Source organism: Dendropsophus ebraccatus, chromosome 6 (assembly GCF_027789765.1).
Source record: "Dendropsophus ebraccatus isolate aDenEbr1 chromosome 6, aDenEbr1.pat, whole genome shotgun sequence".
In the NCBI taxonomy this organism is placed as follows: Eukaryota; Metazoa; Chordata; class Amphibia; order Anura; family Hylidae; genus Dendropsophus; species Dendropsophus ebraccatus.
In genome coordinates, this window is record NC_091459.1 from 151,510,484 (window position 1) to 151,791,742 (window position 281,259).

Consider the following 281,259-nt stretch of genomic DNA (forward strand, 5'->3'; position numbering starts at 1 on the left):
AGGGCTGCCATTTCATATCTAGAAGAAGTCCATCTCTGGGTATGATGTTGTCCCCAAGCCTATACAGAAGCCCCAAAATGGAAACAAAGTCACTTAAAACAGGAGGTTTTCACCCCTGCAACACACCTCGGTGTGGCATGTGCAAGTTCACAGGAATACATATGAATTTTAAATCCAGTGATGAGAATAAAGTTTATGACATTAAACACAATCTTTCATGTGACTCGGACCACGTGACATACATAATAGGTTGCAAGAGTTGCAACCTTTTATAGGTGGGGTGTTCAATCCGAAAATTAAAATTCAGGATAGCTGAACATATATATGGCATTAAAAAGAACAGTGTACAGCTTTCTGGTGCCTCAAGACATTTTGTCCAAGAACATGGAGGCAATTTAGATATGTTTGAGTGTTATGCCATTGACAAGGTAGTCAAACCAATCCGAGGGGGTAATTGGAGGAAAAAGCTATTGCTCAAAGAAGTGGAGTGGATTTTTAGGTTAGGGACCAGGGCACCAAAGGGATTGAACATCAAAAATGATCTGATGTATTTGTATTAATTTGGTATCTTGTGCCCTATAACTTACCCTTTAATACTTCATTATTATATTTTTTCATATTTTTTCATCTATTATTACTTTTGGGTTGTGTACTGTTCTTTTCATCTATGGACACATAACATTTTCCTTTTTTTTTATTTTTTTATTTATTTTCTGTTAATCTCTATTATCTTTCCTGTCCCTTTTTGTGTTTCCTTTGTGAGTTTGCTCAGGTTGGGTATGTAACAATAAGGCTAGGTTCACACTATGTAACTGTGCAGCTGTATTTTTTATGCGGCTGTAAATGTGCGGGTGAAACTCCGGCCGTGGGAAAAAATAGACATGCGGCTGAAAACATACGGTCATTTACTTGGAAATCTGGTTCAACTAAAAATAACAAATAAAATCTTAAGAAAGTGATGGAAACACCTCTGGATGCATCTGGGAAAGCAGGGAAACAGTTTACAGGAATCGCTATTACCGGGGTTTGCGATCCTCTGCACTATAGCCGATGTCTCTCATGGTTATTATATTGAATTAATAAAACACATTTTCGTTGTAATAAAGTCCCTTTTATTGTTCAATAATTTATTTCTAACGAATCCATCATTTTGCAATTAAATATACTGTTAAAATAAATAGATATATAAATAAATGTATATTTATATATATATTTATTTTTTGACAGTATATTTAATTGCAAAATGATGGATTAGTAGATTTAAATTATTGAACAATGAAACTGATTTTATTTAATCGAAAATGTGTTTTATTAATTAAATATTAATTAGTACAGGAAGCTCCATAAGCCGTTAATTCATATTGCCGGTAATAGAGCTTTCTGTACTAATCATCACTTTACTTTAATTAAAACATCAAATATTTCTTCTAATTATGTTATCACAATAGCGTTATTAGAAGAAACATTTAGAATCATATGTGCGCTCAGCTGATTGGCTGATCGGCTCAGCGCACATATAATGAGCCGGTCCGCAGTACAGTGACTTCATTGTGCTGCGGACCAGCGAAGAGGACACATCGGGGTGAGTATAGAGCTCTCCCCACCCCCTCCCCAGCACTGCACCCCTCCCAGCAAGGAAGGGGGGTCACTTAACCCCTTCCTTGCTGGGATGGGTGCAGTCTGGCATCAGTCTGGCCCCCAAGGGGTTAAGGGGGATGCAATACATCTTCCCTTAACCCCTTGGGGGCCAGACTGTAAGCAGCGATCTGTAAAGATGCTGCATACTGTAAGGAGCACAACACCGCTCACAATGATGGGTGTTGTGCTCCTGTTTGTGTGTTTTTTGTGTGTTTCTCCCTTTTTGTTTTTCAGATATCGGTATCCTGGGGATTACGTCGGATTCCGTGGACTACGTCGATGACCAGCGGTTGTTTGTTGTTTTTTTTAAATAAAATGGTCAATGAGGGGTGTGGGGGTGTTTTTAATTGAATAAAATTTTTTTTTAACTTGTGTCTTGTCTTTATTTCTTTACTTTATAGACTTAGTAGTGGAAGCCGTCTATTAGACGGAATCCATTACTAAGTTGGGGCCTAGTGTTAGCCGGTATAAAATGGCTAACACTAACCCCCCATTATTACCCCAGTACCCAATGCCACCAGGTGTACTGGGAAGAGCCGGGTGCCAGTGGTCCCGGAGCGTCAATATTGGCGCTCCTGGACCGGGCGGCAGCAGGCTGGTAAGATTTAGGCTGGGGAGGGCCTAAACCAATGGCTCTTCCCACCCTCGTGTTACCAGGCTGCTGTCATTTGGTTTTTAACCCGGCTGGTTATAAAAATAGGGGGGACCCTATGCGTTTTTTTTATTATTATTTATTTATTTAAAAAAAAAAAACGCATTACCAGCCTGCTACCGCCCGGTCCAGGAGCGCCATATTTGACGCTCCGGGACCACTGGCACCCGGCTCTTCCCAGTACCCCTGGTGGCATTGGGTACTGGGGTAATAATAGGGGGTTAGTGTTAGCCATTTTATACCGGCTAACACTAGGCCCCCACTTAGTAATGGATTCCGTCTATTAGACGGCTTCCACTACTAAGTCTATAAAGTAAAGAAATAAAGACAAGACACAAGTTAAAAAATTTTTTTATTCAAATAAAAACACCCCCACACCCCTCATTGACCATTTTATTAAAAAACAACAACAAATAACCGCTGGTCATTGACGTAGTCCACGGAATCCGACGTAATCCCCAGGATACCGATATCTGAAAAACAAAAAGGGAGAAACACACAAAAAACACACAAACAGGAGCACAACACCCATCATTGTGAGCGCTGTTGTGCTCCTTACAGTATGCAGCATCTTTACAGATCGCTGCTTACAGTCTGGCCCCCAAGGGGTTAAGGGAGGATGTATTGCATCCCCCTTAACCCCTTGGGGGCCAGACTGATGTCAGACTGCACCCATCCCAGCAAGGAAGGGGTTAAGTGACCCCCCCCTTCCTTGCTGGGAGGGGTGCAGTGCTGGGGAGGGGGTGGGGAGAGCTCTATACTCACCATCCGATGTGTCCTCTTCGTTGGTCCACAGCACAATGAAGTCACTGTACTGCGGACCGGCTCATTATATGTGCGCTGAGCCGATCAGCCAATCAGCTGAGCGCACATATAATTCTAAATGTTTCTTCTAATAATGCTATTGTGATAACATAATTAGAAGAAACATTTGATGTTTTCATTAAAGTAAAGTGATGATTAGTACAGAAAGCTCTATTACCGGCAATATGAATTAACGGCTTATGGAGCTTCCTGTACTAATTAATATTTAATTAATAAAACACATTTTCGATGAAATAAAATCAGTTTCGTTGTTCAATAATTTAATTCTAACGAATCCATCATTGTGCAATTAAATATACTGTCAAAAAATAAATATATATATAAATATACATTTATTTATATATCTATTTATTTTAACAGTATATTTAATTGCACAATGATGGAATCGTTAGAAATAAATTATTGACCAACGAAAGGGACTTTATTACAACGAAAATGTGTTTTATTAATTTAATATATTAACTATTAGAGGCATCGGCATTCGGCATCATTGCCGGCTATTTTTGAAGTACTCTGTACGGACCGCCTGTCAATCCTCGGCCGCATGTCCAGCCGCAAACAATGGTCTTGTTCATTTTTTACGGGTCCGTTTACGATCGGGCCGTAGATTCATACATAGTGTGCACTGTGCAGCCGTATATCCTATACTTTCCAGCGTACGCATGAACCGGAAAAATCCGGCTGATGATTTACCGCCTGCAAAACAGCCGCACAGATACAGAGTGTGAACCTAGCCTGTACATGTATATTGTATCGCAGTACTCCAATTCATCTATATACTCTTATATGTAGAGCCTATCACTGAACGATCATCAACTATGTTTGTGTAGATATGCCCTGTATACTGCACATGGATTTTTAGTATGTATGTGTGATTATTAACCATGTTGTGTTGACATGCTCTGTGTAATATATACGGATTTTTAGTATACAGGGTGATATATTTATAGCTCTGCCGAGTATATATTATATATGGATATATGGCACATAGGGTTACATAATTATCATAATCATGCCATGCCGACATGTATTGTGTATTGTGTATGGTTCTATGGTATACAGGGTGATATAATAATTATGATACATATATGATTCCTCGCAGTAATTCACCTCATCGGTCTTTCCTATGGGCGTTATGCATACAGCAGAATACATCTAAGGTATTTCATGTCTACTCCTCCGTTCATCTTTGTCTTATTTTGCTACATTTAGATATGATTCAATTAGACACATGAAATATGATATAGTAATGGATATTGAGGAAGTACATGAAGTAGTAGATATTGGGGAAGCATATATACAAGACATAGGATATATTATCAGCTTTTGAGAAATACATTCAATTACTTTAACATCATATCCCAACACACCAACAAATATGTACTTGCTGGTATAACGGGGATGGGAAGTTATATGTATGTACACATATCTGTCTTGTCCAATTGTAGAATTTTATGTCATTTAACAAACTAATGAATTCATTTTATTGTGGAACTAATTGATGTCACTAATTTTACGGAGATGGTTATTGTTGTCTACGTCCTTTTACACAGAAAACCATGACTAAGGACCCAGTGGGTCTGAAACGCGTCGGTGTTATATGTATGTCCAATAAAGCATTCAATATTATCTGAGCTGGAGAGGAATCTGTCTTCTTCTTTTTGTACATGATACCCCGGAGTCCAGGGGAAGTCTCTCCGTGCTCAAAAGTTTCGGGCAATCAAGCCAGGAGACATTATTACATATTCGTCTGAGTGCTGACCTCAAAACATATGTTATCTTTTCTTCTCCGTATGACAAGTGACATAGTCTTGCTGGGCTGCCATGAAACTGTCTAAGGCCTTGGAGAGTGTTCCCCTGCCCCTTGACAAGCTGCCTGCTCCACCGCTCCTCTCCCCCGCTCTTTGGCCCACAGAACTACGTCCTCTGGCGCTAGTGGTGTCAGATGGGAAGTACATTTTCAGCTCCTGCACCAGGGCCTGTTGATATTGATTCACTCTCATACTGCGTTCCCCCGGCAGGAATGAGAGTGGGAAAGTGCGGTTTCTACCAAGGGTCCAGGAGGGTGAACACCCAGTAATCTGTGTTGTCCAAAACCAGTAGTCTACATGGATGCCAGTTAAGGCCCAGCAGTAGTCAACATGGATGCCAGTTAAGGCCCAGCAGTAGCCAACATGGATGCCAGTTAAGGCCCAGCAGTAGTCAACATGGATGCCAGTTAAGGCCCAGCAGTAGCCAACATGGATGCCAGTTAAGGCCCAGCAGTAGTCTACATGGGTGCCAGTTAAGGCCCAGCAGTAGCCAACATGGATGCCAGTTAAGGCCCAGCAGTAGTCTACATGGGTGCCAGTTAAGGCCCAGCAGTAGTCAACATGGATGCCAGTTAAGGCCCAGCAGTAGTCTACATGGATGCCAGTTAAGGACCAGCAACAACGAGGCAAGGGCAGGCACACCAGTAGTCTACATGGATGCCAGTTAAGGTCCAGCAGTAGCCAACAACCCCCACCACCCTTTCGATTTTCAATTTGACTTCATTCCCTGCATAATGTGACTCACCACCTCTCCCCCCACCGCTGTTTTAATTTTGAATTTGACTTTGATCCTTGAGGATCTGGCAATTGTATCATGCAAAGGGATCATCACTTGAGGGGTAGTGTACTACAAATCCCAGCAATACAGTGTAGTACCCACTAGTTTAGGGGGGCTGTACGGTACAATCTGGTAGTGGCTGGACCTATACACACGCTGGGATATCCCCTTACAATAAGCAGTGAAGTTTTATGCAGGTGTACTACAAATCCCAGCAATACAGTGTAGTACCCACTAGTTTAGGGGGGGCTGTACGGTACAATCTGGTATTGGCCGGAACTACTGTATACACACACGCTGTGACACCCCCTTACAATGGTAGATATGTAGTCAACCGACTACAGGACCGAGGACCAAATCCACACCAGAATACGATGAGCGCTGGAGTATACGCAATTTACACACAACGGTGCAACCAGAAGTATCCAAAAGTAGATGGCGTACTAAATCAATGTTCCTTTATTGCAACGCGTTTCGGCCCTATATTATCTAACATGGGCCTTTATCAAGCTTGATAAAGGCCCATGTTAGATAATATAGGGCCGAAACGCGTTGCAATAAAGGAACATTGATTTAGTACGCCATCTACTTTTGGATACTTCTGGTTGCACCGTTGTGTGTAAATTGCGTATACTCCAGCGCTCATCGTATTCTGGTGTGGATTTGGTCCTCGGTCCTGTAGTCGGTTGACTACATATCTACAATTGTCGTTCCCACCGCCGGTGGTGATGTCCCCCAGTACAGCTGCGGAGTACACCCTTTCATGCTGCATTTAGAGTTGTGCCTAATATTCGCACAACCTACCCAGGTGAGTGGATCCCTGTCAGATCTCCTTTCCATCCACCTGGTCTTCTTTCACTACACGAGGAAGCGCCCCCTGTCTCCCTTCTTTTCACCCCCTTACAATGAGCAGTGAAGTTCTATGCAGGATGCACTACAAATGCCAGCTATACAGTGCAGTACACACTAGTTTAGGTGGTGTTAACTGGTATGGGCAACAACTGTACACGCTTTGTCACCCCAATACAATATGAGCAGTAAAGTAAGTTCTATGCAGGTGTACTACAAATCCCAGCAACACAGTGCAGTACACCAGGACCACCAGCCCCAAAATCATAAAGGAGAACACTGAGCACTTCTTAGGGGTGTGTATGCAACACCTAATGCCCCCTTTCTGCCAGCAGCCGGTCACCACAGTGTGCTGGTTAAATCATGGTAGCAGCACTACAACTCCCAGCCAGCTGTCTGTAGTAATAGTAAGCCCTGATAAAGGTCTGTTTGTTTGTATTGCTGGTATATACCCGGCCTACTGGAAGGCTATATCCTACACTGACACTCTCCCTGACCAGCAGCAGCTCTCTCCCTGATCTCTCACAGCATGCGTCTGAAGCCAGCACTGCCCCCGCCCAGTTTTATATGGCAGGGTCATCTGATCTGGCCAACCAATCGCTGCTATCGACATGTATGGGTCCCACGTCATCGCAGGATGTACCAAAGAGTCTCCTGCATGTTTATTGGCTGAGAAATAGCGCCCAAACTTACAGGAAACGGATGATGAGATTTCCTCGAGTATCGCGAGATGCTCGTCCGAGTAACGAGAACCATGGAGTACCCTAATACTCCATCCAGTACCCTAATACTCCATCCAGTACCCTAATACTCCATCGAGTACCAAGCTCGGACCAGCACGTTCGCTCATCTCTAGTATTACCCCTTATAGTATATGCCCCCCTCTGTGTAGACCACTATAGTACATGCATCCCTCTGTGCATGCCCTATTGTATACGCCCCTGTGTATTTCCCCTTATAGATGGCCCCCTTGTGTTATCCCCCTTATAGATGGCCCCCTTGTGTTATCCCCCTTATAGATGGCCCCCTTGTGTTATCCCCCTTATAGATGGCCCCCTTGTGTTATCCCCCTTATAGATGGCCCCCTTGTGTTATCCCCCTTATAGATGCCCCCCATGTATCCCCCTTATAGATTGCGCCCCCCCCCTGTGCAAAGCAGAAAAAACAAAAAACAAAAAAACCATTCCCCTGCAACTCGCTCCCCCGCCGTGTCTCTCTTCTGCAGGCTGGGCCCCCGTGTGACGTGTGACTCCTGGCGCCCCGGCTCGGTCCCGTCCCTGGCAACACACACACACCAGTGAGCTCTGTGTGCGCTGGGGATCTTACTTCTGGCTCAGGGGCGCTTGTTATCGATGCTCCCTGCGCCAGAAGTACTTCCCCGGCACACACAGAGATTACTGACGCGTGTGCTGCCAGGGACGGGACCAGGCCGGGGAGCCAGGAGTCGCACGTCAGACGGGGGAACAGCCTCTTGTGACCGCAAGCAAAACACTGCTTGCGTTCACAAGAGGGAGGGGGGGCAGTGTGGTGGCAGGGGGGGGGCCCTTGGTCCTTCACCTCGGGGACATCCCATTTAACTGGAAGCATCCCCTGCAGTAGTGGCCAGTTCTCTTACAAGAGGAGCAGTAAGGTCTGTCATAGGTGGGGGGGGGTCTCTCCTTGGCGGGGGCTGACCTGGACTAGGAAGGCGGACTCATTGCTCAGGGCATAGTGGTCTGCTACTAGAGGATTCCCTGGAGTGAGGTGCAGGCTGAGTTTGCAAGTCGTTGAGTGCCTGGCAGAGTCTCTGCCGTAGCTTCTGGCATCAGTGAGCACTGGAGGGACAGGTGCACAGGCCAGAACTGGGAGAGATGGGGGTGCATAAGTTAACTCTGTATGTGTTTCACTAGCACCTGGGAGACTCAGTAATTTAAAGGGGTTATCCAGCGCTACAAAAACATGGCCACTTTTCCCCCTACTGTTGTCTCCAGTTCAGGTGTGGTTTGCAATTAAGCTCCATTTACTTCAATGGAACTGAGTTTCAAAACTCCACCCAAACTGGAGACAACAGTAGGGGGAAAGTGGAAATGTTTTTGTAGCGCTGGATAACCCCTTTAAGAGCGAGGGTTTAAATTCACTGAAAGATAAGCCGGGGTTCTGTTTGGCTAAGTCCCGGAGTCTATCCTGTGTGGATCTGGAATCTACTCCCTCTATGATTCTGTCCATGATGATGTGTGATGGTGTCTAGTTGGAGTACAGCTCTGAAGGCAGCGTGTAGTGCGATTGCATAGTCTCTGAGGGTCTCACCTGGCTTCTGGCGTCTGTCATAGAACCTGAGTCTTACTTCAGAGGGTGACTGGATCTCGTCTCTCAGCTTGTTTAGGATGGCATTAATGCTGGTTTTGTGAGCGGGCGCCCAGGTACGGACCTTCTCAGCTGCTGGTCCTTCTAGCTGGTCTAGAAGAAGCTCCACCTGTTGCTCAGGAGATAAGGAGAGAAATTTGAGTGATCTGCGCAGCTTTTCACTGAAATGGGCCAGTGTTCTTGGGGTACCCCGGTAAGATGGCAGATTAGCCGGGTGTAGGAAGATAGAGGCAAGGTGAGTGAGCTGCAGCTGCGGGAACTGAGGATGTAGCTGCAATGGAGGACACTGGTGGATCTGAAGACACTGATGCCGTAGCCGAAGTTCCAGTGGCTTGCTGGTTGTTGGAGTGGACATGGTGGAGCTTAAAGAAGAGCTGTTGTAGGAGGGTGCCGGAAAGGAGTTCTTGTGAAGAAATCAGAAGATCCTGGGCTGTAGGAGACTTGTAATGCACTTGTGAAGCGGCTGGTTTGGAGGAGTAAGATGGCGGTACTTAACTCCTGAATGGGCGGTACAGTCACTGATGACGCAGTGAAAAATGGCTGACTGCGCTGGCACACTGTAGTATAACCCCAGTGGGGCAAAAAACATGTTTGTACAAAAAACCACAGTCCTTTGCTCTCTCACTTGTAGAATCCTGGTTGGGGCAATAGTTATCTTCAGGGCAAATGGCGGTTTAGGCGGTCAGGCAAACACAGTTCCCTTTTGGGCGGCCTTTTCCATAGTTCCAAACACTTTTGGCAGGAAACACTTTAAAGGGAGACGTAGCGCAATGTCCAGAGTGTACTGCACAGAAAACGCACCACACAAAAATATCAAAAACTGTACATTTTTTAGCAGGAATCTTTGTAGACAGCAGCGAGGTTTGAATCCTGTTTGTCACACCACTCCGGTGGTAGGCAGGCTAATGGTAGGCATCACAGGGGTGTTTAGGCACCTGCGACTGGTCAATACTAAACGCGTGACATAAGACACCATACTAAGGTACCAGGGAACAGCACCCTGTGCTGGGACACCACACAACCCTTTACCAACAAGCAGGGAAGACAACCCTTTACCTACCAGCAGAGAAGACAGCCCTTTACTAATCAGCGGAGAAGACAACCCTTTACTGACAAGCAGAGAAGAAAACCCTTTTCCGACCAGCAGAGAAGACAGCCCTTTACCTACCAGCAGAGAAGACAGCCCATTACCATCCCGCAGAGAAGACAACCCTATACCAATCAGCGGAGAAGACAACCCTTTACCAACCAGCAGAGAAGACAGCCCTTTACTGACCAGCAGAGAAGACAACCCTTTACTGACCAGCAGAGAAGACAACCTTTTACCACTCAGCGGAGAAGACAACCCTTTACCGACTAGCAGAGAAGACAACCATTTACTGACCAGCAGAGAAGACAGGCCTTTACCAACCAGCAGAGAAGACAACAGTTTACCAACCAGCAGAGAAGACAACCCTTTACCGACCAGCAGAGAAGACAACCCTTTACCGACCAGCGGAGAAGACAGCCCTTTACCAACCAGCAGAGAAGACAGCCCTTTACCAACCAGCAGAGAAGACAACCCTTTACTGACCAGCAGAGAACACAACCCTTTACTGGCCAGCAGAGAGCACAACCCTATACTGACCAGGAGAGAAGACAACCCTTTACCGACCAGCAGAGAAGACAACTCTTTACCGACCAGCAGAGAAGACAGCCCTTTACCAACCAGCAGAGAAGACAGCCCTTTACCAACCAGCAGAGAAGACAACCCTTTACTGACCAGCAGAGAAGACAGCCCTTTACTGACCAGCAGAGAGCACAACCCTTTACTGACCAGCAGAGAAGACAACCCTTTACCAACCAGCAGAGAAGGCAACCCTTTACCGACCAGCAGAGAAGACAACCCTTTACCGACCAGTAGAGAACACAACCCTTTACTGGCCAGCAGAGAAGACAGCCCTTTACTGACCAGCAGAGAAGACAGCCCTTTACTGACCAGCAGAGAGCACAACCCTTTACTGACCAGCAGAGAAGACAACCCTTTACCAACCAGCAGAGAAGGCAACCCTTTACCGACCAGCAGAGAAGACAACCCTTTACCGACCAGTAGAGAACACAACCCTTTACTGGCCAGCAGAGAAGACAGCCCTTTACTGACCAGCAGAGAAGACAGCCCTTTACTGACCAGCAGAGAAGACAGCCCGTTACCGACCAACAGAGAAGACAACCCTTTACCGACCAACAGAGAAGACAGCCCTTTACCGACCAGCATAGAAGACAGCCCTTTACCGACCAGCAGAGGAGACAGCCCGTTACCGACCAACAGAGAAGACAGCCCTTTACCGACCAGCAGAGAAGACAGCCCTTTACTGACCAGCAGAGAACACAACCTTTACTGACCAGCAGAGAACACAACCCTTTACTGACCAACAGAGAAGACAGCCCTTTACTGAAAAGCAGAGAAGACAACCCTTTACCGACCAGCAGAGAAGACAACTCTTTACCGACCAGCAGAGAAGACAGCCCTTTACCAACCAGCAGATAAGACAACCCTTTACTGACCAGCAGAGGAGACAACCCTTTACCGACCAGCAGAGAGCACAACCCTTTACCGACAAGCAGAGAAGACAGCCCTTTACCGACAAGCAGAGAAGACAGCCCTTTACCGACCAGCAGAGAGCACAGCCCTTTACCGACAAGCAGAGAAGACAGCCCTTTACCAACCAGCAGAGAACACAGCCTTTTACTGACCCGCAGAGAAGACAACCCTTTACCAACCAGCAGAGAAGACAGCCCTTTACTGGCCAGCAGAGAAGACAGCCCTTTACTGACCAGCAGAGAAGACAGCCCTTTACTGACCAGCAGAGAAGACAGCCCTTTACCGACCAGCAGAGAAGACAACAGTTTACCAACCAGCAGAGAAGATAGCCCTTTACCGACCAGCAGAGGAGACAGCCCTTTACTGACCAGCAGAGAGCACAACCCTTTACCGACCAGCAGAGAAGACAACCCTTTACTGACCAGCAGAGAACACAGCCCTTTACTGACCAGCAGAGAAGACAACCCTTTACCGACCAGCAGAGAACACAACCCTTTACTGACCAGCAGAGAAGACAGCCCTTTACTGGCCAGCAGAGAAGACAGCCCTTTACTGACCAGCAGAGAAGACAGGCCTTTAATGACCAGTAGACATGACAGCCCTTTACCGACCAGCAGAGAAGACAACCCTTTACTGACCAGCAGAGAAGACAGGCCTTTAATGACCAGTAGACATGACAGCCCTTTACCGACCAGCAGAGAAGGCAACCATTTACTGACCAGCAGAGAAGACAGCCCTTTACCGACCAGCAGAGAAGACAACAGTTTACCAACCAGCAGAGAAGATAGCCCTTTACCGACCAGCAGAGGAGACAACCCTTTATTGACCAGCAGAGAGCACAACCCTTTACCGACCAGCAGAGAAGACAGCCCTTTACCGACCAGCAGAGAACACAGCCCTTTAACGCCAGCAGAGAAGACAACCCTTTACCGACCAGCAGAGAACACAACCCTTTACTGACCAGCAGAGAAGACAGCCCTTTACTGGCCAGCAGAGAAGACAGCCCTTTACTGACCAGCAGAGAAGACAGGCCTTTAATGACCAGTAGACATGACAGCCCTTTACCGACCAGCAGAGAAGACAACCCTTTACTGACCAGCAGAGAAGACAGGCCTTTAATGACCAGTAGACATGACAGCCCTTTACCGACCAGCAGAGAAGGCAACCATTTACTGACCAGCAGAGAAGACAGCCCTTTACCGACCAGCAGAGAAGACAACAGTTTACCAACCAGCAGAGAAGATAGCCCTTTACCGACCAGCAGAGGAGACAACCCTTTACTGACCAGCAGAGAGCACAACCCTTTACCGACCAGCAGAGAAGACAGCCCTTTACCGACCAGCAGAGAACACAGCCCTTTACCGCCAGCAGAGAAGACAACCCTTTACCGACCAGCAGAGGAGACAACCCTTTACTGACCAGCAGAGAGCACAACCCTTTACCGACCAGCAGAGAAGACAGCCCTTTACTGACCAGCCGAGAACACAGCCTTTTACTGACCAGCAGAGAAGACAACCCTTTACTGACCAGCAGAGAGCACAGCTCTTTACCGACCAGCAGAGAAGACAGCCCTTTACCGACCAGCAGAGGAGACAACCCTTTACTGACCAGCAGAGAGCACAACCCTTTACCGACCAGCAGAGAAGACAGCCCTTTACTGACCAGCCGAGAACACAGCCCTTTACTGACCAGCAGAGAAGACAGCCCTTTACTGACCAGCAGAGAAGACAACCCTTTAACGACCCGCAGAGAACACAACCCTTTAACGACCAGCAGAGAAGACAGCCCTTTACTGACCAGCAGAGAAGACAACCCTTTACCGACCAGCAGAGAAGACAACTCTTTACTGGCCAGCAGAGAAGACAGCCCTTTACCAACCAGCAGAGAAGACAACCCTTTACTGACCAGCAGAGAAGACAACCCTTTACCGACCAGCAGAGAAGACAGCCCTTTACTGACCAGCAGATAAGACAGCCCTTTACTGACCAGCAGAGAAGACAGCCCTTTACTGACCAGCAGAGAAGACAACCCTTTAACGACCAGCAGAGAACACAACCCTTTACCGACCAGCAGAGAAGACAGCCCTTTACTGACCAGCAGAGAAGACAACCCTTTACCGACCAGCAGAGAAGACAACACTTTACTGGCCAGCAGAGAAGACAGCCCTTTACCAACCAGCAGAGAAGACAACCCTTTACTGACCAGCAGAGAAGACAACCCTTTACCGACCAGCAGAGAAGACAGCCCTTTACTGACCAGTAGACATTACAGCCCTTTACCGACCAGCAGAGAAGACAGCCCTTTACCGACCAGCAGAGAAGACAACTCTTTACTGGCCAGCAGAGAAGACAGCCCTTTACCAACCAGCAGAGAAGACAACCCTTTACTGACCAGCAGAGAAGACAGGCCTTTACCGACCAGCAGAGAAGACAGCCCTTTACCGACCAGCAGAGAAGACAGCCCTTTACCGACCGGCAGAGAAGACAGCAGTTTACCTACCAGCAGAGAAGACAACCCTTTACCGACCAGCAGAGAAGACAACAGTTTACCAACCAGCAGAGAAGATAGCCCTTTACCAACCAGCAGAGAAGATAACAGTTTACCAACCAGCAGAGAAGACAGCCCTTTACCGACCGGCAGAGAAGACAGCAGTTTACCTACCAGCAGAGAAGACAACCCTTTACCGACCAGCAGAGAAGACAACAGTTTACCAACCAGCAGAGAAGATAGCCCTTTACCAACCAGCAGAGAAGATAACAGTTTACCAACCAGCAGAGAAGACAGCCCTTTACTGACCAGCAGAGAAGACAACCCTTTACCGACCAGCAGAGAAGACAACTCTTTACTGGCCAGCAGAGAAGACAGCCCTTTACCAACCAGCAGAGAAGACAACCCTTTACTGACCAGCAGAGAAGACAGGCCTTTACCGACCAGCAGAGAAGACAGCCCTTTACCGACCAGCAGAGAAGACAGCCCTTTACCGACCGGCAGAGAAGACAGCAGTTTACCTACCAGCAGAGAAGACAACCCTTTACCGACCAGCAGAGAAGACAACAGTTTACCAACCAGCAGAGAAGATAGCCCTTTACCAACCAGCAGAGAAGATAACAGTTTACCAACCAGCAGAGAAGACAGCCCTTTACCGACCAGCAGAGAATACAACAGTTTACCAACCAGCAGAGAAGACAGCCCTTTACCGACCAGCAGAGAAGACAACAGTTTAACAACCAGCAGAGAAGACAGCCCTTTACCGACCAGCAGAGAAGATAGCGGTTTACCAACCAACAGAGAAGACAGCCCTTTACCGACCAGCAGTGAAGACAACAGTTGACCAACCAGCAGAGAAGACAACCCTTTACCAACCAGCAGAGAAGACAACAGTTTACCAACCAGCAGAGAAGACAGCCCTTTACCGATCAGCAGAGAAGACAACCCTTTACCAACCAGCAGAGGAGACAGCCCTTTACCGACCAGCAGAGAAGACAACCCTTTACTGACCAGCAGAGAACACAACCCTTTACCGACCAGCAGAGAAAACAACCCTTTACTAACCAGCAGAGAAGACAGCCTTTACCGACCAGCAGAGAAGACAGCCTTTACCAACCAGCAGAGAAGACAGACCTTTACCAAACAGCAATGAAGACAACCCTTTACCAACCAGCAGAGAAGACAACCCTTTACCAACCAGCAGAGAAGATAACAGTTTACCAACCAGCAGAGAAGACAGCCCTTTACCGACCAGCAGAGGGGACAGCCCTTTGCCAACCAGTAGAGAAGACAACCCTTGATAGATCAGCAGAGAAGATAACAGTTTACCAACCAGCAAAGAAGACAGCCCTTTACCGACCAGCAGAGAAGACAACAGTTTACCAAGCAGTAGAGAAGACAGCCCTTTACCGACCAGCAGAGAAGATAGCGGTTTACCAACCAGCAGAGAAGACAGCCCTCTACTGACCAGCAGAGAAGACAACAGTTTACCAACCAGCAGAGAGGACAACCCCTTACCAACCAGCAGAGAAGACAACAGTTTACCAACCAGCAGAGAAGACAACCCTTTACCAACCAGCAGAGAAGAGAGCCCTTTACCGACCAGCAGAGAAGACAACCCTTTACCAACCAGCAGTGAAGACAACCCTTTACTGACCAGCAGAGAAGACAGCCCTTTACGGACCAGCAGAGAAGACAACCCTTTACTGACCAGCAGAGAAGACAGCCCTTTACCGAAGAGCAGAGAAGACAGCCTTTACCAACCAGCAGAGAAGACAACCCCTTACTGACCAGCAGAGAAGACAGCCCTTTACCGACCAGCAGAGAAGACAACCCTTTACTGACCAGCAGAGAACACAACCCTTTACCGACCAGCAGAGAAGACAGCCCTTTACAAACCAGCAGAGAAGATAGCCTTTACCGACCAGCAGAGAAGACAGCCTTTACCAACCAGCAGAGAATACAACCCCTTACTGACCAGCAGAAAAGACAGACCTTTACCAAACAGCAACGAAGACAACCCTTTACCAACCAGCAGAGAAGACAGCCCTTTACCAACCAGCAGAGAAGATAACAGTTTACCAACCAGCAGAGAAGACAGCCCTTTACCGACCAGCAGAGAAGAAAGCAGTTTACCAACCAGCAGAGAAGACAACCCTTTACTGACCAGCATAGAAGACAACAGTTTACCAACCAGCAGAGAAGACAGCCCTTTACCGAAGAGCAGAGAAGACAACCCTTTAGCGACCATTTCTATGTCACTTGTTCACAGTCAAATCACTAATACCGGAGGCACAAGGCCGGGGGGTGAAAAACCCTTTTGTAGCTCCCCCCTAAAATATAAATAGTTATGGCTTTAATTAAAATATAATATGTAGAGAACAACAAAAAAAACACTGTCCTCGTTGTGTGTGTATCTGATTAGTAGAATAATTCAAGGCTAGAGGTCAGGTCAGTGCCTTGTCTCTAAGGCTCACTTATATATAGGCTTATATTCATAGATGTCATTGGGAAGTACGGCTATCCATAGACGTCATCGGGAAGTACGGCTATCCATACACGTCATCGTGAAGTACGGCTATCCATACACGTCATCGTGAAGAACGGCTATCCTTAGACGCCATCAGGAAGTATGGCTATCCATAGACGTCATCAGGAAGTATGGCTATCCATAGACGTCATCAGGAAGTATGGCTATCCATAGACGTCATCAGGAAGTATGGCTATCCATACATGTTATCGTGAAGAACGGCTATCCTTAGACGCCATCAGGAAGTATGGCTATCAATAGACGCCATTGAGAAGTACGGCTATCCATAGATGTCATTGGGAAGTACGGCTATCCATAGATCTCATCGGGAAGTACGGCTATGCATAAACGCCATCAGGAAGTACAGCTATCCATAGACGCCATCGGGAAGTATGGCTATCCATAGATGACGTCAGGAAGTACGGCAATCCATAGACGCCATCGGGAAGTACGGCTATGTATAAACGCCATCGGGAAGTACGGCTATCCAAAGACGTCATCGGGAAGTACGGCTATCCATAGACGTCATTGGGAAGTACGGCTATCCATAGACGTCATTGGGAAGTACGGCTATCCATAGACGTCATTGGGAAGTTTTTATATATGAAGAAGTTTTTATACCGAACCTCATGAATAAATAGTACTAATTTTATAGAAGTTATGACCATGGATTGTTTATGTAGAATGTATCCATGTTGGTTTCCGGGAATATAAGTGATAGATACAGAAAGCTAGTGGTATAATAGTGATAGACACCGACACCTAGTGGTATAATAGTGATAGACACCGACACCTAGTGGTATAATAGTGATAGATACTGACACCTAGTGGTATAATAGTGATAGACACTGACACCTAGTGGTATAATAGTGATAGACACCGACACCTAGTGGTATAATAGTGATAGATACTGACACCTAGTGGTATAATAGTGATAGACACCGACACCTAGTGGTATAATAGTGATAGACACTGACACCTAGTGGTATAATAGTGATAGATACTGACACCTAGTGGTATAATAGTGATAGACACTGACACCTAGTGGTATAATAGTGATAGACACCGACACCTAGTGGTATAATAGTGATAGATACCGACACCTAGTGGTATAATAGTGATAGACACCGACACCTAGTGGTATAATAGTGATAGATACCGACACCTAGTGGTATAATAGTGATAGACACCGACACCTAGTGGAATAATAGTGATAGACACCGACACCTAGTGGTATAATAGTGATAGATACTGACACCTAGTGGTATAATAGTGATAGACACCGACACCTAGTGGTATAATAGTGATGGACACCGACACCTAGTGGTATAATAGTGATGGACACCGACACCTAGTGGTATAATAGTGATAGATACTGACACCTAGTGGTATAATAGTGATAGACACCGACACCTAGTGGTATAATAGTGATAGACACCGACACCTAGTGGTATAATAGTGATAGACACCGACACCTAGTGGTATAATAGTGATAGACACTGACACCTAGTGGTATAATAGTGATAGACACTGACACCTAGTGGTATAATAGTGATAGACACCGACACCTAGTGGTATAATAGTGATGGACACCGACACCTAGTGGTATAATAGTGATGGACACCGACACCTAGTGGTATAATAGTGATAGACACCGGCACCTAGTGGTATAATAGTGATAGACACCGACACCTAGTGGTATAATAGTGATAGACACCGACACCTAGTGGTATAATAGTGATGGACACCGACACCTAGTGGTATAATAGTGATAGACACCGGCACATAGTGGTATAATAGTGATAGACACCGACACCTAGTGGTATAATAGTGATAGACACCGACACCTAGTGGTATAATAGTGATAGACACTGACACCTAGTGGTATAATAGTGATAGACACCGACACCTAGTGGTATAATAGTGATGGACACCGACACCTAGTGGTATAATAGTGATGGACACCGACACCTAGTGGTATAATAGAGATAGACACCGACACCTAGTGGTATAATAATGATAGACACCGACACTTAGTGGTATAATAGTGATAGACACCGACACCTAGTGGTATAATAGTGATAGACACTGACACCTAGTGGTATAATAGTGATAGATACTGACACCTAGTGGTATAATAGTGATGGACACCGACACCTAGTGGTATAATAGTGATAGAATCTGACACCTAGTGGTATAATAGTGATAGACACTGACACCTAGTGGTATAATAGTGATAGACACCGACACCTAGTGGTATAATAGTGATAGACACCGGCACCTAGTGGTATAATAGTGATAGACACCGACACCTAGTGGTATAATAGTGATGGACACCGACACCTAGTGGTATAATAGTGATGGACACCGACACCTAGTGGTATAATAGAGATAGACACCGACACCTAGTGGTATAATAATGATAGACACCTACACCTAGTGGTATAATAGTGATAGACACGGACACCTAGTGGTATAATAGTGATAGACACCGACACCTAGTGGTATAATAGTGATAGACACTGACACCTAGTGGTATAATAGTGATAGACACCAACACCTAGTGGTATAATAGTGATAGACACCGACACCTAGTGGTATAATAGTGATAGATACTGACACCTAGTGGCATAATAGTGATAGACACCGACACCTAGTGGTATAATAGTGATAGATACCGACACCTAGTGGTATAATAGTGATAGATACTGACACCTAGTGGTATAATAGTGATAGACACTGACACCTAGTGGTATAATAGTGATAGATACCGACACCTAGTGGTATAATAAGGATAGACACCGACACCTAGTGGTATAATAGTGATAGACACTGACACCTAGTGGTATAATAGTGATGGACACCCAGTGGTATAATAGTGATAGACACCGACACCTAGTGGTATAATAGTGATAGAATCTGACACCTAGTGGTATAATAGTGATAGACACTGACACCTAGTGGTATAATAGTGATAGACACCGACACCTAGTGGTATAATAGTGATAGACACCGGCACCTAGTGGTATAATAGTGATAGACACCGACACCTAGTGGTATAATAGTGATGGACACCGACACCTAGTGGTATAATAGTGATGGACACCGACACCTAGTGGTATAATAGTGATAGACACTGACACCTAGTGGTATAATAGTGATAGACACTGACACCTAGTGGTATAATAGTGATAGACACCGACACCTAGTGGTATAATAGTGATAGACACTGACACCTAGTGGTATAATAGTGATAGACACCGACACCTAGTGGTATAATAGTGATGGACACAGACACCTAGTGGTATAATAGTGATGGACACTGACACCTAGTGGTATAATAGTGATAGACACCGACACCTAGTGGTATAATAGTGATAGACACTGACACCTAGTGGTATAATAGTGATAGACACCGACACCTAGTGGTATAATAGTGATAAATACCGACACCTAGTGGTATAATAGTGATAGACACCGACACCTAGTGGTATAATAGTGATAGACACCGACACCTAGTGGTATAATAGTGATAGACACCGACACCTAGTGGTATAATAGTGATAGACACCGACACCTAGTGGTATAATAGTGATAGACACTGACACCTAGTGGTATAATAGTGATAGACACCGACACCTAGTGGTATAATAGTGATAGACACCGACACCTAGTGGTATAATAGTGATAGATACTGACACCTAGTGGTATAATAGTGATAGACACTGACACCTAGTGGTATAATAGTGATAGACACTGACACCTAGTGGTATAATAGTGATAGATACTGACACCTAGTGGTATAATAGTGATAGACACTGACACCTAGTGGTATAATAGTGATAGACACCGACACCTAGTGGTATAATAGTGATGGACACCGACACCTAGTGGTATAATAGTGATGGACACCGACACCTAGTGGTATAATAGTGATAGACACCGACACCTAGTGGTATAATAGTGATAGACACCGACACCTAGTGGTATAATAGTGATAGACACCGACACCTAGTGGTATAATAGTGATAGAATCTGACACCTAGTGGTATAATAGTGATGGACACCGACACCTAGTGGTGTAATAGAGATAGACACCGACACCTAGTGGTATAATAGTGATAGACACTGACACCTAGTGGTGTAATAGAGATAGACACCGACACCTAGTGGTATAATAGTGATAGACACTGACACCTAGTGGTATAATAGTGATAGACACCGACACCTAGTGGTATAATAGTGATAGACACTGACACCTAGTGGTATAATAGTGATAGACACCGACACCTAGTGGTATAATAGTGATAGACACTGACACCTAGTGGTATAATAGTGATGGACACCGACACCTAGTGGTGTAATAGAGATAGACACCGACACCTAGTGGTATAATAGTGATAGACACCGACACCTAGTGGTATAATAGTGATAGACACCGACACCTAGTGGTGTAATAGAGATAGACACTGACACCTAGTGGTATAATAGTGATAGACACTGACACCTAGTGGTATAATAGTGATAGACACTGACACCTAGTGGTATAATAGTGATAGACACTGACACCTAGTGGTATAATAGTGATAGACACTGACACCTAGTGGTATAATAGTGATAGACACCGACACCTAGTGGTATAATAGTGATAGACACCATCACCTAGTGGTATAATAGTGATAGACACCGGCACCTAGTGGTATAATAGTGATAGACACCGACACCTAGTGGTATAATAGTGATAGACACCGACACCTAGTGGCATAATAGTGATAGACACCGACACCTAGTGGTATAATAGTGATAGACACCGACACCTTGTGTTATAATTGTAATAGACACTGACACCTAGTGGTATAACAGTGATAGATACTGACACCTAGTGGTATAAAAGTGATAGACACCGACACCTAGTGGTATAAAAGTGATAGACACTGACACCTAGTGGTATAATAGTGATAGATACCGAAACCTAGTGGTATAATAGTGATAGACACCGACACCTAGTGGTATAAAAGAGATAGATACCGACACCTAGTGGTATAATAGTGATGGACACCGACACCTAGTGGTATAATAGTGATAGACACCGACACCTTGTGGTATAATAGTAATAGACACCGACACCTAGTGGTATAATAGTGATAGACACCGACACCTAGTGGTATAATAGTGATAGACACTGACACCTAGTGGTATAATAGTGATAGACACCGACACCTAGTGGTATAATAGAGATAGACACTGACACCTAGTGGTATAATAGTGATAGACACCGACACCTAGTGGTATAATAGTGATAGACACCGACACCTAGTGGTATAAAAGAGATAGATACCGACACCTAGTGGTATAATAGTGATGGACACCGACACCTAGTGGTATAATAGTGATAGACACCGACACCTAGTGGTATAATAGAGATAGACACTGACACCTAGTGGTATAATAGTGATAGACACCGACACCTAGTGGTATAATAGTGATAGACACCGACACCTAGTGGTATAATAGTGATAGATACCGACACCTAGTGGTATAATAGTGATAGACACCGACACCTAGTGGTATAATAGTGATAGACAGCGACACCTAGTGGTATAATAGTGATAGATACTGACACCTAGTGGTATAATAGTGATAGATACTGACACCTAGTGGTATAATAGTGATAAACACCGACACCTAGTGGTATAATAGTGATAAACACCGACACCTAGTGGTATAATAGTGATAAACACCGACACCTAGTGGTATAATAGTGATAGACACCGACACCTAGTGGTATAATAGTGATAGACACTGACACCTAGTGGTATAATAGTGATAGACACCGACACCTAGTGGTATAATAGTGATAGACACCGACACCTAGTGGTATAATAGTGATAGATACTGACACCTAGTGGTATAATAGTGATAGACACTGACACCTAGTGGTATAATAGTGATAGACACCGACACCTAGTGGTATAATAGTGATAGACACCGACACCTAGTGGTATAATAGTGATAGACACTGACACCTAGTGGTCTAATAGTTGATGGACACCGAACACCTAGTGGTATAATAGTGATAGATACTGACACCTAGTGGTATAATAGTGATGGACACCATAGTGGTATAATAGTGATAGACACGACACCTAGTGGTATAATAGTGATAGACACCGACACCTAGTGGTATAATAGTGATAGACACCGACACCTTAGTGGTATAATAGTGATAGACACCGACACTAGTGGTATAATAGTGATAGACTACCTGACACCTAGTGGTATAATAGTGATAGACACTGACACCTAGTGGTATAATAGTGATAGACACTGACACCTAGTGGTATAATAGTGATAGACACCGACACCTAGTGGTATAATAGTGATAGATACATGACACCTAGTGGTATAATAGTGATAGACACCTGACACCTAGTGGTATAATAGTGATAGGACACCGACACCTAGTGGTATAATAGTGATGGACACCGACACCTAGTGGTATAATAGTGATAGGACACCGACACCTAGTGGTATAATAGTGATAGACACCGACACCTAGTGGTATAATAGTGATAGACACCGACACCTAGTGGTATAATAGTGATAGACACCGACACCTAGTGGTATAATAGTGATAGAATCTGACACCTAGTGGTATAATAGTGATGGACACCGACACCTAGTGGTGTAATAGAGATAGACACCGACACCTAGTGGTATAATAGTGATAGACACTGACACCTAGTGGTATAATAGTGATAGACACTGACACCTAGTGGTATAATAGTGATAGACACCGACACCTAGTGGTATAATAGTGATAGACACTGACACCTAGTGGTATAATAGTGATGGACACCGACACCTAGTGGTGTAATAGAGATAGACACCGACACCTAGTGGTATAATAGTGATAGACACCGACACCTAGTGGTATAATAGTGATAGACACCGACACCTAGTGGTGTAATAGAGATAGACACTGACACCTAGTGGTATAATAGTGATAGACACTGACACCTAGTGGTATAATAGTGATAGACACCGACACCTAGTGGTATAATAGTGATAGACACCGACACCTAGTGGTATAATAGTGATAGACACTGACACCTAGTGGTATAATAGTGATAGACACTGACACCTAGTGGTATAATAGTGATAGACACCGACACCTAGTGGTATAATAGTGATAGACACCATCACCTAGTGGTATAATAGTGATAGACACCGGCACCTAGTGGTATAATAGTGATAGACACCGACACCTAGTGGTATAATAGTGATAGACACCGACACCTAGTGGCATAATAGTGATAGACACCGACACCTAGTGGTATAATAGTGATAGACACCGACACCTTGTGGTATAATAGTAATAGACACTGACACCTAGTGGTATAACAGTGATAGATACTGACACCTAGTGGTATAAAAGTGATAGACACCGACACCTAGTGGTATAAAAGTGATAGACACTGACACCTAGTGGTATAATAGTGATAGATACCGAAACCTAGTGGTATAATAGTGATAGACACCGACACCTAGTGGTATAAAAGAGATAGATACCGACACCTAGTGGTATAATAGTGATGGACACCGACACCTAGTGGTATAATAGTGATAGACACCGACACCTAGTGGTATAATAGTGATAGACACCGACACCTAGTGGTATAATAGAGATAGACACTGACACCTAGTGGTATAATAGTGATAGACACCGACACCTAGTGGTATAATAGTGATAGACACCGACACCTAGTGGTATAATAGTGATAGACACTGACACCTAGTGGTATAATAGTGATAGACACCGACACCTAGTGGTATAATAGTGATAGACACCGACACCTAGTGGTATAATAGTGATAGATACCGACACCTAGTGGTATAATAGTGATAGACACCTGACACCTAGTGGTATAATAGTGATAGACACCGACACCTAGTGGTATAATAGTGATAGACACCGACACCTAGTGGTATAATAGTGATAGACACCGACACCTAGTGGTATAATAGTGATAAACACCGACACCTAGTGGTATAATAGTGATAGACACCGACACCTAGTGGTATAATAGTGATAGACACCGACACCTAGTGGTATAATAGTGATAGACACCGACACCTAGTGGTATAATAGTGATAGATACTGACACCTAGTGGTATAATAGTGATAGATACTGACACCTAGTGGTATAATAGTGATAAACACCGACACCTAGTGGTATAATAGTGATAAACACCGACACCTAGTGGTATAATAGTGATAAACACCGACACCTAGTGGTATAATAGTGATAGACACCGACACCTAGTCGTATAATAGTGATAGACACTGACACCTAGTGGTATAATAGTGATAGACACCGACACCTAGTGGTATAATAGTGATAGACACCGACACCTAGTGGTATAATAGTGATAGACACTGACACCTAGTGGTATAATAGTGATGGACACCGACACCTAGTGGTATAATAGTGATAGATACTGACACCTAGTGGTATAATAGTGATGGACACCTAGTGGTATAATAGTGATAGACACCGACACCTAGTGGTATAATAGTGATAGACACCGACACCTAGTGGTATAATAGTGATAGACACCGACACCTAGTGGTATAATAGTGATAGACATCGACACCTAGTGGCATAATAGTGATGGACACCGACACCTAGTGGTATAATAGTGATAGACACTGACACCTAGTGGTATAATAGTGATAGACACCGACACCTAGTGGTATAATAGTGATAGACACCGGCACCTAGTGGTATAATAGTGATAGACACCGACACCTAGTGGTATAATAGTGATAGACACTGACACCTAGTGGTATAATAGTGATAGACACTGACACCTAGTGGTATAATAGTGATAGATACTGACACCTAGTGGTATAATAGTGATAGATACTGACACCTAGTGGTATAATAGTGATGGACACCGACACCTAGTGGTATAATAGTGATAGACACCGACACCTAGTGGTATAATAGTGATAGACACCGACACCTAGTGGTATAATAGTGATAGACACCGACACCTAGTGGTATAATAGTGATAGACACCGACACCTAGTGGTATAATAGTGATAGACACCGACACCTAGTGGTATAATAGTGATAGACACCGACACCTAGTGGTATAATAGTGATAGACACCGGCACCTAGTGGTATAATAGTGATAGACACCGACACCTAGTGGTATAATAGTGATAGACACTGACACCTAGTGGTATAATAGTGATAGACACTGACACCTAGTGGTATAATAGTGATAGATACTGACACCTAGTGGTATAATAGTGATAGATACTGACACCTAGTGGTATAATAGTGATGGACACCGACACCTAGTGGTATAATAGTGATAGACACCGACACCTAGTGGTATAATAGTGATAGACACCGACACCTAGTGGTATAATAGTGATAGACACCGACACCTAGTGGTATAATAGTGATAGACACCGACACCTAGTGGTATAATAGTGATAGACATCGACACCTAGTGGCATAATAGTGATGGACACCGACACCTAGTGGTATAATAGTGATGGACACCGACACCTAGTGGTATAATAGTGATAGACACCGACACCTAGTGGTATAATAGTGATAGACACCGACACCTAGTGGTATAATAGTGATAGATACTGACACCTAGTGGTATAATAGTGATAGACACCGACACCTAGTGGTATAATAGTGATAGATACTGACACCTAGTGGTATAATAGTGATGGACACCTAGTGGTATAATAGTGATAGATACTGACACCTAGTGGTATAATAGTGATAGATACTGACACCTAGTGGTATAATAGTGATAGACACCGACACCTAGTGGTATAATAGTGATAGATACTGACACCTAGTGGTATAATAGTGATAGACACTGACACCTAGTGGTATAATAGTGATAGACACCGACACCTAGTGGTATAATAGTGATAGACACCGACACCTAGTGGTATAATAGTGATAGACACCGACACCTAGTGGTATAATAGTGATAGACACTGACACCTAGTGGTATAATAGTGATAGACACTGACACCTAGTGGTATAATAGTGATAGACACCGACACCTAGTGGTATAATAGTGATAGACACTGACACCTAGTGGTATAATAGTGATAGACACCGACACCTAGTGGTATAATAGTGATAGACCACTGACACCTAGTGGTATAATAGTGATAGACACCGACACCTAGTGGTATAATAGTGATAGACACCGACACCTAGTGGTATAATAGTGATAGACACCGACACCTAGTGGTATAAATAGTGATAGACACTGACACCTAGTGGTATAATAGTGATAGACACGACACCTAGTGGTATAATAGTGATAGACACCGACACCTAGTGGTATAATAGTGATAGACACTGACACCTAGTGGTATAATAGTGATAGACACTGACACCTAGTGGTATAATAGTGATGGACACCGACACCTAGTGGTATAATAGTGATAGACACCGACACCTAGTGGTATAATAGTGATAGATACTGACACCTAGTGGTATAATAGTGATAGATACTGACACCTAGTGGTATAATAGTGATAGATACTGACACCTAGTGGTATAATAGTGATAGATACTGACACCTAGTGGCATAATAGTGATGGACACCGACACCTAGTGGTATAATAGTGATAGACACTGACACCTAGTGGTATAATAGTGATAGACACCGACACCTAGTGGTATAATAGTGATAGATACTGACACCTAGTGGTATAATAGTGATAGATACTGACACCTAGTGGTATAATAGTGATAGATACTGACACCTAGTGGCATAATAGTGATGGACACCGACACCTAGTGGTATAATAGTGATAGACACTGACACCTAGTGGTATAATAGTGATAGACACCGACACCTAGTGGTATAATAGTGATAGATACTGACACCTAGTGGCATAATAGTGATGGACACCGACACCTAGTGGTATAATAGTGATAGACACTGACACCTAGTGGTATAATAGTGATAGACACCGACACCTAGTGGTATAATAGTGATAGATACTGACACCTAGTGGTATAATAGTGATAGACACTGACACCTAGTGGTATAATAGTGATAGACACCGACACCTAGTGGTATAATAGTGATAGACACCGACACCTAGTGGTATAATAGTGATAGATACTGACACCTAGTGGTATAATAGTGATAGACACTGACACCTAGTGGTATAATAGTGATAGACACCGACACCTAGTGGTATAATAGTGATAGATACTGACACCTAGTGGTATAATAGTGATGGACACCGACACCTAGTGGTATAATAGTGATAGATACCGACACCTAGTGGTATAATAGTGATAGATACCGACACCTAGTGGTATAATAGTGATAGACACCGACACCTAGTGGTATAATAGTGATAGACACTGACACCTAGTGGTATAATAGTGATAGACACTGACACCTAGTGGTATAATAGTGATAGATACTGACACCTAGTGGTATAATAGTGATAGATACTGACACCTAGTGGTATAATAGTGATAGACACCGACACCTAGTGGTATAAAAGTGATGGACACTGACACCTAGTGGTATAATAGTGATAGACACCGACACCTAGTGGTATAATAGTGATAGACACCGACACCTAGTGGTATAATAGTGATAGACACCGACACCTAGTGGTATAATAGTGATAGACACCGACACCTAGTGGTATAATAGTGATAGATACCGACACCTAGTGGTATAATAGTGATAGATACTGACACCTAGTGGTATAATAGTGATAGATACTGACACCTAGTGGTATAATAGTGATGGACACCGACACCTAGTGGTATAATAGTGATAGACACCGACACCTAGTGGTATAATAGTGATGGACACCGACACCTAGTGGTATAATAGTGATAGACACCGACACCTAGTGGTATAATAGTGATAGACACCGACACCTAGTGGTATAATAGTGATAGACACCGACACCTAGTGGTATAATAGTGATAGACACCGACACCTAGTGGTATAATAGTGATAGATACTGACACCTAGTGGTATAATAGTGATAGACACTGACACCTAGTGGTATAATAGTGATAGACACTGACACCTAGTGGTATAATAGTGATAGACACTGACACCTAGTGGTATAATAGTGATAGATACTGACACCTAGTGGTATAATAGTGATAGACTCCCCCTCCCTCTCTGTCTCTGTGTGTGGGTCTCTCTCTCTATTAACAGTCAGTGGTATAATAGTGATATAGACTCTCTCTCTCTCTCTCTCTCCCCCCCCCGAGGGGCGGGGCCGTCGCCTCAGTGATGATCATGTGACATAACCAGGAAGTGGAGAGTCCACAGCTCACATGTAACATGTAAGTAACAGAGAGAGAGAGAGAGAGAGAGAGAGAGAGAGAGAGACTGCAGGAGACAGACACAGGAGAGAGAGAGAGAGACTGCAGGAGACAGACACAGGAGAGAGAGAGAGAGACTGCAGGAGACAGACACAGGAGAGAGAGAGACTGCAGGAGACAGACACAGGAGAGAGAGAGAGAGAGAGAGACTGCGGGAGACAGACACAGGAGAGAGAGAGAGAGAGACTGCAGGAGACAGACACAGGAGAGAGAGAGAGAGAGAGAGAGAGAGACTGCAGGAGACAGACACAGGAGAGAGAGAGAGAGAGAGAGAGAGACTGCAGGAGACAGACACAGGAGAGAGAGAGAGAGAGAGAGAGAGAGAGACTGCGGGAGACAGACACAGGAGAGAGAGAGATAGAGAGACTGCAGGAGACAGACACAGGAGAGAGAGAGAGAGAGAGACTGCGGGAGACAGACACAGGAGAGAGAGAGAGAGACTGCGGGAGACAGACACAGGAGAGAGAGAGACTGCGGGAGACAGACACAGGAGAGAGAGAGACTGCGGGAGACAGACACAGGAGAGAGAGAGAGAGACTGCGGGAGAGAGACACAGGAGAGAGAGAGACTGCGGGAGACAGACACAGGAGAGAGAGAGAGAGACTGCGGGAGAGAGACACAGGAGAGAGAGAGACTGCGGGAGACAGACCCAGGAGAGAGAGAGAGAGAGACTGCGGGAGACAGATACAGGAGAGAGAGAGCGAGAGAGACAGACAGACAGACTGCAGCAGAGACACAGAGACTGCAGGAGAGAAATAGACAGACTGCAGGATAGAGAGAGGGAGACTGCAGGAGAGACACTGCATGAGAGAGAGAGACTGCATGAGAGAGAGAGAGAGAGAGACTGCAGGAGAGAAATAGACAGACTGCAGGATAGAGAGAGGGAGACTGCAGGAGAGACACTGCATGAGAGAGAGACTGCTGGACAGAGACAGACTGCAGGATAGAGAGAGGGAGACTGCAGGAGAGAGAGAGAGACTGCAGGAGAGAGAGAGAGACTGCAGGATAGAGAGAGAGAGAGACTGCAGGAGAGAGAGAGACTGCAGGAGAGAGAGAGACTGCAGGAGAGAGAGACAGGCTGCAGGAGAGACAGACTGCCTGAGAGAGACAGACTGCCTGAGAGAGAGAGAGACTGCAGGAGAGAGACAGACTGCAGAAGAGAGACAGACTTCATGAGAGAGAGAGACTGCAGGAGAGCGAGACTGCAGGAGAGACAGAGACTGCAGGAGAGCGAGACTGCAGGAGAGACAGAGACTGCAGGAGAGAGAGACACAGAGAGAGAGAGACTGCAGGAGAAAGAGACAGAGACTGCAGGAGAGAGAGACAGAGAGAGAGAGAGACTGCAGAAATTAGGAAGAAAGAAACACTGGAAAATTCAAAGAGATGTATAGACAGCATATGATCTAAAAAGAGAACGGTCACAAGATTTAGAGAGCTGGAGAACACAGAGAAAGGGAGAGACCTCTGCCGGAGGCACAGAGAGTGTAGTAGGACAGGAGAGAGACTGCTGCTGGAGGCACAGAAAGTGTAGTAGGACAGGAGAGAGACTGCTGCTGGAGGCACAGAAAGTGTAGTAGGACAGGAGAGAGACTGCTGCTGGAGGCACAGAGAGTGTAGTAGGACAGGAGAGAGACTGCTGCTGGAGGCACAGAGAGTGTAGTAGGACAGGAGAGAGACTGCTGCTGGAGGCACAGAGAGTGTAGTAGGACAGGAGAGAGACTGCTGCTGGAGGCACAGAGAGTGTAGTAGGACAGGAGAGAGACTGCTGCTGGAGGCACAGAAAGTGTAGTAGGACAGGAGAGAGACTGCTGCTGGAGGCACAGAGAGTGTAGTAGGACAGGAGAGAGACTGCTGGAGGCACAGAGAGTGTAGTAGGACAGGAGAGAGACTGCTGCTGGAGGCACAGAGAGTGTAGTAGGACAGGAGAGAGAGACTGCTGCTGGAGGCACAGAAAGTGTAGTAGGACAGGAGAGAGACTGCTGCTGGAGGCACAGAAAGTGTAGTAGGACAGGAGAGAGACTGCTGCTGGAGGCACAGAGAGTGTAGTAGGACAGGAGAGAGACTGCTGGAGGCACAGAGAGTGTAGTAGGACAGGAGAGAGACTGCTGCTGGAGGCACAGATAGTGTAGTAGGACAGGAGAGAGACTGCAAAACATTCTGCTGACACAGCGCAGAGCAAAGGTCACAGGTTGTTTTTTTTCTTGCAGAAACTATTCAGGAGTCTTTTATTCGAGACTGTCCCGTACCTCTAACTGTCCCGTACCCCTGACTGTCTCGTACCTCTGGCTATCCTGTACCTTCTGACTGTCCCGTACCCCTGACTGTCTCGTACCTCTGACTGTCCTGTACCCTCTTACTGTCCCTTTCCCCTGACTGTCCCTTTCCCCTGACTGTCCCTTTCCCCTGACTGTCCCTTTCCCCTGACTGTCCCTTTCCCCTGACTGTCCCATACCCCTGACTGTCCCGTACCCTCTGGCTGTCCCGTACCCTCTGGCTGTCCCGTACCCTCTGGCTGTCCCGTACCCTCTGACTGTCCCGTACCCCTGACTGTCCCTTTCCCCTGACTGTCCCTTTCCCCTGACTGTCCCTTTCCCCTGACTGTCCCTTTCCCCTGACTGTCCCGTACCCTCTGGCCTTCCCGTACCCTCTGACTGTCCCTTTCCCCTGACTGTCCCGTACCCCTGACTGTCCCGTACCCTCTGGCTGTCCCTTTCCCCTGACTGTCCCTTTCCCCTGATTGTCCCTTTCCCCTGACTGTCCCTTTCCCCTGACTGTCCCTTTCCCCTGACTGTCCCTTTCCCCTGACTGTCCCTTTCCCCTGATTGTCCCTTTCCCCTGACTGTCCCGTACCCCTGACTGTCCCGTACGAATCCCATAAATTCAGGAGTCTCATACTTAGAATGGAAGAGAAGAAGATCATGTGTATAGGATTGGTGTGTCTGGATATCATCAATGTGGTGGAGCGATATCCAGAAGAAGACACAGACACCAGGTAAGAGACGGCTACATTACCGAGACCGTCCCACGGATAAGATGTCTGATCCCATAAAGGAGATGAGAGTTGTGGGATTAGTATAGTATAGTTCAGTGGATTTGTGGTTGGTTAGTGACATAGGAGAAGGGTTGGTGGGTAAGTATAGTGACATAGGAGAACGGTTGGTAGGTAAGGTTAGTGACATAGGAGAAGGGTTGGTGGGTAAGGATAGTGACATAGGAGAAGGGTTGGTAGGTAAGGATAGTGACATAGGAGAAGGGTTGGTGGGTAAGGATAGTGACATAGGAGAAGGGTTGGTGGGTAAGGATAGTGACATAGGAGAAGGCTTGGTAGGTAAGGATAGCGACATAGGAGAAGGGTTGGTGGGTAAGGTTAGTGACATAGGAGAAGGGTTGGTAGGTAAGGATAGTGACATAGGAGAAGGGTTGGTAGGTAAGGATAGTGACATAGGAGAAGGGTTGGTAGGTAAGGATAGTGACATAGGAGAAGGGTTGGTAGGTAAGGATAGTGATATAGGAGAAGGGTTGGTGGGTAAGGTGACATAGGAGAAGGGTTGGTAGGTAAGGATAGTGACATAGGAGAAGGGTTGGTAGGTAAGGATAGTGACATAGGAGAAGGGTTGGTAGGTAAGGATAGTAACATAGGAGAAAGATTGGAAGGTAAGGATAGTGACATAGGAGAAGGGTTGGTAGGTAAGGATAGTGACATAGGAGAAGGGTTGGTAGGTAAGGATAGTGACATAGGAGAAGGGTTGGTAGGTAAGGATAGTGACAAAGGAGAAGGGTCGGTAGGTAAGGATAGTGACATAGGAGAAGGGTTGGTAGATAAGGATAGTGACATAGGAGAAGGGTTGGTGGGTAAGGATAGTGACATAGGAGAAGGGTTGGTAGGTAAGGATAGTGACATAGGAGAAGGGTTGGTGGGTAAGGATAGTGACATAGGAGAAGGGTTGGTGGGTAAGGATAGTGACATAGGAGAAGGGTTGGTAGATAAGGATAGTGACACAGGAGAAGGTGTGGTAGGTAAGGATAGTGACATAGGAGAAGGGTTGGTAGGTAAGGATAGTGACATAGGAGAAGGGTTGGTAGGTAAGGTTAGTGACATAGGAGAAGGGTTGGTAGGTAAGGATAGTAATAGAGGAAAAGGGTTGGTAGGTAAGGATAGTGACATAAGAGAAGGGTTGGTAGGTAAGGATAGTGACATAGGAGAAGGGTTGGTAGGTAAGGATAGTGACATAGGAGAAGGGTTGGTGGGTAAGGATAGTGACATAGGAGAAGGGTTGGTGGGTAAGGATAGTGACATAGGAGAAGGGTTGGTAGGTAAGGATAGTGACATAGGAGGAGAAGGGTTGGTAGGTAAGGATAGTGACATAAGAGGAGAAGGGTTGGTAGGTAAGGATAGTGACATAGGAGAAGGGTTGGTAGGTAAGGATAGTGACATAGGAGAAGGGTTGGTAGGTAAGGATAGTGACATAGGGGAAGGTTTGGTGGGTAAGGATAGTGACAGGAGAAGGCTTGGTAGGTAAGGATAGTGACATAGGAGAAGGGTTGGTGGGTAAGGATAGTGACATAGGAGAAGGGTTGGTAGGTAAGGATAGTGACATAGGAGAAGGGTTGGTAGGTAAGGATAGTGACAGGAGAAGGGTTGGTGGGTAAGGATAGTGACATAGGAGAAGGGTTGGTGGGTTAGGTTAGTGACATAGGAGAAGGGTTGGTAGGTAAGGATAGTGACATAGGAGAAGGGTTGGTAGGTAAGGATAGTGACAGGAGAAGGGTTGGTGGGTAAGGATAGTGACATACGAGAAGGGTTGGTAGGTAAGGATAGTGACATAGGAGAAGGGTTGGTGGGTAAGGATAGTGACATAGGAGAAGGGTTGGTAGGTAAGGATAGTGATATAGGAGAAGGGTTTGTAGGTAAGGATAGTGACATAGGAGAAGGGGTGGTGGGTAAGGATAGTGACATAAGAGAAGGGTTGGTAGGTAAGGATAGTGACATAGGAGAAGGGTTGGTGGGTAAGGATAGTGACAGGAGAAGGCTTGGTAGGTAAGGATAGTGACATAGGAGAAGGGTTGGTGGGTAAGGATAGTGACATAGGAGAAGGGTTGGTAGGTAAGGATAGTGACATAAGAGGAGAAGGGTTGGTAGGTAAGGATAGTTACATAGGAGAAGGTGTGGTAGGTAAGGATAGTGACATAGGAGAAGGGTTGGTAGGTAAGGATAGTGACATAGGAGAAGGTGTGGTAGGTAAGGATAGTGACATAGGAGAAGGGTTGGTAGGTAAGGATAGTGACATAGGAGAAGGGTTGGTAGGTAAGGTTAGTGACATAAGAGAAGGGTTGGTGGGTAAGGATAATGAGATAGGAGAAGGGTTGGTAGGTAAGGATAGTGACATAGGAGAAGGTGTGGTAGGTAAGGATAGTCATATAGGAGAAGGGTTGGTAGGTAAGGATAGTGACATAGGAAAAGGGTTGTTAGGTAAGGATAGTGACATAAGAGAAGGGTTGGTGGGTAAGGATAATGAGATAGGAGAAGGGTTGGTAGGTAAGGATAGTGACATAGGAGAAGGGTTGGTGGGTAAGGATAGTGACATAGGAGAAGGGTTGGTAGGTAAGGATAGTGACATAGGAGAAGGGTTGGTAGGTAAGGATAGTGACATAGGAGAAGGGTTGGTAGGTAAGGATAGTGACATAAGAGAAGGGTTGGTGGGTAAGGATAGTGACATAGGAGAAGGGTTGGTAGGTAAGTATAGTGACATAGGAGAAGGGTTGGTAGGTAAGGATAGTGACATAGGAGAAGGGTTGGTAGGTAAGGATAGTGACATAGGAGAAGGGTTGGTAGGTAAGTATAGTGACATAGGAGAAGGGTTGGTGGGTAAGGATAGTGACATAGGAGAAGGGTTGGTAGGTAAGGATAGTGACATAGGAGAAGGGTTGGTAGGTAAGGATAGTGACATAGGAGAAGGGTTGGTAGGTAAGGATAGTGACATAGGAGAAGGGTTGGTAGGTAAGGATAGTGACATAGGAGAAGGTTGGTAGGTAAGGATAGTGACATAGGAGAAGGGTTGGTAGGTAAGGATAGTGACATAGGAGAAGGGTTGGTAGGTAAGGTGACATAGGAGAAGGGTTGGTAGGTAAGGATAGTGACATAGGAGAAGGGTTGGTGGGTAAGGATAGTGACATAGGAGAAGGGTTGGTAGGTAAGGATAGTGACATAGGAGAAGGGTTGGTAGGTAAGGTTAGTGACATAGGAGAAGGGTTGGTAGGTAAGGATAGTAATAGAGGAAAAGGGTTGGTAGGTAAGGATAGTGACATAAGAGAAGGGTTGGTAGGTAAGGATAGTGACATAGGAGAAGGGTTGGTAGGTAAGGATAGTGACATAGGAGAAGGGTTGGTGGGTAAGGATAGTGACATAGGAGAAGGGTTGGTGGGTAAGGATAGTGACATAGGAGAAGGGTTGGTAGGTAAGGATAGTGACATAGGAGGAGAAGGGTTGGTAGGTAAGGATAGTGACATAAGAGGAGAAGGGTTGGTAGGTAAGGATAGTGACATAGGAGAAGGGTTGGTAGGTAAGGATAGTGACATAGGAGAAGGGTTGGTAGGTAAGGATAGTGACATAGGGGAAGGTTTGGTGGGTAAGGATAGTGACAGGAGAAGGCTTGGTAGGTAAGGATAGTGACATAGGAGAAGGGTTGGTGGGTAAGGATAGTGACATAGGAGAAGGGTTGGTAGGTAAGGATAGTGACATAGGAGAAGGGTTGGTAGGTAAGGATAGTGACAGGAGAAGGGTTGGTGGGTAAGGATAGTGACATAGGAGAAGGGTTGGTGGGTAAGGTTAGTGACATAGGAGAAGGGTTGGTAGGTAAGGATAGTGACATAGGAGAAGGGTTGGTAGGTAAGGATAGTGACAGGAGAAGGGTTGGTGGGTAAGGATAGTGACATACGAGAAGGGTTGGTAGGTAAGGATAGTGACATAGGAGAAGGGTTGGTGGGTAAGGATAGTGACATAGGAGAAGGGTTGGTAGGTAAGGATAGTGATATAGGAGAAGGGTTTGTAGGTAAGGATAGTGACATAGGAGAAGGGTTGGTGGGTAAGGATAGTGACATAAGAGAAGGGTTGGTAGGTAAGGATAGTGACATAGGAGAAGGGTTGGTGGGTAAGGATAGTGACAGGAGAAGGCTTGGTAGGTAAGGATAGTGACATAGGAGAAGGGTTGGTGGGTAAGGATAGTGACATAGGAGAAGGGTTGGTAGGTAAGGATAGTGACATAAGAGGAGAAGGGTTGGTAGGTAAGGATAGTTACATAGGAGAAGGTGTGGTAGGTAAGGATAGTGACATAGGAGAAGGGTTGGTAGGTAAGGATAGTGACATAGGAGAAGGTGTGGTAGGTAAGGATAGTGACATAGGAGAAGGGTTGGTAGGTAAGGATAGTGACATAGGAGAAGGGTTGGTAGGTAAGGTTAGTGACATAAGAGAAGGGTTGGTGGGTAAGGATAATGAGATAGGAGAAGGGTTGGTAGGTAAGGATAGTGACATAGGAGAAGGTGTGGTAGGTAAGGATAGTCATATAGGAGAAGGGTTGGTAGGTAAGGATAGTGACATAGGAAAAGGGTTGTTAGGTAAGGATAGTGACATAAGAGAAGGGTTGGTGGGTAAGGATAATGAGATAGGAGAAGGGTTGGTAGGTAAGGATAGTGACATAGGAGAAGGGTTGGTGGGTAAGGATAGTGACATAGGAGAAGGGTTGGTAGGTAAGGATAGTGACATAGGAGAAGGGTTGGTAGGTAAGGATAGTGACATAGGAGAAGGGTTGGTAGGTAAGGATAGTGACATAGGAGAAGGGTTGGTGGGTAAGGATAGTGACATAGGAGAAGGGTTGGTAGGTAAGTATAGTGACATAGGAGAAGGGTTGGTAGGTAAGGATAGTGACATAGGAGAAGGGTTGGTAGGTAAGGATAGTGACATAGGAGAAGGGTTGGTAGGTAAGGATAGTGACATAGGAGAAGGGTTGGTGGGTAAGGATAGTGACATAGGAGAAGGGTTGGTAGGTAAGGATAGTGACATAGGAGAAGGGTTGGTAGGTAAGGATAGTGACATAGGAGAAGGGTTGGTAGGTAAGGATAGTGACATAGGAGAAGGGTTGGTAGGTAAGGATAGTGACATAGGAGAAGGTTGGTAGGTAAGGATAGTGACATAGGAGAAGGGTTGGTAGGTAAGGATAGTGACATAGGAGAAGGGTTGGTAGGTAAGGTGACATAGGAGAAGGGTTGGTAGGTAAGGATAGTGACATAGGAGAAGGTTGGTAGGTAAGGATAGTGACATAGGAGAAGGGTTGGTAGGTAAGGATAGTGACATAGGAGAAGGGTTGGTGGGTAAGATTTGTCTGTTGCTGGTGACACAATAGGGTTGCTATACCTGGAGGTGTCAGTAATGTGGAGAATTATTTAGTGTTACCAGTTATTTGCTCCAAACAATAGAAACTGCAGCTCACTGTTTCTAAATGTAAAATAAAGCACTTGGGGAGGAGGAATCCTCTGTCCAGTATCATATCAGCAGTTCTGTGTTAGTGAAAACTTCCGAAGAGAAGGGTTTAGGGGCAGTGATTTCTGACACCTCACAATGAGTCACCAGTGCAACCAGGCGGTAGGGAAAGCAAATGGTATTGTAATATATTGTTCACTTACCATCACACTTAACCCCTTAAGGACCAAGCCACTTCGTTTTTTTCCTCCTTGTGTATATACGGCCATACATACATACATACATACATACATACATACATACATAGCACTTGCATTTTTCCACCTAGAAACCCACATGATCCCTTATCCTTATTTTTTGCGTCACTAATTGTACTTTGCAATGACGGCTGAACTTTATCATAAAGTCACTGTGAAACCAGAAAAATTCAAAGTGTGGTGAAATTGAAAAAAAAAAAGACGCATTTCTTTTATTTGGGGGGACTGTGTTTTTACGCCATTCGCCCTGGGGTAAAACTGACTTGTTATCTATGTTCCTCAAGTTGTTACGATTACTATGATATATAACATGTATAACTTATATTGTATCTGATAACCTGTAAAAAATTCAAACCATTGTTACCAAATATACGTCCCTTACAATCGCTCCATTCCCAGGCTTATAGCGCTTTTATCCTTTGGTCTATGGGGCTGTGTCAGGTGTCATGTTTTGCGCCATGATGTGTTCTTTCTATCGGTACCTTGATTGCGCATATACGACTTTTTGATCACTTTTTATTACAATTTTTCTGGATTTGATGCGACCAAAATATTACCACTTTGGGATTTTTTTGCGCTGACGCCGTTTACCGTACGAGATCAGGAATGTGATTAATTAATAGTTCGGGCGATTACGCACGCGGCGATAGCAAACATGTTTATTTATTTATTTTTATTTAGAACCTGGGAAAAGGGGGGTGATTCAGACTTTTATTAGGGGAGTTTTTTTTTTACTAATATTAACCCTTTGTTTTTTCTTTTACACTTATACTAGAAGCCTCCCTGGGGTTAGGGTTATTCCCCCCGGGGTTAGGGTTATTCCCCCTGGGGTTAGGGTTATTCCCCACTGGGGTTAGGGATATTCCCCCCTTGGGGTCAGAGTTATTCCCCCCTGGGGTTAGGGTTATTCACCCCCTGGGGTTAGGGTTATTCCCCCTGGGGTTAGGGTTATTCCCCCCTGGGGTTAGAGATATTCCCCCCTGGGGTTAGGGTTATTCACCCCCTGGGGTTAGGGTTATTCCCCCCTGGGGTTAGGGTTATTCCCCCCTGGGGTTAGGGTTATTCCCCCCTGGGGTTAGGGTTATTCCCACTTGGGGTTAGGGTTATTCCCCCCCTGGGGTTAGGGTTATTCCCCCCCTGGGGTTAGGGTTATTCCCCCATGGGGTTAGGGTTATTCCCACTTGGGGTTAGGGTTATTTCCCCCCCCTGGGGTTAGGGCTATTCGCCCCCCTGGGGTTAGAGTTATTCCCCCCCTGCGGTTAGGGTTATTTCCCCCTGGCGTTAGGGTTATTTCTCCCCCCCCCCCCCCGGGCTTAGGGTTTTCTCCCTGGAGTTAGGGTTATTCTCCCCCCTGGGGTTAGGGTTATTCCACCCCCTGGGGTTAGGGTTATTCTCCCCCCTGGGGTTAGGGTTATTCTCCCTGGGGTTAGGGTTATTCTCCCTTGGGTTAGGGTTATTCCCCCCCCCCCCCCCCCCCGGGGTTAGGGTCATTCCCCCCCCCGAGGTTAGGGTTATTGCCCCCCGGGGTTAGGGTTATTGCCCCCCGGGGTTAGGGTTATTGCCCCCTGGGGTTAGGGTTATTGCCCCCATGGGTTAGGGTTATTCCCCCTGGGGTTAGGATTCTTCCCCCTGGGGTCAGGGTTATTCCCCCTGGGGGACTTCTAGTATAAGCACTCTGATCTCTCATTGATCTATGCTGTATATAGTAATACAGCATAGATCGATGAGATAGGCATTCGATTGCTTTTGGCTGCTGCAGCCGGAAGCAACCGAGTGCCGAGCCAGGATCAGCGCCATAACGGCGCAGACTACGGCCGGCAGCAGACACAGGGGGACATCTCCGCCACTAGACCACCAGGGATTGGGCTGCATAAGAAATCAGATGCAGCTGTCAACTTTGACAGCTGCATCTGATTACTTTATTAGCGGGCACGGCGATCTGACTGTGCCCGCTAATAGCCACGGTCCCGGGCTGCATGCGGCACCTTGAACCGCGGCGGTTCAGAGCAGGGTCGCCGCGCCGCCCCCCTCTTAACCCCCCCAAGGCGGCCACAGGGCGTAATTATATGCCCTGTGTCATTAAGGGGTTAAAGCCTAGGGCATGGAGCAGCATGTGTTCTCTTCCTCCCATGGTGCAGTATGGATCCGGCCACTGGGGGGTAGTAACGTGCACACCCTTTTAAGATTTATAGGCTTGAGGCTTCTCCCCACCTGTGGCTTAGGTATATAAGGAGGTTTTCTGCACATGTTCCTTGGTCCTTTTGAGATACTGCAGAGGATCAATCTGGTCACCTACAAGTTGAAGCTACCGCCCACCTTGCCGATTCCCAACTCTTTTCACTTCTCAAACCAGGAATCTTTACCGGGTCCTCATGTTGTTCCAGTATCTGTTGATTCTGAGGAGGAGTTTGAGGTCAGAAACATCTTGGACTGCAAGGTTGTCAGAGGCAAGGGGTACCTCCTTGTGGATTGGAATCACTTTGTTCTCTCTTACTCCCTTGGTGCAAAATGGATCGGGCCACTGTTATTGCAGTAACCTTACCTTCCTTACATGTATTACCCTGCTAGTGTTCCTGCACTCTAAGGGGGGAACCTGCTAACCCCACTCCCGCATACCCCAACAAAACACAATAAAACATATTTTTGGCCGAAATTGCAGCATATGCTGCGCTTTATTAAACATTGTAACAAACACCAACGGGGAGGCCCGACGCAAATCACGACCCTTCAGCCAACAAACTAAAGTCCCTATCAACTGAGGGTAGCCCATACCAGACCGGCCCTCCCCCATTGGCAGCAGCGCTACCATATAGTAGAACTGTCCCTGTCAATGAGGCCCCTAACCTAAAGTGCAAACCTGGGCTGAAAGGATCGTGATTTCCGCCTTACAACTAGTAAATTCAGTCCAGCAAACAAATACCATAAATACAATAAATAACATCAAATACAATGAATCCAACAACACAGGGTGGGAGGGTGGGATCTTGAAAAGTGCTGTGTCCCTGGTCAAACTACCTGTCCTTTTATACTCTAAACCCCACCCCCTTTAACACCTAGCTCAGCTCACTACCTCCCCCAGGTATTCCCTCCGCATACTAATGACCCCTTTGTCTCTACACAAAGGCCATACCTGTTCCCCCCTCCCCCACCCTCTGACGGGGGCCATCTTGACTAGCATGCAACCACCTACCACCACTATTACAATTGGGCACGAACTACTACCCCACTAAGAACCCCCACTAACTGTCGTGGCCGCAGAGACCCCCCTTATGGCTCCTCGTCGGGAGGCCCCTTTTATCCCCCACTCGTCACACTTTTGTCCTGGTTCCCGTGTTCCTGCTGTGGTGTTTCTGCCGTATAGCCCTGCACTCCCAGTTGGTTTCTGTATTCCTGCGTATTCCCTTCTTGAGTGTGAACCTGACCTGATCCATGTTTGTACCAACTACCCATTCCTGCACCACATGTGATCCCATTGTAGGGATGAGATGTGTGATCCCATACTAGAGATTAGAGTTGTCAGATCCCATAGTAGAGATGAGATATGTGTGATCGCATAGAAGAAATATGTGATCCTATAGTAGAGATGAGACATGTGATCCCATAGAAGAGATGAGACGTATGATCCTGTAGTAGAGATGGGAATTGTGATCCTATAGCAGAGATGAGACGTGTGATGCCATAGTAGAGATGAGACGTGTGATCCCATAGTAGAGATGAGATGTAACCTCATAGTAGAGATGAGAGACGTGTGATCCCATAGTAGAGATGAGAGACGTGTGATCCCATAGTAGAGATGAGAGACGTGTGATCCCATAGTAGAGATGAGAGACGTGTGATCCCATAGTAGAGATGAGAGACGTGTGATCCCATAGTAGAGATGAGAGACCTGTGATCCCATAGTAGAGATGAGAGACGTGTGATCCCATAGTAGAGATGAGAGACGTGTGATCCCATAGTAGAGATGAGAGACGTGTGATCCCATAGTAGAGATGAGAGACGTGTGATCCCATAGTAGAGATGAGAGATGTGTGATCCCATAGTAGAGATGAGAGACGTGTGATCCCATAGTAGAAATGAGATGTGTGATCCCATAGTAGAGATGAGAGACGTGTGATCCCATAGTAGAGATGAGAGACGTGTGATCCCATAGTAGAGATGAGAGACGTGTGATCCCATAGTAGAGATGAGAGACGTGTGATCCCATAGTAGAGATGAGAGACGTGTGATCCCATAGTAGAGATGAGATGTGTGATCCCATAGAAGACATAAGACATGTGATCCCATAGTAGACATGAGATGTGTGATCCCATAGTAGAGATGAGACGTGTGATCCCATAGTAGAGATGAGAGACGTGTGATCCCATAGTAGAGATGAGAGACGTGTGATCCCATAGTAGAGATGAGAGACGTGTGATCCCATAGTAGAGATGAGAGACGTGTGATCACATAGTAGAGATGAGAGACGTGTGATCCCATAGTAGAGATGAGAGACGTGTGATCCCATAGTAGAGATGAGAGACGTGTGATCCCATAGTAGAGATGAGAGACGTGTGATCCCATAGTAGAGATGAGATTTGTGATCCCATAGTAGAGATGAGAGATGTGTGATCCCATAGTAGAGATGAGAGACGTGTGATCCCATAGTAGAGATGAGAGACGTGTTATCCCATTGTAGAGATGAGACGTGTGATCCCATTGTAGAGATGAGACGTAACCTCATAGTAGAGATGAGAGACGTGTGATCCCATAGTAGAGATGAGAGATGTGTGATCCCATAGTAGAGATGAGAGATGTGTGATCCCATAGTAGAGATGAGAGATGTGTGATCCCATAGAAGACATAAGACATGTGATCCCATAGTAGAGATTAGAGACGTGTGATCCCATAGTAGAGATGAGAGATGTGTGATCCCATAGAAGACATAAGACATGTGATCCCATAGTAGAGATGAGAGACGTGTGATCCCATAGTAGAGATGAGAGATGTGTGATCCCATAGAAGACATAAGACATGTGATCCCATAGTAGAGATTAGAGACGTGTGATCCCATAGTAGAGATTAGAGACGTGTGATCCCATAGTAGAGATTAGAGACGTGTGATCCCATAGTAGAGATGAGAGACGTGTGATCCCATAGTAGAGATTAGAGACATGTGATCCCATAGTAGAGATGAGAGACGTGTGATCCCATAGTAGAGATGAGAGACGTGTGATCCCATAGTAGAGATTAGAGACATGTGATCCCATAGTAGAGATGAGAGACGTGTGATCCCATAGTAGAGATGAGAGACGTGTGATCTGTCGAGGTGCCTTCCCAAAGAAGGCCTACTGTTGTTGGCTGTTTCCTAATTGAGTTGGAGAATGGGTCCGGATCCCCTCTCCCACACCATGCACTTAGAATGAGGACACAGATTACGTATCTTGCAAACAAGTCTGGTGTGTTTTTCATCTCTGAGAACCTACCTTTATTTATACAGGAAAAACCAATGGATATGAATGTAAAATGCAAAGTCATACACTATACACGTCATCAACTTCAAAAGAACGAATAACTATGGATATATTTTGACAAATATGGATATACAATAAGATTAAATGTTCAATTAAAATTGTTTACATAAGGATGTTGATACATACATAAGGATGCTAAAAAACATTTATTATCTGCTTACGAGAATGTGAATTATAAAATAACATTTATTATCTGCTGGGAACAGACGGTGGACCAGCTGTATGTCCTTGAACAGTCATTTAGGAAAGTTCTCATAAGAAAAGGAGTCCATGAGATTTATTTTTCTTCTTATTTCATCCTGTTATATCTTCCTTCACTCTTTGGATGGATTAACTCATTCCTCTCATTTTCCCCCCTTATTGGCGATGATGAAGAGATCTGGGTCCTGGACAGGACTAAATCCCAGTATGTACCCTAAACACTCTCTAACCGCGGGTTGTGGGGTGCGGATGCTTCTGGGTCCAACACCATCACCTAGAGCCACATGGGCATATCCTCCTCCAAGAGATTTCCTCATCATAACGCCAATCTAGAAGGAAAAGAAACAAACATCATTACTTATAGAGTATAAGATTTAGTCTTTGTAACTTGCTGACAACAATAGCATAATCCTTTGATTACACAATAGACCAATAAAAGAAACAACATGATCTGAAAAACTGTTTGTAGTATTCCCATGAACCATCCTCCTATACCATTGAACCAATTTGCAGGATTTAAGCTAGCTAATGCCCCTGACCACCATTTATCCTGGTCTGCCAGAATCATCTCATCATGTTTTTTCCTTAGTTGTGCAATTTTATCCAGTCCTGCTGTGATTTGCACTATTCCCTGATCATTTACATAATGACAACATGTAGGGCCAACTACCTGACACATCCCCCCTTGAGCAGCAGTCAGAAAATCAAGCACCACAGTGTGCTGGTTAGTAACTACCATAAGTTGCCTCTGCACTGCTACTGAGGTGTTAAGTATATCCAGTATGTCAGATATCTGATCATCTAAATAGTCTGTGGCTTCAACTCATTTGTCCCAAGTTTGCATCACCATAGGATACAGAAATAAAGTACTATACGTTGTATTGAAAGTTATAGATGGCGGAACAAACTTACAGCAGATGAGGTAGGTAGATCTGCAATAACCGAAAGAAAATACTAAACAATGGGTGAGTCTGTACAGTATACATCAATATACAGCTTAGTTACAACAAAACAAATAAAAGCTTATTATCAATACCCAAAATAACATATATATATGACAAATACCTCTCCGGATTTTATCAAAATAACCAAACCTTATTGTCTTATTACTGTATATAACAGACGTGACTCTATAACAAGGACTCTACCACTTCGGTATCATGTGGGGATTGGAAAGTCACAACGACTAACTTTAAAAAGTTTCTGAAAAGGGAAAGTTTAGATGTGAGCAAATCTTATCTCATGGCAAAATTAAAATAAAAAGTTCGTTGATACATAAACTAAAAACAGCATAACAGATAAGTGCAATAAAATCTCCACAATGTGACCTACTATGTAACCACTAGATTCACTTATAATAACCAATTAGTGAATTCACAATCTTCAGTAAGGGATTCTCAAAATTTCCACTTCTTTTAAGTCTTTTTACTTCATTTTGTCCCTAGAAAACGTCTTTATGATTAGATCACACAGGACTGGTCACATGGTCACATCTCTTCCTGTACATAATCATATAGTATAATACATACACCAATAATATGAAGTAACTGGGCGCTTATTACCGATATAATATTTGGATCCTACTGAATTATCTCTTGTCTCACTGAGATCATCACATATTACACATAAAATAACCACCATAGAAATAAAAGCAAAGTGTAAACGATACATCACCTAAGGTTTCAAAGCCTTTTTATGAGAATAATATGTATCACATGATCCTTTTTGTAATGGTAGCATTGGTATGGATCCTTTATCCTTAAACCTATCTTTTGACTGACAGGTCTCTTTACAGACACTTGGACTCTTGGCCTCAGTTATATATAGGCCACTAGTATCACCTCAGACATTGGCTTTGTCGTCTCCCATAGCTTTGGCTGACCTGTAAAGAAGACACCAGTACAGACAAGGACATACCTATATAGGCCACCTGTAAGGACATACCTATATAGGCCACCTGTAAGGACATACCTATATATACCACCTGTAAGGACATACCTATATATACCACCTGTAAGGACATACCTATATATACCACCTGTAAGGACATACCTATATAGGCCACCTGTAAGGACATACCTATATATACCACCTGTAAGGACATACCTATATATACCACCTGTAAGGACATACCTATATATACCACCTGTAAGGACATACCTATATAGGCCACCTGTAAGGACACACCTATATAGGCCACCTGTAAGGACACACCTATATAGGCCACCTGTAAGGACATACCTATATAGGCCACCTGTGGCAGCTGGATGACGTCCACTTACATTCCCTGAAACAGGCAGGAAGATGACAGACTATGCAGACAGGCACTTTACGGTGTTACTTACAGTAGGTTATGACAGGTGTAGATAATACAGCCGTACACAACCCTCTCTGCTATATTTGTTGTCCCCTGGGCCGCCCAATGTGAGGATACTACATCACATTACACATGGCTTCCTTCTGCTGGTTTTGTCAGATAACTTACAGTGGGATACAAGGCAGGTGGCAAACAAAGTTACTTACTGTCTGACGCCATCTTTACCTGTACCTTCTCTCCATCCGCTGGTCTCACAGCTTGTTGCTGATTGTCTCTGGAAAAGACTTAAAAACAAACAGATCCACATCTCCCCCTCCACCTGTATACTATGTACGGTTACCTCAGGAAGAGACCGGAAACATCTCCCCATCCACCTGTACACTATGTACGGTTACCTCAGGAAGAGACCGGAAACATCTCCCCCTCCACCTGTACACTATGTACGGTTACCTCAGGGAGAGACCGGAAACATCTCCACATCCACCTGTATACTATGTACGGTTACCTCAGGAAGAGACCGGAAACATCTCCCCTCCACCTGTATACTATGTACGGTTACCTCAGGAAGAGACCGGAAACATTTCCCCATTCCCCTGTATACTATGTACGGTTACCTCAGGAAGAGACCGGAAACATCTCCCCATTCCCCTGTATACTATGTACGGTTACCTCAGGAAGAGACTGGAAACATCTCCCCATCCCCCTGTATACTATGTACGGTTACCTCAGGAAGAGACTGGAAACATCTCCCCATCCCCCTGTATACTATGTACGGTTACCTCAGGAAGAGACCGGAAACATCTCCTATCCACCTGTACACTATGTACGGTTACCTCAGGAAGAGACCGGAAACATCTCCCCATCCACCTGTATACTATGTACGGTTACCTCAGGAAGAGACCGGAAACATCTCCCATCCACCTGTACACTATGTACGGTTACCTCAGGAAGAGACCGGAAACATCTCCCCATTCCCCTGTATACTATGTACGGTTACCTCAGGAAGAGACCGGAAACATCTCCCCATCCACCTGTATACTATGTACGGTTACCTCAGGAAGAGACCGGAAACCTCTCCCCTCCACCTGTATACTATGTACGGTTACCTCAGGAAGAGACCGGAAACATCTCCCCATTCCCCTGTATACTATGTACGGTTACCTCAGGAAGAGACCGGAAACATCTCCCCATCCACCTGTACACTATGTACGGTTACCTCAGGAAGAGACCGGAAACATCTCCCCCTCCACCTGTACACTATGTACGGTTACCTCAGGAAGAGACCGGAAACATCTCCACATCCACCTGTATACTATGTACGGTTACCTCAGGAAGAGACCGGAAACATCTCCCCATCCACCTGTACACTATGTACGGTTACCTCAGGAAGAGACCGGAAACATCTCCCCCTCCACCTGTACACTATGTACGGTTACCTCAGGAAGAGACCGGAAACATCTCCCCATCCACCTGTATACTATGTACGGTTACCTCAGGAAGAGACCGGAAACATCTCCCCCTCCACCTGTATACTATGTACGGTTACCTCAGGAAGAGACCGGAAACATCTCCCCATCCACCTGTATACTATGTACGGTTACCTCAGGAAGAGACCGGAAACATCTCCCCATTCCCCTGTACACTATGTACGGTTACCTCAGGAAGAGACCGGAAACATCTCCCCCTCCACCTGTACACTATGTACGGTTACCTCAGGAAGAGACCGGAAACATCTCCCCATCCACCTGTATACTATGTACGGTTACCTCAGGGAGAGACTGGAAACATCTCCTCATCCACCTGTACACTATGTACGGTTACCTCAGGAAGAGACCGGAAACATCTCCCCATCCACCTGTATACTATGTACGGTTACCTCAGGAAGAGCCCGGAAACATCTCCCCATTCCCCTGTACACTATGTACGGTTACCTCAGGAAGAGACCGGAAACATCTCCCCATCCACCTGTACACTATGTACGGTTACCTCAGGAAGAGCCCGGAAACATCTCCCCATCCACCTGTATACTATGTACGGTTACCTCAGGGAGAGACTGGAAACATCTCCTCATCCACCTGTATACTATGTACAGTTACCTCAGGAAGAGACCGGAAACATCTCCCCATCCACCTGTACACTATGTACGGTTACCTCAGGAAGAGACTGGAAACATCTCCCCATCTCCCTGTATACTATGTACGGTTACCTCAGGAAGAGACCGGAAACATCTCCCCATCCACCTGTACACTATGTACGGTTACCTCAGGAAGAGACCGGAAACATCTCCCCCTCCACCTGTACACTATGTACGGTTACCTCAGGAAGAGACCGGAAACATCTCCCCATCCCCCTGTACACTATGTACGGTTACCTCAGGAAGAGACCGGAAACATCTCCCCCTCCACCTGTACACTATGTACGGTTACCTCAGGAAGAGACCGGAAACATCTCCCCATCCCCCTGTACACTATGTACGGTTACCTCAGGAAGAGACCGGAAACATCTCCCCATCCACCTGTACACTATGTACGGTTACCTCAGGAAGAGACTGGAAACATCTCCCCATTCCCTTGTACGCTTTGTACGCTGTTACCTTGGGAAGAGACCGGAAACATCTCCCCATTCCCTTGTACGCTTTGTACGGTTACCTTGGGAAGAGCACAGAAACCACAGCATCACCAGCTTCATCCATCATCCATCACCCTTTTTGGCATCAGGGTTTGTCTGCGTGAACGTTGCGTCAGTCGCTCTATGGCAGCTTTTCTTCTTCTTTGAACAGTTTTTTTTCTCCAAGTGTTTTTGGTAAGCCCAGGGACCAAACAAATCTCTAATTTGCCAATTAACCCATAATAGTGGGCCTCATATAGACATCTGCACAGTCACCTCCAACCATCTTACATGTCTCAGTGATTGTCCTCACCTCCAGCTTATAGCAGGAGCGGTTTCTGCAGTGGAACGTCACGCTGCATGGCGGTCACCATATATCCTTGCGTCTTGTGTCATCCATCTTTGAAAAGTCTGGGATAATCTACAATAAAAAACTTTTAAACTTTCATTAATATTTGAGCTTTCAATTACATTTTTATCTTTCACAATTTAAAACATCAAAATTGGCTACTCCATCGGAATGGGCTGCTCCCATTTCCATTCACCTCTATCCCCCCTTTTGAATCTACATCAAGAGGCAACAGAGATGCTGGATTCAATGCACTTAACACAAGATATATATATATTGGGGGGCATAAGGAGTGCAGACTGGAGCCATGGATATGAGTTTGGCTTTACTAGGGATAAAACAATACATATATATTCATGAGCTAGTCTGCCATAATCATCACAAAACTGTCAACCCTAAAAATAAAAACATTAAAAAAAAAATAATCAAACACTGCACACTCGGCCCATATCAACCCTCTTCTGACAAAAAAATTAAATAAATCAGCTGAAATGAATATTCCTTCAATACGCTGCTCTTATCAGTAAACAGAACGCTCTGTACCTCACTTCTAACCTTGAGCAGTGAGCAGTAAAATCATAGATACAAGAGTTAAAACTTCTTGGAAGTTTTTTTTTTTTTGTCTAACATCCTTGAAGTTACAGAAGATATCAGCGCTGTGCTCTTATACACCAGACTGTAACCTTGGACAGTGGTACACATACTTATAACTTAGTAGGAAAAAAAACCAAGTTGCGTAGAACTTATTAGGATAGATGTGTACACATATATACACATATATATATAAACACTTGTTAAATAAAGTTACATAGAAATATATATTACAGTAGTAAAACTACTCCTTCTTAGAAATATCATACGTTGGGGACACACACTTAAAGAAAATCTGCTTACAATATATATTGGGACACATATATACCTACAACATACTTTTTAAATACAAATGTGTAAGTTACAGTAATAAGTAACTACAGGCTCCTTATACCATTGGGTTCTAAATAAGTGCACAAAATTCTGCGTTTGATCTTTACCAATTATCACTTTTCTCTTGACATTCCTAATAAAACGTACTTTTTCTCTCTGACTCCTACTGACACTTCCGTATAACAATCTTATACACTAATAGGTCTAATAGACCCAGCTCCTTCAAACAGTCTCATTGCTTTTCCCTCCAACAAACCTTTGTCTAACTTTCCTCACCATCAGGTAATAATATTCATTAATAAATGTGCAAAACAGTTGTTAGACTCTATCGGAGAATCCTGTGCCCGCCCCCTCAGTGACACTAAGCAGTATGGGCGGGGGACAGAAATGCCAGGAGTTAAAATGGCCTCCGGACTAGATAACCGGATATAGGGGTGTTGGCTTAGGGCATGGTTTTGAGACGTCACAATTATAATACAGACGTGGATGATATGTGGGAGTGGTCGGCTTTCAGTCGCCATCTTTGAGGGCTGATTACAGAAAAGTGGCGTAGCTAAATAAGCAAATGTTCCATGGTCGGGACAACAGAAAATTATCAACATTTTTTAACACGTAACATACTTCTAAAGGGGAACACCAGCTTAGTAAGACTGGCTGAAATACAACAGTATATAATGTAGGAGCGTACATTACATTACACTAACAGCTCTGATTCTTTTTCCTAATGCTGCTTGCATGTGATCTGCAGCCCTCAGAGCTGGTTGATGGCCTTGTACAAAACATAACAAATAACACACATTATGTACTTTGTATGCTGCTTCACTACGCAGCATTAATTAACCTCTTCAGCTCTCTCAGTACTGTATCTAGCAATGAGCTGGACTGTTCTCCTTGTCTGAGTACGTGGCTTTGTACTCAGACACTTACATGGGACTGTACACTATTTGAGGTTAGGCTGCCCACCTCCACAAAGGCATTGGTCTTACTATCAGGTAAGGGGCACTTTAAATCAAAGTAACTACTTCAACAGCCGACCAAGGGGAAGATTCCTGCAGAACAAAGGGTCTATACGCCACCATTGGAGGTAGGTTGGCTCCTGTAGAACATAGGGTCTATACGCCACCATTGGAGGTAGGTTGGCTCCTGTAGAACATAGGGTCTATACGCCACCATTGGAGGTAGGTTGGCTTTTTGCAGGATCTGGGGTTTGTATACAGATATAAACTGGGTACAATGGTGTAACATAATGATGTGGCTTGGGTCTGCCACACAAACTACAATATTCTGTCTTATCTAGATATTGTTGGTCACCGGCACATGTCCACCCAGCTGGACCTGTGCTTCCCACCCATTATCCTGAATGTTTTCCTTCTGTCTGACCCTCTGGCTCTCATCTATCCATTATCAATTATTAATCCTCCCCTTGTTTCTTGGACTTTAGTCCAAGTATTGGGGTTAAAAACAGCATTGTGTTGGATGTTAAAATATTTCAACATTGCTTTTGCCCTTTTTGCTTGTTCTTTGCCATATCGGCAGGTCACTATGTGGGTTGCAGAAACCCCTTTTGACTATGTGGGTTGCAGAAACCCCTTTTGATTCTGTTTGTCCCATTTTATATTACTTCGTGATCATATAACAGGAGGCACCCAGAATAATCAACTGATGATTTCCTTTCTTGTGTCCTGTACACTTATGACCACGGATCACTACCAAAAGCTGGGACTTAGAATATTCCACGGTTCAGGGCTTCTGTCTCTTATGTTGAAATACACTCTTGCTGCTATGTAGATTGCAAAACAAGTTACCCCAAGTATACAGAGGACAGTAATTAGCATATTACAGATCTTTCCCTTGGAAACAACCAGACTACTGTCCAGCGTCCTTGTATAGTTAGGCTACTAGGCTCATTCCAAAGTGGTTTTAGCACTGGCACTGTTCCCACCGCACAACGCTCCATGTCTATGAGGACCTGTGACAACCACGGCCGGGCTCTGGGTAACAGTTTTAGCCTGAATGAGCAATTCTTCGCCTACTATATACTATCCCTCACAGGTTAGGACAAACAGACATAGAACAGCCAACAAGAGGAGAACAAAGTTCAAATTGACACGCCTATCGTGAGTTCACTTTGATAACTTACTCTGCAGAGGTAGGTAAGAAAAGATGTGAAGGAGGAGAGCACAGAAAAGAGCAAACAAATTTTTTACTCTTTACCTGGCCAGGTTTTGTGGTCTCCTTGTTCACCCCTCTCTCCCCTGGTACAGCAGTGTAGGTCATCCGATCTCCCGATGTAATGGGCGTGTCCCTGTTCGGGCGCCAATAATGTCGAGGTGCCTTCCCAAAGAAGGCCTACTGTTGTTGGCTGTTTCCTAATTGAGTTGGAGAATGGGTCCAGATCCCCTCTCCCACACCATGCACTTAGAATGAGGACACAGACTACGTATCTTGCATACAAGTCTGGTGTGTTTTTCATCTCTGAGAACCCACCTTTATTTATACAGGAAAAACCAATGGATATGAATGTAAAATGCAAAGTCATACACTATACACGTCATCAACTTCAAAAAATGAATAACTATGGATATATTTTGACAAATATGGATATACAATAAGATTAAATGTTCAATTAAAATTGTTTACATAAGGATGTTGATACATACATAAGGATGCTAAAAAACATTTATTATCTGCTTACGAGAATGTGAATTATAAAATAACATTTATTATCTGCTGGGAACAGACGGTAGACCAGCTGTATGTCCTTGAACAGTCATTTAGGAAAGTTCTCATAAGAAAAGGAGTCCATGAGAAAAGGATTTATTTTTCTTCTATTTTCCTGTTATATCTTCCTTCAAATTTTGGATGGATTAACTCATTCCTCTCAGATCCCATAGTAGAGATGAGAGACGTGTGATCCCATAGTAGAGATGAGAGACGTGTGATCCCATAGTAGAGATCAGAGACGTGTGATCCCATAGTAGAGATGAGAGACGTGTGATCCCATAGTAGAAATGAGATGTGTGATCCCATAGTAGAGATGAGAGACGTGTGATCCCATAGTAGAGATGAGAGACGTGTGATCCCATAGTAGAGATGAGAGATGTGTGATCCCATAGTAGAGATGAGAGATGTGTGATCCCATAGTAGAAATGAGATGTGTGATCCCATAGTAGAGATGAGAGACGTGTGATCCCATAGTAGAGATGAGAGACGTGTGATCCCATTGTAGAGATGAGACGTGTGATCCCATAGTAGAGATGAGAGATGTGTGATCCCATAGTAGAAATGAGATGTGTGATCCCATAGTAAAGATGAGAGACGTGTGATCCCATAGTAGAGATGAGAGACGTGTGATCCCATAGTAGACATGAGATGTGTGATCCCATAGAAGACATAAGACATGTGATCCCATAGTAGACATGAGATGTGTGATCCCATTGTAGAGATGAGAGACGTGTGATCCCATAGTAGAGATTAGAGACGTGTGATCCCATAGTAGAGATGAGAGACGTGTGATCCCATAGTAAAGATGAGAGACGTGTGATCCCATAGTAGAGATGAGAGACGTGTGATCCCATAGTAGAGATGAGAGACGTGTGATCCCATAGTAGAGATGAGACGTGTGATCCCATAGTAGAGATGAGAGACGTGTGATCCCATAGTAGAGATGAGAGACGTGTGATCCCATAGTAGAGATGAGAGACGTGTGATCCCATAGTAGACATGAGATGTGTGATCCCATAGAAGACATAAGACATGTGATCCCATAGTAGACATTAGATGTGTGATCCCATAGTAGAGATGAGACGTGTGATCCCATAGTAGAGATGAGAGACGTGTGATCCAATAGTAGAGATGAGACATAAGATGCCATAGTAGAGATGAGATGTGAGATCCCACTGTAGAGATGAGACAAGTGTGATCCCATAGTGGAGCAGAGAGATGGATGGTCCCATAGTAGAGATATGTAATCATTTAGTAGAGATGAGATGTGGGATCCTATAGTAGAGATGAGTGGGTGATCCCATTGTAGATTTGAGATGGGTGATCCCAGATGGGGTTCTAGCCTCTAGTCTTGGGTTACATTGGTTAAGGCAACCTCAGGCAGCCCTCTTCCTTCCACGTTTCAGGTCTTGGGGGTCACACACACAGCCAATCACTGGCAGATCCTGTATGTGCCTTGTGGGCCCTCAGCTTGTCATCTCTTTTGCAGGTGTTTATCTCAGCGTTGGCAGCGAGGTGGTAATGCCTCCAACTCCTGCACTGTGCTGTCTTTACTGGGGGCCCGATCTGCCTTCATGGGTTCCTTGGCTCCTGGCTACATTGCAGAGTAAGTACCAGGGGTCAGTCTGGGGCTGGTGTAGATGAGGGTTGGAAAGGGCCCCACATCCACTCTTACGCAATGGTTCCGGCAGAGGCAGGTGTGTATGAGGGTTGGGAAGGCCTCCAACATCTAGTCTTAGCCCATGGGTCTGGCGGGGGCTGGTGTAGATGAGGGTTGGATAGGCCTCTCCCTTCCAGTCTTACCCTATGGGTCCGGTGGAGGCTGATGTAGATGAGGGTTGTGTCGGCTCTGCACATGCCGTGTAAAGTGGGTGTAAATCTGCATTGGGAGCAGCAGTGGGATTAATGGCTTGGGGTAAAACCATTAGTATTTACATCAGTTTCACCACAGAAATAGGTGCTGTAAAATGACAATAGTCAGAGCTGTAAATAGAGGGTGTGGTCCGTCCTAGCTGGCGAGTGCTGTCTGTTACCTGTATCATGTGTGTGTGTGTGTGGGGGGGGGGGGCAATCCCGGCAAGGGGGCTGCCTGTCACCTATATCATGAAGGGAGAGAGCAGTCCTTGAAGGGAGTCTACCTGTCACCTGTCACATGTGGGGGATGCGAGCAGTCCTTGCTGCCTGCCACTTGTATCATGATCATGAGGGGGGGGGGGCAGTCCTAAAAGGGAGGGATTACTGTCACCTATATCAGGAAGGGGGGGGGGCATACCTCGCAGGGGGGCTGCCTGTCACCTGTATCATATGGAGGATGGGGTCAGTCCTGGCAAGAGTTGCGGCCTGTCACCTGTATCATGTGGGGGGTACAGATTCCCTTTGTTCCTATCTCAGTACAGATCCCTTCCATTCCTCTCCAGTACAGATCCCTTTTGTTCCTCTCCAGTACAGATCTCCTCCGTTCCTCTCCAGTACAGATCTCCTCCGTTCCTCTCCAGTAGAGATCCCCTCCGATCCTTTTCAGTACAGATCTCCTCCGTTCCTCTCCAGTACAGATCCCCTCCAGTTCTTTTCAGTACAGATCCCCTCCGTTCCTCTCCAGTACAGATCTCCTCCGTTCCTCTCCAGTACAGATCTCCTCCGTTCCTCTCCAGTACAGATCTTCTCCGTCCCTTTTACCACAGATCCCCTCCCTTCCTCTCCAGTACAGATCTCCTCTGTTCCTTTCCAGTACAGATCTCCTCCGTTCCTCTCCAGTACAGATCCCCTCTGTTCCTCTCCAGTACAGATCCCCTCCGTTCCTTTTCAGTACAGATCTCCTCCCTTCCTCTCCAGTACAGATCTCCTCCGTTCCTTTTCAGTACAGATCCCCTCCCTTCCTCTCCAGTACAGATCCCCTCCGTTCCTTTTCAGTACAGATCTCCTCCGTTCCTTTTCAGTACAGATCTCCTCCGTTCCTCTCCAGTACAGATCCCCTCCCTTCCTCTCCAGTACAGATCCCCTCCCTTCCTCTCCAGTACAGATCTCCTCTGTTCCTCTCCAGTACAGATCCCCTCCGTACTTTTCCAGTACAGATCCCCTCCCTTCCTCTCCAGTACAGATCCCCTCCGTTCCTTTTCAGTACAGATCCCCTCCCTTCCTCTCCAGTACAGATCCCCTCCGTTCCTTTTCAGTACTACCTTGTGCCTATTTCCAAGAACATATGTAACTCATCATACAAGTACGCCATCAGGGGTGTAACTAGAAATGGCTGGGCCCCATAGCAAACTTTTGATTGCCCCCCCCCCCCAATCGACCACAATGCCATCAGCCCACTCAGCTCTACACAGGTTTTGTACACCATAAAAATTATAGTACAGTTTTATTAAGTGACTCACAGGAGGCGTCTTCTCTGATCGGAGTTGTTTCCTTTTCATCTTCTCCATCCGTCCTGGGTCATTATGAGAACTTCTCCGAGCCACGAATCCACAGAATCTGCCAGACAGACATATTAGTCTCCTTACTCTGGCACCATCCTCATCTCTATACAAACTGCACATCTGTATTGGCCCCTTTACACCCTCGTTTAGTGGATAGCCCTGACACTACGTGACCCCCTTATAGTATATGCCCCTAAGTGTATTTCCCCTTACTGATGCCACCTGTGTTGGCCCCTTATAAATTACCCCTGTGTGTTGTCCATCCCCCTTGGTCCATGGCCCCCCTGTATATCCCCCATAGATGCTCCCCCTGTATATCCCCCATAGATAGCCCCCCCATATATCTCCCATAGATGGCCCCTCTGCATTATCCCCATAGATGGCCCCCTGTATATCCCCCATAGATGCCCCCCCATATATCTCCCATAGATGCCCCCTGTATATCCCCCATAGATGGCCCCTCTGCATTATCCCCATAGATGGCCCCCTGTATATCCCCCATAGATGGCCCCCTGTATATCCCCCATAGATGCCCCCCCATATATCTCCCATAGATGCTCCTTCTGTATTATCCCCTATAGATGCCCCCCTGTATTATCCCCATAGATGCCCCCCCATATATCTCCCATAGATGCCCCCTGTATTATCCCCCATAGATGGCCCCTCTGCATTATCCCCATAGATGGCCCCCTGTATATCCCCCATAGATGCCCCCCCATATATCTTCCATAGATGCTCCCCCTGTATTATCCCCTATAGATGCCCCCCTGTATTATCCCCCATAGATGCTCCCCCTGTATTGTCCCCCATAGATGGCCCCCTGTATATCCCCCATAGATGCCCCCCATATATCTCCCATAGATGCTCCCCCTGTATTATCCCCTATAGATGCCCCCCTGTATTATCCCCCATAGATGCTCCCCCTGTATTGTCCCCCATAGATGCCCCCTGTATATTCCCCATAGATGCCCCCTTTATATTCACCATAGATGCCCCCTGTATTATCCCCAATAGATGCCCCCTGTATATCCCCCATAGATGCCCCCTGTATATCCCCCATAGATGCCCCCTGTATATCCCCCATAGATGGCCCCCCTGTATATCCCCCATAGATGCCCCCTGTATATCCCCCATTGATGCCCCCCCTGTATTATCCCCAATAGATGCCCCTATAGATGCCCCCTGAATATCCCCCTATGCAAAGCAGATTTAAAAAAAAAAAAAAAACACAACTCACCTAACTCCACCGTCGGCTGTCTTCTCCCGGGCACAGGTGACGGGATCAGTGTGGCTCAGTGTCTGCCAGGGCAAGTACTTCCGGGGCAGGGAGCATCTCTAACAAGCGCTCCTGTGCCGTGCCGGAAGTACAGGCTGGGGGCGGACGCTGAGCTCACTGGTACCTGTGCTGCCGGGACGGCAATCTCGCACGTCCATCCTATCTCCGGCACCAGATAGGACCAGTGAGCTCAGCTTCCTCCCCCAGCCTGTACTTCCGGCACGGCACAGGAGCGCTTGTTAGAGATGCTCCCTGCCCCCGGAAGTACTTGCCCTGGCGGACACTAAGCCACACTGATCCCGTCACCTGTGCTGCCCGGGAATCCCCAGGACACCTCAAACAGCTGCAGCACCCGGGAGGCCTGCTCGGCCGCCAGGTGCTGCAGGCTATGTGAGCTCCGGGCGCAGGCCCCCGATGCGGCGGGGCCCCGTAGCAGCCGCTACGGCGGTAGTTCCGCCCCTGTACACCATCTTACATAAAGCCACGCCCCGTACCACACACCCATCAGTAAATTCGGTGGAACTGAGGCTGCTGCCAATATCTACACCTGGTAAAGGTTTTTGCCATGAGTTCTGGCTGCTAGCAGGTGTAAATCATGATAAATCAGGGACCAGGCCTCCTCCCCGACCATCAGGCACTGGGGGCAAGTTTAATAAATTCCCCCCTCCTTTTTTTTCACTACCTACCTAGTACTTTTGATCTAGAACATCTACTCTTTCACTATGTTACCCAGTGCCTGTACACGCAAACCTTATCTCCATACTCTCCAGTACCTGTCATCTAGATCAGGGCTGTCGCACTGCGCTCCGCCAGCTCTTGCCTTTGGGTTTGGCTGTACCGGCACGATGGCAATTGTAGTTTTGAAACAGCTGGAGGGCCGTGAGTTTGACACCTGTGATCTAGATCATCTACTCCTTACTATGCTACACAGTGCCTTTGATCTAGAACATCTGCTCTCTATACTAATCTTGATGTCTCTTCTGTCTGATAATTATTGATTAATTGCCCCTGCTCTGTGCCCCCCTCCCCCACAGTTTTACGATGGACAGTCTGACACGTTACGGCATAGATGTAGAACATGTTGTCTCTCATCCTGGTTCCTCCTTCCCGGCCTCCATAGTCATCAGCAACATAAGCAGTGGGACCCGCACCATCCTGCACATGAACAGGTTTGTGTCGGAGTGAATGGTGGGGTATGTATGAGTATGGGAGCAGCTGGAGACCAGTGTGATGTGCTACTGGGAGAGGAGGCTTCATTCTGCTGCTATACTGGGGACTGTAGCTCTGTGCAGAACTAGACAGCGACAGCTCCACCATGCCCATGTGTCTGTGACATCACTATGCAGATGTGTCCGTAACCTGGGCCCCACCATGCCAATATGTCCGTGACTGGGGCTCTCAGTAATCCACAGCCCTCTGTGCTCAGAACTGCGTCTCGGCCCTCACATTACCAGCTGCCTTCACTGTCTTCTCATATCACCAGCGCTCGGTGCACAGTACCACTTCTCTTCTCATATCACCAGCGCTCGGTGCACAGTACCACTTCTCTTCTCATATCACCAGCGCTCGGTGCACAGTACCACTTCTCTGTCTTCTCATATCACCAGCATTCTGTGCACAGTACCACTTCTCTGTCGTCTCATATCACCAGCGCTCGGTGCACAGTACCACTTCTCTGTCTTCTCATATCACCAGCGCTTGGTGCACAGTACCACTTCTCTTCTCATATCACCAGCATTCTGTGCACAGTACCACTTCTCTGTCTTCTCATATCACCAGTGCTCGGTGCACAGTACCACTTCTCTTCTCATATCACCAGCGCTCGGTGCACAGTACCACTTCTCTTCTCATATCACCAGCGCTCGGTGCACAGTACCACTTCTCTGTCTTCTCATATCACCAGCATTCTGTGCACAGTACAACTTCTCTGTCTTCTCATATCACCAGCGCTCGGTGCACAGTACCACTTCTCTGTCTTCTCATATCACCAGCGCTCGGTGCACAGTACCACTTCTCTGTCTTCTCATATCACCAGCATTCTGTGCACAGTACCACTTCTCTCTCTTCTCATATCACCAGCATTCTGTGCACAGTACCACTTCTCTGTCTTCTCATATCACCAGCGCTCGGTGCACAGTACCACTTCTCTGTCTTCTCATATCACCAGCATTCTGTGCACAGTACCACTTCTCTTCTCATATCACCAGCATTCTGTGCACAGTATCACTTCTCTGTCTTCTCATATCACCAGCATTCTGTGCACAGTACCACTTCTCTGTCTTCTCATATCACCAGCATTCTGTGCACAGTACCACTTCTCTGTCTTCTCATATCACCAGCCTTCTGTGCACAGTACCACTTCTCTTCTAATATCACCAGCATTCTGTGCACAGTACCACTTCTCTTCTCATATCACCAGCATTCTGTGCACAGTACCACTTCTCTTCTCATATCACCAGCATTCTGTGCACAGTACCACTTCTCTTCTCATATCACCAGCATTCTGTGCACAGTACCACTTCTCTTCTCATATCACCAGCATTCTGTGCACAGTACCACTTCTCTGTCTTCTCATATCACCAGCATTCTGTGCACAGTACCACTTCTCTGTCTTCTCATATCACCAGCGCTCGGTGCACAGTACCACTTCTCTTCTCATATCACCAGCATTCTGTGCACAGTACCACTTCTCTGTCTTCTCATATCACCAGCGCTCGGTGCACAGTACCACTTCTCTTCTCATATCACCAGCATTCTGTGCACAGTACCACTTCTCTGTCTTCTCATATCACCAGCGCTCGGTGCACAGTACCACTTCTCTTCTCATATCACCAGCATTCTGTGCACAGTACCACTTCCCTTTGTAACTCCTCTTTCCCACCTGCTGCTCCATAGCTTCATCATGTCAGATTTCTCGCGGAGGAACATTGAGGCGTCAGATGTGAGCTGGCAGACTTGGGGCGACACTCCCTGCGCGTGCTGCCTGGTAAACATCAGCAATGGCTCCCGGACCGTCACCCTGTATGACACGTAAGGAACAGGGGCCCCAATCACAGCAAATCTCTGACTGATTCTCAAGGGTTAATCTATGGGGTAATTCTGCCAAAACACTCACTACTGCTAACCGTCTTAGGATGTGTCACTATATACTGTTTCCCTCTCGTGATCCGATGAAGGGACTCATTTATCTTGTATTGTAGCCTGTGATGCAAGATCTGTACCAAGAACCAAATCTTAATGGATGGAGGTCCGCTGGAGACTTCAAGAACACGCAGCAACTCTCTGAAGACACCAAGAACCTATAGAAACTCTGGGGACACCAAGAACCTATAGAAACTCTGGGGACACCAAGAACATATGGAAACTCTGGGGACACCAAGAACATATGGAAACTCTGGGGAAACCAAGAACCTATGGAAACTCTGGGGACACCAAGAACATATGGAAACTCTGGGGACACCAAGAACATATGGAAACTCTGGGGACACCAGGAACATATGGAAACTCTGGGGACACCAAGAACATATGGAAACTCTGGGGACACCAAGAACCTATGGAAACTCTGGGGAGACCAAGAACATATAGCAGCTCTCTGGGGACACCAAGAACATATGGAAACTCTCGGGACACCAAGAACATATGGAAACTCTGGGGACACCAAGAACATATGGAAACTCTGGGGACACCAGGAACATATGGAAACTCTGGGGACACCAGGAACATATGGAAACTCTGGGGACACCAAGAACATATGGAAACTCTGGGGACACCAAGAACATATGGAAACTCTGGGGACACCAAGAACATATGAAAACTCTGGGGACATCAAGAACATATGGAAACTCTGGGGACACCAAGAACATATGGAAACTCTTGGGACACCAGGAACATATAGCAGCTCTCTCGGGACACCAAGAACATATGGAAACTCTGGGGACACCAAGAACATATGGAAACTCTGGGGACACCAAGAACATATGGAAACTCTGGGGACACCAAGAACATATGGAAACTCTGGGGACACCAAGAACATATGGAAACTCTTGGGACACCAAGAACATATGGAAACTCTGGGAACACCAAGAACATATGGAAACTCTGGGGACACCAAGAACATATGGAAACTCTGGGGACACCAAGAACATATGGAAACTCTGGGGACACCAAGAACATATGGAAACTCTGGGGACACCAAGAACATATGGAAACTCTTGGGACACCAAGAACATATGGAAACTCTGGGAACACCAAGAACATATGGAAACTCTGGGGACACCAAGAACATATGGAAACTCTGGGGACACCAAGAACATATGGAATCTCTGGGGACACCAGGAACATATGGAAACTCTAAGGACACCAAGAACATATAGCATCTCTCTGGGGACACCAAGAACATATAGCATCTCTCTGGGGACACCAAGAACATATGGAAACTCTTGGGACACCACCAAGAACATATGAAAACTCTGGGGACACCAAGAACATATGGAAACTCTGGGGACACCACCAAGAACATATGAAAACTCTGGGGACACCAAGAACATATGGAACCTCTAAGGACACCAAGAACATATAGCAGCTCTCTGGGGACACCAAGAACATAAGGAAACTCTGGGGACACCAAGAACATATGGAAACTCTGGGGACACCAGGAACATATGGAAACTCTGTGCGTGGGAAAAAGTACAACAAAACTGCATCTGCATCAGGTTAGGGTCAAACCACAAGAATAAAAGCACAAATCTAAGCAATCCAAGGTGAGATTGCAGAAAAACACCAACCGGATGCACTACCAGGAAGCCCAGGTGAGAGTGGATAGTAGCGATAGACGTAATGACTGCAGCTCGTGGCATCAGTCACTAATCATTGTGAATCAGATCCTGGTTACAAAAGAGCATGAAGGAGGATATTGGTATTATTACATATCTGTATTATTACACATCCCTGCAGTATTCTGTGTGCTTGTATTATTACACACGCTTGTGGTACTACATGTTCTTGTACCAACACACATGCTCAGAGGTTGCGGACCCTAATGTCTCTATCATCCCCCAACAGAAATCTTCCTGACGTAACAGCAGACGACTTCAAGAGAGTAGATCTCACACAATATAAGTGGATTCACTGGGAGGTAAATAACATCAATGTCTGTAAGGTGACCCTGGCTGATGGGCTTTGTGTTATATGATCTTTTACTCTTCAGGGGAGGAACGTGGATGAACAGATAAAGATGATCCAGAGAGTGAACGAATATAATAAGGACTGTCCTACAGACCAGAGAATCACCATCTCCGTAGAGATTGAGAAGGAGCGTGATGATTTGTACCAGTTATTTCAGTACGGTGAAGTGGTAAGGCGGAAGGTTGTATCGCTATCAAAGGAACAGATATTCTAAGAAGGCTAAAGACTATAGAGAAGAAAGGACTAGTGAGCAAGTGTCCATAGAGAGGGAAGGATTGGCAAGGAAAAAGGCTACTGACCAAAAAGAAGGAAGGACTAGTAAGGAAGAAGGTTACTGTCCATAAAGAAGGAAGGACTGGTGAGCTGATGAGGAAGAAGGTTACTGACCAAGAGAAGGAAGGACTGGTTAGCTGATGAGGAAGAAGGTTACTGACCAAGAGAAGGAAGGACTGGTGAGGAAGGTTACTGACAAAGAAAAGGAAGGACTGGTGAGGAAGAAGGTTACTGACCAAAGAGAAGGAAGGACAGGTGAGGAAGAAGGCTACTGACCAAAGAGAAGAAAGGACAGGTGAGGAAGAAGGCTACTGACCAAAGAGAAGGAAGGACAGGTGAGGAAGAAGGCTACTGACCAAGAGAAGAAAGGACTGGTGAGGAAGAAGGTTACTGACCATAGAGAAGAAAGGACTGGTGAGGAAGAAGGTTACTGACCAAAGAGAAAGGACTGGTGAGGAAGAAGGTTACTGTCCATAAAGAAGGAAGGACTGGTGAGGAAGAAGGCTACTGACCAAGAGAAGGAAGGACAGGTGAGGAAGAAGGTTACTGATCATAGAGAAGAAAGGACTGGTGAGGAAGAAGGTTACTGACCAAAGAGAAGGAAGGACAGGTGAGGAAGAAGGTTACTGACCAAAGAGAAGGAAGGACAGGTGAGGAAGAAGGCTACTGACCATAGAGAAGAAAGGACTGGTGAGGAAGAAGGTTACTGACCAAGAGAAGGAAGGACTGGTGAGGAAGAAGGTTACTGACCAAAGAGAAGGAAGGACAGGTGAGGAAGAAGGCTACTGACCAAGAGAAGGAAGGACAGGTGAGGAAGAAGGCTACTGACCAAGAGAAGGAAGAACAGGTGAGGAAGAAGGTTATTGACCAAAGAGCAGGAAGGACTAGTGAGCAAGTGTCCATAGAGAGGGAAGGACAGGTGAGGAAGAAGGTTACTGACCAAAGAGAAGGAAGGACAGGTGAGGAAGAAGGCTACTGACTATAGAGAAGAAAGGACTGATGAGGAAGAAGGTTACTTACCAAAGATAAGGAAGGACTGGTGAGGAAGAAGGTTACTGACCGAAGAGAAGGAAGGACAGGTAAGGAAGAAGGGTACTGACCAAGAGAAGGAAGGACAGGTGAGGAAGAAGGTTACTGACCAAGATAAGGAAGGACTGGTGAGGAAGAAGGTTACTGACTATAGAAAAGAAAGGACTGATGAGGAAGAAGGGTACTGACCAAGAGAAGAAAGGACTGGTGAGGAAGAAGGCTACTGACCAAGAGAAGGAAGGACTGGTGAGGAAGAAGGTTACTGACTATAGAAAAGAAATGACTGGTGAGGAAGAAGGTTACTGACCATAGAGAAGGAAGGACAGGTGAGGAAGAAGGCTACTGACCAAGAGAAGAAAGGACTGATGAGGAAGAAGGTTATTGACCAAAGAGAAGGAAGGACTAGTGAGCAAGTGTCCATAGAGAGGGAAGGATTGGCATGGAAAAAGAGGCTACTGACCGAAAAGAAGGAAGGACAAGTAAGGAAGAAGGTTACTGTCCATAAAGAAGGAGGGACTGGTGAGCTGATGTGGAAGAAGGTTACTGACCAAAGAGAAAGAAGGACTGGTGAGGAAGAAGGTTACTGACCATAGAGAAGAAAGGACTGATGAGGAAGAAGGTTACTGACCATATAGACAAAAGGACTGGTGAGGAAGAAGGTTATTGACCAAAGAGAAGGAAGGACTAGTAAGAAAGAAGGTTATTCACCAAAGAGAAGGAAGGACAGGTGAGGAAGAAGGCTACTGACCAAAGAGAAGGAAGGACAGGTGAGGAAGAAGGTTACTTACCAAGAGAAGAAAGGACTGGTGAGGAAGAAGGTTACTGACCAAAGAGAAGGAAGGACAGGTGAGGAAGAAGGCTACTGACCAAGAGAAGGAAGGACAGGTGAGGAAGAAGGCTACTGACCAAGAGAAGGAAGAACAGGTGAGGAAGAAGGCTACTGACCAAGAGAAGGAAGAACAGGTGAGGAAGAAGGCTACTGACCAAAGAGAAGGAAGGACAGGTGAGGAAGAATTTTACTGACCAAGACAAGGAAGAACAGGTGAGGAAGAAGGTTACTGACCATAGAGAAGGAAGGACTGGTGAGGAAGAAGGTTACTGACCAAAGAGAAAGGACTGGTGAGGAAGAAGGTTACTGACCAAAGAGAAGGAAGGACTAGTAAGAAAGTTGGTTACTGTCCATCAGGAGTGTAACTAGAATTGGCTGGGCCCCATAGCAAACTTTGGAACCCCCCTCACAGACTGACCACAAACCCATCAAGTCTAGTCATATCCCTTAATATTTAACTGCAAGTGCTTACCAGGAGCGCTTGCAGATAAAGGGACATTTGCAGCACCCTGAAGACCTGCTCGGCCACTGGGTGCTGCAAATAATGGCCCCCAGATGCGGCTGGCCTGATAGCAGCCACTATGAGTTCTACCACAGTAGTTATGCTCCTCCTGTCCTTAGAGAAGGAAGGACTGGTAATCAGGAGGGTTTTTGTCCATAGAAAAGAAAGGACTGGTCAGAAGGAAGGTTGCTGACCAAAGAGAAGGTAGGACTGGTGAGGAGGAAGGTTGCTGACCAAAGAGATGATAGGACTGGTGAGGAGAAAGGTTGCTGACCAAAGAGAAGGTAGGACTGGTGAGGAGGAAGGTTACTGTCCATAGATATGGTAGGACTGGTAAGGAGGAAGGTTACTGTCCATAGATATGGTAGGATTGGTGATGATGATGTCTCCTGTCTATATTTGTTCTTCATACGTGACCATTTCCATCTTCTCCCTCTCTAGGTGTTTGTTAGTAAAGACGTTGCCAGACATTTCGGGTTCTCCTCCTCCGCTGAGGCAGTTGTTGGACTTTACCCCCGTGTAAAGAAAGGGTTAGTGGCCTCCTATAGTCTCTGAGATTTCTGCATCTATATATGTAGTGCCCACTCTTTTTTTTTCCTCCAGTGCCTGGTTTCAGACAAGACTATAATTTCATGGTGGGGGATGGGGGGGTGTTTGGTGAGCAGGGCTTCGGCCTTATGGGTGTGTAGTAATGGAGGGGGGGGGGGGTTACGGACCAGCAGCAGACCCGCCACGAGTCTCATCTCATTGTCTCATGACCAGTACATCTGATTCAGCAGCAAGGGACAGAACTGAACAGGCAGAGAGACTGTACTAGTAGAATGTCTGAGAAAAAAAACAAAGACATAACAAAACTGATGGCAAAAGTTTACAAGGCCTTTCTTTCATCTGCTGGTGAAGTTGGTGCTGTTGCCAATATTAGAACTACTGCATGCTATGATAGGCCTTGTACAAGCAGCAGGGGTAGTGGTAATACCGGAACTTCCACAAGCCATGATAGGCCTAGAAGCAGCAGGGTTGGTAGTGGGAAGAAACGTGGCAGTCACCAAGAGTTGTCTGTCTATGTCACTGGGCATGTTCTAGCTAAGAGTGGGGAGATTGTGGAGTGGTTGACATAAGATGACAGTCAGGAGAAAGAACCTGATGCATCTAGCCAGGCTTTAGCGGAATGCTCTGCTACTATGCAGATCTGGCTCGGCAACAGAAGCTTAGGTCAATCTTCCAAAGCCACTTCTGGTGGGATGATATCTGGAGGCCAAAAAACGACTTGGGGTCCTACAGGAGATAGTCCACCACAACAAACGGAGGTAGAGTTGTAGGGACGGGGTATAACATCAGGCAAACAGGCCAAGCTCAGGTGGTGGTGGTGCCATGGGTTGCGGTGGCTGTGCCAAATTCTCTGTTGTCTGTTGGCACTTTACCTCCCCAGGGGTTTGAATTATGGCACACTGACAAATAAGTCAGTTGGGAGTAAGCTGCAGCAATGGCACAAATGTAGGCCCCACAGGTTTAATAAAGCACATGCAGCGTCACCATAAGGCCAAGTGGGATGCTGGAACTAACCAACCACAACACATGCTGATGCTACTGAGCAAAGTCAGCTGTCTCACCTCCAGGCCTCGTCGCCTGGCAGTGCATTGTCAGTGCTGTCATGTTCTGCTGCTCCACCTTGGTCCCATCAGTCCTCTATAATAGAATTGCTGGGGAAACAGCCAGTGTGTGCACCTAGTTTCCCACCTGCTTTGCAGCTTACCCCAAGCCTTGCTAAATTGTAGGTTTTTCAATCACTGCCATATAACCTAATAGAGTCTGGCACTTTTAAAGGACTTTTATGGATCAGCCCAGGTACCATGTGCCCAGACAGTATTTTTTATTTTTTTCAAAGAAAGACACACCAGCTTCGTATGGTCATGTGAAAGCGAATGTGTCATGCTCCTTGCAATTCTCTATGCAGTAAGGTACATGCCATGGTGGACAAGTAGAGGAGTAACTATGGGTAATATAGTTTTATGGCAAACTGGTTTAATATATGGGAGGAATTAACAACAACCAGACAGGGACACCAGGCGAATATCCTCCTCCACAGAAATGATGCCCCCACTAGAGTGTGCTGGAACCCTTCTTTCCATCATTGTGAAGGGAGGTGCCCTCATGTAGTGCCACATCTCCAAAGCCTGGATACCAAAAGCCGTGCTTCAGAAGTATTGCTGTCCTGCAAGAAAAAAGTCATATTGCAATAGCTTCCCCCACACCAAGTCACTCGTGGCAATGTGGTTGCAGACAAAAGAACTAATATTGAGGCTGCGCTTGAATGGCGCATGTCATCAATTTCATCGTCAAAGGTTTCCAAAATAATAATGGCGGCCTGAGGGTATTACTGAGCGAGTGCAGTCACGTTAGTCGTTCCTATAAATCTAAATACGATCTCCAAGACCTGCAAAGAAAAAATGGCCTTCCTCAACAACTGCTGCTGTGACATTCAATTGCGTTGGAACTCTACACTGTACCCGTGTGAGCGTCTGTACCAACAGCAAAGAGCTATTCTGGATTTTCGGTTATTTCTCCAGGCAGCACCGACAGCTGATCAGGGATGCCGCTTGCAGAGACAACACTGGAAAGAATAATGTCATCCTACTCATATGAATTCTAGAGCAGATGCTGACAGCCATGATAGCCCATGGTGTGGAGCAGGAGAAGTCTTTCAGTTCTGTGGAGGAAAAGGAGGAAATACTTGGTGAAGATGAGGATGTAGACATGGAATTAACCCAGCAAAGGATGGAAGGGGAGGCAGACCATGATGGAAGTACCGATGATGAGAGATGATGATCATGGAGGTCGAGATTGAAATGGGCAGGCACTCGGTAGAGCTGGACTGTGCTCATATATGCTGTGATGTTTGCATTGAGACATATGTAAGGGTAGCATTCGGGGAAAACAGATTTATGTTGGGTGGCAACACAATTAGACCCTTGGTAGAACCTTTCTTGGCTTCCGAGAGGGAGGCTATGGAGGGAGTTATGCAGCCAGCTTACTACCACCTTCAGACAGACGCCCCTCTCAAGCAGCTCTAAACAGGGGGCCTCTCTCCCCTCCACCCCTTATGCCAGATCTACCATACCAACAGCAGCAGCAGAGCTAGAAACCTGTTTAGTTTGGACAACACAATGACCAGATTTTTGAAGCCCTTCCCGATATGACACAGATGAGAGAACAGATTTTACCCATCAACTAAACGACCAGGTTCAGTGGTACCTGGACTAGCCTCGGGCACATGCCACATGCTCTGGCCCTGTGGACTTCTGGGTCAACAGACTTGACCAGTGGCAAGAACTGGCCCAATTCACTGTGGGGTATTTGTCTTGGCCAGCCTCTCTTTGCATAGGATAGGCTGTTCAGCACTGCAGGCAGTTTTCTTACTCTGAGACAAGATTGTCTGACATAATTGTGGAGAATTTCTATTTGGAAAAATAAACGTATAAATCCATGAAGATTTTACATGTCGTGTGCCTGATTCCACCTGGCTGTTCATCACCAGTGCCACCATCTACCACCCACTACTGCCACCATCTATCACCAGTGCCACCATCTACCACCCACTACTGCCACCATCCATCACCAGTGCCAGCATCAACCACCCACTACTGCCACCATCCATCACCAGTGCCAGCATCTACCACCCACTACTGCCACCATCTATAACCAGTGCCACCATCTACCACCCACTACTGCCACCATCCATCACAGTGCCAGCATTTACCACCCACTACTGCCACCATCTATCACCAGTGCAACCATCTACTACCCACTACTGCCAGCAAGCACCACCAGTGCCACAATCTACCACCCAATACTGCCACCATCCATCACCAGTACCAGCATCTACCACCCACTACTGCCACCATCCATCACCAGTGCCACCATCTACCACCCACTACTGCCACCATCTATCACAAGTGCCACCATCTACTACCCACTACTGCCAGCATGCACCACCAGTGCCACAATCTACCACCCAATACTGCCACCATCCATCACCAGTGCCAGCATCTACCACCCACTACTGCCAGCATGCACCACCAGTGCCACAATCTACCACCCAATACTGCCACCATCCAGTGCCAGCATCTACCACCCACTACTACCATCTATCACAAGTACCACCATCTACCACCCACTACTGCTACCATCTATTACCAGTGCCACCATCTACCACCCACTACTTCCACCATCTATCACCAGTGCCACCATCTACCACCCACTACTGCCAGCAAGCACCACCATCTACCACCCACTACTGCCACCATCTATCACCAGTGCCACCATCTACCACCCACTACTGCCAGCAAGCACCACCAGTGCCACCATCTACCACCCACTACTGCCACCATCTATCACCAGTGCCACCATCTACCACCCACTACTGCCACCATCCACCACCAGTGCCACCATCTACCACCCACTACTGCCACCATCCACCACCAGTGCCAGCATCAACCACCCACTACTGCCACCATCTACCACCAACTACTCCACCCACCCTTCAACAACAATTACTAGCCCCACCATCTATGCTGCCGCCTCTGATGAGCCTTTTACAGAAACGCTGACTGCTATATATTAAATGATCTCCCTGAAAGAGCGAGTTTTGGGGCACTTTGTATTTCAATGTGTCAGAACAAGATTTCAAACCTGTTGCTACTTCTTGAAAAGCATTCATTTTGGGGCACTTACCAGTGTGCCCCATGCCTACCATAGATTTTTCCATATGCCCTATTTTTTTTATTCTGTGCCATATAAACTGTAGTTTAAAAAGAGTTTTAGGTCATTTTTAAAAAATCTGGTTAATTTGGAACAGATTCTGGTCGATGCAAATTGGCAACCCAAAACTTGTGAACCAGTCAAACTGAAATGGCTCATCTCTAATGCTCCCCGGAGATCATCTTAAGCTTAAGGCCCTATTCCACGGAACGATTATCGTTCATAAACTTGCTCCAATGACCGCTCGTTAACAATAATTGTTCCGTGGAATAGCTGTAAACGAGCGAACGACAACTGCAAAATCATTGGTGAGTCGTTCAAAATAGTTTTTCAGCATTTCGAAAAAAAATTGTTGGTCTTTGAAAGATAATTCGCTAATCGGTTTGTAAAATTAGAAATCTTTCAGTCGTTAGTAAACAGGTTTAAAAAAAGTAGGTGTGTCATATGGTCATGATCGTCCATGTAACGACCGCAAAATAACCGTTGCACTATATATATCGTTCCAGTTCCCACGTGTGTTATGTGTTATCGTTTGCTAAAAAAAAACGTTTAGTGATCGGTAACAAGCGGTTGTTGGAGCCAGTTTATGAACGATAATCGTTCTGTGGAATAGGGCCTTTAGTGTTCGGCATGGAGACAGCTTCTTTTTTATGTTGGACAGAAGCCACCTCCCCACCCCCAGTTGTTGTGCTCTGATCCGGGATCTTATCTTGATTTTGTCTCTTCAGGGCATATCTGGTCTGTGCTTGGGCTGAACACGGGGCCGATGCTTTGGGACCAGATGGACGGGTTCTCCATTCTCCTTCTTTTCCACCGGAGACCATTGTGGACACACTTGGTGCTGGAGACACCTTCAACGCGTCTGTTATCTATGCCCTGTCTAAAGGTAAGAGTCCCCACCCCCGTGCCACCCTAGGTCACCCTTCAGGTCCTTCACCCCGTAACCCGCTAATACAGAGTGTAATATCTCCTCCACACAAAAGGGGCGCCATCTTTAGCCCCGTGGCCAGGCTCAGCATCAGGTTAATGTTTGTCTATATGTAAAAGTCACTGGTTCTCAGTCTCACCTTTAGGTCAGACCATTGAGGAGGCCATCACGTTTGGTTGCCGTGTAGCCGGGAAGAAATGTGGGATCCAGGGCTATGATGGCATTGTCTCCTAAGATGTCAACCATAATGAGCAGAATACGGAATCACAAACATGAGAACGGGACCATCCCCTGCAAGGAGCTTCACCCTACAAACTGTACATATCGATCCCTTTATAATAAATGATGATGATGTCATTACAACGCCCTCTGAGGTGATTTTTTTCCTCTCTGTACACCTGGACCTTCTGTTTCCTACGTTACCTTGCCTTTTGCTTTTGTGGACCCATTATGTCGTCGTCATGATACCTGTGCACCCTTAGTCTGACCTAGACCCATTGTTCCCCCCTCCCTACAACAACATGGCAGCCATTCCCTCACTATATAGGTGTCACCATGCAGCCTTGACCATGTCCCCTGACCTTTCACCTCCATGGCCTGGATGAGCCTGGCAGTACACCTCCTGGCTGACCACCCCACCCCCAACTCTGGTCTGTACTGTGGTGGGGTCTCGGTGACATCTATTAAATATACGTGTAGTTCCCCTGATGAGACGTTGATCACCATGGATACTATATGAATGACATGGCGGAAAAGCCGTATCTGTGTGAGGGGGAGCTTAGATTTCTTCATCTCATGTTGTCTGGAGTATCTGGGGCCAGCAGAGGAAATAATCCTGGGGGCCCACCAGTGAAGAACCAGTGAGAAATTACCTGTCAGTCATCGTTAGTGCAGGCTCTAAAGCTGGGGGCCCGCAGGAGGATCCTCTGGTGGGCCAGTCCGACACTGATGAGCATGCTCTGTGACCAGTGAAAAGGTCATTGTACAGGGAGGGGGAGATGAGCTGTCTTCACCTTTTGTTATCTTTGGGAGACTGTAGTGAGCATGCTCTGTGACCTGTGGCTTTGGGCCACACCTGGGGGGCAGACTCTAAGTATCCTGTGGTCTTCACTAGACTTTGTTGGAGGCTGGCTAGAGACAGTTGGGATGGGGGTACGGGAGGCTGGCAAGAGACACGTGATTAGGGGAGGGGGTTTGCGGGTGTCCAGAGGGAAATTAGCTACAGGAACTTGTGTCCGTGTGGGAGATAAGGGAGGGGGGGGGGGTTGTGGGCAGTCGAAGGGAGGCTGGCAAAAGACACTTGTGTTCAGGGGGTGGGGGAGGCTGGAGGGAAGCTGGCTATAGTCACTCGCGTTCAGGGGGAGGCTGGGAGACACCTGTGTCTGGAGGGGTGCAAGCTGGGTACTGACAGGACATGCTACTGAACAGCAAATGTTATACTACTGTATCACTATCCCCCTCGGACATCACTTGCTCTATCCATAATCTTCTGTCCCTATATGCTTGGAACTCTTTAATGCTGCGCGTTGGATGACACGGCCCCTGCCACAGACTCTCATATACAGAAGTCAGAAGACCTTTCCCTGAGGGGCTATGGAGTGACTATGTGGTATGGGACTTGAGGGGTATACATCTCCTCTTTGGAGGTCTTCACAGGAATGAATGTGCAACAGGTCTAATGACAGGTCACATCTCTTCCTGTAAATATTCATATACCACCTCATGTAACACAGAGAGTCAGCAGAATAGCATAAACACCATTGATTGGAATGGAGGAATCCAAGAATGCTCAGGAGAAGCAAGCAGAGCAAGTTTAGATGGAAGTAAGCTGTCTCTATGAGAGATGCCACGCCGCCCACATTATAGGCTGCCACGGCTGATGTGCGGCTGTCGGGGGTGTCCCATCCTGTCCCCGGCAGCGCGCGGATCAGAGAGCTGCCCGTGCGCCTGTGGCTGTAACTTCCGGCACACGGAAAGCTCTGTGATGCGCGCGCTGCCGGGGACAGGATGGGACACCCCCGACAGCCGCACATCAGCCGGGGACCAGTCCAGGAGGCGAGAGGTTTGACGGGGGAACGGAGGTGAGTTGTGTTGTGTTTTTGTTTTTTTTGTGAATTATCTGCAGGGGGGGGACCATTTATAAGGGGGGGCAGAGGGGGACCATCTATAAGGGGGGGCAGAGGGGGACCATCTATAAGGGGGGGCAGAGGGGGACCATCTATAGGGGGGGAGAGGGGGACCATCTATAAGGGGGGGGGAGAGGGGGACCATCTATAAGGGGGGGGGAGAGGGGGACCATCTATAAGTGGGGAAGAGGGGGACCATCTATAAGGGGGGAAGAGGAGGGCCATCTATAAGGGGGGGCAGAGGAGGGCCATCTATAAGGGGGGGCAGAGGGAAGAGGGGGACCATCTATAAGGGGGGAAGAGGAGGGCCATCTATAAGGGGGGGCAGAGGAGGGCCATCTATAAGGGGGGGCAGAGGGAAGAGGGGGACCATCTATAAGGGGGGGCAGAGGGAAGAGGGGGACCATCTATAAGGGGGGGCAAAGGGGGACCATCTATAAGGGGGGAAGAGGAGGGCCATCTATAAGGGGGGGCAGAGGGAAGAGGGGGACCATCTATAAGGGGAGGGAAGAGGGGGACCATCTATAAGGGGGGGAAGAGGGGGACCATCTATAAGGGGGGGCAGAGGGAGGAGGTAGACCATCTATAAGGGGGGGCAAAGGGGGACCATCTATAAGGGGGAAGAGGGGGACCATCTATAAGGGGGGGAAGAGGGGGACCATCTATAAGGGGGGGAAGAGGGGGACCATCTATAAGGGGGGGAAGAGGGACCAGCTATAAGGGGGGGCAGAGGGGGACCATCTATAAGGGGGGAAGAGGAGGGCCATCTATAAGGGGGGGCAGAGGGAAGAGGGGGACCATCTATAAGGGGGGGCAGAGGGAAGAGGGGGACCATCTATAGGGGGGAAGAGGGGGACCATCTATAAGGGGGGGCAGAGGGAAGAGGGGGACCATCTATAAGGGGGGGCAGAGGGAAGAGGGGGACCATCAATAAGGGAGGGGCAGAGGGAAGAGGGGGACCATCTATAAGGGGGGGCAAAGGGGGACCATCTATAAGGGGGGGCAAAGGGGGACCATCTATAAGGGGGAAGAGGGGGACCATCTATAAGGGGGGGAAGAGGGGGACCATCTATAAGGGGGGAAGAGGAGGGCCATCTATAAGGGGGGCAGAGGGAAGAGGGGGACCATCTATAAGGGAGGGGCAGAGGGGGACCATCTATAGGGGGGAAGAGGGGGACCATCTATAAGGGGGGAAGAGTAGGGCTATCTATAAGGGGGGGCAGAGGGAAGAGGGGGACCATCTATAAGGGGGGGCAGAGGGAAGAGGGGGACCATCTATAAGGGAGGGGCAGAGGGGGACCATCTATAGGGGGGAAGAGGGGGACCATCTATAAGGGGGGAAGAGTAGGGCTATCTATAAGGGGGGGCAGAGGGAAGAGGGGGACCATCTATAAGGGGGGGGCAGAGGGGGACCATCTATAAGGGGGGGCAGAGGGAAGAGGGGGACCATCTATAGGGGGGAAGAGGGGGACCATCTATAAGGGGGGGAAGAGGGACCAGCTATAAGGGGGGGCAGAGGGGGACAATCTATAAGAGGGGGCAGCTGATATCCTCTGTGCTGCTGTGACCTCCCCTATAAATCAGCACCCTCCTCTCCTGACATCCTCTGTGCTGCTGGGACACTGTGACTTCCCCTATAAGATCAGCCCCCTCCTCTCCTGACATCCTCTGTGCTGCTGTGACCTCCCCTATAGGATTAGCACCCTCCTCTCCTGACATCCTCTGTGCTGCTGTGACCTCACCTATAAGATCAGCACCCTCCTCTCCTGACATCCTCTGTGCTGCTGTGACCTCACCTATAAGATCAGCACCCTCCTCTCCTGACATCCTCTGTGCTGCTGTGACCCTGTGACCTCCCCTATAAGATCAGTCCCCTCGTCTCCTGACAACCTCTGTGCTGCTGTGACCTCTCCTATAAGATCAGCACCCTCCTCTCCTGACATCCTCTGTGCTGCTGTGACCCTGTGACCTCCCCTATAAGATCAGCCCCCTCGTCTCCTGACATCCTCTGTGCTGCTGTGACCTCTCCTATAAGATCAGCACCCTCCTCTCCTGACATCCTCTGTGCTGCTGTGACCTCTCCTATAAGATCAGCACCCTCCTCTCCTGACATCCTCTGTGCTGCTGTGACCCTGTGACCTCCCCTATAAGATCAGCCCCCTCGTCTCCTGACAACCTCTGTGCTGCTGTGACCTCTCCTATAAGATCAGCACCCTCCTCTCCTGACATCCTCTGTGCTGCTGTGACCCTGTGACCTCCCCTATAAGATCAGCCCCCTCGTCTCCTGACATCCTCTGTGCTGCTGTGACCTCTCCTATAAGATCAGCACCCTCCTCTCCTGACATCCTCTGTGCTGCTGTGACCTCTCCTATAAGATCAGCACCCTCCTCTCCTGACATCCTCTGTGCTGCTGTGACCCTGTGCCCTCCCCTATAAGATCAGCCCCCTCGTCTCCTGACATCCTCTGTGCTGCTGTGACCTCTCCTATAAGATCAGCACCCTCCTCTCCTGACATCCTCTGTGCTGCTGTGACCCTGTGACCTCCCCTATAGGATTAGCACCCTCCTCTCCTGACAACCTCTGTGCAGCTGTGACCTTTGGGGGGGGGGCATCAGCAGGAAACCAGGTGGCAATATGTTTATTGGGGGCAACAGCGGGTGAACAAGTGGCAATATGTTTATTGGGGGCAGTGGGGTGGACAATGCTTACTGGGGGCAGCAGCAAGGGACCAAACATTATGTTTATTGGGGACAGCGTGGGGGGGGGGGGGGTAGCGGATTATAATGTGGGTGGTTTGGGCGGATTGGGGGGGGCCCAGGTTGGGTGGACAGCCCGGGGCCCAGGGTACATTTAATCCGCCACTGGAGGCATCACGTGGGAACCCTACATGTCGATAGCTGCGATTGGCTGGCCAGATCAGATGACTCTGGCAAAGAACCCAACAGTCCTTCTAAGGGCTTAACATTTTTAAAACATTTTTTTTTTTTGCTACTCTTGGCTGCTGGCTTGGACTTGTAGTGTCAATAGTCAGTTTGTCCTGTTGACATTCTCTTGGCTGGCTGGGATCTGTAGTTCAGCTATACCTATCCTCTGTGCTGTGACAGTTAGCAGTGGTGCTGTGTGTTATCCCCCCCCCTCCCGCCATCTGTAGTTGTCATAGAAGGTGTGCATGGAAATGTTTCTTTTGAGTGGTTCAGCCGCTACCTCATGTAACGTGGTCACTCTGGTGTCACTGCCATGCTTTGTTGCACCTAGTTGGGCGCTTTCCTAACGTGTCAGCACATGTGCATCAGCAAAATTGTATTGAGGTTGACCACCCGGCTGTTGCCCAGGATTTGGTGTAATGGTGCCATTAGGCAGCCTCCGAGGCGTCCATACATGCTGCCCCTGCTGTTTCCTCTCCATTTCCGTGGTGTTTCCATCATTTTCTGAGGTTTCCAGGTTTTCATGCAACCTTCCCTGTGCCGAGCTTTGGTCCCTGGTCGAGCAGAAATGCTCGAGTTTCCCATTGACTTTAATGGGGTTCATTACTTGAGACGAGCACCCGAGCATCGGGAAATATTCCTCTTGAGTATCGAGCACCCGAGCATTTTAGGACTCGCTCATCACTAGTCTCTATCTCATGTTACCCTCTATGGGGGAACACACTCTCTGCATGGGCCGAAGTCAGTGTGCAGTGGGGGAGGGGGTGAGCTGTAACCATCATCTGTCCCCCTCCAATCATCCATCCCCCTGCTATCTGAGCCACCATTGTGAGCCCGTGATTAGCCTATGACTGGGGTGAGAGTGATGGAGTGGTGATGAGTATACAGTATATATGATAGAATGATTGGTATACAGTGTATATGTGTCTGTGGGAGTCTGAGTCTGTCAGTCGTGTCACACTAGAGCGTACACATAGCAGCACATAGGTCATGGCTGATGTGTAATCTGCTCCTCTATCCCCTCCCATCATCTTATTTGCCTTGGCAGCAGCCACCTGGCACTGGGTGCTACACTGCACAGTCCACTAAGATTCCCAATGTCGCTTGCAGTAACTCTGTGTGTACTGGAGACCCTGCAGCTGTACACCGACCTCACCAATAGATGGCGTCCTCCCCTCTGTAGAGCAGACACGGGGGTTCATGTCATAGCCTCATACATGATGTCATAGCTTCATACATGATGTCATCTCGACGTACAGAGTAGGACTGGGTGTACTGGACCAAGGTGGATGTACAGATGGGGTTAAGCTTGTGCCATCTTCAGTGTCTTATAGGATTACACTCTATGCTGATGCCTCTGAACCAGGGCCGAGCTGTGTGGACGGAACCCGACTGCCTATGGAGGGTGCACACTGACTGCCTATGGAGGGTGCACACTGACTGCCTATGGAGGGTGCACACTAACTGCCTATGGAGGGTGCACACTAACTGCCTATGGAGGGTGCACACTGACTGCCTATGGAGGGTGCACACTAACTGCCTATGGAGGGTGCACACTAACTGCCTATGGAGGGTGCACACTAACTGCCTATGGAGGGTGCACACTGACTGCCTATGGACGGTGCACACTGATTGCCTATGGAGGGTGCACATTGACTGCCTATGGAGGGTGCACACTGACTGCCTATGGAGGGTGCACACTAACTGCCTATGAAGGGTGCACACTGACTGCCTATGGAGGGTGCACACTGATTGCCTATGGAGGGTGCACACTGACTGCCTATGGAGGGTGCACACTGACTGCCTATGGAGGGTGCACACTAACTGCCTATGGAGGGTGCACACTAACTGCCTATGGAGGGTGCACACTGACTGCCTATGGAGGGTGCACACTGATTGCCTATGGAGGGTGCACACTGATTGCCTATGGAGGGTGCACACTGACTGCCTATGGAGGGTACACACTGACTGCCTATGGAGGGTGCACACTGACTGCCTATGGAGGGTGCACACTGACTGCCTATGGAGGGTACACACTGACTGCCTATGGAGGGTGCACACTGACTGCCTATGGAGGGTGCACACTGACTGCCTATGGAGGGTGCACACTGACTGCCTGTGGAGGGTGCACACTGACTGTATGTGGAAGGTGCACACTGACTGCATGTGGCACCCTCCACAGATTATCATTGTACCCTGTGTTGTCTATTGCGGCCGGTGAGGGGTTAGGTCTGTTCTATTCACCCTTCCCCTCTGTTGTCTACACTGCCAATAGTTCTCATTCCCGGGATATTGGGTCAATAGGGGTCTGGGGCACTTTGCCTATTGGTTATAAAACTGGTTCCTCCCGCTCACCTGCAGTCCACATTGCTTACAGGAGCGGTTTGCCCGCCCTCCCTTGTTTTGTTGTATATCGAGTTGGGCACGGTACGTGTCGGTTGCTTTGAAAGTCCTAGTGGATAAGTGGATGAAAAGCTGTGGCCGACCATCACCCAGCAGAGGAAGGTAAGAAGAGAACATGTTGGGTTGTAGCACATGCACAGTCATACAAAGGACATAACACCAGAGACTGCAAAAATGCAGGGGATGGCTTGACACAAAGTGGTTTTTATAGTCATAGGTCAAAGGCCGAGGGGCCAAATCTTTACATCTTCTATCAGACAATAAGTTACAGTAATGGTGGAGGTCCTCCTGGAAGATGGAAGACACCCGATCATTCAGTCAGATGTCTCAGGCAGAATAAGGCAGCTACTTGTGGACATGGTGCGAAGAGTCAACGTGCAAACAGTCGCCATGTCTGGGCATTTCTCCTTACAGGAAGGGATCCCCTGTAAAGGGTGGCCTCAAGTCCTTCTCTGTGTCATACAACATTCTCTCAGATCTGTTAGTGGGTGGCGAGATCCCCTGCTTCTGCAAAAAGAGGCCGACTTGGGGTCTCTGTATTTTTTTTTTTTTGGGGGGGGGGAAGCGCTTTGATTTCAAGTATTTTATTTCATGTCTACATCTCATCATCTGGTTTGTTGTCTTCTCCCTCTCCTGGCATCTCCACTGCTTCTTCTACCTCGCTGGTGACTTCCTCCACCACATCCACATGGTGGACCACATCCGCTTGTTCCTGACTGGCCTCAGAAGGTGGAGGGGCTGGGTGGTTTGGTTGGTCCAGAGAGGTATGGTGGTCCTCTGCTGGTTGTCCATGTAATTCTGCTTTCTCTGATTCCTCTGTATTAGAGAGGTCAATATCCACAAGACCTGGAGGCCCATCAGCCGGGACACCTATCGGAGGTGGGATGACAATCTGAGCAGAGTCCTTTATCCCATTCTCCTTATAGCTGACAGAGTTCACTAGTTCTTGGGCACTGAGAAGTCCATCCAGGTTCACGTCTTGTTTCTCCAGGACATCATCAACCACAGATATTACCTGAAGGAAGAACAAGAACTTGTGGTCAGTCCATTGAGAACTAGAATTTTTGACTTACAGAGATGACTTGGACATGTATATATGAAGACAACATGTAGTGGACAGCCATGTTTTACCACACTCCTCCACCCGATGACCTATAAAGGATATGCCTGGCTGTCATCACCTTCCCCAGGTGGGTATTCATGAGCAGGACCCTGAGTGAAAAGCCAGGGGCTGTGTATAGAAAGACGTTGTCTCTGAGAGAATCTGGCACACTTATTTCTGTGTGTTAACACAGCATATTTCTTTTGGAGTCCAAGCAGCAGGACAACCAGTAATGTGAACATTCCAACAACAAAAAAGGATGGTCCACAGTAGAGCTCCCCTTTAGGCATCACTTATGTCAGCATCTTTGCTGGGAAGAGAATCAAGACTATTAGGGAATATTTACCCAGTCTTCAGTCGGTTTCTCCTGCAGACCCCTTGTCAGAACCCCATAAAGCAGCCGCATTAGCTCAAGACCATCCAGGAGTCCACTCTTATCATAGTCATGGAGCACAAAGAGGTGTAAGATGGCTGAAAGCAAAGAAGAAGACATTTGGTGATATCGAACCTACAGGGGCCACACTCTGTAACCTTCCTATCCTGGTCATCATCTACAGAAAGTTACAACTAAGTTACTAATCCAGGACCACTGTGTATTGTCAGAAAATAAAGCAGACCACCATACAATCAGAACAATAAAGCAGACCCCCATGCTATCTGCAGAATATAGGAAATCGCCATACTATCAGGACAGTATCAGCGAATATCAGGAGATTATAGGAGACCAACATACAACCAAGAACGTATAGGAGACCCCCCACACTTATCAGATGAGTATAGAAGGCCACTATACTACTAGCAGAGACTCTGGGAGACTCAGAGAACGCTAACGAGCCCCAACGATGAGCAGTATGGAGGAGACTGAGTATTATGAGGAGCCCCAGTGATGATGAGTATGGAGGAGACATAGTAATATAAGGAGCCCCAGTGATGATGAGTATGGAGGAGACTGAGTATTATGAGGAGCCCCAGTGATGATGAGTATGGAGAAGACTTAGTATTATGAGGAGCCCCAGTGATGATGAGTATGGAGGAGACTGAGTATTATGAGGAGCCCCAGTGATGATGTGTATGGAGGAGACTGAGTATTATGAGGAGCCCCAGTGATGATGAGTATGGAGGAGACATAGTAATATAAGGAGCCCCAGTGATGATGTGTATGGAGAAGACTTAGTATTATGAGGAGCCCCAGTGATGATGAGTATGGAGGAGACTGAGTATTATGAGGAGCCCCAGTGATGATGTGTATGGAGAAGACTGAGTATTATGAGGAGCCCCAGTGATGATGTGTATGGAGAAGACTGAGTATTATGAGGAGCCCCAGTGATGAGCAGTATGGAGGAGACTTAGTATTATGAGGAGCCCCAGTGATGAGCAGTATGGAGGAGACTTAGTATTATGAGGAGCCCCAGTGATGAGCAGTATGGAGGAGACATAGTAATATAAGGAGCCCCAGTGATGATGAGTATGGAGGAGACTTAGTATTATGAGGAGCCCCAGTGATGATATGTATGGAGGAGACTGAGTATTATGAGGAGCCCCAGTGATGATGAGTATGGAGAAGACTGAGTATTATGAGGAGCCCCAGTGATGATGTGTATGGAGGAGACTGAGTATTATGAGGAGCCCCAGTGATGATGTGTATGGAGGAGACTTAGTATTATGAGGAGCCCCAGTGATGAGCAGTATGGAGGAGACTTAGTATTATGAGGAGCCCCAGTGATGATGTGTATGGAGGAGACTGAGTATTATGAGGAGCCCCAGTGATGATGTGTATGGAGGAGACTGAGTATTATGAGGAGCCCCAGTGATGAGCAGTATGGAGGAGACTGAGTATTATGAGGAGCCCCAGTGAAGATGAGTATGGAGAAGACTGAGTATTATGAGGAGCCCCAGTGATGATGTGTATGGAGGAGACTGAGTATTATGAGGAGCCCCAGTGATGAGCAGTATGGAGGAGACTGAGTATTATGAGGAGCCCCAGTGATGATGAGTATGGAGGAGACTGAGTATTATGAGGAGCCCCAGTGATGATGTGTATGGAGAAGACTGAGTATTATGAGGAGCCCCAGTGATGATGTGTATGGAGAAGACTGAGTATTATGAGGAGCCCCAGTGATGATGAGTATGGAGAAGACTGAGTATTATGAGGAGCCCCAGTGAAGATGAGTATGGAGGAGACTGAGTATTATGAGGAGCCCCAGTGATGATAAGTATGGAGAAGACTGAGTTTTATGAGGAGCCCCAGTGATGATGAGTATGGAGAAGACTGAGTATTATGAGGAGCCCCAGTGATGATGAGTATGGAGAAGACTGAGTATTATGAGGAGCCCCAGTGATGATGAGTATGGAGAAGACTGAGTATTATGAGGAGCCCCAGTGATGATGAGTATGGAGAAGACTGAGTATTATGAGGAGCCCCAGTGATGATGTGTATGGAGAAGACTGAGTATTATGAGGAGCCCCAGTGATGATGAGTATGGAGAAGACTGAGTATTATGAGGAGCCCCAGTGATGATATGTATGGAGGAGACTTAGTATTATGAGGAGCCCCAACGATGAGCAGTATGGAGGAGACTTAGTATTATGAGGAGCCCCAGTGATGATGAGTATGGAGGAGACTTAGTATTATGAGGAGCCCCAGTGATGAGCAGTATGGAGGAGACTGAGTATTATGAGGAGCCCCAGTGATGATAAGTATGGAGGAGACTTAGTATTATGAGGAGCCCCAGTGATGATGAGTATGGAGGAGACTTAGTATTATGAGGAGCCCCAGTGATGATGTGTATGGAGAAGACTGAGTATTATAAGGAGCCCCAGTGATGATGTGTATGGAGGAGACTGAGTATTATGAGGAGCCCCAGTGATGATGAGTATGGAGGAGACTTAGTATTATGAGGAGCCCCAGTGATGATGAGTATGGAGAAGACTTAGTATTATGAGGAGCCCCAGTGATGATGTGTATGGAGGAGACTGAGTATTATGAGGAGCCCCAGTGATGAGCAGTATGGAGGAGACTGAGTATTATGAGGAGCCCCAGTGATGATGAGTATGGAGGAGACTGAGTATTATGAGGAGCCCCAGTGATGATGAGTATGGAGGAGACTGAGTATTATGAGGAGCCCCAGTGATGATGAGTATGGAGGAGACTTAGTATTATGAGGAGCCCCAGTGATGATGTGTATGGAGGAGACTGAGTATTATGAGGAGCCCCAGTGATGAGCAGTATGGAGGAGACTGAGTATTATGAGGAGCCCCAGTGATGATGAGTATGGAGGAGACTGAGTATTATGAGGAGCCCCAGTGATGATGAGTATGGAGGAGACTGAGTATTATGAGGAGCCCCAGTGATGATGTGTATGGAGGAGACTGAGTATTATGAGGAGCCCCAGTGATGATGAGTATGGAGGAGACTTAGTATTATGAGGAGCCCCAGTGATGATGAGTATGGAGAAGACTTAGTATTATGAGGAGCCCCAGTGATGATGTGTATGGAGAAGACTGAGTATTATGAGGAGCCCCAGTGATGAGCAGTATGGAGGAGACTGAGTATTATGAGGAGCCCCAGTGATGATGAGTATGGAGGAGACTTAGTATTATGAGGAGCCCCAGTGATGATGAGTATGGAGGAGACTGAGTATTATGAGGAGCCCCAGTGAAGATGAGTATGGAGAAGACTGAGTATTATGAGGAGCCCCAGTGATGATGTGTATGGAGGAGACTGAGTATTATGAGGAGCCCCAGTGATGAGCAGTATGGAGGAGACTGAGTATTATGAGGAGCCCCAGTGATGATGAGTATGGAGGAGACTGAGTATTATGAGGAGCCCCAGTGATGATGTGTATGGAGAAGACTGAGTATTATGAGGAGCCCCAGTGATGATGTGTATGGAGAAGACTGAGTATTATGAGGAGCCCCAGTGATGATGAGTATGGAGAAGACTGAGTATTATGAGGAGCCCCAGTGAAGATGAGTATGGAGGAGACTGAGTATTATGAGGAGCCCCAGTGATGATAAGTATGGAGAAGACTGAGTTTTATGAGGAGCCCCAGTGATGATGAGTATGGAGAAGACTGAGTATTATGAGGAGCCCCAGTGATGATGAGTATGGAGAAGACTGAGTATTATGAGGAGCCCCAGTGATGATGAGTATGGAGAAGACTTAGTATTATGAGGAGCCCCAGTGATGATGTGTATGGAGAAGACTGAGTATTATGAGGAGCCTCAGTGATGATGTGTATGGAGAAGACTGAGTATTATGAGGAGCCCCAGTGATGATAAGTATGGAGAAGACTGAGTATTATGAGGAGCCCCAGTGATGATATGTATGGAGGAGACTGAGTATTATGAGGAGCCCCAGTGATGATGAGTATGGAGGAGACTGAGTATTATGAGGAGCCCCAGTGATGAGCAGTATGGAGGAGACTGAGTATTATGAGGAGCCCCAGTGATGATATGTATGGAGGAGACTTAGTATTATGAGGAGCCCCAACGATGAGCAGTATGGAGGAGACTTAGTATTATGAGGAGCCCCAGTGATGATGAGTATGGAGGAGACTTAGTATTATGAGGAGCCCCAGTGATGATGTGTATGGAGAAGACTGAGTATTATGAGGAGCCTCAGTGATGATGTGTATGGAGGAGACTTAGTATTATGCGGAGCCCCAGTGATGATAAGTATGGAGGAGACTTAGTATTATGAGGAGCCCCAGTGATGATAAGTATGGAGGAGACTTAGTATTATGAGGAGCCCCAGTGATGAGCAGTATGGAGGAGACATAGTATTATGAGGGGCCCCAGTGATGATGAGTATGGAGGAGACTGAGTATTATGAGGAGCCCCAGTGATGATGAGTATGGAGAAGACTGAGTATTATGAGGAGCCCCAGTGATGATGTGTATGGAGGAGACTTAGTATTATGAGGAGCCCCAGTGATGATGAGTATGGAGGAGACTTAGTATTATGAGGAGCCCCAGTGATGATGTGTATGGAGAAGACTTAGTATTATGAGGAGCCCCAGTGATGATGAGTATGGAGAAGACTGAGTATTATGAGGAGCCCCAGTGATGATGTGTATGGAGGAGACTGAGTATTATGAGGAGCCCCAGTGATGATGAGTATGGAGAAGACTGAGTATTATGAGGAGCCCCAGTGATGATAAGTATGGAGAAGACTGAGTATTATGAGGAGCCCCAGTGATGATGTGTATGGAGGAGACTTAGTATTATGAGGAGCCCCAGTGATGATGTGTATGGAGGAGACTGAGTATTATGAGGAGCCCCAGTGATGATGTGTATGGAGAAGACTGAGTATTATGAGGAGCCCCAGTGATGATGAGTATGGAGGAGACTGAGTATTATGAGGAGCCCCAGTGATGAGCAGTATGGAGGAGACTGAGTATTATGAGGAGCCCCAGTGATGATGAGTATGGAGGAGACTTAGTATTATGAGGAGCCCCAGTGATGATGTGTATGGAGAAGACTGAGTATTATGAGGAGCCCCAGTGATGATGAGTATGGAGGAGACTGAGTATTATGAGGAGCCCCAGTGATGATGAGTATGGAGAAGACTGAGTATTATGAGGAGCCCCAGTGATGATGAGTATGGAGAAGACTGAGTATTATGAGGAGCCCCAGTGATGATGAGTATGGAGGAGACTGAGTATTATGAGGAGCCCCAGTGATGAGCAGTATGGAGGAGACTGAGTATTATGAGGAGCCCCAGTGATGATGAGTATGGAGAAGACTGAGTATTATGAGGAGCCCCAGTGATGATGAGTATGGAGGAGACTTAGTATTATGAGGAGCCCCAGTGATGATGAGTATGGAGGAGACTTAGTATTATGAGGAGCCCCAGTGATGATGAGTATGGAGAAGACTGAGTATTATGAGGAGCCCCAGTGATGATGAGTATGGAGAAGACTGAGTATTATGAGGAGCCCCAGTGATGATGAGTATGGAGGAGACTTAGTATTATGAGGAGCCCCAGTGATGATGAGTATGGAGGAGACTGAGTATTATGAGGAGCCCCAGTGATGATGAGTATGGAGAAGACTTAGTATTATGAGGAGCCCCAGTGATGATGAGTATGGAGGAGACATAGTAATATAAGGAGCCCCGGTGATGATGAGTATGGAGAAGACTTAGTATTATGAGGAGCCCCAGTGATGATGAGTATGGAGGAGACTGAGTATTATGAGGAGCCCCAGTGATGATGAGTATGGAGAAGACTGAGTATTATGAGGAGCCCCAGTGATGATGAGTATGGAGAAGACTGAGTATTATGAGGAGCCCCAGTGATGATGAGTATGGAGAAGACTGAGTATTATGAGGAGCCCCAGTGATGATGAGTATGGAGAAGACTGAGTATTATGAGGAGCCCCAGTGATGAGCAGTATGGAGAAGACTGAGTATTATGAGGAGCCCCAGTGATGAGCAGTATGGAGAAGACTGAGTATTATGAGGAGCCCCAGTGATGATGAGTATGGAGAAGACTGACTATTATGAGATTTCAGATACTCACCTGTTTCTTGGGTTATGTGAGAATAATTTTCTCCTAAAGGATCTTTTTCCTGTAGATATTCATGTAGAACACTGAGGAGGGAGCAGAGATGACAAAGAACATGAGGCATGAGCAACGGGGCCTGCAGACACATGTCATACATTCACCCGGTGTGAGGCCACTGGTGTAGAGCAGGAACCAGGCCAGAGCCGGCAGTGCTCCATCACACATATACAGGAACCAGACCAGAGCCAGCAGTGCTCCATCACACATATACAGGAACCAGACCAGAGCCGGCAGTGCTCCATCACACATATACAGGAACCAGACCAGAGCCGGCAGTGCTCCATCAGACACATATACAGGAACCAGACCAGAGCCGGCAGTGCTCCATCACACATATACAGGAACCAGACCAGAGCCGGCAGTGCTCCATCACACATATACAGGAACCAGACCAGAGCTGGCAGTGCTCCATCACACATATACAGGAACCAGACCAGAGCCGGCAGTGCTCCATCACACATATACAGGAACCAGACCAGAGCCAGCAGTGCTCCATCACACATATACAGGAACCAGACCAGAGCCGGCAGTGCTCCATCACACATATACAGGAACCAGACCAGAGCCAGCAGTGCTCCATCACACATATACAGGAACCAGACCAGAGCCGGCAGTGCTCCATCACACATATACAGGAACCAGACCAGAGCCGGCAGTGCTCCATCACACATATACAGGAACCAGACCAGAGCCGGCAGTGCTCCATCACACATATACAGGAACCAGACCAGAGCCGGCAGTGCTCCATCACATATACAGGAACCAGACCAGAGCCGGCAGTGCTCCATCACACATATACAGGAACCAGACCAGAGCCGGCAGTGCTCCATCACATATACAGGAACCAGACCAGAGCCGGCAGTGCTCCATCACACATATACAGGAACCAGACCAGAGCCAGCAGTGCTCTATCACACATATACAGGAACCAGACCAGAGCCGGCAGTGCTCCATCACACATATACAGGAACCAGGCCAGAGCCGGCAGTGCTCCATCACACATATACAGGAACCAGACCAGAGCCGGCAGTGCTCCATCACACATATACAGGAACCAGACCAGAGCCGGCAGTGCTCCATCACACATATACAGGAACCAGACCAGAGCCGGCAGTGCTCCATCACACATATACAGGAACCAGACCAGAGCCGGCAGTGCTCTATCACATATACAGGAACCAGACCAGAGCCGGCAGTGCTCTATCACACATATACAGGAACCAGACCAGAGCCGGCAGTGCTCCATCACACATATACAGGAACCAGACCAGAGCCAGCAGTGCTCCATCACACATATACAGGAACCAGACCAGAGTCGGCAGTGCTCCATCACACATATACAGGAACCAGACCAGAGTCGGCAGTGCTCCATCACATATACAGGAACCAGACCAGAGCCGGCAGTGCTCCATCACACATATACAGGAACCAGACCAGAGCCAGCAGTGCTCCATCACACATATACAGGAACCAGGCCAGAGCCGGCAGTGCTCCATCACACATATACAGGAACCAGACCAGAGCCAGCAGTGCTCCATCACACATATACAGGAACCAGACCAGAGCCGGCAGTGCTCCATCACACATATACAGGAACCAGACCAGAGCCGGCAGTGCTCCATCACATATACAGGAACCAGACCAGAGCCGGCAGTGCTCCATCACACATATACAGGAACCAGACCAGAGCCGGCAGTGCTCCATCACACATATACAGGAACCAGACCAGAGCCGGCAGTGCTCCATCACATATACAGGAACCAGACCAGAGCCGGCAGTGCTCCATCACACATATACAGGAACCAGACCAGAGCCGGCAGTGCTCCATCACATATACAGGAACCAGGCCAGAGCCGGCAGTGCTCCATCACACATATACAGGAACCAGACATATATCCAGAAGATATGAAGCTGTCTCACATTCCTATCTGCTTGTTGTGTTTGTCACTATGGAATCCCTGGCGGCATCTGGCTCACGTCTGGTGTGTTCCTGGGTCCAACAGAACCAACCTTAATATTATTACGATGTAGGTTGTGGTCAGGTGACCTGCAGGACCACTCTTACCTGAGATGTTCTTCCCCTGGAGTGAATGGGTTTGATATGTTCAGCTTTTCATGTTGTCCGGACCTGGGAACAAAGAGTCCAGATTAATGCTGAGAATTCTGGATGATAATATGGAAGAGGATCTGGAGGAGGAGGTGCCATTCCATGTGGGTTACCTGGTAAGGAGGCCACTATGGGAGGGGCCAATCTTAGAGGAGTGCAAAAATACCTCGGGGCAATAGGGATGCTTGAGGAGGAAGGTAGAGGTCTCTCGGAGTCAGGGAGGTGCCGGACCTCAGTGACTATGAATGGCAGGAGGTACAGGAGGACTGAGGCCATAAGCCACCCAGATCGGGTTGGTGGGATCATGGACCTAAGTGTCATGGTCAATGTGGGAACCAATGACAGGATACAAGGTAGGTGGAGGTCTATTAAAAATAATTTTAGAGAACTAGGTGCTAAGTTGAAGGGAAGGACCTCCAAGGTGGTATTCTCTGGAATACTGCCTGTGAGATAAGGAGAAGGGTCCTGGGGGGGGAGGAGGATAAGAGCAGTGGATAAGGAGAAGGGTCCTGTGGGGGGAGGATAAGAGCAGTGGATAGGGAGAAGGGTCCTGTGGGGGGAGGATAAGAGCAGTGGATAGGAAGAAGGGTCCTTTGGGGGAGGATAAGAGCAGTGGATAGGAAGAAGGGTCCTGTGGGGGAGGATAAGAGCAGTGGATAAGGAGAAGGGTCCTGTGGGGGAGGATAAGAGCAGTGGATAGGGAGAAGGGTCCTGTGGGGGAGGATAAGAGCAGTGGATAGGAGAAGGGTCCTGTGTGGGGGGGGGGGAGGATAAGAGCAGTGGATAGGGAGAAGGGTCCTGTGGGGGGAGGATAAGAGCAGTGGATAGGGAGAAGGGTCCTGTGGGGGAGGATAAGAGCAGTGGATAGGGAGAAGGGTCCTGTGGGGGGAGGATAAGAGCAGTGGATAAGGAGAAGGGTCCTGTGGGGGGAGGATAAGAGCAGTGGATAGGGAGAAGGGTCCTGTGGGGGGAGGATAAGAGCAGTGGATAGGGAGAAGGGTCCTGTGGGGGGAGGATAAGAGCAGTGGATAAGGAGAAGGGTCCTGTGGGGGGAGGATAAGAGCAGTGCATAGGGAGAAGGGTCCTGTGGGGGGAGGATAGGAGCAGTGGATAGGGAGAAGGGTCCTGTGGGGGAGGATAAGAGCAGTGGATAGGGAGAAGGGTCCTGTGGGGGAGGATAAGAGCAGTGGATAGGGAGAAGGGTCCTGTGGGGGGAGGAGGATAAGAGCAGTGGATGGGGAGAAGGGTCCTGTGGGGGGAGGATAAGAGCAGTGGATAGGGAGGAGGGTCCTGTGGGGGAGGATAAGAGCAGTGGATAGGGAGAAGGGTCCTGTGGGGGAGGATAAGAGCAGTGGATAGGGAGAAGGGTCCTGTGGGGGAGGATAAGAGCAGTGGATAGGGAGAAGGGTCCTGTGGGAGGGGGAGGATAAGACCAGTGGATAGGGAGAAGGGTCCTGTGGGGGGAGGATAAGAGCAGTGGATAGGGAGAAGGGTCCTGTGGGGGAGGATAAGAGCAGTGGATAGGGAGAAGGGTCCTGTGGGGGAGGATAAGAGCAGTGGATAAGGAGAAGGGTCCTGTGGGGGGAGGGGGAGGATAAGAGCAGTGGATAGGGAGAAGGGTCCTGTGGGGGAAGATAAGAGCAGTGGATAGGGAGAAGGGTCCTGTGGGGGAGGATAAGAGCAGTGGATAGGGAGAAGGGTCCTGTGGGGGGAGGATAAGAGCAGTGGATAAGGAGAAGGGTCCTGTGGGGGGAGGAGGATAAGAGCAGTGGATAGGGAGAAGGGTCCTGTGGGGAGGATAAGAGCAGTGGATAAGGAGAAGGGTCCTGTGGGGGGAGGAGGATAAGAGCAGTGGATAGGGAGAAGGGTCCTGTGGGGGAGGATAAGAGCAGTGGATAGGGAGAAGGGTCCTGTGGGGGAGGATAAGAGCAGTGGATAGGGAGAAGGGTCCTGTGGGGGAGGATAAGAGCAGTGGATAGGGAGGAGGGTCCTGTGGGGGAGGATAAGAGCAGTGGATAGGGAGGAGGGTCCTGTGGGGGAGGATAAGAGCAGTGGATAGGGAGAAGGGTCCTGTGGGAGGAGGATAAGAGCAGTGGATAGGGAGAAGGGTCCTGTGGGGGAGGATAAGAGCAGTGGATAGGGAGAAGGGTCCTGTGGGGGAGGATAAGAGCAGTGGATAGGGAGAAGGGTCCTGTGGGGGGAGGATAAGAGCAGTGGATAGGGAGAAGGGTCCTGTGGGGGAGGATAAGAGCAGTGGATAGGGAGAAGGGTCCTGTGGGGGAGGATAAGAGCAGTGGATAGGGAGAAGGGTCCTGTGGGGGAGGATAAGAGCAGTGGATAGGGAGGAGGGTCCTGTGGGGGAGGATAAGAGCAGTGGATAGGGAGAAGGGTCCTGTGGGGGGAGGATAAGAGCAGTGGATAGGGAGGAGGGTCCTGTGGGGGAGGATAAGAGCAGTGGATAGGGAGAAGGGTCCTGTGGGGGAGGATAAGAGCAGTGGATAGGGAGAAGGGTCCTGTGGGGGAGGATAAGAGCAGTGGATAGGGAGAAGGGTCCTGTGGGGGAGGGGGAGGATAAGAGCAGTGGATAGGGAGAAGGGTCCTGTGGGGGAGGATAAGAGCAGTGGATAGGGAGAAGGGTCCTGTGGGGGGAGGGGGAGGATAAGAGCAGTGGATAAGGAGAAGGGTCCTGTGGGGGGAGGATAAGAGCAGTGGATAGGGAGAAGGGTCCTGTGGGGGGAGGATAAGAGCAGTGGATAGGGAGAAGGGTCCGGTGGGGGAGGATAAGAGCAGTGGATAGGGAGAAGGGTCCTGTGGGGGAAGATAAGAGCAGTGGATAGGGAGAAGGGTCCTGTGGGGGGGAGGATAAGAGCAGTGGATAGGGAGAAGGGTCCTGTGGGGGGAGGATAAGAGCAGTGGATAGGGAGAAGGGTCCTGTGGGGGGGGGGGGGGATAAGAGCAGTGGATAGGGAGACTGGTCCTGTGGGGGGAGGGGGAGGATAAGAGCAGTGGATAGGGAGAAGGGTCCTGTGGGGGAGGATAAGAGCAGTGGATAGAGAGAAGGGTCCTGTGGGGGGAGGATAAGAGCAGTGGATAGGGAGAAGGGTCCTGTGGGGGGAGGATAAGAGCAGTGGATAGGGAGAAGGGTCCTGTGGGGGGAGGATAAGAGCAGTGGATAGGGAGGAGGGTCCTGTGGGGGGGAGGATAAGAGCAGTGGATAGGGAGAAGGGTCCTGTGGGGGAGGATAAGAGCAGTGGATAGGGGGAAGAGTCCTGTGGGGGGGTGGGGGGAGGATAAGAGCAGTGGATAGGGAGAAGGGTCCTGTGGGGGAGGATAAGAGCAGTGGATAGGGAGAAGGGTCCTGTGGGGGGAGGATAAGAGCAGTGGATAGGGAGAAGGGTCCTGCGGGGGAGGATAACAGCAGTGGATAGGGAGAAGGGTCCTGTGGGGGGGAGGATAAGAGCAGTGGATAGGGAGAAGGGTCCTGTGGGGGAGGATAAGAGCAGTGGATAGGGGGAAGAGTCCTGTGGGGGGGTGGGGGGAGGATAAGAGCAGTGGATAGGGAGAAGGGTCCTGCGGGGGAGGATAAGAGCAGTGGATAGGGAGAAGGGTCCTGTGGGGGAAGATAAGAGCAGTGGATAGGGAGAAGGGTCCTGTGGGGGGAGGATAAGAGCAGTGGATAGGGAGAAGGGTCCTGTGGGGGAGGATAAGAGCAGTGGATAGGGAGAAGGGTCCTGTGGGGGGAGGATAAGAGCAGTGGATAGGGAGAAGGGTCCTGTGGGGGGAGGATAAGAGCAGTGGATAGGGAGAAGGGTCCTGTGGGGGGAGGATAAGAGCAGTGGATAGGGAGAAGGGTCCTGTGGGGGGAGGATAAGAGCAGTGGATAGGGAGAAGGGTCCTGTGGGGGAGGATAAGAGCAGTGGATAGGGAGAAGGGTCCTGTGGGGGGAGGATAAGAGCAGTGGATAAGGAGGAGGGTCCTGTGGGGGAGGATAAGAGCAGTGGATAGGGAGAAGGGTCCTGTGGGGGAGGATAAGAGCAGTGGATAGGGAGAAGGGTCCTGTGGGGGAGGATAAGAGCAGTGGATAGGGAGAAGGGTCCGGTGGGGGAGGATAAGAGCAGTGGATAGGGAGAAGGGTCCTGTGGGGGGGAGGATAAGAGCAGTGGATAGGGAGAAGGGTCCTGTGGGGGGAGGATAAGAGCAGTGGATAGGGAGAAGGGTCCTGTGGGGGAGGATAAGAGCAGTGGATAGGGGGAAGAGTCCTGTGGGGGGGTGGGGGGAGGATAAGAGCAGTGGATAGGGAGAAGGGTCCTGCGGGGGAGGATAAGAGCAGTGGATAGGGAGAAGGGTCCTGTGGGGGGGAGGATAAGAGCAGTGGATAGGGAGAAGGGTCCTGTGGGGGAGGATAAGAGCAGTGGATAGGGAGAAGGGTCCTGTGGGGGGAGGATAAGAGCAGTGGATAGGGAGAAGGGTCCTGTGGGGGGAGGATACGAGCAGTGGATAGGGAGAAGGGTCCTGTGGGGGGAGGATAAGAGCAGTGGATAGGGAGAAGGGTCCTGTGGGGGGGGGGGGGGGCGGGTAAGAGCAGTGGATAGGGAGAAGGGTCCTGTGGGGGAGGATAAGAGCAGTGGATAGGGAGAAGGGTCCTGTGGGGGGAGGATAAGAGCAGTGGATAGGGAGAAGGGTCCTGTGGGGGAAGATAAGAGCAGTGGATAAGGAGAAGGGTCCTGTGGGGGATGAGGATAAGAGCAGTGGATAGGGAGAAGGGTCCTGTGGGGGGAGGATAAGAGCAGTGGATAGGGAGAAGGGTCCTGTGGGGGGAGGATAAGAGCAGTGGATAGGGAGAAGGGTCCTGTGGGGGAGGATAAGAGCAGTGGATAGGGAGAAGGGTCCTGTGGGGGAGGATAAGAGCGGTGGATAGGGAGAAGGGTCCTGTGGGGGAGGGGGGGGGGAGGATAAGAGCAGTGGATAGGGAGAAGGGTCCTGTGGGGGGAGGATAAGAGCAGTGGATAGGGAGAAGGGTCCTGTGGGGGAGGATAAGAGCAGTGGATAGGGAGAAGGGTTCTGTGGAGGAGGATAAGAACAGTGGATAGGGAGGAGGGTCCTGTGGGGGAGGATAAGAGCAGTGGATAGGGAGAAGGGTCCTGTGGGGGGAGGATAAGAGCAGTGGATAGGGAGAAGGGTCCTGTGGGGGGAGGGGGAGGATAAGAGCGGTGGATAGGGAGAAGGGTCCTGTGGGGGGAGGATAAGAGCAGTGGATAGGGAGAAGGGTCCTGTGGGGGGAGGATAAGAGCAGTGGATAGGGAGAAGGGTCCTGTGGGGGAGGATAAGAGCAGTGGATAGGGAGAAGGGTCCTGTGGGGGAGGATAAGAGCAGTGGATGGGGAGAAGGGTCCTGTGGGGGGGGGGGGGGAGGATAAGAGCAGTGGATAAGGAGAAGGGTCCTGTGGGGGGAGGATAAGAGCAGTGGATAGGGAGAAGGGTCCTGTGGGGGAGGATAAGAGCAGTGGATAGGGAGAAGGGTCCTGTGGGGGAGGATAAGAGCAGTGGATAGGGAGAAGGGTCCTGTGGGGGGAGGATAAGGAGGAGGGTCCTGTGGGGAAGGATAAGAGCAGTGGATAGGGAGAAGGGTCCTGTGGGGGGAGGATAAGAGCAGGGGATAGGGAGAAGGGTCCTGTGGGGGGAGGGGGAGGATAAGAGCAGTGGATAGGGAGAAGGGTCCTGTGGGGGGAGGGGGAGGATAAGAGCAGTGGATAGGGAGAAGGGTCCTGTGGGGGGAGGGGGAGGATAAGAGCAGTGGATAGGGAGAAGGGTCCTGTGGGGGGAGGATAAGAGCAGTGGATAGGGAGAAGGGTCCTGTGGGGGAGGATAAGAGCAGTGGATAGGGAGAAGGGTCCTGTGGGGGAGGATAAGAGCAGTGGATAGGGAGAAGGGTCCTGTGGGGGAGGATAAGAGCAGTGGATAGGGAGAAGGGTCCTGTGGGGGGGTGAGGATAAGAGCAGTGGATAGGGAGAAGGGTCCTGTGGGGGGAGGATAAGAGCAGTGGATAGGGGGAAGGGTCCTGTGGGGGAGGATAAGAGCAGTGGATAGGGAGAAGGGTCCTGTGGGGGGGAGGATAAGAGCAGTGGATAAGGAGAAGGGTCCTGTGGGGGAGGATAAGAGCAGTGGATAGGGAGAAGGGTCCTGTGGGGGGAGGATAAGAGCAGTGGATAGGGAGAAGGGTCCTGTGGGGGGAGGATAAGAGCAGTGGATAAGGAGAAGGGTCCTGTGGGGGGAGGATAAGAGCAGTGGATAAGGAGAAGGGTCCTGTGGGGGGAGGATAAGAGCAGTGGATAGGGAGAAGGGTCCTGTGGGGGGAGGATAAGAGCAGTGGATAGGGAGAAGGGTCCTGTGGGGGGAGGATAAGAGCAGTGGATAAGGAGGAGGGTCCTGTGGGGGGAGGTTAAGAGCAGTGGATAGGGAGAAGGGTCCTGTGGGGAAGGATAAGAGCAGTGGATAAGGAGAAGGGTCCTGTGGGGGGGGGGGGGGAGGATAAGAGCAGTGGATTGGGAGAAGGGTCCTGTGGGGGAGGATAAGAGCAGTGGATAGGGAGAAGGGTCCTGTGGGGGGAGGATAAGAGCAGTGGATAAGGAGAAGGGTCCTGTGGGGGGGAGGATAAGAGTAGTGGATAGGGAGAAGGGTCCTGTGGGGGGAGGATAAGAGCAGTGGATAGGGAGAAGGGTCCTGTGGGGGGGAGGGGGAGGATAAGAGCAGTGGATAGGGAGAAGGGTCCTGTGGGGGAGGATAAGAGCAGGGGATAGGGAGAAGGGTCCTGTGGGGGAGGATAAGAGCAGTGGATAGGGAGAAGGGTCCTGTGGGGGAGGATAAGAGCAGTGGATAGGGAGAAGGGTCCTGTGGGGGCAGGATAAGAGCAGTGGATAGGGAGAAGGGTCCTGTGGGGAGGATAAGAGCAGTGGATAGGGAGAAGGGTCCTGTGGGGGGAGGATAAGAGCAGTGGATAGGGAGGAGGGTCCTGTGGGGGGAGGATAAGAGCAGTGGATAAGGAGAAGGGTCCTGTGGGGGGAGGATAAGAGCAGTGGATAAGGAGAAGGGTCCTGTGGGGGGAGGATAAGAGCAGTGGATAGGGAGAAGGGTCCTGTGGGGGAGGATAAGAGCAGTGGATAGGGAGAAGGGTCCTGTGGGGGAGGATAAGAGCAGTGGATAGGGAGAAGGGTCATGTGGGGGAGGATAAGAGCAGTGGATAGGGAGAAGGGTCCTGTGGGGGAGGATAAGAGCAGTGGATAGGGAGAAGGGTCATGTGGGGGAGGATAAGAGCAGTGGATAGGGAGAAGGGTCCTGTGGGGGAGGATAAGAGCAGTGGATAGGGAGAAGGGTCCTGTGGGGGAGGATAAGAGCGGTGGATAGGGAGAAGGGTCCTGTGGGGGAGGATAAGAGCAGTGGATAGGGAGAAGGGTCCTGTGGGGGAGGATAAGAGCAGTGGATAGGGAGAAGGGTCCTGTGGTGGAGGATAAGAGCAGTGGATAGGGAGAAGGGTCCTGTGGGGGGAGGATAAGAGCAGTGGATAGGGAGAAGGGTCCTGTGGGGGAGGATAAGAGCAGTGGATAGGGAGAAGGGTCCTGTGGGGGGGGGGGGGAGGATAAGAGCAGTGGATAAGGAGAAGGGTCCTGTGGGGGGAGGATAAGAGCAGTGGATAGGGAGAAGGGTCCTGTGGGGGGAGGATAAGAGCAGTGGATAGGGAGAAGGGTCCTGTGGGGGAGGATAAGAGCAGTGGATAGGGAGAAGGGTCCTGTGGGGGGAGGATAAGAGCAGTGGATAGGGAGAAGGGTCCTGTGGGGGGGAGGATAAGAGCAGTGGATAGGGAGAAGGGTCCTGTGGGGGGAGGATAAGAGCAGTGGATAGGGAGAAGGGTCCTGTGGGGGAGGATAAGAGCAGTGGATAGGGAGGAGGGTCCTGTGGGGGAGGATAAGAGCAGTGGATAGGGAGAAGGGTCCTGTGGGGGAGGGGGGGGGAGGATAAGAGCAGTGGATAGGGAGAAGGGTCCTGTGGGGGAGGATAAGAGCAGTGGATAGGGAGGAGGGTCCTGTGGGGGGGGAGAATAAGAGCAGTGGATAAGGAGAAGGGTCCTGTGGGGGGGGAGGAGGATAAGAGCAGTGGATAGGGAGAAGGGTCCTGTGGGGGGGGGGGGGGGGGGAGGATAAGAGCAGTGGATTGGGAGAAGGGTCCTGTGGGGGAGGATAAGAGCAGTGGATAGGGAGGAGGGTCCTGTGGGGGGAGGATAAGAGCAGTGGATAGGGAGAAGGGTCCTGTGGGGGGGAGGATAAGAGCAGTGGATAGGGAGAAGGGTCCTGTGGGGGAGGATAAGAGCAGTGGATAGGGAGAAGGGTCCTGTGGGGGAGGATAAGAGCAGTGGATAAGGAGAAGGGTCCTGTGGGGGAGGAAGAGAGCAGTGGATAGGGAGAAGGGTCCTGTGGGGGACCAGTGGATAGGGAGAAGGGTCCTGTGGGGGAGGATGAGAGCAGTGGATAAGGAGAAGGGTCCTGTGGGGGAGGATAAGACCAGTGGATAGGGAGAAAGGTCCTGTTGGGGGAGGATAAGAGCAGTGGATAGGGAGAAGGGTCCTGTGGGGGGGGGGGGGGGGAAGATAAGAGCAGTGGATAGGGAGAAGGGTCCTGTGGGGGGGGGGGGGAGGATATAGAGCAAGTGGATAGGGAGAAGGGTCCTGTGGGGGGAGGATAAGAGCAGTGGATAGGGAGAAGGGTCCTGTGGGGGGGGGGGAGGATAAGAGCAGTGGATAGGGAGAAGGGTCCTGTGGGGGAGGATAAGAGCAGTGGGTAAGGAGAAGGGTCCTGTGGGGGAGGGGGGAGGATAAGAGCAGTGGATACGGAGAAGGGTCCTGTGGGGGGAGGATAAGAGCAGTGGATAGGGAGAAGGGTCGTGGGGGAGGATAAGAGCAGTGGATAGGGAGAAGGGTCCTGTGGGGGAGGATAAGAGCAGTGGATAGGGAGAAGGGTCCTGTGGGGGGAGGATAAGAGCAGTGGGTAGGAGAAGGGTCCTGTGGGGGAGGATAAGAGCAGTGGATAGGGAGGAGGTCCTGTGGGGAGGATAAGAGCAGTGGATAGGGAGAAGGGTCCTGTGGGGAGGGGGGGGGGGAGGATAAGAGCAGTGGCTAGGAGAAGGGTTCCTGTGGGGAGGATAAGAGCAGTGGATAGGGAGGAGGGTCCTGTGGGGGGAGGATAAGAGCAGTGGATAGGGAGGAGGGTCCTGTAGGGGGGGAGAATAAGAGCAGTGGATAAGGAGAAGGGTCCTGTGGGGGGGGAGGAGGATAAGAGCAGTGGATAGGGAGAAGGGTCCTGTGGGGGAGGATAAGAGCGGTGGATAGGGAGAAGGGTCCTGTGGGGGGAGGATAAGAGCAGTGGATAGGGAGAAGGGTCCTGTGGGGGAGGATAAGAGCAGTGGATAGGGAGAAGGGTCCTGTGGGGGAGGATAAGAGCAGTGGATAGGGAGAAGGGTCCTGTGGGGGAGGATGAGAGCAGTGGATAGGGAGAAGGGTCCTGTGGGGGAGGATAAGAGCAGTGGATAGGGAGAAGGGTCCTGTGGGGGAGGATAAGACCAGTGGATAGGGAGAAGGGTCCTGTTGGGGGAGGATAAGAGCAGTGGATAGGGAGAAGGGTCCTGTGGGGGGGGGGGGGGGAAGATAAGAGCAGGTGGATAGGGAGAAGGGGTCCTGTGGGGGGGGGGGGGAGGATAGAGCAGTGGATAGGGGAGAAGGGTCCTGTGGGGGGGAGGATAAGAGCAGTGGATAGGGGAGAAGGGTCCTGTGGGGGAGGATAAGAGCAGTGGATAGGGAGAAGGGTCCTGTGGGGGGAGGATAAGAGCAGTGGATAGGGAGAAGGGTCCTGTGGGGGAGGATAAGAGTCAGTGGATAGGAGGAGGGTCCTGTGGGGGGAGGATAAGAGCAGTGGATAGGGAGAAGGGTCCTGTGGGGGGGGAGGATAAGAGCAGTGGATAGGGAGAAGGGTCCTGTGGGGGAGGATAAGAGCAGTGGATAGGGAGAAGGGTCCTGTGGGGGAGGATAAGAGCAGTGGGTAGGGAGAAGGGTCCTGTGGGGGGAGGATAAGAGCAGTGGATAAGGAGAAGGGTCCTGTGGGGAGGATAAGAGCAGTGGATAAGGAGAAGGGTCCTGTGGGGGAGGATAAGAGCAGTGGATAGGGAGAAGGGTCCTGTGGGGGAGGATAAGAGCAGTGGATAGGGAGAAGGGTCCTGTGGGGGAGGATAAGAGCAGTGGATAGGGAGAAGGGTCCTGTGGGGGGGGAGGATAAGAGCAGTGGATAGGGAGGAGGGTCCTGTGGGGGAGGATAAGAGCAGTGGATAGGAGAAGGGTCCTGGGGGGAGGATAAGAGCAGTGGATAGGGAGAAGGGTCCTGTGGGGGGGAGGATAAGAGCAGTGGATAGGGCGGAGGGTCCTGTGGGGGAGGATAAGAGCAGGGATAGGGAGAAGGGTCCTGTGGGGGGAGGAAAGAGCGGTGGATAGGAAGAAGGGTCCTGTGGGGGGAGGGGTGAGGATAAGAGCAGGGATAGGGAGAAGGGTCCTGTGGGGGAGGATAAGAGCAGTGGATAGGGAGAAGGGTCTGTGTGGGGGGGGGGGGGGAGGATAAGAGCAGTGGATAGGGAGAAGGGTCCTGTGGGGGGGGGAGGATAAGAGCAGTGGATAGGGAGAAGGGTCCTGTGGGGGAGGATAAGAGCAGTGGATAAGGGGGAAGGGTCCTGTGGGGGAGGATAAGAGCAGTGGATAGGGAGAAGGGTCCTGTGGGGGGAGGATAAGAGCAGTGGATAGGAAGAAGGGTCCTGTGGGGGGAGGGGGAGGATAAGAGCAGTGGATAGGGAGAAGGGTCCTGTGGGGGGAGGATAAGAGCAGGGGATAGGGAGAAGGGTCCTGTGGGGGAGGATAAGAGCAGTGGATAGGGAGAAGGTCCTGTGGGGGAGGATAAGAGCAGTGGATAGGGATGAAGGGTCCTGTGTGTGGGGGGGGGGAGGATAAGAGCAGTGGATAGGGAGAAGGGTCCTGTGTGTGGGGGGGGGGGGGGTGAGGATAAGAGCAGTGGATAGGGAGAAGGGTCCTGTGGGGGGAGGATAAGAGCAGTGGATAGGGAGAAGGGTCCTGTGGGGGGAGGATAAGAGCAGTGGATAGGGAGAAGGGTCCTGTGGGGGAGGATAAGGAGGAGGGTCCTGTGGGGGGAGGATAAGAGCAGTGGATAAGGAGAAGGGTCCTGTGGGGGGAGGATAAGAGCAGTGGATAGGGAGAAGGGTCCTGTGGGGGGAGGATAAGAGCAGAGGATAGGGAGAAGGGTCCTGTGGGGGGAGGAATACGAGCAGTGGATAGGGAGAAGGGTCCGTGGGGTGGAGGATAAGAGCAGTGGATAAGGAGAAGGGTCTGTGGGGGAGGATAAGAGCAGTGGATAGGGAGAAGGGTCCTGTGGGGGAGGGGGGAGGATAAGAGCAGTGGATAGGGAGAAGGGTCCTGTGGGGGGGGGGGGATAAGAGCAGGGGATAAGGAGGAGGGTCCTGTGGGGGAGGATAAGGAGAAGGGTCCTGGGGGGGGGGGGGGAGGATAAGAGCAGGGGATAAGGAGGAGGGTCCTGTGGGGGGAGGATAAGAGCAGTGGATAGGGAGAAGGGTCCTGTGGGGGAGGATAAGAGCAGTGGATAGGGAGAAGGGTCCTGTGGGGGGGAGGATAAGAGCAGTGGATAGGGAGAAGGGTCCTGTGGGGGGGGGATGGATAAGAGCAGTGGATAGGGAGAAGGTTCCTGTGGGGGAGGATAAGAGCAGTGGATAGGGCGAAGGGTCCTGTGGGGGAGGATAAGAGCAGTGGATAGGGAGAAGGGTGCTGTGGGGGGAGGATAAGAGCAGTGGATAAGGAGAAGGGTCCTGTGGGGGGAGGATAAGAGCAGTGGATAGGGAGAAGGGTCCTGTGGGGGGGGGGGGGAGATAAGACCAGTGGATAGGGAGAATGGTCCTGTGGGGGGAGGATAAGAGCAGTGGATAGGGAGAAGGGTCCTGTGGGGGGAGGATAAGAGCAGTGGATAGGGAGAAGGGTCCTGTGGGGGGAGGATAAGAGCAGTGGATAGGGAGAAGGGTTCCTGTGGGGGAGGATAAGAGCAGTGGATAGGGAGAAGGGTCCTGTGGGGGAAGATAAGAGCAGTGGATAGGGAGAAGGTTCCTGTGGGGGGGGAGGATAAGAGCAGTGGATAGGGAGAAGGGTCCTGTGGGGGAGGATAAGAGCAGTGGATAGGGAGAAGGGTCCTGTGGGGGGAGGATAAGAGCAGTGGATAGGGAGAAGGGTCCTGTGGGGGAGGATAAGAGCAGTGGATAAGGAGAAGGGTCCTGTGGGGGTTGGATAAGAGCAGTGGATAGGGAGAAGGGTCCTGTGGGGGAGGATAAGAGCAGTGGATAGGGAGGAGGGTCCTGTGGGGGGGGAGGATAAGAGCAGTGGATAAGGAGAAGGGTCCTGTGGGGGAGGATAAGAGCAGTGGATAAGGAGAAGGGTCCTGTGGGGAGGATAAGAGCAGTGGATAGGGAGAAGGGTCCTGTGGGGGAGGATAAGAGCAGTGGATAGGGAGAAGGGTCCTGTGGGGGAGGATAAGAGCAGTGGATAGGGAGAAGGGTCCTGTGGGGGGAGGATAAGAGCAGTGGATAGGGAGAAGGGTCCTGTGGGGGAGGATAAGACCAGTGGATAGGGAGAAGGGTCCTGTGGGGGAGGGGGGGGGATAAGAGCAGTGGAAAAGGAGAAGCGTCCTGTGGGAGGAGGATAAGAGCAGTGGATAGAGAGAAGGGTCCTGTGGGGAGAGGATAAGAGCAGTGGATAGGGAGAAGGGTCCTGTGGGGGGAGAATAAGAGCAGTGGATAGGGAGGAGGGTCCTGTGGGGGAGGATAAGAGCAGTGGATTGGGAGAAGGGTCCTGTGGGGGAGGATAAGAGCAGTGGATAGGGAGGAGGGTCCTGTGGGGGGAGGATAAGAGCAGTGGATAGGGAGAAGGGTCCTGTGGGGGAGGATAAGAGCAGTGGATAGGGAGAAGGGTCCTGTGGGGGGAGGGAGGATAAGAGCGGTGGATAAGGAGAAGGGTCCTGTGGGGGAGGATAAGAGCAGTGGATAGGAAGAAGGGTCCTGTGGGGGAGGATAAGAGCAGTGGATAGGGAGAAGGGTCCTGTGGGGGGAGGATTAAGAGCAGTGGATAGGGAGAAGGGTCCTGTGGGGGGGGGGGGGGGGGGTAGGATAAGAGCAGTGGATAAGGAGAAGGGTCCTGTGGGGGGAGGATAAGACCAGTGGATAGGGAGAAGGGTCCTGTGGGGGAGGATAAGACCAGTGGATAGGGAGGAGGGTCCTGTGGGGGAGGATAAGAGCAGTGGATAGGGAGAAGGGTCCTGTGGGGGGAGGATAAGAGCAGTGGATAGGGAGAAGGGTCCTGTGGGGGGGGGTGGGGGAGGATAAGAGCAGTGGATAGGGAGAAGGGTCCTGTGGGGGGAGGATAAGAGCAGTGGATAGGGAGAAGGGTCCTGTGGGAGGAGGATAAGAGCAGTGGATATGGAGAAGGGTCCTGTGGGGGAGGATAAGAGCAGTGGATAGGGAGAAGGGTCCTGTGGGGGAGGATAAGAGCAGTGGATAGGAAGAAGGGTCCTGTGGGGGAGGATAAGAGCAGTGGATTGGGAGAAGGGTCCTGTGGGGGAGGATAAGAGCAGTGGATAGGGAGGAGGGTCCTGTGGGGGGAGGATAAGAGCAGTGGATAGGGAGAAGGGTCCTGTGGGGGAGGATAAGAGCAGTGGATAGGGAGAAGGGTCCTGTGGGGGGAGGGAGGATAAGAGCGGTGGATAAAGAGAAGGGTCCTGTGGGGGAGGATAAGAGCAGTGGATAGGAAGAAGGGTCCTGTGGGGGAGGATAAGAGCAGTGGATAGGGAGAAGGGTCCTGTGGGGGGAGGATAAGAGCAGTGGATAGGGAGAAGGGTCCTGTGGGGGGGGGGGGGGGTTAGGATAAGAGCAGTGGATAAGGAGAAGGGTCTGTGGGGGGAGGATAAGACCAGTGGAAGGGAGACGGGTCCTGTGGGGGAGGATAAGACCAGTGGATAGGGAGGAGGGTCTCCTGTGGGGAGGATAAGAGCAGTGTATAGGGAGAAGGGTCCTGTGGGGGAGGAGGATAAGAGCAGTGGATAGGGAGAAGGGTCCTGTGGGGGGGGGGGGGGAGGATAAGCGCAGTGGATAGGGAGAAGGGTCCTGTGGGGGGAGGGATAAGAGCAGTGGATAGGGAGAAAGGGTCCTGTGGGGAGGAGGATAAGAGCAGTGGATATGGAGAAGGGTCCTGTGGGGGAGGATAAGAGCAGTGGTAGGGAGAAGGGTCCTGTGGGGGAGGATAAGAGCAGTGGATAGGAAGAAGGGTCCTGTGGGGGAGGGGGGGAGGATAAGAGCAGTGGATAAGGAGAAGGGTCCCTGTGGGGGGAGGATAAGCGGCAGTGGATAGGGAGAAGGGTCCTGTGGGGGGAGGATAAGAGCAGTGGATAGGGAGAAGGGTCCTGTGGGGGGAGGATAAGAGCAGTGGATAGGGAGAAGGGTCCTGTGGGGGAGGATAAGAGCAGTGGATAGGGAGAAGGGTCCTGTGGGGGGAGGATAAGAGCAGTGGATAAGGAGAAGGGTCCTGTGGGGGAGGATAAGAGCGGTGGATAGGGAGAAGGGTCCTGTGGAGGAGGATAAGAGCAGTGGATAGGGAGAAGGGTCCTGTGGGGGGAGGATAAGAGCAGTGGATAAGGAGAAGGGTCCTGTGGGGGAGGATAAGAGCAGTGGATAGGGAGAAGGGTCCTGTGGGGGGAGGATAAGAGCAGTGGATAAGGAGAAGGGTCCTGTGGGGGAGGATAAGAGCGGTGGATAGGGAGAAGGGTCCTGCGGGGGAGGATAAGAGCAGTGGATAGGGAGAAGGGTCCTGTGGGGGAAGATAAGAGCAGTGGATAGGGAGAAGGGTCCTGTGGGGGGGAGGATAAGAGCAGTGGATAGGGAGAAGGGTCCTGTGGGGAGGATAAGAGCAGTGGATAGGGAGAAGTGTCCTGTGGGGGGGGGGGGGATAAGAGCAGTGGATAGGGAGAAGGGTCCTGTGGGGGAGGATAAGAGCATGTGGATAGGGGAGAAGGGTCCTGTGGGGGGAGGATAAGAGCAGTGGATAGGGAGAAGGGTCCTGTGGGGGGAGGATAAGAGCAGTGGATAAGGAGAAGGGTCCTGTGGGGGAGGATAAGAGCAGTGGATAAGGAGAAGGGTCCTGTGGGGGAGGATAAGAGCAGTGGATAGGGAGAAGGGTCCTGTGGGGGAGGATAAGAGCAGTGGATAGGGAGAAGGGTCCTGTGGGGGAGGATAAGAGCAGTGGATAGGGAGAAGGGTCCTGTGGGGGGAGGATAAGAGCAGTGGATAGGGAGAAGGGTCCTGTGGAGGGAGGATAAGAGCAGTGGATAGGGAGAAGGGTCCTGTGGGGGAGGATAAGAGCAGTGGATAGGGAGAAGGGTCCTGTGGGGGAGGATAAGAGCAGTGGATAGGGAGAAGGGTCCTGTGGGGGGGGGATGAGGATAAGAGAAGTGGATAGGGAGAAGGGTCCTGTGGGGGGAGGGGGAGGATAAGAGCAGTGGATAGGGAGAAGGGTCCTGTGGGGGAGGATAAGAGCAGTGGATAGGGAGCAGGGTCCTGTGGGGGGAGGGGGAGGATAAGAGCAGGGGATAAGGAGGAGGGTCCTGTGGGGGGAGGATAAGAGCAGTGGATAGGGAGAAGGGTCCTGTGGGGGGAGGATAAGAGCAGTGGATAGGGAGAAGGGTCCTGTGGGGGAGGATAAGAGCAGTGGATAGGGAGAAGGGTCCTGTGGGGGGAGGATAAGAGCAGTGGGATAGGGAGAAGGGTCCTGTGGGGGGAGGATAAGAGCAGTGGATAGGGAGAAGGGTCCTGTGGGGGGAGGATAAGAGCAGTGGATAGGGAGGAGGGTCCTGTGGGGGGAGGATAAGAGCAGTGGATAAGGAGAAGGGTCCTGTGGGGGGAGGATAAGAGCAGTGGATAGGGAGAAGGGTCCTGTGGGGGGGGGATGAGGATAAGAGCAGTGGATAGGGAGAAGGGTCCTGTGGGGAGGATAAGAGCAGTGGATAGGGAGAAGGGTCCTGTGGGGGAGGATAAGAGCAGTGGATAGGGAGAAGGGTCCTGTGGGGGGAGGATAAGAGCAGTGGATAGGGAGAAGGGTCCTGTGGGAGGAGGATAAGAGTAGTGGATAGGGAGAAGGGTCCTGTGGGGAGGATAAGAGCAGTGGATATGGAGAAGGGTCCTGTGGGGGAGGATAAGAGCAGTGGATAGGGAGAAGGGTACTGTGGGGGGAGGGGGAGGATAAGAGCAGTGGATAGGGAGAAGGGTCCTGTGGGGGGAGGGGGAGGATAAGAGCAGTGGATAGGGAGGAGGGTCCTGTGGGGGGAGGATAAGAGCAGTGGATAGGGAGAAGGGTCCTGTGGGGGGGGATGAGGATAAGAGAAGTGGATAGGGACATCCATATGTTGCGGATGAGCAGTGGGGATGATTGTGCAGTGTCCCAGAACAGCCCCTCTTATGCTCACACTTTCATTACAACCAGTTCTGTTCTGGAAAGCTATGGTCCACTGCAAACTGCGTGTATTGTGTCCCCCTTCTCAGTATTCAGATCTGCTATTCCATTCATTTATTGCATGTATATTCAGGTATCAGTGTCTAATGGTATTATGTTGCCCCCCTAGTGTTCAAGGATGGTACTTCTCATGTATATTTCTCTGTATATGCCTAATGGTGTGATGATGCAATGGCTGGATGTCACATGACTGCCCGTTTCCATGGTACCCCCAATGGTCATCGAGCTTTGGCTGGGGTTACCATGTGACTTCCTGTTCTACCTCAGTCTTGTCTTCCACCTTCAGGGAGACAAGTGTATGTTCTCTCTCCCCTGTCTAAAGAGAGAGGCCTGCGTGTGCTCTGCTGCTCCAGTTCCACAAGAAGTATTTCTGGCTGTGTTCCTGTCTCAAGTCTCAAGATTCTCATCTGGGTGAGATCTACTCTGCGGAGTGGCCCCCAGGAGCCAGGGCATCGCAATTGTAGCCACAGCACTGTAATAAATCCCATTTCTTATAATGAAGCGGTTAAACACGATGGTAATATAAAGTGTATGGTCACTAATGCCAGAAGTCTAGCAGCAAGATGGGGGAGCTGGAGGCCTGGGTGCTGGAGGAGTCCATTCATGTGGTTGGTGTGACTGAGACATGGCTGGACTCCTCACATGACTGGGCTGTCAATAGTCAGGGATTTACATTGTTCAGAAGGGAGGAGGAGTATGTCTGTATGGTATAAGGACAGGGTGGGCAGGAGGAGGAGGAGGAGTATGTCTGTATGGTATACGGACAGGGTGGGCAGGGGTAGGAGTATGTCTGTATGGTATAAGGACCGGGTGGGCAGGAGGAGGAGGAGGAGTATGTCTGTATGGTATAAGGACCGGGTGGGCAGGAGGAGGAGGAGGAGTATGTCTGTATGGTATAAGGACAGGGTGGGCAGAAGGGGAGGAGGAGTATGTCTGTATGGTATAAGGACAGGGTGGGCAGGAGGAGTATGTCTGTATGGTATAAGGACAGGGTGGGCAGGGGGAGGAGGAGTATGTCTGTATGGTATAAGGACAGGGTGGGCAGGAGGAGGAGGAATATGTCTGTATGGTATAAGGACAGGGTGGGCAGGGGGAGGAGTATGTCTGTATGGTATAAGGACAGGGTGGGCAGAAGGGGAGGAGGAGTATGTCTGTATGGTATAAGGACGGGACGGGCAGGGGGAGGAGGAGTATGTCTGTATGGTATAAGGACAGCGTGGGCAGGAGGAGGAGTATGTCTGTATGGTATAAGGACAGGGTGGGCAGGAGGAGGAGTATGTCTGTATGGTATAAGGACAGGGCGGGCAGGGGGAGGAGGAGTATGTCTGTATGGTATAAGGACAGGGTGGGCAGGAGGAGGAGTATGTCTGTATGGTATAAGGACCGGGCGGGCAGGAGCAGGAGTATGTCTGTATGGTATAAGGACAGGGTGGGCAGAAGGGGAGGAGGAGTATGTCTGTATGGTATAAGGACAGGGTGGGCAGGAGCAGGAGTATGTCTGTATGGTATAAGGACCGGGCGGGCAGGAGGAGGAGTATGTCTGTATGGTATAAGGACAGGGTGGGCAGGAGGAGGAGTATGTCTGTATGGTATAAGGACAGGGCGGGCAGGAGGAGGAGTATGTCTGTATGGTATAAGGACTGGGCGGGCAGAAGGGGAGGAGGAGTATGTCTGTATGGTATAAGGACAGGGTGGGCAGAAGGAGGAGTATGTCTGTATGGTATAAGGACAGGGTGGGCAGGAGGAGGAGTATGTCTGTATGGTATAAGGACAGGGTGGGCAGGAGGAGGAGTATGTCTGTAAGGTATAAGGACAGGGTGGGCAGGAGGAGGAGGAGTATGTCTGTATGGTATAAGGACAGGGCGGGAAGGGGGAGGAGGAGTATGTCTGTATGGTATAAGGACAGGGTGGCAGAAGGGGAGGAGCAGTATGTCTGTATGGTATAAGGACAGGGTGGGCAGGAGGAGGAGCAGTATGTCTGTATGGTATAAGGACAGGGTGGGCAGGAGGAGGAGCAGTATGTCTGTATGGTATAAGGACAGGGTGGGCAGAAGGGGAGGGGGAGTATGTCTGTATGGTATAAGGACAGGGTGGGCAGAAGGGGAGGGGGAGTATGTCTGTATGGTATAAGGACAGGGTGGGCAGGAGGAGGAGGAGTATGTCTGTATGGTATAAGGACAGGGCGGGCAGGAGGAGCAGTATGTCTGTATGGTATAAGGACCGGGCGGGCAGGAGGAGGAGTATGTCTGTATGGTATAAGGACAGGACGGGCAGGGGGAGGAGGAGTATGTCTGTATGGTATAAGGACAAGGCGGGCAGGAGGAGGAGTATGTCTGTATGGTATAAGGACAGGGTGGGCAGAAGGGGAGGAGGAGTATGTCTGTATGGTATAAGAACCAGGTGGGCAGGAGGAGGAGTATGTCTGTATGGTATAAGGACAGGGTGGGCAGGAGGAGGAGTATGTCTGTATGGTATAAGGACAGGGTGGGCAGGAGGAGGAGTATGTCTGTAAGGTATAAGGACAGGGTGGGCAGGAGGAGGAGGAGTATGTCTGTATGGTATAAGGACAGGGTGGGCAGGAGGAGGAGTATGTCTGTATGGTATAAGGACAGGGCGGGCAGGAGGAGGAGTATGTCTGTATGGTATAAGGACCGGGAGGGCAGAAGGGGAGGAGGAGCATGTCTGTATGGTATAAGGACAGGGTGGGCAGGGGGAGGAGGAGTATGTCTGTATGGTATAAGGACAGGGCGGGCAGGGGGAGGAGGAGTATGTCTGTATGGTATAAGGACAGGGTGGCAGAAGGGGAGGAGGAGCATGTCTGTATGGTATAAGGACAGGGCGGGCAGGGGGAGGAGGAGTATGTCTGTATGGTATAAGGACAGGGCGGGCAGGGGGAGGAGCAGTATGTCTGTATGGTATAAGGACAGGGTGGGCAGGAGGAGGAGCAGTATGTCTGTATGGTATAAGGACAGGGTGGGCAGGAGGAGGAGTATGTCTGTATGGTATAAGGACAGGGTGGGCAGAAGGGGAGGAGGAGTATGTCTGTATGGTATAAGGACAGGGTGGGCAGAAGGGGAGGGGGAGTATGTCTGTATGGTATAAGGACAGGGTGGGCAGAAGGGGAGGGGGAGTATGTCTGTATGGTATAAGGACAGGGTGGGCAGGAGGAGGAGTATGTCTGTATGGTATAAGGACAGGGTGGGCAGGAGGAGGAGGAGTATGTCTGTATGGTATAAGGACAGGGCGGGCAGGAGGAGCAGTATGTCTGTATGGTATAAGGACAGGGCGGGCAGGAGGAGCAGTATGTCTGTATGGTATAAGGACAGGGTGGGCAGAAGGGGAGGGGGAGTATGTCTGTATGGTATAAGGACAGGGTGGGCAGAAGGGGAGGGGGAGTATGTCTGTATGGTATAAGGACAGAGCGGGCAGGAGGAGGAGTATGTCTGTATGGTATAAGGACAGGGTGGGCAGGAGGAGGAGGAGTATGTCTGTATGGTATAAGGACAGGGCGGGCAGGAGAAGCAGTATGTCTGTATGGTATAAGGACAGGGCGGGCAGGAGGAGCAGTATGTCTGTATGGTATAAGGACAGAGCGGGCAGGAGGAGGAGTATGTCTGTATGGTATAAGGACAGGGTGGGCAGAAGGGGGGGAGGAGTATGTCTGTATGGTATAAGGACAGGGTGGGCAGAAGGGGAGGGGGAGTATGTCTGTATGGTATAAGGACAGGGCGGGCAGGAGGAGGAGTATGTCTGTATGGTATAAGGACAGGGTGGGCAAGGGGAGGAGGAGTATGTCTGTATGGTATAAGGACAGGGTGGGCAGGAGGAGGAGTATGTCTGTATGGTATAAGGACAGGGTGGGCAGGAGGAGGAGTATGTCTGTATGGTATAAGGACAGGGTGGGCAGGAGGAGGAGTATGTCTGTATGGTATAAGGACAGGGTGGGCAGGGGGAGGAGGAGTATGTCTGTATGGTATAAGGACAGGGTAGGCAGGAGGAGGAGTATGTCTGTATAGTATAAGGACAGGGTGGGCAGAAGGGGGGGAGGAGTATGTCTGTATGGTATAAGGACAGGGTGGGCAGGGGGAGGAGGAGTATGTCTGTATGGTATAAGGACAGGGCGGGCAGGAGGAGGAGTATGTCTGTATGGTATAAGGACAGGGCCGGCAGGAGGAGGAGTATGTCTGTATGGTATAAGGACAGGGTGGGCAGGAGGAGGAGGAGTATGTCTGTATGGTATAAGGACAGGGTGGGCAGGAGGAGGAGGAGTATGTTTGTATGTTAGAAATGATAATAAAGTGAGTGTAACAGATGCAATAGTGGGCGATGACTGTGATGATGTGGAAGCATTGTGGGTAGAACTACAGAAGGAGGTAAAGAGTGAAAAATTATTCTTGGTGTAATCTATAGACCCCCCAACATTACTGAGGGGGTAGATGGCCAGTTGAATAGACAAATACAGCGGGCTGCCCGGGAGGGGACAGTAGTGGTAATGGGGACAACTACCCAGATATAGATTGGGGTCACGGTTCAGCTAAATCCACAAAGGGGGGGAATTTTTTACCCTCCTGCAGGATAATTTTCTGGGCCAGTTTGTGGAGGAGCCGACTAGAAGTGACGGCTGCCGGATCTGGTTATTTCTAACACGGCTGAGCTGGTTGGGGACGTCACTGTCCGTGAACACCTGGGGAATAGTCACCACAATATTGGGACTTTTAGCTTAAAGTGTAGAAAAGAAAAACATGTTGGGACGGAAAAAACTCTTCATTTTAACCTCTTATGTACTGAAGTGTGTAAATGACCCAGTGTTCTCTTACATGCTGCAACACAAACAAAAGGGTTAATAATTAGCTCTCTGCCTCACTACTCTGATAACCTCTGACCTCTGTTCTCAGAGGTCAGGGGTTATCAGTGAAGGAGAGAGCTAATTGTCTTCTGTATTAACCCTTTGTGTTGCAGCATGTAGGAGAACACTGGGTCACTTACATACTGCAGTAAATAGAGGGTTAAGCAAAAGGTAGTCTGCTCCTGCACCTATGTATATAACCAGGAGGCTCCTGATAGGCTGTTATAGTTATATACAGTGGATGGACAGAACAGGCAGACATTGGCTTTCTTCTCTGCCAGTCACTGTTGTGGCTGCACACAGGATTCTGCCTCTGGCCACAAGAGATTTTTCTTTGCCACATCACCGAATATATACATATATATATATATATATATATATATATATATATATATATATATATTAGTGTGTAGGGGGGCCCCATACAGTTTTTTGCTATGGGGCCCCATGAATCCTAGCTACGCCCCTGCCAGCAGCAGCTCTGTCTCTGATCTCTCACAGCATGGGTCTGAAGCCAGCACTGCCCCCGCCCAGTTTTATATGGCAGGGTCATCTGATCTGGCCAACCAATCGCTGCTATCGACATGTATGGGACCCACGTCATCGCAGGATGCACCAAAGAGTCTCCTGCATGTTTATTGGCTGAGAAATAGCGCCCAAACTTACAGGAAACGGATGATGAGATTTCCTCGAGTATCGCAAGATGCTCGTCCGAGTAACGAGTACCATCAAGTACCCTAATACTCCATCCAGTACCCTAATACTCCATCCAGTACCCTAATACTCCATCCAGTACCCTAATACTCCATCCAGTACCCTAATACTCCATCCAGTACCCTAATACTCCATCCAGTACCCTAATACTCCATCGAGTACCCTAATACTCCATCGAGTACCCTAATACTCCATCCAGTACCCTAATACTCCATCAAGTACCCTAATACTCCATCGAGTACCAAGCTCGGACCAGCATGCTCGCTCATCACTAGTTGTCGCCATGTGGGATTGGATTTTAACCCTTTATATTTGTTCCCCATAGGAATATATTTGGCCGTACAGTTATGTAATGTGGATTAGCAGATTTCCCATGTATTATCAGTATCCGTATGTGACAGCAGCCGCTCCCAGTCTGTGCCCTGAAGTTCGGCCCGTAACCCCGGAAAATTGGCCTTTTTAACCCTTTAAGGACCGGGCTAACTTTCAGTTTTTTCCTCCTTGTGCTTAAAAGGCCATAGCACTTGCATTTTTACACCTACAGACCCACATGAGCCCTTTTTTTTGCGTCACTAATTGTACTTCGCAATGACAGGCTAAATTTTTCCATAAAATATGCTGCGAAACCAGAAAAAAATTATATGCGCAGTGAAATTGAAAAAAAAAAACGCAATTATTTTTCTTTGGGGGGGGGGGGTCATTTTTACGCCATTCGCCCTGGGGTAAAACTGACTTGTTATATATGTTCCTAAATTTGTTACGATTAAAACGATATATAACATGTATAACTTATATTGTATATGATGGCCTGTAAAAATTAAAACCATTGTTAACAAATATACGTTCCTTACAATCGCTCTATTCCCGGCTTATAGCGCTTTTATCCTTTGGTCTATGGGGCTGTGTGAGGTGTCATGTTTTGCGCCATGATGTCTTCTTTCTATCGGTACCCTGATTGCCCATATACGACTTTTTGATCACTTTTTATTACAATTTTTCTGGATTTGATGCGACCAAAAATGCGCAATTTTGCACTTTGGGATTTTTTTGCGCTGATGCCGTTTACCGTGCGAGATCAAAAATGTGATTAATTAATAGTTCGGGCAATTACGCATGCGGCGATACCAAACATGTTTATTTCTTTATTTATTTGTAAAATGGGAAAAGGGGGGTGATTCAGACTTTTATTAGTGGAGGGGATTTTTTATTAATAAAAACACTTTTTTTAACTTTCCCTTACAGTAATATGAAGCCCCCTGGGGGACTTCTATATACACAGCACTGATCCCCCTGGGGGACTTCTATATACACAGCACTGATCCCCCTGGGGGACTTCTATATACACAGCACTGATCCCCCTGGGGGACTTCTATATACACAGCACTGATCCCCCTGGGGGACTTCTATATACACAGCACTGATCCCCCTGGGGGACTTCTATATACACAGAACTGATCCCCCTGGGGGACTTCTATATACACAGAACTGATCCCCCTGGGGGACTTCTATATACACAGCACTGATCCCCCTGGGGGACTTCTATATAGACAGCACTGATCCCCCTGGGGGACTTGTATATACACAGCACTGATCCCCCTGGGAGACTTCTATATACACAGCACTGATCTCCCTGGGGGACTTCTATATACACAGCACTGATCCCCCTGGGGGACTTCTATATAGACAGCACTGATCCCCCTGGGGGACTTGTATATACACAGCACTGATCCCCCTGGGGGACTTCTATATACACAGCACTGATCCCCCTGGGGGACTTCTATATACACAGCACTGATCCCCCTGGGGGACTTCTATATACACAGCACTGATCCCCCTGGGGGACTTTTATATACACAGCACTGATCCCCCTGGGGGACTTCTATATACACAGCACTGATCCCCCTGGGGGACTCCTATATACACAGCACTGATCCCCCCTGGGGACTCCTATATACAAAGCACTGATCCCCCTGGGGGACTTCTATATACACAGCACTGATCCCCCTGGGGGACTTCTATATACACAGCACTGATCCCCCTGGGGGACTTCTATATACACAGCACTGATCTCCCTGGGGGACTTCTATATACACAGCACTGATCCCCCTGGGGGACTTCTATATACACAGCACTGATCCCCCTGGGGGACTTCTATATACACAGAACTGATCCCCCTGGGGGACTTCTATATACACAGCACTGATCCCCCTGGGGGACTTCTATATACACAGAACTGATCCCCCTGGGGGACTTCTATATACACAGCACTGATCCCCCTGGGGGACTTCTATATACACAGCACTGATCTCCCTGGGGGACTTCTATATACACAGCACTGATCCCCCTGGGGGACTTCTATATACACAGCACTGATCCCCCTGGGGGACTTCTATATACACAGCACTGATCCCCCTAGGGGACTTCTATATACACAGCACTGATCCCCCTGGGGGACTTCTATATACACAGCACTGATCCCCCTGGGGGACTTCTATATACACAGAACTGATCCCCCTGGGGGACTTCTATATACACAGCACTGATCCCCCTGGGGGACTTCTATATACACAGAACTGATCCCCCTGGGGGACTTCTATATACACAGAACTGATCCCCCTGGGGGACTTCTATATACACAGCACTGATCCCCCTGGGGGACTTCTATATACACAGCACTGATCCCCCTGGGGGACTTCTATATACACAGCACTGATCCCCCTGGGGGACTTCTATATACACAGCACTGATCTCCCTGGGGGACTTCTATATACACAGCACTGATCCCCCTGGGGGACTTCTATATACACAGCACTGATCCCCCTGGGGACTTCTATATACACAGAACTGATCCCCCTGGGGGACTTCTATATACACAGAACTGATCCCCCTGGGGGACTTCTATATACACAGCACTGATCCCCCTGGGGGACTTCTATATACACAGCACTGATCCCCCTGGGGGACTTCTATATACACAGCACTGATCCCCCTGGGGGACTTCTATATACACAGCACTGATCTCCCTGGGGGACTTCTATATACACAGCACTGATCCCCCTGGGGGACTTCTATATACACAGCACTGATCCCCCTGGGGGACTTCTATATACACAGAACTGATCCCCCTGGGGGACTTCTATATACACAGCACTGATCCCCCTGGGGGACTTCTAAGGAGGGCTGAGGCCATAAGCCACCCAGATGGGGTCGGTGGGATCATGGACCTCAGTGACTATGAATGGCAGGAGGTCCAGGAGGGCTGAGGCCATAAGCCACCCAGATGGGGTCGGTGGGATCATGGACCTCAGTGACCAGTATCGGCTGGGTTGTCTCCACAGTGTCGGCCCGTCTCATCCACTGGATTTCATCCTGTTGGGGTTCGGGGTATATAGAGAAGCTGTTGCCTTTATATTGTGCAGCAGATGACTTACCTGCTATCGGTCCTTGGAGCAGCCAGGCCGTGACTAAAGAGGAGGGGCAGCAGCTGAAGCAGGACCCTCATGGTGGAGACTCTGCAAAACATCATTATATTACTGCTATAGCAGTGATATCATACAGGGGGCGGGGCTGTGACTACCTCATGTCATTACTATTATATCAGTGTAGACTATACCCTTGTGGGGCAGTTCTACACTAGGGGTGATTAGTAATACCCCAGGGGCAGTTATACACTAGGGGTGATTAGTAATACCCCGGGGGCAGTTGTACACTAGGGGTGATTAGTGATACCCCGGCAGCGGATATACACTAGGGGTGATTAGTAATACCCCAGAGCTGTTATACACTAGGGGTGATTAGTAATACCCCAGAGCTGTTATACACTAGGGGTGATTAGTAATACCCCGGGGGGGCAGTTATGCAAAAGGGTTGATTAGTAATACCCCGGGGGGGCAGTTATACACAAGGGTTGATTAGTAATACCCCGGAGCTGTTATACACTAGGGGTGATTAGTAATACCCAGGGGGGGGAGGGGGGTTATACACTAGGGGTGATTAGTAATACCCCAGGGACGGTTATACACTAGGGGTGATTAGTAATACCCAGGGGGGGGGTTATACTCTAGGGGTGATTAGTAATACCCAGGGGGCAGTTATACACTAGGGGTGATTAGTAATACCCCGGGGGCAGTTATACACTAGGGGTGATTAGTAATACCTCGGGGGCAGTTATACACTAGGGGTGATTAGTAATACCCCGGGGGCAGTTATACACTAGGGGTGATTAGTAATACCCCGGGGGCAGTTATACACTAGGGGTAATAAGTAATACCCCGGCAGCGAATATACACTAGGGGTGATTAGTAATACCCGGGGGGGGGGGGGGGGTTATAATCTAGGGGTGATTTGTAATACCCAGGGGGGCAGTTATACACTAGGGGTGATTAGTAATACCCCGGAGCTGTTATACACTAGGGGTGATTAGTAATACCCCGGGGGCAGTTATACACAAGGGGTGATTAGTAATACCCCGGGGGCAGTTATACACTAGGGGTGATTAGTAATACCCCGGGGGCAGTTATACACTAGGGGTAATAAGTAATACCCCGGCAGCGAATATACACTAGGGGTGATTAGTAATACCCTGGGGGCAGTTATACACTAGGGGTGATTAGTAATACCCTGGGGGCAGTTATACACTAGGGGTGATTAGTAATACCCCAGGGACGGTTATACACTAGGGGTGATTAGTAATACACCAGGGGGGGGGTTATACTCTAGGGGTGATTAGTAATACCCAGGGGGGGGGGGTTATACTCTAGGGGTGATTAGTAATACCCAGGGGGGCAGTTATACACTAGGGGTAATAAGTAATACCCCGGCAGCGGATATACACTAGGGGTGATTAGTAATACCCTGGGGGCATTTATACACTAGGGGTGATTAGTAATACCCAGGGGGGGGGGGGGGTTATACACTAGGGTGATTAGTAATACCCCGGGGGCATTTATACACTAGGGGTGATTAGTAATACCCCGGGGGCAGTTATACACTAGGGGTGATTAGTAATACCCCGTAGCTGTTATACACTAGGGGTGATTAGTAATACCCTGGGGGCAGTTATACACTAGGGGTGATTAGTAATACCCCGGGGGCAGTTATACACTAGGGGTGATTAGTAATACCCCGGGGGCAGTTATACACTAGGGGTGATTAGTAATACCCCGGAGCTGTTATACACTAGGGGTGATTAGTAATACCCTGGGGGCATTTATACACTAGGGGTGATTAGTAATACCCAGGGGGGGGGGGGGTTATACACTAGGGGTGATTAGTAATACCCCGGGGGCATTTATACACTAGGGGTGATTAGTAATACCCCGGGGGCAGTTATACACTAGGGGTGATTAGTAATACCCCGTAGCTGTTATACACTAGGGGTGATTAGTAATACCCTGGGGGCAGTTATACACTAGGGGTGATTAGTAATACCCCGGGGGCAGTTATACACTAGGGGTGATTAGTAATACCCCGGGGGCAGTTATACACTAGGGGTAATAAGTAATACCCCGGCAGCGAATATACACTAGGGGTGATTAGTAATACCCTGGGGGCAGTTATACACTAGGGGTGATTAGTAATACCCAGGGGGCAGTTATACACTAGGGGTGATTAGTAATACCCCGGGGGCAGTTGTACACTAGGGGTGATTAGTAATACCCCGGGGGCAGTTGTACACTAGGGGTGATTAGTGATACCCCGGCAGCGGATATACACTAGGGGTGATTAGTAATACCCCAGAGCTGTTATACACTAGGGGTGATTAGTAATACCCCAGAGCTGTTATACACTAGGGGTGATTAGTAATACCCCAGAGCTGTTATACACTAGGGGTGATTAGTAATACCCCGGGGGGGCAGTTATGCAAAAGGGTTGATTAGTAATACCCCGGGGGGGCAGTTATACACAAGGGTTGATTAGTAATACCCCGGAGCTGTTATACACTAGGGGTGATTAGTAATACCCAGGGGGGGGAGGGGGGTTATACACTAGGGGTGATTAGTAATACCCCAGGGACGGTTATACACTAGGGGTGATTAGTAATACCCAGGGGGGGGGTTATACTCTAGGGGTGATTAGTAATACCCAGGGGGGCAGTTATACACTAGGGGTGATTAGTAATACCCCGGGGGCAGTTATACACTAGGGGTGATTAGTAATACCTCGGGGGCAGTTATACACTAGGGGTGATTAGTAATACCCCGGGGGCAGTTATACACTAGGGGTGATTAGTAATACCCCGGGGGCAGTTATACACTAGGGGTAATAAGTAATACCCCGGCAGCGAATATACACTAGGGGTGATTAGTAATACCCGGGGGGGGGGGGGGGGTTATACTCTAGGGGTGATTTGTAATACCCAGGGGGGCAGTTATACACTAGGGGTGATTAGTAATACCCCGGAGCTGTTATACACTAGGGGTGATTAGTAATACCCCGGGGGCAGTTATACACTAGGGGTGATTAGTAATACCCCGGGGGCAGTTATACACTAGGGGTGATTAGTAATACCCCGGGGGCAGTTATACACTAGGGGTAATAAGTAATACCCCGGCAGCGAATATACACTAGGGGTGATTAGTAATACCCTGGGGGCAGTTATACACTAGGGGTAATAAGTAATACCCTGGGGGCAGTTATACACTAGGGGTGATTAGTAATACCCCAGGGACGGTTATACACTAGGGGTGATTAGTAATACACCAGGGGGGGGTTATACTCTAGGGGTGATTAGTAATACCCAGGGGGGGGGGGTTATACTCTAGGGGTGATTAGTAATACCCAGGGGGGCAGTTATACACTAGGGGTAATAAGTAATACCCCGGCAGCGGATATACACTAGGGGTGATTAGTAATACCCTGGGGGCATTTATACACTAGGGGTGATTAGTAATACCCAGGGGGGGGGGGGGTTATACACTAGGGGTGATTAGTAATACCCCGGGGGCATTTATACACTAGGGGTGATTAGTAATACCCCGGGGGCAGTTATACACTAGGGGTGATTAGTAATACCCCGTAGCTGTTATACACTAGGGGTGATTAGTAATACCCTGGGGGCAGTTATACACTAGGGGTGATTAGTAATACCCCGGGGGCAGTTATACACTAGGGGTGATTAGTAATACCCCGGGGGCAGTTATACACTAGGGGTGATTAGTAATACCCCGGAGCTGTTATACACTAGGGGTGATTAGTAATACCCTGGGGGCATTTATACACTAGGGGTGATTAGTAATACCCAGGGGGGGGGGGGGTTATACACTAGGGGTGATTAGTAATACCCCGGGGGCATTTATACACTAGGGGTGATTAGTAATACCCCGGGGCAGTTATACACTAGGGGTGATTAGTAATACCCCGTAGCTGTTATACACTAGGGGTGATTAGTAATACCCTGGGGGCAGTTATACACTAGGGGTGATTAGTAATACCCCGGGGGCAGTTATACACTAGGGGTGATTAGTAATACCCCGGGGGCAGTTATACACTAGGGGTAATAAGTAATACCCCGGCAGCGAATATACACTAGGGGTGATTAGTAATACCCTGGGGGCAGTTATACACTAGGGGTGATTAGTAATACCCAGGGGGCAGTTATACACTAGGGGTGATTAGTAATACCCCGACGCTGTTATACACTAGGGGTGATTAGTAATACCCCGGGGGCAGTTATACACTAGGGGTGATTAGTAATACCCCGGAGCTGTTATACACTAGGGGTGATTAGTAATACCCCGGGGGCAGTTATACACTAGGGGTGATTAGTAATACCTGGGGGCAGTTATACACTAGGGGTGATTAGTAATACCCCGGGGGCAGCGGATATACACTAGGGGTGATTAGTAATACCCCGGGGGCGGTTATACACTAGGGGTGATTAGTAATACCCTGGGGGCAGTTATACACTAGGGGTGATTAGTAATACCCCGGGGGCAGTTATACACTAGGGGTGATTAGTAATACCCTGGGGACAGTTATACACTAGGGGTGATTAGTAATACCTGAGGGCAGTTGTACACTAGGGGTGATTAGTAATACCCCGGGGGTAGTTATACACTAGAGGTGATTAGTAATACCCCGGGGGCAGTTGTACACTAGGGGTGATTAGTAATACCCGGGGGCAGTTATACACTAGGGGTGATTAGTAATACCTGGGGGCAGTTATACACTAGGGGTGACTAGTAATACCTGGGGACAGTTATACACTAGGGGTGATTAGTAATACCCCGGGGGCAGCGGATATACACTAGGGGTGATTAGTAATACCCTGGGGGTAGTTATACACTAGGGGTGATTAGTAATACCCCGGGGGCAGTTGTACACTAGGGGTGATTAGTAATACCTGGGGACAGTTATACACTAGGGGTGATTAGTAATACCCCGGGGGCGGTTATACACTAGGGGTGATTAGTAATACCTGGGGGCAGTTATACACTAGGGGTGATTAGTAATTCCCCGAGGGCAGTTGTACACTAGGGGTGATTAGTAATACCCCGGGGGCGGTTATACACTAGGGGTGATTAGTAATACCCCCGGGGCAGTTATACACTAGGGGTGATTAGTAATACCCTGGGGGCAGTTATACACTAGGGGTGATTAGTAATACCTGGGGGCAGTTATACACTAGGGGTGATTAGTAATACCCTGGGGGCAGTTATACACTAGGGGTGATTAGTAATACCCCGGGGGCAGTTATACACTAGGGGTGATTAGTAATACCCCGGGGGCAGTTATACACTAGGGGTAATAAGTAATACCCCGGCAGCGGATATACACTAGGGGTGATTAGTAATACCTGGGGGTAGTTATACACTAGGGGTGATTAGTAATACCCCGGGGGCAGTTATACACTAGAGGTGATTAGTAATACCCCGGGGGCAGTTATACACTAGGGGTGATTAGTAATACCCCGGGGGCAGTTATACACTAGGGGTGATTAGTAAAACCCCGGGGGCAGTTATACACTTGGGGTGATTAGTAATACCTGGGGGCAGATATACACTAGGGGTGATTAGTAATACCCTGGGGGCAGTTATACACTAGGGGTGATTAGTAATACCCTGGGGGTAGTTATACACTAGGGGTGATTAGTAATACCCCGGGGGCAGTTGTACACTAGGGGTGATTAGTAATAACCTGGGGGCAGTTGTACACTAGGGGTGATTAGTAATACCCTGGGGGCAGTTATACACTAGGGGTGATTAGTAATACCCCGGGGGCAGTTATACACTAGGGGTGATTAGTAATACCCTGGGGGCAGTTATACACTAGGGGTGATTAGTAATACCCCGGGGGCAGTTATACACTAGGGGTGATTAGTAATACCCTGGGGGCAGTTATACACTAGGGGTGATTAGTAATACCCTGGGGGCAGTTATACACTAGGGGTGATTAGTAATACCCCGGGGGCAGTTGTACACTAGGGGTGATTAGTAATACCCCGGGGGCCGTTATACACTAGGGGTGATTAGCAATACCCAGGGGGGGGGGGGTTATACTCTAGGGGTGATTAGTAATACCTGGGGGCAGTTATACACTAGGGGTAATAAGTAATACCCTGGGGGCAGTTTTTCTATAACCCAACTTCTATTGAGCTTTTTTTCCTTCATAGTAACCAGTAAAACCCTCATCATCCTCCAGAAATGTTCCAGGACGTGAGGGATAAGTAGGGAGGAGGGGTGAGGGGTGAGGTCTCCTCCTCCTCCAGGGGTTAATGACTGACAGGAGCCGAGGAGGAGAAGGAAGACTCCCATCAGGAGGAAGAAGACTCCCATTAGCGGTCATGTCCTGTTGGGGGTTGTAGTCTGTAGGTCATGTGACACCTCCTCCTGCCTAACATTTGCAGCAAAAGAAGAAAATAATAATAATAATTGTATTCGTGGCACCTACCGTCTGCTGCAGAACCGTATCAGCTACTCCAGAGCAGCGCTCCTCCCCCTCCCACCCACTGCCCTCCCCACTGCTGCTGCATCATCATCATCTGTAACCCCTGCACTGCCACACCGCTGCATCATCATCTGTAACCCCTGCACTGCCACACCGCTGCATCATCATCATCTGTAACCCCTGCACTGCCAGACCGCTGCATCATCATCATCTGTAACCCCTGCACTGCCAGACCGCTGCATCATCATCTGTAACCCCTGCACTGCCACACCGCTGCATCATCATCTGTAACCCCTGCACTGCCACACCGCTGCATCATCATCTGTAACCCCTGCACTGCCACACCGCTGCATCATCATCTGTAACCCCTGCACTGCCACACCGCTGCATCATCATCTGTAACCCCTGCACTGCCAGACCGCTGCATCATCATCTGTAACCCCTGCACTGCCACACCGCTGCATCATCATCTGTAACCCCTGCACTGCCACACCGCTGCATCATCATCTGTAACCCCTGCACTGCCACACCGCTGCATCATCATCTGTAACCCCTGCACTGCCACACCGCTGCATCATCATCTGTAACCCCTGCACTGCCACACCGCTGCATTATCTGTAACCCCTGCACTGCCACACCGCTGCATCATCATCTGTAACCCCTGCACTGCCACACCGCTGCATCATCATCTGTAACCCCTGCACTGCCACACCGCTGCATTATCTGTAACCCCTGCACTGCCACACCGCTGCATTATCATCTGTAACCCCTGCACTGCCACACCGCTGCATCATCTGTAACCCCTGCACTGCCACACCGCTGCATCATCATCTGTAACCCCTGCACTGCCACACCGCTGCATCATCATCTGTAACCCCTGCACTGCCACACCGCTGCATCATCATCTGTAACCCTTGCACTGCCACACCGCTGCATCATAATCTGTAACCCCTGCACTGCCACACCGCTGCATCATCTGTAACCCCTGCTCTGCCACACCGCTGCATCATCATCTGTAACCCCTGCACTGCCACACCGCTGCATCATCATCTGTAACCCCTGCACTGCCACACCGCTGCATTATCTGTAACCCCTGCACTGCCACACCGCTGCATCATCATCTGTAACCCCTGCAACTGCCACACCGCTGCATCATCATCTGTAACCCCTGCACTGCCACACCGCTGCATCATCTGTAACCCCTGCACTGCCACACCGCTGCATCATAATCTGTAACCCCTGCACTGCCACACCGCTGCATCATCATCTGTAACCCCTGCACTGCCACACCGCTGCATCATCATCTGTAACCCCTGCACTGCCACACCGCTGCATCATCATCTGTAACCCCTGCACTGCCACACCGCTGCATCATCTGTAACCCCTGCTCTGCCACCACCGCTGCCAGTTCATCATCTGTAACCCTGGCACTGCCACACCTGCTGCACATCCATCTGTAACCCCTGCACTGCCACCACCGCCTTGCATCATCATCTGTAACCCCTGCACTCGCCACACCGCTGCATCATTCATCCTGTAACCCCCTGGCACCTGCCACACCGCTGCATCATCATCTGTAACCCCCTGGAGACGCCACACCGCTGCATCATCATCTGTAACCCCTGTGCACTGACACACGCGCCATCTATCCATCTGTAACCCCTGCACTGCCACACCGCCTGCATCATCTGTAACCCCTGGCCACTGCCCCACCGCTGCATCTATATTCTGTAACCCCTGCACTGCCACCACCCCCATCTCTGCAATTCCTCATCTGTAACCCCTGCACTGCCACACCGCTGCATCATCATCTGTAACCCCTGCACTGCCCACACCGCTGCATCTCATCTGTAAACCCCTGCACTGCCACACCGGACAACATCGTAACCCCTGCACTGCCACACCGCTGCATCATCATCTGTAACCCCTGCACTTGCCACACCGCCTGTATCATCATCATCTGTAACCCTGCACTTGCCACACCGCTGACATCATCATCTGTAACCCCTGCACTGCCCACACCGCTGCATCTAATCTGTAACCCCTGCACTGCCACACCGCTGCATCATCATCTGTAACCCCTGCACTGCCACACCGCTGCATCATCATCTGTAACCCCTGCACTGCCACACCGCTGCATCATCATCTGTAACCCCTGCACTGCCACACCGCTGCATCATAATCTGTAACCCCTGCACTGCCACACCGCTGCATCATCATCTGTAACCCCTGCACTGCCACACCGCTCTGTAACCCCTGCACTGCTACACCGCTGCATATCATCTGTAACCCCTGCACTGCCACACCGCTGCATCATCTGTAACCCCTGCACTGCCACACCGCTGCATCATAATCTGTAACCCCTGCACTGCCACACCGCTGCATCATCATCTGTAACCCCTGCACTGCCACACCGCTGCATCATCATCTGTAACCCCTGCACTGCCACACCGCTGCATCATCATCTGTAACCCCTGCACTGCCACACCGCTGGATCAACATCTGTAACCCCTGCACTGCCACACCGCTGCATCATCATCTGTAACCCCTGCACTGCCACACCGCTGCATCATCATCTGAAACACCTGCACTGCCACACCGCTGCATCATCATCTGTAACCCCTGCACTGCCACACCGCTGCATCATCTGTAACCCTGCACTGCCACACCGCTGCATCATCATCTGTAACCCCTGCACTGCCACACCGCTGCATCATCTGTAACCCCTGCACTGCCACACCGCTGCATCATCTGTAACCCCTGCACTGCCACACCGCTGCATCATCATCTGTAACCCCTGCACTGCCACACCGCTGCATCATCATCTGTAACCCCTGCACTGCCACACCGCTGCATCAATCTGTAACCCCTGCACTGCCACACCGCTGCATCATCATCTGTAACCCCTGCACTGCACACCGCTGCATCATCATCTGTAACCCCTGCACTGCCACAACCGCTGCCATCATCATCTGTAACCCCTGCACTGCCACACCGCTGTATCATCTGTAACCCCTGCACTGCCACACCGCTGCATCATCATCTGTAACCCCTGCACTGCCACACCGCTGCATCATCTGTAACCCCTGCACTGCCACACCGCTGCATCATCTGTAACCCCTGCACTGCCACACCAGCTGCATCATATCTGTAACCCCTGCACTGCCACACCGCTGCATCATCATCTGTAACCCCTGCACTGCCACACCGCTGCATCATCATCTGTAACCCCTGCACTGCCACACCGCTGCATCATCATCTGTAACCCCTGCACTGCCACACCGCTGCATTATCATCTGTAACCCCTGCACTGCCACACCGCTGCATCATCTGTAACCCCTGCACTGCCACACCGCTGCATCATAATCTGTAACCCCTGCACTGCCACACCGCTGCATCATCATCTGTAACCCCTGCACTGCCACACCGCTGCATCATCATCTGTAACCCCTGCACTGCCACACCGCTGCATCATCTGTAACCCCTGCACTGCCACACCGCTGCATCATCATCTGTAACCCCTGCACTGCCACACCGCTGCATCATCATCTGTAACCCCTGCACTGCCACACCGCTGGATCATCATCTGTAACCCCTGCACTGCCACACCGCTGCATCATCATCTGTAACCCCTGCACTGCCACACCGCTGCATCATCATCTGTAACCCCTGCACTGCCACACCGCTGCATCATCTGTAACCCCTGCACTGCCACACCGCTGCATCATCTGTAACCCCTGCACTGCCACACCGCTGCATCATCTGTAACCCCTGCACTGCCACACCGCTGCATCATCATCTGTAACCCCTGCACTGCCACACCGCTGCATCATCATCTGTAACCCCTGCACTGCCACACCGCTGCATCATCATCTGTAACCCCTGCACTGCCACACCGCCTTATCATCTGTAACCCCTGCACTGCCACACCGCTGCATCATCTGTAACCCCTGCACTGCCACACCGCTGCATCATCATCTGTAACCCCTGCACTGCCACACCGCTGCATCATCTGTAACCCCTGCACTGCCACACCGCTGCATCATCATCTGTAACCCCTGCACTGCCACACACCGCTGCATCATCATCTGTAACCCCTGCACTGCCACACCGCTGGATCATCATGCTGTAAACCCCTGCACTGCCCACACACCGCTGCATCATCATCCCTGTAACCCCTGCACTGCCACACCGCTGCATCATCATCATGTAACCCCTGCACTGCACACACCGCCGTGCATCCATCTGTTAACCCCTTGCACTTGACACACCACTGGCATCATCTTGTAACCCCTGCAATGCCACACCGCTGCATGTCATCATGTAAACCCCCTGCACTGCCACAAACCGCCTGCATCATCTGTACACCCCTGCCACCTGCCGACCAGCCCGCTGCATCATCCATCTGTAACCCCTGCACTGCCACACCGCTGCATCATGCATCTGTAAACCCCTGCACTGCCACACCGCCATTATTCATCTGTAATCCCCTGCCACTGCCACACCGCTGCATCACTCTGTAACCCCTGCACTGCACACCACTGCATCAATCCTGTAACCCCTGCACTGCCACACCGCTGCATCATCATCTGTAACCCCTGCACTGCCACACCGCTGCATCATCATCATCTGTAACCCCTGCACTGCCACACCGCTGCATCATCATCATCTGTAACCCCTGCACTGCCACACCGCTGCATCATCATCATCTGTAACCCCTGCACTGCCACACCGCTGCATCATAATCTGTAACCCCTGCACTGCCACACCGCTGCATCATCATCTGTAACCCCTGCACTGCCACACCGCTGCATCATCATCTGTAACCCCTGCACTGCCACACCGCTGCATCATCTGTAACCCCTGCACTGCGACACCGCTGCATCATCATCTGTAACCCCTGCACTGCCACACCGCTGCATCATCATCTGTAACCCCTGCACTGCCACACCGCTGCATCATCATCTGTAACCCCTGCACTGCCACACCAATGCATCATCTGTAACCCCTGCACTGCCACACCGCTGCATCATCATCTGTAACCCCTGCACTGCCACACCGCTGCATCATCATCTGTAACCCCTGCACTGCCACACCGCTGCATCATCTGTAACCCCTGCACTGCCACACCGCTGCATCATCTGTAACCCCTGCACTGCCACACCGCTGCATCATCATCTGTAACCCCTGCACTGCCACACCGCTGCATCATCATCATCTGTAACCCCTGCACTGCCACACCGCTGCATCATCATCATCTGTAACCCCTGCACTGCCACGCCTCTGCATTATCTGTAACCCCTGCACTGCCACACCGCTGCATCATCATCATCATCTGTAACCCCTGCACTGCCACACCGCTGCATAATCTGTAACCCCTGCACTGCCACACCGCTGCATTATCTGTAACCCCTGCACTGCCACACCGCTGCATCATCATCTGTAACCCCTGCACTGCCAGACCGCTGCATCATCATCTGTAACCCCTGCACTGCCACACCGCTGCATCATTATCTGTAACCCCTGCACTGCCACACCGCTGCATCATCATCTGTAACCCCTGCACTGCCACACCGCTGCATTATCTGTAACCCCTGCACTGCCACACCGCTGCATCATCATCTGTAACCCCTGCACTGCCACACCGCTGCATCATCATCTGTAACCCCTGCACTGCCACACCGCTGCATCATCTGTAACCCCTGCACTGCCACACCGCTGCATCATCATCTGTAACCCCTGCACTGCCACACCGCTGCATTATCATCTGTAACCCCTGCACTGCCACACCGCTGCATCATCATCTGTAACCCCTGCACTGCCAGACCGCTGCATTATCTGTAACCCCTGCACTGCCACACCGCTGCATCATCATCATCTGTAACCCCTGCACTGCCACACCGCTGCATCATCATCTGTAACCCCTGCACTGCCACACCGCTGCATTATCTGTAACCCCTGCACTGCCACACCGCTGCATTATCTGTAACCCCTGCACTGCCACACCGCTGCATTATCTGTAACCCCTGCACTGCCATAATTAGGGATTTGTGCCAATGCAGTGAAAAGGTAGGTTCACATCATAGAAGTCCTGGCGGATTCTGTGACCCATATCCATTTACAGCGGCGCACCTATCCACCCGTGCTATAGACACCATTCTATGGCCGGGTGGATTCCGCCCTCTGCCGAAAGAACTGACATGTCTAATCTTTTGATGGACAGTGGAATCCGCCCGGCCACAGAATGGTGTCTATAGCACGGGCGGATAGGCGCGCCGCCGTGAAGGGTATGAGCCACGGAATCCGCTAGAACTTATCCACGTGGATTCTGTACTGTGAACCTAACCTAAGGGAGCAGGAACCCGCTGCTTCGGTAAGCATGTATAGTATAGGTTGTGACTATGTATGTGCTGCTTCCACCACCAGGTGTCACTGTTACACACACCCAACGTCACATGGCTTAAGGAGAAACTATACTAAGGGTTAACTGATGTCTGCATCCATAATGTGTAACTTCTATGCCTAACCAATCCCTGAGCTAGCTACTTCAGAGGTCCCTACCCTACCACAGAGGGTTACCTTAGTTCCCTGGTCCAATCCGATAAAGAGCCACATGTGTATATATATATATATATATATATATATATATATATATATATATATATAGTGGTGTTGGGGCAGATTATTCCAGAGTATTGTATGAGGGACAGAGCACGGATTACTGAGAACCCGATGAAGAGATTCATCAAGGTCCTGGCCTGAGGCAAGGACCCATTTGTGGGACTTTATGGAAGAGGTTATGTTTCTTCCCACAAGCCTTATCTTCCTAGCTGTGTCCGGCTAGTATCTAAAGGTCCTATAAAACAAAACAATTATCAGCCGAATTCGGCCGATAATCATCTTATGTAATAGAACACAACGATCAGCCAACATGAATGATGTCGGCTGAACATTGTAGTCATTTGACTAGCTCCACGAGCTAGACTGCCCGGAATAACTGGCGATCACCCAGGCAGCCCCCCCCCCCCCCCCCCCCCCCCCCGCATCTCCACGCATCAGTGTCATAAGTGTAGTGACTGGTACAGGAGGAGGAGACATCAGTGTAGTGACTGGTACAGGAGGAGGAGACATCAGTGTAGTGACTGGTACAGGGGGAGGAGACATCAGTGTAGTGACTGGTACAGGAGGAGGAGGAGACATCAGTGTAGTGACTGGTACAGGAGGAGGAGGAGACATCAGTGTAGTGACTGGTACAGGAGGAGGAGACATCAGTGTAGTGACTGGTACAGGAGGAGGAGGAGACATCAGTGTAGTGACTGGTACAGGAGGAGGAGGAGACATCAGTGTAGTGACTGGTACAGGACGAGACATCAGTGTAGTGACTGGTACAGGAGGAGGAGACATCAGTGTAGTGACTGGTACAGGGGGAGGAGACATCAGTGTAGTGACTGGTACAGGAGGAGGAGACATCAGTGTAGTGACTGGTACAGGAGGAGGAGGAGACATCAGTGTAGTGACTGGTACAGGAGGAGGAGACATCAGTGTAGTGACTGGTACAGGAGGAAGAGGAGACATCAGTGTAGTGACTGGTACAGGAGGAGGAGACATCAGTGTAGTGACTGGTACAGGAGGAGGAGGAGACATCAGTGTAGTGACTGGTACAGGAGAAGGAGGAGACATCAGTGTAGTGACTGGTACAGGAGGAGGAGACATCAGTGTAGTGACTGGTACAGGAGGAGGAGACATCAGTGTAGTGACTGGTACAGGAGGAGGAGGAGACATCAGTGTAGTGACTGGTACAGGAGGAGGAGGAGACATCAGTGTAGTGACTGGTACTGGAGGAGGAGACATCAGTGTAGTGACTGGTACAGGAGGAGGAGACATCAGTGTAGTGACTGGTACAGGGGGAGGAGACATCAGTGTAGTGACTGGTACAGGAGGAGGAGGAGACATCAGTGTAGTGACTGGTACAGGAGGAGGAGGAGACATCAGTGTAGTGACTGGTACAGGAGGAGGAGACATCAGTGTAGTGACTGGTACAGGAGGAGGAGGAGGAGGAGGAGGAGGAGACATCAGTGTAGTGACTGGTACAGGAGGAGACATCAGTGTAGTGACTGGTACAGGAGGAGGAGGAGACATCAGTGTAGTGACTGGTACAGGAGGAGGAGACATCAGTGTAGTGACTGGTACAGGAGGAGGAGGAGACATCAGTGTAGTGACTGGTACAGGAGGAGACATCAGTGTAGTGACTGGTACAGGAGGAGGAGACATCAGTGTAGTGACTGGTACAGAAGGAGAAGACATCAGTGTAGTGACTGGTACAGGAGGAGAAGACATCAGTGTAGTGACTGGTACAGGAGGAGGAGGAGACATCAGTGTAGTGACTGGTACAGGAGGAGACATCAGTGTAGTGACTGGTACAGGAGGAGGAGGAGACATCAGTGTAGTGACTGGTACAGGAGGAGGAGGAGACATCAGTGTAGTGACTGGTACAGGGGGAGGAGACATCAGTGTAGTGACTGGTACAGGAGGAGGAGACATCAGTGTAGTGACTGGTACAGGAGGAGGAGACATCAGTGTAGTGACTGGTACAGGAGGAGGAGGAGACATCAGTGTAGTGACTGGTACAGGAGGAGGAGACATCAGTGTAGTGACTGGTACAGGAGGAAGAGGAGACATCAGTGTAGTGACTGGTACAGGAGGAGGAGACATCAGTGTAGTGACTGGTACAGGAGGAGGAGGAGACATCAGTGTAGTGACTGGTACAGGAGAAGGAGGAGACATCAGTGTAGTGACTGGTACAGGAGGAGGAGACATCAGTGTAGTGACTGGTACAGGAGGAGGAGACATCAGTGTAGTGACTGGTACAGGAGGAGGAGGAGACATCAGTGTAGTGACTGGTACAGGAGGAGGAGGAGACATCAGTGTAGTGACTGGTACAGGAGGAGGAGACATCAGTGTAGTGACTGGTACAGGAGGAGGAGACATCAGTGTAGTGACTGGTACAGGAGGAAGAGGAGACATCAGTGTAGTGACTGGTACAGGAGGAGGACACATCAGTGTAGTGACTGGTACAGGGGGAGGAGACATCAGTGTAGTGACTGGTACAGGAGGAGACATCAGTGTAGTGACTGGTACAGGAGGAGGAGGAGGAGGAGGAGGAGACATCAGTGTAGTGACTGGTACAGGAGGAGGAGGAGACATCAGTGTAGTGACTGGTACAGGAGGAGGAGGAGACATCAGTGTAGTGACTGGTACAGGAGGAGGAGGAGACATCAGTGTAGTGACTGGTACAGGGGGAGGAGACATCAGTGTAGTGACTGGTACAGGAGGAGGAGACATCAGTGTAGTGACTGGTACAGGAGGAGGAGACATCAGTGTAGTGACTGGTACAGGAGGAGGAGGAGACATCAGTGTAGTGACTGGTACAGGAGGAGGAGACATCAGTGTAGTGACTGGTACAGGAGGAAGAGGAGACATCAGTGTAGTGACTGGTACAGGAGGAGGAGACATCAGTGTAGTGACTGGTACAGGAGGAGGAGGAGACATCAGTGTAGTGACTGGTACAGGAGAAGGAGGAGACATCAGTGTAGTGACTGGTACAGGAGGAGGAGACATCAGTGTAGTGACTGGTACAGGAGGAGGAGACATCAGTGTAGTGACTGGTACAGGAGGAGGAGGAGACATCAGTGTAGTGACTGGTACAGGAGGAGGAGGAGACATCAGTGTAGTGACTGGTACAGGAGGAGGAGACATCAGTGTAGTGACTGGTACAGGAGGAGGAGACATCAGTGTAGTGACTGGTACAGGAGGAAGAGGAGACATCAGTGTAGTGACTGGTACAGGAGGAGGAGACATCAGTGTAGTGACTGGTACAGGGGGAGGAGACATCAGTGTAGTGACTGGTACAGGAGGAGACATCAGTGTAGTGACTGGTACAGGAGGAGGAGGAGGAGGAGGAGGAGACATCAGTGTAGTGACTGGTACAGGAGGAGACATCAGTGTAGTGACTGGTACAGGAGGAGGAGGAGACATCAGTGTAGTGACTGGTACAGGAGGAGGAGGAGACATCAGTGTAGTGACTGGTACAGGAGGAGACATCAGTGTAGTGACTGGTACAGGAGGAGGAGACATCAGTGTAGTGACTGGTACAGAAGGAGAAGACATCAGTGTAGTGACTGGTACAGGAGGAGAAGACATCAGTGTAGTGACTGGTACAGGAGGAGGAGGAGACATCAGTGTAGTGACTGGTACTGGAGGAGGAGACATCAGTGTAGTGACTGGTACAGGAGGAGGAGACATCAGTGTAGTGACTGGTACAGGGGGAGGAGACATCAGTGTAGTGACTGGTACAGGAGGAGGAGGAGACATCTGTGTAGTGACTGGTACAGGAGGAGGAGGAGACATCAGTGTAGTGACTGGTACAGGAGGAGGAGACATCAGTGTAGTGACTGGTACAGGAGGAGGAGGAGACATCTGTGTAGTGACTGGTACAGGAGGAGGAGGAGACATCAGTGTAGTGACTGGTACAGGGGGAGGAGACATCAGTGTAGTGACTAGTACAGGAGGAGGAGACATCAGTGTAGTGACTGGTACAGGAGGAGACATCAGTGTAGTGACTGGTACAGGAGGAGACATCAGTGTAGTGACTGGTACAGGAGGAAGAGGAGACATCAGTGTAGTGACTGGTACAGGAGGAGGAGGAGACATCAGTGTAGTGACTGGTACAGGAGGAGGAGACATCAGTGTAGTGACTGGTACAGGAGGAGGAGGAGACATCAGTGTAGTGACTGGTACAGGAGGAGGAGGAGACATCAGTGTAGTGACTGGTACAGGAGGAGGAGACATCAGTGTAGTGACTGGTACAGGAGGAGGAGGAGACATCAGTGTAGTGACTGGTACAGGAGGAGACATCAGTGTAGTGACTGGTACAGGAGGAGGAGACATCAGTGTAGTGACTGGTATAGGAGGAGGAGGAGACATCAGTGTAGTGACTGGTACAGGAGAAGGAGGAGACATCAGTGTAGTGACTGGTACAGGAGGAGGAGGAGACATCAGTGTAGTGACTGGTACAGGAGGAGGAGGAGACATCAGTGTAGTGACTGGTATAGGAGGAGACATCAGTCTAGTGACTGGTACAGGAGGAGGAGGAGACATCAGTGTAGTGACTGGTAGAGGAGGAGGAGACATCAGTGTAGTGACTGGTAGAGGAGGAGGAGACATCAGTGTAGTGACTGGTACAGGAGGAGACATCAGTGTAGTGACTGGTACAGGAGGAGGAGGAGGAGACATCAGTGTAGTGACTGGTACAGGAGGAGGAGACATCAGTGTAGTGACTGGTACAGGAGGAGGAGACATCAGTGTAGTGACTGGTACAGGAGGAGGAGACATCAGTGTAGTGACTGGTACAGGAGGAGGAGACATCAGTGTAGTGACTGGTACAGGAGGAGGAGACATCAGTGTAGTGACTGGTACAGGAGGAGGAGGAGACATCAGTGTAGTGACTGGTACAGGAGGAGGAGACATCAGTGTAGTGACTGGTACAGGAGGAGGAGACATCAGTGTAGTGACTGGTACAGGAGGAGGAGGAGACATCAGTGTAGTGACTGGTACAGGAGGAGGAGACATCAGTGTAGTGACTGGTACAGGAGGAGGAGGAGACATCAGTGTAGTGACTGGTACAGGGGGAGGAGACATCAGTGTAGTGACTGGTACAGGAGGAGGAGACATCAGTGTAGTGACTGGTACAGGGGGAGGAGACATCAGTGTAGTGACTGGTACAGGAGGAGGAGACATCAGTGTAGTGACTGGTACAGGGGGAGGAGACATCAGTGTAGTGACTGGTACAGGAGGAGGAGGAGACATCAGTGTAGTGACTGGTACAGGAGGAGACATCAGTGTAGTGACTGGTACAGGAGGAGGAGGAGGAGACATCAGTGTAGTGACTGGTACAGGAGGAGGAGACATCAGTGTAGTGACTGGTACAGGAGGAGGAGACATCAGTGTAGTGACTGGTACAGGAGGAGGAGGAGACATCAGTGTAGTGACTGGTACAGGAGGAGGAGACATCAGTGTAGTGACTGGTACAGGAGGAAGAGGAGACATCAGTGTAGTGACTGGTACAGGAGGAGGAGACATCAGTGTAGTGACTGGTACAGGGGGAGGAGACATCAGTGTAGTGACTGGTACAGGAGGAGACATCAGTGTAGTGACTGGTACAGGAGGAGGAGGAGACATCAGTGTAGTGACTGGTACAGGAGGAGGAGGAGACATCAGTGTAGTGACTGGTACAGGAGGAGACATCAGTGTAGTGACTGGTACAGGAGGAGGAGACATCAGTGTAGTGACTGGTACAGGAGGAGGAGACATCAGTGTAGTGACTGGTACAGGAGGAGGAGACATCAGTGTAGTGACTGGTACAGGAGGAGGAGGAGACATCAGTGTAGTGACTGGTACAGGAGGAGGAGGAGACATCAGTGTAGTGACTGGTACTGGAGGAGGAGACATCAGTGTAGTGACTGGTACAGGAGGAGGAGACATCAGTGTAGTGACTGGTACAGGGGGAGGAGACATCAGTGTAGTGACTGGTACAGGAGGAGGAGGAGACATCTGTGTAGTGACTGGTACAGGAGGAGGAGGAGACATCAGTGTAGTGACTGGTACAGGAGGAGGAGACATCAGTGTAGTGACTGGTACAGGAGGAGGAGGAGACATCTGTGTAGTGACTGGTACAGGAGGAGGAGGAGACATCAGTGTAGTGACTGGTACAGGAGGAGGAGGAGACATCAGTGTAGTGACTGGTACAGGAGGAGGAGACATCAGTGTAGTGACTGGTACAGGAGGAGGAGGAGACATCAGTGTAGTGACTGGTACAGGAGGAGACATCAGTGTAGTGACTGGTACAGGAGGAGGAGACATCAGTGTAGTGACTGGTATAGGAGGAGGAGGAGACATCAGTGTAGTGACTGGTACAGGAGAAGGAGGAGACATCAGTGTAGTGACTGGTACAGGAGGAGGAGGAGACATCAGTGTAGTGACTGGTACAGGAGGAGGAGGAGACATCAGTGTAGTGACTGGTATAGGAGGAGACATCAGTCTAGTGACTGGTACAGGAGGAGGAGGAGACATCAGTGTAGTGACTGGTAGAGGAGGAGGAGACATCAGTGTAGTGACTGGTAGAGGAGGAGGAGACATCAGTGTAGTGACTGGTACAGGAGGAGACATCAGTGTAGTGACTGGTACAGGAGGAGGAGGAGACATCAGTGTAGTGACTGGTACAGGAGGAGGAGACATCAGTGTAGTGACTGGTACAGGAGGAGGAGACATCAGTGTAGTGACTGGTACAGGAGGAGGAGACATCAGTGTAGTGACTGGTACAGGAGGAGGAGGAGACATCAGTGTAGTGACTGGTACAGGAGGAGGAGGAGACATCAGTGTAGTGACTGGTACTGGAGGAGGAGACATCAGTGTAGTGACTGGTACAGGAGGAGGAGACATCAGTGTAGTGACTGGTACAGGAGGAGGAGACATCAGTGTAGTGACTGGTACAGGAGGAGGAGACATCAGTGTAGTGACTGGTACAGGAGGAGGAGACATCAGTGTAGTGACTGGTACAGGAGGAGGAGGAGACATCAGTGTAGTGACTGGTACAGGAGGAGGAGGAGACATCAGTGTAGTGACTGGTACTGGAGGAGGAGACATCAGTGTAGTGACTGGTACAGGAGGAGGAGACATCAGTGTAGTGACTGGTACAGGGGGAGGAGACATCAGTGTAGTGACTGGTACAGGAGGAGGAGGAGACATCAGTGTAGTGACTGGTACAGGAGGAGGAGGAGACATCAGTGTAGTGACTGGTACAGGAGGAGGAGACATCAGTGTAGTGACTGGTACAGGGGGAGGAGACATCAGTGTAGTGACTGGTACAGGAGGAGGAGACATCAGTGTAGTGACTGGTACAGGAGGAGGAGACATCAGTGTAGTGACTGGTACAGGAGGAGGAGACATCAGTGTAGTGACTGGTACAGGAGGAGGAGACATCAGTGTAGTGACTGGTACAGGGGGAGGAGACATCAGTGTAGTGACTGGTACAGGAGGAGGAGACATCAGTGTAGTGACTGGTACAGGAGGAGGAGACATCAGTGTAGTGACTGGTACAGGAGGAGGAGACATCAGTGTAGTGACTGGTACAGGAGGAGGAGACATCAGTGTAGTGACTGGTACAGGAGGAGGAGACATCAGTGTAGTGACTGGTACAGGAGGAGGAGACATCAGTGTAGTGACTGGTACAGGAGGAGGAGACATCAGTGTAGTGACTGGTACAGGAGGAGGAGACATCAGTGTAGTGACTGGTACAGGAGGAGGAGACATCAGTGTACAGTCATGACCAAAAGTTTTGAGAATGATACAAATATTAATTATTACAAAGTCTGCGGCTTCAGTTTTTAAAATGGCAATTTGCATCATATACTGCAGAATGTTATACAGAGGGATCAGCTTAACAGCAATTACTTGCAAAGTCAATTTTTGCCTAGAAAATGAACTTTATCCCCAAAACACATTTCACCATCATTGCAGCCCGGCCTTACAAGGAGCAGCTAACATCGTTTCAGTGATCGCTCCATTATCACAGGTGTGGGTGTTGGTGAGGACAGGGCTGGAGATCAATCTGTCATGATTAAGTAAGAATGACACCACTGGACACTTTAAAAGGAGGCTGGTGCTTGGCATCATTGTTTCTCTTCTGTTACCATGGTTATCTCTAAAGAAACACGTGCAGTCATCATTGCACTGCACAAAAATGGCCGAACAGGGAAGAGTATCGCATCTAGAAAGATTGCACCTCGTCTCTTATAAGTGTGGTCAGCTGCGGGATGGGGCTACCAGCAGTGCAGAGCTTGGTCAGGAATGGCAGCAGGCAGGTGTGAGGGCATCTGCACTGTGCACTGTGAGACTGCGGAGACTCTTGGAGCAAGGCCTGGTCTCAAGGAGGGCAGCAAAGAAGCCACTTCTCTCCAGAAAAACATCAGGGACAGACTGATATTCTGCAAAAGGTCCAGGGAGAGGACTGCTGAGGACTAGGGGAAAGGTCCAGGGAGCGGACTGCTGAGGACTGGGGGAAAGGTGCAGGGAGTGGCCTGCTGAGGACTGGGGGAAAGGTGCAGGGAGCGGACGGCTGAGGACTGGGGGAAAGGTCCAGGGAGCGGACGGCTGAGCACTGGGGGAAAGGTCCAGGGAGCGGACTGCTGAGGACTGGGGGAAAGGTCCAGGGAGCGGACTGCTGAGGACTGGGGGAAAGGTCCAGGGAGCGGACGGCTGAGCACTGGGGGAAAGGTCCAGGGAGCGGACTGCTGAGGACTGGGGGAAAGGTGCAGGGAGTGGACTGCAGAGGACTGGGGGAAAGGTGCAGGGAGTGGACTGCAGAGGACTGGGGGAAAGGTCCAGGGAGTGGACTGCTGAGGATTGGGGGAAAGGTCCAGGGAGTGGACTGCTGAGGACTGGGGGAAAGGTCCAGGGAGTAGACTGCTGAGGACTGGGGGAAAGGTCCAGGGATTGGACTGCTGAGGACTGGGGGAAAGGTCCAGGGAGTGGACTGCTGAGGACTGGGGGAAAGGTGCAGGGAGTGGACTGCTGAGGACTGGGGGAAAGGTCCAGGGAGCGGACGGCTGAGCACTGGGGGAAAGGTCCAGGGAGCGGACTGCTGAGGACTGGGGGAAAGGTCCAGGGAGCGGACTGCTGAGGACTGGGGGAAAGGTCCAGGGAGCGGACGGCTGAGCACTGGGGGAAAGGTCCAGGGAGCGGACTGCTGAGGACTGGGGGAAAGGTCCAGGGAGCGGACTGCTGAGGACTGGGGGAAAGGTCCAGGGAGCGGACTGCTGAGGACTGGGGGAAAGGTCCAGGGAGCGGACTGCTGAGGACTGGGGGAAAGGTGCAGGGAGTGGACTGCAGAGGACTGGGGGAAAGGTCCAGGGAGTGGACTGCTGAGGATTGGGGGAAAGGTCCAGGGAGTGGACTGCTACTGGGGGAAAGGTGCAGGGAGTGGACTGCTGAGGACTGGGGGAAAGGTCCAGGGAGTGGACTGCTGAGGACTGGGGGAAAGGTCCAGGGAGCGGACGGCTGAGCACTGGGGGAAAGGTCCAGGGAGGGGACTGCTGAGGACTGGGGGAAAGGTCCAGGGAGTGGACTGCTGAGGACTGGGGGAAAGGTCCAGGGAGTGGACTGCTGAGGACTGGGGGAAAGGTCCAGGGAGCGGACGGCTGAGCACTGGGGGAAAGGTCCAGGGAGCGGACTGCTGAGGACTGGGGGAAAGGTCCAGGGAGCGGACTGCTGAGGACTGGGGGAAAGGTCCAGGGAGCGGACGGCTGAGCACTGGGGGAAAGGTGCAGGGAGCGGACGGCTGAGCACTGGGGGAAAGGTCCAGGGAGCGGACTGCTGAGGACTGGGGGAAAGGTGCAGGGAGTGGACTGCAGAGGACTGGGGGAAAGGTGCAGGGAGTGGACTGCAGAGGACTGGGGGAAAGGTCCAGGGAGTGGACTGCTGAGGATTGGGGGAAAGGTCCAGGAAGGGGACTGCTACTGGGGGAAAGGTCCAGGGAGTAGACTGCTGAGGACTGGGGGAAAGGTCCAGGGATTGGACTGCTGAGGACTGGGGGAAAGGTCCAGGGAGTGGACTGCTGAGGACTGGGGGAAAGGTGCAGGGAGTGGACTGCTGAGGACTGGGGGAAAGGTCCAGGGAGCGGACGGCTGAGCACTGGGGGAAAGGTCCAGGGAGCGGACTGCTGAGGACTGGGGGAAAGGTCCAGGGAGCGGACTGCTGAGGACTGGGGGAAAGGTCCAGGGAGCGGACGGCTGAGCACTGGGGGAAAGGTCCAGGGAGCGGACTGCTGAGGACTGGGGGAAAGGTCCAGGGAGGGGACTGCTGAGGACTGGGGGAAAGGTGCAGGGAGTGGACTGCAGAGGACTGGGGGAAAGGTCCAGGGAGTGGACTGCTGAGGATTGGGGGAAAGGTCCAGGGAGTGGACTGCTACTGGGGGAAAGGTGCAGGGAGTGGACTGCTGAGGACTGGGGGAAAGGTCCAGGGAGTGGACTGCTGAGGACTGGGGGAAAGGTCCAGGGAGCGGACGGCTGAGCACTGGGGGAAAGGTCCAGGGAGGGGACTGCTGAGGACTGGGGGAAAGGTCCAGGGAATGGACTACTGAGGACTGGGGGAAAGGTCCAGGGAGTGGACTGCTGAGGACTGGGGGAAAGGTCCAGGGAGCGGACGGCTGAGCACTGGGGGAAAGGTCCAGGGAGCGGACTGCTGAGGACTGGGGGAAAGGTCCAGGGAGCGGACTGCTGAGGACTGGGGGAAAGGTCCAGGGAGCGGACGGCTGAGCACTGGGGGAAAGGTCCAGGGAGCGGACTGCTGAGGACTGGGGGAAAGGTCCAGGGAGCGGACTGCTGAGGACTGGGGGAAAGGTCCAGGGAGCGGACGGCTGAGCACTGGGGGAAAGGTCCAGGGAGCGGACTGCTGAGGACTGGGGGAAAGGTCCAGGGAGCGGACTGCGGAGGACTGGGGGAAAGGTCCAGGGAGGGGACTGCGGAGGACTGGGGGAAAGGTCCAGGGAGTGGACTGCTGAGGACTGGGGGAAAGGTCCAGGGAGTGGACAGCTGAGGACTGGGGGAAAGGTCCAGGGAGTGGACTGCAGAGGACTGGGGGAAAGGTCCAGGGAGGGGACTGCTGAGGATTGGGGGAAAGGTCCAGGGAGTGGACTGCTACTGGGGGAAAGGTCCAGGGAGTGGACTGCTGAGGACTGGGGGAAAGGTCCAGGGAGTGGACTGCTGAGGACTGGGGGAAAGGTCCAGGGAGTGGACTGCTGAGGACTGGGGGAAAGTCATTGTCTCTGATGAATCCCCTTTCCGATTGTTTGGGACATCTGGAAAACAACTTATTGGGAGAAGACGAGGTGAGTGCTACCACCAGTCTTGTCTCATGCCAACTATAACCGGCATCCTGAAACCATTCATGTGTGGGGTGCTTCTCAGCCAAGGGAATCGGCTCACTCACAGTCTTGCCTAAAAACACGGCCATGAATAAAGAATGGGACCAGAACGTCCTCCAAGAGCAACTTCTCCCAACCGTCCAAGAGCAGTTTGGCCACCAACAATGCCTTTTCCAGCATGATGGAGCACCTTGCCATAAAGCAAAGGTGATAACTAAATGGCTCAGGGAACAAAACATAGAGATTTGGGTCCATGGCCTGGAAACTCCCCATAGCTTAATCCCATTGAGAACTTGTGGTCAATCATCAAGAGACGGGTGGACAAACAAAAACCAACAAATTCTGACAAAATGCAAGTATTGATTGTACAAGAATGGACGGCTATCAGTCAGGATTTGGTCCAGAAGTTGTATGAGAGCAGCCGGGGAGAATTGCAGAGGTCCTGAAGAAGAAGGCGAAACACTGCAAATATTATAGACTTGCTGCAGTAACTCATCTACCTGTCAGTAGAAGCTTCTGTTACTCAGAATATGATTGTAGTTATATTTCTGTATGTGATAAAAACATCTGACAAACACACAGAAAAACCAGAGGGCAGAGGATCATGGGAAATAGAAGATTTGTGTCATTCGTAAAACTTTTGGCCATGACTCTAGTGACTGGTAGAGGAGGATATTATTCTGTTCCTCTCTACGTTACCACGTGTTATTCTCTTCTCCTCCTTTTGTTTCCCGACACTGAGCAGTTAACAAGGCTGCCCATTACAAAGATGGCGGCAGTTGTCGGTGTAGGAGGGGCATGTGTGACTGGGTGTTGCTGAGCGCAGGATGAGGAGAGTGTGGCTGCTCCTGTGTGTGCCGTCACGGTCAGAGACACCCGGTAAAAGTCACAAGAAGTTCAAGGGCCTGTGCCTGAATATGGGGGGGGGGAGCATGTGTGATACTCTGTGTGATACTGTGTTATATTCTGTGTGATACTCTGTGTGATACTCTGTGTTATACTGTGTGATACTGTGTTATATTCTGTGTGATACTCTGTGTTATACTCTGTGTGATACTGTGTGATACTGTGTTATATTCTGTGTGATACTGTGTTATACTCTGTGTGATACTCTGTGTGATACTCTGTGTGATACTCTGTGTGATACTCTGTGTTATACTGTGTTATATTCTGTGTGATACTCTGTGTTATACTCTGTGATACTGTGTTATATTCTGTGTGATACTCTGTGTGATACTCTGTGTGATACTCTGTGTGATACTGTGTTATACTGTGTTATATTCTGTGTGATACTCTGTGTGATACTGTGTGATACTCTGTGTTATACTCTGTGTGATACTGTGTGTGATACTCTGTGTGATATGCTGTGTGATACTCTGTGTTATACTCTGTGTTATACTCTGTGTGATACTCTGTGTGATACTCTGTGTTATACTCTGTGTGATACTGTGTTATACTGTGTTATATACTGTGTGATACTCTGTGTTATACTCTTTGTGATACTCTGTGTGATACTGTGTTATACTCTGTGTGATACTCTGTGTGATACTCTGTGTGATACTGTGTTATACTCTGTGTGATACTGTGTTATACTCTGTGTGATACTCTGTGTTATACTCTGTGTTATACTCTGTGTTATACTCTGTGTGATACTCTGTGTGATATACTGTGTGATACTCTGTGTTATACTCTGTGTGATACTGTGTGATACTCTGTGTTATACTCTGTGTTATACTCTGTGTGATACTCTGTGTGATATACTGTGTGATACTCTGTGTTATACTCTGTGTGATACTGTGTGATACTCTGTGTGATACTCTGTGTTATACTCTGTGTGATACTCTGTGTGATACTCTGTGTTATACTCTGTGTTATACTCTGTGTGATACTGTGTGATACTCTGTGTTATACTGTGTGATACTCTGTGTTATACTCTGTGTTATACTCTGTGTTATACTCTGTGTGATACTCTGTGTGATACTGTGTGATACTGTGTTATACTCTGTGTGATACTGTGTTATACTCTGTGTGATACTCTGTGTGATACTCTGTGTGATACTCTGTGTGATACTCTGTGTGATACTGTGTGATACTCTGTGTTATACTCTGTGTGATACTGTGTTATACTCTGTGTTATACTCTGTGTGATACTGTGTTATACTCTGTGTTATACTCTGTGTGATACTCTGTGTGATACTCTGTGTGATACTCTGTGTGATACTGTGTGATACTCTGTGTTATACTCTGTGTGATACTGTGTTATACTCTGTGTTATACTCTGTGTGATACTGTGTTATACTCTGTGTTATACTCTGTGTGATACTGTGTGTGATACTCTGTGTTATATTCTGTGTTATACTCTGTGTTATACTCTGTGTGATAATCTGTGTGATACTCTGTGTGATACTGTGTGATACTCTGTGTTATACTGTGTGATACTGTGTTATACTCTGTGTGATACTGTGTTATATTCTGTGTGATACTCTGTGTTATATTCTGTGTTATATTCTGTGTTATACTGTGTTATACTCTGTGTGATACTCTGTGTGATACTGTGTGATACTCTGTGTGATACTCTGTGTGATACTCTGTGTGATACTCTGTGTTATACTCTGTGTGATACTGTGTGATACTCTGTGTTATACTCTGTGTGATACTGTGTTATACTCTGTGTTATACTCTGTGTTATACTCTGTGTGATACTGTGTGATACTCTGTGTTATACTCTGTGTTATACTCTGTGTTATACTCTGTGTGATACTCTGTGTGATACTTATTATACTCTGTGTTATATTCTGTGTGATACTGTGTGTTATACTCTGTGTTATACTGTGTGTTATACTCTGTGTGATACTCTGTGTGATACTGTGTGTTATACTCTGTGTGATACTCTGTGTTATACTGTGTGTTATACTCTGTGTGATACTCTGTGTGATACTGTGTGTGATACTCTGTGTGATACTCTGTGTGATACTGTGTGTGATACTGTGTGATACTCTGTGTTATACTCTGTGTGATACTGTGTTATACTCTGTGTTATACTCTGTGTGATACTCTGTGTGATACTCTGTGTGATACTCTGTGTGATACTGTGTGATACTCTGTGTTATACTCTGTGTGATACTGTGTTATACTCTGTGTTATACTCTGTGTGATACTGTGTTATACTCTGTGTTATACTCTGTGTGATACTGTGTGTGATACTCTGTGTTATATTCTGTGTTATACTCTGTGTTATACTCTGTGTGATAATCTGTGTGATACTCTGTGTGATACTGTGTGATACTCTGTGTTATACTGTGTGATACTGTGTTATACTCTGTGTGATACTGTGTTATATTCTGTGTTATATTCTGTGTTATATTCTGTGTTATACTGTGTTATACTCTGTGTGATACTCTGTGTGATACTGTGTGATACTCTGTGTGATACTCTGTGTGATACTCTGTGTGATACTCTGTGTTATACTCTGTGTGATACTGTGTGATACTCTGTGTTATACTCTGTGTGATACTGTGTTATACTCTGTGTTATACTCTGTGTTATACTCTGTGTGATACTGTGTGATACTCTGTGTTATACTCTGTGTTATACTCTGTGTTATACTCTGTGTGATACTCTGTGTGATACTTATTATACTCTGTGTTATATTCTGTGTGATACTGTGTGTTATACTCTGTGTTATACTGTGTGTTATACTCTGTGTGATACTCTGTGTGATACTGTGTGTTATACTCTGTGTGATACTGTGTTATACTCTGTGTGATACTCTGTGTTATACTGTGTGTTATACTCTGTGTGATACTCTGTGTGATACTGTGTGTGATACTCTGTGTGATACTCTGTGTGATACTGTGTGTGATACTGTGTGATACTCTGTGTTATACTCTGTGTGATACTGTGTGATACTCTGTGTGATACTCTGTTTATACTCTGTGTGATACTCTGTGTGATACTGTGTGATACTCTGTGTTATACTCTGTGTGATACTGTGTGATACTCTGTTATACTCTGTGTGATACTCTGTGTGATACTGTGTGTGATACTTATTATACTCTGTGTGATACTCTGTGTGATACTCTGTGTTATACTCTGTGTGATACTCTGTGTGTTATACTCTGTGTTATACTCTGTGTTATATTCTGTGTGATACTGTGTGATACTCTGTGTTATACTCTGTGTTATACTCTGTGTGATACTCTGTTTATACTCTGTGTTATACTCTGTGTGATACTCTGTGTGATACTTATTATACTCTGTGTTATATTCTGTGTGATACTGTGTGTTATACTGTGTGTTATACTCTGTGTGATACTCTGTGTGATACTGTGTGTTATACTCTGTGTGATACTGTGTTATACTCTGTGTGATACTCTGTGTTATACTGTGTGTTATACTCTGTGTGATACTCTGTGTGATACTGTGTGTGATACTCTGTGTGATACTGTGTGTGATACTGTGTGATACTCTGTGTTATACTCTGTGTGATACTGTGTGATACTCTGTGTGATACTCTGTTTATACTCTGTGTGATACTCTGTGTGATACTGTGTGATACTCTGTGTTATACTCTGTGTGATACTGTGTGATACTCTGTTATACTCTGTGTGATACTCTGTGTGATACTGTGTGTGATACTTATTATACTCTGTGTGATACTCTGTGTGATACTCTGTGTTATACTCTGTGTGATACTCTGTGTGTTATACTCTGTGTTATACTCTGTGTTATATTCTGTGTGATACTGTGTGATACTCTGTGTGATACTCTGTGTGATACTGTGTTATACTCTGTGTGATACTCTGTGTTATACTCTGTGTGATACTCTGTGTTATACTCTGTGTGATACTCTGTGTGATACTCTGTGTTATACTCTGTGTGATACTCTGTGTGATACTCTGTGTGATACACTGTGTGATACTGTGTGATACTCTGTGTTATACTCTGTGTTATACTCTGTGTTATACTCTGTGTGATACTCTGTGTTATACTCTGTGTGATACTCTGTGTGATACTCTGTGTGATACTCTGTGTTATATTCTGTGTGATACTCTGTGTGATACTCTGTGTTATATTCTGTGTGATACTCTGTGTGATACTCTGTGTGATATGCTGTGTTATACTCTGTGTGATACTTATTATACTCTGTGTTATATTCTGTGTGATACTGTGTGTTATATTCTGTGTGATACTCTGTGTTATACTCTGTGTGATACTGTGTTATACTCTGTGTGATACTCTGTTATATTCTGTGTGATACTCTGTGTGATACTCTGTGTGATATGCTGTGTTATACTCTGTGTGATACTTATTATACTCTGTGTTATATTCTGTGTTATACTCTGTGTTATATTCTGTGTGATACTCTGTGTTATATTCTGTGTGATACTGTGTGATACTCTGTGTGATACTCTGTGTGATACTGTGTGATACTCTGTGTGATATACTGTGTGATACTCTGTGTGATACTCTGTGTGATACTCTGTGTGATATACTGTGTGATACTCTGTGTTATACTCTGTGTGATACTCTGTGTTATACTCTGTGTTATACTCTGTGTGATACTGTGTGATACTCTGTGTTATACTCTGTGTGATACTCTGTGTGATATGCTGTGTGATACTCTGTGTGATACTCTGTGTGATATGCTGTGTGATACTCTGTGTGAACTCTGTGTGATATGCCGTGTGATACTCTGTGTGATACTCTGTCTTATATTCTGTGTGATACTCTGTGTTATACTCTGTGTTATACTCTGTGTGATACTCTGTGTTATACTCTGTGTGAAACTCTGTGTTATACTCTGTGTTATACTCTGTGTGATACTGTGTGATACTCTGTGTTATACTCTGTGTGATACTCTGTGTGATATGCTGTGTGATACTCTGTGTGATACTCTGTGTGATATGCTGTGTGATACTCTGTGTGATGGTGGTTGGGGCTTTGTCATACATTGTTTCATTCAGCGATCGCTCTGTTACACTGTCAGATGATATTTGTTGTGGTTATTAATGAGGTACACTGTGTGTTACATTGTTTTGTTGATTGATTGATGGATTAACATTACACTGTTTCCTGTACATTGGTACATTCATTGATGGATTTACATTATTGTGTTCTATTTATTGATGAATACATTACCCTCTGTTACATTGTTTATGTTGTCACATCCGTTACTTGTGTGTTACATTGTTTATGTTGTCACATCCGTTACCTGTGTGTTACATTGTTTATGTTGTCACATCCGTTACCTGTGTGTTACGTTGTTTATGTTGTCACATCCGTTACCTGTGTGTTACGTTGTTTATGTTGTCACATCCGTTACCTGTGTGTTACATTGTTTATGTTGTCACATCCGTTACCTGTGTGTTACGTTGTTTACGTTGTCACATCCGTTACCTGTGTGTTACGTTGTTTATGTTGTCACATCCGTTACCTGTGTGTTACGTTGTTTATGTTCCCTCACAGCAGGAATTGGTTTAAGCACATCCTTTTGAGTGCTATATGTGTTCCCTGATGAATCCGTCCATAATTGGGACGGTTGAAACGCGTCGGAACGAGCACAGCGTACGAAATATGTGCTGTGCCTTTATATAATGATATCTCTTGCTGTTTGTTTTTTAAGGTGGTTTTGAGTTGACACTGTTTTGCACTCTTTTCTGTCTTCTGTTTTTTCTCTTTTGTTTCCTCCTGGGCACGTGCAATAAGGAAGGGACTGTCATCGTGGTTGGGGCCACCCTATTAAGGAGGTGGGTTCCCCAAAAGGCAGGGCAAGAGGTTACTAGGGCAGAGAGCAGGGTACACCGTCACTCTCCTCTCTTTTCTTTCCTCTGTTTTGGATTGTATCTTGTCTCTCTCAGTGCCTGGCCTGTAGTCCCTATCTATTAGTACCCCTTTGGGGGCGCGGGACATATATTTTTTTTTTTTCCCGATGTGCATATTTGTCCTTCAGGTAACTTCACTGTATATAGAGTACACTAGTGGATGTTTCTGTTTGTCTGTGTGGACCTTTGTTTAATATTTTTAATGAATTATTAAAAGTTAAGTATTAGTTAGTCTTAAGTGGTCCTTGTACGCCGGTGATTACTACGTTGTTTATGTTGTCACATCCATTACCTGTGTGTTACGTTGTTTATGTTGTCACATCCGTTATTTGTGTGTTATGTTGTTTATGTTGTCACATCCGTTACCTGTGTGTTATGTTGTTCGTTATATGTTGTTACATCCGTTACCTGTGTGTTATGTTGTTCGTTATATATTGTCACATCCACTACCTGTGTGTTACGTTGTTTATGTTGTCACATCCGTTACCTGTGTGTCACGTTGTTTATATTGTCACATCCGTTACCTGTGTGTTACGTTGTTTATATTGTCACATCCGTTACCTGTGTGTTACGTTGTTTATATTGTCACATCCGTTACCTGTGTCTTACATTGTCACATCCGCTACCTGTGTCTTACATTGTCACATCCGTTACCTGTGTGTTACGTTGTTTATATTGTCACATCCGCTACCTGTGTGTTACGTTGTTTATATTGTCACATCCGCTACCTGTGTGTTACGTTGTTTATGTTGTCACATCCGTTACCTGTGTGTTACGTTGTTTATGTTGTCACATCCGTTACCTGTGTGTTACGTTGTTTATATTGTCACATCCGTTACCTGTGTGTTACGTTGTTTATGTTGTCACATCCGTTACCTGTGTGTTACGTTGTTTATATTGTCACATCCGCTACCTGTGTGTTATATTGTCACATCCGTTACCTGTGTGTTACATTGTCACATCCGTTACCTGTGTGTCACGTTGTTTATATTGTCACATCCGTTACCTGTGTGTCACGTTGTTTATATTGTCACATCCGTTACCTGTGTGTCACGTTGTTTATATTGTCACATCCGTTACCTGTGTGTCACGTTGTTTATATTGTCACATCCGTTACCTGTGTGTTACGTTGTTTATATTGTCACATCCGTTACCTGTGTGTTACGTTGTTTATATTGTCACATCCGTTACCTGTGTGTTACGTTGTTTATATTGTCACATCCGTTACCTGTGTGTTACGTTGTTTATATTGTCACATCCGTTACCTGTGTGTCACGTTACATTCAGCGTGGGTCCTGTGTGTTCCAGGAGCTGCGACAGACGTCATGCAGGGAGAGTCTCGCCTTCAGCCCCCGTCCTCTGGATGGACTCCTCTGTTCTTGGGTGTTGGGGTGACTTGGCTACTGTACTATTGGACACAGATATGTAAGGTCAGTCTCAGGGTTACTGCTTATCTTCCCTGAAAATGTCTCTGTCACCTTTGTCTTCAGCCATGTCACTAAGGACAGAGTCTCTGCACCCCTCCCCCTCCTCCGACCTTTCCTCCATTTCTTACTTTCTTTCTCTATAAGTTCAATGTTCACTGGGACTGGAAACCCTTTGTGGAAGTCACACGACCCCATCCCCTGCCCCACAGATACCACAGCATATCAGTCATAGACATCAGTGAGGGGTATACCAGCTCCAGACTCAGGGACCCTCCTCCAAACTCTTCTATCCCCTCTAGACTCTTCTGTCTTCCTCTGTCCCCCTCCAGAACAGTGTCCCTCCTTTAGACTCTCCTGTCTACTTCTGTCCTCATCCAGACTCCCCTGTACACTCTCAACATGTCTCCTCCTCCAGACTCCTCTGCGCTCTCTTTAGACTCCTCTGCACTCTCTAGACTTCTCTGTACCCTCTAGACATGCGTCTCCTCCTCTAGACTCCTCTGCGCTCTCTTTAGAGTCCTCTGCACTCTCTTTAGACTACTCTGCACTCTCTTTAGAGTCCTCTGCACTCTCTTTAGTCTCCTCTGCACTCTCTTTAGACTCCTCTGCACCCTCCAGACATGTGTCTCCTCCTCTAGACTCCTCTGCACTCTCTCTAGACTCCTCTGCACCCTCTAGACATGTGTCTCCTCCTCCAGACTCTGCACTCTCTTTAGACTCCTCTGCACTCTCTTTAGACTTCTCTGTACCCTCTAGACATGTGTCTCCTCCTCTAGACTCCTCAGCACTCTCTTTAGTCTCCTCTGCACTCTCTTTAGACTTCTCTGTACCCTCTAGACATGCGTCTCCTCCTCTAGACTCCTCTGCGCTCTCTTTAGTCTCCTCTGCACTCTCTTTAGACTCCTCTGCACCCTTTAGACATGTGTCTCCTCCTCCAGACTCCTCTACACTCTCTCTAGACTCCTCTGTACCCTCTAGACATGTGTCTCCTCCTCTAGACGCCTCTGCACTCTCTTTAGACTCCTCTGCACTCTCATTAGACTCCTCTGCGCTCTCTTTAGACTCCTCTGCACTCTCTTTAGTCTCCTCTACACTCTCTTTAGACTCCTCTGCACCCTCTAGACATGTGTCTCCTCCTCTAGACTCCTCTGCACTCTCTTTAGACTCCTCTGCGCTCTCTTTAGACTCCTCTGCACCCTCTAGACACGTGTCTCCTCCTCCAGACTCTGCTCTTGTATTGCTTCTCCTGACTATTTTTGGCCAGTATCATTGAGTTTGTGTGTCTCCTCTGGGCAGCGACCTCGCCTCGTGTGCTCAGGGCCCATGCGTCAGTTCTTGGAGTCTTATTGTCCGGTAGTGATGGAAAAGTTCTGCCCAACCTTCTGGTGTTCTGGAGGGAGACTACAAACCATTGTGAGGGTCATGTTGGCCTCCAAACCTCGTACCTCATACAGGAAGTAAGTGAACCTTCCAGTGTTGTAGTTCATGCAGCTGATGATGATGGCTACTCTGGTCCATCTTCTCCACGCTTCTTCTGTAGTAATGATTTCACATTTTCCTTGCAGCGAGATCATTAGCACCGATGATGGAGGTCAGATATCTCTGGACTGGATGGACCATGATGAAAGTCCCCACTTCCCTGACACAGCCACTCGGCCCACTATTATCCTACTACCCGGCCTTACAGGAAACAGTCAGCAGTCCTATATACTGCACCTGGTGAGACAAGCCAAGAGCCATGGCTACAGGTAATGGTGATATGGACAAGAGGGGGCAATAACCTTAATCGTATGTGAGCGTATATTCACATGTGGCAAATTTGATGCAGAATCCAGTCCAGTGTGAGTATATGTTTAGGGTTATACATGTTATGTCTTGAGGGAGATATGTATTTAGTGTATTCTGTCCAGTATATGATATTATGTTGTCTCTTGGCAGGTGTGTAGTGTTCAATAACCGTGGCTTTGGTGGAGAGAAGTTGTTGGTAAGTTCTGGTGATCTCTGGCCATGGGTTCAGTCATACATTTGGTGATCATTCACAGTGGTCTCCCATCTCTCCACAGACTCATCGCACGTTCTGTGCATCCAACACAGAAGACCTGGCCAGGGTGGTCGACCATGTCCATAACCGCCTCCCAGCTGCTCCTCTAGTGGCTGTGGGGGTGTCACTTGGGGGGTAAATGTTTGTCATGTTATGTCACCTGGTTATATGGCTGTTAGACATTGCACAAAAAAAATAAAGCATGAAGCAGATACCAGGAGACAGGCCAGTACACCAGGAGGAGGGGGCCATAGTGCCCAGAGCATGAAGCAGATACCAGGAGACAGGCCAGTACACCAGGAGGAGGGGGCCATAGTGCCCAGAGCATGAAGCAGATACCAGGAGACAGGCCAGTACACCAGGAGGAGGAGGCCGTAGTGTCCAGAGCATGGAGCAGATACCAGGAGACAGGCCAGTACACCAGGAGGAGGGGGTCGTAGTGTCCAGAGCATGGAACAGATACCAGGAGACAGGCCAGTACACCAGGAGGAGGGGGCCCTAGTGTCCAGAGCATAGAGCAGATACCAGGAGACATAAAGAGGGCCGTAGTGTCCAGAGCATGGAGCAGATACCAGGAGACAGGCCAGTACACCAAAAGGAGGTAGTCGTTGTGTCCAGAGCATGGAGCAGATACCAGGAGACAGGCCAGTACCCCAGGAGGAGGGGGCCGTAGTGTCCAGAGCATGGAGCAGATACCAGGAGACAGGCCAGTACCCCAGGAGGAGGGGGCCGTAGTGTCCAGAGCATGGAGCAGATACCAGGAGACAGGCCAGTACACCAGGAGGAGGGGGCCGTAGTGTCCAGAGCATGGAGCAGATACCAGGAGACAGGCCAGTACACCAGGAGGAGGGGGCCATAGTGCCCAGAGCATGGAGCAGATACCAGGAGACAGGCCAGTACACCAGGAGGAGGGGGCCGTAGTGTCCAGAGCATGGAGCAGATACCAGGAGACAGGCCAGTACACCAGGAAGAGGGGGCCGTAGTGTCCAGAGCATGGAGCAGATACCAGGAGACAGGCCAGTACACCAGGAAGAGGGGGCCGTAGTGTCCAGAGCATGGAGCAGATACCAGGAGACAGGCCAGTACACCAAAAGGAGGTAGTCGTTGTGTCCAGAGCATGGAGCAGATACCAGGAGACAGGCCAGTACCCCAGGAGGAGGGGGCCGTAGTGTCCAGAGCATGGAGCAGATACCAGGAGACAGGCCAGTACACCAGGAGGAGGGGGCCGTAGTGTCCAGAGCATGGAGCAGATACCAGGAGACAGGCCAGTACCCCAGGAGGAGGGGGCCGTAGTGTCCAGAGCATGGAGCAGATACCAGGAGACAGGCCAGTACACCAGGAGGAGGGGGCCGTAGTGTCCAGAGCATGGAGCAGATACCAGGAGACAGGCCAGTACACCAGGAGGAGGAGGCCGTAGTGTCCAGAGCATGGAGCAGATACCAGGAGACAGGCCAGTACACCAGGAGGAGGGGCCGTAGTGTCCAGAGCATGAAGCAGATACCAGGAGACAGGCCAGTACACCAGGAGGATAGGGCCATAGTGCCCAGAGCATGGAGCAGATACCAGGAGACAGGCCAGTACACCAGGAGGATAGGGCCGTACTGTCCAGAGCATGGAGCAGATACCAGGAGACAGGCCAGTACACCAGAAGAAGGGGGCTGTAGTGTCCAGAGCATGGAGCAGATACCAGGAGACATAAAGAGGACCGTAGTGTCCAGAGCATGAAGCAGATACCAGGAGACAGGCCAGTACCCCAGGAGGAGGGGGCGGTAGTGTCCAGAGCATGGAGCAGATACCAGTAGACAGGCCAGTACCCCAGGAGGAGGGGGGCGTAGTGTCCAGAGCATGGAGCAGATACCAGGAGACAGGCCAGTACACCAGGAGGAGGGGGCCATAGTGCCCAGAGCATGGAGCAGATACCAGGAGACAGGCCAGTACACCAGGAGGAGGGGGCCGTAGTGTCCAGAGCATGGAGCAGATACCAGGAGACAGGCCAGTACACCAGGAAGAGGGGGCCGTAGTGTCCAGAGCATGGAGCAGATACCAGGAGACAGGCCAGTACACCAGGAAGAGGGGGCCGTAGTGTCCAGAGCATGGAGCAGATACCAGGAGACAGGCCAGTACACCAAAAGGAGGTAGTCGTTGTGTCCAGAGCATGGAGCAGATACCAGGAGACAGGCCAGTACCCCAGGAGGAGGGGGCCGTAGTGTCCAGAGCATGGAGCAGATACCAGGAGACAGGCCAGTACACCAGGAGGAGGGGGCCGTAGTGTCCAGAGCATGGAGCAGATACCAGGAGACAGGCCAGTACCCCAGGAGGAGGGGGCCGTAGTGTCCAGAGCATGGAGCAGATACCAGGAGACAGGCCAGTACACCAGGAGGAGGCAGCGGTAGTGTCCAGAACATGGAGCAGATACCAGGAGACAGGTCAGTACACCAGGAGGAGGGGGCCGTAGTGTCCAGAGCATGGAGCAGATACCAGTAGACAGGCCAGTACCCCAGGAGGAGGGGGGCGTAGTGTCCAGAGCATGGAGCAGATACCAGGAGACAGGCCAGTACACCAGGAGACATGGAGGAGGCCATAGTGTCCAGAGCATGGAGCAGATACCAGGAGACAGGCCAGTACACCAAAAGGAGGGGGTCATAGTGTCCAGAGCATGGAGCAGATACCAGGAGACAGGCCAGTACACCAGGAGGAGGGGGACGTAGTGTCCAAAGCATGGAGCAGATACCAGGAGACAGGCCAGTACACCAGGAGGATGAGGCTGTAGTGTCCAGAGCATGGAGCAGATACCAGGAGACAGGCCAGTATACCAGGAGGAGGGGGCGGTAGTGTCCAGAGCATGGAGCAGATACCAGGAGACAGGCCAGTACACCAGGAGGAGGGGGCCGTAGTGTCCAGAGCATGGAGCAGATACCAGGAGACAGGCCAGTACACCAGGAGGAGGGGGCCGTAGTGTCCAGAGCATGGAGCAGATACCAGGAGACAGGCCAGTATACCAGGAGGAGGGGGCGGTAGTGTCCAGAGCATGGAGCAGATACCAGGAGACAGGCCAGTACACCAGGAGACATGGAGGAGGACATAGTGTCCAGAGCATGGAGCAGATACCAGGAAACAGGCCAGCACACCAAGAGGAGGAGGCTGTAGTGTCAAGAGCATGGAGCAGATACCAGGAGACAGGCCAGTACACCAGGAGGAGGAGGCTGTAGTGTCCAGAGCATGGAGCAGATACCAGGAGACAGGCCAGTACACCAGGAGAAGGGGGCTGTAGTGTCCAGAGCATGGAGCAGATACCAGGAGACAGGCCAGTACACCAGGAGGTTGAGGCCGTAGTGTCCAGAGCATGGAGCAGATACCAGGAGACAGGCCAGTACACCAGGAGGTTGAGGCCGTAGTGTCCAGAGCATGGAGCAGATACCAGGAGACAGGCCAGTACACCAGGAGGATGAGGCCGTAGTGTCCAGAGCATGGAGCAGATACCAGGAGACAGGCCAGTACACCAGGAGGATGGGGCCCTAGTGTCCAGAGCATGGAGCAGATACCAGGAGACAGGCCAGTACACCAGGAGGAGGGGGCCCTAGTGTCCAGAGCATGGAGCAGATACCAGGAGACAGGCCAGTACACCAGGAGGAGGGGGCCGTAGTGTCCAGAGCATGGAGCAGATACCAGGAGACAGGCCAGTACACCAGGAGGATAGGGCCATAGTGTCCAGAGCATGGAGCAGATACCAGGAGACAGGCCAGTACACCAGGAGGATGGGGCCCTAGTGTCCAGAGCATGGAGCAGATACCAGGAGACAGGCCAGTACACCAGGAGGAGGGGGCCCTAGTGTCCAGAGCATGGAGCAGATACCAGGAGACAGGCCAGTACACCAGGAGACATGGAGGAGGACATAGTATACAGAGCATGGAGCAGATACCAGGAGACAGGCCAGTACACCAGGAGGATGGGGCTGTAGTGTGTAGGGCATGGAGCAGATACCAGGAGACAGGCCAGTACACCAGGAGGATAGGGCCATAGTGTCCAGAGCATGGAGCAGATACCAGGAGACAGGCCAGTAAACCAGGAGGATAGGGCTGTAGTGTGTAGGGCATGGAGCAGATACCAGGAGACAGGCCAGTACACCAGGAGGAGGGGGCCGTAGTGTCCAGAGCATGGAGCAGATACCAGGAGACAGGCCAGTACACCAGGAGGAGGGGGCCGTAGTGTCCAGAGCATGGAGCAGATACCAGGAGACAGGCCAGTACACCAGGAGGATAGGGCCGTAGTGTCCAGAGCATGGAGCAGATACCAGGAGACAGGCCAGTACACCAGGAGGAGGGGGCCGTAGTGTCCAGGGCATGGAGCAGATACTACCTTTGTGCAAGGATGAACAGTGCCAGAGCCATGCAAAATTACCTCCAGCAGCCAATAATATCCATGTGTCCATGCTCAAACTGTCAGAATTAGACTCCATGGGGGACATTTATTAAGTCTTGCGCTTTTTGCGCAATAAATCCTGTGCACATCAGGGCCCATTGGTGCGAAAAGAAATGAAACCTATGCCAGCTCAAAACTAGCAGCGATTTCACTGACATTTTTCCTATGGAAAAATTATAAATCCGGCGCACGCAGAGGCCGTGTCCTCACTGCCTGTCCCTCTGGCGCAAGAGATGTACAGTAGATGGGCAAACAATGCAAACAAAATAGTTGTGAAAAAACCATTTGCAAATATTTTTAGATCGGGCCCATCTGCACCTATAAAGGCCTTTTAATAAATGTCCCCCCATAATTTGGGTATGAGGACCTGATGTCCACAGGAGACATCAGGCCGCGGCACTGTCCCGATGATTGGCTAAGCAGCCTGTGACTTCAGACAGTGCCAGGAGTGGGCCAAAGCTAGAAGGACAGTAGGGAGCTTAGAGAGGTACATAGGAGTTTTTGTTTGTTTGTTTTACAAGGGCTGCACAGAAATTGCTAACAATGCACTTGCTGCCCAATTATTGCGAAATAGGGCCCGAACTTTCATTCTCGACCTTATTCCTCACTTTTGTCACCCATACTGACCTCACTCCAACCCTGACCCTACTCCAAATCTTTGTCACCAACCCTGAACCTGCTCCTTACAGTCATCGGATCATGAGCTTGCTAATCATTACCACCAACACTGATTCTAATCCTAATCGTCATTACTGATCCTATTCCTAAGTGTTATCACCAACACTGACCCTAGTCCTAACCTTCTTGGATACTGACCCTGCGCCTCCTCATACCTCATGTAACCTCCTTTTATTAATGTCATTTTTTTTCTTACCTTTAAGGATGATGCTGTTAAACTATTTGGCCACCATTGGTCACAGATCTCAGCTGTGTGCAGGCCTTGTCTTCTCCACCCCATGGAACGTCTTTCTGTCCACCGCCTCCTTGGAGCAGCCACTAAATTATCGGCTATTCAATAAATCCTTGGTCATCTCACTACGAAATACAGTGGGAAAGTAAGAGATGCCTGATCAGCATCTTCTCCATCATGTCCTCCATGTCTGTCTTCTGTCGTGCATTCTCCCCATCCCCCACTTCCTGTTGTCTGTTGCTCTTTCAGGTTCCGTGATGTTATAGGGAAAGTTCTGGATGTGGACTCAGTCTTACAGGTAAGAAGCTTCACAATTTTTAGGTCTGCAACATATCTGGTTGACTACTCTGTATGTACATGCAGGGATGTGCTAGATTCATTGAATTTGGGCTTGTGTAAAGAACTGTTGGTGAGGGTGATGTCCAGAGGAACGCCATCTCACAGTGACAGCTGCTCTGGTTGAGAGATCCGGAAAGAACTGGTGGGATCTCCACAAAGTACTTTACCAGAAGTCTCCTATTAGGGTACTATTACAGGGAACGATAATAGAATCGGGTCGATTCGGCCAATTATCGCTCCATGTAATAAATACAACGATCAGCCGATGACAACGATCATCGGCTGATCGTTGATATAGGTTTGGACCTATTTTGGTCGGACGCCAACCGCGCATCACTACGTCTAATAGCAGTGCGCGGCCGGCGACTGACGATATATATTACCTATCCACGTTCCAGGGCTGCTCCTGCGGTCTTCTTCTTGGGTCCTGCACGCTCTAGCGGCGGTCCCGGCCTGTGATTGGCTAAGTGGCCTGTCAGCTGAGAGGCCACAGCAGCAGCCCTGGAACGTGGATAGGTAATGTATATAGTTAAGCAAGGGCTGACATTGGTAACGATGTCCCTGCAACCCTTGTTTAACGATTATCGGGCCGTGTAATAGGTCCAGTAAACGAGCAGCGATCTAGCAGATTGCTGCTCGTTTACAGGTATTATCTGGCCCCCATCGGCCCGTGTAATACCACCCTTAGGGACCAAGATGTGCAGTGCATTTCCTTGTTTATGAAGAAGCCCTATTCAGCAATATACGGTAAGAGTCCACTTCCCATTAAGTTCAGGTGGGAGGACAACAAGACCCGACCTGATGAGACACCAGGAAGAATACAATACACTTTGGGGTAAATTTATCAGTCATTTTTCTGTGCACCTTCTTTTATTGCAGGGGTCTTTTGTGTAAAATCTATCTATTGTGTACTAATTCTTTGTGCACCTGCACAATATTTCTCAAAACAGGTGTAAATTTTTACATTTGGTCAGGGGTAGTGAACGGCTGCGCAAAAATTTTGCACAATTTTTAACTTTTGAGCAACAATAAATCAGTTTCATACAACTGCACAGTCTAAAAAACTGCTTCACATTCACTTAGGTGAATAATAAAAAAAACTAGATTTGCATTTCCAGGGAAATACAGTGCTTGAAAAGAGTGCCCCTTAACCAGTGACTTCCAGACTGCCCCTTTACCGGTGACTTCCAGAGCGCCCCTTTACCGGTGACTTCCAGAGCGCCCCTTTACCGGTGACTTCCAGAGCGCCCCTTTCCTGGTGACTTCCAGCGCGCCCCTTTACCGGTGACTTCCAGAGCGCCCCTTTACCGGTGACTTCCAGAGCGCCCCTTTACCGGTGACTTCCAGAGAGCCCCTTTACCGGTGACTTCCAGAGCGCCCCTTAACCAGTGACTTCCAGAGCGCCCCTTTACCGGTGACTTCCAGAGCGCCCCTTAACCAGTGACCTCCAGAGCGCCCCTTTACCGATGACTTCCAGAGCGCCCCTTTCCTGGTGACTTCCAGAGCGCCCCTTTACTGGTGACTTCCAGAACGCCCCTTTACCGGTGACTTCCAGAGCGCCACCTTTACCGGTGACTTCCAGAGCGCCCCTTTACCGGTGACTTCCAAAGCGCCCCTTTACCAGTGACTTCCTTTTAAGAAAAACTTTAACCCTTGGTCGCGTCCCTTTAAGAGCGACTTGGGTCCCTTTAAGAGCGGAATGGGTCCCTTTATCAGCAACCTGGGTGGCTCTTAAAGGGACCCATTTTACACTTAAGAGCGACTTGGTTCACTTTTAAGAGCGACTTGGGTCCCGTCCGTTTAAGAGCGACTTGGGTCCCTTTAAGAGCGACTTGGGTCCCTTTAAGAGCGAAATGGGTCCCTTTAAGAGCGACCTGGGTCTCTTTAACCCTTAGAGGACGGGGCCAATTAAAATTTTTGCGTTTTCGTTTTTTCCTCCTTGTGTTTAAAAGGCCATAGCAGTTGCATTTTTTCACCCAGAAACCCACATGAGCCCTTATTTACACATTGTCCACATGACAGCACCACATGGAGGATGTTACCCTTGACCTAACAGGAACAGGAAATACAGAGAGAGGTTAAAAGGGCACTCCCCCAATCCCACCTCAGTGTTTTCCTGTTCCTGTCAGGATCAAATGGAATACAGAGAGTACCTGTGATCCTGCCAGGGTCATGGGTGGGATGTTAGCCTTAAGGAGCGGTCCGGAGCTTCTCTCTCTGTTCCCCCTGCTTGGTCTGCCTTCGGCTCGGTGTCGCGTCCCTTAGTAGGATGCCTCGTGGTCCCGGTCTCCCTGCGGTGCTTGACTGGGGTTAATGCAGGGGACCTCCATGCTGCCGCTTCACATGCGTGCCCGAGGGTGCTCCTGGGACTGAGACACACGGTGCGTGCGTCGCGTAATGACGTCAGACGCCCGGCGTATGATCCCGGCAATGGACTTCCGGGTTTGCGGCACGGCGCTTTGGCGCCGAATTTAAACTTCCCCACTGCCGAGTTCCTCAGTCCATGGCTCGGCAGTGGGGAAGTTTAAATTCGGCGCCAAAGCGGGCGTTAGGACCGCACGGCAGACCGGAAGTGGATCAGCAGCTTCAGGTGATTTGACACCAGATTCAAATCACCGGCAGACTACTTAAGGGTAAGATTGTTTCCTTTCTCTCTCTCTCTGCCACTATGGATTCCTCTGGTACTGGAGAGGCTGCCGAGTCTGTTGCTGCTGCTGGTTCTGTGAGTAACCCATGGGGTTCACCATATGAAGGAAGGCAATCTTTTCTTTTGATTCTGCTTCCTAATTAGTTTGGCCTCTTCTTCTCTCTCTCTTAGGGAGAAAAGGAGACACCAAAAAAGACAAAGGGCAAGAAGTGTGTGGGCTGCAATGCTGTATTGCCTGAGGACTGTGCTAAACAATTATGCAAAGTATGCTGGACTAAGCTGAATCCTTCTACTCGTGTATCCATTACGGATGAATTGCGTAAGGTCATTCGCCAGGAGATTAAATCTTCCATGTCTAAATTGTCCTCTACTACTACTTCCACTGCCGCCTCTACTTCTGTTGCTACCTCTGCTCCCAAAAAATCTCCACCTAAAAAACGTAGATATGTTATTTCTGATACTGAATCTGAAGAGGAAAAGGAACCCTCTGAGGAGGGTGTAATCCCTGTGGAGCCTTCCCCTAGCAAAGAGTCGGGAAAATTCTACTTTTCCTCTGAGGATTCAGAAACACTGATTAAAGCTATTAGGAGCGTTATGGGGTTTGATGATTCTGAACAGCCTATGTCCATTCAGGATGCCATGTTTGGGGGCCTTAAGCCTAAGAAAAAGAAGGTTTTTCCCATTCATGAAAACATTAAAGATCTCGAAAGAACCCGAAAAGAGATTATTTACTCCTAAAGAGTTTTCTAATAGAATGATATTTGATGATAAAGAAACTGAACTATGGTCTAGCATTCCCAAGGTTGATGTTCAGGTTTCAAAGATGGTAAAAAAGATTTCTCTTCCTTTCGAAGATGCCTCTCAGCTTAAAAATGCTATGGATAGAAAGATGGAAGGCCTACTTAGAAAGAATTGGGAATCAGCAGCAGCTATTATTAACCCTAACATTGCCGCTACTAATGTATTCAGAGCTCTCTTTATATGGTTGGAACAACTAGAAGGTCACCTAGAAGGTACTACTACCTCTCGGGAGGACATATTAAAGACCATTGCCATGCTTAAATTGGCAACCAGTTTTTTAGCAGATGCATCTACTGAATCCATTAGGATGGCTGCTAGATCCTAAGCTTTATCCAACACTATTAGAAGAGCCTTATGGCTGAAGCATTGGCAGGGTGATGCTATATCTAAAATTAAATTATGTCAAACCCCCTTTGAAGGTTATCTGCTTTTTGGTTCTTTTTTGGATGAAATCCTAGAGAAAGCGGCAGACAAGAAGAAGGATTTTCCTGTACCCAAACAGGAAAAAAAGCAAGAAGCCTTTTCGTCGCTATACCCCATATACCCAAAAGAAGGAAGAATATTGAAGTAAAGGTAAAGGAGGAAGATGGTCCTATCCTAAAGGAGGACGTGGAAAGGGTTTCCTGCTCAATCCCACCTCCGAGGGAAAAAGTAAGTGACAACTGCAGGGTGGGGGGAAGACTCTCTCATTTCCACAATCAATGGGAGAAGATCACAGACAATCAGTTCATTCTAAACATCTTGAACAGTGGGTATTTAATAGACTTCTCCTACCTTCCCCCCTCAAAATTTTGTATAACCCACTTCACTTCAAATACCCTGATGAGTCGTCTGTTGAAAGGGGTTCAGGAACTGCTAACTTTGGCTGCCATCCTACCTGTTCCTCAAGAGGAGATCGGTCTGGGTCACTACCACTACTCAACCCTCTTCCTAGTTTCCAAACCCAATGGGACTCACAGAACAATTATAAATTTCAAACCCCTAAACAATTTTCTCAAATACAAAAAATTCAAGATGGAAACAATAAAGACTACCATTCCACTTATCCATCAGGAGGCATCTATGGCAACATTAGATCTCAAAGATGGCTACTTCCACATACCCTTTCACCCTGCTCACCAAAAATATCTAAGGTTTGCAGTTCAGACACAGCATCAGACACTTCACTATCAGTTTCAGGCACTACCTTTCGGAATTTCATCAGCCCCTTGGCTATTCACGAAAGTAATGTTGGAAGTAGTGGCACACCTAAGGACACAGGGAGTGACTATTGTTCCATATCTGGACGATCTGCTCTTAATCGCACCATCTCCATCCCTTCTTTCCTTGCATGTCCAAACGACAATTTCTACATTACAGATAAGTCAGATCTGACACCATCCTGCAGGAAAAAATTTCTAGGGATGATCTTGGACTCAAGCCAGCAGAAAACCTTTCTACCCCAGGAGAAGGTGAATACATTAATTGCGAACATTTCCTCTTTCAGGAAGAAAAAGTCCACTTCAATCCAGAAAGCTATGTCCTTTTTGGGATCTATGACGGCAACAATCCCTGCAGTACCATGGTGCCAACATCATACCAGTGTCCTTCAAGCCGACATACTTCGGGTTTGGAATCGGTCCCCTCTGTGATTGGACAAACGCATGTTCATTTCGACAAAGGTAAAGAACTCTCTCCTTTGGTGGTTGAGGAAACCAAATCTACAGAAGGGATGCCCATGGAACCTGGATCCGGTAATTCCGGTAACAACGGACGCCAGCCAATCAGGCTGGGGATCCCACATACAAGGTTTCCAATTTCAGGGTCGCTGGACAGAGGAAGTGAGTCTTCAATCCTCCAACTTCAGAGAATTGGCCGCAGTATGGGAAACCCTGAAGATAGCGGAAAATCTTCTCGGCAGCAATGTGAAGATTTATTCCGACAACTCAACAGTGGTAGCCTACCTTCGTCACCAAGGGGGTACAAGATGCAAGCTTCTGCAGCTCCTATCCAACAAGATTTTCTCTTGGGCAGAGAAGAAGGTAAAATCTATTTCAGCAGTGCATCTGAGAGGAGTGGACAACAGGCTAGCGGATTTCTTAAGTCGCAGAACAATCCACCCTGGGGAATGGGAGCTAAATTCCCAGATATTTTATCAACTAGTAGAAGAATGGGGTTTGCCTTAGGTGGACTTATTCGCCACAAGAAGCAACAGGAAGACCAACATGTTCTTCAGTCTAAATCCACTAGATCGTCCGACGGGACTGGAAGCTCTCCAGCAGGATTGGAATTTCCAATTGGCCTATGCCTTCCCTCCTCTACCTCTTATTCCAAGAGCCCTACAGAAGATCCGGGCCAGCAACGACACATATATATTTATAGCCCCTCATTGGCTCAAAAGGAGCTGGTTCAGTCTTCTGTCATTCCTGAAAGTGCAAGATCCCATTCTTCTTCCTCTCCAGTCGGATCTCCTGTCCCAGGGACCTCTTCTTCATCCAGACCTTCAGAACCTACACCTAACTGCTTGGTTACTGAGAAGTCCATCCTCACGGCCAGGGGATTATCTCAAGAGTAGTCGATACTCTGCTAAAAAGTAAAAAGGGTGTAACATCTGCCATTTATCTTAAGCAATGGAAGAAGTTCTGTTCCTGGTACGGCGACCCTCCTCCTGATCTGACTCAACCAGATATTCCCAGAATACTAGACTTCCTACAAGCCGGACTAGACAAGGGTCTCTCTTTAAGTACCTTAAAGGTTCAAGTCTCTGCTCTGGGGTGCATCTACGATACCAGAATTGCAGATCACCAATGGATAAAAAGATTCTTTAAAGCGGTATCTAGAATCAAGCCAAAGATTAAAAACCTAGCACCCCCGTGGGACTTAAATACGGTTCTATTAGGACTTTCAGACAGGCCATTTGAATCAATGAAATTTCTTTAAAATTCCTAACTATTAAGACCGCTTTCCTTGTTGCCATAACTACGGCAAGAAGAGTGGGAGAAATTCAGGCTCTATCCATCATGCAACCATATTGCACTATCCTAGATGATAGAATTGTTTTCAAATTAAATCCTGTTTTCCTTCCTAAAGTTGTAACCAATTTTCATAGGTCTCAAGACATTATAATTCCCTCATTTTGTGATAACCCAAAAAATTAGAAGGAAGAGTCTTTTCATCACCTAGACGTCAGACGCGCAATCTTACAATACCTAGAAACTACGAAGCCTTGGAGAAAAGATGAAAATCTTCTTGTCCAATTTCAGGGCCCTAACAAGGGTAAGAAGGCTTCCAAGGGTTCTATAGCATGTTGGATTAAGTCGGCTATATGCGAGTCATATATAGGCAAAGGAAAAGAAGCCCCATCGGGTCTCAAGGCCCATTCCACCAGAGCCACTGCAGTCTCATGGGCAGCCAAATCAGCAGCCTCTCTAGAACAGATCTGCAAAGCTGCTACCTGGTCCTCGCCCCACACCTTCTTCAGGCATTATCGGCTGGATGTGGGTACTTCCATAGACATGGCTTTCGGGAGAAAGGTGCTACAAGCTGTGGTCCCGCCCTTAGAGTCTAAGTTGGTATGTCTCCATGTGGTGCTGTCATGTGGATGATGTTTAAAGCTAGAATTATTACTCACCGATAATTCACTTTTCATGAGTCCATCATGACAGCACCCTTATAATTCCCTCCCTATTGTGTTGTTGATCCTTTGGTTTCGTTATAATAACACTGAGGTGGGATTGGAGGAGTGCCCTTTTAACCTCTCTCTGTATTCCCTGTTCCTGTTAGGTCAAGGGTAACATCCTCCATGTGGTGCTGTCATGATGGACTCATGAAAAGTGAATTATCGGTGAATAATAATTCTAGCTTTTTTGCGCCACTAATTGTACTTTTCAATGACAGGATGAATTTTTTCATTAAGTACACTGCAGAAGAAAGAAAAAATTCAATGTGTGGTGAAATTGAAAAAAAAAGCATTTCTTTTATTTGGGGGTTTTTCATTTTTACGCCATTCGCCCTGGGGTAAAACCGACTTGTTATATATGTTCCTCAAGTCGTTACGATTACGACGATATATAACATGTATAACTTTTCTTGTATTTGATGGCCTGTAAAAAATTCAAACCATTGTTACCAAATATATGTTCCTTACAATCGCTCCATTCCCAGGCTTATAGCGCTTTTATCCTTTGCTCTATGGGGCTGTGTGAGGTGTCATGTTTTGCGCCATGGTGTGATCTTTCTATCGGTACCTTGATTGCGCATATACGACTTTTTGATCGCTTTTTATTACAATTTTTCTGGATGTGATGCGACCAAAAATGCGCAATTTTGCACTTTGGGATTTTTTTGCGCTTGTGCAGTTTACCGTGCGAGATCAGGAATGTGATTAATTGTTTGGGCGATTATGCACGTGGCGATAGCAAACATGTTTATTTCTTTATTTATAACATGGGGAAAGGGGGGTGATTCACACTTATATTAGGGGAGGGGGCTTTTTATTGATAACTTTTTCTTTCTTTTACACTCATACTAGACACTCCCCTGGGGTTAGGGTTATTCCCCCCTGGGGTTAGGGTTATTCCCCCTGGGGGACTTCTAGTATAAGTGCACTGATCTCTCATTGAGATCCATGCTGCATAGATATGCTGCATAGATCGATGAGATAGGAACATTGATTGCTTCCGGCTACTGCAGCCGGAAGCAATCGAGTGCCAAACCGGGATCAGCGCCATTACGGCGCAGACCCCGGACGCAGTAAGATGTGTGGATCGCCCCTCTAGACACCAGGGATGGCTGCATTCAAGTAATCGGATGCAGCTGTCAACCTTGACAGCTGCATCCGATTACTTTATTAGCGGGTATGCCGATCGGACTGTGCCCGCTAATAGCCGCGGTCCCGGGCCCGCTCTGAACACATGGAGGCGGCCCTGGATGTACTGGTACGTCCAGGGTCGCCGAAGGGTTAAGAGCGACCTGGGTCCCTTTAAGAGCGACATGGGTCCGGTACCTTTTGGAGTGACTTGGGTCCCTTTAAGAGCAACATGCGTCCCATCCCTGTAAGAGCGACTTGGGTCCCTGTAAGAGCGACTTGGGTCCCGTCCCTTTAAGAGCGACATGGGTCCCTTTAAGAGTGACATGGGTCCCGTACCTTTTGGAGCGACTTGGGTCCCTTTAAGAGCAACATGCGTCCCATCCCTTTAAGAGTGACTTGGGTCCCGTCCTTTTAAGAGCGACTTGGGTCCCTTTAAAAGCAACATGCGTCCCGTCCCGGTAAGTGACTTGGGTCCCTTTAAGAGCAGCTTGGGTACTGTCCCTTTAAGACCGACATGGGTCCCGTCCCTTTAAGAGCGACTTGGGTCCCGTCCCTTTAAGAGCGACCTGGGTCCATTTAAGAGCACCATGGATCCCTTTAAGAGCGACTTGGGTCCTGTCCCTGCTACATGGCTGCCTCAGCTCTGCTATTTTACTGACTGAACTCTGCTACTTATAATGGTAAAGATCATAGCTCGGTTACCATGACAATCTTACTCATGTCAGGGAGACAAAATTGTTAAGGACCTTCCATATATTACACCTTCTATTGGCCAATAGTGGACATGTGACTGTGTGGATGTTGTGATACATTGCCTGACAAGACCTTAGAATTTCTATTGGCTGCTATATTTCAGCTATTTGCATATGTGCTGTGATTGGTTGTTAGCGTTTAGAGTGTGGCCATTATTTCCAATGGGCCATTATTTTCTATGGGAAATTCGGGGTCTTTAAACGAAAAATAGATAGCACACCTGTAACCGCCAAGGGCTTCGAAACGCAGTTTGAACGGAGTCTGTGCGCAACGCGGTTCGGCCTGTATAACGCGCAGAAAAATGGCTGGAAGAAACAGAAGAAGAAGAAGACGGATAACAATATAGGGATTTTTCAAGCACTATAATTACAGACAAAACATTCTCCTGATGAATCATCATTTATAAATCCCACTACTTCAGAAAAACAAGAACAAATAGAGTATGTTCACAAAAAACAACAACATAAAAGCCATGATAAATCTGGGCTTTTGTTCTTTGTTTTTCCAGGCTCGCTCCATTCGGGAGTTTGATGAGCGATATACAACCATTGCGTTTGGTTTTGCCTCATGTGATGATTATTACCGTGCCGGCAGTCCTCATGACAAACTGCAGAAGATCACGACACCCATGTTGTGCGTCAATGCCGCAGATGACCCTTTCTCTCCAAGTGAAGGTGTGTCCTCAAGTAGCCGAAGATGTGTACCCCATAGCTTTATCACCCCAGGAGCTTACACTCTAAGGCTATGTTCAGACTGTGTATGAGACCAGCCAGGTCACCGAACGGCTGGATGATCTTTAGCCCGTCAGAGTTCTGATGCAGGCGCATCCGTGCGCGCCTGCATCAGAGCTGCTTGCTCCACTGCGTGCACTGACAGGGTTTTTTGCGGCCGCTATTTAATGAATAGCGACTGCAGAAAACTGACATGTCATTTGTTTGCTTCGCCGCTAGGGATCCCGGCCGGAGTGTATACTATGTGTATACGCTCCGGCCGGGATCCCATAGACGCCAAAGTAACGTATATTTTCGTAATAATCACAGCCGTGGTTTTACAGAAATATACATCGTGTGAACATAGCCTAAAGGTGCGTGCACACTGAGTAAAATAGGCAGAAATCCCATACGGCATCCCCGCCACGGACTCCACTTGTCCATTCTTTCAGCGGAGAGCTAAGGTGCCCTATACTTAACACTAACACACTGAGGCAGGTGGAATTCCAAGCAAAGTCCATGGCGGAGATTCCGTGCGAGATTTCCGCCTATTTCCTATTTTCCTCAGCGTACACATACCCTAATCTCAATTGTATAGGGAGAGGTACTCCGCATAACAGTTTAAAGTTGCTTGTGAAGTTTATTTTACGTATGATGTTTCGGTCATGAACATAGCTGCCACAGTTGTTTCCTTCAATGATTTACACTACAGCAATCTTAATCTGATGACGGTCATCATTCGCAATACCCTGACTGCGTCTTTAAATTATTTTCACAAGCAACTTTAAAGTGTTGTGCAGAGTCTCTCTATATTAACGGGGACACCCCTTCTCCTGTCCCCTTAATACCAGCCCATCCTGTTATCACAATTGTATTAGACATAGTTTGGAGTACGGACAAGACGCAAGGTACTGCTCTCTGATACTGAATCCATTTATCCTGGTAGAACAGTCAATTGGTAATACATTATAGATGAGTAATTTTATAGCTGATCAGTTCCGATTCTTCTTGGAGATCAATCAGGCGTTTCCTTAATGTTGTCCATGAAGAACAAAGCGGAGATCTATGATTTACCACCATTCATAAGGACGGTCCATGTTATGGGTAATATGGTTGTCTGCCCCTGATGTAATGCTGATCATATCAGAGAGAGAGTCCTTCATGTCATGGGTAATACCCGGCTCTGTCCCTGATGATGAAATCAGAAACATCCTTTATATATTGGGTAACCATGATCTTGACCCTGCTGGTATGGTGGGGCGTCCTATATCTCTGGGTTCGGCTTTACTTGATATACTGTACTCATTTCTCCAATATCTTCTACCTTATGACAGGCATTCCTCTGGATGAAGCTTCGTCCCATCCTTCTGTGGCCCTGCTGGTCCCTGCTCATGGTGGGCACATTGGCTTCCTAGAAGGCTTCTTTCCAAATAACCAGCCGTACATGAATCGTGTCTTTTCACAGTTTGTGAGTGCAGTACTCCAACAATGTGATGAGCTCAGGAACATTACCAAGAATGGCCTCAAAAACTTCTCAAACTCTACACCTGCAATGGTAGACTAAGGGCTCAGGGGCCCCAATCCCAGGAGGTGCCTTGTCTACAATCATTCAGACTATCCGTCCCTTCTGTATTTACAGGGAACGGATCCTTAGCCTTTCCCTGTACTGAGGTCCAACAACGGTCTTTGGAATAGAACACCCTCTCCTACAAAATTTATGACCAGATGTCACAAATCTCACTACCTCAGAGTACAGCTGCTGTGATGTAAAGTCACGGTGCAGAACAATCAATCTGGTTTACTATACAACCTTCATAATCAAAGAATGTTGGGACTCTACAAACTCACTGGACCCCGGTACATGGATGTCCTGAAGCATCTAACATAATTTCTCCTCTGTACTCCTCCACAATGGAAGTGGATTAAATCCATGATGATCAGCCTTAAACATGACCTGTAGCCAAGCCAACTCACCAAAAAACGAGCCATTACTACCAGGAAATAGCTGAGGGTACCCTGATCATACACCTTGTTACAGTCTTTCGATAAGTCCTACCATTACGGAATTATACAGGAATGAGGTTAAACATCAGGCTGTTGCATCAAGCAGTTAGGCACTGGTGCCATTGGTCCCTCCATCTTCATACACTCACTGCTCCTATGCTTGTGTTGCCATCTGTTTCATCTTGATGCTTAGTTGCTTGTCAATTATTTGGCTATTGATGAAGACTTTATATCTTTGCTTTTATCTGTTTTGGGTCATTCTCCATCTATACCTCCCCCATGTGGCGTGAAAAACAATGTACCATGCTTTGGATCCGGACCCCTTCCTCCTCTCTGCCTTCTTCCTATCATCCTTCTTCATCTACCTGCAGTGACATCACCATTAACCACCAGTGACCTGCTCCACTGGTACCATACATGTCCATGTCAAACACTGCCTCCACCACGTGTGACAGAAGATGTGGTTTGCTTCAGATCTGGACCTCTTCCTCTGCTCCATACTGGTCTCTTCCCATCATTCTGCTCCATTTATCCACGGTAACATCATCAATCACTACCAGTGACCATCTTCATACACAGTATACCACTACTCACACAATAATATGCTACGCTATCAGTCTTCATCCTTCCTTCTCCAGGCTTTTCTTCCATCTTTCTGCTACAAGTTTATCTCAATTTCCTATTTCTCGAGATATTTTCTGGCTTCTCTATTCGTGAGTATAGCCAGTGTATTACTTAAGATAAACCACCAGGATTAAATTTAGAAGGGTGTCTTTTATTCAGGCTCTCATGTAAGTTGGGGGGGTGGCTCTTCTGACTGTCCACTGACAGATGATAGAGATAGGGTCGGGCGTAATGGAAAATCACCGCTTGACCATTTGTAAGAGAGAAGCCACAGCAAGAGCTCCCTGATTGCCGCTCACCCCTGCCCATAGATAACACAGGATTGCTCAGCTATGCCAAACCTTTCTGTGCATGGGAGGCTGGGGGGCCAGACGGAAGATATAACCGACAGCTGAACAATTGTTTGGTCATCAGTTATTAGAGATAACTATTAGAGATAAAGAGCCTAAACTAAACACCTGAGGATCCCTCAGCCAAAAATCTCATAAGAGCCTACACTAAACACCCGAGGATCCCTCAGCCAAAAATCTCCCGCTAAGAGCCTAAACTAAACACCCGAGGTTCCCTCAGCTAAGAGCCTAAACTAAACACCCGAGGTTCCCTCAGCTAAGAGCCTAAACTAAACACCCGAGGTTCCCTCAGCTAAAAGCCTAAACACCCGAGGTTCCCTCAGCCAAGAGCCTACACTAAACACCCGAGGATCCCTCAGCCAAAAATCTCCCGCTAAGAGCCTACACTAAACACCCGAGGTTCCCGCAGCCAAAAATCTCCCGCTAAGAGCCTACACATACACTTGAGGTTCCCTCACCTAATGGTGCTTTTACACGGACTATTATCGTTTGAATTTTCGCCATAACGATCGCATTTGAGCAATAATCGGCTCATGTAAACACAGCAAACGATCAAACGACGAGCGAGAAATCGTTCATTTTGATCTTTCAACAAGTTCTCAAATCGTCGTTGGCAAAAATTCACAGATCGCTTTGTGTAAACAGTCTTTCAACGATTTACCCTATGTGTGAGATGGGCTTAAGCGATCTTAAAACGATCACAATAACGATTTTTTTCAAACGATCTATCATTCTGTCTGATCGTTATAAAAAACACATTGTTACTTCAAAATCGTTAAACGATCGATTGGGTGAATTATCACTCAGTGTAAAAGGACCATAAGAGCCTCCACTAAATACCCGAGGATCCCTCAGCTAAAAGCCTCCACTAAATACCCGAGGATCCCTCAGCTAAGAGCCTCCACTAAATACCCGAGGATCCCTCAGCTAAAAGCCTCCACTAAATACCCGAGGATCCCTCAGCTAAAAGCCTCCACTAAATACCCGAGGATCCCTCAGCTAAGAGCCTCCACTAAATACCCGAGGATCCCTCAGCTAAAAGCCTCCACTAAATACCCGAGGATCCCTCAGCTAAGAGCCTCCACTAAATACCCGAGGATCCCTCAGCTAAGAGCCTCCACTAAATACCCGAGGATCCCTCAGCTAAGAGCCTCCACTAAATACCCGAGGATCCCTCAGCTAAAAGCCTCCACTAAATACCCGAGGATCCCTCAGCTAAGAGCCTCCACTAAATACCCGAGGATCCCTCAGCTAAGAGCCTCCACTAAATACCCGAGGATCCCTCAGCTAAGAGCCTCCACTAAATACCCGAGGATCCCTCAGCTAAAAGCCTCCACTAAATACCCGAGGATCCCTCAGCCAAGAGCCTCCACTAAATACCCGAGGATCCCTCAGCTAAGAGCCTACAATAAAGGCAGTCACGTGTGGAAATGCTTCATCACTGTAAATTCAGAGATATTCACAAAATTCATCTTTTTCAGCTCTCAGATATCTGGGACATCAATGAATAACATAGTTACATAGTTACATAGTTAATACGGTTGAAAAAAGACACATGTCCATCAAGTTCAACCAAGGAGGGGATGGATACAGGGAAGGGGGAGGGGTGATATGTTCTATACATATGCATCTATATTATTTTGGTCTAAGAACTTGTCTAGCCCTGTTTTGAAGCCCTCTACTGTTTTTGCTGTGACCAGATCCTGTGGTAGACTGTTCCACAGATTCACAGTTCTCATGGTAAAGAAGGCTTGTCGCCTCCGGAGATTGAACCTTTTTTTCTCCAGGCGGAGGCAGTGCCCTCTTGTCCTTTGAGGGGGTTTTACCTGGAACATCTTTTCCCCATATCTCTTGTAGGGGCCATTTATATATTTAAATAAGTTAATCATATCTCCCCTTAAACGTCTCTTCTCCAGACTAAACAAATGTAATTCTTTTAATCTCTCCTCATAACTAAGATGCTCCATTCCCCTTATTAGTTTAGTTGCCCGTCTTTGTACCCTCTCCAGCTCTAGAACATCCTTTTTATGAATCGGGTTACAAAACTGGACGGCATACTCCAAATGGGGCCGCACCAAAGCTTTATAGAGCGGTAATATTATATCCCTGTCCCCAGAGTCCAGGCCTGGTATATACATGACAATATCCTGCTGGCTTTAGAAGCAGCTGACTGACATTGTGTACTGTTCTGTAGTCTATTATCTACAAGTACACCCAGATCCTTCTCCATCAGTGACTCTCCCAGAGTAACTCCCCCCAGGACATATGATGCATGCGGGTTATTAGTACCCAGGTGCATAACTTTACATTTATCCACATTGAACCTCATTTGCCAAGTGGACGCCCAAACACTCAGAGTGTCTAAGTCATCCTGTAACATCTGCACATCCTCCATAGACTGTACTGTACTACAAAGCTTGGTGTCATCTGCAAAGATAGAAACATTGCTGTTAATTCCATTCTCAATATCATTAATAAACAAGTTAAACAGAAGAGGGCCCAGTACTGACCCTTGGGGTACACCACTTATTACCGGGGACCATTCGGAGTAGGAATCATTGACCACCACTCTCTGGGTACGATTATTAAGCCAGTTTTCAATCCAGTTACACATTAAATTTTCCAAACCAATAGACTTTAACTTACCCATCAGACGTCCATGAGGAACTGTGTCAAACGCTTTTGCAAAATCCAGGTACACTATATCCACAGCCGCGCCGCCATCCAGGCTTCTACTTACCTCTTCATAGAAACATATTAGGTTGGTTTGACAGCTTCTGTCCTTAGTAAAACCATGCTGGTTATCACTTATAATACTATTAGCCACTACATACTCCTGGATGTAGTCCCTTATAAGCCCCTCAAATAGTTTCCCCACAATGGACGTTAAGCTTACGGGTCTATAGTTACCTGGGGAAGTTCGAGAGCCCTTTTTGAAGATCGGCATTACATTTGCCTTACGCCAGTCCCTCGGCACAATACCAGTAAGCAAAGAATCACGGAATATTTCATACAAGGGTAGTGAAATTACAGAACTGAGTTCCCTAAGAACTCTGGGGTGCAATCCATCAGGCCCTGGAGCTTTGGTTACATTGAGTTTGTTTAATTTATCTTGGACCATATCTATAGTAAACCAGTTCAGTACATTACATGTGTTAGCAGCACTGGCCCCGCCCACCTCAGCACTGGCCCCACCCACCTCAGTACTGGCCCCACCCACCACAGCTCCATCCTCTTTTGTATATACAGAACTGAAGAACCCATTAAGTAACTCAGCTTTCTCCTGATCCCCAGTTATTAATTCCCCGTCGCCATTATTTAGGGGTCCTACATGCTCTGACCTTGGTTTTTTTGCATTAATATATTTGAAGAATTTTTTGGGGTTTCTTTTGCTTTCTATAGCTACCTGCCTTTCATTGTGAATTTTTGCTGCTTTTATTACATTTTTACAGGTTTTGTTGACTTCTTTGTAATGTTTAAATGCTACAGCTGACCCCTCTGATTTATATTTTTTGAATGCCCCTTTTTTCTCATTTATAGCCCTTCTAACCTCGGTTGTAAGCCATGTGGGATTGGATTTTAACCGTTTATATTTGTTACCCATAGGAATATATTTGGCAGTACAGTTATTTAATGTGGATTTGAAGATTTCCCATTTATTAGCTGTATCCGTATGTGACAGCAGCCGCTCCCAGTCTATGCCCTGAAGTTCTGCCCTTAACCCAGGAAAATTGGCCCTTTTAAAATTAAGAGTTTTTGCCCTCCCAACATGTTTTTCTTTTCTACACTTTAAGCTAAAAGTCACTATATTGTGGTCACTATTACCCAGGTGTTCATGGACAGTGACATCCCCAACCAGCTCAGCGTTGTTAGAAATAACCAGATCCAACAAGGCATCACTTCTAGTTGGCTCCTCCACAAACTGGCCCAGAAAATTATCCTGCAGGAGGTTAAAAAATTCCCCCCCTTTGTGGTTTTAGCTGAATCGTGACCCCAATCTATATCTGGGTAGTTGTCCCCATTATCACTACTGACCCCTCCCGGGCAGCCCGCTCTATTTGTCTATTCAACTGACCATCTACCTCCTCAGTAATGTTGGGGGGTCTATAGATTACACCAAGAATAATTTTTTCACTCTTTACCTCCTTCTGTAGTTCTACCCATAATGCTTCCACATCATCACAGTCATCGCCCACTATTGCATCTTTTACACTCACTTTAATATCATTTCTGACATACAGACATACTCCTCCTCCCCTTCTGCCCACCCGGTCCCTTCTGAACAACGTAAATCCCTGAATATTGACAGCCCAGTCATGTGAGGAGCCCAGCCATGTCTCAGTCACACCAACCACATCAATGGACTCCTCCAGAACCAAGGCCTCCAGCTCCCCCATCTTGCTGGCTAGACTTCTGGCATTAGTTACCATACACTTTATATTACCATTGAGTTTAACCGCTTCATTATAAGAAATGGGAATTATTACTGTGCTGTGGCCACAATCATCCTCACTGTTCATCCGCAACATATGGATCTCCCTATGCACTGTTTTTATCCTCCCCCCACAGGACCCTTCTCCTCCCTCCTCATTGTTCTGTCCCCTCTCTAACCTATCCACCACTATATTACACACTACATTGTCCTCCCTCCACATCCCTAGTTTAAAAACCCCTCCACCCCTTCTAGGATTCTCTCCCCCAGCACAGCGGACCCCCTTCCATTAAGGTGCAAATTATCTGCGGAAAACAGTTTGTACCCCAATGAAAAGTCAGCCCAGTGCTCTAAAAACCCAAACCCTTCTTCTCTACACCATGACTTGAGCCATGCATTTAACTCCCTAAGCTCCCGCTGTCTTTCCTGCGATGCGCATGGCACAGGCAGTATTCCAGAGAATACCACCTTGGAGGTCCTCCCCTTCAACTTAGCACCTAGTTCTCTAAAATTATTTTTAATAGACCTCCACCTACCTTGTATCCTGTCATTGGTTCCCACATGGACCACGACAGCTGGGTCATCCCCAGCCCCCCCAAGTAATTTATCCACCCTTTCCACCACATGCCGAACCCTGGCACCAGGGAGACAGCAAACCATTCGGTTGAGGCGGTCTTGGCGACAAATTATTCTATCCGTCTTCCTGATTATAGAATCCCCTACAACCACTAGCTGTCTAGGCCTACCTACATTACCATCCCGCCCACTACTAGTTGGACTGTTCCCCCGGCTGTTAGAGAGAACAGGTTCCACTAGAGCTGCCATTTCTGACACGGATGCCCTTGCATCATCACCTAACTTGGCAATTTTGCTTGGGCATATAGTAGGAGAAGTGGCCTTCCTTTTCTTGGATCCCTTACTGGTCCCTCTAACTACATTAACCCAGCTACTTACTTGGGCCTCCTGATCTATATCACCACCCTCCATCTCTAACCCACTAACTTCCTGCTCAGTGAGCCGAAGTTCCCTCTCAAGGTGGCCAAGTTCCCTCAGTGTTGCAATATGCTTCTCCAGATCTCTAACTCGAGCTTCTAGATGGGCAACATGCTCACATCTGTCACAGCGGTACTCACCCTGGAACACCTGCTCCAGTTGTGCGTACATGCGGCAGACTGCGCACTGAATGAATCCTTCCATCTCGCTAGCCATCATCCTCAGTGCAACAAAAACAGTGAAAAAGAAAGAGATTTAGCACTTACCAGAACTTGAAACTCCTTCTTTCAACTCCTTTTTTAAACTCCACTTATTTTCAACCACTTGTCAGCAAGCACAGTGAGCAAGCACACACAGTGAGTGCTGAGCCTTGATTTAAGCACCTGAGATCAATTAACCCCACCCCCAGGTGCAGAGCAGACCAGAGAAAAAAACTGTTTGGACCTGTTTAACTAAGCAACTATGGCACTAGCTATCTATGCACTGCAGCAATGCACACCACACAATTGCACAAAAACAACAATATATCAGTCACTCCAAACCCACAGAATCACCAACAACTCCTTTTTTAAACTCCACTTATTTTCAACCACTTGTCAGCAAGCACAGTGAGCAAGCACGAGATGAAATAAAGAAGCTGTCTCAAGAGGTTTATTTTTTTAATTGGAAGCAGCTCTGGATAGAGAAGTAAAAATGATGGAGTAAATTAATAAATATGAGTGTCTGGTTAGTAGCCTGTGCTGGATCTCTGCTTCCGGTGAGACGGTCCTTTGTTTCGGCTGCTCTGTGGATGGGCACAACAGGGTTTGTAATAAGATTATTAAAGAAAATTAAATAATAAACTTTATAAAATTAGATAAAATCTATTTCTCTAGTCCTCTGCTGGTCTGCGCAATGGCTTCCTGTACTTGAAGCTCCCAGGCAATGATATTCCAGCCTGTAGAGACAGGACAGGCCCTGTCATACAGTCCCATGTTGTAGCGGGACATGCTGTGAACACCACGGCACACCCGGATAACTATAGACTCATATAGAAGAATGGAAACAAGTATATAAAAAAAAAAAAATCTTCATTAGCTAATGTTGGTCTAAGTCTTCTGAAGCACCAGCACTTTACGGCTACACAGCATCATCTCCATCTTGAGGACGTTGTTGGGGTAGCAGTGCCCAGCGGCCTATTCCAGGGGCCAGAGAGGAGAATCTCAACCTCTGTCTGGTCTATACATCAGAGAATCAGGGCTCATGAGTCTACAGAATGTACGTACAGAGACATCCATAACCAGCCAGATCCTCATGGTCCAGATCAGTTCAATGATTACAAATCTTCAGAGAGAAGCAGTCATGGAATGTGGAGGCACAGACAAAGAAAACACAAAGTCTTGTCAGGGCAGCAGCTGATCAACAGAAGGTAAGTGGTGTGCGGATAAAAGAACGGCCACCAAGACATCTTCACATCTTACAGACCCTGGCTCCTCTGTATAATCAGGTTCCATGACATGTTCTGAACACGTAATGTCCATTGATGAAGCCTCTAGAAGAAGTCTGGAAATGTGTACTGGAGCAGGATGATGGCACCAATGATCAGCGCCACACACAGGAGGAGCAGCAGCCACACAGGGTACGTTCCTTAAAGGAAAAACACAGGAAAGGTCAGCAGAGGCACCAGGGTCACCAACCATGTCTCCGGAGGATCATATGGTCTATTCCTTATCTAATTCTTTCCTGAGAGCTGAGGGTTGGCTGCAGTATAGCCTCTGTATCCGCTGTGAGCGGACTACCTGGACTCCAGGACTAAACAGAGATGTGTGCTGATGGTGCCTAGCATACCGAGGCCGTCTACAATGGAGCACACACTCAGCGGTGAGCGACGGCTGAGGCTAGCACAGGTTCTCAGCCACTAGGTGTATTGGTCTCCATTCACGGACTTGTCTAGGGGAGAGTCGGCTCAGCCAATCACTGGCTGCGGCACAGTCCCATCTTGGTCAGTGATTGGTGGAGCAGGCTGTAAGCACAGTGGAGGTGGGATCGCTCAGCCAGGACTCTAGGATGACATAGTAGTACACTGGGGAAGCGAGGAAAGGTAAAAATAGGCTGTTTCTGTTCAGGACTTGGGGAGCAACATATTAAACGTTTACTCTGGGCGGGAATACCCCTTTAAGTATCACAGACCTCCCACCCCAGAACGCATCACGAGCCTTTAGATACACAGGGAGACTAAAACCAGAGACAATGGCGAGGTTCACAGCAATCCCTACGGAGCTACACCCCCCGCCAGCACCACAGAGAACAAAGGGGCCAGAGTCATAACTGCAAATGACGTCATCAGAACTGTCACAGCCAAAGCCGTCCCCACGATGAAACAATCCCTCTAACTGAGCAAGCGGACAAGACACCTACGTCTGTTGGGCACCACATGTAGTTTACAGCGACTGTCCACCGCTACACTCAGCATGGCAGTCTCATTGTCACCACGTAGAGACCGTCCTTGCCTAGTCTCTGGGAAGAAAGCCAAGTCAGTGACCACAATGCCGTGTGCTTCCTCCACATAATACAGCTTCTGTGAGGAGAGAGAAGAGGGTAAGCATGAGGGGGGAGAAGAGGAGGAGGATGAAGAGGAGCAATATAAGAAGGGGGGGAGAAGAGGAGGAGGATAAGAAGGAGAGAAAGAGGAGCATTATAGGAAAGGGAGGAAGAAAAAGGTGTGGATAGGGAGGGGAGAAAGAAGATGCGGAGGATAGGAAGGGGAGAAAGAGGAGGAGGAGGATAGGAAGGGGAGAAAGAGGAGGAGGAGGATAGGAAGGGGAGAAAGAGGAGGAGGGGGATAGAAAGGGAGGAAGGAAGGAAGAAGAGAAGGAGAGCAATTTAGAGGCAAAAAAGATAGGAAAGGGGGGGGATAAGGAAGATAGGAAGAGAGCGAGAAGTGGAGGAGGGGGGAGAAGTAGCACAAGAGGAGGGGGGAGTACGAAGAGGAAAGTAAGAGGAGGTGCAAAAACAACATAAAACATCAGCACGGCCAACAAACCTGAAGAGAAAAAGAAATGTAGATGGCGACAGAGCCGGTGACCGAGCCCAAACCAAGGAACGTTCCACAATCACTGCAACAACAAGATGATGATAATGGGAGGAGCCATCAGTGGGGGATCAGACTTTCTGTGTGGGGGAGGATGGGAGGTTGAGTAGCCATCAATGTATGCGGGGGGAGTGGGTCTGGAGAGGGAGGAGCCAACATCAGTTTGTGGGGGAAGGAGTACACATCAAGTACGAGGAGGAGCTTGGTGGGAGTCAGGGAGGGTTCCTCACCTCACGGCCAGGCAGGAGATGACCTCACTACCACAGGGTTCAGTGAGGAGCGGCAGGAAGCTGCCTCCATCCCATTTGGTGATGTAACATGGTGGAGGGCGGCGCTCTCTCTTATGAGGGATCTGCACCGTGTAGAGGCGAAGACTATTCTTCTGATCAAGCACCTTCCCGAACCTAGAGAAGATAGTCACCGCCATGAAGACAGAGCTCCACCCCTGGTCTCATCCACAGCTGCACCCCTATATACTACCTATATGGAGACCCGACCACCCTGAAGACAGAGCTCCACCCCCTATATACTGACCACATGGAGACAGAGCTCCACCCCCTATATACTGACCACATAGAGACAGAGCTCCACCCCCTATATACTGACCACATAGAGACAGAGCTCCACCCCCTATATACTGACCACATGGAGACAGAGCTCCACCCCCTATATACTGACCACATGGAGACAGATCTCCACCCCCTATATACTGACCACATGGAGACAGAGCTCCACCCCCTATATACTGACCACATGTGCCCCCTCCTCTTACCTGCAGGCGCGGTATCTGTACATCTTGTCCGGGATGTTGGGCAGATTCTCGTTCCAGCGGAGCTCAGAAAGGAGCTGATCGGCCTCCCAGACACAACAGCGAAAATCCTGCCCGACCGTCACCAACTGCACGAGACACGACTGTCAGCAACTGCCCAGATAAAGAGCATGCCCCATCTCCTTCCACCATCTACCCCCAGACAGAGCATGCCCCATCTCCTTCCACCATCTACCCCCAGACAGAGCATGCCCCATCTCCCTCCACCATCTACCCCCAGACAGAGCATGCCCCATCTCTTTCCACCATCTACCCCCAGACAGAGCATGCCCCATCTCCCTCCACCATCTACCCCCAGACAGAGCATGCCCCATCTCCCTCCACCATCTACCCCCAGACAGAGCATGCCCCATCTCCCTCCACCATCTACCCCCAGACAGAGCATGCCCCATCTCCCTCCACCATCTACCCCCAGACAGAGCATGCCCCATCTCCCTCCACCATCTGCCCCCAGATAGAGCATGCCCCATCTCCTTCCACCATCTACCCCCAGACAGAGCATGCCCCATCTCCCTCCACCATCTCCCTCCACCATCTACCTCCAGACAGAGCATGCCCCATCTCCCTCCACCATCTCCCTCCACCATCTACCTCCAGACAGAGCATGCCCCATCTCCCTCCACCCTCTTCCCGCAGACAGAGCATGCCCCATCTCCCTACACCCTCTTACCGCAGACAGAGCATGCCCCATCTCCCTCCACCATCTACCCCCAGACAGAGCATGCCCCATCTCCCTCCACCATCTACCCCCAGACAGAGCTAGGGATGCACGATGCACCGAAATATCGATACTACTATCGATATTTCGGGCAAAAAAACCGTTCGATACCAGGATTTCCTGGTATCGAAACTTTAAGTTAAGCTGAGAACACGGTGGGCGGCTAGCTGAGCGCCGGCCGTGTTCTCTATGTGCCTCCCCCTGCCCCCTGCAGTCTCCTCCTCTGCTCTCCCTCCCTCCGCTCCCATTGGCGCCAATTTCAAATAGCCGGCACTTAGCTATTGCTAGTGCCGGCTATTTAAGTATATAGATGCCGCTGTCACACTGACAGCGGCATCTGACCCCTCCTGAGCCCGCTCCTTATACAGCGGGGGTCGGCTACTGTGTGTAACAGACCCCCGCTGCTGGTGTCTCTCTGATAACAGAGTCCGGCTCCGCCAGACTCTGTTATCAGAGAGATGATTTATGCGGAGGAGCCGGAGCTGCACGGAGGAGAGCGGCTGGAGAGGGAGAGCGGGAGAGGAGGACGGAGGAGAAGGCTGGAGGGAGAGCGGGAGGTCCGGGAGAGAGGACGGAGGAGAGGGAGAGCGGGATGTCCGGGAGAGGAGCCGGAGCTGCACAGAAGAGAGCGGCTGGAGAGGGAGAGCGGGAGGTCAAGGAGAGAGGAGGACGGAGAAGGCTGGAGGTGGGGAGGATGAAGAGGGAGAGCGGGGGTCTGTGAGACGCGGGAGAGGAGGCCGGGGGAAGTGCAGCACATGTGAGGATCCAGCCGCCTGGCAGGTGGGGGAGGTTGCCGGGCTGAGAGGAGCAGATAAGATCGGCTGTAGTGTGTGGGATCCTGTGTAACCTCCTCTTCTCTTCCTCCGCAATCTTGGTAACTGGTGCAGCAGAGCTGTCTTAGTGGTGGGTGGTGCAGGAGAGCTGTCTTAGTGATAGCTGATGCAGCAGAGCTGTCTTAGTGATAGCTGATGCAGCAGAGCTGTCTTAGTGATAGCTGATGCAGCAGAGCTGTCTTAGTGATAGCTGATGCAGCAGAGCTGTCTTAGTGATAGCTGATGTAGCAGAGCTGTCTTAGTGATAGCTGATGTAGCAGAGCTGTCTTAGTGATAGCTGATGTAGCAGAGCTGTCTTAGTGATAGCTGATGTAGCAGAGCTGTCTTAGTGATAGCTGATGTAGCAGAGCTGTCTTAGTGATAGCTGATGTAGCAGAGCTGTCTTAGTGATAGCTGATGTAGCAGAGCTGTCTTAGTGATAGCTGATGTAGCAGAGCTGTCTTAGTGATAGCTGATGTAGCAGAGCTGTCTTAGTGATAGCTGATGTAGCAGAGCTGTCTTAGTGATAGCTGATGTAGCAGAGCTGTCTTAGTGATAGCTGATGTAGCAGAGCTGTCTTAGTGATAGCTGATGTAGCAGAGCTGTCTTAGTGATAGCTGATGTAGCAGAGCTGTCTTAGTGATAGCTGATGCAGCAGAGCTGTCTTAGTGATAGCTGATGCAGCAGAGCTGTCTTAGTGATAGCTGATGCAGCAGAGCTGTCTTAGTGATAGCTGATGCAGCAGAGCTGTCTTAGTGATAGCTGATGCAGCAGAGCTGTCTTAGTGATAGCTGATGCAGCAGAGCTGTCTTAGTGATAGCTGATGCAGCAGAGCTGTCTTAGTGATATCGGATGCAGCAGAGCTGTCTTAGTGATAGCTGATGCAGCAGAGCTGTCTTAGTGATAGCTGATGCAGCAGAGCTGTCTTAGTGATAGCTGATGCAGCAGAGCTGTCTTAGTGATAGCTGATGCAGCAGAGCTGTCTTAGTGATAGCTGATGCAGCAGAGCTGTCTTAGTGATAGCTGATGCAGCAGAGCTGTCTTAGTGATAGCTGATGCAGCAGAGCTGTCTTAGTGATAGCTGATGCAGCAGAGCTGTCTTAGTGATAGCTGATGCAGCAGAGCTGTCTTAGTGATATCGGATGTAGCAGAGCTGTCTTAGTGATAGCTGATGCAGCAGAGCTGTCTTAGTGATAGCTGATGCAGCAGAGCTGTCTTAGACAGATATCACTAACTTTATTTTTAACACAATAAAATAAAAATAGGCCAAAAATTGGTATCACTGTAATAGTGCAGGGGTATTATATTTCTACCATTTTTTTTTTTTTCTTTTATACTTTACTAAGTATCGAACTGGTATTGAGTATCGAAATAAAAAAGTTAGTATCGGTATCGAACTCAAAATTCTGGTATCGTGACATCACTAGACAGAGCATGCCTCATCTCCCTCCACCATCTACCCCAGACAGAGCATGCCCCATCTCCTTCCACCATCTTCCCCCAGACAGAGCATGCCCCATCTCCCTCCACCATCTACCCCCAGACAGAGCATGCCTCATCTCCCTCCACCATCTACCCCAGACAGAGCATGCCCCATCTCCCTCCACCATCTACCCCCAGACAGAGAATGCCCTATCTCCCTCCACCATCTACCCCCAGACAGAGCATGCCCCATCTCCTTCCACCATCTACCCACAGACAGAGCATGCCCCATCTCCTTCCACCATCTACCCCCAGACAGAGCATGCCCCATCTCCCTCCACCATCTACCCCCAGATAGAGCATGCCCCATCTCCCTCCACCATCTACCTCCAGACAGAGCATGCCCCATCTCCCTCCACCATCTACCTCCAGACAGAGCATGCACCATCTCCCTCCACCCTCTTCCCGCAGACAGAGTATGCCCCATCTCCCTCCACCCTCTTCCCGCAGACAGAGTATGCCCCATCTCCCTCCACCCTCTTCCCGCAGAGCATGCCCCATCTCCCTCCACCCTCTTCCCGCAGACAGAGCATGCCCTATCTCCCTACACCCTCTTCCCGCAGACAGAGCATGCCCCATCTCCCTACACCCTCTTCCCGCAGACAGAGCATGCCCCATCTCCCTACACCCTCTTCCCGCAGACAGAGCATGCCCCATCTCCCTACACCCTCTTCCCGCAGACAGAGCATGCCCCATCTCCCTACACCCTCTTCCCGCAGACAGAGCATGCCCCATCTCCCTACACCAACAACCCCCAGACAGAGCATGCCCCATCTCCCTCCACCAACAACCCCCAGACAGAGCATGCCCCATCTCCCTCCACCATCTGCCCCCAGATAGAGCATGCCCCATCTCCCTCCACCATCTACCTCCAGACAGAGTATGCCCCATCTCCCTCCACCCTCTTCCCGCAGACAGAGCATGCCCCATCTCCCTGAGGTAGAGAGCACCCCACACTCCGGTCACCTTGCTGTCAGGGCTGACCGTCACGTCCTCTATTTCTCCTTCATGAGCTTTAAAATCATAAAGTTTCTTCATTGCCGGAAACTATAAATAAAGAGGAAAGAGTGTAAAGCCCCGCCTCCTGTCTGACATCACTGCTACGCATGATGTCATCACCTCTACTGCAAAGACAGCCACACCCTGTGGGTATGACAGGGGCCCGCTCCGCCGCCACGGTATGACAGGGCCCCGCTCCGCCGCCACGGTATGACAGGGCCCCGCTCCGCCGCCACGGTATGACAGGGCCCGGGTCCGCCGCCACGGTATGACAGGGCCCGGGTCCGCCGCCACGGTATGACAGGGCCCCGCTCCGCCGCCACGGTATGACAGGGCCCCGCTCCGCCATCACGGTATGACAGGGCCCCGCTCCCCGGCCACGGTATGACAGGGCCCCGCTCCCCGGCCACGGTATGACAGGGCCCCGCTCCCCGGCCACGGTATGACAGGGCCTCGCTCCCCGGCCACGGTATGACAGGGCCTCGCTCCCCGGCCACGGTATGACAGGGCCTCGCTCCCCGGCCACGGTATGACAGGGCCTCGCTCCCCGGCCACGGTATGACAGGGCCTCGCTCCCCGGCCACGGTATGACAGGGCCTCGCTCCGCCGCCACGGTATGACAGGGCTCCGCTCCGCCATCACGGTATGACAGGGCCCTGCTCCGCCATCACGGTATGACAGGGCCCCGCTCCCCGGCCACGGTATGACAGGGCCCTGCTCCGCCGCCACGGTATGACAGGGCCTCGCTCCGCCGCCACGGTATGACAGGGCCCCGCTCCGCCATCACGGTATGACAGGGCTCCGCTCCGCCGCTACGGTATGACAGGGCCCTGCTCCGCCATCACGGTATGACAGGGCCCCGCTCCCCGGCCACGGTATGACAGGGCCCTGCTCCGCCGCCACGGTATGACAGGGCCTCGCTCCGCCGCCACGGTATGACAGGGCCCCGCTCCGCCATCACGGTATGACAGGGCTCCGCTCCGCCGCTACGGTATGACAGGGCCTCGCTCCGCCGCCACAGTATGACAGGGCCCTGCTCCGCCGCCGCGGTATAACAGGGCCCCGCTCCGCCGCTACGGTATGACAGGGCCTCGCTCCGCCGCCACAGTATGATAGGGCCCCGCTCCGCCGCCGCGGTATAACAGGGCCCCGCTCCGCCGCTACGGTATGACAGGGCCCTGCTCCGCCATCACGGTATGACAGGGCTCCGCTCCACGGCCACGGTATGACAGGGCTCCGCTCCACGGCATGACAGGGCCACCCACTTTGTCACCCCTCCGCATATAGGAAAAAACATACCTCCCACACACGCACACACCCGTCAGCTCCCCCCGTCAGCAGCTTGGTAGAGTCCACATTAAAGCACAGCGCCTTCTGCAGGTTATCAGGGCTGAAGTCGGTCTGTACCACTGTCAGCGGCTGCAGGGAGATCTCTGGCGTCTCGTTCTTTGTGCCTTCCCCCGAGGCCTCAGAGTTGCTTTTTGAAGGTTTTCTCTTCCTTGATCCCTGATCACTGATCACTATGACCAAATAAAGCGGATAAGTTCAGAGCTGCCACCCCCAGACCACAGCTGTAACACCCCCCAGGGGCTATATTACAGATGCGGACTAGAAAGTCCAGGGGGTGATGTGGAGAGCAGATGATAGGGGCGGGGGACAGTCCAGGGGGTGATGTGGAGAGTGGGTGATAGGGGCAGGAGACAGTCCAGGGGGTAATGTGGAGAGCAGATGATAGGGGCGGGGGACAGTCCAGGGGGTGATGTGGAGAGCAGATGATAGGGGCGGGGGACAGTCCAGGGGGTGATGTAGAGAGCAGATGATAGGGGCGGGGGACAGTCCAGGGGGTGATGTAGAGAGCAGATGATAGGGGCGGGGGACAGTCCAGGGGGTGATGTGGAGAGCAGATGATAGGGGCGGGGGACAGTCCAGGGGGTGATGTGGAGAGCAGATGATAGGGGCGGGGGACAGTCCAGGGGGTGATGTGGAGAGCAGATGATAGGGGCGGGGGACAGTCCAGGGGGTGATAGGGGAGAAGGTGATAGGGGCGGGGGGGACAGTCCAGGGGGTGATGTGGAGAGCGGGTGATAGGGGAGCAGGTGATGGGGGTAGGGGACAGTCAGGGGGTGATAGAAGAGCAGGTGATAGGGGCGGGGGACAGTCCAGGGAGTGATAGGGGAGCAGGTGATGGGGGTAGGGGACAGTCCAGGGGGTGATAAGAGAGCAGGTGATGGGGGTAGGGGACAGTCCAGGGGGTGATAGGGGAGCAGGTGATGGGGGTAGGGGACAGTCCACGGGGTGATAGGGGAGCAGGTGATGGGGGTAGGGGACAGTCCAGGGGGTGATAGGGGAGCAGGTGATGGGGGTAGGGGACAGTCCAGGGGGTGATAGGGGAGCAGGTGATGAGGGTAGGGGACAGTCCAGGGGGTGATAGGGGAGCAGGTGATGGGAGTAGGGGACAGTCCAGGGGGTGATAAGAGAGCGGGGGAGACAGCTCAGTCGGGTAAGAAAAGGGGGTCTTCTCACCCTTTTCCTCCTGGCGCCCCTCTCCCCGGTGGTGCTGGTAGCGGAGGATGTGGCAGGAGGCGTCCTGTCCCACGGCCAGCATGTCCCCGCTCACTGCCAGGTTCATGTTGGCACGGGTGTCCGTGTCCTGGGCGTGGAGCAGGGAGGCGCTGAGCCGCCCAGAGATCCGCTCCAGCCGCAAGAAGTGCTGGGGGCAGAAAGGGGACTGTTAGTCCAGAAGGAGGCGGGGATTCACTATGTAAGGGGAGGGGCTCTTACCAGTGCATTTTTTATACCAGTTTTCGAGGCTCCGCCTCCTCCTCCAGTCACCACCGTCCCTGTATCCCGGTGGAAGCGCACAGTGTAGAGAGGGAAGGGGGCGCAGTAGAGGTCGGGGTGCCGCCGTCTCCCCATTCTCACTGCGAACATGCAAGAAACAACAAGGACGTCAACCACAACAAGATGGTGGCAGGTGACAAATCCTGAAAGTGACAACAGGGCGGAGGCTAATTACAACCCTCCCCGGGTATACACACACATGGCTCCTCCTCCTCCCCGGGTTTACACACACACACCGCTCCTCCTCCCCGGGTATACACACACACACCGCTCCTCCTCCTCGGGTATACACACACACGGCTCCTCCCCCTCCCCGGGTATACACACACACACAGCTCCTCCTCTTCCTCCCCGGGTACACACACACCGCTCCTCCCCAGGTATACACACACACACCGCTCCTCCTCCTCCCCGGGTATACACACACACACCGCTCCTCCTCCTCCCCGGGTATACACACACACACACACATCGCTCCTCCTCCTCCCCGAGTATACACACACACACACCGCTCCTCCTCCTCCCCGGGTATACACACACACACGCCTCCTCCTCGGGTATACACACACACGGCTCCTCCTCCTCCCCGGGTATACACACACACCGCTCCTCCCCCCCAGGTATACACACACACGGCTCCTCCTCCTCCCCGGGTATACACACACACACACTGCTCCTCCTCCTCCTCCCCGGGTATACACACACACACCGCTCCTCCTCCTCCCCAGGTATACACACACATCGCTCCTCCTCCTCCCCGGGTATACAAACACACACACGGCTCCTCCTCCTCCCCAGGTATACACACACACGGCTCCTCCTCCTCCCCGGGTATACACACACACACCGCTCCTCCTCCTCCCCGGGTAAACACACACACACCGCTCCTCCTCCCCGGGTATACACACACACACCGCTCCTCCTCCTCCCCGGGTATACACACACACACACCGCTCCTCCTCCTCCCCGGGTATACACACACACAGCTCCTCCTCCCCAGGTATACACACACACACCGCTCCTCCTCCCTGGGTATACACACACACACCGCTCCTCCTCCTCCCCAGGTATACACACACACACCGCTCCTCCTCCTCCACAGGTAAACACACACACCGCTCCTCCTCCTCCTCCCCGGGTACACACACACACTGCTGCTCCTCCTCCTCCCCGGGTATACACACACACACCGCTCCTCCTCCCCGGGTATACACACACACACCGCTCCTCCTCCCCGGGTATACACACACACACCGCTCCTCCTCCCCGGGTATACACACACACGGCTCCTCCTCCTCCCTGGGTATACACACACACAAACCGCTCCTCCTCCCCGGGTATACACACACACCGCTCCTCCTCCCCAGGTATACACACACACACCGCTCCTCCTCCCTGGGAATACACACACACACCGCTCCTCCTCCTCCCCAGGTATACACACACACACCGCTCCTCCTCCTCCCCGGGTATACACACACACATCGCTTCTCCTCCTCCCCGGGTATACACACACATCGCTCCTCCTCCTCCCCGGGTATACACACACACACACCGCTCCTCCTCCTCCCCGGGTATACACACACACACAGCGCTACTCCCCGGGTATACACACACACACACCGCTCCTCCTCCTCCCCGGGTATACACACACACACCGCTCCTCCTCCTCCCCGGGTATACACACACACACACACACACCGCTCCTCCTCCTCCCCGGGTATACACACACACACACACACCGCTCCTCCTCCTCCCTGGGTATACACACACACACACCGCTCCTCCCCGGGTATACACACACACCGCTCCTCCTCCTCCCCGGGTATACACACACACCACTCCTCCTCCTCCCCGGGTATACACACACACACCGCTCCTCCTCCTCCCCGGGTATACACACACCGCTCCTCCCCGGGTATACACACACACCGCTCCTCCTCCTCCACGGGTATACACACACACACACCGCTCCTCCTCCTCCCCGGGTATACACACACACACACACCGCTCCTCCTCCTCCTCCCCGGGTATACACACACACACCGCTCCTCCTCCTCCCCGGGTATACACACACACACACCGCTCCTCCTCCTCCCCGGGTATACACACACACACACACACCGCTCCTCCTCCTCCCCAGGTATACACACACACACCGCTCCTCCTCCTCCCCAGGTATACACACACACACACACACACCGCTCCTCCTCCTCCCCGGGTATACACACACACCGCTCCTCCTCCTCCCCAGGTATACACACACACACACACACCGCTCCTCCTCCTCCTCCTCCCCGGGTACACACACACACACTGCTGCTCCTCCTCCTCCTCCCCGGATATAAACACACACACCGCTCCTCCTCCCCGGGTATACACACACACACCGCTCCTCCTCCTCCCCAGGTATACACACACACACCGCTCCTCCTCCTCCCCAGGTATACACACACACACACCGCTCCTCCTCCTCCTCCTCCCCGGGTATACACACACACACCACTCCTCCTCCTCCTCCTCCCCGGGTATACACACACACACCGCTCCTCCTCCTCCTCCCCGGGTATACACACACACACCGCTCCTCCTCCTCCTCCCCGGGTATACACACACACACCGCTCCTCCTCCTCCTCCCCGGGTATACACACACCGCTCCTCCTCCTCCTCCCCGGGTATACACACACACACACACCGCTCCTCCTCCTCCCCGGGTATACACACACACACACCGCTCCTCCTCCTCCCTGGGTATACACACACACACACCGCTCCTCCTCCTCCCCGGGTATACACACACACGGCTCCTCCTCCTCCCCGGGTATACACACACACACACCGCTCCTCCTCCCCAGGTATACACACACACACCGCTCCTCCTCCCTGGGTATACACACACACACCGCTCCTCCTCCTCCCCAGGTATACACACACACACCGCTCCTCCTCCTCCCCGGGTATACACACACACACACATCGCTCCTCCTCCTCCCCGGGTATACACACACACACACCGCTCCTCCTCCTCCCCGGGTATACACACACACCGCTCCTCCTCCTCCCCGGGTATACACACACACACCGCTCCTCCTCCCCGGGTATACACACACCGCTCCTCCTCCTCCCCGGGTATACACACACACCGCTCCTCCTCCTCCCCGGGTATACACACACACACCGCTCCTCCTCCCCGGGTATACACACACACACACACGGCTCCTCCTCCTCCCGGGTATACAAACACACACACGGCTCCTCCTCCTCCCCGGGTATACACACACATACACACGGCTCCTCCTCCTCCCCGGGTATACACACAAACACCGCTCCTCCCCGGGTATACACACACACCGCTCCTCCTCCTCCCCGGGTATACACACACACCGCTCCTCCTCCCCGGGTATACACACACACACACCGCTCCTCCTCCCCGGGTATACACACACACACACCGCTCCTCCTCCCCGGGTATACACACACACACACCGCTCCTCCTCCTCCCCGGGTATACACACACACACACCGCTCCTCCCCGGGTATACACACACACACGGCTCCTCCTCCTCCCGGGTATACACACACACACGGCTCCTCCTCCTCCCCGGGTATACACACACACCGCTCCTCCTCCTCCCCGGGTATACACACACACCGCTCCTCCTCCTCCCCGGGTACACACACACACGGCTCCTCCTTCTCCCCGGGTATACACACACAGCTCCTCCTCCTCCTCGGGTATACACACACACCGCTCCTCCTCCTCCCCGGGTATACACACACACACCACTCCTCCTCCTCCCCGGGTATACACACACACACCGCTCCTCCTCCTCCCCGGGTATACACACACACCGCTCCTCCTCCTCCCCGGGTATACACACACACACACCACTCCTCCTCCTCCCCAGGTATACACACACACCGCTCCTCCTCCTCCCCAGGTATACACACACACACGGCTCCTCCTCCTCCCCGGGTATACACACACAGCTCCTCCTCCTCCTCGGGTATACACACACACCGCTCCTCCTCCTCCCCGGGTATACACACACACACCGCTCCTCCTCCTCCTCCTCCCCGGGTATACACACACACCGCTCCTCCTCCTCCCCGGGTATACACACACAGACACGGCTCCTCCCCGGGTATACACACACACGGCTCCTCCTCCTCCCCGGGTATACTCACACACACCGCTCCTCCTCCTCCCCGGGTATACACACACACACAGCTCCTCCTCCTCCCCAGGTATATACACACACACACACACCGCTCCTCCTCAGGTATATACACACACCGCTCCTCCTCCTCCCCAGGTACACACACACACACCGCTCCTCCTCCTCCTCCCCGGGTATACACACACCGCTCCTCCTCCTCCCCGGGTATACACACACACACCGCTCCTCCTCCTCCCCGGGTATACACACACACCGCTCCTCCTCCTCCCCGGGTATACACACACACAGACACGGCTCCTCCCCGGGTATACACACACACGGCTCCTCCTCCTCCCCAGGTATACACACACACACACACACCGCTCCTCCTCCTCCTCCCCGGGTATACACACACACACCGCTCCTCCTCCTCCTCCTCCCCGGGTATACACACACACACCGCTCCTCCTCCTCCTCCCCAGGTATTCACACACACATCGCTCCTCCTCCTCCCCGGGTATTCACACACACACCGCTCCTCCTCCCCGGGTATACACACACACACCGCTCCTCCTCCTCCCCGGGTATACACACACACACACACAGCTCCTCCTCGGGTATACACACACACACAGCTCCTCCTCCCCGGGTATACACACACACACCGCTCCTCCTCCTCCCCGGGTATACACACACACAGACACGGCTCCTCCCCGGGTATACACACACACAGCTCCTCCTCCTCCCCAGGTATACACACACACACTGCTCCTCCTCCTCCCCGGGTATACACACACACACACCGCTCCTCCTCCTCCTCCTCCCCGGGTATACACACACACACACCGCTCCTCCTTCTCCTCCCCAGGTATTCACACACACATCGCTCCTCCTCCTCCTCCTCCCCGGGTATTCACACACACACCGCTCCTCCTCCTCCCCAGGTATATACACACACACACCGCTCCTCCTCCTCCTCCCCAAGTATATACACACACACACCGCTCCTCCTCCTCCTCCCCGGGTATACACACACACCGCTCCTCCTCCTCCTCCCCGGGTATACACACACACACACCGCTCCTCCTCCTCCTCCCCAGGTATACACACACACACACCGCTCCTCCTCCTCCCCGGGTATACACACACACACACACAGCTCCTCCTCGGGTATACACACACACACACAGCTCCTCCTCCCCGGGTATACACACACACACCGCTCCTCCTCCTCCCCGGGTATACACACACACACACACCGCTCCTCCTCCTCCCCGGGTATACACACACACACACCGCTCCTCCTCCTCCCCTGGTATACACACACACACACCGCTCCTCCTCCTCCCCGGGTATACACACACACCGCTCCTCCTCCTCCCCGGGTATACACACACACACACCACTCCTCCTCCTCCCCAGGTATACACACACACACCGCTCCTCCTCCTCCCCGGGTATACACACACACACACACACCGCTCCTCCTCCTCCCCGGGTATACACACACACACACCGCTCCTCCTCCTCCCCGGGTATACACACACACACACAGCTCCTCCTCGGGTATACACACACACACACAGCTCCTCCTCCCCAGGTATATACACACACACACCGCTCCTCCTCCTCCCCGGGTATACACACACACACACCGCTCCTCCTCCTCCCCGGGTATACACACACACACACCGCTCCTCCTCGGGTATACACACACACACACACCGCTCCTCCTCCTCCCCGGGTATACACACACACCGCTCCTCCTCCTCCCCGGGTATACACACACACCGCTCCTCCTCCTCCCCGGTTATACACACACACCGCTCCTCCTCCTCCCCGGGTATACACACACACACACACCGCTCCTCCTCCTCCCCGGGTATATACACACACACACCGCTCCCCTTCCTCCCCGGGTATACACACACACACACCGCTCCTCCTCCTCCCCGGGTATACACACACACAGCTCCTCCTCCCCGGGTATACACACACACACACACACACACACACATGGCTCCTCCTCCTCGGGTATACACACACACACCGCTCCTCCTCCTCCCCGGGTACACACACACACACACCGCTCCTCCCCGGGTATACACACACACAGCTCCTCCTCCTCCCCGGTTATACACACACACGGCTCCTCCTCCTCCCCGGGTATACACACACACACACACCGCTCCTCCTCCCCAGGTATACACACACACACCGCTCCTCCTCCTCCCCGGGTATACACACACACACCGCTCCCCTTCCTCCCCGGGTATACACACACACCGCTCCTCCTCCTCCCCGGGTATACACACACACACGCCTCCTCCTCGGGTATACACACACACGGCTCCTCCTCCTCCCCGGGTATACACACACACAGCTCCTCCTCCCCGGGTATACACACACACACACACACACCGCTCCTCCTCCTCCCCGGGTATACACACACACACGGCTCCTCCTCCTCCCCGGGTATACACACACCGCTCCTCCCCGGGTATACACACACACACACCGCTCCTCCCCGGGCATACACACACACAGCTCCTCCTCCCCGGGTATAAACACACATGGCTCCTCCTCCTCCTCCCCGGGTATACACACACACACACTGCTCCTCCTCCTCCTCCCCGGGTATACACACACACACACGGCTCCTCCTCCTCCCCGGGTATACACACACACACCGCTCCTCCTCCCTGGGTATACACACACACACACCGCTCCTCCTCCTCCCCGGGTATACACACACACACACACACTGCTCCTCCTCCTCCTCCCCGGGTATACACACACACACTGCTCCTCCTCCTCCCCGGGTATACACACACACACTGCTCCTCCTCCTCCCCGGGTATACACACACACACACACACGGCTCCTCCTCCTCCCCGGGTATACACACACACACCGCTCCTCCTCCTCCTCCTCCCCGAGTATACACACACACCGCTCCTCCTCCTCCCCGGGTATACACACACACAGACACGGCTCCTCCCCGGGTATACACACACACGGCTCCTCCTCCTCCCCAGGTATACACACACACACACCGCTCCTCCTCCTCCTCCTCCCCGGGTATACACACACACACCGCTCCTCCTCCTCCTCCTCCCCGGGTATACACACACACACCACTCCTCCTCCTCCTCCCCAGGTATTCACACACACACATCGCTCCTCCTCCTCCCCGGGTATTCACACACACACCGCTCCTCCTCCTCCCCGGGTATTCACACACACACCGCTCCTCCTCCTCCCCGGGTATACACACACACACACACACAGCTCCTCCTCGGGTATACACACACACACAGCTCCTCCTCCCCGGGTATACACACACACACCGCTCCTCCTCCTCCCCGGGTATACACACACACAGACACGGCTCCTCCCCGGGTATACACACACACGGCTCCTCCTCCTCCCCAGGTATACACACACACACGGCTCCTCCTCCTCCCCGGGTATACACACACACACACCGCTCCTCCTCCTCCTCCTCCCCGGGTATACACACACACACCGCTCCTCCTTCTCCTCCCCAGGTATTCACACACACATCGCTCCTCCTCCTCCTCTTCCCCGGGTATTCACACACACACACCGCTCCTCCTCCTCCCCAGGTATATACACACACACACCGCTCGTCCTCCTCCTCCCCAAGTATATACACACACACACCGCTCCTCCTCCTCCTCCCCGGGTATACACACACACACCGCTCCTCCTCCTCCTCCTCCCCGGGTATACACACACACACACACCGCTCCTCCTCCTCCCCGGGTATACACACACACAGCTCCTCCTCGGGTATACACACACACACACAGCTCCTCCTCCCCGGGTATACACACACACACCGCTCCTCCTCCTCCCCGGGTATACACACACACACACCGCTCCTCCTCCTCCCCGGGTATACACACACACACACCGCTCCTCCTCCTCCCCGGGTATACACACACACACCGCTCCTCCTCCTCCCCGGGTATACACACACACCGCTCCTCCTCCTCCCCGGGTATACACACACACACACACCACTCCTCCTCCTCCCCAGGTATACACACACACACACCGCTCCTCCTCCTCCCCGGGTATACACACACACACACACACCGCTCCTCCTCCTCCCCGGGTATACACACACACACACCGCTCCTCCTCCTCCCCGGGTATACACACACACACACACACAGCTCCTCCTCGGGTATACACACACACACAGCTCCTCCTCCCCAGGTATATACACACACACACCGCTCCTCCTCCTCCCCGGGTATACACACACACACACCGCTCCTCCTCCTCCCCGGGTATACACACACACACACCGCTCCTCCTCCTCCCCGGGTATACACACACACACACCGCTCCTCCTCCTCCCCGGGTATACACACACACACAAACCGCTCCTCCTCCTCCCCGGGTATACACACACACCGCTCCTCCTCCTCCCCGGGTATACACACACACGGCTCCTCCTCCTCCCCGGTTATACACACACACGGCTCCTCCTCCTCCCCGGGTATACACACACACACACCGCTCCTCCTCCTCCCCGGGTATACACACACACACCGCTCCCCTTCCTCCCCGGGTATACACACACACGGCTCCTCCTCCTCCCCGGGTATACACACACACACACCGCTCCTCCTCCTCCTCCCCGGGTATACACACACACACACACCGCTCCTCCTCCTCCCCGGGTATACACACACACAGCTCCTCCTCGGGTATACACACACACACACAGCTCCTCCTCCCCGGGTATACACACACACACCGCTCCTCCTCCTCCCCGGGTATACACACACACACACCGCTCCTCCTCCTCCCCGGGTATACACACACACACACACCGCTCCTCCTCCTCCCCGGGTATACACACACACACACCGCTCCTCCTCCTCCCCGGGTATACACACACACCGCTCCTCCTCCTCCCCGGGTATACACACACACACACCACTCCTCCTCCTCCCCAGGTATACACACACACACACCGCTCCTCCTCCTCCCCGGGTATACACACACACACACACACCGCTCCTCCTCCTCCCCGGGTATACACACACACACACCGCTCCTCCTCCTCCCCGGGTATACACACACACACACACAGCTCCTCCTCGGGTATACACACACACACAGCTCCTCCTCCCCAGGTATATACACACACACACCGCTCCTCCTCCTCCCCGGGTATACACACACACACACCGCTCCTCCTCCTCCCCGGGTATACACACACACACACCGCTCCTCCTCCTCCCCGGGTATACACACACACACACCGCTCCTCCTCCTCCCCGGGTATACACACACACACACACCGCTCCTCCTCCTCCCCGGGTATACACACACACCGCTCCTCCTCCTCCCCGGGTATACACACACACCGCTCCTCCTCCTCCCCGGTTATACACACACACGGCTCCTCCTCCTCCCCGGGTATACACACACACACACCGCTCCTCCTCCTCCCCGGGTATACACACACACACCGCTCCCCTTCCTCCCCGGGTATACACACACACGGCTCCTCCTCCTCCCCGGGTATACACACACACACACCGCTCCTCCTCCTCCCCGGGTATACACACACACAGCTCCTCCTCCCCGGGTATACACACACACACATGGCTCCTCCTCCTCGGGTATACACACACACACCGCTCCTCCTCCTCGGGTATACACACACACACACCGCTCCTCCCCGGGTATACACACACACACAGCTCCTCCTCCCCGGGTATACACACACACCGCTCCTCCTCCTCCCCGGTTATACACACACACGGCTCCTCCTCCTCCCCGGGTATACACACACACACACCGCTCCTCCTCCTCCCCGGGTATACACACACACACGCCTCCTCCTCGGGTATACACACACACGGCTCCTCCTCCTCCCCGGGTATACACACACACACAGCTCCTCCTCCCCGGGTATACACACACACATCGCTCCTCCTCCTCCTCCCCGGGTATACACACACACACACACACACACACACACACACAGCTCCTCCCCGGGTATACACACACACAGCTCCTCCTCCCCGGGTATACACACACACTGCTCCTCCTCCTCCTCCCCGGGTATACACACACACTGCTCCTCCTCCTCCTCCCCGGGTATACACACACACACACGGCTCCTCCTCCTCCCCGGGTATACACACACACACACGGCTCCTCCTCCTCCCCGGGTATACACACACACACGGCTCCTCCTCCTCACCGGGTATACACACACACACCGCTCCTCCTCCTCCCCGGGTATACACACACACACACCGCTTCTCCTCCTCCCCAGGTATACACACACACACACACTGCTCCTCCTCCCCGGGTATACACACACACACCGCTCCTCCTCCTCCCCGGGTATACACACACACACCGCTCCTCCTCCTCCCCGGGTATACACACACACAGCTCCTCCTCCTCCTCCCCGGGTATACACACACACTGCTCCTCCTCCTCCTCCCCGGGTATACACACACACACACCGCTCCTCCTCCTCCCCGGGTATACACACACACACACGGCTCCTCCTCCTCCCCGGGTATACACACACACACGGCTCCTCCTCCTCCCCGGGTATACACACACACACACCGCTCCTCCTCCTCCCCGGGTATACACACACACACACTGCTCCTCCTCCCCGGGTATACACACACACACCGCTCCTCCTCCTCCCCGGGTATACACACACACGGCTCCTCCTCCTCCTCCTCCTCCCCGGGTATACACACACACACACACCGCTCCTCCTCCTCCCCGGGTATACACACACACCGCTCCTCCTCCTCCTCCCCGGGTATACACACACACACACCGCTCCTCCTCCTCCTGCTCCCCGGGTATACACACACACACCACTCCCCTTTCTCCCCGGGTATACACACACACCGCTCCTCCTCCTCCCCGGGTATACACACACACACGGCTCCTCCTCCTCCCCAGGTATACACACACACACACCGCTCCTCCTCCTCCCCGGGTATACACACACACACGGCTCCTCCTCCTCCCCAGGTATACACACACACACCGCTCCTCCTCCTCCCCGGGTATACACACACACCGCTCCTCCTCCTCCCCGGGTATACACACACCGCTCCTCCTCCTCCTGCTCCCCGGGTATACACACACACACCGCTCCTCCTCCTCCTGCTCCCCGGGTATACACACACACCGCTCCTCCTCCTCCCCGGGTATACACACACACACGGCTCCTCCTCCTCCCCAGGTATACACACACACACCGCTCCTCCTCCTCCCCGGGTATACACACACACCGCTCCTCCTCCTCCCCGGGTATACACACACACCGCTCCTCCTCCTCCCCGGGTATACACACACACACACCGCTCCTCCTCCTCCCCGGGTATATACACACACACACCGCTCCTCCTCCTCCCCGGGTATATACACACACACACACACCGCTCCTCCTCCTCCCCGGGTATATACACACACACACACACCGCTCCTCCTCCTCCCCGGGTATATACACACACACCGCTCCTCCTCCTCCCCGGGTATACACACACACACCGCTCCTCCTCCTCCTCCCCGGGTATATACACACACACACACCGCTCCTCCTCCTCCTCCTCCTCCCCGGGTATATACACACACACACACTGCTCCTCCTCCTCCTCCTCCTCCCCGGGTATACACACACACACACACCGCTCCTCCTCCTCCCCGGGTATACACACACACACACCGCTCCTCCTCCTCCCCGGGTATACACACACACACCGCTCCTCCTCCTCCCCGGGTATACACACACACACCGCTCCTCCTCCTCCCCGGGTATACACACACACACCGCTCCTCCTCCTCCCCGGGTATACACACACACACACCGCTCCTCCTCCTCCCCGGGTATACACACACACACACCGCTCCTCCTCCTCCCCGGGTATACACACACACACCGCTCCTCCTCCTCCTCCCCGGGTATACACACACACGGCTCCTCCTCCTCCCCGGTTATACACACACACACACAGCTCCTCCTCCTCCCCGGGTATACACACACACACACACCGCTCCTCCTCCTCCTCCCCGGGTATACACACACACACCGCTCCTCCTCCTCCCCGGGTATACACACACATCGCTACTCCTCCTCCCCGGGTATACACACACACACCGCTCCTCCTCCTCCCCGGGTATACACACACACACCGCTCCTCCTCCTCCCCGGGTATACACACACACACCGCTCCTCCTCCTCCCCGGGTATACACACACACACCGCTCCTCCTCCTCCCCGGGTATACACACACACACACCGCTCCTCCTCCTCCCCGGGTATACACACACACACCGCTCCTCCTCCTCCCCGGGTATACACACACACACACAGCTCCTCCTCCTCCCCGGGTATACACACACACACACACCGCTCCTCCTCCTCCCCGGGTATACACACACACACACACCGCTCCTCCTCCTCCTCCCCGGGTATACACACACACACCGCTCCTCCTCCTCCCCGGGTATACACACACATCGCTACTCCTCCTCCCCGGGTATACACACACACACCGCTCCTCCTCCTCCCCGGGTATACACACACACACCGCTCCTCCTCCTCCCCGGGTATACACACACACACCGCTCCTCCTCCTCCCCGGGTATACACACACACACCGCTCCTCCTCCTCCCCGGGTATACACACACACACACCGCTCCTCCTCCTCCCCGGGTATACACACACACACCGCTCCTCCTCCTCCCCGGGTATACACACACACAGCTCCTCCTCCTCCCCGGGTATACACACACACACCGCTCCTCCTCCTCCCCGGGTATACACACACACACAGCTCCTCCTCCTCCCCGGGTATACACACACACACACCGCTCCTCCTCCTCCCCGGGTATACACACACACACACCGCTCCTCCTCCTCCCCGGGTATACACACACACACCGCTCCTCCTCCTCCCCGGGTATACACACACACAGCTCCTCCTCCTCCCCGGGTATACACACACACACCGCTCCTCCTCCTCCCCGGGTATACACACACACACCGCTCCTCCTCCTCCCCGGGTATACACACACACACACCGCTCCTCCTCCTCCCCGGGTATACACACACACAGCTCCTCCTCCTCCCCGGGTATACACACACACACCGCTCCTCCTCCTCCCCGGGTATACACACACACACACCGCTCCTCCTCCTCCCCGGGTATACACACACACGGCTCCTCCTCCTCCCCGGGTATACACACACACCGCTCCTCCTCCTCCCCGGTTATACACACACACGGCTCCTCCTCCTCCCCGGGTATACACACACACACACCGCTCCTCCTCCTCCCCGGGTATACACACACACACCGCTCCCCTTCCTCCCCGGGTATACACACACACGGCTCCTCCTCCTCCCCGGGTATACACACACACACCGCTCCTCCTCCTCCCCGGGTATACACACACACACACCGCTCCTCCTCCTCCCCGGGTATACACACACACACCGCTCCTCCTCCTCCCCGGGTATACACACACACACCGCTCCTCCTCCTCCCCGGGTATACACACACACACACCGCTCCTCCTCCTCCCCGGGTATACACACACACGGCTCCTCCTCCTCCCCGGGTATACACACACACACAGCTCCTCCTCCTCCTCCCCGGTTATACACACACACACACAGCTCCTCCTCCTCCCCGGGTATACACACACACACACACCGCTCCTCCTCCTCCTCCCCGGGTATACACACACACACCGCTCCTCCTCCTCCCCGGGTATACACACACATCGCTACTCCTCCTCCCCGGGTATACACACACACAGCTCCTCCTCCTCCCCGGGTATACACACACACACACACTGCTCCTCCTCCCCGGGTATACACACACACGGCTCCTCCCCCTGCTCCCGGTGTCCCTCTCTTCCTCTCACCAGTCCGGTTACATTACTCGTTTCCCCGTTCAGTGATGTGCAGGATCCGGCACCGGACACAGGTACCGCGCATGCGCACCCCAAAGCGAAACCGCTGCGCATGCTCTGCTGTCATTCGGACACGCTCATCAACTTTACCCTAAATCCCGCCCAAAGGATTCTCTAGTGACACGTCAGCGCCTCAGCTGATGTCCGCGGAGCGGCGCCATCTTGCCGGAGCCTTAGTGTGTGTATAGTTATAGCTACAGAAACATGGCGGCTCCGCACACTCGGACGTATTAGCAGTAAGGTGTGGTAGGATATCGGCTGAATAGGGCGACACCGGGCAGTGCAATGTACTTGTGTATATCCTATGGCCAGTACGGATAATGATGTGCCCCACACAGTGATACTGCCCCCTTATGTGCCCCACACAGTGATACTGCCCCCTTATGTGCCCCACACAGTGATACTGCCCCCTTATGTGCCCCACTTAGTGATACTGCCCCCTTATGTGCCCCACACAGTGATACTGCCCCCCTTATGTGCCCCACACAGTGATACTGCGCCCCTTATGTGCCCCACACAGTGATACTGCCCCCTTATGTGCCCCACACAGAGATACTGCCCCCTTATGTGCCCCACACAGTGATACTGCCCCCTTATGTGCCCCACTTAGTGATACTGCCCCCTTATGTGCCCCACACAGTGATACTGCCCCCCTTATGTGCCCCACACAGTGATACTGCGCCCCTTATGTGCCCCACACAAAGATACTGCCCCCCTTATGTGCCCCACACAAAGATACTGCCCCCCTTATGTGCCCCACACAGTGATACTGCCCCCCTTATGTGCCCCACACAGTGATTCTGCCCCCTTATGTGCCCCACACAAAGATACTGCCCCCCTTTTGTGCCCCACACAGTGATACCGCCCCCTTATGTGCCCCACACAGTGATACTGCCCCCCTTATGTGCCCCACACAGTAATACTGCCCCCTTATGTGCCCCACACAGTGATTCTGCCCCCTTATGTGCCCCACACAGTGATACTGCCCCCTTATGTGCTCTGCACAGTGATACTGCCCCCCTTATGTGCCCCACACAGTGATATTGCCCCCCTTATGTGCCCCACACTGTGATACTGCCACCCTTATTTGCCCCACACAGTGATTCTGCCCCTCTTATGTGCCCCACACAGTAATACTGCTCCCTTATGTGCCCCACACTTGGATACTGCCCCCCTTATGTGCTCTGCACAGTGATACTGCCCCTTATGTGCCCCACACAGTGATACTGCCCCCTTATGTGCCCCACACAGTAATACTGCCCCCTTATGTGCCCCACACAAAGATACTGCCCCCTTATGTGCCCCACACAGTGATTCTGCCCCCGTATGTGCCCCACACAGTGATACTGCCCCCTTATGTGCCCCACACAGTAATACTGCCCCCTTATGTGCTCTGCACAGTGATACTGCCCCCTTATGTGCCCCACACAGTGATATTGCCCCCCTTATGTGCCCCACACTGTGATACTGCCACCCTTATTTGCCCCACACAGTGATTCTGCCCCTCTTATGTGCCCCACACAATAATACTGCTCCCTTATGTGCCCCACACTGTGATACTGCCCCTTTATGTGCCCCACACAGTAATACTGCCCCCTTATGTGCCCCACACAATGATACTGCCCCTTTATGTGCCCCACACAGTGATACTGCCCCCCTATGTGCCCCACACAGTAATACTGCCCCCTTATGTGCCCCACACAGTGATACTGCCCCCTTATGTGTCCCACACAGTGATACTGCCCCCTTATGTGCCCCACACAGTGATACTGCCCCCCTATGTGCCCCACACAGTAATACTGCCCCCTTATGTGCCCCACACAGTGATACTGCCCCCTTATGTGCCCCACACAGTGATACTGCCCCCTTATATACCCCTTACAGTGATACTGCCCCCTTATGTGCCCCACACAGTGATACTGCCCCCTTATATTCCCCTCACAGTGATACTGCCCCCTTATGTGCCCCACACAGTGATACTGCCCCCTTATGTGCCCCACACAGTGATGCTGCCCCACTTATGTGCCCCATACAGTGATACTGCCCCCCTTATGTGCCCCACACAGTGATACTGCCCCCTTATGTGCCCCACACAGTGATGCTGCCCCACTTATGTGCCCCAGACAGTGATACTGCCCCCTTATGTGCCCCACACAGTGATACTGCTCCCCTTCTGTGCCCTGCACAGTGATAATGCCCCCTTATGTGCCCCACACAGTGATACTGCCCCCTTATGTGCCCCACACAGTCATACCTTCCCCCTATATACCCCACATAGTGATACTCATTGTGTCCTGCTTGGACTGTGGTAACATCCTCCTCTCTGGCCTCCATCTATTACCCTCCCTCCAGTCTCTCCTTAACTGCTGCCCAACTAATCCTCGTCTCCCCTCTGCCAAACCCTTTGATGGCCCAATGAACTCATTTTGAATTGTTGACCATGACCTACAAGACCGTCCACAACCTCCATATATATCCAACCTGATAATAAAAGAATAGTAATAATGGAGAAGACAAAACTTAGCGATGCTCTTCAGAGACACCTCTCAAGGTAGATATACCTCCCTGCAGATTGGACATCGCTGGATTCTTCCATTCCCAAGGTGGAGGAGTCCAGATGGCCACTGCTTCCTTGACAGCAACAATAACTGTTATGGATACATCTCAGGAGTGCTAGTTTGTAGTGCGCACTGAGAATCAAACACACTGACACATTGATGGTTAAGGTGGATCTCCTCTATTCAAAGATGTCGGGCAGTATATATATCCTAAGGGCGTTTGTTCTTCTACGAAGGCTCGAGTCAGTACGTCATTGGCTGAGGTATGAGAACAGCTTCTTGCGTAGCACTGGTGTAAGGGTACTATTACATGGAACGATAATCGGCCAAAACGGCCCTATCTGGAGGATTATCGTTCCGTGTAATAAAGACAGATACAGGTTCTGACCTATAATTGTCGGGCGTCGATTGCTACGTGTAATAGCGGTGCGGCCTGTCAGCTGAGACAGGCCGCTCTGAAGCTGGAGCGTGCAGACCTGGACAGAACAAGAGGAACAAGAGAACCTGCAGAACAAGAGGAGCCCTGCAGCCTGGACAGGTAATGTATAAAGTTTAAACAAGGGCTGCAAGGACATTGGTATCGATGTCCCTGCAGCCCTTCTTAAACGATTATTGGGCCATGTAATAGGCCCAGTAAACGAGCGCCGATCTAGCAGATAGGCACTCATTTACATTTATTATCGGGCCTTTATCGGCCCATGTAATAGTACCCTTACTTACATAGGCTTTCAGGCATGTAACATCTCTATCTGTTTAGAAGGTCAGCGCCATATTGTAATGTCTTCAGTAAATATACAAAATATCACATCCTTCACAGTCCCCCCTTTGAAGACATTATCAAAAGCAGATGACCTTTATCCCTAGGTCAAACGGCTAAATATCTGTCCCACTGTGTGTGTGTTCTGAGCTCTTCATCACATTGAGGACAATCTTTTGATGGGATAACAGGAAGGGCAGTCAAATTCTAGCCTACTACTGTTTAATAGGGAATGTGTGGGGGTGGCCTCGCGTCTTTGGCTTCAGGCTTTTGTTTATTAGCTTCAGGCTTTTGGATTCTTCTTAATCGTCTGAGATGGGGAAATCAGCGTACATTGCTTCTTCAACATCTGTTAAGGCTATAACATCTATGTTTTCCTTGAAGACCTTTTGTCCTTCCTCCTAGAAGGATATCTATAAGCATCAAGTTAGTTTCATCCCCTGATTCACCACGAGCCTTAAATACAGTTTCCCATAAAGAGCTGAGTGAAAACTGGGCTTAATCCATGTTAGTTTGATGGATTTGTGGTTGGCTCATGGCTAGATATGGGGAGTTGTGGTTAACCCTTAAAGGACGGGGCCGATTTCAATTTTTGCGTTTTCATTTTTTCCTCCTGGTGCTTAAAAGACCATAGCAGTTGCATATTTTTACCTAGAGACCCACATGAGCCCTTATATTTTGTGCCACTAATTGTATTTAGCAATGACTGGCTGAATTTTTTCATAAAGTACACTGCGAAAGCAGAAAAAAATTCAATGTGTGGTGAAATAAAAAAAAAAATAAAAAAAACACTCAAGCTCCTGCTCCGTGATAAATGGCCGGTCATATACCAGGGGAGATATCTATCACACCGGCTCAGCAGCTTCTCCCTAATGTCCTACATGATCCTGGGGCGACTTCTGAGGGAATATATACTGTATATACAGCAGCTTCTCCTGTGTGCAGTGGGTGCAGCCAGTCTCCAGCCTCCATGTCCTGAACTACTCACAACTAGACTAGATGGAGCAGGGGGGCTTTTCCTGCTGACATCTTCTATGTTTCTAACTAATATTCATCACAGAAACACAGAAATACTGCTAACACTGCCAGATATATGTGATATAGAGAGGTCAGACATAGTGATATAGAGAGGTCACACATAGTGATATAGAGAGGGGTCACACATAGTGATATAGAGGTCACACATAGTGATATAGAGAGGGGGTCACACATAGTGATATAGAGAGGGGTCACATATAGTGATATAGAGAGGTCACACATAGTGATATAGAGGGGTCACACATAGTGATAGAGAGGGGTCACACATAGTGATATAGAGAGGGGTCACACATAGTGATATAGAGAGGGGTGACACATAGTGATATAGAGAGGGGGTCACACATAGTGATATAGAGAGGGGTCACACATAGTGATATAGAGAGGGGTCACACATAGTGATATAGAGAGAGGTCACACATAGTGATATAGAGAGGGGTCACACATAGTGATATAGAGAGGGGTCACACATAGTGATATAGAGAGGGGTCACACATAGTGATATAGAGGGGTCACACAGTGATATAGAGAGGGGTCACACATAGTGATATAGAGAGGTCACACATAGTGATATAGAGAGGTCACACACAGTGATATAGAGAGGGGTCACACATAGTGATATAGAGAGGTCACACATAGTGATATAGAGAGGGGTCACACATAGTGATATAGAGGGGGTCACACATAGTGATATAGAGAGAGGTCACACACAGTGATATAGAGGGGTCACACATAGTGATATAGAGAGGGGTCACACATAGTGATATAGAGGGGGTCACACATAGTGATATAGAGAGGTCACACATAGTGATATAGAGAGGGGTCACACATAGTGATATAGAGAGAGGTCACACACAGTGATATAGAGGGGTCACACATAGTGATATAGAGAGGGGTCACACATAGTGATATAGAGGGGTCACACATAGTGATATAGAGGGGTCACACATAGTGATATAGAGAGAGGTCACACACAGTGATATAGAGAGGGGGTCACACATAGTGATATAGAGGGGTCACACATAGTGATATAGAGAGAGGTCACACACAGTGATATAGAGAGGGGGTCACACACAGTGATATAGAGAGGGGTCACACATAGTGATATAGAGAGGGGTCACACATAGTGATATAGAGAGGGGTCACACATAGTGATATAGAGAGGTCACACATAGTGATATAGAGAGGTCACACATAGTGATATAGAGAGGGGTCACACATAGTGATATAGAGAGGTCACACATAGTGATATAGAGAGGGGTCACACATAGTGATATAGAGGGGTCACAAAATAGTGATATAGAGAGGTCACACACAGTGATATAGAGAGGGGTCACACATAGTGATATAGAGAGGGGTCACACATAGTGATATAGAGAGGGGTCACACATAGTGATATAGAGGGGTCACACATAGTGATATAGAGAGGGGTCACACATAGTGATATAGAGAGGGGTCACACATAGTGATATAGAGAGGGGTCACACATAGTGATATAGAGAGGGGTCACACATAGTGATATAGAGAGGGGTCACACACAGTGATATAGAGGGGTCACACATAGTCATCCAGCATCCAGGAAGAGACCAGCACAGATCTCCCCCCACACAATGGACTCTTCCAGCTCAGAAACAAACTGCTAAATAGTGTCCGACAACCTCTCCCGACCACCCTTATCTAATAGGGCCAGTGTCCTATTACTGATATATTCCCCGACCACCCTTATTTAATAGAGCCAGTGTCCTATTACTGATATATTCACCGACCACCCTTCTGTAATAGGGCCAGTGTCCTATTACTGATATATTCCCGACCACCCTTATGTAATAGGGCCAGTGTCCTATTACTCATATATTCCCCGACCACCCTTATGTAATAGGGCCAGTGTCCTATTACTGATATATTCCCCGACCACCCTTATCTAATAGGGCCAGTGTCCTATTACTGATATATTCCCCGACCACCCTTATGTAATAGGGCCAGTGTCCTATTACTGATATATTCCCAGACCACCCTTATGTAATAGGGCCAGTGTCCTATTACTGATATATTCCCGACCACCCTTATGTAATAGGGCCAGTGTCCTATTACTGATATATTCCCCGACCACCCTTATGTAATAGGGCCAGTGCTGTATTACTGATATATTCCTCGACCACCCTTATGTAATGGGGCCAGTGTCCTATTACTGATATATTCCCCGACCACCCTTATGTAATAGGGCCAGTGTCCTATTACTGATATATTCCCCGACCACCCTTATGTAATAGGGCCAGTGTCCTATTACTGATATATTCCTCGACCACCCTTATGTAATAGAGCCAGTGTCCTATTACTGATATATTCCCCGACCACCCTTATGTAATAGGGCCAGTGTCCTATTACTGATATATTCCCCGACCACCCTTATGTAATAGGGCCAGTGTCCTATTACTGATATATTCCCCGACCACCCTTATGTAATAGGGCCAGTGTCCTATTACTGATATATTCCTTGACCACCCTTATGTAATAGGGCCAGTGTCCTATTACTGATATATTCCCCGACCACCCTTATGTAATGGGGCCAGTGTCCTATTACTGATATATTCCCCGACCCCCCTTATGTAATAGTGCCAGTGCTGTATTACTGATATATTCCCCGACCACCCTTATGTAATAGGGCCAGTGTCCTATTACTAATATATCCCCGACCACCGCTCTGATTGCCGCCACTCTGGTCGACCCCCCGCCGCCGCCGCTCTGATCGCCCCTGCCGCGAGCATACGTTACCTGCTCTGCACAGCAGGTCTTCCAACATCCCCGACTCCCCTCTTCAGTGCACTGATTGGCTGAAGAGGGGAGCCGGGAATTTCAAACGGCTCCTCTTCAGCCAATCAGTGCTCCTCTTCAGCGATCGGAGCGGTGGCGGGGGTGGCGATCGAGCCGGCGCAGGGGCCTGCAGATGAGCGGGGGGCTGGGCGGCAGGCGGGGCGGCCGGACTATCGCGCGATGACTGTTTACACGGAACGATCTGCAAATTTTTTGCGAACGACGATTTGATGACATGTTGTAAGATCAAAATGAACGATTTCTCGTTTGTTGTTTGATCGTTCGCTGCGTTTACACGTACGATTATCGTTCGAATTCGATTGTTAGCGTGAAAATTCGCACGATAATCGTTACGTGTAAACGCAGCATCATTGTTATTTTTCTAATCTAATAAGGTGCAATCAACATCACCACATGGATTTTTCTCATGTTATTCTCCACTTTACATTTACCAATTTAAATGGATCCATTACATCCCAGGTTATACACACACTATATATATATATATATATATATATATATATATATATATATATATATATAGCAATATTCCTTCAAGAACCTGCAGATAAGACACAGACATATTAGTTATACCAGAGATGACATAATCCCATGAAGTGATCAGATACCATCAGATTATATCCTCTATCTGACTGGTCCACAATCAGAGAATACAACCACTACAGCAATGGACAGAGGACAAGACTTGGCACAGAGATTTAGTCTATTGCTCTCAGACACAAAATAGCCATAAACTTTCCTTTTTTTAGTCCCCAGCTAAAAAAGATTTCAGTATAAGTTAACTCTAGAATTGCAAAAACTTCCTGTACAGCCCAAAACGTAATAGTAAGCCTCAGGGTGGTGACAGAGCTTCATTACTCCACCAACCATTATAAATCTACAAGTATAGCTATTACTGAGCAGGGGTACCCCTCCGCACCCTGCTCTCCACAATGGCATACTGCTGAAGGATTTATAATACAATCACATACAAACCGCCTTGATATCATTCTAGCTAATATATTCATGATCTTCATTAGTTTCAAATGTGAATATCTAGTAATATTAGACTTAAAACTCCACCAAGTCCATGCAACTAATAGAAGCCATAGATCAGCTTCAGGGGCTGCACATGGTGTTACCTGACAAGCTGCTGCTCACTCTGCTCTCCTAGATACAGAGAGAAAACTGCAGTACAAATACACATGCTACATCATATACAGGCCATTACCACACAAGTATACAAGCCGTCATTTATGGCTGGAAGTTACATTTCTTACTATCACATTGTTACCTTCTCAGCTCATCTAACACATACATTATACTTCTATTATACAGTTATAGCAATTCTATGACTATTATCCCACTTCTGACACCATTATGTAACCGGTTACTTTGGAGAATAGTGGCAGAAGGCTATAACCACACAGATTTATAGAAAAAGAGGAGATTTATTACAGAAAACAATACTTAGCTGTAGTTACAGATGGTACAGATGCATAGTTGTTCCTTCCACAATGAGATGGGGAGCCCCATTGTACATTATACACTAATATACACCCATTTCCCTCGATGACCTCCAGAGTGCTGGGCACCTTCCATCCATGGTCCCAGCTGAGGCTGACTAGAAGCTACATACCCCCGACCTGTATAGTAAGTTTGGGTGGGGGGTGATGGGCTTCTATGTCTGTGTAGACCACTGATCACCATGGATGGAAGTTATCTGATGTCTCCCCGGCCTGGTACATATTTACCAAGCACAATGGGGACCCAGTCTCACAACTACAGCTACAAGGTTCTGTCAGCCATAGAACAATAGCAACAAACAACTGTATCCTCCAATGTCCACACTATTGTGCAGGTATATGGCCGGACAGCTGACATAGGTGTGACAGTATACACACACACACACAACTACAATGACTTCTACACACAGCCATACAAGGCCAGCATATACACTCACCGGCCACTTTATTAGGTACACCATGCTAGTAACGGGTTGGACCCCCTTTTGCCTTCAGAACTGCCCCAATTCTTGGTGGCATAGATACAACAAGGTGCTGGAAGCTTCCTCAGAGATTTTGGTCCATATTGACATGATGACATCACACAGTAGCCGCAGATTTGTCGGCTGCACATCCATGATGCCAATCTCCCGTTCCACCACATCCCAAAGATGCTCTATTGGATTGAGATCTGGTGACTGTGGAGGCCATTTGAGAACAGTGAACTCATTGTCATGTTCAAGAAACCAGTCTGAGATGATTCTAGCTTTATGACATGGCGCATTATCCTGCTGAAAGTCGCCATCAGATGTTGGGTCCATTGTGGTCATAAAGGGATGGACATGGTCAGCAACAATACTCAGGTAGGCTGTGGCGTTGCAACCATGCTCAATTGGTACCAAGGGGCCCAAAGAGTGCCAAGAAAATATTCCCCCCACCATGACACCACCCCCACCAGCCTGAACCGTTGATACAAGGCAGGATGGATCCATGCTTTCATGTTGTTGACGCCAAATTCTGACCCTACCATCCGAATGTCGCAGCAGAAATCGAGACTCATCAGACCAGGCAACGTTTTTCCAATCTTCTACTGTCCAATTTCGATGAGCTTGTGCAAATTGTAGCCTCAGTTTCCTGTTCTTAGCTGAGCGGAGTGGCCCCCGGTGTGGTCTTCTGCTGCTGTAGCCCATCTGCCTCAGAGTTGGCCGTACTGTGCGGTCAGAGATGCTCTTCTGCCTACCTTGGCTGTAACGGTTGGCTATTTGAGTCACTGTTGCCGTTCTATCAGCTGGAACCAGTCTGCCCATTCTCCTCTGACCTCTGGCATCAACAAGGCATTTCCGCCCACAGAACGGCCGCTCACTGGATGGTTTTTCTTTTTCGGACCATTCTCTGTAAACCCTAGAGATGGTTGTGCGTGAAAATCCCAGTAGATCAGCAGTTTCTGAAATACTCAGACCAGCCCTTCTGGCACCAACAACCATGCCACGTTCAAAGGCCTCAGATCACCTTTCTTCCCCATACTGATGCTCGGTTTGAACTGCAGGAGATTGTCTTGACCATGTCTACATGCCTAAATGCACTGAGTTGCCGCCATGTGATTGGCTGATTAGAAATTAAGTGGTAACGTGCAGTTGGACAGGTGTACCTAATAAAGTGGCCGGTGAGTGTATATATGTATATATATATATATATATATATATACACAAGACATTACAATAATGCATTTCTTCTCATCACATCAATAAGACACTTTAATTTTCTGAAATAAACCCATCCGGTTACAAGTATACAGGAAAGACAGAGCAGAGAGAAGGGGGGAGGCGGGGTAGCCATTTATGTCAGGGGTAATCTTATATCCACAGTCATCCAAAATACATATAAAAGGTTTGCATGCAGTCCAAAGAGGGATCTGTTATTAGGATAGGTGTTATCTATAGGGATCTGTTATTAGGTGTTATCTATAGGGATCTGTTATTAGGATAGGTGTTATCTATAGGGATCTGTTATTAGGTGTTATCTATAGGGATCTGTTATTAGGTGTTATCTATAGGGATCTGTTATTAGGTGTTATCTATAGGGATCTGTTATTAGGATAGGTGTTATCTATAGGGATCTGTTATTAGGTGTTATCTATAGGGATCTGTTATTAGAATCGGTGTTATCTATAGGGATCTGTTATTAGGTGTTATCTATAGGGATCTGTTATTAGGTGTCATCTATAGGGATCTGTTATTATGTGTTATTTATAGGGATCTGTTATTAGAATCGGTGTTATCTATAGGGATCTGTTATTAGGATAGGTGTTATCTATAGGGATCTGTTATTAGGATAGGTGTTATCTATAGGGATCTGTTATTAGAATCGGTGTTATCTATAGGGATCTGTTATTAGGATAGGTGTTATCTATAGGGATCTGTTATTAGAATCAGTGTTATCTATAGGGATCTGTTATTAGGATAGGTGTTATCTATAGGGATCTGTTATAAGGATAGGTGTTATCTATAGGGATCTGTTACTAGGATAGGTGTTATCTATAGGGATCTGTTATTAGAATCAGTGTTATCTATAGGGATCTGTTATTAGAATCAATGTTATCTATAGGGATCTGTTATTAGGATAGGTGTTATCTATAGGGATCTGTTATTAGAATCAGTGTTATCTTTAGGGATCTGTTATTAGAATCGGTGTTATCTATAGGGATCTGTTATGAGGATAGGTTTTATCTATAGGGATCTGTTATTAGAATCGATGTTATCTATAGGGATCTGTTATTAGAATCGGTGTTATCTATAGGGATCTGTTATTAGAATAGGTGTTATCTATAGGGATCTGTTATTAGGATAGGTGTTATCTATAAGGATCTGTTATTAGGATAGGTGTTATCTATAGGGATCTGTTATTCGAATCGGTGTTATCTATAGGGATCTGTTATTCGAATCGGTGTTATCTATAGGGATCTGTTATTAGGATAGGTGGTATCTATAGGGATTTGTTATTAGAATTGGTGTTATCTATAGGGATCTGTTATTAGGATAGGTGTTATCTATATGGATCTGTTATTAGGTGGTATCTATAGGGATCTGTTATTAGGTGTTATCTATAGGGATCTGTTATTAGAATCGGTGTTATCTATAGGGATCTGTTATTAGGATAGGTGTTATCTATAGGGATCTGTTATTAGGTGTTATCTATAGGGATCTGTTATTAGGTGTTATCTATAGGGATCTGTTATTAGGTGTTATCTATAGGGATGGATCTGTTATTAGGTGTTATCTATAGGGATGGATCTGTTATTAGGATAGGTGTTATCTATAGGGATCTGTTATTCGAATCGGTGTTATCTATAGGGATCTGTTATTAGGATAGATGTTATCTATAGGGATCTGTTATTAGGATAGGTGTTATCTATAGGGATCTGTTATTAGAATCGGTGTTATCTATAGGGATCTGTTATTAGAATCGGTGTTATCTATAGGGATCTGTTATTAGGATAGGTGTTATCTAAAGGGATCTGTTATTAGAATCTGTTATCTATAGGAATCTGTTATTAGGATAGGTGTTATCTATAGGGATCTGTTACTAGGATAGGTGTTATCTATAGGGATCTGTTATTAGAATCAGTGTTATCTATAGGGATCTGTTATTAGAATTGGTGTTATCTATAGGTATCTGTTATTAGGATAGGTGTTATCTATAGGGATCTGTTATTAGGTGTTATCTATAGGGATCTGTTATTAGGTGTTATCTATAGGGATCTGTTATTAGGTGTTATCTATAGGGATCTGTTATTAGGATAGGTGTTATCTATAGGGATCTGTTATTCGAATCGGTGTTATCTATAGGGATCTGTTATTAGGATAGGTGTTATCTATAGGGATCTGTTATTAGAATCGGTGTTATCTATAGGGATCTGTTATTAGATTCGGTGTTATCTATAGGGATCTGTTATTAGGTGTTATCTATAGGGATCTGTTATTAGGTGTTATCTATAGGGATCTTTTATTAGAATTGGTGTTATCTGTAGGAATCTGTTATTAGGATAGGTGTTATCTATAGGGATCTGTTATTAGGATAGGTGTTATCTATAGGGATCTGTTATTAGAATCAGTGTTATCTATAGGGATCTGTTATTAGGATAGGTGTTATCTATAGGGATCTGTTATTAGGATAGGTGTTATCTATAGGGATCTGTTATTAGAATCGGTGTTATCTATAGGGATCTGTTATTAGAATCGGTGTTATCTATAGGGATCTGTTATTAGGATAGGTGTTATCTATAGGGATCTGTTATTAGAATCTGTTATCTATAGGGATCTGTTATTAGGATAGGTGTTATCTATAGGGATCTGTTACTAGGATAGGTGTTATCTATAGGGATCTGTTATTAGAATCAGTGTTATCTATAGGGATCTGTTATTAGAATTGGTGTTATCTATAGGGATCTGTTATTAGGATAGGTGTTATCTATAGGGATCTGTTATTAGGATAGGTGTTATCTATAGGGATCTGTTATTAGAATCAGTGTTATCTTTAGGGATCTGTTATTAGAATCGGTGTTATCTATAGGGATCTGTTATTAGGATAGGTGTTATCTATAGGGATCTGTTATTAGGTGTTATCTATAGGGATCTGTTATTAGGTGTTATCTATAGGGATCTGTTATTAGAATCGGTGTTATCTATAGGGATCTGTTATTAGGATAGGTGTTATCTATAGGGATCTGTTATTAAAATCAGTGTTATCTTTAGGGATCTGTTATTAGAATCGGTGTTATCTATAGGGATCTGTTATGAGGATAGGTTTTATCTATAGGGATCTGTTATTAGAATCGATGTTATCTATAGGGATTTGTTATTAGAATCGGTGTTATCTATAGGGATCTGTTATTAGAATCGGTGTTATCTATAGGGATCTGTTATTAGGATAGGTGTTATCTATAGGGATCTGTTACTAGGATAGGTGTTATCTATAGGGATCTGTTATTAGAATCAGTGTTATCTATAGGGATCTGTTATTAGAATTGGTGTTATCTATAGGGATCTGTTATTAGGATAGGTGTTATCTATAGGGATCTGTTATTAGGATAGGTGTTATCTATAGGGATCTGTTATTAGAATCAGTGTTATCTTTAGGGATCTGTTATTAGAATCGGTGTTATCTATAGGGATCTGTTATTAGGATAGGTGTTATCTATAGGGATCTGTTATTAGGTGTTATCTATAGGGATCTGTTATTAGGTGTTATCTATAGGGATCTGTTATTAGAATCGGTGTTATCTATAGGGATCTGTTATTAGGATAGGTGTTATCTATAGGGATCTGTTATTAAAATCAGTGTTATCTTTAGGGATCTGTTATTAGAATCGGTGTTATCTATAGGGATCTGTTATGAGGATAGGTTTTATCTATAGGGATCTGTTATTAGAATCGATGTTATCTATAGGGATCTGTTATTAGAATCGGTGTTATCTATAGGGATCTGTTATTAGAATCGGTGTTATCTATAGGGATCTGTTATTAGGATAGGTGTTATCTATAGGGATCTGTTATGAGGATAGGTGTTATCTATAGGGATCTGTTATTCGAATCGGTGTTATCTATAGGGATCTGTTATTAGGATAGGTGTTATCTATAGGGATCTGTTATTAGAATCTGTGTTATCTATAAGGATCTGTTATTAGAATCTATTAGACTATGATAACGTGCTGATGGCTGAAATTACTAAAATGTCATTAAAGGGGGACATTGTAGTTATGGGGCATACAACATGCCGGATGTGGATTGGAATATCCCGTCTGCACTTACATTTAAAAGCAAGAATATAATAGAGACCCTTACAGGGGCATCTCTAATACAGCTAGTGAGGTCACCAACCAGAGGAGAGAACATTCTAGATTTAGTATTTACTAATGGGGATCGGGGGTCTGAAGTTAGAGTGGAAGAAAATTTAGGTTCCAGTGACCACCAGTGTCTATGGTGTGATGTACAAACTGACTGCGTCCAATCCCATACTACACCCTATAATCCCATACTACACCCTATACTACACCCTATAATCCCATACTACACGCTATACTACACCCTATAATCTCATACTACACCCTATAATCCCATACTACACCCTATAATCCCATACTACACCCTATAATCTCATACTACACCCTATACTACACCCTATAATCCCATACTACACTTTATACTACACCCTATAATCTCATACTACACCCTATAATCCCATACTACACCCTATAATCCCATACTACACCCTATAATCCCATACTACACCCTATAATCCCATACTACACCTTATACTACACCCTATAATCTCATACTACACCCTATAATCCCATACTACACCCTATAATCCCATACTACACCCTATAATCTCATACTACAACAAGAGTGTTGGGTTTTAGGAAGACAGATTGTAATAAAATGGGGGAGTATTTAGATAAAGAATTAAGAGGGTGGGATAAAACATCGGGAGCGAGCACTCAGTGGGCAGAATTAAAAAATGCCATATTAAAGGCAACTAGACTATATGTACGAGAAGTTAGCAAAAGGAAAAGGAAAGAAGAATCCATTATGGTTTACTAGAGAGGTTAAGGCCATTGTAAAAGGAAAAAAGGCAGCGTATAGGAAGTATAGAGAGACTGGGAACGAAGCTGACAGAGAGACGTATAAAAGTATACAGAAGGAGGCATATCATCCTATAGGAGGTATACAGAGCCTGGGGGGGGGTAGCTGACAGGGAGACGTATAAAAGTATACAGAAGGAGACATACCATCCTATAGGAGGTATACAGAGACTGGGGGGGGGGGTAGCTGACAGAGAGACGTATAAAAGTATACAGAAGGAGGCATATCATCCTATAGGATGTATACAGAGCCTGGGGGGGGGTAGCTGACAGAGAGATGTATAAAAGTATACAGAAGGAGACATATCATCCTATAGAAGGTATACAGAGCCAGGGTGGGGGGGGGGGGGGTAGCTGAAAGAGAGGATATAACATACAGAAGGAGACATATCCTATAGGAAGTATACAGAGCCTGGGGGGGGGGTAGCTGACAGAGAGACGTATAAAAGTATACAGAAGGAGGCATATCATCCTATAGGAGGTATACAGAGCCTGGGGGGGGGGGTAGCTGACAGGGAGACGTATAAAAGTATACAGAAGAAGACATATCATCCTATAGGATTTATACAGAGCCAGGGTGGGGGGTAGCTGACAGAGAGACGTATAAAAGTATACAGAAGGAGGCATATCATCCTATAGAAGGTATACAGAGCCTGGGGGGGTAGCTGACAGAGAGACGTCTAAAAGTATACAGAAGGAGGCATATCATCCTATAGGAGGTATACAGAGCCTGGGGGGGTAGCTGACAGAGAGACGTATAAAAGTATACAGAAGGAGGCATATCATCCTATAGGATTTATACAGAGCCTGGGGGGGGGGGGGTAGCTGACAGAGAGACATATAAAAGTATACAGAAGGAGACATATCATCCTATAGGAGGTATACAGAGCCAGGGTGGGGGGGGGGTAGCTGACAGAGAGACGTATAAAAGTATACAGAAGGAGGCATATCATCCTATAGCAGGTATACAGAGCCTGGGGGGGTAGCTGACAGAGACGTATAAAAGTATACAGAAGGAGGCATATCATCCTATAGGAGGTATACAGAGCCTTGGGGGGGTAGCTGACAGAGAGACGTATAAAAGTATACAGAAGGAGATAAAGCAGATTATAAATTCTGCTAAAGCCTCAAAAGAAGAAGAAATGGCAAAATCTGTTACTGCGGGGAATAAAACCTTCTTCAGATATATAAGTGACAGGAAGAAGAAGAAGAATGGCTGCAGCATTACTAAGATAAGTAATGGGGAGAATACGTTTATTGATGGAGATAAGGCGGTCGCTGACTATTTGAATAGCTACTTCTGCTCAGTGTTTTCAGAAGGAGCCTTCCCAATCACAGGATGGTTGGACACAACATTGCCTCCAGCTATATGGGTTCGGCTCCAGTATTTTCAGAGACTGAAGTTGCAGAGGAACTTGCCCGTTTAAAGCTGAATAAGGCGATGGGTCCAGATGGGATCCATCCCAGGGTTCTTAAAGAACTCAGATCTGTGATTGTTGCCCCCCTGACAGATCTGTGTAACCAATCCCTGCTAACAGGAGATGTTCCCGATGATTGGAGAACAGCCAATGTTATACCAATCCACAAGAAGGGGAATAGAGAAGAGCTCAGTAACTACAGGCCAGTGAGCCTGACATCTGTAGTAGTGAAAATGATGGAAACTCCTAAAAAAGAAGATAATGGATCACCTAAGAATCAACAATTTGATGGATTCAAACCAGCATGGCTTTACTGAGGGCCGATCATGTCAGACTAATCTCATTGGTTTCTTTGATTATGCCACAAAAGTGCTGGATGAAGGTGGTGCTGTGGATATCGCCTATCTGGACTTCAGCAAAGCGGCAGATACAGTTCCCCATAAAGAGCTGATAGAGAAGTTGGAGAAAATTGGACTTAATCCCTGGATAGTTCAGTGGATTTGTGGTTGGCTGAAGGAGAGATATCAGAGGGTTGTTGTTAATGGTGAATATTCCGAGCAGAGACTGGTTACACGTGGTGTGCCTCAAGGGTCTGTTCTGGGTTCTATTCTTTTTAATATGTTTGTAAGTGACATAGGAGAAGGGTTGGTAGGTAAGGATAGTGACATAGAAGGGTTGGTGGGTAAGGATAGTGACAGGAGAAGGGTTGGTAGGTAAGGATAGTGACATAGGAGAAGGGTTGGTAGGTAAGGATAGTGACATAGGAGAAGGGTTGGTAGGTAAGGATAGTGATATAGGAGAAGGGTTGGTGGGTAAGGATAGTGATATAGGAGAAGGGTTGGTGGGTAAGGATAGTGACATAGGAGAAGGGTTGGTGGGTAAGGATAGTGACATAGGGGAAGGTTTGGTAGGTAAGGATAGTGACATAGGAGAAGGGTTGTTGGGTAAGGATAGTGACATAGGAGAAGGGTTGGTAGGTAAGGATAGTGACATAGGAGAAGGGTTGGTAGGTAAGGATAGTGACATAGGAAAAGGGTTGGTAGGTAAGGATAGTGACATAGGGGAAGGGTTGGTAGGTAAGGATAGTGACATAAGAGAAGGGTTGGTAGGTAAGGTGACATAGGAGAAGGGTTGGTAGGTAAGGATAGTGACATAGGAGAAGGGTTGGTAGGTAAGGATAGTGACATAGGAGAAGGGTTGGTGGGTAAGGATAGTGACATAGGAGAAGGGTTGGTAGGTAAGGATAGTGACATAGGAGAAGGGTTGGTAGGTAAGGATAGTGACATAGGAGAAGGGTTGGTGGGTAAGCATAGTGACATAGGAGAAAGGTTGGTAGGTAAGTATAGTGACATAGGAGAAGGGTTGGTAGGTAAGGATAGTGACATAGGAGAAGGGTTGGTAGGTAAGGATAGTGACATAGGAGAAGGGATGGTGGGTAAGGATAGTGACATAGGAGAAGGGTTGGTAGGTAAGGATAGTGACATAGAAGGGTTGGTAGGTAAGGATAGTGATATAGGAGAAGGGTTGGTGGGTAAGGATAGTGACATAGGAGAAGGGTTGGTGGGTAAGGATAGTGACATAGGGGAAGGTTTGGTAGGTAAGAATAGTGACATAGGGGAAGGTTTGGTAGGTAAGGATAGTGACATAGGGGAAGGTTTGGTAGGTAAGGATAGTGACATAGGAGAAGGTTTGGTAGGTAAGGATAGTGACATAGGAGAAGGTTTGGTGGGTAAGGATAGTGACATAGAAGAAGGGTTGGTAGGTAAGGATAGTGACATAGGATAAGGGTTGGTGGGTAAGGATAGTGATATAGGAGAAGGGTTGGTAGGTAAGGATAGTGACATAGGAGAAGGGTTGGTAGGTAAGGATAGTGACATAGGAGAAGGGTTGGTAGGTATGAATAGTGACATAGGAGAAGGGTTGGTAGGTAAGGATAGTGACATAGGGGAAGGGTTGGTAGGTAAGGATAGTGACATAAGAGAAGGGTTGGTAGGTAAGATGACATAGGAGAAGGGTTGGTAGGTATGGATAGTGACATAGGAGAAGGGTTGGTAGGTAAGGATAGTGACATAGGGGAAGGGTTGGTAGGTAAGGATAGTGACATAAGAGAAGGGTTGGTAGGTAAGGTGACATAGGAGAAGGGTTGGTAGGTAAGGATAGTGACATAGGAGAAGGGTTGGTAGGTAAGGATAGTGACATAGGAGAAGGGTTGGTGGGTAAGGATAGTGACAGGAGAAGGGTTGGTGGGTAAGGATAGTGACATAGGAGAAGGGTTGGTAGGTAAGGATAGTGACATAGGAGAAGGGTTGGTGGGTAAGGATAGTGACATAGGAGAAGGGTTGGTAGTTAAGGATAGTGACATAGGAGAAGGGTTGGTAGGTAAGGATAGTGACATAGGAGAAGGGTTGGTGGGTAAGGATAGTGACATAGGAGAAGGGTTGGTAGGTAAGGATAGTGATATAGGAGAAGGTTTGGTAGGTAAGGATAGTGACATAGGAGAAGGGTTGGTGGGTAAGGATAGTGACATAGAAGGGTTGGTAGGTAAGAATAGTGACATAGGAGAAGGGTTGGTGGGTAAGTATAGTAACATAGGAGAAGGGTTGGTGGGTAAGGATAGTGACATAGGGGAAGGTTTGGTAGGTAAGGATCGTGACATAGGAGAAGGGTTGGTAGGTAAGGATAGTGACATAGGAGAAGGGTTGGTAGGTAAGTATAGTGACATAGGAGAAGGGTTGGTGGGTAAGGATAGTGACATAGGAGAAGGGTTGGTAGGTAAGGATAGTGACATAGGAGAAGGGTTGGTGGGTAAGGATAGTGACATAGGAGAAGGGTTGGTAGGTAAGGATAGTGACATAGGAGAAGGGTTGGTGGGTAAGGATAGTGACATAGGAGAAGGGTTGGTGGGTAAGGATAGTGACATAGCAGAAGTGTTGGTAGGTAAGTATAGTGACATAGGAGAAGGGTTGGTAGGTAAGGATAGTGACATAGGAGAAGGTTTGGTAGGTAAGGATAGTGACATAGGAGAAGGGCAGGTAGGTAAGGATAGTGACATAGGAGAAGGGTTGGTAGGTAAGGATAGTGACATAGGAGAAGGGTTGGTAGGTAAGGATAGTGACATAGGAGAAGGGTTGGTGGGTAAGGATAGTGACATAGGAGAAGGGTTGGTAGGTAAGTATAGTGACATAGGAGAAGGGTTGGTGGGTAAGGATAGTGACATAGGAGAAGGGTTGGTGGGTAAGGATAGTGACATAGGAGAAGGGTTGGTGGGTAAGGATAGTGACATAGGAGAAGGGTTGGTAGGTAAGGATAGTGACATAGGAGAAGGGTTGGTGGGTAAGGATAGTGACATAGGAGAAGGGTTGGTAGGTAAGGATAGTGACATAGGAGAAGGGTTGGTGGGTAAGGATAGTGACATAGGAGAAGGGTTGGTAGTTAAGGATAGTGACATAGGAGAAGGGTTGGTAGGTAAGGATAGTGACATAGGAGAAGGGTTGGTGGGTAAGGATAGTGACATAGGAGAAGGGTTGGTAGGTAAGGATAGTGATATAGGAGAAGGTTTGGTAGGTAAGGATAGTGACATAGGAGAAGGGTTGGTGGGTAAGGATAGTGACATAGAAGGGTTGGTAGGTAAGAATAGTGACATAGGAGAAGGGTTGGTGGGTAAGTATAGTAACATAGGAGAAGGGTTGGTGGGTAAGGATAGTGACATAGGGGAAGGTTTGGTAGGTAAGGATAGTGACATAGGAGAAGGGTTGGTAGGTAAGGATAGTGACATAGGAGAAGGGTTGGTAGGTAAGTATAGTGACATAGGAGAAGGGTTGGTGGGTAAGGATAGTGACATAGGAGAAGGGTTGGTAGGTAAGGATAGTGACATAGGAGAAGGGTTGGTGGGTAAGGATAGTGACATAGGAGAAGGGTTGGTAGGTAAGGATAGTGACATAGGAGAAGGGTTGGTGGGTAAGGATAGTGACATAGGAGAAGGGTTGGTGGGTAAGGATAGTGACATAGCAGAAGTGTTGGTAGGTAAGTATAGTGACATAGGAGAAGGGTTGGTAGGTAAGGATAGTGACATAGGAGAAGGTTTGGTAGGTAAGGATAGTGACATAGGAGAAGGGCAGGTAGGTAAGGATAGTGACATAGGAGAAGGGTTGGTAGGTAAGGATAGTGACATAGGAGAAGGGTTGGTAGGTAAGGATAGTGACATAGGAGAAGGGTTGGTGGGTAAGGATAGTGACATAGGAGAAGGGTTGGTAGGTAAGTATAGTGACATAGGAGAAGGGTTGGTGGGTAAGGATAGTGACATAGGAGAAGGGTTGGTGGGTAAGGATAGTGACATAGGAGAAGGGTTGGTGGGTAAGGATAGTGACATAGGAGAAGGGTTGGTAGGTAAGGATAGTGACATAGGAGAAGGGTTGGTGGGTAAGGATAGTGACATAGGAGAAGGGTTGGTAGGTAAGTATAGTGACATAGGAGAAGGGTTGGTGGGTAAGGATAGTGACATAGGAGAAGGGTTGGTAGGTAAGGATAGTGACATAGGAGAAGGGTTGGTGGGTAAGGATAGTGATATAGGAGAAGGGTTGGTAGGTAAGTATAGTGACATAGGAGAAGGGTTGGTGGGTAAGGATAGTGACATAGGAGAAGGGTTGGTAGGTGAGGCTAGTGACATGTGTGCAATAGGGTTGATATTCCTGGAGGTGTCAGTAATATGGAAAATGATTTAGCTTTGCTAGATAAGTGTCCAAACAGTGGAAATTGAAGTTCAACGTTTCCAAATGTAAAATAATGCACTTGGGGAGGAGGAATCCTCTATCCGAGTATCACATCGGCAGTTCTGTGTTGGAAAAAACTTCAGAAGAGAAAGATTTAGGGGTAATGATATCTGACAGCCTTAAAATGAGTCACCAGTGCAACCAGGCGGTGGGGAAAGCAAATTGTATGCTGGGCTGTATATATATATATATACTGTATAATGATATGCTGGGCTGTGTATATATATATACTGTATAATGATATGCTGGGCTGTGTATATATATAATGGTATTCTGGGCTGTGTGTATATATATATATATATATATATATATATATATAATGGTATGCTGGGCTGTGTATATATATAATGGTATGCTGGGCTGTATATACATATATATAATGGTATGCTGGGCTGTATATATATATATATAATGGTATGCTGGGGTGTATAGCTAGAGGTATAACCAGTAGGAAGAGGAGATTGTGATCCCGCTGTATAGAGCTCTGGTGACATCACATCTGGAATACTGTGACCAGTTCTGGAGACTTCATCTAAGAAAGGACATTGATAAAATAGAACGGGTACAAAGACGAGCTACAAAAATGGTGGAGGGTGTGAGGGATAAACCATATCAGGAAAGACTGAAGGATTTGTATCTGTATAGTCTGGGGGAAGAAGGGAAAGGGGGACATGATGGAAACCTTTATATATGTTACAGGAGGAAGAAGGGAAAGGGAGGACATGATGGAACCTTTATATATGTTACAGGAGGAAGAAGGGAAAGGGGGGACATGATGGAAACCTTTATATATGTTACAGGAGGGAAGAAGGGAAAAGGGGGGACATGATGGAAACCTTTATATATGTTACAGGAGGAAGAAGGAAAAGGAAGGACATGATGGAAACCTTTATATATGTTACAGGAGGAAGAAGGGAAAGGGAGGACATGATGGAAACCTTTATATATGTTACAGGAGGAAGAAGGGAAAGGGAGGACATAATGGAAACCTTTATATATGTTACAGGAGGAAGAAGGGAAAGGAGGGACATGATGGAAACCTTAATATATGTTACAGGAGGAAGAAGGGAAAGGGGGGACGTGATGGAAACCTTTATATATGTTACAGGAGGAAGAAGGGAAAGGGAGGACATGATGGAAACCTTTATATATGTTACAAGAGGAAGAAGGGAAAGGGAGGACATGATGGAAACCTTTATATATGTTACAGGAGGAAGAAGGGAAAGGGGGGACATGATGGAAACCTTTATATATGTTACAGGAGGAAGAAGGGAAAGGGAGGACATGATGGAAACCTTTATATATGTTACAGGAGGGAAGAAGGGAAAGGGGGGCATGATGGAAACCTTTATATATGTTACAGGAGGAAGAAGGGAAAGGGAGGACATGATGGAAACCTTTATATATGTTACAAGAGGAAGAAGGGAAAGGGAGGACATGATGGAAACCTTTATATATGTTACAGGAGGAAGAAGGGAAAGGGAGGACATGATGGAAACCTTTATATATGTTACAGGAGGGAAGAAGGGAAAGGGGGGACATGATGGAAACCTTTATATATGTTACAGGAGGAAGAAGGGAAAGGGGGACATTATGGAAACCTTTATATATGTTACAGGAGGAAGAAGGGAAAGGAGGACATGATGGAAACCTTTATATATGTTACAGGAGGAAGAAGGGAAAGGGGGGACATGATGGAAACCTTTATATATGTTACAGGAGGGAAGAAGGGAAAGGGGGGGGCATGATGGAAACCTTTATATATGTTACAGGGGGAAGAAGGGAAAGGGGGGACATGATGGAAACCTTTATATATGTTACAGGAGGGAAGAAGGGAAAGGGGGGACATGATGGAAACCTTTATATATGTTACAGGAGGGAAGAAGGGAAAGGGGGGACATGATGGAAACCTTTATATATGTTACAGGAGGAAGAAGGGAAAGGGAGGACATGATGGAAACCTTTATATATGTTACAGGAGGATGAAGGGAAAGGAGGGACATTATGGAAACCTTAATATATGTTACAGGAGGAAGAAGGGAAAGGGGGGACGTGATGGAAACCTTTATATATGTTACAGGAGGAAGAAGGGAAAGGGAGGACATGATGGAAACCTTTATATATGTTACAAGAGGAAGAAGGGAAAGGGAGGACATGATGGAAACCTTTATATATGTTACAGGAGGAAGAAGGGAAAGGGAGGACATGATGGAAACCTTTATATATGTTACAGGAGGGAAGAAGGGAAAGGGGGGACATGATGGAAACCTTTATATATGTTACAGGAGGAAGAAGGGAAAGGGAGGACATGATGGAAACCTTTATATATGTTACAAGAGGAAGAAGGGAAAGGGAGGACATGATGGAAACCTTTATATATGTTACAGGAGGAAGAAGGGAAAGGGAGGACATGATGGAAACCTTTATATATGTTACAGGAGGGAAGAAGGGAAAGGGGGGACATGATGGAAACCTTTATATATGTTACAAGAGGAAGAAGGGAAAGGAAGGACATGATGGAAATCTTTATGTATGTTACAGGAGGAAGAAGGGAAAGGGGGGACATGATGGAAACCTTTATATATGTTACAGGAGGAAGAAGGGAAAGGGGGGACATGATGGAAACCTTTATATATGTTACAGGAGGAAGAAGGGAAAGGAGGAGATGATGGAAACCTTTAAGTATGTTACAGGAGGAAGAAGGGAAAGGGAGGACATGATGGAAACCTTTATATATGTTACAGGAGGAAGAAGGGAAAGGGGGGACATGATGGAAACCTTTATATATGTTACAGGAGGAAGAAGAGAAAGGAGGGATATGATGGAAACCTTTATATATGTTACAGGGGGAAGAAGGTAGAGGAGGACATGATAACCTTTATATATGTTACAGGGAAGAAGGGAAAGGAGGGACATGATGGAAATCTTTATATATGTTACAGGAGGAAGAAGGGAAAGGGGGGACATGAAGGAAACCTTTATATATGTTACAGGAGGAAGAAGGGAAAGGGAGGACATGATGGAAACCTTTATATATGTTACAGGAGGAAGAAGGGAAAGGGAGGACATGATGGAAACCTTTATATATGTTACAGGAGGAAGAAGGGAAAGGAGGACATGACGGAAACCTTTATATATGTTACAGGAGGAAGAAGGGAAAGGAGGACATGACGGAAACCTTTAAGTATGTTAAGGGACTAAATAAGGTTCAGGAGGGAAGTGTTTTTATTAAAAAACTGAGCTCAAGAACAAGAGGAGACAGTGAGAGGTTACTGGGGAAAGATCAGAAGCAATGTGAGGAAATATTTTTTTACTGAAAGAGTAGTAGATACCTGGAACAAACTTCCAGCAGAGGTGGTTGGTAAATCTACAATAACAGAATTTAAACACGCCTGGGATAAACATATATCTATCCTAAGGTAATAAGAAAGAAAATACTAGAAGGGCCGACTAGATGGACCCAGTGGACTTTTTCTGCCGACAATCTTCTATGTTTCTAAAGATTTTTTTAAAGCTGGAGTCGGTACATTTTTTTCCGAATCCGACTCCAGCCAAAAATAGCTCCGACTCCACAGCCCTGATTACGATGACATATAACATGTATAACTTTTCTTGTATCTGATGGCCGGTAAAAAATTCAAACCATTGTTACCAAATATACGTCCCTTACAATCGCTCCATTCCCGGCTTATAGCGCTTTTATCCTTTGCTCTATGGCGCTGTGTCAGGTGTCATGTTTTGCGCCATGATGTGATGAGTTCTGTGATGTGATGATGTGATCTTTCTATCGGTACCTTGATTGCTTTTTATTCCATTTTTTTCTGGGTTTGATGCGAATTGTTTTGCTCTTACGCCGTTTACCGTGCGAGATCAGGAATGAAATAAATTAATAGTTCAGGTGATTACGCACGTGGCGATACCAACATGTTTATTCATTTATTTATTTATTTTTATTTAGAGCATGGGAAAAGGGGGGTGATTGAAACTTTTATTGGGGTTAGGGGTTTTTAATAATAAAACTTTTTTTTTTTTTACACTTACACTAGAAGCCCCCCTGGGGTTAGGGTTATTCCCCCCCTGGGGTTAGGGTTATTCCCCCCCGTGGGGTTAGGGTTATCCCCGCCCCCGGGGTTAGGGTTATTCCCCCCTGGGGTTAGGGTTATTCCCCCCTGGGGTTAGGGTTATTCCCCCCCTGGGGTTAGGGTTATTCCCCCACCTGGGGTTAGGGTTAGTCCCCCGCCTGGGGTTAGGGTTATTCCCCCCTGGGGTTAGGGTTATTCCCCCCCTGGGGTTAGGGTTATTCTCCCCCTGGGGTTAGGGTTATTCCCCCCCCCTGGGGTTAGGGTTAGGGTTATTCCCCCCTGGGGTTAGGGTTATTCCCCCCTGGGGTTAGGGTTATTCCCCCCCTGGGGTTAGGGTTATTTCCCCCCTGGGGTTAGGGTTATTCCTCCCTGGGGTCAGGGTTATTCCCCCTGGGGTTAGGGTTATTCCCCCCCTGGGGTTAGGGTTAGGGTTATTCCCCCCTGGGGTTAGGGTTATTCCCCCCTGGGGTTAGGGTTATTCCCCCCCTGGGGTTAGGGTTATTTCCCCCCTGGGGTTAGGGTTATTCCTCCCTGGGGTCAGGGTTATTCCCCCTGGGGTTAGGGTTATTCCCCCCCTGGGGTTAGGGTTATTCCCCCCTGGGGTTAGGGTTATTCCCCCCTGGGGTTAGGGTTATTCCTCCCCTGGGGTTAGGGTTATTCCCCCCCCCCCTGGGGTTAGGGACTCCTAGTATATTTACACTGATCTCTCATAAAGATCTATGCAGTATAGTAATACTGCATAGATCAATGAGCTAGGCACTCTTGCTTTCGGCTGCAGCAGCCGAAAGCAATAGAGTGCCGAGCTGGGATCAGCGCCACTACGGCGCAGACCCCGGCCGGTGCCGGTTGTACTAGACACAAGGGAATAGGCTGCAATAAGTGTTCAGATGCAGCTGTCAACTTTGACAGCTGCATCTGAATACTTAATTAGAAGCCGACACCCAGGGTCGCCTAGGGGTTAATGGTGTGTATTCTTAGCAGAGACTGGTTACAAGTGGTGGCCACAAGGGTCTGTTCTGGGTCCAGTTGTTTTAATATGGTTGAAAGTGACATAGGAGAAGGGTCATCTGCTGATAACACAAAAGTGTACATATGTATGTGCTAAATATACAAAAAATCTGACATCCTTAACAGCACTGTAAATCAGTGTAACTAAATCTGCCTAAATTACACAAGGACCCGGTCAATCCACCGGGACGCCCGATTGTTTCAGGCAGGGAGTCGGTTACTAACCACATCTCAATATTTTTGGATAAAGTACTTAGGCCACTTGCTACTTGTACCAAATCATACTTAAGGGACTCCACTCAATTTTTGCGTGAGATTGGTTCTATTGAGATACCTACACAGTGCATTCTTGTCACGCTCGACATAGTGAGCCTTTACACCTCCATAGATAAACAAATGGGGAGAGAAGCAGTTGCCAAAAAATTGGGGGACTTACAACTAATTCCTAAGGAAGAGGATTTTATTTTACAGATTCTTGATATTGCCTTAACCAATAATTACTTCATGTTCAATGATGAAATCTTTTTGCAGAGACGTGACGTAGGGATGGGTGCGAATTATGCACCCACCTACGCAAACATAGTAATGGCACATCTGGAAGAAACATGTATCTATACATCATCCCATTTCCAATGTGTGGGAATGTGGAAAAGGTATATAGATGATGTTTTCATGCTGTGGTTGGGGGACATGACACAACTTGTTACATTTGTTAACTATTTAAACACTATTGACAGAACCATAAAATTTACCATGCATTGTGACTATACCTCTATAAACTACCTTGACGTTTTAGTTACTAGGGACAATGACAAACTTAATGCAGACATATACACCAAGCCAACAGATTGCAACAATACACTTCGGTATGACAGTTGTCACCCACGACGTATGGTCAGGAGCCTCCCTCGTAGCCAGATGCTTCGGGCCAAGCGCATTATTCAGAAACCCACTGATTTAGATAAAACACTGATTAGAATGAGCAATGACTTTAAAGAACGAGGGTACCCTGACAAATTACTTGACCAATGTAAAGAGGACATCACAAGTCATGACAGAGACAAACTATTGGAGGATAGAAAAAAGGATAACTCACTAAACAGAATACCATTTGTCACAACGTATACTGACCTCTCACCAAGAATTAGTTCTATCATTAACCGTTACTGGTATGTGGTTAGAGACAGCCATAGAAACATCCCTGACTTCCAATCCCCCCCTCTTATGTCATACCGAAGAGGGAGGAATTTACGTGACCAATTGGTCAAATCTACACTAAAAATGACACGGAAAACATCTCAAACTTTCCTTGGCAAAAAAAACACTGGGTCATTCCCCTGTTTAAATTGCGTAAACTGCAAAATAATGAAAAAAGGTCCTGAATTCATACACCCAATTACAAAGAAAGTATTTAAGATCAACCAATACCTTACATGTGTGTCTGACTGGGTAATATACATTTTGTGGTGCCCATGTGGATTTATATATGTGGGTGAGACCACATGGGACCTCAAAACTAGGTTGAATCAGCACCGTTATACAATCAGGAGTAAAAAAATAGACTTACCTGTAGCCAAACATTTTGTCGAGAAAGGACACTCAGAGTGGGACCTCAGATTCATGGTCGTTGACAGAATTGGTCCCCTAAACAGAGGAGGGGACAGGGCACTAATTTTAAAAAAAAGAGAACTTGAATGGATTTTCAATACTGAAGCTAGAGGTGAATATGGGTTAAATGTTGAATACAAGGTTGCAAAACATCTTAATAGATGAGCATATCTGGCACCATCACCTGCTCTCTTTGAAGTATCGATCAGTAATAAGTGAACTGAAAAAATCCACGCTTGCATTATTACCATTAATAATATTGTTTATCTCTCCTTTACTTACTTTACAGACTCTGTAGACGAGACACGATGGGAACAAGAAACTGGCTCACATAATTTTGAGCATGGAGGAAGCTTTTTATTTTTGCTGGGAGCTGTGCTTAAGTACGTGTTCACATTAGAAGCGGTTTTTTTCCATGAAGGCTGCAAGTTATCTGACCACGAATTTGCTGACTGCCATGCCAGCTAATGTGGTGCTGACTGCAATGCCGGCTAACAATTAGATCCCTGTTCACACATAAGGTTTTCCTACAGCGACCTGTCGGGTCCTGATTACTGAGTGGAGCGTCCATGAAGGCTGCTAGACACCTGGAATGGAAACACACAGAGCGGTATCTTTGATCTTACGTTAGTCTTGCTGACTGCTATGTCAGCTAATGTGATGCCGGCGTATCCATACTGCTTATCAGCTGTCGCCCTGATGGTTATTACTCACGCTCCCAGCCCAGATGAATGGAGGAGGAGATCCAGAGTGATGTCACCAGTCTCCTTAGTAACATGACGCTCCCCCAGCTCTAGCAGCCAGCTACGTTCCTAAGTGTCCCGGAAACCTTGCAATTACTTTGTTTATTTATTTTTCAAGCATACTATTGCGTCCTACAGGACGTTGGAGAGACTTAGTATGGACTTTAATCACTGTTGTGTATATTTCACCTTGTAAAACACTTTTCACTATTTATTTGTTTATACCTGCAGTATACCCAACCACATGTGTGGAATACTTTGTAATTAGCACATGGGACTGACCAATAAGATTTTGTATCACTTGTCCAATGAACTGTTTGCCTTTTGATTAAGCACCTGTATTTAAGAGTGTGGTATGTTCACTTTATTTGGCTTGAAAATGGTGGCGAGAGGCCACAGAAACGTTGCCTTCCTGTAATGCTGTGACAACTTTGAATAAATTTACACTGTTTTTTCACGTTATCCGGAGTGCCGACAATCTACTTTACATAAATCTGGAGAGAGAGATGTGCCATGACTTCAGTGTAAATAGTAGTGGGGTGGAGTAGGCAACTGTAAAGCAGGACTGCAGAAAAACATATGGAGAAGCAACAGCAATGCTGGAGGGCGTCCAGGAGCTACAGGGGCACCAAGGAACAGGGCCGAGCTCTGAAGCCAACTGATGTAAAGTCAACTGGAGATCATATGGACCCTCTGGGTTTCCAATGGATTTGACTAGAGCCTCAATCACGGACTGGAGTTTAACCACTTGAGAGGTCTGGACTTTCCCACAGATAATTCCCAACTTGATGCCCTCAGAATAGTCTCTGTTAGCATCATCTAACACAGTGATTTTCAACCAGTGTGCCGCGACACATGGTCGGGTGTGCCGCGGGGAAAGTTCCCCAAACTATGGTGCCCCTGTGTTTTGTTCCCCGGCAATGCGCAGCGATCAGTGGCGGATTATAATGTGGGCGGTTGCGTGCCACAGTGCACCACGCTCCCGGTCTCCGCTGATTGGAGGTGCACATCCGGGCCCTACGGGCGGCCAGTAGGTGAGGCGGACAGCAGCGGCCACCATCTCGGAGGAGGTGTGGAGGAAGGGGGGGAGAGAAACCTGGGGATGGGGGAGAGAAACAGTGGAGAGAAGAAGGGGGGAGAGAAGTTTGGTGGAGAGAAGCAGGGGGGAGAGAAGCACAGGAGAGAAGCATGGGGGAGAGAAGCACAGGAGAGAAGCAGGGGGGAGAAGTATGGTGGAGAGAAGTACAGGAGATAAGTATGGTGGAGAGAAGCACAGGAGATAAGCATGGGGGAGAGAAGCACAGGAGATAAGCATGGGGGAGAGAAGCACAGGAGAGAAGCAGGGGGGAGAAGTATGGTGGAGAGAAGCACAGGAGAGAAGTAGGGGGGAGAAGTATGGAGGAGAGAAACACAGGAGAGAAGCAGGGGGGAAAAGTATGGTGGAGAGAAGCACAGGAGAGAAGCATGGGGGAGAGAAGCACAGGAGAGAAGCAGGGGGGAGAAGTATGGTGGAGAGAAGCACAGGAGAGAAGCATGGGGGAGAGAAGCATGGGGGGAGAAGCACAGGAGAGAAGTAGGGGGGAGAAGCATGGGGGAGAGAAGCACAGGAGAGAAGTAGGGGGAGAAGCACAGGAGAGAAGAAGGGGGAGAAGTATGGTGGAGAGAAGCACAGGAGAGAAGCAGGGGGGAGAAGTATGGAGGAGAGAAGCACAGGAGAGAAGCATGGGGAGAGAAGCACAGGAGATAAGCATGGGGGAGAGAAGCACAGGAGAGAAGCAGGGGGGAGAAGTATGGTGGAGAGAAGCAGGGGGAGAGAAGCACAGGAGAGAAGCAGGGGGAGAAGTGTGGTGGAGAGAAGCACAGGAGAGAAGCAGGGGGAGAAGTATGGTGGAGAGAAGCACAGGAAAGAAGCATGGGGGAGAGAAGCACGGAGAACCAGGTGGGAGAAGTATGGTGGAGAGAAGCATGGGGGAGAGAAGCACAGGAAAGAAGCAGAGGGGAGAAGTATGGTGGAGAGAAGCACAGGAGAGAAGCAGGGGGAGAAGTATGGTGGAGAGAAGCAGGGGGGAGAAGTATGGTGGAGAGAAGCACAGGAGAGAAGCATGGGGGAGAGAAGCACGGAGAAGCAGGTGGGAGAAGTATGGTGGAGAGAAGCATGGGGGAGAGAAGCACAGGAAAGAAGCAGAGGGGAGAAGTATGGTGGAGAGAAGCACAGGAGAGAAGCACAGGGGGAGAAGAAAACAGGCCCAGGTTTCACACTGAGTATAAATACATTTAGAATCTATATTATTAACTATATGTATAATATGTACTGTTTTAGTGTCATTTTGTGCCATTTTGGTTGGTGGTGTGCCCCGGGATTTTTTAAGTATAAAAAGTGTGCCGCGGCTCAAAAAAGGTTGAAATCACAGATCTAACACATAGATTGACAGAGGACACAGATCCACAGTACCAAAGGAACAAACGGAAAGCATAGGCTGAGGTCGGGACAGCAGGAGTTTGCTCAATATGATATAGAACACAGGTGTCAAACGGCATTGTTACTGTTTGGCTCATAGTGGCGGAACAATCTTTTTCTTCTTGTATTCTACAAATTACTCATTCCCTAATAGCTCAGTCATTAGATTGGTTCCCAGGTGAAAGGTCTCTGGTTCGAATCAAGAAGCAGCCACAAAGAGGAATTAACATTGAACGAAAAACTATTGAACCCAAGGAATTGGGGCTGGAGTTCCATCACTCAGTGATACGCTCAAGTCTTTTATAATAGAATAGAGATGGGAAACATCTAAGTAACATATAGTAGACACCTGACCACATTGTGCTCTATAGTTATGAATGACAATCAAGAGTAATAACAATGTTCTGTAGAGACAGATCCAGGAACCAGGAGATGTTGTTGGCGAGGGACTTCTATTAGTCCTGGTGGGATAGACATTATGGGGGGAGGATTTATTAAAGTTGTGCACATTTATCTTAGGGTCATTTTTGCTTTAAAAAAAATTGTGACCTTTTGAAACACAACACCCCTGATTCCATTTTTCAAATGCACCTAAAGGATAAGTCATCTTTGAAGCTTTTCTTTAGAAATATCAGTACATGACAATGTCTTCTTTGGCAGCATCTTGGTATGGTGGACTGTAAGAATATCTGGATTCCTTATCTATCACCTAGGTCATGGGTCTCCAAACTCCGGCCCTCCATTTCCCATCATGCCTGGACAGCCAAATCCAAAGTTTAGCTTTCTGGGCATGATGGGAATTGTGGTTTTGCAACAGCTGGAGGGCCGCAGTTTGGAGACACATGACCTAGTGCATGGTTGGTCTCTGTGGTTAAACTGGTCCTGAGTAGTTGGTTCACATCTATATGCTTAAGAATTAGTCTCCACATTCCAGTCTGATTATTACCGTATTTTTCGCTTTATAAGACGCACTTTTTTTTCCTCCCAAAGTGGGAGGAAAAACCAAGTGCGTCCTATAAAGCAAAGACGGCTCCCAAGCAGTGCCGAGCACCGCATGGAAGCCGTCCCGCCCGCCCCCTGTATTGCCGCTCACTATGCATATGCATAGTGAGCGGCCCTGAGCCATCCCCTCCGCCCGCCCCGCCCCTCTATCGCCGCTCAGCTGAGCCGATCAGAAGCCTGGAAAAGTGCAATGAGCTGCACTTTCCTGGGCTCCTGATCGGCTAAGCGGCGATGGAGGGGCGGGCGGAGGGGATCGCTGTTCTACTTACCTGTCCGCCGGCCCCAGCAGCTCCTCTCCCGACACTCCGGTCTCCCGTCATCCTCCGGCACAGGCAGTGGGGTACAGAGAAGCTGCCTGTGTCCCGGAAGTGTTCTGCAGCGGCAGTCTCTCTGTCCCCCGCTGCCTATGCCGGAGGATGACGGGAGACCGGAGTGTCGGGAGATTAGCTGCTGGGGCCGGCGGACAGGTGAGTAGCCTGTTTGTTGTTTTACTGGTCGCAGGGGGAATTGGCTACTATGGGGGGCACTATATGGGGGCATTGGCTACTGTATGGGGGCATTGGCTACTATGGGGGGCACTGGCTACTATGGGGGCACTGTATAGGGGCATTGGCTACTATATGGGGGCACTGTATGGGGGCACTGGCTACAATGGGGGCACTGTATGGGGGCATTGGCTACTATGTGGGGGGCATTGGCTACTATGTGGGGCACTATATGGGGGGATTGGCACCAATCACACTGCTGCTATCTCCAAACTGTGACAATGAGCAAAATATTTTTTTTTCTATTCCCCCCCCCCTAAACTCAGGGGTGCGTCTTATCAAAAGACGCGTCCTATAAAGCGAAAAATACGGTAGCTCATGGCGTTACTCCCAGGCCAATACCATTCTTAAAGGATTATTCCAAGAAAAGTTAACTTGTCCCCTATCGACAGGATAGGGGACAAGTAAGAGATCACAGGGGTCCAACCTCCGAACCTCTCACCGATCTCCGTATCAGCGGCCCGGCTTCTGTGTTATGAATAGATACGGCATGTGACCCTAGGCTCTATTCATGGCTATGGAGGTGCCGGAGAGAGCCAAGTTAGCACTCTTCTGGCTTACTCGGCTCTTTCCGGTATCTCCATAGGAATGAATAGAGCTGAGGGTCACGTATCATACTTGTGGCTCTATTCATATCACAGAAGACAGGGGACGATACGGAGATCGGCGAGAGGTTCAGAGGTTGGATTGCCATCCTGTTAATTTTTCTTTGAAAACCTCTTTAACGGAAGTAGATGTAGCTGCATAGAAAACACATCACTCACCACTAACTCATGAACACCAGTTCAGTATCTTGGTCAGCGTCTTATTCAGTCTCTTTGTTCCCTTAATTAAAAAGTAGGAACTAAAAATATGACATAAAGAAAGTAAAATTCCAAATAGGTATACCCAGAAGTCGTCACTGAGAGTGAGTATGGTCACAGAAGTGAATATTAGGATATTAGTGACCAGTAAGGTAGAGACTGTTGTGGCCGCATGGATATGGGCCTCGATGTTAGGAGATCCGGAGCCCTCGCTGTTCTCCTGGATTCTCTTCATGTGTTTACACAGAGAGATGAGGATGGTCGATGCCGATACCGAGCAGAGGAAAGTGCACAAGAGGCAGATGATCTGAAAGAGCAGTATTATCCAGTAGCATCTTACAGGTGTCTTCAGGGATATGACTTTGGATTCTGTTGTGTTTACTTGATGACACTCCGGCTTTGTGTCCAGTGCAGAACAAACCGTCAGGAAGGAGTGAACAAAGGAAAATGCCAGATGAATCCAAGGAAACAGCTGAGGGAATCTTCTCTGGAGATGGCTGTAGAACCAGTGGTGAATAGTGACAATCTTCAGACAGTAATGTATACTGAGAAGGGCTGAGAACCATAAGCTGCACATGTTCAGGTACATAAAGATCTGTAGGTCATTGCGATAGAATAGAAATAGATCCATGTACATTATATAACATTCATGAAGTCCATGTAGAAAGCAGAAGACACTGAAGCCGACTATGAGCCAATCACTTAATGCAAGTCTCCTGTTCCTGCAGACTTCTCCAGTATTCACAGCTATGATGAAGAAGTTTCCGGGCAGAGAGAGGATCAGAGTCACATAACTGATAGCTATGAGGGTGTTCTGTACGGCATCCATCTCCTGTATCTGAGCAGCTCTGGAGATGTTCCTCTCACGTCACGTTATTTATTTGCTGGGATATATGATCCTATGAACAGCTGAACCAGATCAGATTCATGGTCGCAACACCAGACACTTGAGTTTTGCAAGTAAAATCAGACAGATAAGATTGCGGACAAGGACAGTGGACCCCAAGCTGAATCCCGCCCACTGTCCCTGCCTACTTGCTTCAATCTGTCCTAGGTGGCAGCGAGCAACTGGGCGGCAGCCCCTGCATTGGCTAGGTGGAACACAAAACAAGACAAACAAACACAATAAACAAGAGAATTTGTGGGGTTCATTTGTGAGCTCCTGGGGTTCGTCCTCCATCACAATGTGTTCCAGTTCGCTGATCAATGGTATGGTCAGCGAGCTGGGACCGCGATGGGGACGCCAGTAGCACCTACTTTTGCTAACTTATACCTAGCTGAACTGGAAGATGAAATTATTTTTAATGTACAGAATCCTTTTATATCCAAGATAGCTTTGTACTTAAGATATATAGATGACGTCCTGTTAGTGTGGGCGGGCTCAGAAGATGACTTCAACCAGTTTGTACAATATATTAACATCAACACATACAATATGTCATTTACAGCTATCTATGGTAACAAACAACTTGATTTCTTAGATGTACACATGGAACTCCAGCAGGGAGAGCTAAAAGTAAGTGGCTACCGTAAAAGCACAGCCTCAAATATGTTACTAAACTATAAAAGTTATCACCCCCATCATGTAAAACAGTCAGTACCTTATGGACAATTTGTACGCCTCCGCAGGATTAATAATTGTGAAGAACTGTATGAACAACAAGCCAATGACCTTAGTAAAAGGCTATTGGATCGTGGGTATCCCAAAGAGGTTATTGATAAAGCTAAATCTAGAGCAGGAACACTGGAGCGTTCGCAACTCGTGCATCGGAGAAAGAAGAATAGAGGTAATCAGGATAGATTTGTTTTCTCTTTTAGACATAGTCCTATGGATAAAAAGGTGAGATCTATAATATACAAATATTGGAATCTACTGGAGGGGAGGAGTCGTTACAGGAATATATAAATAGTAAACCTCTATTGGCGTTTAAAAGATGTAAGAATATTCGTGATGAATTAGTTCAGGGATGGTTTAAGAATTCACGTGAAGGAAAAAACAAAAATACATGGTTGGCCCAGAAAAAGTTAGAAGGAAACCACAGATGTGGTCACTGTAATTTTTGCGGTCAGCTGAACGAGTGTAATACAGTGCGTCTAGGGGGTCTTACTTGGCAGATACGCGATTTCATTACTTGCACATCTGCATTTGTGGTCTATGCACTCCTATGCAGTTGCGGCTTTTATTATATCGGTAAGACCACACGCCCACTGTATCAACGTTTTGCTGAACATACTCGCTCTTTGAGAACAGGTAAAGGCTGTCCGAGAGTGATCTCTCACATGCGCGTAGCACATAACGGTAACCCGTCTGCATTGCGCTTCATGGGATTGTTACAAGTTAAGAACTCTCCAGCAGGAGGCGGCAGAGATAACAGGCTGATTAAAAAGGAAACAGAGCTCATGTTAAAGACGGAAGCACTAGGACCACTAGGTCTAAATGACCGTTCCGATTTACATGGTTATTACTAATCGGTATCACTACTGTAAGATTTGTAACGTTCTATGTTCTTTTAAATAACTTTATTTGTATTTTTAAATGTGTGTATTTATGTAGCAATTAGTATTCCTTTAAAAGGACTGTGTAACGTAGTGACGTCAGGGCCGAGAGGAAGCGTGCGAGTTAACCCTTTAAGGACCGGGCTAACTTTCGTTTTTGCGTTTTTGTTTTTTCCTCCTTGTGCTTAAAAGGCCATAGCACTTGCATTTTACACCTACAGACCCACATGAGCCCTTATTTTTTGCGTCACTAATTGTACTTCGCAATGACAGGCTAAATTTTTCCATAAAATATGCTGCGAAACCAGAAAAAAATTATATGCGCAGTGAAATTGAAAAAAAAAAACGCAATTATTTTTCTTTGGGTGGGGGGTTCATTTTTACGCCGCGTGTCCTATGGAAAAACTTAGTTGTTATATATGTTCCTCAAGTCGTTACGATTACAACGATATATAACATATATAACGTATATTGTATCTGATGGCCGGTAAAAAATTAAAACCATTGTTAACAAATATACGTTCCTTAAAATCACTCTATTCCCAGGCTTATAGCACTTTTATCCTTTGGTCTATGGCGCTGTGTGAGGTGACATTTTTTGCGCCATGATGCGTTCTTTCTATCGGTACCTTGATTGCGCATATACGACTTTTTGATCGCTTTATATTACATTTTTTCTGGATTTGATGCGACCAAAAATGCGCAATTTTGCACTTTGGGATTTTTTGGCGCTTATACCATTTACCGTGCGAGATCAGGAATGTGATTAATTAATAGTTCGGGCAATTACGCACGTGGTGATAAAAAACATGTTTATTTATTTATTTTTATTTGTAAAATGGGAAAAGGGGGGTGATTCAGACTTTTATTAGTGGAGGGGATTTTTTATTAATAAAAACACTTTTTTTAACTTTCCCTTACAGTAATATGAAGCCCCCTGGGGGACTTCTATATACACAGCACTGATCCCCCTGGGGGACTTGTATATACACAGCACTGATCCCCCTGGGGGACTTGTATATACACAGCACTGATCCCTCTAGGGGACTTGTATATACATAGCACTGATCCCCCTGGGGGACTTGTATATACACAGCACTGATCTCCCTGGGGGACTTGTATATACACAGCACTGATCCCCCTGGGGGACTTCTATATACACAGCACTGATCCCCCTGGGGGACTTCTATATACACAGCACTGATCCCCCTGGGGGACTTCTATATACACAGCACTGATCCCCCTGGGGGACTTCTATATACACAGCACTGATCCCCCTGGGGGACTCCTATATACACAGCACTGATCCCCCTGGGGGACTTCTATATACACAGCACTGATCCCCCTGGGGGACTTCTATATACACAGAACTGATCTCCCTGGGGGACTTCTATATACACAGCACTGATCCCCCTGGGGGACTTCTATATACACAGCACTGATCCCCCTGGGGGACTTCTATATACACAGCAGTGATCCCCCTGGGGGACTTCTATATACACAGAACTGATCTCCCTGGGGGACTTCTATATACACAGCACTGATCCCCCTGGGGGACTTCTATATACACAGCACTGATCCCCCTGGGGGACTTCTATATACACAGCACTGATCCCCCCTGGGGACTCCTATATACACAGCACTGATCCCCCTGGGGGACTTCTATATACACAGAACTGATCTCCCATTGAGATCAATCCTGTGTATATAATAGAGCAATGATCCATCAGATAATGGCTGTATTATAATGGTCTGCTGCAGACCATCTGAATAGATTGCCGAGCCGGGATCAGCGTCATTCCGACGCTGAGCCCCGGCCGGCTCATTAGAACGGATCTCCCCTCCGCGATCGCATCCCCCACTGGACACCAGGGAGAGGGGGCACAGCTGCTATTCAAATGCAGCTGTCAGCTTTGACAGCGGCATTTGAATAGTTAATTAGCCGGCCGCGGCGATCGGCCGTGCCGGCTAATACGCGCGGTCCCTGGCTGCACTTAGCAACCGGGGACCTCGCGCTGCAGAGAGGGCTCACTCCGGGAGCCCTCTGTTTACTCTTAACGGCCGCATGACGGGTATACCCGTCATGCGTCGTTAAGAGGTTAAGCACGTGAAACAGGCTGTCGCCCGTTCACCTGTCTGCATCCATGTATCTGTGTTTTTGTGAATAAAGCAAGCCTATTTGTCAAGAAGCTGTGGTGAGTGCCGCGATATTCTGGTCTTATGGACAGTACTATGTGAAGATTGTTTGGATCGATTGAGCACCACCAGCTGTATCGGGACCAAGTACGTGTCCACACAGTGCGGTTTTTCCCTCCCTCCGGTAGTGCCGTATGTCAACAGTTCAGGTCACAACAATCGGGCAGCGCAGTTCAAAACACAATCCAATAAACAGGTGATATAATCAGTGGTAGCAGCCAGCAGGGAACACAAAGAGAATAAACACAAAGAGAATAAACACAAAGAGAATAAACACAAAGAGAATAAACACAAAGAGAATAACAGAGGCAGAAGCAGGCAGAGACGCGCTCAATAACCAGCACCAGAATGAGACTCAGCCAAACACTTATAGGGAACCAGGAGACTGTTCCAGCACCTATTGGACAAGACTCCTGGTTCCAAACAAAATCACCTGTGGCCAGAACTGGCAGCAGTGTAACTCATAGATAGCAAACAGGTGGGGCTGAATATCCTGAGAGAAACAGGCCAGGGTTCAGACAGGATTCAGGTTACTGCACAAGACCTACAAAAACACTAAATATCAGTGTCATCTGGGGGCGAGGGGCGCACGGAGTTCAGCATGGGCACATTCATGACAGTTTAGACATAGAACGGGACCACCGGGTAGTGGGATCAGTTTGTTTATTGCAGTCCGTTTCGGCCCATATTGTACAGGACTTTATCAAGCATGAAGAGCTGTTACATAGACATCCTATTTATCATATATAGATATAATCCTATTGACATGCAGTATATTGACAACTAGCTTCCAGGTCAGTGACCTCGCAGGCCGCCCGGAGCTCATGGCATACACGCACACATTTGTAATAGATCTGATTACAGAATATACAATACAGTAAGTGTCATATATAGAGAAATAGACCGCAGTCCCTGTTATAGCCTATGCGGCCAGACCCCGGCAGTGCCCATATATCAGCCCATATAATGATACACTGTATACCGACAGGCTTATAAATGAAGTAATGTCCCTAACGCATAAGGAGAAGAAGACAGTTGAAGTTTCCCAGTACTTGAAGCTTTCCAATAAAAAAGTCCAGGAGCGGCAGTCATGGGCGCAGCTCGCATTGCTGAAGATGTAAGACAGTGGCTAAGATGATTGTGCGGAGAGACGCTGGTATCTACTAGTGATCAAACAGTAAAAAGTTCAAGTCGAACCTCGAACAGTAGTGAGGTTCGGTTTGAAGTTCAACTCGAGCTCGAACCCCATTAAAGTCAATGGGAGATGTTCGGGTTAATTTTAATACCTATATAGGGAAGGGGAAGCTGGAATTACCATGGAACAGCTTAGTGAAGAAAATTTGGCTCTAAGGATGACAGAAAAAAATGAAGAGGGTAAAATACTTCATTTAGTAAGGAGCGAATAGTACGCTATTCGCGCTAGACCGAAACGTACGCTTCTACTTTACGTTCATCACTAGTGTTAGTTGCATCCCGGTGCGCTTCCCCTGCACACAGCACCCACCGCTGTCACTGTGTGTGTGTTATTTGGTCAGACACATCCTACAGTGGGGTGCTTGTCATAGAAACCATGGAAGAGAACCTGTCATTTGAATGTTCACACTTTAAATCCTTTAAAGAGTATCTAAGGGAAGGCAAATTTAAATTGAATTTGATGGAAAAACCACCCACTACTACCGCCTCTACCGACCTGATTGATCCCGCCTGCTAAACAGGGACTTATCCACCTAAAAACTCTAATTGATTTTGTGGCCCTTGGGAGTATTCAATGTGCAAAACAGCAATCACTGAGCTCAAGGAGATCAGCGAAAAAATTCCAATGAAGTATCAATCAGGAGTCTCCACTGATGCCCCCAAAAGTTCAATATGCAAAAAAGGAGTCCGTGGCGCCTCGGTTGCGAGTCTCACAACACGGGAATAGCCAGATATCCCTAGCCTGTTGCCACAGGGCGCCTCAACTATTCAATTTGATTCGATTAAAAAAAAAGCAATGAAAGATTGAATTGAATTTGATGAGTCATTAACCACACTAGAGAATCATTATACTCAACTCTCTGACTTTCTAAAGGACATTAATGAAATGGATAGCTGCTACTATGTGTACCTGAAATACAGAAGAGAACTGCGAGAATGTGAAGATGTTCCAAAGCATTACTATGACCATGCTGCATTTTCACTGTCTGTTCTTTTGATTTGGTCTGAAATCGAAGATTAAAAAAAATCAGCCGATAAAGTGGCCTTTACCGAACTGCTGGCTTCTGCCTTTGAAACAGCCACAAAATGAAAGGAAGGCAGAGGGCACCCCTCAATGGGAGATGTCTGGGTTAATGTTGACACCTATATGTAGGAGAAACTGTAATTATCCTCCAGAAGAGGAAACTGTAAACATGAAAGAACTCATAGCCTAAAATGTGGCTTTACGAACATACATCTAACAGATGAAGAGATTATTGAAAAAAGTGGATCTGCAATGCAGACTGTCATAAATGGGCTCTGTACCCACTGAGGATAAAATCAAAACACAAACTTCTCTGTACGAAACATCGATACACCTAAGAGATGAAGAGATTATTTTACAAAAAAAATTATTCTGCAAAGCAGACTGTCAAAAATTGGCTTTTGACCCACTGAGGATAAATTGGTACCATTGGTGGCTGCGAGAAGAGCCCAGCGGGGAACACGGAGGTTGCGGTTTAACTAAATTAGGAAGCAGAACATGGCAGGAGAGAAAGAGGCGTTTAAAAAGTATCCAAGAAGATGTAGGAGACCGCACTTCCAAAAAGAATATCCACTTTATTCCCACCAATGCAAGGTTTCGGCTCTATGTGTGTAGCCTTTCTCAAGCAGTGATACAAAACACTCCAGTAGCATAGTATATATGCAAGTGTACATAATTACAAGTCATTAATCAATCATGTGGAAAGAAATATAAACATTGTGAATGATGCGTGATCAATAATGTAGAAAAAGTGCATTCAAATAGATAATAATATAAAAATGGTCGGAGACCACACTCTCATGGTCATAAGTAGTGATCATCATAAGTACAGTGCAGAAAAACAGTATATAACATAAGGAGGTGACATTCACAGCAAAACAAAACAAGGATACATACATACAAAACGCCAAGGAATCCACATGGAGAGGACAAAGCCGGGAACGCTAGCGTCGCCCGCTGATGACGTCACACTCGGCTCTGCGTCCGGATCACAGCAATTGAGTCACATGACAAGGGGGTGTCACGTGATCGGCGGGATCACGGGCGCATGCGCCGGGCAGTCACCAGCCGTCAGCGGCACACGCATGCCCAGTTAGGTCCAAAGAAAGAGGCCACCATATTGAAAAAGGGAAAACTGCCCTTACAGCATGAGTCATATGAAGTATGGATAAGAATATTGTGCTATATGACGTATGGATATAATGCTAATGAAGGATATGGCAAAGAAAGAAACTCAGGATGGCTAGAATAATGTAAATTGTAAATAAATAGTAATATTAATGTCAGATGACCAGTACCAAATGGAGCGCGGGGTAAAATGTCAAAAAGACATTGGGGGAAAAACAGCAGGTCAACAAAGGGCAAATGGATGAGACACAACACCTTACGGTCCTGTGGACACCAATGTCCTAAGAACCCGCCCCATAAACCGCACAAGTGCAGAAGTAATGGGGGGGTAAAATGACCACATCTGCTCCCTTATGGTAGCATAACTGTATTTACACAGCTTAGACACAAACCCCATCCATGTATCCGTACCTATGGTCATGCATCCTGTGGCTTCAAAGAGCTATTATAAACTAATAATGGAGAAGAATACGTCATAAAACATGAGATATAGAAATAAGCTATTAAAGTAGGGATTTAATATAGTCACCCATACAAAATGACATAAAAGAACTAGTGCATGGAGGAAAAAATAAATAATGGCGCTAGATGAAGTAGTTGTGGCATCGAAAAAGGAAAAGAGAAATAAGGTCCATGTGCGGATTCAGGCAAGTGCATGTAGTAGCTAGAAAACAATCCATAGTCATTCTGAAAGCAGTTTTTCATTCTGCTAGAAACATGAGAGGAAGGCCAACCAATTTATAGATAAAGTATATACATATATGTACAATCATCAATTTGTGATGAAAATTCCCAGACCTGGGAGAATGGTGATGTAATATAGTCTAGTGAGATAAATGTAGTAAATAGAATGGTAGGAGACTAAGTATCGAAATGTCCCCACCACAGCGAGGGGGCAGAAAGCAGAGAAAGAAATAGAAGGAAAAAGAAACAAATGAGGAAAAGAGAATAAAGAAACAAGGAAAGAAAAAGGACAAGGAACAAATTAGTGACCAGTGGCAGGTCCCAGTTTGAAGTCAATGTTCATACCACCAGGTGTAAGGGTCCCCAGCTTGTAAATCCACTCCAATTCACATTTTTTCAGACGGGTGACCCTGTCCCCACCCCTCCTGGATCTCGGGATGTGGTCCACAATAGCAAATTTGAGGTCAGAAACCCGATGGTTGTGTTCCATAAAGTGTTTGGGGACAGGCAACTCACATTTTTGGGTACGTATAGTAGATTTATGTTGGTTGAGCCGTATTCTGCATTCTCCTGTGGTCTCCTCCACATACAACATTTCGCAGGGACATTGTAATACATATACAACGTATTCTGTTCTGCAGGTAACAAAATGTCTGATAGGGAAAGAACGGCCTGTCCTAGGATGTATGAAGGACTCGCCCTTGAGCATCTGGTTACAGTGACTACAGCTTAGACACAGAAAACAGCCGGTCTTGGGTTTAGTAATATAGGTTTGTCTGGAGGTTGTGGTGAGGTCTGGGCCCAAATCTGCTCTGACTAATTTGTCCCTCAAGTTCTGAGGGCGTCGATAGGCCATAATGGGTGGAGTGCAAAATTCTGGGATCTGTGGATAAGCCCTGGATAATGTGTTCCACTCCCTACGGATGATTCTAGCAATATTCCTGCTATATGTACCGTAGGTGGAAACAAAAGCAATTCTTGGATGTCTTTGTTGTGTGAGTAAATCTGGTCTATTCAGAGGGGTGATCTTTTCCCTTTGTTTATGTATTATGCGTGTAGGGTATCCCCTGTCCAGGAACTTGCAACACATTTTATCTAGTTAGGTTTCACACTGTTGTGGGTCCTCAACGATTCTTTTGACTCTGAGTAGCTGGCTATATGGTAGAGATTGCACCATAGAGCGCGGATGGTGACTAGTGAAGTGCAAAAGTGTATTGCGATCAGTTGGTTTAGAGTAAAGATCAGTGCTGAGTTTGTGATTTTGCATTGAGATCTTAGTGTCCAGGAAGTTCAAAGATGTTTTAGAGAAATCCCTGGTGAATTTGATGTCGTCATCAACCTCATTGAGGAATGTGAAAAATTCATCTAATTGGGGTTCAGTACCCGTCCAGATGACAAAGATGTCATCTATGTATCTCCACCACCTCAGCACATGGTCGAAGTGGTGGACACATTGATGTGACCTTCTTCCAAGGCTGCCATGAAAATGTTGGCATACGTGGGCGCAACATTAGAGCCCATCGCCGTGCCCCTATGTTGAACGAAAAAATCATTTTGGAAAAGGAAATAGTTTTCTGTAAGGATAGTATGTAGTATAGCCAACATGAAGTCAATAGCATGTTGTGAGAAATCACTAGTGTTCAATGTCTGTTTGATGACTTCTAGACCCCTGGTGTGGTTAATGGACGTGTACAGATCTTTAACATCAAAAGAGACAAGGATGGAATCTGGGATGTCCCCTAGTTCAGATAGTCTGGTGAGAAAGTCTGAAGTGTCTTGAATGTAAGACTTGGCCCCAACCGCATATGGGCCGAGGACTTTGTCAAGAAATTGTGCTGAGGGATTGAACACAGAGCCCATCCCAGAGACGATGGGACGTGCTGGAGGTTTGATCATGGATTTATGGATTTTAGGGAGACCATAGAGTACCGGGGTTATAGGGGATTTGACAGTCAAAAAGTCTTTCAATCCCTTGTCTATGATATTGAGCATATATGCCTCATCCACTAGGGTGTTAATAGTGTGTTTAATTCCCTGTGTGGGGTCCTGTGCTAAACGTTCATAAACTTCTCTGTCATTCAATTGTCTTGTCGTTTCGTCAATGTAGTCAGGAGTATTCATGACCACCACAGCCCCACCTTTATCCGCTGGCTTGATGGTCAAGGATTTGTCACGTCTGAGATTGTGTAGTGCTTTTTTCTCTTGAAAGGACAGGTTGGAAGGAGTAAATTTTGTGTGGTGTTCTTTGAGTTCTAAAAGTTGTCGTTTAGTGGTCAGTAAAAATGTGTCGATCACAGGATCATGTAAGGGTGGATTGAAACCGCTTTTGTTGCGTAAGCCCACCTCCTTGAGTGTAAGTTCACTAGACATGTATGCCTCCTCCCTCCTGATCTGTTGTGAGAACCACACCTTGAGTTTAATGTGTCTGACTAGTTCATACAGATCAAATTCAATCTGAAACCAATCAAATGGTTCCACAGGACAAAACGATAAACCCTTTTGCAAAACACACATTTCATGAGTAGATAATGTTTTAGATGAGATATTTACCACAGTACAGTCCATTAATGGTCTCTCGATTCCTGATCCCTGGTCTGTGGAGGATCCCTGGCCTGTGGGGGATCTCTCCTTCGGGTTGTTGGAGAGTCCTTCTGCATTGTAGGTGGTCGGTCCTTCTTGGCAGCGCTTCCATAGCGGGGTCTTGTAGGATCTTTGGTGCTTCTTGCCACCCCTTCTTGTCTTTCTCCAGGGGTGTCTACTTGGCCTAAAAAACAGCAGAGTCGGTGAAATCAGTGTCTGTGTCAGAGTTTTGTGAGCGTCTTTTACATTTCTGAGGGCCTGTAGACGGGCCCCCTCTTTTAAGCGATGTACTATCCCTTTGCCACATATAGATTTTTCCAATTTTATAGTCATCGGCGTCCCTCTGCCATTTCTGGCTCTTGGTGGCCTCCAATGTGGTTTTAAATTCATCAAGTGATTTATTGGTCTTATCCAGGAAGGTTTGTAATTCTGTAGTGGAAAGTACAGAGTTAAGATTCACATCATATTCAGTCATGCGTTCAGTCGCCAGATCTATCTCTTTTTGTAAAAATTCCATATTCAAAACAATCAAATCAATAGAGTACTTGTTAGAAATGTTGATGAACCTTTGACAAAATTCCTGGTTGTTGGGAAATAAATTGGGAGTTAAATGTGTGCGCACGCCTCTGGGGATCCTGTTGTGCTTGAAATACTCATTCAGGGTTAATAGGTGTAATCGCATATTCAGCTTTTTATGTTCTCAACCACTGGTTTATGAAGGAAAGAGGCATCACCCATAATGCTTGCTGAAATCTTCCCCGCCTCCTCAGCCGAGTTCTTTGCACGCTTATGAGTCCAATAACAGTAAATGCAAAAAAACTAATTTTCAGCAGCACAAGAAGAAAAAAGAGGTTGTGGGTGCACGTCTCACCAAACCGGACCCAGGTCCGTATAAAGTATCCAAGAAGATGATTGGCCTTCCTCTCATGTTTCTTGCAGAATGAAAAACTGCTTTCAGAATGACTATGGATTGTTTTCTAGCTACTACATGCACTTGCCTGAATCCGCACATGGACCTTATTTCTCTTTTCCTTTTTCGATGCCACAACTACTTCATCTAGCGCCATTATTTATTTTTTCCTCCATGCACTAGTTCTTTTATGTCATTTTGTATGGGTGACTATATTAAATCCCTACTTTAATAGCTTATTTCTATATCTCATGTTTTATGACGTATTCTTCTCCATTATTAGTTTATAATAGCTCTTTGAAGCCACAGGATGCATGACCATAGGTACGGATACATGGATGGGGTTTGTGTCTAAGCTGTGTAAATACAGTTATGCTACCATAAGGGAGCAGATGTGGTCATTTTACCCCCCCATTACTTCTGCACTTGTGCGGTTTATGGGGCGGGTTCTTAGGACGTTGGTGTCCACAGGGCCGTAAGGTGTTGTGTCTCATCCATTTGCCCTTTGTTGACCTGCTGTTTTTCCCCCAAGGTCTTTTTGACATTTTACCCCGCGCTCCATTTGGTACTGGTCATCTGACATTAATATTACTATTTATTTACAATTTACATTATTCTAGCCATCCTGAGTTTGTTTCTTTGCCATATCCTTCATTAGCATTATATCCATACGTCATATAGCACAATATTCTTATCCATACTTCATATGACTCATGCTGTAAGGGCAGTTTTCCCTTTTTCAATATGGTGGCCTCTTTCTTTGGACCTAACTGGGCATGCGTGTGCCGCTGACGGCTGGTGACTGCCCGGCGCATGCGCCCGTGATCCCGCCGATCACGTGACTGTGCATCACCCTGTCATCCTGTCTCCGGTGGAACGTAACGCGTAGGGGTTTCATAGGCCGCAAGGAGTAGCTCCTCTCCCTCTGTGTTTGGTGATGTGTATTATTTTATTTATTGTTGATTTTTTATGTCCCAGTCACCTTCATATCACACGTGTACACTGTTGGTTTGGATTTGTACACCTTTGGTTTATTGTTTATGGTGTTTATCTAGCTTCCATTTGTGTGAGGGTTGATGGAGCTATATTAGATGACCGTACGCTGGCCTGGGGGGCCCCTATACCCTGTGGGTCCCACCGTGTTTTTCCCTCTTTTGGGGATGTTTTTATGTTTTTAATGTGCAGGGATTTGTTTTTCCTTTGCCATTCTATTTTGTTTTGTGTAACTGTCTGATTCATATCAATAAAACATATTTGTGTATTTTTGCTATATTTGCTGGTGTGCTCCTACTTGTGACATATCTCTGTTCTCTCTAAGTGGTTGAGGAGACCCGGGCATCGGATGATGTTTGAGGAGACCCGGGCATCGGATGATGTTTGAGCAGACCCAGGCATCGGATGATGTTTGAGCAGACCCGGGCATCTAATGATGTTTGAGGAGACCCGGGCATCTAATGATGTTTGAGCAGACCCAGGCATCTGATAATGTTTGAGCAGACCCAGGCATCTGATAATGTTTGAGCAGACCCAGGCATCTGATGATGTTTGAGCAGACCCGGGCATCTGATAATGTTTAAGGAGATCCAGGCATCTGATAATGTTTGAGGAGACTCAGGCATCGGATGATGTTTGAGGAGACCCAGGCATCGGATGATGTTTGAAGAGACCCAGGCATCGGATGATGTTTGAGGAGACCCAGGCATCTGATGATGTTTGAGGAGACCCAGATGGTGATTTTCCCCAACAGGCAGATTTTAATTCTGACCCTCTAGAAATGAAAGGGCAAATCTTAATTTTCATTTTTTTTTTTGATCATTGTATTTTGTTAATCTGTCTTTTTTTGTAATCTGTATTTTTGTATCTGTATACTTACCTGTCCCCGTGTAGCGCTGCTACCACTTCTCTTGCGTTGTCGTAGTAATTTTCGGGCTGCTTTCCAATACATCACGGCCCCCGATGCCTTCTGCTGAAACCTTATGGACTGGCTGATGGATTGTCCGCTCAGTTACTGCTGGAGGCTGGGGGATATTGGGCAGTGCTGCGGGGGGCACGGGGATGGGTAAGTATACATTCTTTATTATGTTCCTGCACCCCCTTGTGTCTGCAGGCGACATCCCTACACTAGACAGCGACAGGTTCTAGTGCGGCAGGTGATGCTTAGAAGACAACCAGAGGGCAGGCAGCTCACCTTTCCCTGGACCCATTCTTGGTGTGAACCTGCACCAGTGTGACATGTCAGTTCTTTTGGCAGATGGCAGACTGAGCTTGAGAACTTCATTGAGTCAATGGGACAGGTGGAATATGCCGAGCGGCCTCTGCTTATAATTTCTGTGTGTATTCTGTAGTGTGAACATACCCTGATTGGGTCCAGATGATGTGAATTCCATTTAAAGTAGCATTCTCCACTCACCCAGAGACCCCAATGTCCAGGACCAGGAACGACACATTATGTGGCCAGCACCATGGCAGCCGTTCTCTGTGTGCCATCTCATAGGGCCTGAGAGGTCTATAGTGAGATACACGAGTCCCCTCACTGAAGGACGCCCCATACACCAGGGGGCAATAAAATGGCTCAAATCAGTTTCATCTGTTTATTTTTTTTTATAAATTGAATTTTTAGATATAAGACACATAACAAGACACAAAACAAGGACAAAAGCGAGAGAAGACAAAGTCACCATGAGGTCTCCATGAGCTCAGAACATATCAATGCTTCATTAGGAGCCATGAGGATGGAGGAGGACACAGCCTGGCACAATGTGGCCATAAGAGTCAGCAGCAAAGCCGACGTGAGCCTACCCAATGGCCTCCTAGGTAAACCCCTAATGTCTCATAGATGGAAGCAACTACTGGGAAAGATGTCTTTCTGGTCTGCCTGATAAAAAAAAGTCAAGTTTCTAGCTCTTTAAAGGGTTGGATACTGATTTAAAGGGTCAGGTAGGGTGTTGTGTCCAGGGTCAGGTAGGGTGCTGTGTCCGGGGTCAGGTAGGGTGTTGTGCTCAGGGTCAGGTAGGGTGCTGTGTCCGGGGTCAGGTAGGGTGCTGTGCTCAGGGTCAGGTAAGGTGCTGTGTCCGGGGTCAGGTAGGGTGCTGTGTCCGGGGTCAGGTAGGGTGCTGTGCTCAGGGTCAGGTAGGGTGCTGTGCTCAGGGTCAGGTAGGGTGCTGTGCTCAGGGTCAGGTAGGGTGCTGTGTCCGGGGTCAGGTAGGGTGCTGTGCTCAGGGTCAGGTAGGGTGCTGTGTCCGGGGTCAGGTAGGGTTCTGTGTCCGGGGCCAGGTAGGGTGCTGTGTCCGGGGTCAGGTAGGGTGTTGTGTCCGGGGTCAGGTAGGGTGTTGTGCTCAGGGTCAGGTAGAGTGCTGTGTCCGGGGTCAGGTAGGGTGTTGTGTCCGGGGTCAGGTAGGGTGTTGTGCTCAGGGTCAGGTAGGGTGTTGTGCTCAGGGTCAGGTAGGGTGCTGTGTCCGGGGTCAGGTAGGGTGTTGTGTCCGGGGTCAGGTAGGGTTCTGTGTCCGGGGCCAGGTAGGGTGTTGTGTCCGGGGTCAGGTAGGGTGTTGTGCTCAGGGTCAGGTAGGGTGTTGTGCTCAGGGTCAGGTAGGGTGCTGTGTCCGGGGTCAGGTAGGGTGTTGTGTCCGGGGTCAGGTAGGGTTCTGTGTCCGGGGCCAGGTAGGGTGCTGTGTCCGGGGTCAGGTAGGGTGTTGTGTCCAGGGTCAGGTAGGGTGTTGTGCTCAGGGTCAGGTAGAGTGCTGTGTCCGGGGTCAGGTAGGGTTCTGTGTCCGTGGTCAGGTAGGGTGCTGTGTCCGGGGTCAGGTAGGGTTCTGTGTCCGGGGTCAGGTAGGGTGTTGTGTCCGGGGTCAGGTAGGAAGCTGTGTCCAGGGTCAGGTAGGGTGTTGTGTCCGGGGTCAGGTGGGGTGCTGTGTCCGAGGTCAGGTAGGGTGCTGTGCTCAGGGTCAGGTAGGGTTTTGTGTTCGGGGTCAGGTAAGGTGCTGTGTCCAGGGTCAGGTAGGGTGTTGTGTCCGGGTTCAGGTAGGGTTCTGTGTCCGGGGTCAGGTAGGGTGCTGTGCTCAGGGTCAGGTAGGGTGCTGTGTCCGGGGTCAGGTAGGGTGTTGTGTCCGGGGTCAGGTAGGGTTCTGTGTCCGTGGCCAGGTAGGGTGCTGTGTCCGGGGTCAGGTAGGGTGTTGTGTCCGGGGTCAGGTAGGGTGTTGTGCTCAGGGTCAGGTAGGGTGTTGTGTCCGGGGTCAGGTAGGGAGCTGTGTCCGGGGTCAGGTAGGGTTCTGTGTCCGTGGTCAGGTAGGGTGCTGTGTCCGGGGTCAGGTAGGGTTCTGTGTCCGGGGTCAGGTAGGGTGTTGTGTCCGGGGTCAGGTAGGGTGTTGTGTCCGAGGTCAGGTAGAGTGTTGTGCTCAGGGTCAGGTAGGGTGCTGTGTCCGGGGTCAGGTAGGGTTCTGTGTCCGGGGCCAGGTAGGGTGCTGTGTCCGGGGTCAGGTAGGGTGTTGTGTCCAGGGTCAGGTAGGGTGTTGTGCTCAGGGTCAGGTAGAGTGCTGTGTCCGGGGTCAGGTAGGGTTCTGTGTCCGTGGTCAGGTAGGGTGCTGTGTCCGGGGTCAGGTAGGGTTCTGTGTCCGGGGTCAGGTAGGGTGTTGTGTCCGGGGTCAGGTAGGGTTTTGTGTTCGGGGTCAGGTAGGGTGCTGTGTCCAGGGTCAGGTAGGGTGTTGTGTCCGGGGTCAGGTAGGGTGCTGTGTCCGGGGTCAGGTATGGTGCTGTGTCCGGGGTCAGGTAGGGTGTTGTGTCCGGGGTCAGGTAGGGAGCTGTGTCCCAGGTCAGGTAGGGTGTTGTGTCCAGGGTCAGGTAGGGTGTTGTGTCCAGGGTCAGGTAGGGTGTTGTGTCCAGGGTCAGGTGGGATGCTGTGTCCAGGGTCAGGTAGGGTGTTGTGTCCAGGGTCAGGTGGGGTGCTGTGTTCAGGGTCAGGTGGGATGCTGTGTTCAGGGTCAGGTAGGGTGTTGTGTCCAGGGTCAGGTGGGATGCTGTGTTCAGGGTCAGGTAGGGTGTTGTGTCCAGGGTCAGGTGGGGTGCTGTGTTGAGGGTCAGGTAGGGTGTTGTGTCCAGGGTCAGGTGGGGTGCTGTGTTCAGGGTCAGGTAGGGTGTTGTGTCCAGGGTCAGGTGGGATGCTGTGTCCAGGGTCAGGTAGGGTGTTGTGTCCAGGGTCAGGTAGGGTGTTGAGTCCGGGCTGGGACGCCAGTCGGGCCAAGGATGACATTTTAGTGTTTTTAATGTTGAGTGGCATTTAGTTCTTTTACGATTTATTGGATACAGTCCTGGATGAGGGTGTAATATCACAGAGTGAGCTTAAATTCATGCAGGTTCAGAACCCTCGGACTCCCACCTTCTACATGTTACCGAAAGTGCACAAAAATGAGGTAGATCCACCGGGGAGGCCGATTATATCGGGGACTGGGAGTTTATGCGAGAAAGCATGTACATTTGTTGATTATTTCTTGCAGCCAATGGTCAAGACCTTATGTGAGAGACTCAAGTCATTTAATACAACTTCTTGAAGATAAGTTCATTCCGGATGGTACGCTCTTGGTGACGTCGAGTCATTGTATTCGAACATTGGACATGATCATGGAACAGAAGCAGTTAAGTACTTGTTACAACAAAGGGGAGGACAGAATGAAAAATTTGACTATTTCATTTACACTCTTTTGAATTTTGTCCTGCGACATAATTTTTTTGTTTTTGACAATCAGTTTTACCTGCAGGTGTCTGGTACGGCAATGGGTGCACGCTGTGCCCCCTCCTACGCAAACCTCTTCTTGGGGTGGTGGGAGGGGGCACAGGTGTACCCGTGTACTTTGTTTACTAAGGTACTACAATGGTATCGATACAACGATGATGTACTGTGTCTGTGGACGGGGACTGAGGAGGAATGTACAGAATTCATAAGAGTTTTGAAATGTAATGATCTGAACATTCATTTAACATCTTCTCTCTCTACCTCTTCAGTGGAATACATCTGAAATACATCCATCTTCTGAGGATACATCTGAAAGGGAATCACATCGTAACGGACTTGTACCGCAAGAAGACAGCTACTAACAATCTGCTGCATTTCGATTCCTTTCACCCGAGACATACATTGAACGGGATTCCTGTGGGACAATTCCTCAGGATAAGGAGGAATTGTACAACTAGCGAAGACTTCAAGAGACAAGCGAAACAATTGACGAAAAGATTTGAAGATATGGGTTACCCCAAGAGAGTGATCTCTATATCAGAGAGCATGCGGGGAAAATAGATCCGTGCTATTACAGACAAGAGATAGAAATGTGAACAAGAAAGAAGAGATCAGATTTATTTCCACCTATAACAACCAATGGACAGATCTGAGACGGGTATTGAAGAACAACTGGCATATACTTCTATCAGATAAAAGAATTAAGTCTCTCCTTCCCCCTCAGCCCTTATTGGTGGCCAAAAAAGCACCTACATTGAAGAATACCCTTACCAGAAGTCATTTCCAAAGAGCAAAACGGAGACTAAACAGAGGTTTTGGATACCAGGGTTCCCTCCCATGTGGAGATTGTGCCATATGTGCATTCATGCCGGCGAGAAGAAAATTCCTACATCCTGGGACCGGGAAGGAATGGTACCTTAAAGACCGGATCGACTGTAAAACTTGTAATTTATGCAATTACATGTCCATGTGGAAAGATATATGTGGGCCAAACAGCTACGCAAAAGAATACAGAAACATATTTCCACCATCAATTTAGCTAAGCGAGATCAGGAACAAGGGAAAATACTGACATCCGTAGCGGCTCATTTCCTAAAAGAACACGCAGGAAGATTGGATGGCATACAGATCTGTGGATTGGAAAAACTCCACACTAATATACGAGGAGGGGAGACTACACATGCACTACTTAGGCTGGAATCCAAATGGATATTTAAATTACAAACTACTTGCCCGGATGGTCTGAATGAGGAACTCCTATTCTCTGGCTTTTTTGGTGAGTAATACATAAGTCTGTACTTCTACATATATACATACGGTTTCTTGTGTAATTTTGGCCACCTCGGCATTATTTTCTCGACTTTTCCTCAATTTTTCTGACATGTTTGCTTCACTTCTGAAGCCCTATGAGATCTTAGGTCCATAATCAATAATACTGTTACATCTGCTATATATATATATACTACTGTTGTATAAATATATCTCTTTACTTTCTCCCCCCCCCCCTTTTTTTTTTTCCTTTTACCACAATATAATTTCCATTATCTTTCTGATATTGGATCTTAATATCTACAAATTTTACACTGTGAATAATATTGATAAATCACACATTGCAAATTCATTTTTTATTTATATAAAGACATTTGGGAAACATAGAATTTTTGGACACGGATTTTTATATTTTTACAATATATATTTTTATTTTCCTACACTTATATTTGGGATTGAACAAACTTACTTTCACACAAAATGGTGGGATGCACAATTAAAAAGGGTTAGTATGGTGATTGTATAGATGATTATGTTTTTGTATTATTTTTCAGTGGGGTTGTGGTATAATAATAACATATGTATATATGGGAAACTACCAAATTACTTTGGCAGATGTGACTCAAGTGACAAAGGATATATCATCGTAATACGAATACTACAGTGCAAGAATGCAAGGAAAATGAGGATAATAAAGGCTTTTCCCTCCATCACCTTCCTTTATGTGATGAATGACACGTTCTAATGAGACTGGTTCCACAATGTGCCCGTTTTGTAAATCTGAGTCTGGTGGGTTACATGTGCGCGTCGGGGACATGAACTCTGCGACTGAACCCTCTCCTCCGTTAGTCTTGACTCGTTAGGATTTGTTATGATTTATCACTATTCTATTTTCCATTATTATTACTTTCTTAGTTATAGTTATTTCATTGAGTTTACTTTTATATTCATTTTGATAGAATTAATAAAACAAAGAAATAGTTTTTTGTAAATATTATATTGTAGATTGTATATAATTATTGTGAGTATATTACATTGGATATACCGGTGGCAGTGGAGCGTGTACCGAGAAAAACTGTAACAAGACCTTAATTGTCTTGTATGATACTATATTTTTCTTTGCGCATGTGTCTGGGAGATTTTGAGCTGTTGAGGAATATGGTGCGATAATATGAACTAATAATTACCTGATTGAATGGTTGAGTAATATGGAGCCATAATAACTAACTACCTGACTATAAGTGACAATGACGGATAGTGACGTTAATGGAATGCACATATACATACTTTATGATATTGAATGTACATTTAATGATGATAATCAGTGTATTCTATTTTTACACTTTGTCTGGGATGATTTTATTGTCTACAGGTACTATATAATGTTACTTTTTGGATAAGATATGGTTGTTGTATATGTGGACATTAAACTACAGATTAGAATGGAATAGACTATGGGACGCACGAATATATCCTTGGTCACCGAATGTGGCATTTTGTTCTAATTATTTTTTAATATAGGTCTATATATTGGCTGAAATTCATGCATCATCATTATAAATGTATATAGTGTGAGATATGTAGATAACCGTAGTGGTAGAATTTGTTACCCTGGATTATATGATTGGAACGCACCGTGTAGGCTCATTTCCTTGTATGTGGAACGCATGTGGAACGCATCGTATGACGTAGTTGGGTTTCCGCATGCGCCAACGGCGCCTTATGTGATGGGATTCTTTGACCATAGTTGAAACGCACAGTGGAACGCATAGATGCGGAATCAGGTGATTCACTAAGTTCCGCTCATACCCAGTGCAGCAGAAAGACGCCGACGGCGCCATCTTACTCTGCTGATTCTTCTGGCGACTTGGCCACACAGGTATTTATAGGTTGGAAGATTGTATTATTGATTCAATGTATTGTGATAAGTATAAAAGGGGCACCACAGCACATCAAACTCCACCCCTGATGAAGTCACTGCGGTGACGACACGCGTTGGGTTTCAGTCAGGACACCGGATCTCATGGTCATAGGGTGATCAGACTAACTTCTTTGTTATTTGTTCTTACCTTTCTGGCGTGTTAATACATTTATATTTATATTGTGTGGTAAGTTTGCAGCACTTGAGCACTTTAGAGTTTAGCACTTTTTCACACCAAGTTGTTCTTGGATGTTTGTGATAATTATTGACACATTAGTAGAGGATATTTGGATAATTTGTTGTGACATTTGGGTACAATTATATGATTGTTCAACCAAAAAAATCTTTTTACGCCAGTCTGTGTATTTTTTTACATACTGCACAATAAGATAGAGTCTTTGTATACCACGATATATATATTGTTTTGACCATGAGAAAGGATTTGTTTTTTCTGGTGATGTCCTGATGTAGTGGGAGGACTATCATATCCTCTCACTTTTGGATTGTTCATATACCTATATGGTTTTTTAATTGTTTTTAATCATGTTTGCTATGGTGCTTCTGTTGTTTTGTTTTTCTTTGGAATCATGTACAAATAAAATGTGATTATACTTCATTTTGGTGGTGTGCGCTATTATGGTGTTTAGCTTGTTTCTCTTTTGGTACTGTTGATCTATTTGGACACCAAGCTGCACCCCCGTTGATATCAAACTGTGAGTTGAGCTCCCCCTTTTTTTGCTGTATTTCAATGCATTTAGTTCTTGTCTTCCTAGGGTTACGGCTCCTGTTTTGTATATATTTTGTGTATTGTTAGGGTATTTAAATAAAGATTTTTTTCTACCTTTTTGTGCATATGCTTTTTCTTCATAGTCCAGCTGATTTACTTAGACAAAGGAAAAGACAGGAAACCCAGGTCCGAGGCCATGGGGAGAGAAATGCCGGCCAGGAAGGAAGGAAAGATGGCGGCACAGGCAGAGAAACAGAAGATCCAGGCAGGAGAGCAGCAGAGGGGAGTGCGGGGAAGAAGCAAAGCACTAAACCAATAATAGGCAGCTGGGTATACACTGTGATCAGCAGCATATAGTATCTGGTATATCATGTTCTGTGAATGAGGACACGTACTAGAGTCTGTAACACATCCAGAGAATGGTTGAGGGTTCTTCTTGGGTATGAGATATAAGGACACGTACTAGAGTCTGTAACACATCCAGAAAATGGTCGAGGGTTCATCGTGGGTATGAGATATGAGGACACGTACTAGAGTCTGTAACCACATCCAGAGAACGGTTGAGGGTTCATCATGGATATAGGATATGAGGACGTGTACTCGAGTCTGTAACACATCCAGAGCACACTCGAGGGTTATTCTTGGGTTTGGGATATGAGGACACGTACTAGAGTCTGTAACCACATCCAGAGAAAGGTCGAGGGTTCTTCTTGGGTTTGGGATATGAGGACACGTACTAGAGTCTGTAACCACATCCAGAGAACGGTCGAGGGTTCTTCTTGGGTATGGGGTATGAGGACATCCTGAATACAGAAAAGGTTGCATGATTGATCCCATCGCTACCAGGAAACCCCGGTCACAGGGATAAAGTTACAATTTACAGCAAAAATATTTTTCACAGGAATAAAATGTAGACTCTGGTAAAGGGAAGAGGTTTGTCACATTATCAAATGTCCATTATACAAAGAAGAATAATAAAGATTTATGGTGAGTACATTACAAGTAGACGTCTGGCCGTGTTACGTTGTGTTATTCATAAATTTACCAAATTTCTGTACAAACAGATCTACGATATGCTGCTGCTGGGGAGGGGATACATGGCCGTTGTGGTGGGATAGAGACTGGGTATCCTTGGTGAGTCGTAGACCTAGACCTGATCTAGACCCTATTCACTTACTTTCAGTCTGGGGTTACATGAATGAAATGGATGTTGCTGCATGAAAAAAACGGTCACGTAATATCACTCACCAATAACACGTGAGCTCCGGCTCAGTATCTCGGCCAGTGGTTATAGCCATGTGATATCACTCACCAATAACACGTGAGCTCCGGCTCAGTATCTCGGCCAGTGGTTATAGCCATGTGATATCACTCACCAATAACACAGGAGCTCCGGCTCAGTATCTCAGCCAGTGGTTATAGCCATGTGATATCACTCACCAATAACACGTGAGCTCCGGCTCAGTATCTCGGCCAGTGGTTATAGCCATGTGATATCACTCACCAATAACACGTGAGCTCCGGCTCAGTATCTCAGCCAGTAGTTATAGCCATGTGATATCAGTCACCAATAACACAGGAGCTCCGGCTCAGTATCTCGGCCAGTGGTTATAGCCATGTGATATCACTCACCAATAACACGTGAGCTCCAGCTCAGTATCTCGGCCAGTGGTTATAGCCATGTGATATCACTCACCAATAACACGTGAGCTCCGGCTCAGTATCTCAGCCAGTGGTTAAAGCCATGTGATATCACTCACCAATAACACGTGAGCTCCGGCTCAGTATCTCAGCCAGTGGTTATAGCCATGTGATATCAGTCACCAATAACACAGGAGCTCCGGCTCAGTATCTCAGCCAGTGGTTATAGCCATGTGATATCAGTCACCAATAACACAGGAGCTCCGGCTCAGTATCTCAGCCAGTGGTTATAGCCATGTGATATCACTCACCAATAACACGTGAGCTCCGGCTCAGTATCTCGGCCAGTGGTTATAGCCATGTGATATCACTCACCAATAACACAGGAGCTCCGGCTCAGTATCTCAGCCAGTGGTTATAGCCATGTGATATCAGTCACCAATAACACGTGAGCTCCGGCTCAGTATCTCAGCCAGTGGTTATAGCCATGTGATATCAGTCACCAATAACACAGGAGCTCCGGCTCAGTATCTCGGCCAGTGGTTATAGCCATGTGATATCACTCACCAATAACACGTGAGCTCCAGCTCAGTATCTCGGCCAGTGGTTATAGCCATGTGATATCACTCACCAATAACACGTGAGCTCCGGCTCAGTATCTCAGCCAGTGGTTAAAGCCATGTGATATCACTCACCAATAACACGTGAGCTCCGGCTCAGTATCTCAGCCAGTGGTTATAGCCATGTGATATCAGTCACCAATAACACAGGAGCTCCGGCTCAGTATCTCAGCCAGTGGTTATAGCCATGTGATATCAGTCACCAATAACACGTGAGCTCCGGCTCAGTATCTCGGCCAGTGGTTATAGCCATGTGATATCACTCACCAATAACACAGGAGCTCCGGCTCAGTATCTCAGCCAGTGGTTATAGCCATGTGATATCAGTCACCAATAACACGTGAGCTCCGGCTCAGTATCTCAGCCAGTGGTTATAGCCATGTGATATCAGTCACCAATAACACGTGAGCTCCGGCTCAGTATCTCAGCCAGTGGTTATAGCCATGTGATATCAGTCACCAATAACACGTGAGCTCCGGCTCAGTATCTCGGCCAGTGGTTATAGCCATGTGATATCAGTCACCAATAACACGTGAGCTCCGGCTCAGTATCTCAGCCAGTGGTTATAGCCATGTGATATCACTCACCAATAACACAGGAGCTCCGGCTCAGTATCTCGGCCAGTGGTTATAGCCATGTGATATCACTCACCAATAACACAGGGGCTCCGGCTCAGTATCTCAGCCAGTGGTTATAGCCATGTGATATCACTCACCAATAACACAGGAGCTCCAGCTCAGTATCTCGGCCAGTGGTTATAGCCATGTGATATCACTCACCAATAACACGTGAGCTCCGGCTCAGTATCTCGGCCAGTGGTTATAGCCATGTGATATCACTCACCAATAACACAGGAGCTCCGGCTCAGTATCTCGGCCAGTGGTTATAGCCATGTGATATCACTCACCAATAACACAGGAGCTCCAGCTCAGTATCTCAGCCAGTGGTTAAAGCCATGTGATATCACTCACCAATAACACAGGGGCTCTGGCTCAGTATCTCGGCCAGTAGTTATAGCCATGTGATATCAGTCACCAATAACACGTGAGCTCCGGCTCAGTATCTCGGCCAGTGGTTATAGCCATGTGATATCACTCACCAATAACACAGGAGCTCCGGCTCAGTATCTCAGCCAGTGGTTATAGCCATGTGATATCACTCACCAATAACACGTGACCTCCGGCTCAGTATCTCAGCCAGTGGTTAAAGCCATGTGATATCACTCACCAATAACACGTGAGCTCCGGCTCAGTATCTCAGCCAGTGGTTATAGCCATGTGATATCAGTCACCAATAACACAGGAGCTCCGGCTCAGTATCTCAGCCAGTGGTTATAGCCATGTGATATCACTCACCAATAACACAGGAGCTCCGGCTCAGTATCTCAGCCAGTGGTTATAGCCATGTGATATCAGTCACCAATAACACGTGACCTCCGGCTCAGTATCTCAGCCAGTGGTTATAGCCATGTGATATCACTCACCAATAACAGAGGAGCTCTGGCTCAGTATCTCGGCCAGTGGTTATAGCCATGTGATATCACTCACCAATAACACGTGAGCTCTGGCTCAGTATCTCGGCCAGTGGTTATAGCCATGTGATATCACTCACCAATAACACGTGAGCTCCGGCTCAGTATCTCGGCCAGTGGTTATAGCCATGTGATATCACTCACCAATAACACGTGAGCTCCGGCTCAGTATCTCGGCCAGTGGTTATAGCCATGTGATATCACTCACCAATAACACGTGAGCTCCGGCTCAGTATCTCGGCCAGTGGTTATAGCCATGTGATATCAGTCACCAATAACACAGGAGCTCCGGCTCAGTATCTCGGCCAGTGGTTATAGCCATGTGATATCACTCACCAATAACACAGGGGCTCCGGCTCAGTATCTCGGCCAGTGGTTATAGCCATGTGATATCAGTCACCAATAACACAGGAGCTCCGGCTCAGTATCTCGGCCAGTGGTTATAGCCATGTGATATCACTCACCAATAACAGAGGAGCTCCGGCTCAGTATCTCGGCCAGTGGTTATAGCCATGTGATATCACTCACCAATAACACGTGAGCTCCGGCTCAGTATCTCGGCCAGTGGTTATAGCCATGTGATATCACTCACCAATAACACAGGGGCTCCGGCTCAGTATCTCAGCCAGTGGTTATAGCCATGTGATATCACTCACCAATAACAGAGGAGCTCCGGCTCAGTATCTCGGCCAGTGGTTATAGCCATGTGATATCACTCACCAATAACAGAGGAGCTCCGGCTCAGTATCTCGGCCAGTGGTTATAGCCATGTGATATCACTCACCAATAACACAGGAGCTCCGGCTCAGTATCTCGGCCAATGTTCTATCCAGTTTCTTGGTTCCCTTAATTATAAAGTAGGAACTAAAAGTATAGCATATAAAAATCAGACTGTCGAATAGATAAGCCCAGGATTCTTTCTCATAAGTCAGTATAGATACAGAAGTGAATATTAGGATATTAGTGACCAGTAAGGTAGAGACTGTTGTGACCGCACGCATATGGGCCTCGATGTTAGGAGATCCGGAGCCCTCGCTGTTCTCCTGGATTCTCTTCATGTGTTTACACAGAGAGATGAGGATGGTCGATGCCGATACCGAGCAGAGGAAAGTGCACAAGGCGCAGAAGATCTGAAGGATCAGTAACAACCAGGAGCATCTTACGGACATTTCTTTGTGGGGATTGGTTGTGTTTAGTAGAAGACACTCCGGCTTTGGGTCCAGACTATTAACAATACTAAGGACAAGTTGTCCAAGGAAAAAAGCCAGATGAATCCAAGGAAACAGCTGAGGGAATCTTCTCTGGAGATGGCTGTAGAACCAGTGGTGAATAGTGACAATCTTCAGACAGTAATGTAGACTGAGAAGGGCCGAGAACCATAAGCTGCACATGTTCCAGAAGGTGGAGAACACTATAACAGCATTACCGTGCAATAGAAAGAGATTTATGAACAGTGTGAACCCTTCAGAAAGTCCATGGAGAAAGCTGGAGAAGCTGAAGTAAAATATGAGGCGATCGCTTAACGCACGCTCTCTCTTCCTGCAGCAATCTACGATATTCACAACCACAATGAAGAAGCTTCCGGGTAACGAGAGGATGGAAGTGATATAATCGATACTCATGAGGATGAGCTGTAGAGAAGCCATCTCTCTCCTGTACCTCAGCAGATCTGGAGACCTTCCTCGCATGTCATAGTTAGTTGTCGGAATACACAAACAGCTGAACCAGATCAGATTCATGGTCGCAACACGAGACACTCGCTCTTTCGAGTTTTGCAAGTAAAATGATAAAAATGACAGAGAAAGAAAATATCTATCACGGTTTAGGGGAAGCCGGAAAATGCTCAATGTCTTAAAGGGGAACTCCAGATAAGGAAAACTTGTTTTCTATTAAAAGTACATTAAAAGTTCTATAGATGTGTCTATACAATGTATTACCGTATCTGTACGGTTCAGCCACACTGGTAGCTGATAGACATCCAGGAAGTGAAGAAAAATGGCCTCTGTGCCAATTCACATTGTCTCCTGCTCCATCTGCTCTTCCCCATTAGGAGATAAATATTTCATGCCTCTGTCCCATATTGTGTGTGTTTGATAGGTACAGGCTGATGATGCAGACAGAGGGCAGGGTGTGATGTCACAGGAGGCGGAACTGGATCCCCCAATCCCCTGAATGATTCACCATCTCTGACCGGACAGAAGCAGCTGCTGCACTGATTTCGCTGATTGTGCAGAAGTGTGCAGTGACATTAGGGATGTGTTCACACATGTTGGAGTGTCTTTGCAGTACTGCAGCGTATTCACAAAAATGATGCAGTACAGTAAAAGTAAATGATGCTAAACGGCAGAGAGGATCAGAGCCTTATTGTGGGGCTCAACTTCAAAGATAACAGATGCTTCTTCATAATATGTGCGTGAAAATGAAAAGAAAAAAAAATCAAGAAGTTCATTATTCCAATATCAGCGTTACAGGTAGAGAATACAGTGTGCTGTGTGGTGTTACAGGTAGAGAATACAGTGTGCTGTGTGGTGTTACAGGTAGAGAATACAGTGCTGTGTGGTGTTACAGGTAGAGAATACAGTGCTGTGTGGTGTTACAGGTAGAGAATACAGCGTGCTGTGTGGTGTTACAGGCAGAGAATACAGTGTGCTGTGTGGTGTTACAGGTAGAGAATACAGTGTGCTGTGTGGTGTTACAGGTAGAGAATACAGCGTGCTGTGTGGTGTTACAGGTAGAGAATACAGCATGCTGTGTGGCTGTTACAGGTAGAGAATACAGTGCTGTGTGGTGTTACAGGTAGAGAATACAGCGTGCTGTGTGGTGTTACAGGTAGAGAATACAGCGCTGTGTGGTGTTACAGGTAGAGAATACAGTGCTGTGTGGTGTTACAGGTAGAGAATACAGTGCTGTGTGGTGTTACAGGTAGAGAATACAGTGTGCTGTGTGGTGTTACAGGTAGAGAATACAGTGCTGTGTGGTGTTACAGGTAGAGAATACAGCGTGCTGTGTGGTGTTACAGGTAGAGAATACAGTGCTGTGTGGTGTTACAGGTAGAGAATACAGTGTGCTGTGTGGTGTTACAGGTAGAGAGTACAGCGTGCTGTGTGGTGTTACAGGTAGAGAATACAGTGTGCTGTGTGGTGTTACAGGTAGAGAATACAGTGCTGTGTGGTGTTACAGGTAGAGAATACAGTGTGCTGTGTGGTGTTACAGGTAGAGAATACAGGGTGCTGTGTGGTGTTACAGGTAGAGAATACAGGGTGCTGTGTGGTGTTACAGGTAGAGAATACAGTACTGTGTGGTGTTACAGGTAGAGAATACAGTGCTGTGTGGTGTTACAGGTAGAGAATACAGCGTGCTGTGTGGTGTTACAGGTAGAGAATACAGTGCTGTGTGGTGTTACAGGTAGAGAATACAGTGCTGTGTGGTGTTACAGGTAGAGAATACAGCGTGCTGTGTGGTGTTACAGGTAGAGAATACAGTGCTGTGTGGTGTTACAGGTAGAGAATACAGTGCTGTGTGGTGTTACAGGTAGAGAATACAGCGCGCTGTGTGGTGTTACAGGTAGAGAATACAGTGTGCTGTGTGGTGTTACAGATAGAGAGTACAGTGTGCTGTGTGGTGTTACAGGTAGAGAATACAGCGTGCTGTGTGGTGTTACAGGTAGAGAATACAGCGTGCTGTGTGGTGTTACAGGTAGAGAATACAGCGCGCTGTGTGGTGTTACAGGTAGAGAATACAGTGCTGTGTGGTGTTACAGGTAGAGAATACAGTGCTGTGTGGTGTTACAGGTAGAGAATACAGCGATGTGTGGTGTTACAGGTAGAGAATACAGTGTGCTGTGTGGTGTTACAGGTAGAGAATACAGTGCTGTGTGGTGTTACAGGTAGAGAATACAGCCCGCTGTGTGATGTTACAGGTAGAGAATACAGCGATGTGTGGTGTTACAGGTAGAGAATACAGTGCTGTGTGGTGTTACAGGTAGGGAATACAGCGCGCTGTGTGGTGTTACAGGTAGAGAATACAGTGCTGTGTGGTGTTACAGGTAGAGAATATAGTGTGCTGTGTGATGTTACAGGTAGAGAATACAGCGCGCTGTGTGGTGTTACAGGTAGAGAATACAGCGTGCTGTGTGTGGTGTTACAGGTAGAGAATACAGTGTGCGGTGTGGTGTTACAGGTAGAGAATACAGGGTGCTGTGTGGGGTTACAGGTAGAGAATACAGTGTGCTGTGTGGTGTTACAGGTAGAGAATACAGTGTGCTGTGTGGTGTTACAGGTAGAGAATACAGCGTGCTGTGTGGTGTTACAGTTAGAGAATACAGCGTGCTGTGTGGTTTTACAGGTAGAGAATACAGCGTGCTGTGTGGTGTTACAGGTAGAGAATACAGCGTGCTGTGTGGTGTTACAGGTAGAGAATACAGTGCTGTGTGGTGTTACAGTTAGAGAATACAGCGTGCTGTGTGGTGTTACAGGTAGAGAATACAGTGTGCTGTGTGGTGTTACAGGTAGAGAATACAGTGTGCTGTGTGATGTTACAGGTAGAGAATACAGTGCGGTGTGGTGTTACAGGTAGAGAATACAGTGCTGTGTGGTGTTACAGGTAGAGAATACAGTGTGCTGTGTGGTATTACAGGTAGAGAATACAGTGCTGTGTGGTGTTACAGGTAGAGAATACTGTGTGCTGTGTGGTGTTACAGGTAGAGAATACAGTGCTGTGTGGTGTTACAGGTAGAGAATACAGTGCTGTGTGGTGTTACAGGTAGAGAATACAGTGCTGTGTGGTGTTACAGGTAGAGAATACAGTGTGCTGTGTGGTGTTACAGGTAGAGAATACAGCGTGCTATGTGGTGTTACAGGTAGAGAATACAGTGTGCTGTGTGGTGTTACAGGTAGAGAATACAGCGGTGTTACAGGTAGAGAATACAGTGCTGAGTGGTGTTACAGGTAGAGAATACAGTGTGCTGTGTGGTGTTACAGGTAGAGAATACAGTGCTGTGTGGTGTTACAGGTAGAGAATACAGTGTGGTGTTACAGGTAGAGAATACAGTGCTGTGTGGTGTTACAGGTAGAGAATACAGTGCTGTGTGGTGTTACAGGTAGAGAATACAGTGCTGTGTGGTGTTACAGGTAGAGAATACAGGGTGCTGTGTGGTGTTACAGGTAGAGAATACAGCGCTGTGTGGTGTTACAGGTAGAGAATACAGTGTGCTGTGTGGTGTTACAGGTAGAGAATACAGTGTGCTGTGTGGTGTTACAGGTAGAGAATACAGCGTGCTGTGTGGTGTTACAGGTAGAGAATACAGCGTGCTGTGTGGTGTTACAGGTAGAGAATACAGCGTGCTGTGTGGTGTTACAGGTAGAGAATACAGTGCTGTGTGGTGTTACAGGTAGAGAATACAGTGCTGTGTGGTGTTACAGGTAGAGAATACAGCGTGCTGTGTGGTGTTACAGGTAGAGAATACAGGGTGCTGTGTGGTGTTACAGGTAGAGAATACAGTGCTGTGTGGTGTTACAGGTAGAGAATACAGTGCTGTGCGGTGTTACAGGTAGAGAATACAGCTTGCTGTGTGGTGTTACAGGTAGAGAATACAGTGTGCTGTGTGGTGTTACAGGTAGAGAATACAGTGTGCTGTGTGGTGTTACAGGTAGAGAATACAGCGTGCTGTGTGGTGTTACAGGTAGAGAATACAGTGCTGTGTGGTGTTACAGGTAGAGAATACAGTGCTGTGTGGTGTTACAGGTAGAGAATACAGCGCTGTGTGGTGTTACAGGTAGAGAATACAGCGTGCTGTGTGGTGTTACAGGTAGAGAATACAGTGCTGTGTGGTGTTACAGGTAGAGAATACAGTGCTGTGTGGTGTTACAGGTAGAGAATACAGTGTGCTGTGTGGTGTTACAGGTAGAGAATACAGTGTGCTGTGTGGTGTTACAGGTAGAGAATACAGTGTGCTGTGTGGTGTTACAGGTAGAGAATACAGTGCTGTGTGGTGTTACAGGTAGAGAATACAGCGTGCTGTGTGGTGTTACAGGTAGAGAATACAGTGTGCTGTGTGGTGTTACAGGTAGAGAATACAGTGTGCTGTGTGGTGTTACAGGTAGAGAATACAGTGCTGTGTGGTGTTACAGGTAGAGAATACAGTCCTGTGTGGTGTTACAGGCAGAGAATACAGTGCTGTGTGGTGTTACAGGTAGAGAATACAGTGTGGTGTTACAGGTAGAGAATACAGCGTGCTGTGTGGTGTTACAGGTAGAGAATACAGTGCTGTGTGGTGTTACAGGTAGAGAATACAGTGTGCTGTGTGGTGTTACAGGTAGAGAATACAGTGCTGTGTGGTGTTACAGGTAGAGAATATAGCGTGCTGTGTGGTGTTACAGGTAGAGAATACAGTGCTGTGTGGTGTTACAGGTAGAGAATACAGCGTGCTGTGTGGTGTTACAGGTAGAGAATACAGTGCTGTGTGGTGTTACAGGTAGAGAATACAGGGTGCTGTGTGGTGTTACCATACCTCCCAACCGTCCCGGATTTCGCGGGACAGTCCCGTTTTCGGGGTTCTGTCCCGCGGTCCCGGAACGGCCCCCAGTGTCCCGCATTATATGTGGCCCCAGCGGAAAAAACAATAAATCAGTAACTCACCTGTCCTCCGGTCCCAGCAGCTCCACTCCCGGCAGAGCGCGCACTCCCATCATCCTCCGGGGCGGGCAGCGGGGTACAGAGACACTGACTGTGCCGGAAGTGACCTGCAGCCTCTGTCATGAATCACTTCCGGTACAGTCAGTGTCTCTGTACCCCGCTGCCCGCCCCGGAGGATGATGGGAGTGCGCGCTCTGCCGGGAGTGGAGCTGCTGGGACCGGAGGACAGGTGAGTTACTGGTTTATTGTTTTTTCCGCTGGGGCCACACAAATGGGGGGTTTTGGCTACTCTGTGGGGCACTATATGGGGGATTGGCTACTATGTGGGGCATATATGGGGGCATTGGCTACTATGTGGGGCATATATGGAGGATTGGCTACTATGTGGACACTATATGGGGGATTGGCTACTATATGGGGCATATATGGGGGCATTGGCTACTATGTGGACACTATATGGGGGATTGGCTACTATATGGGGCATATATGGGGGCATTGGCTACTATGTGGGCACTCTATGGGGGTTTGGCTACTATGTGGGGCACTATAAGGGGGGATTGGCTACTATGTGGGCATATATGGGGGATTGGCTACTATGTGGGGCACTATATGGGGGACTGGATAATATGTGGGGCACTATATGGGGGCATTGGCTACTATGTGGGGCACTATATGGGGATTGGCTACTATGTGGGGCACTATATGAGGGGATTGGCTACTATGTGGGGCACTATATGGGGGGATTGGCTACTATGTGGGCACTATATGGGGGGATTGGCTACTATGTGGGGTACTATATGGAGATTGGCTACTATGTGGGGCACTATATGGGGGCATTGGCTACTATGTGGGGCACTATATGGGGGCATTGGCTACTATGTGGGGCACTATATGGGGGCATTGGCTACTATGTGGGGCACTATATGGGGATTGGCTACTATGTGGGGCACTATATGAGGGGATTGGCTACTATGTGGGGCACTATATGGGGGATTGGCTACTATGTGGGGCACTATATGGGGATTGGCTACTATGTGGGCACTATATGGGGGGATTGGCTACTATGTGGGGTACTATATGGAGATTGGCTACTATGTGGGGCACTATATGGGGGCATTGGCTACTATGTGGGGCACTATATGGGGGCATTGGCTACTATGTGGGGCACTATATGGGGGCATTGGCTACTATGTGGGGCACTATATGGGGGCATTGGCTACTATGTGGGGCACTATATGGGGGCATAGGCTACTATGTGGGGCTCTATATGGGGGCATTGGGTACTATGTGGGGCACTATGTGGGGGATTCGATTCTATGTGGGGCACTATATGGGGGCACTATATGGGGGCATTGGATACTATGTGGGGCACTATAATGGGGGATTGGATACTATATAGGGCATTTTTGGCGGGATTGGATACTGTATAGGGCACTATTCAGTCAGCAGCATGTGGTGACTGTAGGGGAGTGGCTATGGAGGGTTGCTATGGGGGCGTGGCTATGGAGGGTCGCTATGGGGGCGTGGCTATGGGGACCGCGGCGCACATGTCCCTCTTTGCTCTTTGCAAAAGTTGGGAGGTATGGTGTTACAGGTAGAGAATACAGCGTGCTGTGTGGTGTTACAGGTAGAGAATACAGTGCTGTGTGGTGTTACAGGTAGAGAATACAGTGCTGTGTGGTGTTACAGGTAGAGAATACAGTGCTGTGTGGTGTTACAGGTAGAGAATACAGCGCGCTGTGTGGTGTTACAGGTAGAGAATACAGTGCTGTGTGGTGTTACAGGTAGAGAATACAGCGTGCTGTGTGGTGTTACAGGTAGAGAATACAGCGTGCTGTGTGGTGTTACAGGTAGAGAATACAGTGCTGTGTGGTGTTACAGGTAGAGAATACAGTGCTGTGTGGTGTTACAGGTAGAGAATACAGTGTGCTGTGTGGTGTTACAGGTAGAGAATACAGTGTGCTGTGTGGTGTTACAGGTAGAGAATACAGTGTGCTGTGTGGTGTTACAGGTAGAGAATACAGTGTGCTGTGTGGTGTTACAGGTAGAGAATACAGTGCTGTGTGGTGTTACAGGTAGAGAATACAGTGCTGTGTGGTGTTACAGGTAGAGAATACAGTGCTGTGTGGTGTTACAGGTAGAGAATACAGTGCTGTGTGGTGTTACAGGTAGAGAATACAGCGTGCTGTGTGGTGTTACAGGTAGAGAATACAGTGCTGTGTGGTGTTACAGGTAGAGAATATAGTGCTGTGTGGTGTTACAGGTAGAGAATACAGTGTGCTGTATTGGTGGGACCACAATGAAATGATAAAGTACTGCAAATAATTCAGTAACACAATGAAACTGCAATGTGTGAACACAGCTTAGATGTTCTGCAATAGATTTGGGCGGGGAATGGGCAGGGTGGGGGACTCTGATGAACAGCTGAGGCATTGCATTCTGGAACCTGTAGTACTATGTACAACTGCTCAACCAGGAAGTACAGAAACACAATACAGAACAATGACCCCAAAACAAATGGATTTTTTGTAGTTTCAAAACTGGGATAGGTAAGTAATGATATATGCTTCTGCAGAAGCTTCATTTTATTAACCTCTGCCTGGAGTTCCCCTTTAAGATTCCAGCCAGTCCTATACAGTTTATAGACTCTACACAGATCCCATTCACCTTCACTTTCTTCCCATGTCTGTATTGTGGTCCTATCAGGTCACTAAGAGAGTCCGCACAGGGCTAAACCAGGAGGCAGAGCCTAAAGGATTGTGTTCTTAAGGCCCCAACACATAGTCCGAGGCACCGCGCCAGTCAGCATGATGCCAAATGGAACAGGAATGAAAACATCTCAGAAGAGACTGAAACCTTATGGACCTTGTTGTTGAGAGAAGGACTGATGGTTAATAGTACTGAGATGCGGGGGTTATAGGTAAATGTAGCCAGACAGGGTATAAGCAATAAGAAATGTCTATTCACCCTCACTGATTCCTCCACATGTTTGATCTTTTTGTTCTCAGTGAGATAAGCCACATAGAAAACTATCTCAGCCAGCGTCTTATCTAGTTTTTTTGTTCCATATATACTAATATAACATATAGAAACAAGAATAGTAATGACATATATCCAGGATTCTATCCTACAAGTGACTGCGTATACGGAGGTAAATATCCGGATACTAGTATTGTGACCGCATGGGCCTCGATGTTAGGAGATCCGGAGCCCTCGCTGGTCTCCTGGATGAGGATGGTCGATGCCGATACCGAGCAGAGGAAAGTGCACAAGATGCAGATGATCTGAAGCAGTATTATCCAGTAGCATCTTACAGGTGTCTTCAGGGATATGACTTATAGACACGTCGTGTTTCGATGACACTCCGGATTTGTGTCCAGAACAAACACTCAGAATAAAGTATCCGAGGAGAAAACCAGTGAGGAACAAGTGAGGGAATGTACTGTGGAGATGGATGGAGAAGCAGTGGGGAATAGTGACAAGCATAGACAGTGATGTACACTGAGGAGGGTCGAGAAGCAGAAGCTGCACATGTTGAGCTACAGAGAGACCAGCATATCCTCACTACTGTATACTAGATCCATGTATATAACATTCATGAAGTCCATGTAGAAAGCAGAAGACACTGAAGCCGACTATGAGCCAATCACTTAATGCAAGTCTCCTGTTCCTGCAGACTTCTCCAGTATTCACAGCTATGATGAAGAAGTTTCGGGGCAGAGAGAAGAGTCCCATAACTGATAGCTATGAGGGTGTTGTGTACGGCTTCCATCTCTCCTGTTCCTGCAGACTTCTCCAGTATTCACAGCTATGATGAAGAAGTTTCCGGGCAGAGAGAGGAGTCCCATAACTGATAGCTATGAGGGTGTTGTGTACGGCTTCCATCTCCTGTATCTGAGCAGCTCTGGAGATCTTCCTCTCACGTCACGTTATTTATTTGCTGGGATATATGATCCTATGAACAGCTGAACCGGATCAGATTTATGGCCGCAACACCAGACACTCGCTCTTTGGAGTTTTGCAAGTAAAATCTCAGGGACGACAGAAGATGGAAATACATTTTAGGAGGAAATAGAAAATGACCATTAATCCCTGAAGCGGCAGCGATATAAAGCAGCTCTGCCACTTACACTCGTTATTATGGAGAACGCGTCACTTCCCGTCATGTCTGGGGCAGGGAAGTAGTGAGCCCTATTCTGAACCCAGGCCCCATGGCCCTGTCTACTTGGACGACCTGCCCTAAGCAGCAGTCACCAACTGGGCGACGGTCCCTACACTGGCTAAGTGCAAGGAGGGGAAATGAAACAGTCACCATCTGGAGAAAGCAAGGGCAAAACAAGAACAGGAGAACTACAAGTCCCAGCAAACCTAACAACAAAGGTCAGACAGAGGAGAAAGAAAAACCAAATACCAACAAGTCAGGTCAAACCAGGAGGTCACGTCATACACAGAATCACAATGCAGAAGTACCACAAGTCCAAGCCAGAAGTCAATCAGAGAAAGCAGAAAGAGAAAACCTAACAAGCCGAGTGACAACCAGGAGGTCACAACCAAATCAGCAATCGAGAAGGCTAAGTCCACAATACAGATGAAGAGGATGAAACACAAACAGGAGCAAACAAGAACCGCACGAGCCCAAAGACCTGGACAAGGCATGAAGGCCTCCACCCATTTATATCAGAGCAGGGAGGGAGCGCGGAGCAGCATCAGCTCTGACCGGTGTCTCTGTACTCTGATAGGCTGAGCAGCACGTCCGTCACACAGACACCTCCCCAGCTGGTGACCGGTGTCTCTGTACTCTGACAGGCTGAGCGGCACGTCCGTCACACAGACACCTCCCCACTGTCCAGCTGGTGACTGACGTCTCTGTACTCTGATAGGCTGAGCAGCACGTCCGTCACACAGACACCTCCCCACTGTCCAGCTGGTGACTGACGTCTCTGTACTCTGACAGGCTGAGCAGCACGTCCGTCACACAGAGACCTCCCCACTGTCCAGCTCTGACCGGTGTCTCTGTACTCTGACAGGCTGAGCAGCACGTCCGTCACACAGACACCTCCCCAGCTGGTGACTGACGTCTCTGTACTCTGACAGGCTGAGCAGCACGTCCATCACACAGACACCTCCCCAGCTAGTGACTGACGTCTCTGTACTCTGACAGGCTGAGCAGCACGTCCGTCACACAGACACCTCCCCACTGTCCAGCTGGTGACTGACGTCTCTGTACTCTGACAGGCTGAGCAGCACGTCCGTCACACAGACACCTCCCCACTGTCCAGCTGGTGACTGACGTCTCTGTACTCTGACAGGCTGAGCAGCACGTCCGTCACACAGACACCTCCCCAGCTGGTGACCGGTGTCTCTGTACTCTGACAGGCTGAGCAGCTCGTCCGTCACACAGACACCTCCCCACTGTGCAGCTCTGACCGGTGTCTCTGTACTCTGACAGGCTGAGCAGCACGTCCGTCACACAGACACCTCCCCAGCTGGTGACTGACGTCTCTGTACTCTGACAGGCTGAGCAGCACGTCCGTCACACAGACACCTCCCCAGCTGGTGACCGGTGTCTCTGTACTCTGACAGGCTGAGCAGCACGTCCGTCACACAGACACCTCCCCAGCTGGTGACTGACGTCTCTGTACTCTGACAGGCTGAGCAGCACGTCCGTCACACAGACACCTCCCCAGCTGGTGACTGACGTCTCTGTACTCTGACAGGCTGAGCGGCACGTCCGTCACACAGACACCTCCCCAGCTGGTGACTGACGTCTCTGTACTCTGACAGGCTGAGCAGCACGTCCGTCACACAGACACCTCCCCAGCTGGTGACTGACGTCTCTGTACTCTGATAGGCTGAGCAGCACGTCCGTCACACAGAGACCTCCCCACTGTCCAGCTCTGACCGGTGTCTCTGTACTCTGACAGGCTGAGCAGCACGTCCGTCACACAGACACCTCCCCAGCTGGTGACTGATGTCTCTGTACTCTGACAGGCTGAGCAGCACGTCCGTCACACAGAGACCTCCCCACTGTCCAGCTCTGACCGGTGTCTCTGTACTCTGATAGGCTGAGCGGCACGTCCGTCACACAGACACCTCCCCAGCTGGTGCCTGACGTCTCTGTACTCTGACAGGCTGAGCAGCACGTCCGTCACACAGACACCTCCCCAGCTGGTGACTGACGTCTCTGTACTCTGACAGGCTGAGCAGCACGTCCGTCACACAGACACCTCCCCAGCTGGTGACTGACGTCTCTGTACTCTGACAGGCTGAGCGGCACGTCCGTCACACAGACACCTCCCCAGCTGGTGACTGACGTCTCTGTACTCTGACAGGCTGAGCAGCACGTCCGTCACACAGACACCTCCCCAGCTGGTGACTGATGTCTCTGTACTCTGACAGGCTGAGCAGCACGTCCGTCACACAGAGACCTCCCCACTGTCCAGCTCTGACCGGTGTCTCTGTACTCTGACAGGCTGAGCAGCACGTCCGTCACACAGACACCTCCCCAGCTGGTGACTGGTGTCTCTGTACTCTGATAGGCTGAGCGGCACGTCCGTCACACAGACACCTCCCCACTGTCCAGCTCTGACCGGTGTCTCTGTACTCTGACAGGCTGAGCAGCACGTCCGTCACACAGTCACTTCCCCACTGTGCAGCTGGTGACTGGGAGAGCAGTGGAGGCCGGAGCAGGTATAACACTTCCTGTGCGCTGACACAAAGGCAGTCATGTGACTGAAGGGACTTCATGGGTTTAGTCTAATATACCTACAGTGTTTCAGGCTCATGCGGTGTGCGCCAGGACCGAGGGACTTCTCCCCCACTCATAACTCCTCTCACATGTCCACATAATAATCCACCAATGCCGCCCCTCCCTTCCTGCCCCATCAAGTCTCCCAGCAATAGCACCACATATGCAGGAGCGCCACACTCAGGAATGATGACTTTGGGGCAGAATTCAGCACAATATTTCATATATTCCTTATAAAACTGCAGTATTTAAGGTTGAAATTTAGAAAAATGGTAATTTTCTACCAGCACAAGACTAAAAAGCTTAAGAAGTATAACTGGTATATAGCAGCCTTCAGGAGACTGGACCTGGATACAGTAAGTACAGCTGGTATATAGCCGCCTTCAGGAGACTGGACCTGGATACAGTAAGTATAGCTGTTATATAGCTGCCTTCAGGAGACTGGACCTGGATACAGTAAGTATAGCTGTTATATAGCTGCCTTCAGGAGACTGGACCTGGATACAGTAAGTACAGCTGTTATATAGCTGACATCAGGAGACTGGACCTGGATACAGTAAGTATAGCTGTTATATAGCTGCCTTCAGGAGACTGGACCTGTATACAGTAAGTATAGCTGTTATATAGCAGCCTTCAGGTCTCTGGACCTGGATACAGTAAGTATAGCTGTTATATAGCAGGAGAGTGGACCTGGATACAGTAAGTATAGCTGTTATATAGCAGTCAGGAGACTGGACCTGGATACAGTAAGTATAGCTGGTATATAGCAGCCTTCAGGAGACTGGACCTGGATACAGTAAGTATAGCTGTTATATAGCTGCCTTCAGGAGACTGGACCTGGATACAGTAAGTATAGCTGTTATATAGCAGCCTTCAGGAGACTGGACCTGGATACAGTAAGTATAGCTGGTATATAGCTGCCTTCAGGAGACTGGACCTGGATACAGTAAGTATAGCTGGTATATAGCTGCCCTCAGGAGACTGGACCTGGATACAGTAAGTATAGCTGTTATATAGCTGCCTTCAGGAGACTGGACCTGGATACAGTAAGTATAGCTGGTATATAGCAGCCTTCAGGAGACTGGACCTGGATACAGTAAGTATAGCTGGTATATAGCAGTCAGGAGACTGGACCTGGATACAGTAAGTACAGCTGTTATATTATATAGGAGACTGGACCTGGATACAGTAAGTATAGCTGTTATATAGCAGCCTTCAGGAGACTGGACCTGGATACAGTAAGTATAGCTGTTATATAGCTGCCTTCAGGAGACTGGACCTGGATACAGTAAGTATAGCTGTTATATAGCTGCCTTCAGGAGACTGGACCTGGATACAGTAAGTATAGCTGGTATATAGCTGCGTTCAGGAGACTGGACCTGGATACAGTAAGTATAGCTGTTATATAGCTGCCTTCAGGAGACCGGACCTGGATACAGTAAGTATAGCTGTTATATAGCAGGAGACTGGACCTGGATACAGTAAGTATAGCTGTTATATAGCAGCCTTCAGGAGACTGGACCTGGATACAGTAAGTATAGCTGTTATATTATATAGGAGACTGGACCTGGATACAGTAAGTATAGCTGTTATAAAGCTGCCTTCAGGAGACTGGACCTGGATACAGTAAGTACAGCTGTTATATAGCTGCCTTCAGGAGACTGGACCTGGATACAGTAAGTATAGCTGTTATATTATATAGGAGACTGGACCTGGATACAGTAAGTATAGCTGTTATAAAGCTGCCTTCAGGAGACTGGACCTGGATACAGTAAGTACAGCTGTTATATAGCTGCCTTCAGGAGACTGGACCTGGATACAGTAAGTATAGCTGTTATATTATATAGGAGACTGGACCTGGATACAGTAAGTATAGCTGTTATAAAGCTGCCTTCAGGAGACTGGACCTGGATACAGTAAGTACAGCTGTTATATAGCTGCCTTCAGGAGACTGGACCTGGATACAGTAAGTACAGCTGTTATATAGCAGGAGACTGGACCTGGATACAGTAAGTATAGCTGTTATATAGCTGCCTTCAGGAGACTGGACCTGGATACAGTAGGTATAGCTGTTATATAGCAGCCTTCAGGAGACTGGACCTGGATACAGTAAGTACAGCTGTTATATAGCAGGAGACTGGACCTGGATACAGTAAGTATAGCTGTTATATAGCTGCCTTCAGGAGACTGGACCTGGATACAGTAAGTATAGCTGTTATATAGCAGCCTTCAGGAGACTGGACCTGGATACAGTAAGTATAGCTGTTATATAGCAGGAGACTGGACCTGGATACAGTAAGTATAGCTGTTATATAGCTGCCTTCAGGAGACTGGACCTGGATACAGTAAGTATAACTGTTATATAGCTGCCTTCAGGAGACTGGACCTGGATACAGTAAGTACAGCTGTTATATAGCAGCCTTCAGGAGACTGGACCTGGATACAGTAAGTATAACTGTTATATAGCTGCCTTCAGGAGACTGGACCTGGATACAGTAAGTATAGCTGTTATATAGCAGCCTTCAGGAGACTGGACCTGGATACAGTAAGTATAGCTGTTATATAGCAGGAGACTGGACCTGGATACAGTAAGTATAGCTGTTATATAGCAGCCTTCAGGAGACTGGACCTGGATACAGTAAGTATAGCTGTTATATAGCTGCCTTCAGGAGACTGGACCTGGATACAGTAAGTATAGCTGTTATATAGCTGCCTTCAGGAGACTGGACCTGGATACAGTAAGTATAGCTGTTATATAGCCGTCTTCAGGAGACTGGACCTGGATACAGTAAGTATAGCTGTTATATAGCAGCCTTCAGGAAACTGGACCTGGATACAGTAAGTATAGCTGTTATATAGCTGCCTTCAGGAGACTGGACCTGGATACAGTAAGTACAGCTGTTATATAGCAGCCTTCAGGAGATTGGACCTGGATACAGTAAGTATAGCTGTTATATAGCAGCCTTCAGGAGGCTGGACCTGGACACAGTAAGTATAGCTGTTATATATCAGCCTTCAGGAGACTGGACCAGGATACAGTAAGTATAGCTGTTATATAGCTGCCAACAGGAGACTGGACCTGGATACAGTAAGTATAGCTGTTATATAGCAGTCAGGAGACTGGACCTGGATACAATAAGTACAGCTATTATTTTGCAGCCTTCAGGAGACTGGACCTGGATACAGTAAGTATAGCTGTTATATAGCAGTCAGGAGACTGGACCTGGATACAGTAAGTACAGCTGTTATATAGCTGACATCAGGAGACTGGACCTGGATACAGTAAGTATAGCTGGTATATAGCTGCCTTCAGGAGACTGGACCTGGATACAGTAAGTATAGCTGTTATATAGCTGCCTTCAGGAGACTGGACCTGGATACAGTAAGTATAGCTGGTATATAGCAGTCAGGAGACTGGACCTGGATACAGTAAGTATAGCTGTTATATAGGAGAATGGACCTGGATACAGTAAGTATAGCTGGAATATAGCAGCCTTCAGGAGACTGGACCTGGATACAGTAAGAATAGCTGGAATATAGCAGCCTTCAGGAGACTGGACCTGGATACAGTAAGTATAGCTGTTATATAGCTGCCTTCAGGAGACTGGACCTGGATACAGTAAGTATAGCTGGTATATAGCAGTCAGGAGACTGGACCTGGATACAGTAAGTATAGCTGGTATATAGCTGCCTTCAGGAGACTGGGCCTGGATACAGTAAGTACAGCTGGTATATAGCAGCCTTCAGGAGACTGGACCTGGATACAGTAAGAATAGCTGGAATATAGCTGCTTTCAGGAGACTGGACCTGGATACAGTAAGTATAGCTGTTATATAGCTGCCTTCAGGAGACTGGACCTGGATACAGTAAGTACAGCTGGTATATAGCAGCCTTCAGGAGACTGGACCTGGATACAGTAAGTATAGCTGTTATATAGCAGTCAGGAGACTGGACCTGGATACAGTAAGTATAGCTGTTATATAGCTGCCTTCAGGAGACTGGACCTGGATACAGTAAGTATAGCTGGTATATATAGCAGCCTTCAGGAGACTGGGCCTGGATACAGTAAGTATAGCTGTTATATAGCAGCCTTCAGGAAACTGGACCTGGTTACAGTAAGTATAGCTGTTATATAGAACCCCTTTAGGAGACTGGACCTGGATACAGTAAGTATAGCTGGTATATAGCAGTCAGGAGAGTGGACCTGGATACAGTAAGTATAGCTGGTATATAGCAGCCCTCAGGAGACTGGACCTGGATACAGTAAGTATAGCTGGTATATAGCAGCCCTCAGGAGACTGGACCTGGATACAGTAAGTACAGCTGTTATATAGCTGCCTTCAGGAGACTGGACCTGGATACAGTAAGTATAGCTGTTATATAGCAGCCTTCAGGAGACTGGACCTGGTTACAGTAAGTATAGCTGTTATATAGCAGCCCTCAGGAGACTGGACCTGGATACAGTAAGTATAGCTGGTATATAGCAGCCCTCAGGAGACTGGACCTGGATACAGTAAGTATAGCTGGTATATAGCAGCCCTCAGGAGACTGGACCTGGATACAGTAAGTACAGCTGTTATATAGCTGCCTTCAGGAGACTGGACCTGGATACAGTAAGTATAGCTGTTATATAGCAGCCTTCAGGACTCTGGACCTGGATACAGTAAGTATAGCTGTTCTATAGCTGCCTTCAGGAGACTGGACCTGGATACAGTAAGTATAGCTGTTATATAGCTGCCTTCAGGAGACTGGACCTGGATACAGTAAGTATAGCTGTTATATAGCTGCCTTCAGGAGACTGGACCTGGATACAGTAAGTATAGCTGTTATATAGCTGCCTTCAGGAGACTGGACCTGGATACAGTAAGTATAGCTGGTATATAGCAGCCCTCAGGAGACTGGACCTGGATACAGTAAGTATAGCTGTTATATAGCTGCCTTCAGGAGACTGGACATGGATACAGTAAGTATAGCTGTTATATAGCTGCCTTCATGGGACTGGGCCTGGATACAGTAAGTATAACTGGTATATAGCAGTCAGGAGACTGGACCTGGATACAGTAAGTATAGCCAGTATATAGCAGCCTTCAGGAGACTGGACCTGGATACAGTAAGTATAGCTGTTATATAGCAGCCTTCAGGAGACTGGACCTGGATACAGTAAGTATAGCTGTTATATAGGAGACTGGACCTGGATACAGTAAGTATAGCTGTTTTATAGCTGCCATCAGGAGACTGGGCCTGGATACAGTAAGTATAGCTGGAATATAGCAGCCTTCAGGAGACTGGACCTGGATACAGTAAGTATAGCTGTTATATAGCTGCCTTCAGGAGACTGGACCTGGATACAGTAAGTATAGCTGGTATATAGCTGCCTTCAGGAGACTAGACATGGATACAGTAAGTATAGCTGTTATATAGCTGCCTTCAGGAGACTGGACCTGGATACAGTAAGTATAGCTGGTATATAGCTGCCTTCAGGAGACTGGACCTGGATACAGTAAGTATAACTGGTATATAGCAACCCTCAGGAGACTGGACCTGTATACAGTAAGTACAGCTGTTATATAGCTGCCTTCAGGAGACTGGACCTGGATACAGTAAGTATAGCTGTTATATAGCTGCCTTCAGGAGTGAGCCTGGATACAGTAAGTATAGCTGTTATATAGCTGCCTTCAGGAGACTGGACCTGGATACAGTAAGTATAGCTGTTATATAGCTGCCTTCAGGAGTGAGCCTGGATACAGTAAGTATAGCTGTTAGGGTGCGTTTACACAGAAAGATTTATCTGACAGATTTTGGAAGCCAAAGCCAGGAATGGATTTGAAAAGAGGATCGATCTCAGTCTTTCCTTTATGACCTGATCTCTGTTTATAGTCTGTTCCTGGTTTTGGCTTTAAAGATCTGTCAGATAAATCTGTCTGTGTAAACACACCATTAGGCTGCGTTCACACTACGTATATTTCAGTCAGTATTGTGGTCCTCATATTGCAACCAAAACCAGGAGTGGATTAAAAACACAGAAAGGATCTGTTCACACAATGATGTAATTGAGTGGATGGCCGCCATATAGTGGCAAATATTTGCTGTTATTTTAGAACAACGGCCGTTATATTGAAATAATGGCCGTTATTTACTATTATATGGCGGCCATCCACTCAATTTCACCATTGTGTGAACAGATCCTTTCTGTGTTTTTAATCCACTCCTGGTTTTGTTTGCAATATAAGGACCACAATACTGACTGAAATATACGGAGTGTGAACCCAGCCTTATATAGCTGCCTTCAGTAGACTGGACCTGGATTATCCTCCTCCTCCTCCTGTGTGTCACCTGTATTATCCTCCTCCTCCTGTGTGTCACCTGTATTATCCTCCTCCTCCTGTGTGTCACCTGTATTATCCTCCTCCTCCTGTGTGTCACCTGTATTATCCTCCTCCTCCTGTGTGTCACCTGTATTATCCTCCTCCTCCTGTGTGTCACCTGTATTATCCTCCTCCTCCTGTGTGTCACCTGTATTATCCTCCTCCTCCTGTGTGTCACCTGTATTATCCTCCTCCTCCTGTGTGTCACCTGTATTATCCTCCTCCTCCTGTGTCACCTGTATTATCCTCCTCCTCCTGTGTGTCACCTGTATTATCCTCCTCCTCCTGTGTGTCACCTGTATTATCCTCCTCCTCCTGTGTGTCACCTGTATTATCCTCCTCCTCCTGTGTGTCACCTGTATTATCCTCCTCCTCCTGTGTCACCTGTATTATCCTCCTCCTCCTCTGTGTCACCTGTATTATCCTCCTCCTCCTGTGTGTCACCTGTATTATCCTCCTCCTCCTGTGTGTCACCTGTATTATCCTCCTCCTCCTGTGTCACCTGTATTATCCTCCTCCTCCTGTGTCACCTGTATTCTCCTCCTCCTCCTGTGTGTCACCTGTATTATCCTCCTCCTCCTGTGTCACCTGTATTATCCTTTTCCTCCTGTGTGTCACCTGTATTATTCTCCTCCTTCTGTGTCACCAGTAATATCCTCCTCCTGTGTGTCACCTGTATTATCCTCCTCCTCCTCCTCCTGTGTGTCACCTGTATTATCCTTCTCCTCTTCTGTCACCTGTATTATCCTCCTCCTCCTGTGTGTCACCTGTATTATCCTCCTCCTCCTGTGTGTCACCTGTATTCTCCTCCTCCTGTGTCACCTGTATTATCCTCCTCCTCCTGTGTGTCACCTGTATTATCCTCCTCCTCCTGTGTGTCACCTGTATTATCCTCTTCCTCCTGTGTGTCACCTGTATTATCCTCCTCCTCCTGTGTGTCACCTGTATTATCCTCCTCCTCCTGTGTGTCACCTGTATTGTCCTCCTCCTCCTGTGTCACCTGTATTATTCTCCTCCTCCTGTGTGTCACCTGTATTATCCTCCTCCTCCTGTGTGTCACCTGTATTATCCTCCTCCTCCTGTGTGTCACCTGTATTCTCCTCCTCCTGTGTCACCTGTATTATCCTCCTCCTCCTGTGTGTCACCTGTATTATCCTCTTCCTCCTGTGTGTCACCTGTATTATCCTCCTCCTCCTGTGTGTCACCTGTATTATCCTCCTCCTCCTGTGTGTCACCTGTATTGTCCTCCTCCTCCTGTGTCACCTGTATTATTCTCCTCCTCCTGTGTGTCACCAGTATTGTCCTCCTCCTGTGTGTCATCTGTATTATCCTCCTCCTCCTGTGTGTCACCTGTATTATCCTCCTCCTGTGTGTCACCTGTATTATCCTCCTCCTCCTGTGTGTCACCTGTATTATCCTCCTCCTCCTGTGTGTCACCTGTATTGTCCTCCTCCTCCTGTGTGTCATCTGTATTGTCCTCCTCCTCCTGTGTGTCACCTGTATTATCCTCCTCCTCCTGTGTGTCACCTGTATTGTCCTCCTCCTCCTGTGTGTCACCTGTATTATCCTCCTCCTCCTGTGTGTCACCTGTATTATTCTCCTCCTCCTGTGTCACCTGTATTATCCTCCTCCTCCTGTGTGTCACCTGTATTCTCCCCCTCCTCCTGTGTGTCACCTGTATTCTCCCCCTCCTCCTGTGTGTCACCTGTATTATCCTCCTCCTCCTGTGTGTCACCTGTATTATCCTCCTCCTCCTGTGTGTCACCTGTATTATCCTCCTCCTCCTGTGTGTCACCTGTATTATCCTCCTCCTCCTGTGTGTCACCTGTATTATCCTCCTCCTCCTGTGTGTCACCTGTATTATTCTCCTCCTCCTGTGTCACCTGTATTATCCTCCTCCTCCTGTGTCACCTGTATTATCCTCCTCCTCCTGTGTGTCACCTGTATTATCCTCCTCCTCCTGTGTGTCACCTGTATTATCCTCCTCCTCCTGTGTGTCACCTGTATTATCCTCCTCCTCCTGTGTGTCACCTGTATTATTCTCCTCCTCCTGTGTCACCTGTATTATCCTCCTCCTCCTGTGTCACCTGTATTATCCTCCTCCTCCTGTGTGTCACCTGTATTATCCTCCTCCTCCTGTGTCACCTGTATTATCCTCCTCCTCCTGTGTCACCTGTATTCTCCTCCTCCTCCTGTGTCACCTGTATTATCCTCCTCCTCCTGTGTGTCACCTGTATTATCCTCCTCCTCCTCCTGTGTCACCTGTATTATCCTTTTCCTCCTGTGTGTCACCAGTAATATCCTCCTCCTGTGTGTCACCTGTATTATCCTCCTCCTCCTCCTCCTGTGTGTCACCTGTATTATCCTTCTCCTCTTCTGTCACCTGTATTATCCTCCTCCTCCTGTGTGTCACCTGTATTCTCCTCCTCCTGTGTCACCTGTATTATCCTCCTCCTCCTGTGTGTCACCTGTATTATCCTCTTCCTCCTGTGTGTCACCTGTATTATCCTCCTCCTCCTGTGTGTCACCTGTATTATCCTCCTCCTCCTGTGTGTCACCTGTATTCTCCTCCTCCTGTGTCACCTGTATTATCCTCCTCCTCCTGTGTGTCACCTGTATTATCCTCTTCCTCCTGTGTGTCACCTGTATTATCCTCCTCCTCCTGTGTGTCACCTGTATTATCCTCCTCCTCCTGTGTGTCACCTGTATTGTCCTCCTCCTCCTGTGTGTCATCTGTATTGTCCTCCTCCTCCTGTGTGTCACCTGTATTATCCTCCTCCTCCTGTGTGTCACCTGTATTGTCCTCCTCCTCCTGTGTGTCACCTGTATTATCCTCCTCCTCCTGTGTGTCACCTGTATTATTCTCCTCCTCCTGTGTCACCTGTATTATCCTCCTCCTCCTGTGTGTCACCTGTATTCTCCTCCTCCTCCTGTGTGTCACCTGTATTCTCCTCCTCCTCCTGTGTGTCACCTGTATTATCCTCCTCCTCCTGTGTGTCACCTGTATTATCCTCCTCCTCCTGTGTGTCACCTGCATTATCCTCCTCCTCCTGTGTGTCACCTGTATTATCCTCCTCCTCCTGTGTGTCACCTGTATTGTCCTCCTCCTCCTGTGTGTCACCTGTATTATCCTCCTCCTCCTGTGTGTCACCTGTATTATTCTCCTCCTCCTGTGTCACCTGTATTATCCTCCTCCTCCTGTGTGTCACCTGTATTATCCTCCTCCTCCTGTGTGTCACCTGTATTATCCTCCTCCTCCTGTGTGTCACCTGTATTATCCTCCTCCTGTGTGTCACCTGTATTATCCTCCTCCTCCTCCTGTGTGTCACCTGTATTATCCTCCTCCTCCTGTGTGTAACCTGTATTATCCTCCTGTTTGTCACTTGTATTATCCTCCTCCTCCTCCTGTGTGTCACCTGTATTATCCTCCTCCTCCTCCTGTGTGTCACCTGTATTATCCTCCTCCTCCTGTGTGTCACCTGTATTATCCTCCTCCTCCTCCTGTGTGTCACCTGTATTATCCTCCTCCTCCTCCTGTGTGTCACCTGTATTATCCTCCTCCTCCTGTGTCACCTGTATTATCCTCCTGTGTGTCACCTGTATTATCCTCCTCCTCCTCCTGTGTGTCACCTGTATTATCCTCCTCCTCCTGTGTGTCACCTATATTATCCTCCTCCTCCTGTGTGTCACCTGTATTATCCTCCTCCTCCTCCTGTGTGTCACCTGTATTATCCTCCTCCTCCTGTGTGTCACCTGTATTATCCTCCTCCTCCTGTGTGTCACCTGTATTATCCTCCTCCTCCTGTGTGTCACCTGTATTATCCTCCTCCTCCTGTGTGTCACCTGTATTGTCCTCCTCCTCCTGTGTGTCACCTGTATTATCCTCCTCCTGTGTGTCACCTGTATTATCCTCCTCCTCCTGTGTGTCACCTGTATTATCCTCCTCCTCCTGTGTGTCACCTGTATTGTCCTCCTCCTCCTGTGTGTCACCTGTATTATCCTCCTCCTCCTGTGTGTCACCTGTATTATCCTCCTCCTCCTGTGTGTCACCTGTATTATCCTCCTCCTCCTGTGTGTCACCTGTATTGTCCTCCTCCTCCTGTGTGTCACCTGTATTATCCTCCTCCTCCTCCTGTGTGTCACCTGTATTATCCTCCTCCTGTGTGTCACCTGTATTATCCTCCTCCTCCTCCTGTGTGTCACCTGTATTATCCTCCTCCTGTGTGTCACCTGTATTCTCCTCCTCCTGTGTGTCACCTGTATTATCCTCCTCCTCCTGTGTGTCACCTGTATTATCCTCCTCCTGTGTGTCACCTGTATTATCCTCCTCCTCCTCCTGTGTGTCACCTGTATTCTCCTCCTCCTCCTCCTGTGTGTCACCTGTATTATCCTCCTCCTCCTGTGTGTCACCTGTATTATCCTCCTCCTCCTGTGTGTCACCTGTATTCTCCTCCTCCTGTGTGTCACCTGTATTATCCTCCTCCTCCTGTGTCACCTGTATTATCCTCCTCCTCCTGTGTGTCACCTGTATTATCCTCCTCCTCCTCCTGCTGTGTCACCTGTATTATCCTCCTCCTGTGTGTCACCTGTATTATCCTCCTCCTCCTCCTGTGTCACCTGTATTATCCTCCTCCTCCTCCTGTGTGTCACCTGTATTCTCCTCCTCCTCCTGTGTGTCACCTGTATTCTCCTCCTCCTCCTGTGTCACCTGTATTATCCTCCTCCTGTGTGTCACCTGTATTATCCTCCTCCTCCTGTGTGTCACCTGTATTCTCCTCCTCCTCCTGTGTCACCTGTATTCTCCTCCTCCTGTGTGTCACCTGTATTATCCTCCTCCTCCTCCTGTGTGTCACCTGTATTCTCCTCCTCCTCCTGTGTGTCACCTGTATTCTCCTCCTCCTCCTGTGTCACCTGTATTATCCTCCTCCTCCTCCTGTGTGTCACCTGTATTATCCTCCTCCTCCTCCTGTGTGTCACCTGTATTATCCTCCTCCTCCTGTGTGTCACCTGTATTCTCCTCCTCCTGTGTGTCACCTGTATTATCCTCCTCCTCCTGTGTCACCTGTATTATCCTCCTCCTCCTGTGTGTCACCTGTATTATCCTCCTCCTCCTCCTGCTGTGTCACCTGTATTATCCTCCTCCTCCTGTGTGTAACCTGTATTATCCTCCTCCTCCTGTGTGTAACCTGTATTATCCTCCTGTGTGTCACCTGTATTATCCTCCTCCTGTGTGTCACCTGTATTATCCTCCTCCTCCTGTGTGTCACCTGTATTATCCTCCTCCTGTGTGTCACCTGTATTATCCTCCTCCTCCTCCTGTGTGTCACCTGTATTATCCTCCTCCTCCTGTG

General features: G+C 48.6%; 5 protein-coding genes across 16 annotated transcripts; 2 read left to right on the forward strand and 3 right to left on the reverse strand.

Moving 5' to 3' along the window:
- The first annotated feature begins 28,858 nt into the window (after positions 1-28,858).
- KHK (ketohexokinase) lies at positions 28,859-70,843 on the forward strand. 9 transcript variants are annotated; one of them, XM_069973285.1, is made up of 11 exons: positions 28,860-28,884; positions 31,131-31,622; positions 31,759-31,915; positions 53,775-53,891; positions 58,012-58,146; positions 59,873-60,007; positions 62,039-62,111; positions 62,184-62,330; positions 65,236-65,324; positions 70,281-70,438; positions 70,614-70,843. In XM_069973285.1, exons 3-11 carry the CDS (start codon positions 31,824-31,826, stop codon positions 70,712-70,714), a joined length of 1,047 nt encoding a protein of 348 aa, XP_069829386.1. In that variant the 5' UTR covers positions 28,860-28,884; positions 31,131-31,622; positions 31,759-31,823; the 3' UTR covers positions 70,715-70,843. The 9 variants fall into 9 exon arrangements, with proteins under 9 accessions (XP_069829390.1, XP_069829386.1, XP_069829385.1 ...); XM_069973284.1 differs by having other exon boundaries at positions 31,131-31,915; XM_069973286.1 differs by having other exon boundaries at positions 28,864-28,884; positions 31,131-31,915; positions 70,626-70,843.
- A 7,109-nt stretch (positions 70,844-77,952) lies between these two features.
- Positions 77,953-168,048, forward strand: ABHD1 (abhydrolase domain containing 1). 3 transcript variants are annotated; one of them, XM_069973295.1, is made up of 10 exons: positions 77,953-78,035; positions 145,923-146,044; positions 147,338-147,498; positions 147,607-147,789; positions 147,980-148,025; positions 148,105-148,217; positions 153,383-153,556; positions 153,661-153,709; positions 163,249-163,414; positions 164,785-168,048. In XM_069973295.1, exons 2-10 carry the CDS (start codon positions 145,940-145,942, stop codon positions 165,012-165,014), a joined length of 1,227 nt encoding a protein of 408 aa, XP_069829396.1. In that variant the 5' UTR covers positions 77,953-78,035; positions 145,923-145,939; the 3' UTR covers positions 165,015-168,048. The 3 variants fall into 3 exon arrangements, with proteins under 3 accessions (XP_069829396.1, XP_069829395.1, XP_069829397.1); XM_069973294.1 differs by lacking the exon at positions 77,953-78,035 and adding an exon at positions 138,600-138,669; XM_069973296.1 differs by lacking the exon at positions 77,953-78,035 and having other exon boundaries at positions 145,983-146,039.
- Positions 78,116-146,087, reverse strand: CGREF1 (cell growth regulator with EF-hand domain 1). Of its 2 annotated transcripts, none has more exons than XM_069973297.1 (6): positions 145,880-146,087; positions 113,357-113,437; positions 87,668-87,730; positions 85,558-85,628; positions 79,382-79,506; positions 78,116-78,948 (listed from the first exon to the last, which is right to left on the reverse strand). In XM_069973297.1, the coding sequence occupies exons 1-6, from the start codon at positions 145,939-145,941 to the stop codon at positions 78,529-78,531; spliced, it is 822 nt and encodes a 273-aa protein (XP_069829398.1). In that variant the 5' UTR covers positions 145,942-146,087; the 3' UTR covers positions 78,116-78,528. The 2 variants fall into 2 exon arrangements, with proteins under 2 accessions (XP_069829398.1, XP_069829399.1); XM_069973298.1 differs by lacking the exon at positions 145,880-146,087 and adding an exon at positions 119,817-119,869.
- Positions 168,049-172,482: 4,434 nt separating the features above from the next.
- PREB (prolactin regulatory element binding) lies at positions 172,483-196,836 on the reverse strand. Its single transcript, XM_069973299.1, has 10 exons — positions 196,730-196,836; positions 182,545-182,684; positions 182,287-182,473; positions 181,063-181,283; positions 179,731-179,811; positions 175,696-175,820; positions 175,154-175,327; positions 174,876-174,948; positions 174,251-174,410; positions 172,483-173,479 (listed from the first exon to the last, which is right to left on the reverse strand). The coding sequence occupies exons 2-10, from the start codon at positions 182,677-182,679 to the stop codon at positions 173,385-173,387; spliced, it is 1,251 nt and encodes a 416-aa protein (XP_069829400.1). The 5' UTR covers positions 182,680-182,684; positions 196,730-196,836; the 3' UTR covers positions 172,483-173,384.
- Positions 196,837-230,487: 33,651 nt separating this feature from the next.
- Positions 230,488-231,348, reverse strand: LOC138795376 (taste receptor type 2 member 40-like). Its single transcript, XM_069974360.1, has one exon. The coding sequence runs from the start codon at positions 231,346-231,348 to the stop codon at positions 230,488-230,490; it is 861 nt and encodes a 286-aa protein (XP_069830461.1).
- Positions 231,349-281,259: the final 49,911 nt, after the last annotated feature.

Excerpts from the sequence above, each read along its gene's own strand:
- KHK (XM_069973284.1), top strand. The coding sequence starts at position 31,824 with ATGGAAGAGAAGAAGATCATGTGTATAGGATTGGTGTGTCTGGATATC. Across the intron at positions 31,916-53,774 it reads GAAGAAGACACAGACACCAG|GTGTTTATCTCAGCGTTGGC; the intron begins GTAAGAGACGGC and ends TCTCTTTTGCAG. Across the intron at positions 53,892-58,011 it reads GCTCCTGGCTACATTGCAGA|TTTTACGATGGACAGTCTGA; the intron begins GTAAGTACCAGG and ends CCTCCCCCACAG.
- ABHD1 (XM_069973294.1), top strand. The coding sequence starts at position 138,618 with ATGAGGAGAGTGTGGCTGCTCCTGTGTGTGCCGTCACGGTCAGAGACA. Across the intron at positions 147,790-147,979 it reads GCCAAGAGCCATGGCTACAG|GTGTGTAGTGTTCAATAACC; the intron begins GTAATGGTGATA and ends GTCTCTTGGCAG. Across the intron at positions 163,415-164,784 it reads CCCTTTCTCTCCAAGTGAAG|GCATTCCTCTGGATGAAGCT; the intron begins GTGTGTCCTCAA and ends ACCTTATGACAG.
- CGREF1 (XM_069973297.1), bottom strand. The coding sequence starts at position 145,941 with ATGACGTCTGTCGCAGCTCCTGGAACACACAGGACCCACGCTGAATGT. Across the intron at positions 87,731-113,356 it reads GCTCCAAGGACCGATAGCAG|GTCCGGACAACATGAAAAGC; the intron begins GTAAGTCATCTG and ends CTTTGTTCCCAG. Across the intron at positions 85,629-87,667 it reads CCAGGGGAAGAACATCTCAG|TGTTCTACATGAATATCTAC; the intron begins GTAAGAGTGGTC and ends CTCCCTCCTCAG.
- PREB (XM_069973299.1), bottom strand. The coding sequence starts at position 182,679 with ATGGGGAGACGGCGGCACCCCGACCTCTACTGCGCCCCCTTCCCTCTC. Across the intron at positions 175,821-179,730 it reads CGGTCAGCCCTGACAGCAAG|TTGGTGACGGTCGGGCAGGA; the intron begins GTGACCGGAGTG and ends TGTCTCGTGCAG. Across the intron at positions 174,411-174,875 it reads ACATTTCTTTTTCTCTTCAG|AAGCTGTATTATGTGGAGGA; the intron begins GTTTGTTGGCCG and ends CTCTCCTCACAG.
- LOC138795376 (XM_069974360.1), bottom strand. The coding sequence starts at position 231,348 with ATGGATGCCGTACAGAACACCCTCATAGCTATCAGTTATGTGACTCTG.